Source organism: Saccopteryx bilineata, chromosome 3, assembly GCF_036850765.1.
Source record: "Saccopteryx bilineata isolate mSacBil1 chromosome 3, mSacBil1_pri_phased_curated, whole genome shotgun sequence".
Lineage (NCBI taxonomy): Eukaryota > Metazoa > Chordata > Mammalia > Chiroptera > Emballonuridae > Saccopteryx > Saccopteryx bilineata.
The window spans coordinates 254,101,994-254,388,463 of NC_089492.1; the positions used below are offsets into that span (position 1 = coordinate 254,101,994).

A 286,470-nucleotide genomic window follows, 5' to 3' on the forward strand; every position below is an offset into this window, starting at 1 on the left:
CAATTCAATGGTTTTAATATATTCACAGAGTTGTGCAACCATCACAACAATTTTAGAATATTTCATTACTCCCCAAAGAAATTCAATACCCTTTAGCTATGGTCTTCTAATCTCCCCTTTCCTCCTACCCCCAAGGAACCATTAATCTACTCTCTGGTTCTATATGTTTGCCAATTTTGGACACTGCATATAAATGGAATAATATTATATATGTCCTTTTGTGACCAGCTTCTTATGTTTAGCGTAGTGCTTTTGAGATCAATCCATATTGTATCAGTACTTCATCCCTTTTTATGGCCAAATAATACTCCACCACATCCATCAGTTGATGGACATATGGGTTGTTTCTCCCTCTTGAGCTATTTTGTATAATGCTACTAACAATATTTGTGCAGTTTTTGCATGGACAGCTGTTTTTAATTGTCTTGAATATGTCCCTAGGAGTAGAAAAACCTGTTTGTTCTCGCATCTCATTAACAATTTCAGCAACAATACCAGTGGAAATCCTCAAGCATTGTTGCACACATTGACGCAGAAAACTAGTTAGGACAGGAAGCTGAGTGGAGAGAGACACAGAGAGGTTAATAATTTTGGCTCTGATCACAGCCAGAAGATAGGACCAAAGAGGAGATATCATAGCTTTAACTCATGACAACTCTCCAACAAAACTTTTATTATTGTGGGGAAAAAAAGACCTGGAACATTTTAAAAATCACACACATATTAACATCGGACCATCACTCTAATTATATAGATCAGTTTTTAACTTGGTCAGGTCCTTTTCTGTCTATCTGCCTTGTGTGTCGTAGTCACCCACAGAGACCATCACACTCCCTCTCAGTGGAACTGAATTCTCCTACCACTTTCCAACTGTTTCACCTTATCCTCACCAAGCAGGGTGCTGGTATTGCAGGGAGTTTTGGAGCATGGGTGAGTGAAAGGTCTTTAAAGGACTCTCTTTTGTCACAGCTGCAGTTCTCAGAGCTCTGTGTGTGGGAAACGGGGCCACGCTGTTCTCCCACCCTGTCTGGGCACTGGGGCCTGCTCTCCATCTGTCACCAGGCGTGTGCATGGCTACGAGGCTGACGTTGCTCTGGACACGTAGCCGGTTGAACTATATAAAATTGTCAACATTTATTACTATCTGATCAACAGAAATGGCAATCTCACGCCGTTCAAACTGCCAGTGTCTGGTGTCCCCCTGTGTTCCTCTCGAAGGCCCAGATCTTGTGCCCAGGATGTCATTTTGCCCCTCCATCCCAGCTGGTGTTCCTTTCCCAAACTTTAGAATAGCCATTCTTCAGCTTTTCAATCTTGTGCCCAAAAGCGTGAGTGGGAGTACTGGGAGAGCAGCGGGCTGGGAGTCAGATGTCTCCATTCCCTGCCTGTCTCCCCACAAGTCACCCTTCCGCGAGTTTCTCCTCTAATCCATGCCACCTAAAAGTGCAGATCTGCTCCAGCCACACTTTACTTCAAATCTTGCAATGACTCCCCATCACCTGGTATATATATAAAGTACTAACTCTGCAGTCTGGCCAGGAGACACAACCTCAGCTCCTACCACGGTTTTTTGTTTCAGCCATGCCTAACTGCTTGCAGACCCCTGAAGGTACCTGTGCTCTCCCACCTCTGTGCCTTTCACCAAGAGGAACTTGTGCACCTCCTTCACTCAGCTTCCTGTGACTTTTTCTTCAAGACCACATCCAGGAGTCTTCCCTGAGCCTCCGGGCTGTTAGGAGCCCTTCCTCTCTGTTTCCATTTCCCTGTGCGTACATCTCTTCCGGCACTCATCATCTGTATTTTAATTATTTTTGTGTGTGTATCTGTTCTTGCCTATCTCACTCTCAAGCCTGTGGGCTCCTGACAATTCTTCCTAATTCATACTTCAGTCTCCGTTGTCGGGATAAGGGAATCAGCCAACTCTTTTTTAAGCAGTGGTGACCGTGACTCGGTTTTCCCATTTGCTGGAAATGTCCACAGGCTTGGGTGCCCGTTGGCCTTATCTAAAGCTTCATTTGCTTCTCAGGAGCAGAAGGGGTCTTTCAATTCTTGTGGTCAAAGGAACTGCAATACGAATCCTTAATTCCCAAGCCCATCACAGGATCCCGCGTGGGTCCAAAGCAACTGATGGGACAGGATTGTTTACATGGAAAAGTTCGAAGGCATTTTGAAGAAGATTATTTCATTGTTCTAATTCAGCTCGTTTTTGCAGAGCACTCACCAGGCGCATGCCAGTTAGTCAGAAAAGTGGCAGGATACAAAGTTGTACCTACCAGCTTCCCTGGATTCTTTTGAGTGCTGCCTTCCCAGCCAGTCTAGGATAGCCTGCCCACTTCTGACCCTTTCGCTGTTCACCCACGCCAGGATCTGCGCATCAGATGCATTAGGATAAGCTGGTCCAGTCCCCAAATCTGTCGCTGCCCGCCCTCTCCGCGTACACACGGAACCCACGGAGGTTGGCGAAGCGGCGCCTCGGCCCGGGCGCCCTCTGGTGGCCGTGTGCGGAAGCTACGGCTCGGCGGGGAACAGGCGAAGGCAAAGGGGAGGGATGGGGGAGGAGGAGGCGCAGGCAGGGGAGGAGAGGAAAAAGTTGCGCTGGGAAGTTTGGAAAGTTGGGAAGTGGCTGCTGCGGGCTTCGCCTCCCTCCGCGCGTGTGTGAGGGAGCGACCGAGGGAGCAAGAGAGGAGCAAGCGAGCGCCTGCCATGCCCATCAGACCCCGCCTCGCTGCGCCCGGGCGCGGAGCTCGCCCGGACTCCCTGCGGCCCGGCCCGGCCCGGCGCGGCCCCCCGCCCCCCGCGTCCCGCGCCGGGTCCTCCCCTCCCCCCGCCCCGGCGGCCCCAGCCCCCCGCCCGGCCCGGCTCCGCGCCGCTCTCCCGCCCTCTTCTCTCCCTCCCTCCCGGCCGCGGAGCAGCATGGCGGAGCCCGGGCAGCGGCCGCGCGGCCGTCCGCCGCCCCTCTGAGCCGGGCTCAGGGGCAGCCGGGCACACAGATCCGACCCCCGCCCCCACCACGCCCGCCGCCGCACTTGTCCCACTGCACGCCCCTTGAAGCGCGGCGCACCCCTGGGACCTTGCGTGCCCGGGTCCCCAGCATAACCCCGGGACCCCGCGCGCCGCGAAATCCCTGTACTGCCCCAGGAGACCCGCGCGCCCCTGCACCGCGACGGAGCTCCGGGACCTCCGCGCGCCCCGGGACCCCCGCGCGCTCTCAAAACCCCGGGGCTCGGCCGACGGGGCTGCACGTCCTGGTGAGGGGCCCCTCCCGAAAGGGTACCCCTTTTCCAACTGACGGAGCCCCGCCCCCGAGGGACCCCCAGGTTCCGCAGGGACATCCAGCCACGCCCCAGAGGGCTCCCAGCATCCCGCAGCTGGAGCCCCGCGCTCCAGAGGAACCTCGGTGCCCAGCTGGGGGCTCCCCGCCCCGCTGAGGGGGCGCCGCCCAAGAGGGTCCCCCGCGCCCCGCGAGCCCCGGCAGGATGCACGCCGCCCTGGCGGGGCCGCTGCTCGCCGCCCTACTTGCCACCGCTCGCGCCCGCCCGCAGCCCCTGGACGGAGGACAGTGCCGGCCGCCCGGATCGGTGAGCGAGCGCCTGCCCGGCCACTTTCCCGGCCGCCCGAGCACTGCAGCCCCGTGCGAACCATAGTTTGGGGTCCTGCCTTTCGCACCCACCTCAGCCCACCCGCCCCACCTCCGCCCGCTGGATGCTGCCTCGGGCGCCCTTCTCTAGCTTCTGCCGCCCCGGCGCCAGCTCCGTGCCGGGAGCCGAGATGGGCGCTCCCTCGGCCGCTGCTTCAGCACACGCTGACGCTCTGGACTCTCTTCAACTTTCGGTCCTGCTCGGACGGTTTCTCTCTGTGCCCCTTTGACTCACTTCTTTCTTGCTTACTTTTATCTTGTCATTACGCTCCTGCTTTCTCTCTGCCCACTCTGACTCTGTTTCTGCCATTCTTTTCTCTGATTTCCATCACACCCTTCTCTCTCATTCACACACTGCCCCCTCCCAGGCTTTCCCCGTCTCCCCTGCCCTGCCTCTTTGACCTAAGAAAAAACTTTCTTCCTAGTGCAGTGTTTCACTTCTCTCTCTCTCTCTCCAACCTTGGCCCCGGCACCCACTCTTCCAAATACCCCTATTTCACAAAAAAGGGGATGACTGCAGAGGAGAGGAAAAGCAGTGCCGGGGAATACGGGCTGCCCTGATATTTCTTTGGGGTCGAGTAATTACTGGTTTCTTAATTTTCCTTCCAAACCAAGGAATCTCTTGATCTCCCTCAGAATCCCCCCTCAAAGTGTAAATTAATACACTGAAAATAACGCTGGAGACCAGGGGAGCAGGAGATAACTTGGCAGGGTCCTCACTTGCTGCCCTGTTAGCAGAGAGGTAGTTGACCTTGGGCAAGGTGCACCTCTGGCGTCCTGACTCCTGCTGAAACCGGCAGCTATGTGACCGGCAAGAAGCTCGGAACCAGTCTGTATCTCCAGTATGCTGGCATTTACAATTGCTGGTTGTTAGTGAAGTAAGGTACCAGTCCCTCCACCCACACCCAAACATACTTTTCATTGTGCTAAAATCAGGTAGAAAAATGTTATGGGTTGACCTAAAACTTACAGGTCCTACGTACATACAGAGACAGTCGAGTTCTTCTGAATGGAAAATGACTTGGCCTTGTGAGAAATGACAGTTGCTTTCTCATGCTCCTTAACCCCTGACCCTAAACTGGAGCTGGAAAAACGACCCTTGTTTTTATGCCCCTCTGTGTTTATCCCCCACATACACCCTTGTCGGAGCTTAGGTCCTAGATGACAAGAATTGGGGTTGGAAACCAGGAGCACTTATTTAGGGGAGCAACTTGGGAAGCGCCCAGAGTATGTACATTTTGGGGGACTGATTCTATGGCATCCTCCTCCTCTCTGTTGCCAGGACGTGAGACTTCACTTAGCCTGCAGCTTTTAGAGCACTTTCTCATCTGTGGTTTCAGCTGGTCGAGCAGGGTAGCTGATACCCAGATCTGCCCTCCAAAAAGAAAACTGTATCCACCCTGATGAATGGGAAGTCACTGTTTAAATAGGTGTGCTATTTTTAATAGGTGTTCTGCTTTCAAAGTGCTCTTGGCAAGTATCTTCTAATGGTTGGATTTAAGTTATATGACTTCCTCCCTTCTTACCAGAGCAGGACTCTTGCTCGCCCTCTCCCCACCCTCCCCATGAAACACCACTGGTAAAGGTTTGGCTTGGCCAAGCATGAATAGTCTCAGGTGGTGTGGCAGGCCTTGGCACAAAAAGCTAATCATAACGAGAGCTTCCTTCATTGCCCCTTCCTCTGTGCCTGGCACTGCTCTTAGGGCTTATTTAGATATACTGTGTGTTTTTATTCTCCTATTAACCCTTGAGGTAGCTGCTTTCACCCCACCCCCATTTTAAAAATGGGAAAACTGAGTCTGTGGGAAGTGAAACAGTGTGCTCAAGACTATAGAGCTAAGACAAGGCAAAACCAAGATTTGCCTGTGGATCGTTCAGCTTTTAAAGCCCTTGCTCTTGCCCATGGCCCTGTGCAGGTGTCTGCCTTCCATCGGTCCTCACCTCTCCCTGCCCCCTCTGTGTTAACCTTGGTTTGTGCTGCTGCCATTAGCCTCACTGCTTTCCTTATCCTCTCCCCCTGCAGCAAAGGGACCTCAACTCCTTTCTGTGGACTATTCGGCGCAACCCCCCGGCCTATCTGTTTGGCACCATCCACGTCCCTTACACCCGTGTCTGGGACTTCATCCCAGACAACTCAAAGGCAGCCTTCCAGGCCAGCACCCGCGTCTACTTTGAGCTGGACCTGACAGACCCTTACACCATCTCGGCGCTGGCCAGCTGCCAGCTGCTGCCCCACGGGGAGAACCTGCAGGACGTGCTGCCCCGTGAGCTCTACTGGCGCCTGAAGCGCCACCTGGACTACGTGAAGCTGATGATGCCCTCCTGGATGACGCCTGCGCAGCGGGGCAAAGGGCTGTACGCCGACTACCTGTTCAACGCCATTGCCGGCAACTGGGAGCGCAAGAGGCCCGTGTGGGTGATGTTGATGGTGAACTCACTCACGGAGACGGACGTGCGTTCCCGGGGCGTGCCCGTGCTTGACCTCTACCTGGCTCAGCAGGCCGAGAAGATGAAGAAGAGCACGGGCGCCGTGGAGCGGGTGGAGGAGCAGTGCCATCCGCTCAATGGGCTCAACTTTTCCCAGGTAGGCCCGTGGCCCCTGGCCACCTGAGCTGGGCAGCCCTTCTGCTCCCTGGTGCTCTTCTCTGCCTGTCTTCTTTCTCTGGTACCTGGAGCCCAATCCTTCTCTCAAAGGGGTAGGGTCTTTGGGGCTGTGCAGCAGCTCTCCGGCTGCTTTTGCGGTGCTATGAGGGCAAACTCGTATGTGCTGGATGAGGGGTAAGAGTTTGGGTGTTTGCTTCCCTCTCAGTGGTGTACCTGTTGGGGATATACAGCCCCCTCCCCCCCACCAACTCCCCCGCCGTGCTTGCCTGAGCAGAAAGAATTTCCCTGGGAGCATCAGAGTGATGAAAAACAAAAAGAAGGAGCTGAAAGTTTGCATTCGAGGCCCTGGATCTCAAGATTGGGAGGCTGTCCTGAGGCTGTTGTGTGGGCACATCCAGGCAGCAGTGTGTAAACAGAGGACGCAGAGACAGAGATACGGCGGCTGGGCCTGGGGGCAGGGCAGGTGTAGAGAGTGGACCTGGTGTCTGTGGCTTGCTGTTTGAAAGTTTAGCGCCGTAGAATTTCCCATACTTTTTGCAAAGCTCCAGGCGACCCTCGGACTGCCTCCCTAAGCTGGGAGAGAGCCAGCCAGGATAGTGTTGGGGTTAATAATTTCAGAGAAATGTGTTCACTTAAAGGTTGACAGTTCTGATTTCTGAACCCTAAGAGTGGGGGCAGGGAGAAGGAAGGAGTTTTGGGAGGTTTAAAGTCTCTGGCTGCCAGAGACCTGATCCAGCAAAATGTCATTAAAAGCCCCGTCTCCATGGGCAGAGGTCACTCACCACTCACTGGCCCCAAACTCAACTCTGAGGCCCTGGGAACAATGAGTTCACATCTGTGCCTTGAGAATAAGCTGTCTATCGGGGGCGGGGGTTCACATCAGTGCTGGTGGGTTCTGCTAAGAGGCCCCAAGATGGGGTTTGGGCCGATGCCCCAGTGAAGAGTGAGGCGTGGCCCCCAAGATATGTTCCTCTGTTACGGAGACAGCCCCCTTCTATTGGCCAGACTAGAAACTACCACTGGGACCAGAAAGGCTCGCTGCTCCCAAGATGTTGCGGACTCTTCACCAGGGAAATAGCAGCAGAAACTGATCCCCCTTCAGAGATCTCTGGCCTTTGTTTTTCCAGGGGAAATGCAATATTGTCCCCAGGGAGGTAAGAAGCCAGATTGATTTGCCGGCCAAATGAAAGGCGGGTTTGTCGGTTCTCCTGCTGGCTCTCCCATAATTGTGGAGTCCTTACCCAGAGGGCCCTGATGGCAGGAATATTGGGGCAGTTAGTCACGCCCCGCAGGGTTCTGACTACGCCTGACTCCTTCTCCACGGGGGAAAATCCTGTGCATTCTCTGGCCCGGCGCTGATTCCTCTGAACCCACCGGCTTCCTTCCTCTGAAGTGACTTTTTCCTTGCCAGCCTCCAGAACTGACATTATCTGTGCTGGGCTCCCCTGTGCTCACCGCCCATGTCATTTTGGAGGCAGGCTTGTGGGAGGCCTCTCTGCTCTGAGGTTTCACGTCTGGCCTCTAGATCTTTTTCAGGCTGAGGAGGTGGGGGATCCACCATCACTCTCAACACCCTCTTTGTACCAACCACAGAGGAATCCACGAGAGCCGAAGAGAGCACACAAACCCTCTGGTTAAACAGCCTCTGGCTTTAATCTGTCTCTCTTAAAACAACAAAACTATCTTTCTTCGGGGTCTGGAAACACTGCTGTTCAACCAAATGACGGCTTCAGTAGGTTGAAAACATTTGCCGGAAAGTGTGTGAGGTTATGTTTTAGGAAAAGTTCCTGAGAGCCATTCATCGGCTAGCGAGGAGCCCGCTGACAGTCTCCAAAGTCCATGTTGAAGATCAAACGGACTCGAATCTCTGGTTTCAAAAACGCACCCACCACATCACCAGCCCGGGCCCACGCTTAAAACTGTTCCTGGGTCCAGCTCATCAAGGGAGCTGCAGGAAGCAAGTCCCAAACAAAAGAAAACGGGGCTCCTCTCGGTTCCCTAATCTCCACACCCTTCACCACCTGCCAGAGTGTCCGACCCCACCAATTTGTCCTGTTATCATTTCGGAGCGAGGTGATGAAATCTCTCCTTCATCCCCATGGGCAGCCCGTGGGCTAACTGGGAAGGGAGGGATTCCAGAGTGGGGTGGATGGGGCTGTTAGGGATCCCCCCACCCCAAAGTCAGAAATGCAACAGCCTTCTCAGTAAAATTGTATGTGCGCGTGCACGGTTTGATATGAACATCTGTGATGCATTATTGTACCAAAATATCTGTTAAGTGCATCAGATTTTTATTTTTTCTTTCCTCTCAGCATTACTGTTATTGCAAAATATTTGGGGGGGGGGTAAGTAATGAGAGAGGAAGGTGGGAAATAGAAGCCTTAAAGGAGAGTGCCTTTTTGTTAAGACCTGGGATTTTAGTTTTAATTTGAGTATTTCTCAAATTTTTATATATTCTCCTGGACAGAAACACCACATTTTTCTCTTGCTAAGTGTAGAAAAGGAAGCTTATATTTTGGCACTCCATAGATTGGGGAGCCACTGGAAAAGTTTCTTCCATCTTTGCACAGCTTGGAAGATTGGGCTCATTGGCCTCAGTCTGATTTTAATATAAACTGAATGTGCTAAACCCAGCATGAACATGAGTTTACTGTGTGACCTTGGGCAAGTCAGTTCCCCTCTCTGGGTCTTGTTCTTCTCATCTGTGAAATGAGACACCAGGATTAGGTCATCACCCAAGTCCCTTCCAGCCCTGACATTCCATGGGACGGTTATAATCAATTCCACGTGCCTGGTACTCTTCAGGAAGCTCTGTATGCTTTTCCATTTTTGCTGAATTTCTCACAACCCTGTGGTTTTCTAAGGTGGGCAGTCAGAAAGGTTGAGTGACTTGCCCAAGGTCATATGGCTAATAAGGAACAGAGCCAGTCTGGCTGACTCTAAATGAAGGCTGCACTCTTCCTGCCGCCCCATATGACTAGGTAATTCATGTCCTCTTGCAGTTTTTCCTCTAGTCCTTTCTTGTTTCTTTCTGCCCTTTTGGACGTGAGGGCTTAGAAGTTTACTTCTTGGAAAATTGATACCTGTAGCAAAATTACTTCCTTTGGCCATGGGGCTGAAGCGGGGATGGTAAAGGCAGGTCCTCTGAAGAGTTCCCTGCTGTGTTAGGGACTGCTTAGCTTGGCAGGCTGAGAGATGGGAGATTTGCCTCTAGATGTCAGTCCCAGCTCTGGCTCTAAAACCAATGATTTGTGTGTAACTTTGGTGTTCCTAGCTATCAACCGGGGCAGTAGTGACCAGCCTTTCACATTGATCTGGGTTTGGGAGACAAACATTGATCTGAGAAAACATTGTTTGATCTGAGAAGACATTGCATGTAGAACGTCATGGAGAAGGTAAAATGACTACCTAGATGTAGTTCCGGTGCTCGGAAAAGAGTCTGGGCTGGCTCTAAGACGGAGACAGAGAGAGGAGGGTGCCTCACCTCTGCCCTGTTAGCCCCTTCTCCTAGCAGCCGTGTCTACTGCCCATCTTTTGTTGAACAGAGTAAAGCTGGAGTAATAAGGATGGTGGTGGCCCCTTTTCTTCAGGGGCCTGTGGGTGCCTGAGCCTTGAGTCCAGATCTTGTGAGAGTCTTGGGACCTGCAGATATCAATCAGCTTTGTCAGCTGCCTCCAGGGACTGGTACCAACTGCCACTAACTTGCTAGTCTGATTAGGAGACCTCCTTCTCCCTCTAGGGGGCCTCAGTCCTCCCCCACCCATAGGTGGAGGAGCTGCATGAGAGGACCTCTAAGCTCTGTGGTTCTCTGAGGCATAGTGAGAAAACGAGGACCCTGCCATTCTGCAGTTGGCTTGTTTTAACAAGCATGTGATGTCACCCACCCAATGTGTGCAGAGGCTAAACACTTGGGCATGGGTCCCAAGGCTATACAAAATGCTTGTGAAGTTCTACAGCCCCCTCACCAAGGAGTTAGAAGGGTGCTACATTAGACCTTGTAAGTACATCATCGCTAAACCGCACCAGAGCTGTGACAAGACATATCGTCATCTGTCCTTCACAGACAATAAATTGAAGTGTAAAAAGGTTAAGTCATTTGGCTGTGATTACACAGACAGGCCAGGCGGACTCAGGGTTCAAACTCTGTTGCGTCTGATGCTTAGAGTTCATGCTTTTTAGGCATGTGAGAGCTGACATGATTTTTTTTGTCAGAAGACGTTATCTGGTGATGTTAAGTGTGTGTGTGTTTGAGTGGTGGGAGATCATCATATCTTGCTTCATATATATATATATATATATATATATATATATATAAAGAGATAATTAAAAAGTGTTCACACTGATTTTCTCCTGGCTTACAAATTGGATCTAAAGGTGATTCTAAGATTAGAATTCCCAGACATCCTCAGCTTTTCAAGGGACTGTTGTGAAGATGGCACCCCCAACACAGGCTAAGCAGGCACAGTTAAATAAAGGAGAGTCTCTTTGGTGTAGTCAGAGTTCCTGTATCTACACCCTGCAGAAACATATTATTAGGTGCTTCATAAGTATTTGGAGATTGAATGAATGACTGTCTCTGCTTCCCTTCTTCTACCTTCCAGCACTATTGAATGAATGAATGAAGGAATGAAGACTACATAAGTGAGGAGCTCCCTCTTTGAACTTTAATAGCTCTATGCCTTCCTATAAGGGTGCAAAATGTGAAAAACCATTAAGTGGACTATTCAAATGCAAAGCAGGCTCCAGCCCTGACCCTATTCCTGCTTTACCTGTAACTCTGGGCTAGTCCTTTTCCCTTTGGGGGCTTAGGTTACCCCCTTTGTCCCACGAGAGTGTTGGCTAGATGACTTCCAGGGCTATCCCAGTTGTGACTTCTGCAGTCTTTGGCCTCCGTATCTTGTAGACCCTGAGCCACCCTGAGATACTGAGCCTGAGTTCTCCGCAGCTGGGAGAGGCTGGAAGTCTTTGGCGGACTGCTGCTGACACCTGTTTGTCTGGAAACCTGTGGTTTCCAGTGGGTGATCCTGCTGCCTCTCCTTGCAGTCTGCAGAGCAAGGATAGCCCCAGCCTATCGTAGGACAGTCTGCTGGACACCAGCCCTGCCTTGGAATCCTTCCCTCCATTAGGACTCCTCTCCCTCCCTTTCTCACTCATTCAGCATGAGCACCTTAGTGTCAGGCCAGTGCCACGTTGGGAGCAGAGACCTGGGAACAGCCTAGTTTTTCCTGCAGAGAGTTCACTGACTGGCTAGAGAGAGTGGGTATCATTAATCCTTTTATACAGTTGTGGAAAGCAAAGCACGGAGTGCCTGTGCCCCAGGCTCTCCTGTGTCCCGGTTCTCCACACTTCACACGGAGACCCCTTTTCCCTTTCTCTTCCTGTCATCTGTCTCTCATTTCTCAGGTTCTGAAAGAACCTGTCTCTCATTTCCTGTTCTCCAAGAATGGCCATTCCTGAGTCCTCTGTCCTGTCTGAGCCCCCATGGCAGTCACAGCAGTGCAGACCAGCGGCCCCTCAAGTCCACAGCGCTAGTCCCCATCAGCTCTGTGTGCCCTCCCAAGTGATGGATCAAACCCGTCCCAAGGCAGCTGGGCACTCCTACAGATGTCAGACCATGCTGAAGCCTCTTCTCTCCTATGGAGTGAGAGCCCCTCAGTCAGCCTCGGATCAAAACACTGGCTCGCCTAGGATGTGCTGAAAAACTCCAGCCCTGGGACTGGGAACCGGGCTTCTTCCGGCCCCACCCCCCACCCCCACACTGTAACCTGCCACACCAGCTGTGTCCCCCACTCCGAGCCCTGAGCCGTATAGTTGGGAGCTGTTCAGCAACTGTCTGTCATTGCGCTACCTGCCTGTACTGACTCTTAGGCATGTGTAACTTCAGATTTTTTTTTTGTGCCCAAAGAGCTGTTTGCAAGGCGCCCCCACTGGCATGGCTGGCTCTACCTGCTCTCTCTGACCTGGTTAACTCAGACTTGAACATGTAATAGATTAACACAACGAGGAGAAAAAAACAAACTCGGAAAAAGGAGAGATGCACAGGATGGCTTAGGTGCCTCTGTTGAAGGAGACTGAGAAAGCGAGAGGTGACCAAGATGTCACGAAATAGTCTAGTCTCAAATTTAGAAGGTTTACAGGATGAAACCTTCCAGAATGATAGATTCTCAGCATCCCAAGCCGGGACTCAGAGGCTCAGGGAATCTAAGAATGGTGAAATTTAAGAACTTTAGCCTCAGAGGCATTTTTGGACTCGAAGAATCTTCACGTTGTGAAACCCTGGCGTCTCAGCTTTGAAGAATTTTCAGCTCATAGCCACAGACAGACTTCTAACATTTTAGAGTGGGAAGGGACCCATTCTCAAGAATTCCAAGAAGCCCCATCCGAAAAAGCCCGTTGGTCTCCTTCCCGCAGCACACCCGCCAACCAATCCCAAACCCAAGACGAAAAGCCTGCGCGGTGAAGCATTTTGTGACGGAGATAAAAATGGGAGCGTGCCTTTGTTAATAGTTCCCATTTGGACATCTCTGAGAGCCAGGAAGAGGTCGCCTGGTAATGCAGCTTTTCCGAGGGAGGAAACAAGAATGCGACCAGCGCCGCAGCCTGCCAGCCAAGCTGCCGACGTCCTTTCCCCCTCGAGTTTACTTCTAAATATTATCCACTTCACTCCCTTTTATCTCCCATCACTGGCTCTCTGTCCGCCCACTTAATCCACAGGCAGCCGGTGGCCCAGCTTTCAGCCCTGCTCGGCGGCTGCCAAGCCGTCTCGCCGAGCAGCTCCTCCAGGATCCTCAGGCTTTTAAATCCGCGCCATGTAGCTGCTGGAACACAGGACTGCTGCCCCAAGCTTGGAAGCGCCCTTGCTTATGCTGGGCCCCCTCCCTCTCCAGGAATTTCCTCCTTTTCTCTTCCGCTTCTGAATCCTGTGAGATTTTCAAGGCTCAGCTCAAAGCTGTACCTTCTCCAGGAAGCCTTCCCAGAATGCTCTTATATCCAATCGGCTTGGGAAGACTTGATCCAAAGTTTTGTTTGATGCCCCAACCACATAGAATCTTCCCCTCTGTGGGATATTTTATGACATTTTACGATATTCTTTCAGCACTTATATATTTTACTTTATATTGTAATGATTACTGAAGCAGTCTTTTTTTTTTTTTTTTTCCGAATAGACCAGATTTGAAACCTAGTTTAAAATATGCTTACAATTGACTACAAAATTAGATTGAAGGTGCTCCAGGTCTGAAGTTGGGGCTTTGTGGTGCATTCTGTGGTTGGGGTGTTGGCAGCTTCGGACGCTAAAAACGGACTGCATCTTGGCCTCCATATGCATAGAGAGCCTCTAACTTCCCACCTGAGCCCTGCAGATGAGTTCTGTACGGAAGCTGGCCCATTTTATCGGGACTCTGTAGCATCTATGGGTCCCTGTTGGATTGATCTCTCTCTAGTTTGGAGCACTTTGTTGTTTTCTCTTCCTCCTCTCTTAACTTGCAAACAAAGCCTTCTTTTTTCCCCTCTTCACTCCCCAGAGCACACATGAGCCTCTCCAGGCTCACCCCACCCTCCCACTCTGTTTTCATTTTTAAGTGTTTAATTTGACCCACTATTCACAGCTCTGGTTTGGGGCTCTTGTGATGCTGGCCTATTCTGGTTCTCCCTCCCTCCGTGCCCCTCATACACCACAAATCTTGGTCATGCCTCCATACATTTGCTTATAATGTTCCCTCTACCTTCTACCTTCCCAGTTTTTATTGACTGGCTAATTCTTACTCCTCTGAAGTGGCAAGGGTTCCTGAGGGAAGTCCACTTTAAAAGTCTAGATTCTTCAAACAAATGCCTTTTATAGCCACGCTTTTATTCATAGTCATAAGATTGTACTGTCCCCATGGGCTGATGCCACCTGATCATAACCCAACAGTTTGAGTTTAGGTGCAATGATGGGATTGATTTTTAGCATTGTGGGTTTTTTTTCCTTTTTTTTTCTTAATTTTTATAGATCTATAATTGACATAACATTAGTTTCAGATGTACAGTGTAATGACTGTATATTTTTATATGTTGCAAGCTAGCATTGTTTTTAAGAGGATTGGTGGGTGTCTTAGTCTGCATGACTGCCATAACAAAAGACCGTAGACGAGTGGCTTAAACACCAGAAATGCCCTTTCTCACAATTCTGGAGGCTAGAAGTCTGCAATAGGGGGCCAGCATGGTAGGGTTCTGTGAGAGCTCTGTTTGTGGCTTGCGAACAACTGCTTTCTCACTGTGTTCTCACATGGTAGGGATGGAGAGATAGAGGCAGAGACAGAAACAGAGGAATAGAGTATGAATTGGGATTGAGAGAGTAAGCTCACTGGTGTCTCTTCTTATAAGGGCACTAATCCCATCACAAGGGCCCCACCTTTATGACCTCCTCTAAACCTATTTACCTCACAAAGTCTCCATCTCCAAATAGCATTGTATTGGTGGCTAGGGCTTTGACATATGAATGGGAGAGCACAAACATTCAGTCCTCAACAGTAGGTGAGTTGTACTTGGGTCACCCTGAATGCCTGTTTACCTTTGAAAAGAACCAGAGAGTCACCAGTGACAGTCTATACTAGTCAGAGCCTTGAGGCCATCTCTGGATGACAGCCTGGGGTCTTAGGACATGTGCAGTCTCTGCAGGGGCACCTAGTGCTGGGGACTGATCTTCCCCTGACCAGGAAAGGTGGCTTCCTCGAGGGACCCTACAGGCTCTCAGACTATCATTCTTTTCCCTTGTAGGCACTGCAAATATTCCCTGATGACACCCTTTTCTTCCCATTGGATCAAGAAGGGCAGGGGGAAATGTTAAAATTTGCTACTCATTTGCTCTTACCTTCTAAGCCTGTGTTCTCTGCACAAAGCTCCCACCCCAAGTCCCTCATTCAGAAGAACATCCTGGTCTGATCCTACCATTGAACCATGATCTAGTCTTAAATAAATTTACACAGCCTAGTGCCGACTCAGCTGGGGGATAGTGCCCTTCCACAGCCCAGTGCTCCTTCAGTGTCCAGAATCATGCCACTTATTAGAAACATAAGTAACCTTGAGCTAGTTACATAACCTTTCCCTGCCTCAGTTTCCCCATTAGTCAACCTCATCTGATCGCTGTGAGGACTGGTTAGTAATAAAGCGCTGTGATCAGTGCCAGATATACAAGGAGCACTCAGTAAACACTAGCTCATGGTTATTAGTGTATTTTTAAATTAGCATGCTTGTACTGTAATTTAAAGAATGCTTTTTTAGTTCTGACTGTGTGTCAGACTTTGGGATATATGCTGGAGAAAGAAAAGTGAACAACAGGAATGGTGATGCTTTTCCCCAGGTGCACTCCTTCTAGGTGGGGAGAGGACCAGGCCGGGGTGCCTTACACTGTAGCATGTTGAGGGTGGCCATGACAGGGGGTGGGGGTATAAAGTGAGGTGTTGTGGGAGCACAGAAGATGGCACACCTCTCAGTCTTGGAGAGATCTGGGAGGGCTTCCTGGAGGAAACTCAGGTGAAGCCAAGAACTAAAGAAGGATTAAAACTCAGTAAAATGCTGAGGGATTCTAGGCCCAGGGAGACTGGAGGTGCTCCACCAGAGCCAGGAGCAGAGTGGTGCAGACTGTCCGAAGTTCAGCTTGGCCCGTCTGCATGGGCCATGGCAAGCCAAGGCTGAATGAAACCACCTGCCCAACAGCCCTCTGGGCAGAGCGTTGAGACATGCCAGGCCTGTCTGCCAGCCCCCGCTGCTTTGCTCAGGCCGCATGGCTGCTGTCCGGCTCCCTGGATTGATCTGGGTTCTGTGAGTACAAGCACTCCTCTCCTGAAGGAGCAGCACGCCTCCCCGGCCACCTCTCCTCTCCACCAGGCTGGCGGCCTCCCTGGGGACCTCACCGGGGGGCCCCGGGGTGGCACCTGGTGTCCTGCCAAGCCTGCGTCTATGGCCAGCCCTGCCCCAGGAAGGTACAGTCCAAAGATAAAAGGCAAGGCCTTTTTTCCCTTGTCTGTTTAAAGGGCTTACCTGTTTCCTTCCTATTGAGGCTATTTAAAAATTTCCAGCCAGTTTTATCTCCTGGGGACTTAATGCGCCTTCTAGGCAGTTTGCAAATTAAGCCTCAAGTCCCAACTGAAAGCTCTTTATAGAAAGGAAGATTCCGGTGGAAAAAGCCTTTTGGAAATCTCTCTGGCTCATCCTTTAGCCTTAGTTCACAAGGCTTCCCTTTCTTGAGCTGCTCAGCCCTGAGTGAGAGAGGACGAAAGCCTAACTGACGATGATAATCCCAACCATTTGCATCTCAGTTTCCAATGTGCAGTTTTTCAAACGCACTGCTGCACTGCCGCTCTGTGGCTCCTCCTCCCCACCCCTCGGGGACACATAGAAAGGGCAAGGCCAGTTCCTTTCCCTGCAGCACCCTCTCTCCCCCTGTGTTAGGACTCCTGGTGGTCTCTGTGGATTTCTCCAGCTGAGTGGCTATAGCATCTATTGGTTTATGGGACATTTTTGAGCCCCAGACCCTCTGTGGGACTGAGGTGCAGGTCATGGACTGAGGATGCGTAAATGAGACCGTTTGGGCCATTAGTGATCGTAATACTTGGTCACTGTGCTTGACCTTGACTAGGATGATTAGTAGACCCAGGACTATATAACCCTCATGCCACAGCCTGCTGGTGGCCCAACAGGTGATTTTACATTATTATCTTTCCAACATTATAGTTTGGTGTAGAGGGTGGTGAGAAAAAAAGCAGGATTCTTGGTGGAGACCTTGCGGTGGAAGAGGATCAGGGCTGCTGTAGATGGGCTGGGAAGGCCATGCTGGGGGGAACGGAGACTGTTCAGCAGAAGCACCAGGATGGGAAATTGCAGAGAGCATGCAAAAAAAAAAATGTTTCTACTCCTCCCTCTATTGGGTTTATTCTTTCCTTTCCCAAGAGAGCCATTGCTAGTTAGTGCCTGTTATGTGCTATGGGTTTATCATAGTAAATTCCTAAAACAATCCTGAAAGGTAAGTATTATTTTCCCCATTTTGAGGAAATTGAGGCTAAGTATCTTGTGCAAAATGATGGAGCCAGGATTTCTACTTGGCTCTGCTGATGCCTGAAGAGAGAGACTGGGCTAGAGTTGGAATTCCGGCTTCACCACTTTGGCTGGATGACAGAAGGTCTGTTTCCACATCTGAGTAAATGGGGCTCACAATAGTCTTTGCCCCCTGGTGTGTTGTGAGGAGTGAGTGAGGTAATGCATATAAACCACATAGCTGGGTGCCTGGCACGTGGTAAGAGGTAATGAATGGTAATTGTGGTGGTTTAAGTCACGGTTATTTTAATTATTGTTATTGGCCCATTTTTCACACTGTGATTTGAGGTGAAGCTCCTCCCGTAGAGAATACAGTTCTAGATCCTTTTGTGTCTCGCACACTGAGCCTCGTCCAGAGTGGGGATGGTGGTTGGTTAACCTGATGGGAACCATGTAGTCTGATAATTGAAAGTGTGGTCAGTTTTTTCTCACCATCTGCAGTATGTAATGCTGGATCCTGTGACTTCTGGTTCAGCTCCTCTGTGGTCTCCTACTGCTACCTGGAGTGAGGACACTTCAAAAGGAGGGATCAAAGAGTTCAGGTTGGAGGCCTGGTTTGAGCCCTGTGACCTGGGGGGATTCCCTCTCTGAGGGTCCTTTTCCTCTTCTGCACAGTTGGACCAGATGTCAACAGCAGTGACTCAGTTATGGGGAGAATCAAGGGACGAAACCTGGGAAGGACTTTATTAGCTCTCGAGTGCAGTGCTCTGGGTGCTTGGTGTGAAGGAGTTCTTCCTTCTCTGTTTTTCCCAAAGAGAAATGCCGACCCAGTAAATACTTAGGGAATTGGATTTGTTATGAAGACTCTGTTCATCCACCCATTTGTTTTAACAAGCAGTGCTGGGAGCTTTACTGTGCCAGGCTTAGTTCCAAATTGTGAATATGGGGCTGGCGAGGAGGGAGGAGTTGAAGAGACCCCAAAGTTAGGTGCTTCACAGCAGAGTGCCAAGAATAGGGCTGAGTCCTTTACACACACTGGCCCACCTAATCCTCACCCCAGTCTCTCAGGTACATGCTACTATTCATATTCAGCCTCATTTTACAGGTGAAGAAACTGAGGCACAGATAGGTTAATTCACCTACCTGAGGTCACACAGACAATGAGTGGAGGATCTAGATTCTAGAATTTGAACCCAGAAAGTCTGGCAGCAGAGCTGTGTGCTCTCACCCTCTCTGTAGCTAAAGAAAAGGGACTGGGAGCGGGTGGTTGGGGAAGCCGCACTGCTCCTTCCCCGAGACCGGGAGTGTGAAAGCTTGGGAGGGCAGGGAGTCCATAGACCTCTGATGTTCTCTCCTGAGGATGGCGGCCGCTTTGAGAAGGAGAGAGCGAGGTGGTCTCTTTGCCAGGACCTCAGGTGAGGGAGGTTGTGAGGAGAGAGGCTGCGGTGGGGACTGAGCACAGAAGCTGACCTTGGAGGCGAGGGGACGCTGGGCAGACGGAGGGCCCAGTGGAAGTGGTGGCTGCCTGTGTGTGTAACTGCACCAGCCTGGGTGGCTGGGGTGCTTCTCTGCAGAGCTCGCTAGCTAGCGTGGATGCAAGAGTGGAGGAAGGTGACAGAGAGCCACTCCCAGACCTCCAGGCTTGAGGAGTCTCTGTTAAATTTGCCACAGTAGCTAGATAGCCTATCAGTTCACATCTGTGTGTCATTGTTGAGCCCTGACCCTGAGACCCCACCCCCATGGTGGCTGGGGCTTTATAGGGACTCAGTCGGTCCTCTGGAGGCCATATGGAAGCTACCATGATGGATGAGACTAAATTCTTGATGTCCAGTTTTCTTTGCTGGTGAAGATGCTCAATTTCTATGCAGCAGGCAGACCTTTCCTTATAAATAGCTGGTGTGGCTAGGTGCTCATACCTATACTCACGCTATGCTTGGCAGTTTGATGCCACCTGAGCTCAGTATTGATGGACAAAGAGGTGCTCCCTGGGTTCAAAAGGAGTACCATATTTGGGGGCAGAGGCTCATGATGGTATTGATCTAGGTGGAGGGACTATCCTTACAGTGGAAAATGCTTGCGGGAGGCACAGGAGATTACAGAATCGGGCCATGTGGAGGAAGCCTCATAAGCCATGGTAAGAAGTTTGGGCTTGATCCTGGGTGCACTGGGGGACCCACTCCTGTGTTCTGTAATACAGTCATTGCAGGCATCCCCAAACTACGGCCCGCGGGCCACATGTGGCCCCCTGAAACCATTTATACAGCTCCCCCCGCACTTCCGGAAAGGGGCACCTCTTTCACTGGTGGTCAGTGAGAGGAGCACTGTATGTGGCGGCCCCCCAATGGTCTGAGGGACAGTGAACTGGCCCCCTGTGTAAAAAGTTTGGGGACCCCTGGCACTAGAGCATCTCACCAGGCTTGCGTGGAGATCTCAAGCCCCTGGGTGCACTGGGGGACCCGCTCCTGTGTTCTGTAATACAGTCATTCATCGAACTAGAGCATCTCACCAGGCTTGCGTGGAGATCTCAAGCCCCTGGGCTGGAGGAAGGAGCTACTGTGTAAAGGTATTTACTGTCACCAGATCCAGGATACTCTCACTGCTGGGCGAGAAGAGATGAACTCTCCCCTGCCTGAGCAGGATCTTGATGTCCAGGGTGAGAGAGTGGGGTTCTCTTGAATTAAAACTAGATCATAAAAGTGGCCTGGTGGTTGAATGAGACCATCTGTAGTTATATATATTACAGGGCCTCTTGTGAGGGAGCCTGAGAACCTGATCGCCATTTCTAAAATAGCTACCGAAGGATAACATGTCCCTGTGTTTCACGTGACCCCTTTGATGGCAGATTTGGGGGATTCCACCTGTTCAAAGTGGGAGCAGGGTGAGGCAGGTTGTTTCTGAATGTTCTCCAAGTGGAAGTGGAAGGTGGGAGGATCTGTGGTCTGTAAATGGTCTGTAAATTATGTGAGCACTGAATTGGAGTCAGCAGCGTGAGCCCGGCAAGTTCCTCCCAGCTCTGAGCCCCCTTAGCGGGTGTGAGAGTGCTCGGTAAACCAGAAACCACACCCCACTGCTGCAAAACCACTTTCTCAGCTGGCTCTGACCTTACTGGAAAAGGGCATTTTTTAAATTTTATTTTATTGTCTTTTATATGTTTACATGTCTGTCTTCTCCATAGTCTGAAGTTCTTTGAGGGCAGGAACCTCATCTAATGACTCTGGGTTTGCCTCGGGCCTGGCTCCAAGTGCACACTCAGGGACGCTGTGGGTAGCTGTAAAATTACCGGCTATATCTACACATCATCGCCTGAGTATCTGGGTGGGAAATAGTCCCCAACCGCACCTCTGCATTGTTCCCAGATTTCCAGATGTTTTGCTTTGATGGCTCTGACCACTGAGGCACCCAGGTGTTTGGTTTTGGTGGCTGTGACCATTGGGCACCTTCTCTCCATCATGCTCGGACCGTCTCCTGGCGGAACTGTGTTTTCCTGCTCCTCCTTCATTTCCACAGCGGCCCTCAGGGCCTCCACTGGGCCCCCTCCTGTGGGTGAAAAGACGACTCCTAGGACTGAAAGCATCTTCCCAGCCCTCCTCCTTGACCCTCTTCCTCACGCTTCTGTATTTTTTTCAGGGCACAGATCAGAGCTTCTGTTTGCTGGTCATTCCGTGATCCACACACAATGTAAATGAAAGCTGCTAAAACCAATAAATTCAAACCATGTGTGGGCACTGGGGATGAGCAGGGACGTCAGAAGGCCTGGTTGTGAGGTGGCGTCAGTGCTGACGGCCCAGGAGCTGATTTGTATATGAGAAGAGTAAATACCCAAAGTGGTAAACAGCCTTGGGTCTCTCATCATCGCAGGGATTCAAAGGCATTTAATAGGAACACCCACTCTCTGTCTCTTGTAAACAAAGCGAGATTCTGTGTGTGTGCTGACCTACATTCTACATTTTCATCTTTGGGAAAGCCAGCCAGTCATTTTATCCAGGAGACCACAGGCAGTCTGGGCCGCCGGGTTGGGTTGCCTTCTTTCTGGTTTTGGCACTTTGGCCGTGCGAAAGGCTACCTTTACATCACTCTTTGGCCTTAGAGCAAATGGGATGGCTGGCCATTCTCACTCCTGTCTCGAGGGGGAACGTAGATCCCAAGATGGATATCAATTTGCCAGAAACCACACAGGAGATCTGGGCTGAGCTCTTGTCTTCTCCTTTAGAATCTCCAGTTTTCTCTTCCTTTCAGTGAATGATACTTCTGTCCTCCCTGACTCAGCACCCCAGAGATAGCCTGATCCCCTCCTCCCTCCCTTCCTCTCCCTTCCAATGTCTCCTGCAGTCTGGCCTTCCTGTGGGTCCCTGCTTCCTCTTCATTTAATTTTATTATTTTATTTTATTTTATTTTGGTCATTCTTGTGTTCAGGAAAGAGCCCCATGGAAGGAACCAGACTGTCCTGGGTTTGGGTTCTGGTTTCTCTGCCCGTCAACTGTGTGGTTTCCAACAGATTTCTTCTGTGAGCCCCGCAGTTTTCACACATGGAAAATGGGGATAAGGTGCCTACTTTCTTGGGAGGGTTGTGAGGATTAATGGAGCTCACCTATGTGAAAATGTGAACTGTGTTTTCCTGCTCATCCTCCTTCAGCCTGCTCAGCCTGCTCAAGGACTTCTCAGGTGGCCTCCTACTTAAAAATGGATTAACCCTTTGAATGGCATAAAAGTAAATACACCATGCGCACACACACGAGTACAGGTACAACTGGCGAAGTCTGAGTTGCATCAGTGATTGTGTTGCTGTCAAGTTCCTGGTGTTGATACGATTTTACCATAGTTATGGAAAGTGTCACTGATCTGGGAGGGGGGGGGAAGCTGGGTGAAGGGTATTATTTCTGACAACTGTATTTAAATCTACAGTTATCTCAAAATAAAAAGTTGAATTAAAAAAATGAATAAGCCTTCCCAATACACTCATTCTGCTGTGCCAGCTGCATGCCAGGTGCTGTTCTATCTGAGTACTAGGCATGTATCCATGAACACAAAAGAAAAAACTTCTTGCCCCAACCTTCTTTCAGGTCTTTGCTCAAAGGTGGTTTCCCCCACCCCATCATGATTATCCTATTTAAAATCGCAAATCACTCCCTTCTCTCTTTCCTCCATACACCTGTCACCAATTCATATTCCATATACTTTTTTTTTTTTTTTTGTATTTTTCTGAAGCTGGAAACGGGGAGAGACAGTCAGACAGACTCCCACATGCGCCCGACCGGGATCCACCCGGCACGCCCACCAGGGGCGATGCTCTGCCCACCAGGGGGCAATGCTCTGCCCCTCCGGGGCGTCGCTCTGTTGCGACCAGAGCCACTCTAGCGCCTGGGGCAGAGGCCAAGGAGCCATCTTCAGCGCCCGGGCCATCTTTGCTCCAATGGAGCCTCGCTGCGGGAGGGGAAGAGAGAGACAGAGAGGAAGAAGAGGGGGAGGGGTGGAGAAGAAACAGATGGGCGCTTCTCCTGTGTGCTCTGGCTGGGAATTGAACCCGGGACTTCTGCACGCCAGGCCGACGCTCTACCACTGAGCCAACCATCCAGGGCCCATATTCCATATACTTTATTTATCATGTTTATTGACCTTCACCCCATCACTAGAATGTCACCTCCAAGACAGTATATAGATTTTTGTCTGTCACCTTTATCCTTAGCACCTTGAACATGCCTGGCACATAGCACACATTCAGGTAGCATTCGTTGAATGCCTGAGAAGTGACAGACAAGAAATAAAGCAGAGGAAGGGGTTGGTGAGGTGATGGAGGAAATATCATCATACTGACCAATCCTAGATTTTTCTGCAAGCCTTGCAGGCCTCCCGTGGTGTGAAAGGTAGAGTCATGGTTTCTTGGTTTATAATGCACTCAACTACCTCCTCCCTGTGTTCATTCATGAGATTTTTCTTTGGGCCATTACTAGAGCAGGCTGGGATGAGATGGGGAAAAGATCTTGCCCCCAGGAGGCTTATGTGTGGGTAGGAGAGATGGGACAGGAATGCAAGCAGTATACAACAAGGAAGAGGGGAGCCAGAAGTAAGCTAAGCTGGAGTGCTGGCCAGGGACCCAGAGTAGGGAGGGCTCCCTGTGGCCAAGGCATCTGGGGAAGCCTCCATGGAGGAGGTGTTGGTTCTTTGCCTCAGAATCCTGGGAGGATCTTAAAGCCATTTCTGGTTTGGCCCCAGCTCAACCTACCGAATTCCTCTTCTCCAGCTACCCTAAGGCATGCTGTAGCTCTAATTAGGCTGCGCCCCACAGGCAACCCTGGACGCACCGGCTCTGCTCATGCTGTGACCTTTGCCTACAGTCCCTTCTCTTATTCCTCTTCTTTCTCTAAATCCTGTTCCAGTTTCAAATCCAGCCTGGTCCTTCCTGCAGGAAGGATTCCTCGATTGTCCCATCTCCTTTGATCAGTCTTTTCTGTCCATCTGTGCCGTATGTCGTCTGTACTGCTGCATTTGACCCCTCGGAAGAGAATCTGAGGTCGGACCAGCTTCACCGTAAGCGGGACTTGAGCCCCCATCTAGGACAGGAGCTGCCTGCTAAGCCAAACTTAGGCTTGAGTGTGCAGGGGGCCTTCAGCAGGGCTAGTGACTGGCTGGACGTGGCAGCAGGGAGAAAATGTGATTCTTCCTCAAAGAGGGCAGGATTTGTTATTTTTGTCTTTGACCCAAATGGCTCTCTTCATTTCAGACCACTGGAAGCTCACGTAGGGGAGGGCTGCCTTTACAGTGCTTCAGAATGTGCTGTTAACAAAATAAAGCCGCAGACAGAGTGGCCTAAACATGCTAAATGATAGAAATTGGTCTCAGGGATTTGTTGGTGTTGTAGCCTCGTGCTGGAGTTCGTGCTCACTCAGTACATCTTACAAAAAACCGGAGGCTCTCTCTGCAGCATTTACAGCAGTATATTCACTCACTTAACCAGTGTGTTTTTAAAATAGATTTTTAAATTTTAGAATAGACAGAATCATTGAGAAGATGGCTAAAGAGGTCCCCATACTTCATTTCCCCTATTTGGGCACTTACAGTAATATAATACATTTGTCACAATGAATGAACCGATATTGATCCATTATTATAAGCTAAAATCCTTACCTGGTTCAGATGTCCTCATGTTTCCCCTAATGTCCTTTCTATGTTCCAGGATACCATATTATATGTGCTTGTCATCCCTCCTTTGACTCCTCTTGGCTGTGGCAGTTTTTCTGACTTTCCTTGGATTTGATCATCTTGACATGGAGTCCTGATCAGATAATTGGTCCTCATTTGGGATTTGTCAGTGTTTTTCTTATGATTAGACTGGGATTATGTGTTTGGGAGACGAAAATGATAAATGATGTACCTTTCTCCTCATATTATGTCACCGGCACATACTATCAACATGACTTAGCACTGTTGATATTAATTTTGATCACCAGCTGAGGCACTGTTGTCAGGTTTCTCCACAGCAAAGTTACCCTTTTTCTCATCTTTCCCTGCGGAGCACTTTGGAAAGATGTCACTGTGAGCAGCTCAGACCTGAGGAACGGGGAGTTCTGTTCCCTCTCGGACAGTGTACTTTGAGTGCTCGCTGTGTACTGGGTGCTGTTACAGATACTGAACATACAGTGGTGAACGAGACAGCAAAGATCCTTTTCCTGCGTGGAACTTTCATTTGAGGGAGGGTTTATTTAACAGTGAATAAATAGATCAATAATTTTAAAGTGTGATAGGAGTATAAAGGGAAAAAGGCAATAGACTAGAGATGGACAAGGTGCTGTGGGGTAGAGTGGGGGAGGGGCAGCTTTCAGGCGAAGATGCCTTTCCAGCTCAATCCAGAGGGCGCGGAGGAGCCAGCTGGGAGCACCCGCGGAAAGCGCATCCTGGGCAGAGGAACGGCAGGTGCCAAGGCCCTGAGGTCCACTTAAGGAACAGAAAGGATATTGTGACTGGAGCTCGTGTGCATGGGACTGTGTCAGGAGATGGAGCAGAGAGGAGGTGGGGTGAAATCTTGGTAGTCCAGCAGATAACAGAAGGCATTTGGATTTTATTCTAATAGTGGAAGCCATTGGTTTAAAGTGGGGGAAGATCTAATTTACTTTTATGTATAAAAGATGGTTTTGGCTGTGGTACACAGAATGTGCTCCCCCGGGGACAAGAGCAGAGGAAACCGGGAGACCAGCATGGATGCAGTTGGATTAGTCCGGGTGAAGAGCAATGGTGGCTTGGGTCTGGAGGAGCAGGGCCAGGTGGGCTTTGGAGGCAGAGCTGACAACTCTGATGAGTTGCTTGCAGAGAGATCAGAAAACTGCTGCAATACTTGCATGTGGTGGTCCCTTCAGTGAAATCAGGGGATCTGAGGTAAGAGCAAGTTTTTTTTTGTTTTTTTTTTTTTGTATTTTTCTGAAGCAGGAAACAGGGAGAGACAGTCAGACAGACTCCCGCCTGCGCCCGACCAGGATCCACCTGGCACGCCCACCAGGGGCGATGCTCTGCCCACCAGGGGGCGATGCTCTGCCCCTCCGGGGCGTCGCTATGCCGCGACCAGAGCCACTCTAGCGCCTGGGGCAGAGGCCAAGTAGCCATCTCCAGCGCCCGGGCCATCCTTGCTCCAATGGAGCCTTGGCTGCGGGAGGGGAAGAGAGAAACAGAGAGGAAGGAGGGGGAGGGATAGGGGGTGGAGAAGCAAATGGGCACTTCTCCTATGTGCCCTGGCCGGGAATCGAACCCAGGTCCCCCGCACGCCAGGCCGACACTCTACCGCTGAGCCAACCGGCCAGGGCCAAGAGCAAGTTTGAAAGGGAAAAATGGAGATGCTGGGGGTTCATTAGGAGAGCTCCACCCACATCCTGCTGTTGGCACCATCCTTAGCAGCCCCTGTGGGATGCATCACTTACTGGGAAGGACTGGGATAGGGTTCTGTTTGTTGATTCCAATGCCCCTTTTCTCCTTATATATAGTGCACACTGTTGAAGTATGAGATGCAGAGGCAGAGGTCCATGGCAGGCGGCAGGGTTGTGATGAGCGGGGCAGTATTGAGGGGGCTCCCTCAGAGCATTCTCCAGGCACTGAGTGGGACACCTTCCTGTCCAGCACCCAGCTTATAAGAATTAATTTTTTTTTCTTTCCCAGCTGCCATTAAGTAAGCACATACTGGTTTGTGTTGCATTATGTCTACAAGAAAGTCGGTCAACAGGTGTTTATTGAACACCAGCTACTGTGTAATGCTATCTTAGGCATGAACGTGATTCCCGGCTAGGCAGGTAGGTGACAAGCAGCCTGTTCATACATGTGCAGTTGGCCACAAGGGGGAGAACCCAGGGGTGCCTAAAAACATCAGCGAGGGCTCCCTGGAAGAGGTGGAAACAGCTGTAAATGGAAAGGGCATCGAAGGCACTGGGCCATGTGGCCAGGATATCCATGAGGGAATTAGAGGGAGAAAGGGCTGGAGAAGTAAAACTATGGGCCACAGATCAGCATAGGGTCAGAACAGGTGCTCACAAACTATTTGCTTGGTGGGTGAGTGAGTGATTGGAAAGTAAGTTGATAATCGCTGTCAAGAGGACCTCCGACACAAGGTCGGCGTCTCCTGTGGGCCGTGAAGAACTACCGCTGAACAGAGCTCGTGTCTAAGAAAACTGGAAGGGATCAGATCGTGAAGAAAGACTTTTGAATTCCTAGCCAGCATTTAATTTATTGTAATAATAATGATACTACTAATAATAACAATAATTTTTTATATCTAGTTAATGAGCATTCTTTTTGCTGGGAAGGCACTGTGACATGCACGGCCCCGTCTGTGTGTGATTAGAGGTCCCTGACTGAGACGAAGAGGGCCTTTTTTATTTGAGGATTTGGTTGTTTTCCTTCCTGGTTGGTCTCCGTTGTGAGTCCATCTCACTGTTGGCTCCTCAGTCTATCTGTGTTCCAGGAGATACCGCAAAAGCACAGTCTTTGACAAGGTAAATATGCCAAATCCTTATTATAACATTTAATCACTTAGGGAGGTTTCGCTCTGGGGTAGGGTTGGAGGGGTGGTGGGAATGGCAAGAGAAGTCCAGATTGCTTTGATTAACTGCATTTTTCTTTCTGGGTGAATGGGAAGGCTTCGGTGGAAATCTCAGTCGCCGAGGCTGTTTCCAGGAAAGAGTGAGAAACATGACTGAGGAGGCACTGGAGTCCGGGTTGGCGGTGGGTGGATGCACCTCCTGTGGGCGTGATGCGGGGCTGGGTGTGACAGAACACGCTGGAGGAGGCACCGTCTTCCCTGTTAGAAGGTGTGGCTGGGAGGCAGGGAATTGGCGCTGCCTGACACAAGGTGGATCTCAGTTCTTCATGATTCATAATTCGCTAGCCTGATCGTCATGGAAAAAATGGTGTGTGATAGTGGCCTTTCTCCCACTTCACCCTGCATGCAGGTAAGCCAGCCTCCTGTGCTTGTCTCCTGAATTGTGAGATTGTTTCTCCGCACTTTATGGGTGAGAGAGCTGGCCCTTAAGAGGTTCCTCTGCACCACCAGGAGATCAAGGCCACACCTGATTTATTCGCCAGCCTGGCTCAGGGTCTGCCATGGTATTCCTACACAGAGTAGGTTCTCAGTGCATATGTACTCAATGAGTGAAGCATTTTAGGAGCATACTGTGTTGGAGGCCCTGAGCCATGGTACAAACCCAGGCCTCCCATTTCTGACACCTGATTTCTTTTCCTGTACTGTCCAATTTCATTATGGCAGAGATGGGATTTTTGATTAGGTCATTGTATTCACTCCCTGCTTTCCACTTCCCCAAGTCTGCAGGAGAGAAGGCTTGGCCACATGACTTGCTTTGGCTTTATGTTGGGCAAAGTATACTTCTGGCTCCTGGACTTTGGGGTTTGTCATGTGACATACTTTGGCCAATGAGACATGAGGGGAACAGAAACTTAATGTGTTGCTCAATTGGCCTTGCCCTTTTGATAGGAAGATGCCCTCATGTAGCGGCTGCTCTTCCAAATGAACGCAGGAGACCAGAGCCCAACCCACAATGAAGGGCCAGGCTGAGATGGACACACAGCTTAAACCCAGCCAATCCAGATCAACTGATCCTCAGATGGCCTACAGTAAAAATAAGTGAATTAGTGCTTTCAGCCACCAAGCCTTGGGGTGGTTTGTCACCCAACAGTAGCTGACTGGTACAGATGAAAAGGGCATTTCAGGCAGGGGCTTGCCCATAACTTATGTAATGGAGGAAAAGAGAGATGAGGGACAGGAGATGAGGCTGGGACTGTAGGTTTCAGCTCAGTCTCAGAAGGTCTTGAATGTCAGTGTAAGGAACTTGATCATTTTCCAATAGGTAGTAGGAGACATTGAAAGTTGGTGAGAACAAAAGGATGAGACCCAAACTAGCTATCAAAGGGTAGATTCAAAAACAAATGCAGAATGCCTGACCAGTGGTAATACAATGGATAGAGCATCGACCGGGGTGCTGAGGTCTCAGGTTTGAAACTCGAGGTCACTGGTTTGAGTGTGGGCTCATCCAGCTTGAGTGCGGGGTTGCCAGCTTGAGCGTGGGATCATAAACATGACCCCATGATCGCTGGCATGAGCCCAAAGGTCACTGGCTTGAAGCCCAGAGTCACTGGCTTGAGCAAGGGGTCACTGGCTCAGCTGGAGCCTCCTGGCTAAGGCACATATGAGAACCAATCAGTGAACAACAAAATGACGCAACTGTGAATCAACGCTTCCCATCTCTGACTCAAAAAAAATAAAAGTGCAGAAGGTTAACAGGAGAGGAGACTAAGGCGAAAGGCCCTACTGAAAAGCAGCTATTATTTTGCTCCCTACTGCACCCCAGAGCCTAGCACCATGCCCCTTCAGCATTAGGTACTTAAAGATACGTTCAATAAATAAATGTATCACAAACTTATCCATGGGGTTGATTATGAGGACTTCAAGGACAGAAGTCTCTGATAATTCAACTATTTTCCCATTCGTTCATTCACCAATGTTTGCTGAGGTCTTAAAATTCATAATTACTTGAAGCTGGACAGATACTCAGGAGAGGTCAGTGTGCGCCTTCCCCACAGGAAGGGCTGGAATGTGAGAGAGGGACAGTGGGAGAGGTGGAAGGCGGGCAGTGGAAGGGGCCACCTTCAGGGAGGCCATGCTCCCTGTCTTGGCCATGAGGACACAGTGTGGGTGAGTGTCAGCTCTGCCGGCCTCACCTGGGACCTGGACAGCATTGCTTGTTCTGCAGCTGAAACCCACAGCTGGTTCTGTGGGAGCTCAGGTTTGAGAACTCCAGTTATATTTGAACTTTCCTTTACGCTACGCTGTCCAGCTTTTTAGGCTTTGTGTTCATACCTTCATTCATGCTGCTTTGGGCCAGGCTCTAGGCTGGGTGACAAAGAGACACTGATGTCCGAGAAGCCAGTCCCTTGCTTAAAGGAGTACCTAGTCCAGGAATTCATAAATCCCTAAAGTGTGACTTTTGGCAAGTCTTGGACCTCTCCCAGCCTACTTCCTCATCAGTGAAATGGCCACTGAAAGGCCTTGTTTCAAATACTAAGTCTGCCCCTTGCTGGCTGTATGATCTTGAGCAAGTTTCTACTGAGTTCCTGAAAGGTGGCCATGCCCTGTCTGGTATGGGCTGCATTCTGGAGACTACCTGGGTGAGCAGACCCACATGGGGAGCGTTTATCTGAACTTGCTCCAGGTTAGGAGACATTACTACCCTTTCCCCTAAAATCTCGGTTTGAGAATGATTCTGAAGCTCCAGTGGACTTACAGGGACCCAAGACTGTGATGAATTAATGACGGACACAGGATAACCTGCTGGTGACATGCCTGTGCCAAGTGTTTGCCAGGCCCAGTGATCTTCAGGTGGCAGGATCAGCCGCCCATTCATTTATCATTCATTCAACAAACTAGTACTGAGCACTGCTATGTGTAGGGAGTGTCCTGGATGCTGGAATTGTAGCTCCAAAACAAAAGTGTTCTGGGCCCCAGAGTAGCTTACATTCTAGTGTGGACAGACAGACAGCAAATAATAAACATAATGAGTCAATCAAATAGCAGGCTGGAAAGTCATGAGTGCTATGAGAATAAGAATAGGACAGGGTAAATGGGCTCTGAAATACCCCTACCCTGCCCCCCAGAGAGAGTCTTGTCTAATGTAGAGCAGGATATGACCCCTAACTGTGGCTGATACTTCTGCCCTTGGGGCTCATACATGCTGAGTGGTTGAGGTGATTGATTCCAAGGGCTGTTGTCTTGGTGTGAGTGTGTGTGTGTGTGTGTGTGTGTGTGTGTACACACCTGAGTGTGATCCTGTATTCCTGAATGAAGATGAATGACTTCAGATTAACCATTGTTTAGCTTTAGCTGTATTTCCTCCAGCTGCTCTAACAACTAGGAGTTATTGTCCCTTCTTGGCCAGTCATGTCCAAGGTCCTGACCTTCTGGCAACTCGCTTGGGAGCTTAGGAACTCCGGTGGTAGAGGGAGTAAAACCACAATTATTGTTATTGGAAAGAGCGGATTGCAGTTTACCTTCCTGGGCTCTGTAGGTACAGGATTTACTGAGCAAATTAGAATTGGAAATAAATATTCATGAGAAAATGTGCATCTGGGTCATGAATGCCTAGTTATCATAAAGCTGGGATGTTATTTGTTTTGAACAAATATTAGTATGCTAATTTCAGCAGTTCTTATCGCTATGAAAGCAGGTAATGTAAGTATCTCTTCTAGGCAATACTTTCGTGCCTTGTTCTGGTAACCATGGGAATCAGTCAACCAGGGCAGTGCCCACCACATGCCCATCACTGCATCAGTCATTGTAATCGTTGGTATTATTTGTTCTTGAAAACCACATTGAACACTGTGAGATAACATACAGTAACATTTAATTTAAGCAACATAAGTTTAGAGTGAGCACTTCTACCAAAAATGAATTAACTAGATAATAAAGTTATACCCTCAGGTATCATGATATAAGCTAACATACGACTTTTGATGGGAAGTTTTTAAAGGTATGTTTGTCACACAACAGCCAACTTCAGTTGGTCTGCCTTTTTCTTGGAGACTTGGGGTCATTCCCAGTGAAACTGGAAACACACAGAGTGTGCACTTGGGGTTGCCCTTTCCCTGGATGACCCTAGGCTGCTATCATTTTCTAGTCTCTGGGAGTCTGGGTGACTGTTTCTCCACCTCCCCCATCAGTCAGGCTGAAGATCTGGACTGCTTACTGGAGCCAGTATCCTTTGCATTGTATTGGCTGCCTTTAATCTTTTGTGAACTCAGAAGCCAGAGAATCAGATTTATTAAAAGTAAGTCCAAAGCTAAACTAAATAAACTCGTATGAAGATGCAGAGGCATTCTTCTAGGAGTTAAGCGAGGAACGTGTTGTAGTGTCAATTTTGTTGTTTGAACATGTGTTCTAGACATGGGAAGTTACTAGATAGGGGACTTCTGGATACATGAAGTGTTACTCTGTGTGTGTGTGTGTGTGCGCGCGCGCGTGTCTGTGTGTTCACTTTTATTCACATATACTCATGAGTCTGGAGGGGGGCTTGGTAATTCAGTTAATTCCATTTCTGAGTGGCTCTCTCTCTTGGCACCAGGATCCAACACGTTCTTTTTGGCCCACATTAGTAGATAAAAGCTTCTAGGAGGCCAGTTTCAACTCAGTAGAGAAAGCATCAGCTCCCAGTTGGAGAGGTCCAGTGAGGGAATGGCTGCCTTGGGGTCCGTGACTCCCCATCCCAGGGGCTCTTCTAACAGAGGCCAGGCAAATAACTGCTCAGCTACGCTCATGGTTGAGGGGATTTAAACATTTGTCAAATGATTGACCTGGGTTTTACATTTTTGAAATTGTGTTAACTTTATTAAAGTATAATTGATGTATACTAAACCATATATATTTGGAGTATTGACCTGATTGACTTTTAAAGTCTGTTCCTAAGATTAGGCAAAGCCACACTGTTGAAATATAAATCTGTATACTCCCTGCAACCAGCAGTTCCAGTGAGCAACTGTCGTGGACTGGACGTTTGTGTCCCCGCAACATTCACACGTTGAAAATTCTTAATCCTCATTGTGAGGGTGTTTCGAGAAAGAGCCTATGGGAGGTAATTAGGGTTAGGTGAGGCCATGAAGGTGGAGTCCTCATGATGGGATTAGTTTCCTTATATGAAGAGACACCATGCCATGTGAGGACAGAGCCAGAGGTGGCCATCTGCAAGCCAGGAAGAGGGACGTCGCCAGAACCCAACCTTGCAGGCTCCCTGATCTTGGCCTTCCAGCCTCCAGAACTGTGAGACAGCATGCTTCTGTTGTTCAAACTCCCAGTCTGTGATGCTGTGTTTTGGCAGCCCAGGCTGAGACCCCCTTCCCAGGTAGGTCTCAGTTCCCAAGGTAGCTGTCACGTTCATCAGACAGTCTAGGAAGCACCAACTTTTGTCATTCACATTGAAAACTCAGTGCTGTGTCCCTCCCTGGCTCCTGAGGTGAGACTTTCATTTTATACAACTAGAAGTGGGTGACATTTCCTTTGGTGTCAGATGACAGCCAGGCAAGTGAAGAGCCCAGCTGTAAGCCAGCATGGGCCATTGCCTTTCAGAAGGGATGTGGAAGGGGCGGGACTGCAGGCGTCCACATTGGGAGCGGCCTCCTGGGTTCCCATGGCCTGGCTGGTGCTTCCAGATGTCACAGTGTGCAGGCCTGCCACCTCCTTGCTATTTAATAGGCCTCTTTGGAAACCGCACCCAACTGTTGTTCAAGTAACACGTGTCACTCTGTGTGGCTGTGAGGCTGAGGACGGCTTAGGCTTTTTATTTGTTTGGGTTTGTTTCCCCCTTTGTAAACAGTGAGGAGTGTCTGCTTGGAAAACTGTCTTCTTGGCTGGACAGGGAGGGTAGAGAGAGGGGAGGTCTTCCTTCCTTGCTCTGTTCTTCAGGGCTCAGGGACTGCCACAAGTTTCCAGAACCGGTTTTGAGTCCCTCAGCTTTCTATGACCAGGAATACCCAGCGGTTCCAGAGGGAGGGACTCACGCTGACTCAAGCCAGCCCCAGAGCATAACATATCAAGGGGGAAGGTGGGACCTCATTTTTCTGTGAACTGAAGTGGAAAGAGGATATGAAGTCACGTTTAGAAAATGGGTTCCTTGTCACAGGCCCAGTGGAAACAGACATCCTGACAGGTCAGTTTCTTTCCTAGGTTGGGGAGGAGGCAGGGCTCAGGTCAGCTAGGTAGCCATCCTCCGGACGTGGGAGGGAGAGAGAGTCAGATGGCAGACGCTCCCCAGGCGAGCCAGGGGGCATCTGGCTGGTTCTCCCTCTGCCCCGACATCCTCCACAGGAGTTCACTAGACTCTCTGGCCCCAAAGGGGATTTTTTTTTTTTTTACAAGGAAAGGGATGTTTAATTGCAAGTCCAGATCTGTAACCTGGTCCTGGACCCTACCAGATATCCCGATCACTTTGTAATGCAGAGGGAGCAGCCCCACGTTTCCGGGACAGTCCGGCTGTGCCTCTGTGGGAAATCCTTTCATCCTTCCACTTAACAGGGGCATCCCCCTCTGCCCAGAGATTTTGGGTTGTAATGACAAGCTGGCCTTGATGCTGGAGTTGAACCCTCTTGATCAAGTCCTGGAAGAAAAATCAAAGACTATCAAGGAAGAATCATGTGCAGTGCTTAAAAACCCTGACTACATCTCGGAACAAAAAAGGTTTATTCTTTGAAGATCCAGTCAGATGGCTCAGTGCCGTGAGTGGAGGGAAGAGGCTCTAAAGTGTCAGGTAGAACCTGGGGTGAGGAGAGATGGCGTCTGGCCGTGCTGGGGGAGGGGCCAGCGCCCTTCCCGGCCTGCGCGTAGCTGACGGGTGTGTTGTCTTCCTCCCCTCCGCGTCCATCTCATGCAGCCTGAGAGAAGCCGGGTGAAGTGACCAATCCCAGCCTGGGCCCCCAGTTCCCCGGCCAAGTAGAAAGCACTTGTTGAAATCCCAAGGCTGTTCAACATTAAACATACAAGGAACTAAAGGACTATTATATTTATTGGAAGCAAAATTGCAAAGATAACGCAAATGGCAAGTTTTTAGCCCCTGAACACATCAATATCCGCGGCTCCAACTCTTTTATCTCCTTCCTGGTCAGAAGCCTGGACTGGCATTGTGACAGAATCATTTGGGACAGAGTTGCAGTGTATAAGGGAAAATATTTCAAAACATGACTCTCAACAGGCCCTGGGTGGGAAGGTCTTTGCTCAGTAAAAGTTCAGAAACCATGTTTTCAGCATTTCAGATTTCTTTTTTTTTTTTTTTTTTTTTTAGATTCTATTTATTCATTTTAGAGAGAGGAGACAGACAGAGAAAGAAAGAGAGAGAGAAACAGAAAGACAAAGAGAGAGAAAGGGGGAGGAGCAGAAAGCATCAACTCCCATATGTGCCTTGACCAGGCAAGCCCAGGGTTTTGAACTGGTGACCTCAGCATTCCAGGTTGACACTTTACCCACTGTGCCACCACAGGTCAGGCCATTTCAGAATTCTTAATGAAGGTTATGTCCTTCCCTCAACAACTATGAGTGATCTTTGCCACTTTTCCAACCCTAAAATTGCAGCACGACCAAGCTTTGGTTCTGGAAAGTGGTAAGCCTGCTCACGGGGAGCTCCAAGGTATCCCCACCCCCATCCCACGCTCACTCAGGTAGTGATTCTGTGTGTAATGTACCCAGAACGTTCCCTTTTCATCTCCGTTAATTTCCAAATTGGCTCGTTAAATCCATACATTCCAGAGACTCGGTCCAACATTCCAGGGAACCTTTCCATGGACAATCAGAGCAGGAGTTCTTTTTGGCAGAGTTTGTTTAAGCAGAGGGAATGTGAAAAAAGAAATCACCAGAACAAATTATCTTCATTTTGCAGAGGGGACGTCAGACAGCAGCCTCAGGGTTACAAAGTCTCTCTCTGACGCTCCATCTTCCATTTTTTGCTCACAAGGCATCTCGGTGAGTCCAGCCTTGGGCCTGGCCCAAGTCCACTTCCTCCCGTGCTGTTGCACCCCCACTGCAGACAGGACGTTAACTAGCAGTCCCGCCGGAGAGAGTCAGCACAGTAAACTCTGGGTGTTCTTTCCCATGGTAGTGCTGTTGGGAGGCAAACACGTAAGTGTGTTTGAAACTTCAGAGCACGGTTGCCAGGGGAGGTGTCTGTCTGCTGCCAGATGGGTACAGACTGTGCCGCACATGTGAGCAGGGCAGAGTTGAGCTGGAATTAGCAACCGCACAAGAACTGGATGCAAATAAATAAATAACCCAAGTGTTCAAAGGCCAGTTATCAGCTCAGTTCATCTCCACTGCAAAATGTCAACTTTTTTTTCTTGACTTACCTTTTCCATTCCTCTGACCTTCAGAATTTTTTCCACCTTCAGGCAACTGAAGTTGCTCTCGTGGTTCTTTGAGCCCTTCTCTAAAGGGATGGCCTGCTCTTTTCTCTGAAGGGCTTTGGTGGGGAGATGACTTTCCTTTTCCCCAAAGGGCAGCTCCAGGAAGTGGAGAGTCAAGAGGGATGGGTTCTGGTCCCTATCTTTCTGGTATGTTTGCCACCTGTCACCTGAGGGAGGAGGTAGTAAAGGACAGCCAACCTTCGCCCAAATGTCACCTGCTGTTTGTCACTATCTTCAACAAGCATGTTTTGAACACCCAGTGAATGCATGTTGCCAGGCACCTGTTTGTAGGTGGTCCCTGTTCTCAGAAACCTGCTAATTCCTGTTTGGGAGTGGGTTCATCAGATAAATGCAAATGACTGTTTAAGTCACTTTATGCTCATTGCCCTGGGACAGACAGTACCTAGCAGTGGCAGGCATATAATCAATATTTATCGAATATGAAGGAAGAGATTCCAGAATTATAGAAATTTAAACTGAACTCATAGGTGAACCAGCAGCCAGGCCACTTTGTTCCGCATCTGGGCAGCAGGCTCACCTGCAGGGGCCTTCCTGTGATATAGAAGCAGACACCTGTGAGCGTGTGCAGGCCTGCGCGGGGTGCACGGTTTGTCCTCGGCAGGGGTCAGACTGCACCTCAAATCAAGGATTTCATGAAACCCTTCCTGCCTCAAGTCATTAGTGTCTAATGTCTCCTAGCATTTGGGTCAGTGTGAACGGGGGCCCTGTGTGTGGGATAGGGTCTGGGGGGAACCAGGGGGGTGAGGAGCACACACTCTCCGAAGGTAGAGTGCTTAGGCTCATGCTGGTGTCTCCATTTAGTGTAATGCTTCAGTCTCCTCACCTATAAAGTGCAGGTATAACAGACCCTTCTGCAAAGGTTGCTGTAAAGCCTCCGTGACTCACTATATTAAAGTGCCTGGCATGTACTAAGTACTAATTAAGTATCAGATCCTCACATTATTATTATTATGAGGAAAGGCCAGGTGTCAGGATCTGAGGGTTCAGGGAACTCTTTCTAGAGGGTTGAAGAGCTGGGAGGAGAGGAAGCTGAAGTAGACTGATCAGTGGGCTGTGGTCAGTATGAGTTGAGTTCTTCGTCTCTGTAGCTCTCAGGTCTTATCTGGTGGGAAGGTGTCTACAGCGGTAGAGGCAGGAGGTCATAGCTGAAATCAGGTGGCCAATAGCTTTCTCCTGATTCTGGTTCTGGTTCTGAGCAACAAACACCTACACATACTCTCTCTCTCTTTTACTAATGGCAGGGAGTTTGACAAACAGCATCCAGGAAATGGACAAGATCAGGTAGGATGGTCCACAGCCAACGTGGTAAGCCAGGGACTTACCTGTTTGCCTAGGAGGGAAACTGAGGCAGAAGCCTGATGGATAGAAGTTGACCAGTGTTCTTCACAGGCATAACTGAAATCAGGTCTATAATCGACAGACCATTAATCTCTGCTACTGGCATTGCTGATCAGTGGACTCCTGTCCTGGTGGGGCTTAGCCTAGGGCCCACAAGAGCAGAGTGAAGAATGACCCTCATCTTGAACAGGAGGGAGGTAGAGAGAGGGCTAGGAGACATTAGACACTAATGACTTGAGGCAGGAAGGGTTTCATGAAATCCTGATTTGAGATGGAAGGGTGGTCAAGACTTGCAGGGAGAGAATCGAGTGAAGATTCAGGTGGGATTGTATACGATGAGATCCAGAGATATGAACGGATAGATGTACCTGAAACGGAGTGATCATGGCCCACGTGTGTAGGGGATAAGCCTGGGATTGGACTGGGAAGAGAAGACCAGGGCAAGGGACCCTTGAAAGCCAGTTAAGGATGCAGAGCCACTGGCCACTCTTTGAGGAGTATGTTTATAAAGAATCAGAGGTAACATAGAGTCTGCTATTCTACATGTCTGTGTTGCAGACAGATGAATCATAAAGGAGAGGCAGGACTAAGGTGGAAGGAGCAAGAGATGGAGGGATGAGATGACTACAAGCAGTCGGAGCAGGTTCTTAATTGTTGTAATCAACAGCTTGGAAGGTGCAAAGGCCTGGGCGGAGGCAATAGAAATGATGAGGACAGGAGATCCTGGCTGGGAGAATTATCATGAAGGAAGAAACCCTAGAGCCTAGTGCCTGATGAGACACAGGAGACATGTATGGGGGTGGGGCCCTGTTTAGGAGGGGAGATGAATCCGAAGGGTCCCTGTGGACAGACTGTCAGGCATTGGGGCTCCAGATAGTGGAGTCTGCGCTAAAGATGAGGATTCAAGAGGCCTTGGGATGGGACTGAAGCCATGGGTAGGGAAGGGATGGAGCACAGAGAGAAAGAGAGGAGACCAGCGATGAGCATCCGGGACATCTTGGGGCCAGGAGGAAGGAGAGGAGATTTAGCCGCCTCAGGAGGAGGGGCCGTAGTGGCCAGAGACAAGGGAAGCAGACCCGAGAGCACAGCTTCCCCTGTGCCCAGCCTCCAGGAACTTCTCCAGGAACGTTATTGCCCAGGCTGAAATTCACGCCGCCCTGGCAGGCATGTGGGTCTATACGCAACACACACACACATGCTTGCCAGCACCACAGCTCAACCCCATGATCTTCGGCAAGTGTCAGCTCAAGTCTTACCCCCTCGGGGAAACTCTGGGCAGCTCCATTTTAGTCATTCCCTTCTGTCACCCCCAGAGCCCCTCTCTCACCTTCTCCACAGCACTTATGAGATGATACTGCAGTTACCTTCTCCCACCAGACTGTGAGCTTTGCGAGGCTGCTCCCTCGATGGGGCTGCAGCCCTGGGCCATGTTCTGTGAACAGGTGTCAGCTAACTGAGGAGAATTTCTGTGGGAAGGGAGGTGCGGCAAATAGAGGCCTGCAGAAGCACTTGGGTGTTCAGCCCGGCCTTGGAGGCTGCAGCCTGTGTGGAAGGTAGTAGGGGAGACAGTGTGATGGAGAGAACACACCCCATGGTTCCACCTGCCGGGAGTCACACATCTCCGTGGTGCCCATCACGTCCTCTCCTCCTGTGCTCCAGTTTGACCTGGCTGCGACCCTCACTCGCCTTTCCTCGTAACTTGGCATCTCTTGTTTCTGCAACCCTTTGAAGCTGTGACCTGAACCTCTCCTATAACTGGGCACGTAGTAGGCCCGGGGGAATTGTTTGTTTATATGAATTGTAGCTATCTGTAAAATGAGAACTGATGAAAGAAGAGAAACTGACCACCACTCGGGGAGAACGGAGTTCAGAGTGTTGCCAAAGCCGTTGGAACACCTACAGGGAGGCAGAGGCAGCTACTGGAAAGAGCACCGGAGTGGGAGGTGGACGCCCCTGCTCAGCCCCTGACCCCGCGCTGGGGAAGCTGGGGAGAGGCCCGCGTTCTCTCAGCGCCTCCTGAGGCCAGGCAGGTAGCCACACATGTTCACTGTCAGCATTTTATCTATAAACCCACAGAGCATCCTTGGGATACCGGTTCATATACTGATTCATTGTCTTCATTTTATTTAAGAGCATTGGGCAGCTCAAAGAGGTGAAGAGACGCCTCAAGGACACAGAGCTGGTAGGTGACGGTGGCCCGGTTGCACGATCCTTGTGTGTCACTAACACGGGTTCTCTCCTCAGTACAGAGCTGTGCTGGGTATCTGATGCCTGGTGGCCCCACAGCCCTGGGGTCTCTGGATATAGCAGAGGTTTCCTTTTGTCCGAGAAGGGACAGGAAGGCAGAGCAGGAGGGGATGCCCTATGGCCTGTAGAGCCCTGGCATTCTAAGAGCAAAAAAACCCCTGTGACTTGAATACAGTGTTTAGGGCCAAACTTTGTCTCAGATGCCTGGAAACAGTTGACATGATGTCATGAAAAGCTATGAAAGTGTCTCTGCAAAGCTCCAAGGGAGGAATTAAGCCTTTGCACGTACGTATGTGTTTAATTTTCAGCTGTCCTGATTTCTCTCAGAAATCCGTTGGTTCTTCCAGAGCTGGTCCCAGCCCCTGAGCTTCGTCAGCACTGGGACGGTCCTGCATGCCCGGCTGGCTCCTCTTGGCCCATTTTTCTGGGGCGTTTGAGCTGTCCCCTGTGGCATTTTTCAATCACGTGCTGCCAGGAGCTCAGAAAATTAAAACAAAGAAAGCATTCCCCTCAACCCGAGTGGCCAGTGGGTTGAGCTGGAACCTGGGGTTGGGGGGTGCAGGCTGGGCAGAGTCCCTCTTCTGTCACAGCACAATGAGTCTGTGAGAGGGGACCCAGGCGTCCCCCATGGGAGCTGACAGGAGTAAAGGCCCAAAAGAGAAAGACTGGACCTGCCCTTGGGAAGGTCACGGTGTCCCCAGGCAGGAGACAGGTCATGTGGGAGAGCAGTTATGTAAGAGCAGGGTAACTCCTCCGACTCATTCAGAGCCCAGCACGTACTGAATGAATGGAGGTCGGTCCAGGCTGAAGGAGCCGTGGAAATGGCTCCTCTGCTTTCCGTACTGGGTGTCCCTCTCTGGAGGGGCACAGCATGCGGTAGGGGTGACAGGTGTACACATGCTAGCTTCAGAGTGGGCGACAGGTGTTGAGATAGAAGGGCATGCTCAAAGATTGAGGAGGAGTTTGAGTTAAAAGGAAGTTGGGTCTTGGATACGGGAAACGACAGCTAGTGGGTAGGTCAGAGGCCTAGATTAGTGGAGGCAGGAGTGAGTTGGGGAGACTTCCTGGAGGAGGAGGTATACCTGCAGCCTCGATAAGGGAGAGGGTTAGAATAAGTAGGAAGGAAAGCAGGGTAGGAGCCCTATAAGTGCATAGAACCAGGGGCTACATGGGAGCATGACATGGTGGGGACCCCAGACTGAGGGGTACCTTGCAGGGGCACACGACACAAAGTCTGGCACCTTCAGACGAGGCTGTAACTCACTTTTTTGAGAGGCAGTGAATGCCAAGGAGGAATCCTGGTGGCAGGAGAAGGCTCCTGCAGTAGGAGTGGCCACTCCCTGGTCTGGCCAGTGAGGATGCTGAGTGTTTGAGTCAGGGTGTCAGATGACCTGGTTCGTTTGGCATCAGGTCATGTCCTTGACCACTTCATGCCTTAGTTTGACTACCTGGAAAACAAGGGCATTGGAGGAGTCCTCTGGCATCTTGTGACCGATCACCTTGCCTGGTAACCTTGAGCAAAGCATGTCACTTCTGAGACTCACTGTCCATTTTGTAAAGTGAAGAGAAGGAAACCCCACTGAGGCAGAGGCACCTCACTGGGAGGACGAGGCAGAAGATGCCAGGGCAATCATCCCAGAGTCCACTTCCAGTCAAACGTGCAGGGTCAGAACACATTGGGACCGTTTCTGACTGGGCGCCTGCAGGGCTGCAGCCTGCTTCCAGCAGCCAGGTCCCCTCTCCTCTGCTGTGCTTTCCCAGCCTCTCTGCCATTCGGTCTCTTGGGGTTGAAGACAGTACAGTCTGAGCAGTCCCGCCCTACATCTGGAAGGACTTCCTCAGGCCACATGGCCTGTAGCCCTAACCCCCCCACACACACACACACACCCACACACCTGGCAGCAGGCGTGCAGGCAGGCCCACCTGGCACTGGAGCCTACTAGCCCGGGGTGGATGCGTCCAGTCTGCTCTGAGCCCAGGGTCCTGGCTCCGGCACTCTGAGCTCACCAAGGTTTATTTATTTATCATTTGTTTGGGGTGAAATAGGAGAGAATCAGATCCAATGGGCTGTTTTAGCAGCAGTTGGAAAGAAAGGCATGTCTGTTTTTCCCGAAAGAATCCCCTGCATTGTGGCCCTGGCCCCTTGGTTGGGTTTTGACAGACAATGCCCTTCTTTCTCCCTGTGCCCGCCGGCTCGCCCCCGCCTGCCCGCCCGCCTGTCTGCCCTGGGTCCGTGGGCCTGCCGCTGCCCGCTTGACTTGGCTGCTGGGAAGGAAGAGAAGGAGACGCCTGAGGCCTTGGCTGTTTGTCCAGCCTGGCCTACCAGGCCCTGCAGGACTTCTGGGGCTGCCACACCCCTGCGGCCCCCAGATCTCTGTGTCTGGAGCCTGACTCTGTAGAAATGTGTTGAGGGCCTGCCCTGTGCAGGCGTTGTGCCCACAGAAGTGAAGCTTTCCCCCCTCCTGGAGTGAGGCCCAGGGTTCAGGTCTCAGGTGAGCCCTTGTGTCCCTCCCACTACTGCCAGTTGAATTTTCATTGCCATCTTACAGATAGACAAATGGAGACTCTCAGGGGGTCAGCGACTTGTCAAGCTCACACAGTAAAGTATTGATGGCTGAGTTTGGGAACCCATCTTTCAACCACCCTGGGCAGAGGCGAAGGTCAATAGGTCAGCAGAGGCCGAGGGTGACCAAGGCAGCCTCTGCAGGTGACCGCTGTGTTCCCAGCCTGTTTGTCTGCAGCCCTTTGCCTCGCTCTTTCTGTAACCTGGCGAAGCCTTTTGTTATGTGCAGAATAGAGTCAGAGTCGTAGCCTGGCCCCTGGCGATCTCCCTGTTTGCCTCTCCAGCTCCACCAAACGTGTCTCCTTTTCCTTTTCTTTCTCCAGTCTCTTTCTGTTGTTGCTCTTTCTTGAGCATGCCAAACTCAATTCTGTCTCAGAGTCTTCACGTTTGCAGCTTAGCTGCCCGCCGCTCTTTTCTCCTGAGGTTGGCATGGCTGGCCCTTGCCCAATAAGGGGGCCATTTGATTTAAATGGTCTCCTCCTACTCACACTGTTTGACTCCTTACCTTTCTCTCCTTTTGTTTGTATCTTGTGTCACTTCCTGAAATCATAATGCTTACGTGCTTACGCGTTATATTTCTATCTCCCCCACGAGGATGTAAGGTCCTTGCCTGGCCCATTCTAGGAGCTTGGTAAATTTGTGAATGAGTGAATGAATGAATGAATGAATGAATGAATGAATGAATGAATGAAATCTGAAATGTTATGTCTTGATTTTCAGGGACTCTTTCTCAGAATAGTTATTGTTTCCTCCAGGAAGTTTCTGGGCCCTGAGGACACAGAGCTGAAGAACCATGGCCTAAAAAGTTATAGTCACAGGACAGATGATGGGAAGACACCAGCAGAATTAGGCAGAGAAGTTAGGTGGCCAGCTTCAGAGTCAAGCATATTGTGGGACCTGGGGCAAGTTTCTTAGCTCTTTGTGCCTTGGTTTCTTCATCTGTAAAATAGGAATAATAATAGTACTTCCCCCAAGGAAGGTTTTGAGGGGTGAGTTAATAGATAAAAAGCACTTAGAATAATGCCTGGCCTATAGTAAGCGCTGTCTCAGTGTTATCTATGATTACTGCTATTATAATATATTTATTAGCTATTTTTACAATTAGTACTGCTAGTAGTACTGTTATTATTTCAGCTCAGCACTGACATTTACAACCCATGTATCCATATGTTGGTCATGTAAGCTTCCCGTGCCTCAGTTTTCTTACCTATGGTTATTGGTGGTAGACTAGTCTCATAGATTTGTCATGGGATGTATTGAAAAAATAAACATCAAATACTTAGCAAAGTCATGGGAGCGGACGACTTGTGGACAGAGGAGAGAGACTCGGGGTAAGAGAGAGGGGGTGAGGGGGCTGGGTTGGAAGTGGGGTGCGGCCAGTGAGAGGAGGTGATTCAGGGGCAGAGAAATGAGGAAGGTAAAGAACTAAGAGAAGGGCCTGACCAGGCAGTGGCGCAGTGGATAGAGCGTCGGACTGGGATGCAGAAGACCCAGGTTCGAGACCCCGAGGTCGCCAGCTTGAGCGCAGGCTCATCTGGCTTGAGCAAAAGCCCACCAGCTTGAACCCAAGGTGGCTGGCTCCAGCAAGGGGGTTACTTGGTCTGCTGAAGGCCCGCGGTCAAGGCACATATGAGAAAGCAATCAATGAACAACTAAGGTGTTGCAACGCGCAATGAAAAACTAATGATTGATGCTTCTCATCTCTCTCCATTCCTGTCTGTCTGTCCCTGTCTATCCCTCTCTCTGACTCATTCTCTGTCTCTGTAAAAAAAAAAAAAAAAAAAAAAAAAAGAACTAAGAGAAAGGAAACATCTTGGAATTTCGAGGGATAAAAAAGAAGGGGAGGTAAAATGCCATCTTGTTCTGTCACTTGGGAGGGTCCTGGGACCTTGTGGAGGATGAAAGATTGTGCATTCCTCTCCCCCAACAAGCCAAGTTCCAGGAAAAGGATTTGGAGTGAGATCTTTGAGCTGGGTTTCTTCTCCATCACCCTCCTAAAAATACAAATATTGTCCTCTTCAAAACATCTGAAGAGTGGAGAGAAGCACATTTGGGGTTCACATCTGAAGGCTGTCCTTTCTGCCCCACTCTCATCCCCTTGGCCTGGGGTCAGGGGCATCAGGAGGTGAAACGTTAATGGCCTGAGATGTGTATTTACCACCAGGAACTCCAGGGACCACAGGTTGGCTGGGGTGACAAATTTGAAAGTTTGACATTGGATTTGACCCCTTTTATCTTTTATGATTCCATTTTGCTCATGAGCCTTTATCTGGTCTGTCTGCTACCCCCAGGCAATACCCTTAGGATGACAGGACCTTCGTTTCCACTATCCCAAAGCCCAACTCACTATCATAGTCTTTGACCCCAGGATTGTAAAGCCTGTGCCATCAGGATTTCAGAACTTTCAACCTCAGGATCACAAAGCCAATGGCCCGCAAATTCCAGAATTATCATTGCCTTGATTTTTAGAGCCACACCCACAAAGTCCCAGAGCCCTTTCAGGTGTTTATCTGATTTCAGATCCGTGCTATCTGGTCTGCTCTGTCCCTGCCTTTCTGCCCCTGGCAGAATCGTGGACCCAGGAATCAGGTCTGGTCCTGGGGCTTCTGGCAGGCTGCACTGAATCACCAGCAAGCCGTGTACCTGGCTGAGCCTTGGTTTCCTCACCGCTAAGATTCAGGTAACAAACAACCCAGACGGTGCTTGTGAGGATCAAGAAGAGAATGTGTTGGAGAGTGCTGCACAGATGTGAGCCGTTCCCGTTTTAGTGCCTGTCAGCCCTGCTCAGCGTCAGCATCGTGACACTGGAAAATCCAGCTACGTGCCCTGCTTGTCTTGGCTTTCATTTGCTCCATGGGCCGTGTCCACCCTTTGCTATTTGCCCAGATTTTTAACTCAATCCACTTTCCGGCTCCTCCAGCCCTCTCGTCTGGTTTCACTGTTTCCCAGCTTCCCTGTGCATTTTCCAGGGGTGTCCAAGTCCCAGTGGATTCCTCTCCTCCCCTCACCCCCTCCGTTTATGCTTCAGCTGTAGCACTCGACACAGCTGCTTTGGATATAGGTGATATGTCAATGTGTTAATTATGTTATGCTCATTTACCGCCTGTGCCCTGTCCCTCTGAGTCTTTGGTGTCTAAAACCATTGCCTGACCCTGAGTGAGGCCCTGCCTTTCTGAATCTTCATTAACCCGGGGAAAGTAACACATACCTCGGAAAATTGCAGGGACCCACAATGCGCAGAACACTAGCCTTAAAGCATTCAGAGTAGCTTGCACTTAGTAGGTGCTCATAAATAGTAAGAGAAATGACAAAACAAGGTTAGGAAGAGCATAGGCTCTGAACTCGGGTTCACACCACACCTCTGCTCCATGAGAACTCTGTGATTTTAGGCAGTCTACTCAACTCTCCTAAGCCTTAACTTTCTCATCCTCAAAATCCTTTGAAATGGCAAAGCAGGATTGCAGGAAGGTTTGGTGCTAATATTAAGGAAAATGCGTGGAAAAGAGCAGGTGTCTATTATTGTTGTTTATCTTTCCCTTTGTGGAAGAAGCCTAGTCTTAGCTACCTTTTTGCACCCCCTTGGGCTGTTGTATGTAGCACAACTTAGTCTCTGAAGTCCGCTGACATAGCAAACAGGTAATGCTAAGGGAAGAGACTGCAGAGCGGTGACGGGGGGAATAGAAACCTCTGAGCAGATTCAGGGGAACACTTCCCAGCCCACTTCCCAGCTGGTGAGGTCAGCGTCACCTTGAGACCAAAACCAGAAAAGACATCGCAAGAAAGAAATCTATAGGCAAATCATAGTCTTAGGTCATGAACATGGGTCGATGCAAAAATCCTCAACAAAATATTAGCCAGTCAGATCCAGGAATATATAAAAAGGATAATACATCATGACCAAGGGGGGTTATCCTGGGACAACAAGCCTGGCTTAATGTCCAAAAATCAATCGGTGTTTAACTTATATTGACGGAACTCATATGATCATCTCATGAAATACAGAAAATCCTTTGGCAGGATTCAGCACTGTTCATGATAAAAAAAACTCTCGGTAAGCTGGGATCAGAAGGAAACTTTTTTGATCGGATAAAGGACATCTATGGAATACCTACAACTAACATCAAACATAATGATGAAAATTAAATACCTTTCCCCTAGGGTCAGGAACAAGACAAATCACCTATATAAAAAATGACTCCTGTACAGAATATTTGTATAAAAAGCCCTCAAAACTCAAGAATAAGAAAAGAAATGCAGTTTTAAAATGAGGAATAGATTTGAACATTTCTCAGAGGAAGATATATAAATGGCAAATAAACACATTAAAAATGCTTAGTATCTTTCGTCTTTAGGAAAATGCAAAATAAAACTGCAATGAGAATTACTAGAATTGCCATGATATTAGCATTGCTACAATCAAAACTGACAATGCCAAATGTTGACGAGATCGTGGAGCAGCTACTGCTCTCAGCAGTGCAGCTGGGAATGCAACATGGAACAAACGCTCTGTAAAAACAGTTTTGTAGTTTATTATAAAGTTAAACATACAGCTAGCATACCTGGAAATCCCACTCCTAGGGATTTTCCCACATGAAATAAAAGCCTATGTTCACACAGAAACTGTACACAAATATTTATGATGGCTTTATTTGTAATCACCCAACACTGGAAACAACCCAAATGGCCCTAAACTGGGAACTTGATAAATTGTGATATGTTCATACAATGGAATACTGTTAAAGAAAAGGAAAGAACTACTGATATAGATGACACAGATGAATTTCAAATTCATTATGGTAAGTGAAAGAAGTCAGACTCAAAAGCCCACATAATGTGTGATTGATTTATATGACATTCTTGAAAAGGCAAAACTAGAGACTAGTCTCTCTGACTAGTTTTAGAGCTACTGCTACATTGCTGTCCAATCAAAAACTTATTCTGGAGGCTTATTATCTCCCGGGAACATGACAACAACCTCCTCCTTGCTCTCTTTGCCTACCTGCCTTCTGCCCCCTGCACATGCTGTCCCTCAGAGCTCATGTACACAACCCCTTCTTTCAACGGCTCCCATTGCTTCTGCTGTGAATTCTGAATCCATCCCATAGCCCACCACAACTTCCCCAGCCCCTCCTAAGTTCCAGGAATACTGAACTACTTTGTATTTGCTGTCGACGTCAAACTCAGTCCTGCCTTGGTGCCTTTGTGGCACACTTCCTTATTCTAAGAATTCCAGCACCTTTTATTTTTTTCTGTCTTCTCAAACTCCAAAGCTGCCTTGAGATACTTCCTCCTGGAGAGTCCCCGAAGGACAGAGCTGCATACTTCCTCTTCATTGTTCCTGAATCGGTCTGCTTGTTGCATCTCTGACTGTGGAGGCCGTGTCCGTCATCACAGTCCGAAAACTACCCCTGCTCTGCTCCCCACCCCCTGATCTTTTGCAAGCATTACCCCCACCAAATATCTTGCACATCTATCTCTTGAATTCTGCTTCCAGAAGGATGTCTCGTCTGTTTATTCCTTTTTCCTGCATTGGTCTTTACTTCTTCTTCCACTGGCTCTTAATTTATGTATTTGTCAATTTGTTCAACAGACCCACCATTCGCAGTGCCTACAGCTCAGTGTCAAGGTTGCTGTCTTCCCACTGCACCCAGCTGGATCTAACTTATCTGTCTTTGCCTGACACACATAAGAATTCCATGGCCGGTGGTCCCTTCATTCCTGGGCTTATACATTCCTGGGTTTTTCAATGCCATCTCTTATTCCCTCGTTAGCTTCCTCCTTTAAGACCCTCTATAAGTCCCAGGTGATGGCACCTGGCTTGATGACTGCTCAACACAGTGCTTAGCATGTATCAGGGTGCAGAAACTACAAGTTGACTGACTGAATGACCTTCACATGACTGTTGTCAGGATTGATTAGAAGAGATAATGTGGATAATGTGACAAACATGCAGCCTGGCAGGCAGTAAGTGCACAGTAAATGCACATGGTTTATTTCCAGTAAATTCCATTTGATGGCCTATCTCACATATTAGAGCTGACGTTCTCTTCTATTGTAGTGTTGTGTTTTGTTTTGTCTTTTGTTGATACTTCTCATGTACAGTTGGGAAAGAGACAATGAAACCTTCTACATTGTGTTATATTTCTGTCCTGAGATACAGGACACAAATGTGCATGCCTTGTGGGGTGGCGCCTCACCAGGATGGAGTCAGGAGGCCTCCGTGCCAGCCTGGGTGGCTGTGCCAATAGCTTGTTTTATGATCCTGCCCTCCTGTGGGTCCCACTTTCACCAACTACAGTAGAGAATCAGGCTCTGAATTCCACAATCCTTGCAGAACTAAGACTCTGCACAATGACCCAGAACCAAAAGAAAGGAACGTGGATATGTTTCTTGTGTTAGAGATTGTGCTTTTTCCTCTCTCCACCGCCTTTCTCCATGAAGGCCGAGAGTTCATCATAGTGACTTGCAATAATAGAAAGTTATAAAGATGCTCAGGAAACACTTTAGAACTTGATATTAATGATGCTTTACAGTTTATCTGTGGGGAAAATAGGTATCTTTCACCTGCATTTGAAATTTCTTGCCAGAAGTGAGGGAAGAAAATGATCATTTATCATGTTAGCTGTGTGCTAGTGTCCTAGTGTAGAGGTTCGGTGTGCGTGTCCTCATTGAACATTCAAAACCCCACACTGGGGTAGCCACTGTTACTCTTATGGTTTTGAATGGGAAACCAAGAATCAGAGAGAAGAAGAAATTTCCCTAAAGACTTGGGACCACCAAGTGATTGGGTTTTGAATCACTGCTCCCTGATTCCAAAATTTGGGCTCTTCTGTTGAGGTCAAGTGCTTTTTGCATTTAGGCATTCAAAAAAGAAAAATAAAAAACAAACAGGTCCTAGCCAGGTGGCTCAGCAGTTGAGTGTTGGCCTGGTGTGTGGAAGTCCCTGGTTTGATTCCCGGCCAGGGCACACAGGAGAAGCGCCCATCTGCTTCTCCACCCCTCCCCCTCTCCTTCCTCTCTGTCTCTCTCTTCCCCTCCTGCAGCCGAGGTTCCATTGGAGCAAAGTTGGCCCGGGCGCTGAGGATGGCTCTGTGGCCTCCACCTCAGGCGCTAGAATGGCTCTGGTTGGAACAGAGCAATGCCCCTGATGGGCAGAGCATCACCCCCCTGGTGGGCATGCCTGGTGGATCCTGGTCAGGCAAGTGTGGGAGTCTGTCTCTCTGCCCCCCCTTCTCACTTTAGAAAAATACAAAACAAACAAACAAACAAAAATACCTTTAAACTATTTAGAAATGACAGGTCAGTGGATGCTTGGGCATAGAATGTAAGAAGCTTGTGCTCTTAAGTAGCCAGCTTTATTGAAATCTCAACTCTGTTCCCTACAGGCCTTGGGTCTTGGACAAGTTCCTCTACTTCCTCTGCTTCCCTTTCTTCATCTGTACACTGGTACAATAATAGTATCTACCTTTTAAGTTGTTACATGCATTAAATAAGTTAATATGCACTTAGTAAATATGCATTACGTGTTAAGAATTATCTTTAACATTATTATTATTGTGGTCATAGTCATTGTTATTTTGATCCAAGCCTGGGGTCTGGCAGATTTCTGCAGGCTCTTCTGTTCTGGAGCACGCTACGTGGGTGGCAAAGGGAGTCAGTTCTTCTGGGGAATGTCGTTGCAGCTGTTAAGCTGCAGTCCAGCCCATTTACTTACTCATGGAGGGGAACCACACAGCGCCTGAGCCCCACTTGGCCTGGGAAACGATAGCTTCCTGGAGTCTTGCTTACTGGTTCCTGGAGCAGGACCCTGAACATGTGTAAACACCCCAGTTATGGAGATACTGCCTCTCCTTGCTCTGGGCCCTTCTCCCAACCCACCTGCTCCCAGCCCTGGGCCTGCTCTGTCTTAAGGGCTTAAAGTGCTCTGGGCTGATGAGACCAGGAGCTGCTCTGCTTATACTCCAGAGGAGCAAGAGGGTTTGTTCCCCTGTAGGTAGAGAACTCTATAACAGCAAGAGCATACTAAGAACTCTTGGCATCCCTGGTGAGTCAGGGGATCTAAGAACAAAAGGGGCTTGAGGAAGTCATTTCAGAGCAGTTCTCCAACACCAGGTGGGAGTAAATCTGACCGCATCACTCCCTCCCCTAATTATGTTCATTCATTCATTGGATAAACATTTCTTGAGCTCCCGTGTTGCAGAACAAAGTTGACAAGCTTTAATTCGCCAATGGTATATGTACTATTGAGTAACATTTATTGAACCCATAAAATTCCAGGCATTGTTCTAAGGACTTCACAACTATGGATTCACTTAATGCTCACATTAAAACCCAGTGGGCAAGTTCTATGATCATCCCTATTTTGTAAATGAGGAAACTGAGATACAGAGAGGTGAATGACTTGCCCAGGGTCACATAGCTGGTGCAGGCAGAGAAGGGACTCAAATCTAAGTAGCTGGGCTTCAGCCTCTCAAGAGATGAAGGCAGGTCACACAGTTCATCAGCACCTTCTCATGCCTTCTTTCAGCCTCACGATGATCCTGCGAGGTGGGCAAGGATTGTTAGCCTAATTTATAAATGAGAGGACCAGAGCTGTGAAATGACATGGCCAAGTTCACACAGCAAGTCAGTGGCCAGATTAAATTGAAACTGGTGGCGCAGTGGATAAAGTGTTAAACTGGAATGCTGAGGTTGCTGGTTCGAAACCCTGGGCTTGCCTGGTCAAGGCACATATGGGAGTTGATGCTTCCTGCTCCTCCTCCTCTTATTCTCTCTCTCTCTCTCTTTCTCTCTCTCCTCTTTCTAAAATGAATAAATAAAAAAATATATTTTTAAACAAAAAAGGCCTGACCTGTGGTAGTGCAGTGGGTAAAGCATCAACCTGGAATGCTGAGGTTACTGGTTCCAAACCCTGGGCTTGCCCGGTCATGGCACATGTGAGAAGCAACTACCTAGGAGCTGATGCTTCCTTTTCCTCCCCACACCGCCTCTCTCTCTCTCTCTCTCTCTCTCTCTAAAATTAATAAATAAAAAAAATCTTAAAAACTTAGGTTTCCTGACTCTTAATGTAGTAATTCAGTGTTTTTTACACTGGGCTTCGTGTGTGTGTATAAGTGTGTACCGTGTTTGTGTAGTGTGCACAGATATTTGCATGTGTGTTTGTGTGTGCTCACAGGCACGTGCCTCTATGTGTGACATGTATATGCATGTGTGTTCACAGGTTTGCTGCATGCATTGTGTGCGTGTGTTTGGAGGGGCGGGTGAGTTGGGGACGGTGCTGAGACACAGTGTGGACAGTCTGAGGGATTCTAGCCTAAAGAGGTCAGTATGCATCTGTGCCCCGAGGTCCTGGGTCTCCATTGGGTCTCTCCCTTCTCCTGAGTCTCTGTGATAGGGTGAGAGGAGGACAAGGAGGGTCTCAGCGGTCCCGTTCTTCTCTGTCCTCCCCTGCTGCTGAGGGGCTGCAGTGAGCAGAGAGGAGGTGTACGGAGAGCAAGATGTTTGGGACCGAGACAGAGAGCTGGGAGTGGGTAAGTGTGGGCAGAGAGTGTCATTCATACGCCCCTTCTGCTCTTCTGGGCTGGCGTCCAGGAATAGCTGTGGTGAGAACTACATTTTTAAAGTGGGTCTTAATGTTTTTCACTGCTGGAAAATATGCCATTATGGGCATTTTCCCCCTCCAAATTCCTGGACTGCCATGCCCCCCCCCAACAAGCTCCTGCCCACACTGCTCACTTTATTTTCTCTCTGACTGAAGCTTGTCTATCTTTCTTCCCACATGCTGCCTCTGTCCTTTGCTTGCACACAGAAGAGCAGGCTCACGTCTTGTTGCTGTCCGTGTCTGTGTGCCAGGAACACGTGACCGGGGAGATGTGACTAGGTTCACGGCTGGGCAGCAAGGTCCTGCCCAGGAAGCCAGCCTGGCGGATGGGGGCAGAGCACAGAGGCAGGGCGTGGGAGACTTCCGCTGCTCTTCAGTTCACTAGAGGAAATGTGTAGTGGTCATCGCTCCGGGAGACAGTGGGGACACAGTGGTTGGCGTGCGGCCTCTGTATCCGATAGCCACAGTCATTCCCATTCAGTCCTTTCCAGGGAATGGGAACCGAGATAATAATAGTCGTGAGATCATAAGTGGGGTGATAATAGTACCTGTCTGTAATAACCCCCAGCTCAGTCCATCATCCCCTTTATTGCTTTTGAGATGGTCGCCGGCTGATGGTGGAGACTGCTGCTGACATGAGGAGAGTGAGATCCTGCTGCAACAGGGTCTGCTAGTGCCCGTGAGCACCCGGGAGCCGAGAGAGGCTTTCCAAGGTTGTTCCTTGAAAAGAGGTCTATGAGAGTGTGAGCACAGTTACCCGGGGAGAGTGCATGGCGCTTGGGACCAGGGGGAGCTGGGGATAAAGAGGGTATCAATGGTGGTGTGAGACCACAGGCTGGAAGGTCAGGTTGAGGCCAGACTGTGATGGACCTTCAGTAGCAGAGTTTTTACTGGGGCATTGAAGCCCTGCACGGTTTTTAACCTTGCTTGGATTTCAGAAGACCACTCTGGGTACAGTGTGGCAGACAGACCAGAGAGGAGGGGCTGGAAGCAGGCCGGCCAGGGAGGAGGCTCAGGGATGGTCCAGAAGAGGGGCCCTGAAGGCCTGGGCTCGGGCAGGCTCTGACACAGGGCAAGTTCTGCATAGATGTCGGAATGAATAACTAGGAAAAGAGGAGGCAGACTTGCTGTGTCACCTTGAGTTATTTACTTGTCCTCTGGGGGCTTCAGATTGTTCACAGGTGACAATGACACGGAAATAGTCCCGTGATTAATACCAGTTACACGCCTGGCCTGGTATCTCATGACTTGGGTGACTCTGGGTGAGTTAACCTGTCAAAGCCACTGTGATTTTTATCCCCAAAAGGGGGTTAACAATAGTCCCTTCTTTAAAGGGTTGTTGAGAGGATTAACAGAGAGATCCGTACAGAACACGCAGCACAGTGCCTGGTAGACAACCTGCATAACTGTTATCTCTCATCATTGTTAGTTATTGCTACCTTATTTATTATTACTGCTATCATTCACAATCGTTTCTCAACTACTTCGTGATAGCAAAATATCTAAATAGTGAATTGCAGTGTCCACCCTTGCACACTGTCTACAGTGCCGGACTACTCACTGAGCGTCTTTTTTTTTCATGGTCATATTGGCTTTTATTGGACTTCAACTTGCAAAACTTTAAAACTCTGCCTCCTCTTTCAATCCCACCGGTTCACACCAAACCCCTGTCCGAACTGGAGCTGACTAAGGAACAGGGATTACAGAATCCTGGTAGGCATTAGGAATTCAAGGCTCACACAGTGTGATTTCAGGGGTCTTGGTCTCCGTCCTCTTCCTCAGCACTGTTACCCCAGGCACTGAGGCTGGGAAGCTCTCCCCTGCCTCCAGATCTTTCTCTAAGCTGTTTCTTCCTCCTGACCCCCTGTATCCATCCGCCTGACTCTCTCCTCTCTCTCGCACCCATGCACAAATGCATATATTCTTACTTTTCTGTGGGATTCTGAACCCGTCAAAGTCAACCTCTCATCCCACTTCTTCCAGGAAGCCTTCTCAGATCTCTGCTTCCAGGAGTAGATCTCGTCCCCAGCGCTCTCACTGAGCCCTGTGTGTCTGTTATAAGTACTCTGCAGAGTAGCCAGGCCTTCTCTCTGACTGGGCACGTCGCCTCCACCCCGCAGGTCCCGAGTGCTGTGTGCGTCGTGCTGGAGTCGAACTGAATCCAGCCTAACGCCATCGTTTTATAGAGAGCCACACGAGATGCCACCAGAAAGCTCCCCCTTCCTAGCCACACTCCCAGAACAGAATTCCTCTGGATCCTGCAGTTATCAGTAAGCTAAGTTCACAGAAAACACATTATTCCTCAGCTAAAGTCACAGAAAACACACTGCTCCTGGAGTCAGGAGAGAAAAATGCCTTTTCCCAGAGGTTCCAGGAAGAAGACAGACGGAAGCACATGTCTTCTGGCACCCCCCCCCCCCCCCTGCAAGCCCACCATTCACATTTAGCTCAGGACTTGAGACAGATAAACAGACAGGAAAGTGAAGAGGATTGTGGAAGGCCATATTGCAGAGACGAAGTGGGCTGAGACTGGAAAGAACACTTTCAGAGGTTTTGTGAGACTGTAGCCCTGAGTTCCCCCTTCCTTGTCCCCCTGTTCCCTCCTTCTCCTGCCCCACCCTCTGCACACCTGTAGCCTGAACCCCACTCACCCCAAAGAGAGGTCCTGTGAGTGGACTGTACAGCCTTCCTGTGTGGCTTCTGGTCTCTTCCACGCCCGAGTTCCCTTGGTCTTACCTAATTTCCCTCAAGCCCTGCTCTGTGGGCCTGTGCCCGAGGTTTGGTAGCTGTGATATGTAATTTAGGCCCCGTTTGTGGCTAGCAAAATATGTAATGAGGACTAGAGCTGCAGAATGATAATGTTGTTGGAGACCACTGTGGGAATGGTGTGGGAGCTGAGCCGGGGGGGGGGGGGTGTCGTTTCCTCTTGGGACAAGGAAGTCATGACAGATGTGTGCCCCACCCCCTCCTCCTACCCTGCACTAAGTCTGGGGCCTTTGCTTCCTCTCCCTGGTGTCTGGGTGTGGGATGTTGAGGCTCAGCGAACAGAGTAACTTGTCTGAGAGGGCATCGCTAATGAGCGACGAAGTGGATCTGCGCGTGGGTCTGCCTGCCTGTAAAGTCGGTGTTCTGTCCTTCTGCGGCTTTGTTTCCCAAACTGAACATCACAAGCCATGGTGGGACCTTTGGGATACCTCTTCTGGGCAAGAGAAATAATTTAGGTGATTCAGTTTAGATACCTAACTATCGGTATTTTTAGGCCGTTCTGATGACATCAGTGGCTCGTGGGATGTGGCATTTGAAATTAGGACTAACCTAGAACACTCAGGTCTTTCGGTCCCTGTTGAGATGTGGCGCTTGTCTCTGCAATTATGTCTTGCTTGCTCATTAAGCATTCATCCGCTGCTAGTAATAATGGACGACCTTGATTCTGTCACCTACTTTGTGCCGTGGGGCTGTCTCGCGGCGGCCCAGTTCTGAGCTCCCGGCTTGTGTGGAGTCTGACCGGCCCGCGGCCTGGAGCTCCATGCTGGTGAAGTGAGAGGTCACTGCAGCACAGTGACGACAGGTGTGCACAGCGCTTACTGCGAGGGGAAGCTTTGAGTTAGAATCTCCTGAATTCAAATCCGGCTCCACTGTTGGGTAGGTCTTTAACAGTAGGCAAGTCACTCACCCTCTCTGAGCTTTTGTTCCCTCATCTGTAAACTGAGGATAAGGTTAGTGCCTCCCCAACAGGGTTGGGATGAGGAGTAGATGAGGTAAATTGCATCCTGGACTAAGCACAGCGCCTGCTGAAGAGGAGAGCCTCGATACATAGATAACGTTATATACTGTTAGAAGTGGTTGACAGGGAGCAGAGACTGCCTGCCTGGAGTGAGGATGGGGTGTCCGAGGAGGCCTCCTGCAGGAGGTGGCACCAAAGCTACTCCGGAAGAATGAGTACGAATTTGGCAGGTGGATAAGGAGAAGGGCGTTCGCAGGTTTGAGCTGCATTGTTCAGAGGCCCCTTTCACTGTGAGCTGTATTGTCTGCAGCTTCTGACTTAGCCTCTGCCTTCTGTTTTGAGAGGAGAGGAGCAAACTCATTCCAGTGCCATCTCAAAGGTTCTTTAGGATGCAGGAGATTCTCGCTGCAATGCTTATTGGAATTCCAGGCCACCAGATTCCTCCTCTTACAGCCCTTCCCAGAGCCCCGTGTCAGACCCCGAACTCCCTCCACCCCTACCTACCATGGAAATGTGGCCCATGATGAACAGGAGGCGTGGGTCCTGTTTGTAGCTCCATCAACTTTGGAAGCAGATCATGAGAATTTTCTGAATCTGGGCCCCCAGCCAGAAGGTATTTATAATCAGACATGGAGCAATCATTAGAGCAGAAACAATAAATTACAACAGCACTAGAGAACTCCCCAAGCTGCTCACGCAAGTGGGAATCCAGTGCTAGCAGGCTCAGGGAGGGCCCTCGTGCCCCGCCCACCCTCCCCCAGGCACCCTGGGGCCTCCTGCCCCGCCCACCCTCCCCCAGGCACCCTGGGGCCCTCATGCTCTGCTACACTCAGGCCCTGTCCCCTGACATCTCCCAGCAGCTACAGCCGTGCTGCCGGACCCATGTGCACTCTGGGGACTGAGGGAGATGGGCGTCGGAGTGGGAATGGATGTGCCACTAAGGCACCTTCAGGGTCAGACCCTGGAAAGGTGTGGGGTCAGCCTAGTGTGGCGGAAGGAACCAGAGATCTGGGGATCAGAAGACCTGTGTGCAGGATTCAAGCTGAAGGACCACAGCACCACTTTTCTCCAAGACTCAGCTTCCTTGTCCTTGAAATGGGAACCAGAGCATCTCCCATTTCACAGGATCATTGTGAAGACTGACCCGTTAAACAGAATGAATGCTTGGCGCATACTAAGTGCTTCGTAACATCAGCCCTCCCCCGCTTTCCTTCTACCCTTTGTCTGTGCTGTCCAATAGATCAATCATGAGCCATCTGTAACTATTGAAATTTAATTTAAACTCAATCACATTAAAATGTCAGTGTCTCAATTTCACCAGCACATTTCAAGTGCTCCATAACCCCACGTTTCGAGTGGTCGCTGTTCTGGGCAGCACAGGTCCAGAACATGCCCTTTATTGCAGAAAGTTCTGTTGGACAGCACCCTTCCTCCTCCGATTCTTCTGCTACCAGGGAGAAGTTTGGTCCAGCAGCACTGGGCCAGGCCATAGGATTACAAAGATGATTGAAACTTGGTTCTGTCCGCCAAGGAGCACACAGTCTACCAGCAGTGATGGGCAAATGATGTGAGAAATGCCGGGATGGTAACCCAGAGGAAGGGACCTAACAGGGCTGAACCGGTTTCAACAGGCTTGAAAAAGGCTCTCTGGAAGGAGAATGCCTGAGCTAATGTGTAAAGGATGTAAGGTAGAGAATGACATTCTGGGTAGAGCAACAGAAGAGATGGCACTTCTAAAGATATGAAACTGAAAAAACAGAGCTTGTGTCTGTGCATGTAAGACCTCCAGTAGGTTGTTACTACCAATGCATGAAGTATGAAGCGGACAATGACAGGGACAGGGGCCCCATCAAGGAGGACCCTGCATGCCCAGGAGGGTTCGACACTCCTGGTCTGCTAATTGCCCCACCTCCACCCATACTGGTGCTGAACCACAAATCTTCGACCCAGAGAAGTTTGCTGTATGACCCAGGCCTGAAATGTTAGAGCCACTGTCTTTTGAACTAGTCACTTGACAGCTGATAGCTTAGGTAATTCTCCCAGCATCCCTGTGAGATAAGAGTTATTAATCCTCATGTGAAGATGAGGAAACAATGACTTGTCCAGAGTCAGCCATGCAGTGGTGAGGCTGGAACTGGCCAGCTGGGGTCTTTCCAATCTGAGCATCGTAGGCTCTGCCATGTTATAACCACTATGGTGGTTAAACTATATCTCCCTGGTCACATGGTTCTTTGTGCAGATTCCTTCACCTGCCGCATGGATTTTTGCTCCCGTGCTCATCCCTTTCCTTCCTGCATTGACTCCCCCTCCCTGCTGGGCATTTGGCTCACAGAGAAGCTGCAGTGTCTCCCATCTAGAAACACTTGCCTTGTCTCAACCTCCCCATCCAGCTCCTGACCCATTTCTCAGCTTCCCATTATACCTGTGCTTCTCTGGTGACTTGTGTGTCCTCACTGTCCCCTTCCTTGTTTCCCGTTCTCTTCCCCGCTCAGCTGTATCACTAGTCATCCTCACTGTTGCTCTGACACTGCTTTTGTTCAAGTCACTACACGACTTTCATTTTATCACATCCAGTTGTCCGTCATTTTAGTCATCTCCTGGATGGACCTTGTTGTCTGAGCTCCGGGTAATCCCACTCACTCTATGCCTTGTGTTTGCACTCTACTTAAACTATCCATTTATATTATGGACACATGTAAGAGTGTTAGAACTGGGACCAGGATTTATAAGGACTCCATAAGTAGGAGTCAGCTAACAACATGATGATTACTCCTAAGCTTCTATTTATAGAGCTGAGCTCTAGACATGTATCTCCAGCTGTTTCCTCAGCGGCTCTCTGGGATGCCTGTCAGGACTCTCAGGACTCTTCACGTCAGGAGCCCCTCGTGCACCTCCCAAGCTGCTCCTCCCCAAGGCTTCCTCCTGGCAAACGGCTCAGACCCAAAACCCAGGGGCCTTCTTTGACTCCTCTCTTTTTCTCTCCACCCCCAGATCCAAGCCATCAGAAACTCCCGGCTGTGCCCCTTCACTCTAAATTCCGAACCCTGCCTCTTGTCACTTTCCCCATTGCCACCATCCTCATCCATGCCACCTGTGTGAGTTGCAGCACCCTGCTGATGGGTGCCCCTATTACAGTGCTGTTTCCTTTCCACAAAAGCCGGAGGAATCCGTATTTGACTAGAGCATACTGCTCCCCTGCTTAACCCTGCCCTGCCGTCTCCCCTTTGCACTTAGAAGAAGTATCACGTTCCCAAAGAGGCACAATCTCAGATAGTAACATCCCTGTCACTCTATACCCCATTATTCTGCTTTATTTTCTTCGTGATACTCATCACTACTTGACCTTTGGTTTATCTGTCGCCACGTAACACACCGTCCCAGACTTGCTAGCTTGACAGTCCCTTTATTATGCCCATGACCTGTGGGTCAGAGATCGGGGCAGGGAGCAGCTGGGCTGCTGTGCTCCTGGCAGCACCCTGTGAGAGCACACGGGGTATTCCGCCAGCAGCTGCGCTGGGGTGGGGGTTCAGGAGGGCTCCCCTCTGAGAGGCAGGTACAGCAGAAGGTTGGGCCCTGCCGGGCACTCACCCTCTCCATGTCGGCTCAGGGCTCTCCATGTGGCATCTCCAGAAACATAGCTGCACCTCTCACGTGGCAACTCCAGACTCCAAGAGCTAGTATCTCAAGAGGCCCAAGTGGAAACTGCCAGTGTCCTTGAGTCCTGGGCCAAAGGCTGGCCCCGCGTCACTTCCACCCTGTGGCTTGGTCAGAGTCGTCACAGTGCCCACCAGGACTCACGCAGTGGGGACACAGACCTCACTTCTTGGTGGGAAGGATGTCAAAGACTTTGTGGCCTCTTTCAATGTGCTACATTGACGTTCTAGCCTGTACACTGAAATTCACCTGTGCAGTCCACCTGTGCAGCTTCATATATCCTGTATCGTCCACCAGAATGCAGACTGTGAGCACCGAGGCCTTTTCTGTCTTACTCACTGCTTTATCTCCAGCACCTGCAATAGTGCTGGAACCTAGGAGGGATCACAACAACTGATGGATGGATGGATGGATGGATGGATGGATGGATGGATGGATGGATGGTTATGTGTAGAACAAGCTACTTCTCTTGTGCAGGTTTTGATTTCTTATCTGTTAAGTGGAGATGATCATTCTTGCCTTGCCTTCTTTTTGTGGCATGCTCGAGAGTTCTAGAATGGGAGGAACTTTTGGGAGCATCCACCTCAGCCCCTGAAGGTGTGGCCAGACCTCTCTCTTCCCCCTGGCAGCCACAGCCACCTGTGTTTCCTCCACCTGGGCAGGTGTGCTGAGAAGACCTTTGGGGTGTGGTTTCTGGGGACACCTCAGTCAACAGATGTAAAGTCTTATGCCCGCTCTGCTCACAAGCTGCTGTGGGACCCTGGGTTGCCTTTTTCCACTCTAGGCCTCAGGTTTCTTATCTGTAAAGTGAGGAGCTCAAGCCCAGCTCACATTGTAGCCACCCAGGGCCCTGGAGATGAGGGCTGCTTGGTGAGAGAGAGGACTTGTATGACTTGAAGCCTCAAGATTTTTTTTTTCTGAGATTAAGGGATGCTGAGAGGGGAGACCATTAGTTTCCATGGACTTTAGTTTCTATCTGTGTGCTGTCAGCTCACAAGCAAAGATGTCTGTGTCCCGTCAAGCAACTGGTGTAGGGTCTCCTCTGTCCACCAGAAGCCTCTGAGGAGCAGGGTGTGTGTGTGGGAGGGAAGGGAATGGGACACACAGGCCTGGTTTAACAGTCTCTGATACTGTGGCTCCTTTTCTTCACGACCTCCCAAACTGCCAGTGGCTTTGTTCTGTCTAGAATGCAGACCCGGGGACTTGCTGGAATCAGCCAGGAGCTCAGCAGTGACCCAGAGGGATCAAGGTGAAGATACCCAGAGAAACCCCCCGCCCCTCAGGAACGCGCTGCGCACTTTGCCCCCCGCCCGCCCTAATCTCGAGGGCTCAGGCTTTGTCGGAGCCCCACTTCCCTCATCAATCACCTGGCCTCCTGGTCTTTCTCTTCCTTAGCATCTTTTGTCAGACACTAAAGCCATTCAGGAAATCAACCCCTAAAGCTCTGTTGACCGTGGCTCAGGGTCCACCTTCTGGGAGGAGGGAAGGGAATGTCACTATGTGATTTCCAGGGAGCTGGGAGGGTATGCAGTGCAACCAGCCTCCACTCCGCACCTGAGCTCTCACCTGGCGGGGTGCTAGGGGACCGGAGATGCGGGAGAGTTGGCCACACTGAGCGCTGCAGTGAAATAGTCAGTGAACATGAGGAGAGATGAGGTAGGGGTGATGAGGTCTGTGCCACAACTAGCTGCTTTCGTACTGGAGTCAGTGCAGTGGAATCCTGGGAGAGGGCTTTTGGCTCAGAGAAACTGAAGGATGAGGCAGGTTTGAAAAGCAGCAGGAAGAGTATACAAGCAGAGGGAACAGCAGATGCAAAAGCCCAGAGATAAAAGAGGAGTGTGCCAGGGACGACTCCCTGGAAGCAGGTGCCCACTGGGAGTCTGAAAGGGAGGCCTAGGGAGAGGGCATTCCAGCCAGAAGGGTTAAAGTGGGCAAGGGCACTCGTGTATGCAATGTCACAGGTGTGTGGGGAGGGGGAAGGGAGTGGAGGGGCAAGGAGCAGAAAGGGGCGAGCAGTTAGGGGTTGGCCAGCCAGTGGTGAAGGCACCCCGACAGGAAGGGGCAGAGGGTGTGAAGAAGGCCTCATGGAGGGCCTGGAAGGCCTTGTTTGGTGAGTTTGGACTTAGAGAACTGGAAGTTGATTACAAAATTTGAAGCATCAGGGAGCTACAGACAGGTAAGTGTTCCAAGGGACTCTCTTGCTGGAGGAAAGCTAGACAGGGAGAGACTGAGGTGAGGACACAGGTGAGCACACTGTGGCAGTTGTCCAGACTGGGTCCAGCCCCAGCTGCTCACAGTGTCCAGAGTGCCCCTACTCAAGCATCAGTGAAGTAGCATAACCCGTCCAGGCAGTGGATGTGAGCACCCCTTGATAGCGGGCCCTGGGCTGGGTCCTGGGCACACAGAGGTGAAGACCAGCCCCCAAGGAGTGCTGTGCAATGGTTCCAGTGTCTTTATGGAGCAGAAGGCAGAGGGTGCTGCCTGCGGTGACACTGGTGCCTCCAGGGAGATGTGAGAGGACAGAAGGGAGACCAAGCTCCCCTGTCTATTCGGCAAACGTTGGTTCAGCACCTGCTGTGTGCCAGGCTTTAGGAATAAAGTAGTGAGCAAGCTGGAAGTGGTCCTGGCTCTGGAGCTTCCAGTCCGGGGGACTGATAGACACCCAAGGCAGGGACAGGACTCTGCAGGAAAGCTTGCGATGAGGGTAAAGTGCAGAACGGAAGCTTGGAAATAGTTGGAGGTTGGTGGAAACAGCGAGGGTACTAGGATGAGGTGCCGGAGGCACCTAAGACTCGGAATTTAAGGGGATTCATTTTCTCAGAGTCATGCAAGTGCAGTCAGCTCTGAGAGCCAAGGCTTCCATCACCTTTTTACTCTAAGGACCTTGCTTACCTCACCCTAGTCGTGGCTTTACAGGAAAAATTTGTGTCTAAACTAACACACGGGCTAAGACATAAAGGTTGAGTAGTAGTTAGATGGGGGGGGGGAATTTGTGGGAAGAGGTTTCCTGACAAAGGGAACAACATATGCAAAGGCCCTGAGGCCACAGTTACCTGTATCCAGGGACCTGTAAGGCATCTGGTTTAGCCAAGAGGGTCAAAAGGTGAGGCTGAGAGGTGGACAGTCTTGTACATTATGTTAAAGCAGTCAGGGTTTTGCTGTGGAGGGATCATTTAACAGCATCTTCCAAGGCTCTTTGAGGGGACTCCCCCACCCCCACCTTCATCTCTCCATTCTGTGAACTCGTCCTGTGTCATTCAATCCCCACTGGTATGCCCTGTATGTACCCCCAAGCAGTGAACATGGGGGTATGTGTGTCTTTGTGTACCAATGTTTTCAAGTTTTGGGGTTGATACCCAATAGAGAAATTGCTAGGTCATATAGGAGTTCTATTCTTAATTATTATTATTATTAAGTGAGAGGTGGGGAGGCAGGGAGGCAGAGAGACAGACTTTCAGTATGGACTTTCTGGAGCAGATGGTGTTTGAGTTGAGCCCTGAAAGATGAGTGGAGTCCAGGCACATGGAAACGGGGGACGTGGGAATGCCCAAGCTCAGTGTGAGGGCCTGGAGACCCGTCAGTCACTCTGTTGGGTCCTAGTCCTCTATTAATGATGGGGCACCTTCCTGCTAGAGGATTCAATTGGAACCCTTTCAGAATTTAAAGGATAAGGTGATCTAAACTTTAAGGGCCTTGCTGCCCCTCTTAGTTCAGCAGCTGTGCCCTGCATTGTTGGAGGTAGAAATGCAGTCCTTTCAGACTCCGGGGACCAGTAGTCAAGGGGTGTGGAATTCAGAGGCAGTGTGGTGCAGGGAAGGCAAAACTTGTGAACACCAGGGATAAGGCATACTCTGTGTAGGGGACCAGATATGTCATCTCATGTGAATCCTCACCACAATCATAGGAGGTAGCTGTTATTATACCCACTTTACAAATGGTGAAACTCAGAGACATTAGCTAGCTTCTCCCCAGATCACAGAGCATGTTATGGCAGAGGCAGACCTGAACTCACTCTGCTTTTAGAGACTGTAATCCTTCCTCTGTGCCACCTTGCTACTGGGGCTCGGGTAACCCACTTATTAACTCTCTGACCTCCTGCAAATGACTTATTCCCATTTAGCCTCAGCTTCTTCAATGGTAAAGCGAAGGGATTGGTCTGACTTGATGGACTAGATACAGTGGTCAGCAAACTGCGGCTCGCAAGCCACATGCGGCTCTTTGGTCCCTTGAGTGAGGATGCAAAGGCCAGCTTAGGAGTACCCTAATTAAGTTAATAACATTGTACCTACCTATATAGTTTAAGTTTAAAAAATCTGGCTCTCAAAATAAATTTCAGTCGTTTCAGTCAGGAAAACTCTTTGACACAGGCACCATGGTCATTCCCACTTTACAACGAAAACATCAAGCCCTCTCTCATACCCAAGGAGAGAAGAGTAGCAGGCCAGTGTCTCAGAGGTGTTTGAGCTTCCCGGGAAAGGACTGCTCAGGAAACCGAAGCCTGTCTGTTTGTTCCCAGGTGCCTTTGCACCCCTTCATCTCCCGTTATCTAAGGAAGAATTCTTCCTCCAGGTTCTCCACCCCACCCAGAAGCCTCCTCAGCACCTCTTTACCTATTTAAATCCTCCTATTCTTCCTGGCCCAGCACCAGTAACCCCTCCTCCAGGAAGCCCCTTGTGATATCTCCCCTTCTTGAGCTTCCCCAGTTCTTGAGAGTCATTTGCACATGGTGACACATGCTGTCACTCACATGCTGCACCGGAAGGACTGATGACATGACCTGACTGAGGAGTGACCCAGCTCTGGCACTGGGGCTGACTCGGAGATGTGAGCTCTGTTGATATTTGGCTCTGTTGACTAATGAGTTTGCCGACCACTGGACTAGAACAATGCTTCTCAAACTTTACTGTGCCCATGCATCATCTGGGGATCTTGTTAAAATGCAGATTCTAATTCAGAAGGTCTTTCTGACAAGCTCTCAGGCGCTGCTGCCGCTTCCGGTCCGCAGGTCGCCCTTTACCTTGCAATGGCTGGGCCACCTCCACTCGCCCACCTGTCTGTGAAGATGGACTCTTGCTGGTCGCCCTTTGCGTTGCAATGGCTGGGCCACCTCCACTCGCCCACCTGTCTGTGAAGATGGACTCTTGCTGGTCGCCCTTTGCGTTGCAAGGGCTGGGCCACCTCCACTCGCCCACCTGTCCATGAAGATGGACTCTTGCTGGGGAGAGAAGCAGAGCCACTACTCAGACCAAGGTCTCTCTTCCCATTCCTTTTTATTCCATTCAGTGCTGGGGCAGAGGTGAGGGCAAGGAGGAAGTCTCCCCATTCTGAAAGAAAAGCCAGAGGCTCAGAGAAGGCCTGGGGCTTGCCCACTCCTGGCGATGCCTGGCCGTGTTCTTTGGGAGCCTCCTCGCCCTTCCGCAGCTACTTCTTCTAGGCACCCTGGGCCAGCATCTTCAGTAGGCACCTCTCATCATCAATGAATGGTCCTACATTTTTCCTAATGGGGAGGCTCCTCATGATAAAAGAGAGGCATCCTTTGTAGCAACTGGAGCATTGGCCTACTCCTTCCCTGAAGCCTGCTTGGCCTGGGGAGGGGCATGGCTGTAGGGAGGGAGGAGCTCAGGAGCAGGAAAGCCTGCTCCTCACACCCACCGTGACTCCACAGTGCTTGGCACTGCCCTGCTCACACTCTCTGGGATGGATTTGGGCTTGTTAACTTGGAAGGGAGAAGGTGCCTGAACAGTAGTAGATGTTTGCGGATGGATTTAGAGGCCTCATATTTACCCATATTGTTAGGGAAACAGGACAACAGGTCTGAGTCACTCAGGGTGGGAAGCTGCACCTGGCACCTCTGGTGGTCTGAACCCACCCAGCCCTCGGGGCCCCCGTCCCATGCACGGGCCTCTGCCCTCACCTTAGCTCATGCTGACCCCCTTCCAAGCATGCCCTTTCAACTTGCCATTCTCAATCTCACCCCTTCCCGAACTTCCAAGGCCCTTTGAGGGGACTCCTCCCCCCCCCTTCATCTCTCCATTCTGTGAACTCGGCCTGTGCCATTCAGTCCCCACTGCTGTGCCCTGTGTGTACCGGGGCTGCATGGACTTGTCTGCAAGTAGCTCTTGGTTTCCATCCCCTTCTTGAACTTGGAACTAGGATTTATCCTGGATCTGCGTCTCTCAGGCGAATCCAGTCAGCACTAGAAAAGGCTGTTAGGGTGGGTGCCCTGAGGCACAGAGGCTGGAGGGGGCGGGGTGGGCCGCTGAGGTCTGCACCAGCCTGCGATGCTGCGTGCTCCAGGGAGGTCTCCTCGGCCTCCTTCCTTGCTGAACATGTTTGGAAGATTTATCTACCTTCTATCCCCTCATCTTCCTCAACCCTTCTGTACACATGGCCACTGGGTAGCAATGGCTGTGCCTCTCAACAGGAAAGGGACCTGCCAGCCTCCTTGTAGCACAGGCAGCAGCCTCATATCAGAATCATGAGGTGGTCTGGTGGTGTACTGGGAGGGTTATAGGAGGACAGGGTGGCTCAGGGCTGCTGGGACCAGCAGTTCTGCACAGCAGGAGAGCCCTGATAGATCAGGTAGGGCCAAGGCCAAGCACCCTTTATTGGGAGCAAGAGCCACCAATCCCACCTACACACACACAAGCCTGTGCTCCTCTCTAGCGGCAGAACGCCTCTTCATGGCTCCAGCAGCCCTGAGGCACTGTGACGGGCCCGGTAGGAATTGCAGCAAGGGAGAGCAAATGCACTCTCGGTGCCGTGATGCTATGTGGCGTGAAATGTTACCTCCCCAGTGTCATCCTGGGCCTGCATTCCTCTCCCCTATAACACGGTGAGCTGAGAGGACAGAGACCCAGCCTCCTTGTTAGTCCCTTTTCTGTGCATCATGGCAAGCTTAGATTTTTTTTTTTTGGGGGGGGGGGGGGGCATTTGCTTCTCCTCTCTATAAGAAAGAATAATAATACTTTTCATAGAACTTGATCCAAGGGTAGAGAAATTAGTGCATGCAGACAGCATAGCATGTGTTTACCATATAGTCAACACTCAAAGAAGTATTAACTCCATCTCTTACACCGCCAGAAAAGGCCTCACTCCACGGAACAGAGTGAATGGCTCTGGGATTTTCTGTGCCCTCTGAGATGGAATCTAAACTAAACCTGACCATGAGGCTCTAGCTCCCTTTGCACTGGGTACGGTGGAGATAATATTGGTCACTACCTCTCTGAGCTGTGTTCAGTGAGGATTAAATGAAAGAACTCATATAAATAGAACCTGATAAGTTATAGGCTCTCAGTAAATGTGAGTTGGTGCTGCCACTTAGAGTACAGATATTTTTCCCATTAATTCGAAGATCGGTTCTTAAATCTCATGAAGTGAAGTAGTAACCAGAATTAGTCTCAACATAAAATATAAAACTTTTCTTGCAAATCCCTGTTACTTATCTCTTCTTTTTTTCTAGTTTAATATCCTGGTGCTTTTTTAATTCTTCATCATTTAAAAGGGAGGGGGGGGAGCCTCTGTGAAGTGCTAATATGTCTTTAAAGTCTATTTTCAATACCATCCTCATGAAATGTGTAAGGAAACCAGGGAATAGGATAAGGATATTTTGAAGGAAAGGGACAAGAAGGGAACCAGAAGTAGGACTAATCAAAACTAGAAGCATGAGAGGTTTCTGTCCCATATTTTGATGTAAAGAGCTGAAATTTCTGGACTGGGTTCCAAAAAGGCTACATCAGTTGGCTGGAAATGTCAGGGGAATGATTCAGTTACTTTCTGGGCTGGATGACCTCTCAGGAATCAGCGCCGGCTGGTGTTCCACCCTGACGCTCGTCTCTGGCCCAAACGGAACCCGAGCCCCATCTCTGGCCCAAACGGAACCCGAGCCCTGTCTGTGGTCACAGACTGAGCCTTGCCCTTTTCATACCTACAGGCTCTTAGTCACTAGAGGCCCGTGACTCACAGCGGGTGGGATGGCTCCTTGCACCTCCCACCACCGGCAGTGGAGCACTGGTCCTCCCCCGTGACCCAGAAGAACCTTCTGTCATCAAAGGAAGCAGCTGTGAAAGCTGAACGGTGGGCTGAGGTTTTGAGTTGATGTATTCTGTGTTTGGTCTCTTCCGTTCCTCTTTCTGGCTGAGGGCAAAATGACCGCTTTGAAAATACCCCACCATGTGTCCGGCAGCCCATCTAGGGTTCCAATAGCACCTACTCCGGCAGGGGGTCAAGCAGGATAAGGTGGGTGTTAAAGGGAGGATGGAAGGGTTAAGGGCATCAGTCCAGGTGGACAGGATTATCTTTTCTCATTGGATGCCACCCAGGCACTCCTGCTCCTGTTCTGAGAGAGGGCTGGCTTGGCTAGAGTTTCTTAGCGGACTGTGGTCCGGGGCAGGAGTCCACATTCTGAACAGCGGGTGTCGGCTGTTACTCTCAGCTCACAAAGCACTGCTGTGTCATATTCTGCTTTGATCCTGTGTCACAGTCACTGTGGAGCGAGTAAGCAGGGTGGGTGTCACTGGGACCCCTTTCACCTGGTGCAGGGAAGACCACCTACTGGGATTATGCCCTGGTCCCAACCAAGTATTCGATCCCCACCTGGCCCTCGACCAGGCCCCGATCCCGATCACTCACTCAGTTCTGTTCCTGGCCCCTGGTGGAGTCCCACTCAAGGCCCCTTGATTCTCTTACCCTTCATACAAATAGCAAGCAGCTGCTTTGTGCCTGGCACTGAGCTAGACACAGACCGCCTACAGCCCAGGCCCCAGCCCTCTGGATAGCTCATCCAGCTGCCTATTTAGGGAACAAGAAGGAGTGTAGATGCTAATCATCCCACAGGTTAAATGGAGACCTGAGGGGCTACAGCAGCAGAGTTAGTGGAAAACAAGTGGCTTTACAGAGGAACAGGCCGTGTCTAAACCCCAGCTCAGCCACTGATTAGCTGTGTGGCCATGGGCAGCTAACCTAACCTCTCTGAACATGTTTTCTTACTGTCACCTGGGGATCAGTTGAGGTTTGTACAGAATCTAGCACATAGTAGGTACTCAGTAAATATAAGCTCTTTTAACCTTCTTCACAGTCATTTATTGAAGTAAATGGATGTGAGGTCTTCTGTTAGATGCTGGGGATACAGAGGTGACAGGCAGGGTCTCAGAATTTCTAGCACACATTTGCTTTGCAAATAAAAAATCATGGGACCAACGAGCAATTCAGTGGCTTTGCTGAGCCCCACACTGTCAGACTATCCAAGCATCTTTGCAACATACAACAAAAACTCAATCAGTTTTCAAATGGAGCAGAGATACCTCCGTGTAGGTGGTCAGGGGAGAGGAGCCCCCAGCACTGAGATGTCAGTCTGGGCCTCCTGGAGGGAGACAGTGACTGTGTGTTTTCTCCCCTGTGATGAAGGCTGTGTGTGTGAGACTGAAGAGCGCTGGGAGGAATCCAAGAAGGGCTTAGGCAGCTTCTGCTCGGCCTGCCAGCCCCACCACGGGCTTGTTTTCCTAGACTGCCTTCCCTGGCATCAGAGGGAACGTGCGTTTTTGCATATTCAGAGATCATCATCTACAGCCCAGAAATATGGAAATTCACTGGTCAGCCCAATGCAGCCATCGGACCACCCTGACCTGTCATACCTGGGGGATCTAAAGACAGGGAGAGACACCACCAAGGGAGAGGTTTCGCAAGCCCCAAGCACAGAGGAAATGCTGAGGTCTAGTTTGACAAGCACTGAGTGAGCATGTGGCTGGCCAAGTGTGGTGCAGTATGCTGAGGATGCAAACCTCAAAGGCATTGCTCGACCCTGTGCTAAAAGGAGTAGTCTTCATAGTCAGGGTGGCCTTTGCCGTGGAAGGAGCACTATACTCGGAGTCTGAGAGGGTGAATTATGGTTCTGCGTACCCTGCTGACTCTGAGTGACCTTGCAAAGCCTCATTTCTTTGCTAAGCCATCATAAAAGAGAACAGAGAACTGAGAGGTCCCCCAGACCACCCACAGTGTCGTTCGTTCGTTCATTCATTCATTCTGAAGCACCTGTTAGTCAGCACTGAAGAAAAGCCCAGGACAGGGGAGGCACTCCCAGGAAACTGCACAGGGAGCCGTGTGACTAAATTCTATTTCACTCTGAACTTTGACTACAGGAGTCTTGGATGCTTCTAGAAGACTCGGAAAATAAAACTTTACCCTCTCCAGAGCAACCCTGAGGAATGTTTGAAGCTTTCAAATCAGCTTCCAAAGGGGCAGCACCCACCTCAGAGCAGGGCAGGGGGGCAGCTCCCAGGGGAGTCAGCCCACTTCATCAGGGGCCACCTTGAACAGACAGCACTCTTTTTGGGTAAAAATGCTCAGTCACGCGGTCTAGGTCATGCATCATTCTGAAGACAGAGGAGTCTAGTATCTTAAACCTCTGATTTTCTGGGGATTATTTTTCCTAGGGGAGGAAAGTCCAGAGACCTAGGCCTGCCTTGCTGTGTGACCCTGGATACCTTCCCCTCTCTGAGTCTAACTGCCCTCACTGTACAGCAGTATAAACACACCTGCCTCGCCCTGCCTCCTGGAGAGGCTCAGCTCTTCCTGTGGGCCTGGTACTGGGCAGGCCTTCCCTCATCTTGTTCTCAGGAAAACCCTTTGACGCAGGCACCATGGTCATCCCCACTTTACAATGAAAACATCAAGCTCTCATACCCAAGGAGAAAAGAGTAGCAGGCCAGTGTCCCAGAGGTGTTTGAGCTTCCCGGGAGAGGACTGCTCAGGAAGCCGAAGCCTGTCTGTTTGTTCCCAGGTGCCTTTGCACCCCTTCATCTCCTGTTATCTAAGGAAGAATTCTTCCTCCAGGTTCTTCACCCCACCCAGAAGCCTCCTCAGCACCTCTTTACCTATTTAAATCCTCCTATTCTTCCTGGCCCAGCACCAGTAACCCCTCCTCCAGGAAGCCCTTTGTGATATCTCCCCTTCCTGAGCTTCCCCAGTTCTTGAGAGTCATTTGCACATGGTGACACATGCTGTCACTCACATGCTGCACCGGAAGGACTGATGACATGACCTGACTGAGGAGTGACCCAGCTCTGGCACTGGGGCTGACTCGGAGATGTGAGCTCTGTTCCGTTGGGTGGCACCCTCTCTAGAAGTCTTTCCCTGTGCGTTGTCCCACAGACGGGCTGTAGGAACTGTCTAGTCCAGTCCAGTGCCCTTAGTTTACCGTTGAGGAGCCTCAGGCCCATACAGAGGCACTGGTTTCCCGAGGTCACCTGGCAGGTGAGGGCAGAGTGTACCAGCAGCCCAGCTGCTCTCCCCAGCTCTCCTGGGAGGGGTTTAAGGAAGCTCCTTCTGCCTGTTGCTGCCTCCCAGGACAGGACTGCAGCCTCAGGCTCCCTCAGGGGCCTCTGTTGTTTGGCTCACCATAGATCTTGAGCTCCCTGTGGCTGGAGAGACTTTTCTTTCTCCAGGACAGCTTGTTATGGAGAAGGCCGAGGGCATGCCATCCATTACTCACCCAACCTGCCGGCTGTGCACTCCTCATTCCCTCATTCGTCTATTTATTGATTTACTTCATTTTTTCACTTATTTATTTAATCATTTATTTACTCACTTATTCACTGACCCACTTATTTGTTTATTGCCCGAATTCATTTAACAAGCAAACACAGAGCATCAGGCGGAGGCTTATTGGAGAGACTGATCAAACAGTGGGCTCCAGGGAGACACCCCAGCGGAGGTGGTATCCAAACAGGCCTCCAAGGAGAAGAAGGAGTTCTCCAGTGAGAGAGAACAGAATGTCCCTTACGTCCTCATGAGGTTCTCTGAAGACACTTAGACCTGAGCTACCAAACTCACTGGGCAGAAGGACTTGAGCTCCTGGATCTGTTCATTTATTGGCCTGACTCAGTGGCTGTGGTCACTGGTTTCTCCCAGGCTGTTGGGGGGATGCGGGAGGCAGGGAGTCTGGTGGGGCACAAAGATCTTGATCTTCTCTTTACAGCCCCATCTTGGCTTACGGCCAGTTTTCCAGATGATTACTGGGGTGCATGCTTCCACGTGGCCCCCTCTACCACTGCTTGTCTGCCTCAGGGGAAAGGAAGAAAGGGAAGGTGGGAGGATTAGTAAAGTCAACAAAAATGTCTTTATCCAGTAGAATAGCAGTTAAAGCCACCGTGTTTGGAATCAGACAGACCTGGATTCAAATTCTACTCTGCTACTCACTAGCTTGGTGACCTTGGCCGTGTCTCTCTGGGCCATTTTGCTTTTCTGCATAATGCAATAGCATTGAACTGACAGGACCCACTCTGACACACCATAGATTCTCAAAATGTGGCGGCTGATGTTTTATTATGCATCCACTTGCTACGTGATTGTCAAGCTCTTCCTGCGTGTTATACTGCCCTAAAGATGCTGGGGATCCAGATACATAAAACATTCACAGCCTAGTCACCAAGACAGACAGGTGATCCTGTGCTTACCCTGTGGGTGCCTGGGTCTGAGGTCCACCTAGGACACTCTGAAAAGCCCCAAAAGGCTCCAGAGAAGGTAACACTCTAACTGAGCCTTGAAAGCTGAGTAAGTGGAGGCTTTTTCTGAGTTCAAGGTGCACCCCTGATTGTGTTCTCTTAGCACATTTTGACTCTCAGTTCTTTCAACTGCAAAACGGGAATAATGACAACAGTTGTGAGAACAAGGCAGAACAATGCATGTTCATGAGCTGTGTAATGGGAAAAAACTACTCTTCACAAAACAAATCAAGCCTTTCCCAGGCATCCTGACTCTGAAGCGCTTCCCCGCTGCCTACAGTCACACGTGCCAGCCTGTAAGTCACAGATCATAACAGGTATCCAGGAGGATTTGCCTGGGAAAGACCAGGAGGGAAGCAGTCGCACTGGTTTCTAACCCGTTAGAGCTTGGATAGAATGCTCCGTGAGTAGTGGAGGCAGCAGCTTCTCTCACCCCATTGTCCTGCTGCATCCCAGCCTCCCCCAGACACGAGAGAGTGCATCTTCAGTGTGGCCGGAAAGAGAGGCTGGAACCTCAGAGGAACATCCTAGACAACACATCTAGCATCTCAGACTCACCGCCTAGTGGTTTCTGGAATTCCTGTCCTATCTGGACTGCCAGCCCCAGTGTCCCTACCTCCTGGAAGCCCTCCCTGACCTTCCCCAACCCCTTCTCAGAGCTCCTTAATGGAAGCTTATGCTCTAGCAATCTCACCTGGGCCATGCGCTATTTTAGGACCCCCTTTTTTCCTTTGCAGGGTATGGGCATGCTTGGAGAGCATTGTCGCTGGGTCTTCTCCTGTGTGGCCCCACATGGGCTCCTCTTGGGAGCAGGCTCAGGGCCCATGGAACTCTCTTGTCCCCTCTGTGGCCCACAGTCTTCAAGGGCAGTCTTTGGGACTGGTCTGCTGCATGCTGGAGTCAGTCTGTGACACCTGAGCTTGTGGCTTCTGGATGCAACCCCCTGGCTCTACTCTGCAGGAGCTGTGAAGTGATCTGGTCAAATTACTTAACCTCGTGGAGCTTGTTTCATCATCTGTAAAACAGGAAAATAGTATGCACTTCATAAAACCGGTTTAAGTGCAATCATTAAACCGTGTAAAGTGCTTCAGCCAGTGCCTGAGGCATAGTAGGGGCTTTCAAGGTGTGACTCTTATTGTCACAGCTGGGATAGGTAAGAAAGAGGATTGAAAAGTAAGAATGGAGAGATGAATGAAAGGGAAGTGGGTTTGTCTAGGGGAGAGGACAGGTGGGAGGGCATTAACGGAGGGGCTAAAGGCCCTGGCCCAGCCCCCTCCTGATTCCAGCCCCAGGTCCTGCTGCTTCCCTAGAACTCTCTTCTCTAGCCATATGGAATTTCTTGCCATATGTTTTTCACTTGCTTTCCCTCAGCCATTATTCTTCACACTGTGTGAGATGTCATTTTCTCCTTTTCCACCTTTAAAGCTCTGTAAAGTACACCCTCCTCCTGAAAGCCTTCCTTGAGTGACCCTGTACGTAGTAGTTAAGGCCTCCATGCTGCATGACCCTCCCAGCCTCTTCTGCTGTTACCCTCCATCACAGCACTCATCACGAGGCTGGTCAGTCTGTATAGTCCTCCCCCACACCAGATTGTGAGCCACTTGAGGCTGGGGAGGGGAGGGGAATGTTTGATTCATCTCTGTGGCTCCAGCACTCAGTGACTGTTAGAATGAGGAATGCATGCATGCATGCATGAATGAATGAACTAACGAACAAACAAATGACTTTGAGGGGAGACAGTGAAGCAGGGAGGGTTATTTAAGGGCCTGTCCTCAGGGGTTTGGTCTCCTTCTGTTGCTCACTGTGTTCCTCCCACCACCCCCACCCCCCCAGGCTCGGCCTCTCCTCTGTGAGTGAGAGAGTGGGAGGGGCAGCAGAGCCAAGCCAGCGCCTCTGCACCAGGGATCCCTTCGCCACACTCGTTTCCTCCAGGGCTGTCTGTGGCCTCCTCAGGAACCCCAGGTCCTTGCAGACCGACAGAAACAGCTTCCCTCTCCCACCCGGCACACCCCCTCCCCCTGCCTCAAACACAAACACAGTCCCTGCCAGAGAGCCACAGAGGCTCGCAATGAAAAACAGGTGTCTCCCGGAGACCTGTCAGCCCGGGCTGCAAGGCAGCTGGGGGTCACCACCTCAGGGGCAGGGGAGCGGTGGGGGCACAGCAGGGCTCACCCCCATGTTCAGCTCCCGGGGCCGCACTGGCTGCAGCAGCCACCTCATGCCCTGCTACGGGAGACGGTGACTGACAGGATGCCCCATCCCCCGGCTAGGAGAGCCAGAGTGCTTTGGGTCTGGCTGGACCCTCACTGGGGCCAGTCCTCAGAGAGCAGCTGGGCGTGCAGAAAGACCTGGCCCTCATTCCTGCCCCACTGTCTCAGGCTTCCGCTTCACTCTGGAGAGGGAAAGAGCCTGGGTGTTCTGATCGCCTGCCTTTCTTTCCTACTTAGCCCTTCCAAGCTGTGTGAGCTCAGGGACCTTGTTGTTCCTCTTGGAGTCTTAGTTTACTCATCTGTAGAATGGGTTCGTGAAGATGCTTTCCGTGGATCATGGGATGGGACTGGGTGAGGCAGCTTGTACGTGCAGATGTGTAAATGACTCAGCATAGGGCCTGGGGTGTAATCTACATTTATTAAATGTGAACCCCCATGCCTGTGGCTCTGGAATCCATTACTGAAGGACTGTGTGTGTGACCTCGAATTGATATTTTCAAATGTCAAGCATCTTTAAGAAGGGTCTATGGCCTCCACCTGCTCCCCAACCTCCTGAGGCCCAGTTTTAGGGAGCTGCTTCCAGTCTCCTACAGGGGTCACTTTCTCTTGTTCTTCTCAACTTTTATGTGTGAAGTCCCTCTGCCTGATGCCTTTGCCCAGTTGTCTCGCTCCTTCCGGTCACAGACACCCTCACTGAGCACCTGCTATATGTCAGGTACTATTGTAAGTGCTTGGAAGACCTGAGTGTGCAAGCCCTGCCCGCCCTCCGGCTCCGGCTCCGGCTCCAGCTCCGGCTCCAGCTCCGGCTCCAGCTCCGGCTCCGGCTCTGGCTCCCAGGCGCCCCTAGGGAAATCTACTTCATTGTCCTGGAGTGGGCTGTTTTTGTGTCTGTCCCCTATGACTGAGCTCTGGGAGGGCAGGCACCATGTCTAACCAGGACAGTACCCACAGCATTGGGCACAGAGGGCCACGTCTATCTGACTTACTGTGGGTTCCCAGCATTCATCTTGTTGGCTGAATAAGTGAAGGGTCCCAGCAAGCTGGGCTTCCGCAGGACCCACTAGAAGCGTAATGCTATCTCCACGGCCAATTTCAGACTCTGCTGACTGGGCCTCCTCAACACTGCCAATGCACGAGCTCTTTCTCTCTGGGCTGGGCCCAGACACCCTGGAAGGTGTGGTGATGGAGGGAGAGAGAGGCCCAGGGGGTGCCGGAGTCGTCTTTTATATTTGTATTGGAAGCCAGTTCCTTGCATACCAGCACTCAGCCCTGACTTCAATTATCCAATTGCAGACTGCTGCTGAAATTGCCGAGGGCAAACGAGCTGGCGCGGGCCCCTTCCTTCATTAATTCCAACAGTCCATCACGCTGCGCCCAGCCCCGTGGCCTTCCCCCGGGGGGTCCTGCTTTCCCCTTCACGGGTTCAACAGAATCTGCCCAGGTCACCGAGATGGGAACCGGAGAGAAAGAGCTGAGGGGAGGAAATTCCCTAAGGAAAACATAGGCGTGTGTGAGAGGTTTGAGGTCAGACCCCACCCTCTTCCTGATGCCCTGGTGTCTGCCTCATGCTCGCACTCTGGGGACTGGCTCTGGGCTTCCAGGGCTGGGCCAGGAGAGTCATTTTGCCAAGGTGACTGAGAAGGAGGGTGTCTATGGTCGTTGGCCTGCCCTTCAGGGACACCGGCAGGGTTCAGGCCTCCCAGCCTCATCTCTTAGGTGCCGGGAGGTTTTTCAAAGGTGAATGGTTGCCCTCGTTTCCCGTTATCCAGGCTCTGCCGTGGTTGTATCTGGAAACACGGAAAGTCTACAGGGAATCTACCAGCTCCAGCTCTTGACTGTTTCAGGCTGGTAGATTCCCTGTAGACTTTCCGAAGGGGGCGGCCACGTAGGGCTGTGGACGTGACACAGGGAATGGAGATAGGCTGGGCTGTGTTCTCCGTCTGGGGGTCTCAGTCGCTGAGCTTGAGCAAATCGATCAACCATGCCTAGTTTCTTCGCATCTAAAATGGCAGCAGTGATACCCCTCATGAGAGTTGATGTGATGACTGAAAGAGCTATTTGCCTGTATGCGACGCAGTAAGTGGGTTCTTTCCCCTCCTCTCCGTACGTTCCTGTATTGCTTATTGCCGTTCCGGTATTTTCAAGAAGACATGTCTGCTCTTCTCCTGAAGCCGAGTGATCGGACGGTGTGACAGGCAGGAGATGCAAGAAGGGAAGTGAGGACTCTACACTACACTTTGATAGGTGTTCACATTCATGGGGTGCTGGTCACCCCACGAGTTCCCACCCAGGGTCTGTGCTGGGGCCTCAAAGGACAAAAAAGCAGCCGCCTCAAGTGCCATCTATTAAAGTCTGGAGGGGGAAGGGTGGGCATCTGATTTAAGGATGAAGGGTCGAATAGGTACCAGATAAGCCACCAGGACCAAAGGTGTCATTCAGGTCACTCCCAGGTGTCCCTCTTCTGCAGGTTAGCCACTTGGAATCGGGCCTACTCCAGCCAGACCCTGCTCCCAGCCCACACAGAGCGGCTGGATCACAGGCTGCTCCTTCCGCGCAGGACTCGTGGATGCTGACGACGGAGTGGCTCTGTGTCTGGAGGAGGGGGGAGGGGGTGGGAGTGAGGCAGGAGGCCTCCGAGGACCTAAAAGAACCGGGGGTCAGTGTGAAGAAGCGGCGCTTGGGGAGAAGGAAGTCACTCTCCCCAGATATCAGAGGGAGAAGACCAGTTCCCAGAAAGCAAGCTAGGCCTGCTGGGGAAACAGTTGGTGAAGGGAAAAGTACTTTCTCAGAGTCCAGCTGCCCAGCCACGCGGGAAATTAGTCAGCAACCTGCTGCGGAGGGGTGTGTCCGTGGGCCTGGGCACGCTGCCTGCTCAGCCTGGGCTCTTCCCAGCTTTGAGGCCACAGACGGGTCATTTCCTCCCAGAGACCCCCAGGTCTTCTTCCCTGCCCCATGGGGCAAGTTATGGCTAAGATGTGTGAAATTCATCCTTGCCAGCCCCCGGGACACGGCACACCCGGGAGGAGGGAGTTCTGTGGTACATGGCTGGGCACACAAGGAGCCACCTTGGAAAGCCCCCGCAGCCTGAAGTGGCCAGATGAGGCCCGGTGTCCATCTCCCCAGGTGTGAGCTGCCCCGTCGGCCCTCCCAGCAGATCTAAATACCCTCTGAATGAGCTGGAACCTGACTGCTCCAGGAAATGTTGTTACAAATTGCTTTTCCACCAGAGCACATACTGGATTTTCCATGCCACCTCCAGCACATTTTCGGGAAATCCCAGGTGGTGATGATGGGGGCTGAGACCCTCCAGAAAGGCCAAGGCCCCGGCAAACCAAAATACGGCTGGGTTTTATTTAATCATAAGTGCACATACGTCTCAACCTTTGAATACTGGAAAGGAAAAAAAAAAAAGCCCAGCAAACCAAAAAAACACACACATCGCTTTGCTTTGGAGGGTAATTACTCTGAATTCAGTTAAACCAACTTGCTCTAGCTAACTAGATTAGTTTACATCTTGTGGTAGAAAAAGAAATACAAATTACTTAGATCGCAATAAACCATGTTTTTCTAACTAAATAGATTAGTTTATGTCTTGTGGCAAGAAACAAGAAGGCGAATGGCTCAGAAGTGCCTGTTGCTCGCTGCTGCCCACTCACTCGTTCAGGGCAATGTGTTCTCTGTGTGGCCTCTAGCCCCTGACCTTCTGCCTCCTTCTGCCTCCTCCTCCAAGAGATGCAAAGGATTGAGACTGGGAAAAAGGAAAACAAAACCACCTCCAGCCCCACGGCTTTGATGAGGAGGCCGGAAGGCTGAGGGTTGCATGATCCGCACAGATTCTATCTCCTTTCACAGACACGTGCCTGCCAACTGCCTGCCGACTGCGTGGAGGGCACGGGACTGGGCACTGGGAGGGCAGGCCCGCTCCATCAGTGAGAGACCCACGTGGTCCCACAGGGCCCCATGTTTGATTGAATGAATGCTCTGCTGTCACCATTGTGAAATTCCTCATAATTTCATTTTGTACTGGGCCCTGCAAGTTATGCAGCTGGTCCTAGAAGAAAACAAGGGATAGAAGAGGTAAGGGCTTTCCCTCTGGAAACACGTGGTGTCCTAGGGGACCCGTGGCTCTCACAAGAACTCCTGATCTCTTCCTGAGGCAGGGACCATGTTGGACTCACGGCCTCACCCACATGTGGCTGTGACTGATTCCAGAAGTTTCAGTGACTTGGGGATTCTTTGTCTTTTTTTCCCCCCCTGAGAATAAAAGACATTTGCTTTCCAGTGTCTGCGTCCTTCTATCCTAACATGGCCCCAGGAAGAAAAAGGTAACTGTGATCGGCAGTTTCTGAAGAAATTCAGCTAGGTAGACATCCCAGCCCAGCCTCTCCGGAGGGGATCTGCAAGGTCACTGCAGTGGAGAAAACCATCGCCCTGATCCAGGATGGGGAGTCAGGAAGGCCTTCTGTGCTTTCAGGAAGTTAGTCTTGGAGGATGAATTACTTATTTCCTAGCCCTGTTCCTCCTAACCTCAGTTTCCTCATCTGTAAAATGGGACTAGTAGGAGTACCCACCTCACACAGTTAAAATGACAATTATAACATGTAGCCATAAGTATTTAATAGGCATCAGTTATTATTATTTTTTCCAGTGAGAGAGACAGAGACAGAGAGAGGGACAGATAGGGACAGACAGACAGGAAGGGAGAGAGATGAGAAGCATCAATTTTTCGCTGTTGCATCTTAGTCTTCCATTGATTGCTTTCTCATGTGTGCCTTGACCAGGGGGCTGCAGACGAGCCAGTGATCACAAGCTCAAGTTGATGAGCCCACGCTCAAGCCAGCAACCTCAGGATTTCGAACCTGGGTCCTTTGAGTCCCAGGCTGACACTCTGTCCGCTGTATCACCACCTGGTCACGCAGACATCAGTTATTACTGAGAGCAGACCAAGCAGAAGGAATGTCGAGAGCAAAGACAAAGGTTGACCAATGCACAGTCCACTCAGAAGGCTAGAGTGGGAGGTAGGAAGTGGGGGCAGCTGGAGATGAGGCAAGGGGTCAGGAGGTCCTTCCTTACATGCAGCCCCTCTCTTCCAGCCTCGATTTGTACCTCAAAGCTCCGTAAAGTGGGTCTGCTCCTCCTGTCGGGAAGCTGCAGTCACAGAGCCATCCGAGGGCTGGCTGAGGGTTGGCCTTTTTGCAGAGCAGACACAGCAAAGGGCAGTGAGAGGCAGGTGTTCCAGAATGCTGGGACTGCTGTTTCCAAAACCGTCTGGGTAAGTAAAGAGAGGTTTGTGGTGACTATGCCGGGCCTGCTGCAGCCCAACTGAGAAATCGACGGCTTTTGTGCAGCTGACTAGGCTCTCAGCCAACACGATGGAGCAAAGCCCAGAGAGGCTTGGAGGAGTGGACGTTGCAGATACGATGGAGGGGGAAAGAAGGACAGAGGACATAGCAATAGACTGGAAATGGAAGACAGGGAGAATCCAGGAGCCGCACAGTACGAGGCAGGACAGACTGAGCACCCGTTGACTTATCTACAGGACAGCAAGAACCCTGGAGATAGTGGGTGTGAGCCCCATTTACAGATGAGGAAGCTGAGGCTCAGAAAACTTTGCAACTTACCTGAGTTCACCCAATTAATGATCTGATTCCAAATTTTTCTTTTTCTCTTCCTCAAATCATAGTAGTATGTATTATAGGGTGCACAATCTTTATGAAGGACATAAACAAAGACTTGTAAAATTCTACCCTCTGGAGGAATAACACTATTAACATTCTCTGTGGATGCACCCAGCATTTCCCCAGGCAAATCCACGTCTACATATGTGGACGTAGATGAATGCATATTTATTAAAATGGGTTCATCACTGTACATATTGTCCTTGATTCAATCTGCAATAGATTGTGCACATCTCTCCACTACAGTGTAAATGTGTCCGCTGTGTCATTTCTAGTCATCACAGAGCATACTTACATCATTCCCAAGTTTCCATAGCCACACAGCAGAGAACACTTAGCAGGGTGACTTTCCAAGGAGAAAGGAAAAGAAATCCAAATGATTTGTAGAGAAAGAGGGGGCGGAAACCCTAACCAGTCCCTCTTTCCTTATCCCTAAGCATAATTAAACAGCATCAGGCCCTAAATTCAAATTCAAATCCTGGTGTCCTCCTCCCCATATTTATGGGCCAACCTCAGGCCCTGATTCATGTCTAAGCCTTGGTTGCCTCATCTATTAAGTAGAAGTGATACAGGGAAAGTGAAGAGTGGTTGTGGGGATACGACACCAAATAGGATAGTGCTCAACAAATGATTTTTGAAATTAAATTAGTTTCTATTCTCGTAATTTTCTTTAAAAGGGGGGGGTGCCCATTCTTGGTTAAATATCCTCTTTCCGGGGACCACAGACTCCTTTGTAAAAAGCCATGTGAGTGGCCCAGCCAATGAATGAACAAAATCCCTTATCATGAAAGAAAGTGTTTCCAGTAAGTATGAGTGTGTTTGCCAAGGCGGCCCGGGCCCAGCAGCCCCAGCTGCTGAAGGTTATGGCATCCCTGCCTGAATAGCCACATTTTTTGTGCCTGGAACATGTGTGTTATTAGAGTCCGACTCCCTTCCCTTCCCCCCCCCCCCCCGCCCCCGTCCCAATCAGCGCAGCCCGTGTTCACATGAGCTGCCTGTCATGTGCAGGCAGGAGACTGCCAAGCCTATTCCAGGGACAGGCCCTAATTGCCCATGGAAGGGGCTGAACCTGGATAGGCTGTGTGTGTTTCTAAGGCATATCGCGCCTGTCACCAGATGAGGACAGACAGCACACGGGATTGGCACTGGCAGGACCCCCGCCAAGCTTCTGGCTGCCCTAGAGAGCCAGGCCGAGGGACGGGCATTTCTTTTTCTACATTATTAAGCTGTCTTTTGCTTTTAAGGTTGCTGGACCTGTCATTATATAAGCCATCCTCGCTAAGATTCTAGGCCCCTGTTCCTTTGAAGTGCAGGGGTAGCTGTGAAGAAATCCTGCTTGCCCTGCAGGGTGATTGACAGCCTCCAGCCAGGCTGCCACTAAGCGGGTTTGCTGCCCAGCAGGCCCAGACTTGGAGTCCGTGGGAAGTTTTGGTGGAGCCCTGCCATGCTCATACCCTATCATGGGAGACTAGAGCTGAGAGCCGGGGAAGAAGGGCACCTCGAGACTGCCATCAGAAATTCTGAGCTCTCAGAAAGGCAGTATTGGTGCGCCTCGGCAAGGGGCATGGAGCTTGGCGCTAGGTGGCCTGGGCCCAACCCAGCTCCACCACTGCTGACCTTTAGCAAGTTCCTTCACCCCTCTGAGCCTAAGGTCCCTCATCTGTAAGTGGGGGAAATAAAAGTAACCGCCTCATAAGCTTGTTTTCAAGATGACATGAATTATGAGTTTCTTTGATGAGTCACGCAGCCACTGAGCCCAAGGCCTGGTGCATGGCAATACCACAGACGGAGCTGTTCTTTCTCTTTTGTGGGGCCTCGGTGCTGCAGGTGGAGTGTTTGGGCAGGGAGCGCTCCGAGCCGGGGGGTCAGGAAACCTGGCTTCTGATCCCAGCTCCGCCATGGACCTGTGGTATGACCTCGGTCAAGTCTGTGCCACTCTCTGAGCCATCTTTAACTCTTGTCTGGGCACAGAAAATTGAGAGGCAGCAGGAGAGCAGTGCAGGCTTCTAATTCAGTGATTGACTGCGAGCTCCTAGAGGGCCAGCTCTGTCTCTGTCCTCTCAACCCTCGGCTCCAGCTTCAGAATGTTGGCTGGTTTCTGTTGAATTATGTTGAATTAAATCTAATTAATCTGAAGGGATGTTTAATGAGATTTAATTTATGTTATTTACAGCATTAGGAGTCAGTTATATTGGAAGAGAGGAGGGAGGAATTCATATTTTGAAAAGAGAGTATATAATATCTTCAGAGTATATATAATACTATCTCTGGCCCGGAGGCAGGTTTATGATGGGAGGACGTTCCAGGGCATTCTGGCCGAGGGAAGGGTAGTGGTGAGTGTTGGAAGAGAGTCCTCCATGGGGTGGTGGGTTGACAGGATTTTTTGGGAGCCTTGTCCCTCCTGTGTTGGGTTGTCTGGGAGGAGACAGAGGTGGTGACATATCCTAGGCACTTGGTTAGAGGAGTTGGGAGGCAGCGGGACTTTCCTGTTCCATCGCTATAACTACAGGGACATGGTTTCCTAGAGGGGCTGGGGATTACTCTGATAAGAATTTGCTCAGAATGGGAAAGGCTTCGTTATATCCGTGTCTCCACCAACGGAATCTAGTCTAAACTCCTCTGCCATGTGTCCCCCATGGGGGCCCTGCTGACTACACAACCCTTATTTCCTCCCCCCCTTTCCCTCCCCCCCCCCATGCTTCATACACTCCTCGTTGCTTCTTCCACACCCTGCACCTCCCCCATCCCAGCCTTTGGTCACCCTGTCTCATCTCTTTTAATAGCCTCCCTGATCCTGACCCATTAGCACATCCTGCCTCCCTATTCTTCAAGGTCAGGCTCAGAATCCACCTCCTCCAGGAAGTCTTCCCTCCTTTCTCCAGTGCAAGCATCCATCTCCTTTCAGTGCCTCGTTGCAGCTTGTTCTGCATGCTTCATGCTATTTTATGCTCAAATTCGGTTTGGAGGAGTATTCCCATCTCTCTCCTTCCCCACTGTAGGCTCCTGAGGGAGCTCTGAATCATGGGGTCTGGCCCAGAGATTGTGTTCAATGTGTATAGGCAAGGGAGAACAACCCAAGGAGGCAGGCAGGTCCTGTATCCTGGTCTGCTGGAACTTCTGGGGCAGTGGGGGTTAACTAGAGGTACATGTGATTAATAATATTTACTGGGTGTTAAGTTTTCAGCCTAATGGGGGATTTAGCAGCCATCTCATTTATGGTAACGGGACGCATGTGCAACCCTGGGGGATTTGGGGAGGGAACTCCCTCCACCTGCCTTCAGACTAGTTTCAGAGCCCTGCCCCCCACCAAACTCTAACTGCCTTGGCCAGGAAGCCCCAGGAGACCCTGTCAAGGTAGACCTTTGCTTTCTCTGATTTTCTTGGGCTCTCAAGTCCTAACTCCACTGCAGGTCCCTCCCTCCCTCCGTCATTCCTCACAGAATCTTCATCCTGTCACTGTGCTTGGCTCTGTGCTGGGCACTGGGGACACAGACATGAAGCAGACGCAGCTCCTTCACCCTGAGGAGCCCCTCATTACACACTGCTGCCCTGAGAAATGATCCCCAGCACATCAATGCTGGGCCACAGCCACCGAGGGCTTGAGGCTCAGCTGGGGGAGAGGAGAGGCACAGACATATCTCAAGGAAGAGCAGGGCACAGGAAGTGTGTAGAAAAGCCTTCGGAGTAAGGATGCAAATGTCCCAGGAGTAGGGGTGTACAGAAGCCCTAGTATAGGAAGTATGCAGAAGCCCCAGGTAGGGAGTGTGCAGAAGCGCCAGGTAGGGAGTGTGCAGAAGCGCCAGGTAGAGGTGTGCAGAAACCCCAGGTAGGGAGTGTGCAGAAGCGCCAGGTAGAGGTGTGCAGAAACCCCAGGTAGAAGTGTGCAGAAGCGCCAGGTATAGGGTGAACAAAACACCCAAGTGTAGGGATGTATAGAAGCCGCAAGACTGTGTGTATGGTGGGAGGGGGGAGGGTGCAAAACACCCAGGCGTAGGGATATGCAGGAATCCCCAGAGGATATGACAGACACCCCCTGAGGGTACTCTCCTGCAGGTGTCGCTGGGCTAGACGCTGAGATGGACAAACAAACAGGCAACATTACACACTGTGGGTGCTGTGACCACAGAAAGCTCGTCGGGGAGCTGTGGGCACTAGAAAGGGCATCTCACTCAGCCTAGGAAGCTTTTTCCAAGAATGTGATCTCGGTTGCATTGTGAAACTACACCGAAGAGAGGGAAAATGACATTTTTATATAGCAGAGGGAACAATATACACCAAGGCCCAGAAGCGTGGAAAAAAAAAAATGGCATGTTTGAGAGACCATGGTTAATTTGTGACCACTAGCAACATGTGGCTATTTAAATTTAAATTCATTAAAATTAGGCAAAATGGAAATTCAATTTTTTAGTTACACTAAGCACATTTCAAGTGCTCAACAGCCAGTCTGGTTAGTGGTGCAGAGGTATTACCAAATGCCCACCATCAGAGGAAGCTGGGTCGTCCAGCACTGTCCATAGAGGAGAGAGTGGCCGGGGACCCGGGGACTGCAGAGCGCCTGGTGTGACCTGTGAGGGACTCTAGGCTCCTTCCTAGGGGAGGCAGCATGTCTGCTCTTCCCCTGGACCTCTGTTTGCTGGAACACAGAGGCTGCTCATTCGTTCCACAACCACTTCATGAACTCTTATTCTATGCCTCACATCCCTAGTCTACAAGAGAAGCACATGCCTGAGAACCTGGCCTCTGGAGAAGGGTCAGAAGCCTCCTCAGGAATGTCCAGGCCAGGAGATCACAAGCGTCCTTTGAGAATGCAGCAAGCACAATGTCTGTCCATCACCCCCCCCCCCATAAACATTTGATAAAGCCTGGCCGGGCCAACACGGGACAATGCAACTTGTGGGAGGCTTGGTCTAAGTGCTCCGGCAGTTCATGAACAACAGACACCAGGGTCAATGTGCGGAGCTGGTGAAGAGCAGGGCAGGTTGGGGAGTGGGAGTGGGTGGAGGTGGTCAGGGGGGAGGAGGCTTAGTGTAGGAGAGCGGCTGCCTGTTCCTGGGTGCCCGTGCCTCCTTGCTCCACAAATCAGTTTCTCCTTCTTCCATGCTCAGCTCCAGGGTCACCTCCTCTATGAAGCCTGCTCTGATTGGTCAAGGAGCCCCAACCACCCCTCCTCCTGGATTTTCACATGGCACTGTCCCACAGACTGCAGACATGCCCATTTTCCTAACTCAGCTCTGGGTGCTTTGAGGGTCCAAATCTGCCTTCATCGCATTCCTCCCCTGGCCGGAACCACGCTCCCCTCTCTTCTCCGTGAGTCTTCCCACACGCATACCATATCCCTCTGCATCGGAACTACCAGGTTGTACCTCTGTCTCCACCTATAGACTATGAAATCCCGGGGTGCAGGGGCTGTTTCGTTCAGCCCCCGAATGAGTGAAGGCAGGCAGAATGGAGGTTGCTCTCTGGCAGAGGACTTGCAGGCAGACAGAACCAGGAAGGGGCCTGGGAGTGCTGGGGGAGCAGAGAGAGGAGGCTGGCCACGTGGCCTGGGCCTTGCTCCCTGCGGCCGAGCAGTGCTGGGTCTCTCTAGTCAGACCCGGGCAGACTCCTGGAGGAGAGACACCCTGTCTGCTTCGCGTGGGCTCCAGATTTTCTCTGTGCGATGGCCCCTCTGCTCCCCTGCTGATTGACTGCTGCAGAGAAGATAATGGCAGATCCCTTTATTTCTTGGGCCGGCCTCTAGGCAGAAGGGCTTGTTCAAAGTGCCACTTGGTGACTCGTGCAAATTGTTCCTGACAGCCCCGCAGAAGGCCAGGCCATCTGCCTTGCCCTTTCTCTGGGTGGAAGGGGCTGGGAGGAGAGATATTAGGTTTCCACTTCAGTCAATACTTTGATGTTCAAAGCTGTTTAATATTCATTAAAGCAGTCCTTCAGTTGTAATTGCGGTCATTACCCTCCCTTTTATGATTGTCTGTAAATGTTATAGGACAGACGGCACAGCGATCCTAATGACGGAGGAGGGTTTTGATGATGGATAAAAGGTTGAATAGGACCCCTTCAAATCCGTCTCCTTACTCTTTGGTGCCCATTCCCACTCCTGTCTGCTTTCTTTCTCTTTTAAAAGATGGTGTTCGGTTGAGAGAGCAGGATGGCTCCAGTAGGGTCACGGTTAGTTAATTTTACAGAGACAAAAACACCGTCAGGTTGTCTGTTACTGAACCCAAACGCCCCCAGACACCTGACCCCAGCCGCAGCCGCAGCCTTGACCCTGGCCATCGTTGAGATTTTAGCACGAAGAGAAGAAAACTAGGTTTTCACTTGCGCCAGTTCGAGAACACGGCCTGTTAGGCCAGGTTTGAGCCTGAGAGACCACCATGCTTTTGCTCTACGGAGGGGCGGAGGCCACCTTTGGGGAAATTTACCGACTTTGGAATCAGACGTGCATTCATTTCCAGCCTCTACCACTTTTTATTATTATTATTATTATTATTTTTACAGAGACAGAGAGAGAGTTAGAGAGAGGGATAGATAGATAGGAACAGACAGGAACAGAGAGAGATGAGAAGCATCAATCATCAGTTTTTCATTGCGACACCTTAGTTGTTCATTGATTGCTTTCTCATATGTGCCTTGACCGTGGGCCTTCGGCAGACCAAGTAACCCTTTGCTTGAGCCAGTGACCTTGGGTCCAAGCTAGTCAGCTTTGCTCAAACCAGATGAGCCCGCGCTCAAGCTGGCAACCCTGGGGTCTCGAACCTGGGTCCTCCACATCCCAGTCCGACGCTCCCTCCGCTGCGCCACGGCGTGGTCAGGCCAGGCTCTACCACTTTTAAGTGGCATGGTTTGGGCAGTTGCTGAACCTCTCCAGTGTTCAGGTTTTTTGTTTGTTTGTTTGTTTATCTATTAGGAATAAGGAGTTAGCATACCCACTAGCAGTGCTGTTATGAAGACCCCATTAAATAACAGGTATACATTGCCTGGCAACTATTATATGCTTGGCTGATGCCATTTCACAGCTTTACACTGGCCCCTGAGCCCTTGTGAGAGCAGGCAGGCCCTGTACTGAGAATCCCGAGTCTGCTGGAAGAAGGAAGCATTAACAGATTGCAGGGCAGGGTGCCTTATGCCTGCCTTTTCAGCTTTGTGTTTCAACAGTCCCCTCATATTCCCTCTTTTGAAATTCCCAATGTTACAGGTTGAGGTCTCTGGGAAGCAGATTCTGAGACGGTTTTGCATGCCTAGGGTTTATTAGGGAAGCCCTTGGTACCAACACATTTGCTTGAGAAAGGGGTTGGGGAGGAAGCACATAGGGCCGGAGAGATGCAGGTGTGAGCGCCTTTCCATGGGGAAGTGTGGGACTTTGTATACCTGTCCCCATCCATCACTGGATGTGGGGTGCTCCTGGGAGGGCAGGACCCTGACCTATGGCTGAGGCAGGCCCTGAGTGGCTGGCAATTGAAGGCTGCATTCTGAGAGCAGCACTTCCAGCAGCTGGGCAACAAGTCCTTCACTGAAGCAGGATCTGAGGGCTGCATCGCCCTGTCTTCCATTACCAGGATTCCTCATTGTTCCCAAGAATCTCTCTTGGAATATTATATTTACCCAACACACACACACACACACACGCACACGCACGCACTACATAGAGACATACACAACACACACACAGGACCACAGGACCACTGTACACACCACTGCACACACAGGGTTTATCAAAATTACCTTTTTCCTCAAAATTCTGTAATGCTAGCTCCCCCAGGAAGCCTTCTTGGATTTCTCTCTCATAAGAACAAAGTGCATCTCTCACTGCTCCTGAGATTTATGGGTAGAATGCCAGGAAAGAGGATTTCCTCTTACCAGATAACAGAGTATTTTGTAACTGGCCTGGTGTGTAATGGAGTGGGTCTTAGTGGTATCCAGATGACCTTGGCACAGTCTTGACTAAGGGGACCAAAGCATTGGAAGGGACTGTACCAGAACTGTTGGCAGGCCCTTTCTGCCCTACTGGTTGATAATGCCTCCAAGGCCTCATTCTGGGTGACCTGCTCCTCCAGGTATGCATGAGTACCTTAGTGAGCAGGGTCTGGGCCTTCTCCATATCTGTAGGATGGCCTCTGGGCACGTGATTTGCTGAGATCCATGTGCATGCCATGGGCAGAGCGGAAGAATATTCAGCTCGGCACGCATGGGACCCCTGGCCTGGAATGAAAGTCAGATGGAAACAGAGGACCAGAGCTCAGTGAAGCAAGTTCCCTAACAGAGAGCTGTGTAAGATGAGTCCCTCTAGGCCCAGCTCAGGGTCTCACATCCAGCAGAGTTCAGTGGGTGCTTGCTAGTGAATAAGTGCATGTTCAGGACCTTCTTCTCTAACAGCAAAAGGATAAAAGTACATGGTTAAGGCAGTGAAGACTTGCTGAATGAATGAATGAATGAATGAATGAGCAAGCAGTTACTCTACAACCGAGATATGGCGGTCCCCCTTGCCTAAAAAGAGAAGAGCTATTTCTTCCTCAGATGCCATTTTCCCTTAAGCAAAATGTACACAGGAGCTGGACGCAGGCGAGACACAGGAGGCTGGAGCACCCTGTGTCTCGCCAGCCTCCCTCAGGAACTTCCCCTTGTGAAGAGTCTGTTCTCTAGGCGTCCTGCTGCCTGGTTTGGATTACTCTTCCTCACCCTTCAAGAGCCATTCTGCAGGCGACTCCTCCATGGTGACTTGAGAAATAGCTGTACAGTGGCCTGCAACAAAATGCTCAGCTGGGCCCTGGCCGGTTGGCTCATTGGTAGAGCGTCGGCCTGGTGTGCAGGAGTCCAGGGTTCGATTCCCGGCCAGGGCACACAGGAGAAGCGCCCATCTGCTTCTCCACCCCTCCCCCTCTCCTTCCTCTCTGTCTCTCTCTTCCCCTCCTGCAGCCAAGGCTCCATTGGAGCAAAGTTGTCCAGGTGCTGAGGATGGCTCTGGTTGCAACAGAACATCGCCCCCGGTGGGCATGCCGGGTGGATCCTGGTCGGGCGCATGCAGGAGTCTGCCTGACTGCCTCCCCGTTTCCAACTTCAGAAAAATACAAAAAAAAAAAAAAAAAATGCTCAGCTGCCCCAGCTCTCTTTCTCTCCGGTCCTCTCCCATGTCTCGCCCTCTGGCTCCACCTCACCCGAGCTGGCCTCCCCACTGCTTCTTGTTCATTCTGGTCCCCGAGCTTGCCTTCGGGCCTCTGCTCTGCCTGTCCCCCTGGCTTCAAGTGCACTTGAATCTGGGGTGCACTCGAATGCCCTCAGGAAGGGGCATCTCCTGCAGGTCTTTGTTCAAGTGTTACTTTCTCAAAGACCACTCTCTTTAAAACTGCAGCTCCCCCTGCTCGGGTCCCCCCATTCCTGCCCCCTTTCCTGTTTCCATAGTACCCCCCCCCCGTCTAACATGATATATAATTTACTCATCATGTCTTTTGTTTATGGTTGGTCTCACCCCCTGACACAGAGATAGACTGTGAGGTCCAGGAGAGCAAGGATTTTGTTCGATTGTGTGCCAAAGACCCAGAACAGTTCTTGGCATGTGGAAGGGACTAGTGTGTATTTGTTAAATTAATGTGTAATACCTCTCCTGACACCTCGAAACTTAGTGCCTTCCTCTCCTCTGTGGCTTGCAGTGAAATATATATATATATACATATCTTTTACATTTTCTTTTCAACCTTGCTAACTAGTTTGTTAAGTAGCTTGCTCACTAGCTCCAGGCTGGGAACTCTGGACACCGAGTTCAGTATTTCAGCTTATTTAAAATCCTGCTGCGCAGTAGAACGTGAGGAAAGAGCAGCGCGGAGAGCACTGCCTGTACTGGCCCGCTCTTGTTTAACCTGCACGATAAAGCTGTTGAATTAGTTGTCGTGGTCCTCACATTTCAGATGAGGAAACTGATGCCAGGGAAGATGGAATCTCTTGCCCAAGAAGAGACCTTCCCAGAATCGGAACCCAGGTCACTCTGAACCGAGAGTTGCATTTCCGCACTTGAGGTGTGGAGGGGCCTCAGAGAGAGTGAACTCAGCCCACAGGCAGGACACAGACAGGCCAGCCAGCCCTGGCTGCCCCATCCCGCCTGATTTCTGTGGACCCACAGACTGATCTTCTATGCCCACTCTTCTACAGGTTCTATGGGAAGCAGGTTCTAGCATCTGCGATGTCTTCCACCCCCACCTCCCTGCCGGGATCCTTGGTTGCATTCCAGGAGGGACGTTTAGGCATGCAGACCATGGCATGAAGGACCAGGCTGGAAACAGCCATGCCCAGGGTTGCACTCAGAGGGAGCCCTGGCTGCCCCGTCAGCTGGGAGTGGCCTGTACCGCCTGGTTGAACCCAGAGTTTCTTTGTTAGCCTTGAGCCTCACAGCCCCCATCTCTGCCTCCCCTCGCCCTCCTGTCTGTAACCCCAGAGCCCCAAGCTCCCCATCCTCTCTTCCCTCTGGGCCCTGGGCCAAGCCTCCACCAGCTTCCCTCTACCAGCCTGTGAATGTCCCTTTGTGCGGCAACCCTGACGTGAGGTCCTTCCTGGGGAGGTGTTATTTTAATATATGAAGGGTAGTCATTTCATTTCATAAAGATAGCTTGTTTGGAGGGGCCGGCAGGGGACCAGGAGGGATCACACTTGACACATGCAGGGACGGCCTGTGGTTTGGGACTGGAGATCACAATGCGCCCCTCTGCAGCCCAGTGCTGGGCGCTGTGCCCCTGACGGCTGTGGCTGGGACGAGTCCTGCCACCTGGGGCTGGAGCACCAGGTAGCTTTTCTCCTTCTGCTCATGGGAAAAGTCCCAGCAATGGGGATGTGGGGAGGCCTCGGAGAAAGGTAAACACTGTTAGCAGCAGGTAAGGGGGAGCATAGGTTCTTCTCCAGCTCCATCCCTGCCAGGGATGTCCCCTCCCTGGCAGTGGCACCTGAGGCAGTGGGACCAGAGCAGGGATGTCCCCTCCCTGGCAGTGGCACCTGAGGCAGTGGGACCTGAGCAGGGAGGTCCCCTCCCTGGCAGTGGCACCTGAGGCAGTGGGACCTGAGCAGGGAGGTCCCCTCCCTGGCAGTGGCACCTAAGGCAGTGGCACCTGAGGCAGTCTTTGCCCTCTAGGTCCCCATCAACAGAGAAGATCAGCGAGGGCTTTCTGGCACTGTCATTCCAGGAGACTCTTACTCCAGCCTGCCCAGAGGGGAGTGCTGAAAATAGATGAGGAGTGAGCTCCGTCTCCTGGCACCTTGGGCCCTGCAGCCAAGCCAGGGTGATGGACGGCGTGACGGCATCTGAACAAGGTTGGCTCCAGGACAGCTCTGGTTTGCTGTGGAACAGCACACCTGGTCTGGGGGGAGCGAGACATGGAGACTGCCTTACCAGGTCCTCTCCTCAACAAGGAGCCTTTCTTTAACTGTGGTGGGAGGGGGCGGCACGGTCCAGGACTGGGTGGTCCCAGGGCGCCCACTACCAGGCTGCAAGGTTATCGAACTTGGAAATGTGTGTGCTTCCTTCTGCTCAACTGAGCAACCCGTAGCCCACTGCAGCACTCACACAGAGTGACCAGATACAGGCTGTGCTTTGTGGTGAGCAGTGAGAAGTGGGTGTTGGGCTGGGGGGGGGGTGAGAGGAGTGGGTGGTGTGAGACCATCTGCTCTCCATGGGCTCATCCTCTGACGAGCTGTGATGAGGATTGTGCGTTGAAACTCAAGTCTCCCTCTCCCGGGAATTCCCTGGAGAGTGTCCATTCTACATCCTTGGGATGGGACGAGGGCTGTAGTATTTGATTTTGTCCTGAGAGTTCTTTGAGTATCTGCCAGCCTCTTCGATGCACTTTTAGAAACCTTATAAAACAAGACAAACCTGAACTAGAACAGGGTGGTGAGTAACAAGGCAGGAGGTCAGGGGCCTTGTTCCAGCCCTTTCATTGACTCAGCTCTTTCCCCTGACGCCTTCCTGCCTGGTTTTCTGGTTCTTTGTGCTCATGCCTGACCATTGCCCTGAGCTCAAGTCCCATCTGAACCCTGTTTGTGCAGTTAGCACACAACACAGGGCAGGCATCCAGGCAGTGCCCCAAGTTCTTTGCAGAACAAGTGACACGTCATGCTCACTTCTACATTCAGATATTTTGACCCTGTTTTGTTCTTTCTCTGACTAGAACTGTCCCCCCTCACACCCGGAGCCTTTCCCTACTGTGGGTAGGTGCACACTGATGGAGCCACTTTGTCAGGATCTGCTGAAATCGAGCATGAGTGTGCTCCCCAACCTGGGATCTCCCCAGGTTGAAAAAAGACACATATATTTACCAAAAATAATGCAAGAATATTCTTAACATCACTGTGCATAACAGCTAATAATGGAAACTACCCAATGCCTATCAATAACAGAATGGATAAATAAGGGATATAGTGTATGTTCACAATGGATATGATACTCCAATGAGAACAAATGAACCACAGTTACATACAATAATATAAATAAATCACAAACATAATATCGAGTTGTTTGTTTTTTTTCAAGACAACCCTAATACAAAAGAATATCTACTGCATAATTCCATTCATAGACAGTTTAAAGACAGGAACAACTCATCGATGGCTTTAGAAGTCAGGGTAGTGGTCATGCTTACGGAAACATGTGACTGATAACATTCTGTGTCTTGATCTGGGAACTGGTTTAATGTCATTGTCCAGCTGTACCCTATGGCATCTGTGTATTTCTTATGTATTGTTTAGGTCAATAAAAGGTTCTAAAATGTGGCAGGTTTAAGAGAGAAACCACAAATAATAAACAAATGGAGTCTGAGCTTGCCCTTACCCTGAAACTAAGCTGGGTTACTGGAGGACAGTGTAGCAGCCCTACTCTCCCCCTTTTGTTTAAATTCACCACATTCTACCTTCCTTTCCTGCAGAAACGTCTTGTCTGAGAAGGCAGCCAGTGTGCCTCAGTGCTCCTTCTGCCTGCCCAGGTGCTCCTTGTCTGTGGGCAAAATTGATCACATGTCCCATGCAAAACCAGCTTGACACTGAACTTCAAATAGCCCCCAGAGCCTAATTCTTTTTTTTTTTTTTGTATTTTTGTATTTTTCTGAAGCTGGAAATGGGGAGAGACAGTCAGACAGACTCCCGCATGCGCCCGACCGGGATCCACCTGGCACGCCCATCAGGGGCGACGCTCTGCCCACCAGGGGGCGATGCTCTGCCCCCCCCCGGGGCATCGCTCCGCCGCTACCAGAGCCATTCCAGCGCCTGGGGCAGAGGCCAAGGAGCCATCCCCAGCGCCCAGGCCATCTTTGCTCCAATGGAGCCTCCGCTGCGGGAGGGGAAGAGAGAGCCAGAGGGAAAGGAGGGGGGGGGGTGGAGAAGCAAATGGGCACTTCTCCTATGTGCCCTGGCTGGGAATTGAACCCAGTTCCCCCGCACGCCAGGCCGACGCACTACTGCTGAGCCAACCGCCCAGGGCCCAGAGCCTAATTCTTTTTTTTTTTTTTTTTTTTTTTCATTTTTCTGAAGCTGGAAACAGGGAGAGACAGTCAGACAGACTCCCGCATGCACCCGACCGGGATCCACCCGGCATGCCCACCAGGGGCGATGCTCTGCTCACCAGGGGGCGATGCTCTGCCCATCCTGGACGTTGCCATGTTGCGACCAGAGCCACTCTAGCGCCTGAGGCAGAGGCCACAGAGCCATCCCCAGAGCCCGGGCCATCTTTGCTCCAATGGAGCCTTGGCTGCGGGAGGGGAAGAGAGAGACAGAGAGGAAAGCGCGGCGGAGGGGTGGAGAAGCAAATGGGCGCTTCTCCTGTGTGCCCTGGCCGGGAATTGAACCCTGGTCCCCCGCACGCCAGGCCGACGCTCTACCGCTGAGCCAACCGGCCAGGGCCCAGAGCCTAATTCTTGATGAGGAAATTCCCCACATCCCACGGGCACTGTGCTGTGTTGGTAAGCCTCAGGTCTCAGCACTCTACAACAAACGGTGCAGCCCCTGTCACCCCTGGTGGCCAGTTACATCACATGGTCTACTACTACAGGAAGAAGAGCGCTAACCTGCCTGGCTTTACCCACACATTTCTCAGTTAATCTTTACTGCAGCCCCAAGCGCCCATGTTACTGCTGCTAAAATTCAGACCCAGATAGAATGTGAACTACCCAAGAACACACAGCTAGCAGATGATAGGGCTAGATCTGAAACTGAAATCTCTGACCTCAGAGTCATGTTATGCAAAAATACTCATTTGGTCCAAGTGGCTTTTGAAGTTCACACAGAGCTGTCACATTTGCGGCACATGTAAACAATATCGCTCCTATGATTGCTCAGCCCTCCGTTCCTTGAGGGAGAATGAGCAGGAATTATCGTTGCTTTAATTTTTCAGATGGGAACAGTGAGGCCCACGGCGGGGGGCGGGGGGTGTCACTACCAGATGCTCACACTGAGTAAGTGGTGGAGCTGGGATTCAAACTCATGACCATGAAGTCCTGCCTTCCCAGCTGAAGACATGACAGAAACCCCCTTTTCTCCTGGTCCTCTGAGACCCCACCAGCCCTGGCACTCTTAGACACATTAGGTGCTGAACAAAAACTTATAAAAACCAGCCAGCTTGTCCCCAAGCTCCCTGACTGTGAGGCTCTCCATGATGTAGTTTGTGCCCAGAGCCTTTCTCCTCCGTGTGAAGTTTGCCAGGTGATGTGGCCAGTGATGGGGCTTGGAAGCACTCTCCCATTGTTTCCTCCTGTCCCAGGCGCTGTGTGGAAGGACAGCGCAAGGGATGTGCCCTTCATGGAATTCACTCACTGTGCTTAAGGTTCATTGTGTGCCCGCTTCCCAGACCAACCTGGAGATCACAGAACCATAAGTCCTCTCACCTCACAGGTGGGATAAATAAGGCCTAGCAGAGGCCCAAGGGTCTGCCGTGGCCAACCGGGATGAGACCTCCTGGGGCTGGGGGGGAGGATGAGGTTGGGGAGGAAGCCGGAGAAGAGAGCCGTGTGAGGATAGGGGAGCTGAAATAGCAGGTGTTTCTGAACTCCCACCCGCCACCCCAGAGCTCCGCAGAGCTGGACAAAGTGAGTGTAGAGGAAATAAACAGAAAAGCATGTTCCTGCCTGTGGACAGGCTCACGGGGTGGGGAGGGTGGGGGGCTGGGTACCTGCCCCTGCACTTCCAGTTCCCTCTGCCTAGAAGAAGCCTCGTTGCCCTGACAGCCTTCCTGACCACTGTGTCTCCAACAGCACATGCTGGTCACATTCTGTTCCCTTATCCTGCCCTGTTGGTCTTTGTTGCTATCAGGTATTGTGTAGCTCTGTATTATGTGCCTGTTCCCCTTAGAATGTAAGCCTTGTGAGGACAGGGACTTTGTCGTGTTCACTGCTGTGAGAATGGCCAGTACTTGCTGAGCACATGCTATGTGTCAGGCTCTGTTCAAAGCACTGTCTATGGCTGACTCATTTATTCCTCCCAAACCCAATAAGGGCATTACCACTATATCTCCATTACACAGATCTGGAAATGTAGGCACAGAGAAGTTAAGTAACTTGCTTGAGGTCATATTCCTAAATGTTAGAACCAGGATGTCCACATGGACCCAGCAGTTTGACTTTCAAATATAGTCTCAAGTATTCTTTCTATGTTTCCACAACACCCCCACCCCATACTGCTTGTCACTGTACTTCCAGCACACAGAGCAGTGCACCACTGTACTAATACACTGAGTAAAAGTATTTGAATTATTGAAGAAAAGAAAGAATATGAATGAATGAATGAATGAATGAATGAATGAATGAATGAATGAATACAGGCTGAGAATATAAGCAAGTTCAAGGAGGAAGCACTCTTAACTCTTAGGGGGTGAATCTACAGCAGTTTCTTTGAGAGGGTTTAGGTATGAGGGACCTGTCCTCAACTATGAAGATAGTGCCAGGCCTGGAAGACCACTGTCTCCCCAAAGTCACTTTCAGAGACGCCATCACTAAAGACAGGATCAAGGGACAGCCAGAGCAGCTGAACCCTCAGAGAACCCAACAGTTCCTCCTTCTGATCAATCCAGGAGTTTATGAACGTTGCTGAGCCCCAGCTCTGCTGCATTAAGGACAGGGACTTTCTCAGACCTTCCCTCCATCAGTCCCTGGAGCAACCCTCTGAAGGTCACAGCTGTCCATTTCTTCAGCAACTGTGTATTCAGTGACTCCTTTGCACAGTGTACATAGTGACAGATCAAACACAGGTGCTCACCTCAAGAAGCTTACAGTCAAGCTATCAGGCAAGTAAAAAGCAAAGCAGCCTGACCTGTGGTGGAGCAGTGGGTAAAGCATTGACCTGGAATGCCGAGGTTGCTGGTTCAAAACCCCAGGCTTGCACATATGAGAAGCAATGAGTTGATACTTCTCGCGCCTCCTCTCCACGCTCCACCCAGCCTTTCTCTCTCTCTCTTTTCCCTCTGTAAAATCAATAAATAACAATAACATCTTTAAAAAATCAGAGCCAGATGTGATAGGAGCGAGGTGGTAACGGGAATGTACACCAGCCTGGGGAAGGGTGGACATGAACGGAGCTTTGCTGAGAAGGTGACGCCTAGGAAACCCCAGTTCCGAGAGGCTGGCCCTTGCCCACCACCACCCGGCCAGCAAGTGACGGGGCAGGAATGTACCCCCAACTCTGATTTTTGCATGCTGGCCACTATCTCTGGCTGGCCCTCTAGGAAGTCCCTGAGAAAGCAGTCTGTCCTGTGTACAGCAGGTGTTGGAATGAGGAGAATTCCTAGAAAACAAATTTTTTTTTTAGATACTTGAAAATTGTATATATGATCAACTGAATTGAATTGTGAAACCAAACATGATGAAGAAGTCAGTCACTGTAGCCACTCCTCTTGGTAGCCCTGAAGGAGCGACATGTGTCCACAGGCTGGAGCCATCTGGCCAGACAGGGTTCCGTGTGGCCTGCGTGGAATGAGTTCCATTGCTGACCTCACAGTGGCTTTTGCACCGTGCCCGGAACCCCTGGCATCTTTTATGTAGTTCCATGGTGAGCATAAATCAGTCCCCACCAGCTTACCTTTTTTCCCCTTCCTATTCCTCTGGATGCCCTCATAAAATTTTAAAAGCTTTGCATGTCAGACTGCATTTCCCAGGGCCCTAAAACTGGAGACTTGGTTCCTACCCGCTGTTTCATTGCGCTGGCCTCCAGGAGTCCCTGAGATGGCCTGCGTTCCCGTTGTGGCTCCTGTTTGCTCCAGACAGGCAGTCCCTCCTCTGGCTGTTATCGCCTCTTGGCCAGGCACTCCCACTGATAAATCTGGTGGCCACTTTTCAGCCCTATCTTACTCAACCTATCGACACACCTTTCTTCCCGAAACACTTCCTTTCTCTCGGCTCTCCTACCTCACAGTGTCTTTCTCAGTCTTCTTGGCTGGTTTCTCCTCCTCCTGACCTGACTTTGGAGGCTCTCAGCGCCCAGTTCTGAGTGCTCCTCTCTGCTTTATCTGCACATTTCCATTCTTATTTCTACACCGAGGTCTACAATTTATAGCTTCAGCTCGAATTCTCCATTCATACAACTTCCCAGAATTCATCTATCCAGCCAGCTGATAAAATCTCCACTTGGATGGCAAACACACATCTCAGACTTCACAGCGTTAGGACCAAACAGTTGATTTCTCCCTGTCAGTGAGTCCCAGTCCTGCTTCTCATCCAGGCTTCTCAACTCAATAGATGGCAGCTCTGTTCTGCCAGTTGTTCAGGCTGAAAGCTTTAGAGGCATCTTGAATGCTTCCCTTCTTTCACATCCTACAGCCAGTCAACCAACTTCTTTACATTCTGAATATATACCTGGGATCCCCTGCTTCTCACCACCTCTCCCACTTAGTACCACGGCCCAAGCCACCGTCCGTGGTTGCGTGTAGTAATTGTTCTCCTAACTGGTCCCCTACTGTTGCCCTTCTATCACCCCAGAGTCTACACGCCACACAGCAGCAGGCGTGATTCTTTGAAACATTAAGTCTGATTGATTCATATTTCTTTGTTCAACACTCTACTGGCTCCCAGTTTTACTCCCAGGAAAAGCCAACTCTGGCTGTGACCTGAAAACTTCTGCATTGTCCGACCCCCAACTACCTCATTGGCTTCATTGCTCCCGCCCTCGCTTACTCACTTCCAGCTCTTCCTAAAACACACAAAGCATATTTCTGCCTCAGGACCTTTGCACTTGCCATTCCCTGTGCCTGAAACCCTTTTCCCTCAGGGAGTCACAAGGCTCACACCTCATTTTATCCAAGCCTTTGTTTAAAAGCCACATTCTCAGAGAAACTCTCCCTACCTACATAGCGGCTCTGCGACTTTTTCCGTAGTGTCGCTATGGCACCTCACACCTTTTTTACCCGAAATAAATATTTATGTGTTTGTAATCTATTCCCTTACTAAAACATAAACTCTGTGAGAGCTGGAACATTGTTTTACTCACTGTTTTGTGGCCAAAGCCTTGCATGATACCTGGAACATTAAAAAAAATTTTTTTTAAAAAATTTTATTTATTGATTTTAGCAAGAGAAGGGAAAGAGAGGGGAACATAGATCTGTTCCTGTATGTGCTGTGACTGGGGATCAAACTGGCAACCTTTGCACTTCAGGACGATGCTCTAACCAACCGAGCTATTCAGCCTGGCACATTTTTATAGCTAATCCTTCTATAGAATTATTATGTGCACTAAGCGTTATTCTGAATACTTATAAAATAACTAATTTAGTCCTTATAATAATCCTGCAAAATAGACACTCTAGTACCCCCATTTTGTAGTTGAAGAAACTGGGGCAGAGAGTACGAAGATTGAGACCAGGCAGTGGCTCTTAACCACCACCCCCCCCTCTGCCTCTCCGTGGTAGCTGTTCCAAAATACCTTGCAGGGAAGAAACCCAGCAACTGAGTGCTGCTCTGTACCCGACTCGAGGAATGCTGAGGACAGCCGTGCAAACATCCCCAAAACAGCAGCCCACTTCCCGGGTGGATGCACGTGAGAGCCCGCCTTAGGCTATACCCTTCCTGAAACTGGCTGCAACCAGTTTGTTCTTCTCTAGGGCCATGGCAGGTCCCCAGTGAATATTTATGGAGTGGACCCACGAGTGCTAAGAAGAAAGAACACCTAAGTTTGCTTTGGGATTTTCAGAGGCTCGTAGAGGAGGTATCTTTTGGATGAACGTCTCAGGAAGCCTTAGGCACATCAGGGGCCCGAGTGCCAGGCATGTGGATCTATGGCCCACCCCTCAGTGCCCAGTCACCTGTGGACACCTGGGCTCCCCCAGCAGCAGGAGCCTGAAGGAAATGCTCTCACCGCCTGGTCACACTGTAGATGGTTGACACTTAGGAAGGGCCACAGTGACACAGGCATTTCTCAGGAAAATGGGCTGCGAGGGGCCTGGTGACAGAAAGAGGCAAGTACAGTGACCACCTCTGTCAACTCTTCTGCCACTAACCCGTTACTGCCACCACGCCTACTGTAACCACCGCCATTCCCCCGTGACACAATGGCCGCACTGCCACCCACTTCCGGGGCTCCACAACTCAGCCCCTCTCTGTCCCCCTCGCTGTGGTTCCAGCATCACAGCTACTGCTGTGGGTGCTCCTGTGTCCCAGCTCTGTTGCAGTTCTTTACACCGCTTCCAGCCGCAGCTGCTGATATTATTGTTACCACTAACTATGATTGTTGTTAACCGCTAACGTAGGTTGCCTGCAGAGTGACACCATCATGCTTGGGGGGCAGGGGCTGTCACAGTGGGTCGGTGAGGCCGACAGGGTGTTCTGTACAGATGAGGTAAAGGAAGCTCAGGCAGAGACATTCAGCACCTTAGACAATGCCTTCCAGGAAATAAAAGGCTCAGAGACCAGAGAGAGCTAGTAAGTGAATTTACAGAGGATTTCCTGGTCAGAGACTGCACCAGGCACATTCACAAATTTTAACCCACCTAATCTACACAACAACTTTAAGATGTAAATAGCATCCCCCCCCCCCCCCATTTCTAGCACAGGGAAGCTGAGACTCAGAGAGGGTAAAGGTCATGCCTGCAGTGGCCCAGCTGGTCAATGGCAGAGTGCTACCTGACTCCAGAGCCCAGGCCTCAAGGGTCAAGGAAGGTGAGTGGAGGTGGAAGCTCCCTGGTCCAGGATTCCAAAGACCTCCAGAGCAATTCTCCCACTAAATCTATGCTCACTAGTTCTCAGCAACTGCAGATCTTTGACCTGGAGCTAGAGGCTTCTCTGGGTCTTACTTTGATTGTCTGCTGATAACATCTGCCTTACATTCTGCATAGTTTGTAATAGACTGGGTCACCTCCACCCTGGCAGTCTAAGATTGCCAGGTACTGGCCACTGATGTGATTTGAGCCACACATTGTGCTTGACAGTTCCACACACTCTCCATCCTTTATTCTGTCCCACTTGTACCCAGTTAACAGATAAGGAAAACTGAGGCTTAGAGAAGTGATGTGAGATGACCAGACTCTCAGCTCCTGCATGGCAGGGCTCCTGGCTTCACGCTCTGGGAAGCTTCCACCAATACTTCCACTCCAAAACCAAGGAGCTTTGTGGGTCTTGGGAAGATTCCCATCTCCCAGTCAGTTAGCCCATCTTACAGCTGTTCACAGGTTCTTGCAATATGCCAGGTGCTGTGTTGAGCCCACATCTTCAATGATGCAGGAGAGACAGTTTCCACTCTCACTGTCTAGTGGGAGATGTAGACATTGCATGAATTCTCTAGAGAATAAAATGCCAAGGTGTTGAGCAAAATCAAGAAGCACAGGGGACTTGGGGGAGAGGGGATTGTAATGCCTCAGGGACCAAACTTAGAGCAACACTAACAGTTGTGACAACAAAGCTCAACTTTCAGTGACTTCACAGCCCCAGTGTGAGTATTCACGGTGGGTCAAGGGAAAACTCGAGGACCCAGGTGGACACAGGCTCTGCACTGAAAAGGACACCCAGGCAGCATTTGTAGGAAGGGACAACAGGGGTCACACAGGGGAGGGTTTTAGAGCCAGGCCTGCAAGTGGCCCTGTGTTCCATTGGCCAGAATCAGCGGCACGACCTTGCCCACCAGTAAGGGAGGCTGGAGACGCAGTCTAGCCCGATGCTAGGAGGAAAAGGGCCTGGGTCTGGTGAGCAGGTGGCCCAGGGCGGAAGTAGTCAGGAGCAATTTTCCTAAAGAAGTGCCGCTTCAGAGGAGACCCCGGGACCAGGCTCAGCCTGTGTCCAGGCAGCACCCAGCCCAGGAGGTGGGGGGAGTAGCCCAACCCCCGCTCTCTTGAGGTCCCAGGGACTGAGGCCTACAGGTGAGAATGGCGCCTTCAGGCCCCAGGTGGGGCTTTTTCTGGGCAGAATGGCCCCTTGCTCTATTTTCAGCCCGTCCGAGGGGGTCCTGCGGGGCTTTCTCTGGAGAGAGCCCAAATGATTCTCTCCGAGGGCATGAAGGCTCCTTTGCTGCTAGAAGTTGCCTTTCAGACCCGTCAGGCTAAAGATTTTAACCCGAGATTTAAAAGGACCAGAGATCAAAAGCAGATGCTCCTGGAAGACACTTCAGCCTGCCCAGTCGTCTGGGGACACGGCTACGGAGGAGAAGACAATTCATCACGGAACCATGCGAGCCCCCGTTCAATAATAAACAGATGTATTATGGGGGGAAAAGAAAGGGATGGGTGTCAGCCCCTTGATTCATTTGTCTCCCTCTCAAAATCACCGCCATGCTGGGCTCCGGAGGGCAGGCGCGGGCACTTTGAAGCGGAGACATCATGTCAGGGAAATGGAAACATTTCACGTTGTAAATCCTTGGGGTTGTCAGAGAAATCCTAATGAGAGAGGAAGCTGCTGGGGGTGGTGGGGAGCACCCAGGACTGAAAGGAAATTCTGGGAGATAAGAACCTGGCCGCATCCCCACCACCACCCCACCCCACTGACCGTCTCTGCACCTTTCCTCAGCCTTGAAATGAAGCAGACCCGCTGCCCCAGGGCACTCCTGTCTGCAGTGGCACCGCCATTTGGCACTTTTTGCCCTTAGCAAGATCCACCTGCTTTGCTTAGGTTAAGTCTGTTTTATTGGCTTTATCTTCTAATCACCCCCTGGGGTTTTCACAACTTTCACTTATGGTGAGGCATCTGAAAGCACTTTGACAGGCCATCGATCCAAGTGTGATTGCCTCCTAAGCCAGGGTGTCTCTTGGTCCCTATTTAGGGGAAACTTTAGTCATGACTTACAAACCCCACCCTGCTAGAAGCGCAGATAAAGCCCTTAGCCATAGTAAGGATACCCTCACAGACTGAGCGAGCTAGGAAAACTTCCAAGTTAAGACCTGGGCCTCTGGGGTAATCAGTGCCGGGTATGGAATCCTAGTGTTACCACTTTGAGCTATGCGACCTGGGCCAAGCCATTTAACCTCTCTGAGCCTCAATTTCCATGTCGCCAAATGCGAATAGTCGTGATAGGAACTGCTGCCCACCTCTCATTGTCAGGAGGATTGAGTTCATACGTGTAATGTGCTTGACCTGTTCAGTAAATTGCTCCTGTTATTTCTTCCAGAGCTGCCTCAAAGGTAAACCCACACGAAGGTATGGATTATGAACCCCCTTCACATTTGTAAACTGAAGCTTCAAGAGGGAAGGGCTTAGCCAGGTTGGCACAGGGAGCTGGGAGCCAGCCCCACAAGCCCTCCCTCAGTGCCTTCTCTTCCTTCTCTTCCCCACCCCACTCCTCCTTCCATGTTCTCAAAACTGTTGACCAGGTGTGATGATGAAGGTGTGGAGGCACAAAGACTGCAAGCAAGGGACTGGTTAGAAGCTGATTAGAGATGAAGAGGTCCAGATCAAGGCAGTGGCCTTGGGAATGTAGAGGAGGAAAACCATCTGAACAAATAGCAGGTTAAAATCCCACTAGACCATCTCTGGCTAACTCACCACAGCCTGTCCCTTGCTCCTAATATATGCTTGGCAGTTAGTAAGCACATAATACCTCTTTTTGTTGCTGTTGAAGGAATGGAAGAATGAATGAATGAATGAATGAATGAACGAATGGTTAAAAGAAGCAGAGGGAGGACTCACAAATGACTTCCAGGTGTCTGGCTTGACATAGTCACTGAAATAGGTAGCACAGAGAAAAGAGCAAAATTCAAGAAGTGGTTTATAATAGAATTAGATAACTTTAAACCTGCCTTGTGTGCAAGATCCAAAGACTATAAATTCAATTCTGTCCAATCAAATAGACTTTCACTTACACCGGTAGGTGTCCAACAATAAGATGAGGTGAAGAGGGACAATAAGCAAACCATAGCAAGGTGGGGTGGCCAGGAATTCCAAGGGTAAAGTTCAGCCATCACGGCACGTGCATGTGTGGTGGGCAGGGAGCAAGCTGAGCTTAGAGAACAAGATCTCCATGGGGACTAGGTTGGTCATGGAAGGCTCTCTGGAGGAGGTGGGTCTTCCCTGATGGGTCAGATGATGAATTGGGTTTGGGAGAGGATAGAAATACCAGAGGTCTAAGGTTTGGACCTGAGGATGGGTCCTTGGCATGAACAAACTAGTTTGTATCCATCCTGGCACCTCTGGCATCTAGTAGAGGACCTGGCATTGAGCAGGCAACAGTGAACTTCAAAGTTTCTTTATCTCATTTTCTATTTCTTGACCAGTAGCTACAAAACAATGATTCTCTTCGGCCATATGCCTGAAGATTGAAGGCATTCCAGACCCATAAATATTATTTCCAAAACCAACTGATGCATGAAACTAGACTTTGATTAAATATTACAACCAGCACTTGGTAATGGAGCATGAGACTGTCATTTATCAGCAAGAAATGTGGACATAATAATTCATTAAGCCCTTTTGAGCTCTCTCTGAGCTGAGCGCTCAGGACAGAGGGGCCTGGGAGGTTATGTTTTGTTTTGGCTGTTGTGTGACTTGTTTCCAAACTGCTCCTGAAAACCATTAACTCCCCAGGAGGCCCCAGGCTGCTGCCCTCCAAGTGTCCCGGCCACTGAGTCACTTGGAAGGTCTCCATTTATCATCATAGACTCCCTGCCTTCTCCCTTCAAGCCAGAGATTTGAGATTTGGGGGGAGGTGTATATGGAAGCTTCCCCTGCTTCATTAAACCGATGACCACTCCCACAGTTAGAGGACCTGTGTGTGGAGGGACTCATCGTCCATTCATTTAACAGTGCTTGATAGTTACCAAGTGGCCGACAGTATCACAGGCACTGGGGATAACATAAACAACAGAACACAGCCCTTGCCTTCAACGAGTTCACAGTGCAGAGGGGGTCTGCAAGTAAGTAGACAGTACTCAGTGATACCCACTATCAGAGTGGAAGCACCTAGCCTGGCCTGGGAGTCCAAGAGGCCTTCCTTGAGGAGATGAGAGCTAAACGGAGGCCCTGTGTATGTGTAGGAGTTAACTGCAGGGACAAAGAAGAGCATTAAGTGTAAGGAACAGCATGCACAAAGCCCTGGGGTTGAGAGAAAGTGTGCCATCTTTGAAAGAGCAAAACAGTTTTGGACTGAATAGGGCTTTGAGTGTGAAGCAAGAGATGACAAGAGCTGAGACTGGATTGCTGAGCTAAGCCAGGTCCATGAAGTCCTTGAACTTTATCCTGTTTGGGGGTTTAGAGTGGTCTGGAGAGTGAGGGTGCCCTGCTGCGGTCAGCTTTGTGGCTCTAAAAGATGATTCTGGCTGCCATGTGGAAACTGGACAGCAGGGGTGGAGAGTGGACACCATCAGAGGGATTGGGATGAACCAGATGTCTTTCACCCCGAGCCTCTGTGGATGAGTAGGTGTGTAGGTTGTGGGAGGATAGAGTCAGGACAGGTAGGGTTTGACACAGAAACGAGCAACCATAAAACTCTGAATAGCTTCACCGATGTTACATGACTATCACAAATTAGCTGGGGACTTCCAGACAGCCACTACCTGGGACATGGAGCTAGAACAAGGACAGTGGCAGGTCTCACGTGGGCTTTAAAGCTTCCACCCAGAAGAGACAAACACCATTTCCATTCACTTTTTGTTGGCCAAAGCAGTGGCCACGGCTGTTTCAGAGAGGAAAGTGCTGCTCCACTCTGGGAAGACCCGAGAAGCAGACCTATTTATGGACATGAAGCTGGGGGCTCTGCGGCTTTCCCATTGCGTAACTACCACAAACTTGGGTCTGCTGCTTTTAGAATTTATTTTCATGCACCTGGTCACATTTCATCCTCCCACCAGCCCTGGGAGGAAGGCACAGTCACCTCTCCCAATCCACTAGGCTCAGCTTCCTAAAATCCCCACGGAGACAGAAATAAGGGTTCAGGAACTACCAAGCTTCTGGGAAAGTTGGGGTAGGCATAGACCTCCCAGATACTTTTCACATATTTTTTCTTTTACTTTCACTAAAATAAGAAATAAAAGCAACTTGCTAAAAAAAAAAGGAGGGAGAGGGAGAGAAAGCTAAGGAGGAGAGGGAGAGAAAGCTGGTGGCATTTACATGTCTAAGGGAGACATGGTGGAGACGGAGCGATGGCTTTGCACTCACCATCCCTCTGTCAGAGACTTTGAGCAGCTGCCGCCTGGTAGTTGGAACAAAATGATTATAAATGTGTTTTGCTTTGGTGCAGACATTACATATGCCCTGGAGCCTTTTATTTATTCTGGATCTGGTTCACCAACCAGATATCCTGATTTTGTGACACAGCCGAGGGCTTTAGTCTCCTGGTTCCTCCAGAATCTCAGAGCAGCAGCCCCAAGACAAGGCCACCTCTCTCGCTTACGCTCCCGGATTGGGGACCATGCTTGCTCCATCACTGCGTCTCCTCCACTCTGTCTTCTCTCAGCCTGCCTCTTCTACTCCCTACCACTAGTTCTAGCTCTGTCCTGTTGCCAATAAGTCTGAGTTTCCGTGGAACTAAACATCAGGCTTGAAATATGAGCATTTGACCTAGAGAATTTAGGCAGTGTGAAAGCAAGGGCTCTGGGAGAGCCCGACTTGGGATTGATTCTAACTCTGCTGCCTGACTGGGGTGTGGCCTTGGACTAGAGAGTTGACATCTTGGACCTCCACGCCCTCCCTTACAGCCTGGGCTGGGGCATGGAGGCAGAGAGCGGGAGGATGCTGCGAAGAGCGAGTGAGTGGAAACGTGGAAAGCGCAAGCACTGTGTCTTAGGAAGTGAAAGCTCCCGGAGTAAGAATGACCATCTGTCAGTGTGTAACAGCACACTCACGCTTGGGAAAAGATGCTGAGGTCAGACTGTTAGCACCAGTGGAGCAGGACCTGCGGGGTGTCCCGGGAGGGAGCAGCTTCTTCTCCGAGACTATCTGCTCTATCTCTGGGTCTCTGACTCCCGTTGGGACCGTCGTCTGCCTCCTCCCTGAGAGCCACCTCTACTTTGGCCCCCAGGGGCCTCTTTCCTCACTCCCACCTTCCTCAAAAGAAAATCCACCTCACTACCCACTGCGGCTGTGTCCACGTGACCTGGTTTGGAGGTCTGCACAGCTCCCTACATTCCTTACGTTTATTGCACAGTAGCGCTGACAGAGCTCATCCCTGCGGAAGCCAGCACTGGGACGCAGGCCCTCTGTCTGCTTCTCCTCACGTACGCGCTCTGTGACACACTGGATGACTGTCACACAGGCAGACACTCCTTTGCATGTCAAAATCAACAGACTGCCAAACATCAGACATGTCAGCCTTTTAAAAGCTTGGTCCCTTCTCCTTCGTCCCTATAAGGAGTTTCAACTACTGAAGGGTATTGAGAACAAAGAGCCTCATCCGCACTTCCTGAGACTTTTGCAGGAGTGCCTCAGAGAGCTGGTGACACCTGAGCCGGGAGATGCCCAGGCCTAGGGTGCAGCAGGGAGTGAGGAGATTGTCTTGGCAGCAAATTCTGCGAGACACGGTGGCAGAATGGAGGAGGACATTCCAGTGGGCACGCAGACACACATGTGCGGTCACCACAGTGACGTCCCTGCACGTGGTAGCAACCACAGGGTGTGCAAGATGGGCATGTTTCTGCCTTTGGAGTCCTGTGTTTGCTGGTGTTTACAAAGGGAGTGGAATTAATTAAATGCTGCAGGCCCTCCTCAGTTGCTAACAATAAACCCAGCCACGCCCCCAGCAGCATGCCCACCTGCTCGCCTTGCTGTGCAGAGCAGGCGTCTGTCGGATCCTTCCAGGCCGCTCGGGGCAGGAGGCGCACACGGCTCACATGACCGGGGTTATGTGGCCGCCACTCTCTCCCCACGGCACCGTGTCAGGGTCAGATGTGGTTCTGAGCCCTGCCTGACTCCCACGGGTGCGCAAACGCACAAGCACACACAGACAGCCAGAGGCACATGGAAACATGCGGATTCATGCAAATAAGCACAGGACCACTGGGACACACACCTATACACAGACGCACATGGGCACAAAGACAGATGCCAGGAGCATACGTGGACACCTGGGTGCTTAAGGGGACACAGAAAAACAAGCATAGTCTGGTCACATATTCAGATAAAACTGGCATATGTGCCATTTAGGACCATGGCTCATGGTCACACACCCACAGACTCATTGGGGACCCGCTTGGACATGGCTGCAGTTTCAGAAAACCTCTGTCTGCTCCTGGATGTACCTTTTGCTAGAAGTGTGACCTTGGGTTTGTTTCTTAACCTCTTTGTGCCTCTGTTTTCCTCTACTGTCAAGTGGATGATAATAGTACCAATCTCATGGTGTCATTATGAGGATCAAACTGAGACGCGAACATAAAGCTCTCAGCAGAGCTCCTGGTGCTTACCGAGCACTCTAGGCACATTAGCTGACCTCACTCTCTCTCAACAGCCTCACCAGTCATGGGTTCACGTGGAAACATGGGTCACAAACATATTCAGACACGCAAAGACACCTCTGGACCAAATGACACGGGGGTGGGGGGGGACAGAGAGGGATCTCAGATCCTTACACATCAGGGCTTACAAACAAACCTGCCTAGACCTGCCCCCATGTAGCCCCGTGCTCACACGCGCTCCCTTTTTCCACCAGCGCCCCCGAGAACCACGCTGGTTGTAGGCGAACCACAGAGCAGAGGCAAACCGAAGGCCTTCTTGGCCAAGAAGGCACATGCTGTGTGAGGTATGGCTTCTAGCCGCTAAAACGCACACACTTTTCTGTGGCCCCCCCATGACCTACAAGCCAAGATCCAGTCTTCTGAGCCTGACCTTCATGGACTTCTGTGCTCTGCCTCTGCCTCCCCCTCTCCTCCATTGCATCCCCCCTTTGCTCTGACTCTCCCAGTAAACAGGGCTTCTCAACTTCTAAACAACTGAGAAATGAAAGGAAGTGATGGCAAATGGGGGCCAAATATCATCTTTATTGCTGAGAAGGTGCAGGTTGGGGCTCCTGGCTTATTGTGAGAGGTACAGAGGCCTTCTAATGGGGTCCCAGCATGGGGCAGACTTCCCCATACAGTGCTGGAGGGGGACAGGCGCCTCCTGGAGGGGTAGAGAGCTTGTGTGTGTGTGTGTGTGTGTGTGTGTGTGTGTGTGTGTGTGTGTGTGTGTGTGTGTGTGCTGTGCCTCCATGTCCCTTCCCCAGGCACTGCCCGGCTCCAGCTCTGTGGCTCCAGCTCTGACCCCCATCAGTGCCCCGTGCTGTGTAACAGGAGAGCCACAGCATAGCGGCTGAACGCTACACAGATTAACCACAGTGTCTGTGTACTTAATGTTCACCTACTTAAAAATAAAAACCGTCACTTACAAGGAAGTTTTTGATTGGTTGATGGGTTGATAGGTCTATTTATTTCTTTATTCCCAACTTTAAGGAGGCTTCTCTTCTAGATGCTGAGAGGAAGGGAGGGAGTGAGACAGCCAGACATGGAATTAGGCACTGATGCTTGAAACAGGAGAGAAAGCGTGCAAAAACGGGGTGCCTCCCATGGTTCTCTAGCCACATCTCAGTTCCAGTCTCCCCCCGTCATCAACCTCTGCACCTTGGGTTGGTCTCCCACCCCCATGCTTGCTTTGTGGGGCTCCCTGAGAAATAATAGCTAGTATCTGAATTAGCCATCTCTCTTTAAAACTAGTTACAAAATACAGGGTGGGGCAAAGGTAGGTTTACCATTGTGAGTGCACAAAATTCAGAGTTTATTCCTGTACTCTTATTTATTAATTATTGTATTATTTTACAAACTGGGAAAACTATAAACCTACCTTTGCCCCACCCTGTATAAATTTATTGTAGAAATAGAAAAGTACAGGTCCTGTTAAAGTCACTCTGAAATAATTATTACCATTTTGATGTATTTACTTTCCATCTATTTCCAGTAGGTATACATTTAACCCTTGAAAGACACGGGCTTGAACTGTACGGGTTCACTTATATGCAGGGTTTTTTTTTTCAACTGACCTGTGCAGTTCGAATCCATGTTGTTCATGGGTCAACCTCGCAGTTGAGAATCCTCATAGGTGGAGGCCTGACTAGTTCTATGGGGATTTAAGACTGCACAGGGGTAGCACCCCTAACCTCCACATGGTTCGAGAGTCAACTATATATCTATGTCTGTGTGCATTTTATTAAGAATTGATTTTTATTCTAATGCTTGCTATACAGCACACTATCACCGCTGACCTAAACAGTGATCTTGTTTTGTTTCTCTTTTTTTATTATTTATAAATAATGTAATAAACAACTATGAACTTACCACTCAGCCCCCAAACTAAAATCATGACTAGTAACTCACATCAGCCTATGTGCTCCTTCTCTCCTGGCCTGTCTCCCCAAAGATAACTCACACCTAAATTTTTTATTTCTCATTTCTTTCATTTTAAAAATATATCTTTATTATATATATCCTATTTATTGTTTGATTTTTTTCCCCTTAAAAAATAACTCATTAAAAAGGGAAAGGTCGCCCTGGCCAGTTGGCTCAATGGTAGAGCATCGGCCTGGCGTGCAGGAGTCCCGGATTCGATTTCCGGCCAGGGCACACAAGAGAAGCGCCCATCTGCTTCTCCACCCTTCCCCCTCTCCTTCCTCTCTGTCTCTCTCTTCCCCTCCCGCAGCCAAGGCTCCATTGGAGCAAAGTTGGCCCGGGCGCTGAGAATGGCTCTGTGGCCTTTGCCTCAGGTGCTAGAGTGGCTCTGGTTGCAACAGAGCGACGCCCCAGATGGGCAGAGCATCGCCCCCTTGGTGGACATGCTGGGTGGATCCCTGTCGGGCGCATGCGGGAGTCTGTCTGACTGCCTCCCCGTTTCCAACTTCAAAAAAATACAAAAAAAATTTAAAAAATAAAAAGGGAAAGGTGCTATGCACAGGCTTCTAAGCCTTGCTCCTTCACTCCCTGTCGCCAGCTGTCGCCTCTGTCAGCAGCTCAGCCATCTGGGGCTACGTGTCTGTGTTGCTGCCACATGGCACTGCACGGTGTGGACTCACCACAGTTTAATCTCTGCTCCTATTTGTGCACATTTAATTATTTCATTATAACCTACTCACATAAAGCATTTTACAAAGGTGTTCTTAATAAGCTACACACTGCTTTATTTATGGAAGATTTTTTTTTATCACTTCTCTGTTACTGACTCTTAGATCATGCGTCCTTTTATAAATGATACAACCGCAGACTTCCTGCGCATGCCTCCCGAGTGTTTTTCTCAGGGAGAGTGCCGAGCTGTGAAGCTGCTGGTTCAGAAAGCATGCAGACTTTTGATAGGGTTGACAATACTCTCCAGGAGGTTTCTAATCATCCTGATCGCTGCTGCACCTGCCAACGCAAAATACCATCGCTTATTAGAATTAGGGGAGCAGGAAAGGAGGGGGGGCCACAAATGTGTCTGTGTCTTTTGAAGCCTTTGTCATCTGAAGCTGGGCGAAGGGAGCGTCCACCCGGAGCCCGCCTGCCCTCACTCTGCCATTTTCCCCTTCTCTCTGTATCAGCGCGCTGCTCTCTCCAGCTCCTGCAGCGCGCCACGCTCTCTCCTCCCACTGGCCTTCACCGTGTGTTTCCTCCGCTTCAAACTCTTCCGGCCCTACCCACCCCCTGTCACCGCTATTGCTACAACATGTACACAGCTGAGTTCTTCCAGACCTATGGGCCTTTGCTCACAGTTCACCATCTCAACAGAGTCCTTTTCAGGTGTCCAGGGCAGTGCCTCTTGCCTGTCACCCACATTACACGACCCCAGTTTGGTCCCTTTGTGATATGTGCCACAATTGTAACATCTGCTACTAGTCTTCGCTCCCCTGCTCAACTGTGATCGTAATGTGAGCAGAGGCCACGTGTGATTCAGCCACTTCTAGATACACAGTGCCTAGCTTCATGCCTGGCACACAGAACTCAACTGACACTCGTTATTGAAGGGATGGTAGATGAAGGAATGAATGACCGAACATGGAGTCCTGTGATGCACATAGTTGGTGCTTTGTGTGTGCATATTCAATGAGCAAGCAGAAAAATGACACCAGTGCCACCATCAGTGGTCTCTGGATAGGTGGAGCACTCACTGACCCCCAGGACCCTCCCAGCCTTGGTGGGTGCCATGGGCCAGTAGCTGGGCCAGGGGTGGGGGGAATCTGGCATGTGCGTACGTGGCTTTCTGGGAAACATGACTACAGGTTCTTGCTGCGTGAACCTGTGGCTCGTTCTCCAGAGATCTGTGAATCCTGGAGACCCAGGCATCCCCACCTCCATTGCCCCACCACACACATGGCTGCCATGAAGTTAGCCCGTCTCCCACACAGGGACCTCTTGACCCTCTGACATAATGATTGAGTGCTCTAGAGATAGGAGTGTCTGTGCGGTGGGTAAGGAGTCAGGAATAGTTATGGTGCCAAGGTCACCCGGGCTGGGGTCGCCCTCCCTGGCCCTCTCTGCTTTGTGCTCTCACACATGGCAATAGTGACATTGCATTGTTCTGTGTTAGGGTTCGCAAGGCTCCCTGAGAGTCATTCTGTCTGAGTTTTTTCTTTTTTTTCAGCAGCCTTCAGATCTCAGGGCTGTCCTTCCCAGCTGAGGCTTAGGGAGGGCAGCTGGCTTGTTCAAGGTATACAGCTACTAAGTGCCAAAACCAGGCTTGTCTGGCTGCAGACTCTTCCTTCCATTACTGAGACTGTAGGAGCAGTGAAGCGGGTGACCTCGGTTCCTGCTGACCTCTGGGAGGCAGGGGAACCTACTCCTCCGGAAGGAGCCTCGTTTCCTTTGGGTGTCCATCAGTTGTAGGGAAGACCTATCTGCCTTGGATCTGATCTGTGCCGTTATTCTCTCACACGTTCATCGCATGGCTATATCCTGAGTGTCTGTGCAGAGCACGGCACAGTGGACGGTTCAGTGGGAAACAGACACAAGCAGAACTGAGTGTGTGGAGGCCGAGACTGGCCGGAGTCACTGCTAGTCTGTGACTGGGTACACACCTCAGCTAGAGATGCTGAGGAAGTATAGTGACCTCTCCAGGGATGGAATCAGTCAGACTGGCCTTCCTTAGCTGAAGAGAAAACTTGGTGGTATTCAAACTGTAAACTGTAGGTTTAATAGGTAAATATTAAACATTTAATAGGTTTAATGTATTTTGGAGCCATGTTTGTGTGCGAGAGAGAGAGAGAGAGAGAGAGAGAGAGAGAATACAACAGAGCACTCCCATCATCATAATAGGAAAATGTCAGGCTTTCATGGACTCAGGAGGAAGTCTCAATGGAGTGCTAACATGCTTTAACACCTTGCAGCGAGGCTGTTTCCACAGGGTGGGAGGGGGGCTGATCTCCGTTTAACACCTCAGCCTCAGCCCACCCTAGAGACATATTTTAAACCGCTTAGTCTGAACCCGTGAGCCACACAGCACAGGCTTCCCTCAGTGTGCAGAGCTCTGGTGACAGCACTGAATGTGTCACCACAATCCCTTGAGGACCTGCAGGTCAGTGTGAGCAGATGTGTAAGGAGACACTGGACTGAGGAGCTCTTGGGTTCAGAAGCAGTGAGTGGGGAGATGAGGGTAACCACTTCTCATTTGGGGACCTCAGCCTTCTCATCTCTAAACAGAAAAGTGCAGAGGACTGAACTTACTCTGTCTCCCTCATCCCCGCCGGCTCTGATTTTCAATTACTCCATGTCTCACTGGAATCCAGATAGCCGGGCAAGCAGAAGGATTGCCGTGACCTCCGTTAGCCCTTGATGTTTCTGTCTCCTCTTATTTTTTCTGCAAAAGGCCCTTAGGAGCTGTATTTACTGTGTAGGGGTGACAAGGACTACAGGACAGAACTTTTATTCTGATTTATGGTTGGGAAAACTGAGGCCCTGCCCGGAACCCCGCAGCGCCTCGGACAGCAGCCGGGCTGGGTGCCAGGCCTCTGGACCATTCCCGCACTCTAGGTGCTCTGACAGGCTGCGTGGGCACCATCGGAAGCATCCAGAAGGCAGGTGCCGGCGGAGAGGATTTGTGGTTTTGTGTCCGTCCAGCCAAGCGTGAAGCCTATGAGCTTCTCAGTTAGGTGCATGCTGGTTTGCAAACAGTCTAGTCCCCTCCGCCTCGTTATCTGCTGGTAAATACCTTTTGTCTTTTAAAGTCCAGTTCACTAGTCCACTTCCTCTGACCTTCTTTGACTGAATGAGTGGTGGAATGGATCACTCATTACCCACTTTGCCCGGTGGGAATTCACCGCGGGAGCCACCCTCCAGCACCAGACAGGGCTCTCCGGGCAAGTTTCCAGTTGTCCAAGTGGTGCACTCTCTCCTGACCCCTGTCAGGCAGGCAGCCTCCTTTCTCTCAGACAAGGTCGCGGCCTGCTCTGGGACAAGTGGCGGCAAGTTCTCCCGTCACACTTCTGCCCCTTTGGATCAGCATCTTCTTATGGCCCATATTCTTATGCAGAAAGCCAGGTTTTTTCTTTAAAAGGAAAAAAGAAAAGGCAAAGACCAACTTTATTTAACATCAAAATGTCTCCCAAGCACACTTCCAAAGTTCTGCCCTTTGCCTGTATTCCTGGCAGAGTAAAATAATGTACCAGGCAGTGCCCTGGCTCCCGGGGCCTGGCACACAGTAGGGGTTTGGTGTGGCGTTCTCTCCTGCTTCCCGGGCCTTAGAGGCCCTGTGTTGTTCCGAACGCACTCAGACCTTCTCCATAGTTCTCCACTGGGAGCAGGAAGTCAGTCGCAGAGTCTAGACAGGAAAATCTGGTGGTGTAGACACATCTGGAAGGCTATGCTAAGTTTCGAATCACAGCCGACGCTGCTTCCTTCATTGTTCTGGCCCTGTGGGCTTGCTCCTGGAGCACAGTCCCCTCGCCCCAGCCACACGCTGACTGCTGCCCCAGCTCCTCTTGGTTGTAAAGAGTGTGTGTTTGCAGCTTTTTAGACAGTGAGCTAGAAATGGATGTGTCTACCAATAAATCTGGTGAAAAATAGCAAATAAAGACTGTGAGCCTGGCAACGACATCACAGACACTTCAGGAAAGCTCCCTTTGTGACATTCGGGCAAGCCACACACAGCCCTCTTCCCCTTCCTGGGACCTGGGCTCACACATGGGAGACATCCTGGTCGGGCAGGGACAGGAGCCCTGAGCCGCCCCACTGGGAGCAGCCACGCCCAACCTGGCCACCTCAGACCCCAGCCCTCCACTCCCCTCCTGTGACATTCCTTGCTCTAGTCGTCAGGCTCCTCAAGGGGTTCTCTACCTTCAAGGGAACCAGATTCTCCCCAACTCTTCTTTTGATATGAAAAGAGCCTCTAAGGGTCAGTCTGCGTGGGACCTCTTCTGTGATGCTTTCCTGGGCCCTTCAAAACCGCACTGAAGAACTACTCCTCTCTACCGGGCCTTTAGGGCTCTGCTGCCCTCGAACAAGCTGTGTGAGCTCTCAGAGCCTCATTTTCTTCTTGTGTAAAATGACATGTCCTACCCATCTCGTGGAGTTGTTGAGAAGCAAGTGAGTTCTGCGCGTGCCCGTGGTGTTACGTGTATGCTGGAGTCGACAGGTGTGCGCAGCCTTGGCATCCACCAGACCAGTTGGTTGCAAACGCTGCCAGGGATCCCAGATGCATGCCAGGAATGGTGCACAAAGCCAGCGTGGTTCCTCTGGAGAGCAGTCCATGGGGCAGGCTCCGGGGAAAGACAAGGCTGGGGTGGTGGGTAGCACCTGGCCAGCACAGAGAAATACCAGCTGTGGGCTGAGGTCTTATGTATTCACCCCCTTCGTGCCTCTCAAGCATGCCATTTGATGCTCAGCTTTTTGTAATTAATGGGAGTGAATGTCTGTATGTCACAGTGTGCCAATCTCCATCTCAAGTACGTCAGTATGTCAGTATTTTTAAATATATCTACAGATTTAACCTCATCAAACCTCCGTCAGGGAGGTGGAGATGTTACTCCCAGTTTACAAGTGAATGGAGGCACCCAGAGTCAGGTAACTTGGTGGTCAGCAGCCAGTAAGTGGATCTGGGCAGTCTGGCTACCTAGTCAGCCAGTAATGCTACACCAATGGCTTTACCAAGAACATACAGTCCTTCTCCGACACTCTCGTTTTGCTTGACCCTTTGTATTACCCCTCCCTCACCTCATTTTCCATTCTCTCACCCCACCTACCTCTGCCTAGCTGCCTCCTGGAGCATGTGGAAGTGGAAGCAAGTGCCTGGTCTGGGAGTTGGGAGCCTTGGGTTCTAGCTCTGTCTTCTCTGCTCTTAGTGAGACCTTGGACCTGTTATTTATCTCTCCATTCATTCATCCATCCATCCATCCATCCATACATACATACATACATACATACATTATTTTTACCAAATCTTCCTGCAGTGGCAAGGAGTGTGGCAGCTGGCAGCTACGAGGCCAAGGGATGGAGCGGCTGGCCCAGCTCACCTGGAACTGCAGCAGCCTGAGTCATGTCCCACCTGGAAAGGAAGTAGTAAGCCATCTCAGGATACCAGACGTAGGTCCAGCTGAACTAAACTAGCCAGGAAGTATGTGGTAAAGTAGACACGAGCAGTTGGGAGATAGGGTTTCCCAGAGAGGATGGAAACAGCAATGGTGACTCTGTTTTCAGGGTGCATCGGGTGACACACCTGGTGTGTCACAGGTGTGACATGCCCCTGAACACAGGGCTGCCTTCTCTTCTAGGAGTCCACAGTCAGTGGGTCATGAGTAGCACTTATTCCCATGGGGACAAGTATAGAATGACTCATGTCCCAGATGGCCCTGGGAGCAGAGCCGTGCACAGAGGCAGAGGTACCCATTGGCCCTCTGGACCCCTTCCCTCCCCAGAGAAGCCCCTGCAGAGGACATTTGCCTTTGTTTGTACTAAGACCCAGGACTTGTTGCTGACAAGAGCTAATGACTTCCAGGGAGCTAGGAGGGAATGGATGAATGAGGTAAAGAAAGAGCATGAAGTGGAGGTCAAGAGCCTTGTGCAGGCTCTGCCGCCAACCTGCTCGGGCCCCCAGGGAGCCCCTACCTTCTCTAGGCCTCCCTGTCCCCATCTGTGAAGCAGTGAGCAAGGGGCAGGACCAGCCCCTCCGACACATTTTCCCACCCGTCCTGACCTTCTCCCCTCCAAGTGTGTGAGCAGCACACGTGAACCCTGCAGGACCAGGCCACCAGCGGTGAGAGGTCCTCATTGTGGGAGGCCAACAGGTCCACTCAGGGCCCCAGCTACTCAATGAGGTGGAAGGAGTTTTCCTTTTCTTTTCTCTTTCTTTTTAAACAACAATGTGATTTTCTTGGAAGTGAATGTATTTTCTTGCTGACTCCAAGCCATCTTGACTCTTATCAGATTTCAAGCCGGATCCAGGTCTGGTCCTGGTTAGAGCAGGGAGAGCGGGCAGGGGGGCTGGGAGGAGCCCGTCTGATCAGCAGGTGTGCCTGGGTCTCCCAGGTCCTGCCGCTGTCACCCCCAGCCCACCCCCAATCCTGCCTACCTCTCCAGCTTCAGCCCCAGTGACTCTCAGCTTCTGACCCTTGGTGCATCCTTGGGCAAGCAACTGTGCCTCAGTTTCCTTAATTGTAAAAGGGAAATAATAGTACCACCTCATAGACTTGCCTGTGAGAATGAAAAGAGTGAGGCACTTAGAACCTCGTCTGGCATATCAAAAACAATAATGAAAACCGATGAGCGTAGCTGTCATTATGATTATGCTTATGCTGTGTGCTCTAACCCTAAGAAACACCGTCTTGCTGTCCTGACACTTCCTGAAATTCAGTGTCTCCACTTCTTTCCCAGGCTGCCTGCTCTGCCTAGCAAACCTATATTCATCCTCCACGATCCAGTCCGGGCTGACCCATCCTCCCTGACCCGCTGAGTGGACCAGTTGATCACACCTTGATTGTGCTTCCTGCTGCACTTGGATCACACTTAGCGCCATATCGTGCTGTTGCTACTTTATCCCCTCACATTCTGTCTCCACTACTGGGCTCTGAGCTACTTGAGGGCAGGGACCATAAGCGACTCCTCACTCTCTGTGTCCCTAATATAAGCACAAGGCCTAGGGCAGCGGATGGAAGTGGTGGTCATTTCTCTCCTAAGTGTGTGCTGCAAGACAGAAGGAGACATGGACACAAAAGGTTCCCATGCATGGTGACGATGACCACACTGGAGGGACAGGCAGGGGTGGAGACTCATGGGAGGGATTCCTTCTGACTGAGGCTGGGGAGGGCAGAGGTAGGAATGTGACGAAGACGAGGTGAGGCTGTGGGATTTCAGTTATTTATGAAAGTGCTTTAAAGGTATGGATTGCTCCACAAATACCGGTACAGAATTCCCATCACTGTGCCGCTTATCACCCGCTCAGATTACCACGTGGCTTGTGTCGTAGGCAGTTTGGGATGCTATGACAAACTACTGCAGACTAGGTGGCTCGTAAACAACAAACATTTATTTCTCACAGTTCTGGAAGTCCAAGATCAAGGCGTTAGCAGGTTTGGTGTCTGATGAGGGCCTGCTTCCTGAGTCATACACGGTAGTCATCTATCTCCCTGTGTCCTCAAGTGGTGGGAGGGACGAGGGAGCTCTCTGGGGTCTCCTCCGTAAGGGTACTAACCCCATTCATGTGGGTTCTGTCCTCATGACCTAGTCACCTGCAAACAGCCCCACCTCCAAATATCATCAGTTCAGCGATTAAGTTTCAACATATGAACACAGATGTTCAATCCTTACAGTTTCTGACTACTGAGTGGACCCTGGCTAATACACTCGGGCCCCCAGTTTCTTGGTAGTAGGATAAAGTAAGTGTGAAAGGAGTCTCCCCCCTACCCCTGCCCTCCTTCCCTAGAACAGCCGCTGAGACCCAGGCCTGGTTGCCTCCGTGCCTCCAAGTGCTCGCTGTTTGCCTTATTATTTTAAACCGTGTGTGACTGAGAGGGAATGTGTGCCATGTGCTTCTGATTCAGCTCCCCCGTGCTCAAGGGCAGTCTGGTTCTGAGTAATATCTGATGGCCTTTGAGCCTCAGAAATATGTTCTTCAAGCCTCCTTTTCCTGCCCTCTGCCTGCCTTCTCCCTTGATAAAGAAGAAGCAGCTTGTGCCCAGAATTGGTCAACTTGACAGCCCCAAGACCTGGCAAAAACGTTTCCTGCCACCCCTTGCTGGATATCTGAGCCTAGAAGGCTGGGGACATCCAGAATGGAGACCGGGTTGCACACCATCACAGTGTCACTTCCTTTTGGAGACCAAGATGGGACACATCTGCCTAAACAGAGGAGCACATCTGCCTTGGTGGTTATAAGTGCACTCTCCGATACATAATGGGTCTATGGCCCAAAATTAGAATATGTTTTAATGTGTTTTTTTTTTTCTTTCTTCTGCCTATCATAGCAGTATCTGCCCACTCACTTAGAAAACTTTTATTGAAAACCAATTAATTTCTAAGCAATGGAAATATGAATATGTATAAAACAGCTCCTGTCCTCAAGGTGGGGGAAATGGACCCCGGCTTAAGAGATGATTCCATGATGTGGGGTTCTTTGGGGGAAGCAGAAAGAGGATGAACCTACATCATTTGGGGGAAGGAGAGGAGGGAAGAGGACGAGGGGCCAACCGGAGGCTCTTTAGAGAAGTGCGGAATCTTTCCCTGACTGTTGAGTGAGGCCCGTGGGCAGGGTTCAGAGTAAAGCCTCGGGGAGAAGGGAGGCTTGGGACTAAGAGTCTCCCGTTTACCAACAAATGAGAACAGACATCTCTAGTTTTGCAGAAATGATTGGGGACACCCTCCAAGCTGGGGAAAGTGAAGAGGCCTCACAGTTCAAGATCCCCATCTGTTTCTAGGCTGATTGCAGCTGAGCAGAGGAATGTCCCCAAGTTGGACCACGCTTTTGAGTTTAAAAAGCAGAGTCCCACCGATGATCTCATTCAGTGCTCCTTCCCTCTGTCCTTCCTTCCCTCATTCAAACTGTTCACTGAGCACCAGCTGTGTGTCAGGTGCTGTTAGACTCTGGGAATAGTCACGTGCAAGGTCAACAAGCCTTGGCTTCATAAAACAGCTAGTTCAGGAATTTATGTTATTTTAGAACTAAAGAATGATACAGTCTTTCTCTAGATAGTAAATATCAATGAGTTTGGGCACTGCTGAGTTTCCTCACATTGGTGTTTTCTGGAAAATAACTTCCCTTCCATATTTCACATTAGGAAGGAATTCGAGAGAAAAGAACAAGGAGATGGTGTTTTGGGGTAAGCCTCCTACCCCCATCTGATAAAAGCATTTCCTTTTCCTGCCCTTGAGGTACTGAAGGAAGTCCAAACTCCACTTAAGGCCTCCAGAATTGGAGCCTCCCAAGCATTTGCCCCTGATAAAGCATCACTTGCAATGGTTCAGCTCCAAAAGCTTTGTTATTGATCCCAGCCACATTTTGCTACAGTCTCATTGGTTGCTCCTATTTAAAAATGAAATAGTTCACGTTAACTGTTGTTTTTTTTTAGCCCATTTCTCATTGTTTCCCACATATTTCCAATGAATGAAGAGATTAGTGAATGCATCATTTTTTTCATGAAGGATGAAAGTTAAACATCCTGTTCTGACTGCAGAGAAAATTTTAAGGTTTCTGGAATCCATTAAAACGCAAAATGTCACAGGAAAGTTATTCTGGAGCCTGCAAAAACACAATTTTACACTTCTGATGTCCGCTGGGCATGTCTGCCTGTCCTTGGAAGAGATCACCATTTTCTTTCTTCACTCCCTCTGTCCTTTTCTCCTTCTTTCCAGAAAAATGGAAAGAAGCCAACGTATGTAATGCTAAGTACTTTACAAACATTGTATTATTTAATCCTTGTCACAGACCCCTCCGAGGCTCAGACAAGTCGACGGACTTGACCCAGGTCGAACAGCTAGGAAGCACCGTATGCTGCCTTCCTCTGCTTGTATCATCCCTTTGCTCTTTCCCCACCGCCAGCCACTCCTCGCTTTACACCCTGATGCCACACCATCCTGCCTCCCTCCGCTTTGTAGAAAAAGATGTAAGTACAGAAGCCTGGGCGTGGGTGCCAGCCAGGGAAGCACTGACAGCTTCCCCTTCCCGCTAAAGACCATGTTTTCTCATTTGTAAGCGGATGTGCCACTGCGCACACTACAGCCAAGAATGATTTCAGAGCATCTGGGTCCACAATCCAAGGCAGCGCTGCAAACGCAGTTGTCATTACACATTTTACCTCCTTGCGGAGACAGGCAGGTGGCTCTGATGTCTGACTGTAGAGCTGAGGGTAGGGAAATCTCTTTACCAGCTAGTGAGGGGCAGATTGGCTATGACAGGGCCTGAGAGTGAGGGTCTAGCTGGCTGCAGCTTTGCAGTCAAATCTGGGCCTTTGAAATCCACTAATAGGCCATTCCTGGACGTAGCGGCCCCCGGGGCCTTTCAGCCTGCCTTCATTTGGGCGCTTGTTAGGAAGTCAGGGAATAACAGGCTTGGACGGGAAGGGTGAGGTAGAGAGGGGTCCGTTGAATTGCATCACAGGCACAGCCAAGTTCTAAAGCATAGGAGGAACACAGCCAAGGGGCCTCCTGCCTTATCCTTCACCTTCCTCACAGCATATGCCTTGGGAATTTTCCAAGACTCTCCTGGACTAGGACAGGTTTTAGGAAGGTCTGCGCTGGTGATAATGGGGTTGGCAAACGGGGAGTGCTGTCCTGGCGAGGCCATTCACTGGTTCAGAAGCCTCAAGGAGACCGAGCCAACATCTTTCCCCCAGAGTGTGAGCCTTTGTCTTCATGATGCAGGCAGGGTGGACCCCCTTTTGCTCCCAGGGCCCTGGAAGGAAGTGGGGCGTAGAGAAACAGTCAGGACTTCCAAAGTCAAATTACAGCTCTTGAGAATTCCTCATCTCCTAGGAATTAGAAGTCTCCTTTTGGGACTTACACAGAAATGTGTTCTCTTTGCTCTTGCTGATACCAGCCCTGAGCTGAGATGGCTGGCCCGCGTCGACCACCCTCTGATTGTGACCTCCTGAGGAACAGAGCGCCTCAGATGTCGCTGTTAGAACTTGGACCTGCACGGTCCTGCCTGTTCCCTGATGTTTTATATGTCAGGGCTGATCTATAGGACTGGGGGCTCCCTAGCACACAGACAGGGTTCACCTTCCTGCTTGCACAGAGGGCCAAGCACCAAGTGAATGCAAGGAAGTTCCCTGACCTGTGATGATTAACAGTCATCATAGTGATAACAACTTGTACACTGTGTTAAGGCCCTTTATATTCAGACCTCAATTAACTTTTAGTCCTTACAGAACTCCTTAGTTTTTCCCTTACAAATGAGGAGACCAAAGCACAGAGGAATGAAGAAACCTGTCTAAATAATAGTAAGTGGAAAGTCGAGGTTTGAGCCCAAGGGCCGACTAATTCCCAATCTGCTGTGTGCACAATAACGTCCTTCCACCTCCCAGAAACCTCTGCCTCTCTCACTGATTTGCATGTTTAATTCAAAGCTTTGGTCTGGCCAGAATTATGACCACCATTCCCGGGAAGTGACAGGAGCCCAGGATGCAAGCTTGGAGAGTCATTAGAAGTGAACTGGTCCAAATCGTTACTTTGCAAAAGAGAAAGTGAGGCTCAGAATGAGGATGGGAACCAGAGCTGGGCAGAGAACCAGTGTCTTGACTTCTCTTCTGAATGTCACGATTTTATTTCTTGGACTTTCGGAGACAATGCCCATATCATGAAATTTTATTCTCCGTAAGGCGAACCATCAAATGTCTAACAAAATTCCATTTAGTTGTTAAACCTTGGGTGAGATTTTGCATAAGCATTGGTCAGGGAGGTATATAGTCTGCCAGCCCTTCCTGAATGCCATGTTTGGATAGATGTTCGGTCCCTATAAACCTGTACTTCAGGGAGGCTCAGTTTATAGAAGGAGAGAGTGAGCAAAGACAGGCCTGGCAGTGGTGGGAAGGCCACTGGTGAGGAGGAAGCCGAGCCTCATTTCCCACTTCTGGTTTCCTGGTCCCTGTTGCAGGCCTGGGATGACCACCTGGAGAGGAGGCCTGGGATGGAGCGTGATGCCGAGGGCAGGCTGGCACCTCACAGAAGGAGAGTGCTTCCCAGAAAGGGAGTGGATTGCTAGGTGTTGTGCCCAGGACCCGCTTCTCCCCTCTCCCACCAGCAGTGAAACCTTCCTGCTGGCCCAGCTGCCCCACCATGATCTGAGAACAGCAGAGGCTCAGGCCAGATGTTCAGCCTGAGGTGGGATACATGGAGCAGAGGGCTGAGTCAGGGACATGCACATCTGGGGGTGGGGTCTAGGCGTGGCTGTCTGATGGGAAAGGGGAGGCCTGGCCGCTGTTGAGAGAACTGAGCCTCACTTACCCATCCAGCCCACGCAGAAGGAGGAGAAGGGCCGGGACCCCAGGCAGATGGCATACACACATTTCCCCAGAGCAACATGCCTCACTCTGGCGAAGGCCACCTTGGAACAAGTCTGTGACATCCTTTGCCTGGAGCGGGCCAAGCAGCGAGGTGGAAAGGGCAGTTTGCCTTGACCCCAGCCCCAGTTCCACTTGCTGTGCCATGCCGGGCATGTCTCGTTCCCCCTCTGGTGTGTAAAATGGAGACAGCAATCCCCACCTTCCAGGATCATCGTGCGGATGGACGAGGTGATGCAGGAGTCTGGCTCAGAGGAAGGGGCTCCCGCTGGCTCTGTGGCTGTCACTAGCGAGCTGACGCCAGGCCCTAGTGCCACGCTGCCTCCTGGGCAGTTGCGTTTCAGGGCCCTTTTGATATGAAAGCCTGCACCGCTCCTGATAGCTGGGAATGGCTCCAGCTGCCCCCCCCCCCCGTGCAGTTTCTGTAAGAGAAGCTCCTCATGGGACTCATGAGGGTTCAAAGAGAATGGACAGAAGTGACTTTCTCTGCCGGACAGCCTGTACCTCGTGGGCTCACTTCCTCACTCACACCACTCACTGGCATTTATTTATGCAGCCTGCTCTGTACTGTGTTCCGGATGGTTCCCAAACATGTCCACGACACAGCCCCTGCCCTCGAGAAGCTCGCAGTCCAGGCCCATCGGGACACTGAGTGGTCACTGTGAGGAATGTGTCTCCTGGTGGGCCTGGCGGGGCCGGGGGGCTGACAGCAACCATGACCCTGGCACCGGACTGTGGGGGTGGACGCAGTAGGCAGGGGTGCCTGTTCACACTGCTGGGGGGACTGCTGGCTACAGTCAGGTGCGTCTGAGGGCAGGGCCGGTGCGAGCAAAATGAGAAGGGCAGGGTCTCCGTTCCAGGAGGAGCACTCGGACTTGGCCCTGCGGGCACTGAGACCAGCCAGCAAAGGCTCTCGACAGAGCAGGGTGGGAGCTCAGTTTGGGAAAGATGAATCTGCCGTCAGGGTGTAGCCTGATTACACAGGGGTGGGGAGGATGACCTGCCAGTCATATCAGGAGAGAGAGTGTGATGGCCAGGGACAGGACAGGCGGCTGACAGGACAGTGGTGGTGGGACACGAGAGGAGAGACTGACCGCACAGAGCCTTTCGGGGGGGGGGGGGGACAAGTCCTCAGAACTGGCAGAGATGGAGAAGGAGAAGAGACAGATAAAGATGATCTTCCGTTCCCACCTTTTGCACGTTCTCTACGCAGGCCCTAGATGGCAGTGGACAGTGTACAGGCGTGGGAAGTGATAAGTGGGGGTGGCATCAGGAGAGGGGAGGTCCGAGATCAACACCTTTCACAGGAGTCTGCTGTGTGCCAGGCCTGGCCACATGCTCCACCCCACTTCACCCCCGTTTCTCACTTGACCTCACCACTAGCCCCACGTGTCAGGCATTAGCATCCCCAGCTTGCAGACAAGGAAGCCAAGGCTCAGAGAGAGTGAGGGTTTACTCAAGGACACACAGCCAAGAGTGAGAAAGCTAGGATTTCAATATAGGTCCAGGGCTCCTCACTGCCTTTGTGAGGTGCCTTCCGCCCGCACAGGGCTAGTTCCACCAGTCCTGGGCCCTCCTTGGAGGGAGCAGAAGCCTGGGGCCGCACTTCCAGACAGCATGTCCCCAGGAGACCCTACCTCAGAGACAATGCCATATGGATTTTAGATGAGGCTCCTGGGAAGCCTGATACAATGGATGGAAGTCAACCAAGAGGAAAACTCAGAGAGACGTCCTCTGCCCCTAAGAAGGTAATGGGCAAAAGCAACACAAACAAGAAGGAGGACATTTTGAGAAAATCATACAGTTTTCCTTAGCGTAGCTGAGGGCTTCTCCGCTTCGGCCCTACTGACATTTTAGGCTGGATCCTTCTTTGTTGTGGGACCTGCCCTGTGCTCTGTGGGGTATTTCACAGCATCTCTGGCCTCTGCCCAGGGACTCCACGCAAGCAAAACTCGTTCTCCATTGTTGCAACCAGAAACTCCCTGGTCATTGTTGAATGTCTCCCAAGGAGGCACAAAACTTCCCTCAGGTTGAGGACTGCTGTTGTAGATAATTAACCCTGGAAGAGGTTGTTGAGGTCACTTAGGCCAGACCGGGTATAGTCCTGGTTCTTCCAGGAGCCAACGAGCATCTCTGGAACTTGTCCCCTTCGCTGCAGCACTTGAGGCTGAACAGGATGCTCACCAGGACTTAGATTCCATTGGACTATGAGACCATCATTTTACTAATAAGACACTGGGGTCCAGGGGAGAAAAGGAAGGTGCCTGCTGTCTCTTAGGAACCCAGGGCTCATCAGTGCTCTGTGTCATTTGTAACAAAGATTTCAGCTGCTGGGGCCATTTCCCACAGACTTGAGCCCCAGGCTAGTCTGTAAGGCATTCTTTTTGGGTTCCCAGCCCTGTGACACATGCCAGAGGAGCTGGTTAAGAAGCAAGGAAGGAGGAGTAGGGGCTGCTGCGGGAGGTTCAGCTCAGTGGATCTCAAGGCTGGCTGCATGCAACAGGGAGAGCCTGTGGAGCTTAGCTGACCCGCAGTGGAACGTGGGTCTCTGCGAAAATATTCTTGGAGAAAGGAGACTTAAGCTGAGCCTTTGGGAGTTTGAAGGAGAATTTAAGGAGAAGGGAAAGAGCAAGAACTTAAGGGTTGGAAGCAACGATGTGAGTCTGTCTACATCACCCAGCACTGAGCTCTCCAGGACAATGAGAGGCACAGGCTGTCAAGGACCAGGGCCTATCTTATTCACCGTCAGGGCCCCAGCACTGAGCCGGCACATGGCAGGCACTCAGGGAGATGCCCTCTGACCGGGAGGATTCACATCTTCGTTCGACTCTGTCCCCAGCTGGGCCTCACCTTCCTGAGCTGCGTTTCCACATCTGTCAACAGCCCGGGGTTGTGGTGAGGGCTGAGTGAGCTCATGAGCGCCTGAGGGTTTGGTGAACAGTGGAGAGTTGCCCAGTGAGAGGAATGATCATTATCATACCAAGTGGGATGAGATCAGCACTGAAATAGAGGGTGCTGAGGACTTCACCCTTGAGGGGGCAGCTGGGCGGAGCTTTGTCCCATTTGGGCAGGTGGAAAGGTGGGGAACGGACCGTTTTGTGCAGTGGTGAGACCCTTGCGTCTCTCACCAATATGGGCAGTGGCTAAAGCAGGCCCCCACCTGGGCTCTGCCCAAGGGCCTGCGGGTGCATGCGCAAGATTCCCCGGACTCCAGGGCCAGGCCAGAAAGGGGCTGCTGCAAGAAGACTTCTGAATTCCATGGCCAGAGCTTTGCCAGTCAAAACCAAGGCAGGTAATGCCCAGGGGTTCATGCGCCTACTCTCAGACACGGTTGTTGAAATGGAAGGTAGGGGTGGAAGGGGTAAGGGCTGGAAGTAGAGGCTGGGGTCCAGCTGGAGCTCACATGGGCCAGCTGGGCCGGGTGGGCTCCTGGTTAGCCACATCCATGTCTCAGTCATGGCTCTGGGTAACCACTGGACCACAGCATTGGCAGAGGACCGCCAGAGGTGGGCGGGACAGGCCAGATGGAGAAGAGAGGGCAGGGGGAGAAAAAAGAAAGGAGAGATGGGGAACAAAAGAGTCAGGCCCGCTAAGCCAGGCTATGCTGGAATGAAGTACAGTGCCAACAATAGGACGGGCAGCCCCATGTCTTGAAAAAAAGGGCGAACTTCCAGCGGAAGCCCCTCTGCTCCTCTCCAAGCTGAGCAAGGCTTAGCTGCATTTGCTTTAAGGCAGTGGTCCCCAACCCCCGGGGCCGCGGACCGGTACCGGTCCGTGGGCCATTTGGTACTGGTCCACAGAGAAAGAATAAATAACTTACATTATTTTCATTTTATTCATATTTAAGTCTGAATGATGTTTTATTTTTTAAAAATGACCAGATTCCCTCTGTTACATCCGTCTAAGACTCACTCTTTACGCTTGTCTCGGTCACGTGATACATTTATCCGTCCCACCCTAAAGGCTGGTCCGTGAAAATATTTTCTGACATTAAACCGGTCCATGGCCCAAGAAAGGTTGGGGACCACTGCTTTAGGGAGCACACAGGGCCACAACCCTGACCAAGCCAACACAGTCCCCATGCCGAAACAGGAGCTCTCCACGACACCCGGACCACACCCCCTTCTAGCCACCGTCAGGCCCTCCTCGGGGGGTGTGCAGGCTCAGCCACTCAGGAGGGCAGAAGCAAGCCCCTTATGCCTGGCAGCCTTTCACAAGAGGCAGCAGCCCTGCTGTTCACCAGGTCTGATGAAGCAGAATGGAAACACCAGGTCTCAGGGGCAAGATCGTCATGTTCGGATCTGACTCTGCACTTACAAGCTGTGTGAACTAGAGGTCGCTTTCCCCTGCTCAGGCTTACCTTCATTGTCTGACACCAGGGATAATAAGTCTTACTGCGCAGACCATTAAGTGTATGAAATAAGATACAAAGTGGCGTGGCACGGCGCCTAGCGCTGAGACGCTATTAGCAGTACTCACCATATATTGACCATTTACTACGCAACCAGAACAATGCTAAGAGAAGTAAAGGACCGTCCCCATATCCAGGGAGCTGGCCTCTGAGGTAGGGCAGAGTCCCAGGGAGAGTTCTCCCTCTCCCTCAATGCCTTTATTCATTATTGGAAGCCTTCTCTGTGCAAGTGCCGTGCAGGGCCCTGGAACACTGATGTGGATCAGACCCAAGACCCAGGGGGTTACCAGGAGAGATGGACAGGTGAGCAGTCAGGCCTCAGGCAGAGTCTTCAGGGGGAATTTGAGGGCTACCCAGAAGTAGGTACTGAGAAAGGGACCCTAAATTTCCCCAAGGACAGGGGTTGGGCCTGCGGAAGGCTAGGTAGGAGGGTGCCAGGTAGGTGCACACAGTAGGGCAGGGCCAACGCTGAAATTGTGGTGGGGCCACGGGCAGAAAGGGCCTAAGCCAGGCAGGGCACCCACGAAGTGTGCTGACTAAGAGATGATCAACCTCTGGGAGTGGCTTCAGGGAGGAGACAGGCTCAGGACACAGAGAGGTCTTTGATTAGGGAGCACCTACCAAAGACCCAGGGCTGAGAGGAGGAGAGGCCACTTCAGAAAAATCCTCGCCTTGCCCCAAAACTGATGAGTTGGATGGAGAAGGTGCCTGTATGGCAGTTGAGTCCAGAGCAGCAAAGGGTGCGGATGAAGTTGGCAGTCTCACTGTGGTCGCCCAGCAAGTTGTTGGAGCTTTGCCCAAATGATCCAGAAACCTCTTTAGGTGCCATCTCCAGCCCTGGAGGAGCACTGAGTGACAGCTCCCCCTGCGCATCAGTGGCCTCTGGTATTTTTTCCTTTTCCTTCTCCTTTCCAGGCTCACAGCGCCCCGCCCACCTCTCTCTCTGCCCGCGGGGCTCAGGCCTCATCATTTATCAAGATAAAATCCATCCAAGTCTTTGGGAAGGAAGAGGATAAAAAGAGTTCGTGGGGTAATAAATCTCCTTTACCATAGGTGGTGAACAAGGAATTCATCCCAGACTGTGCTCTTGAAAAATGAGAGGCCATGTGTGGACAGTGTGCAACCCGGGCATGGGGGCGGGTGTGTGGGAGCAGGGAGGCGGCCCTCCCGTTGCTCAGAACCTCAAGCATCACTGCTGGGAAGACTCCGGAGCTTTTGAGCATGTGCTGCGCTGGGGGAGCCTGGGCTGTCAGCGGCAGAGCAGAGCAGAGCTGAGAACTGAAGATGGGAATCCCAGCCTGCTCCAAGCTGCTTCCCAAAGTCAAGGGAGATGGCTCTCTAAGCCCAAAATTACATTCTCCAGCTGAGTGCATTGATCCACTAAGTCCTTTCATCATTCATGCACTCATTCATTTTTGCTTCACACTCTTGTGCACCCATCACTAATACTTACGGAGTACCTACGGTGTGCCAAGCACCAAGTCTACAGCAGGGCTGCAGAGGGTGGAGCCTGGGTCCATGGCAAACACGAGAGGCAGACAGTCCTGCTAAGCAGGGGTGAGAGGCACTGCAGAGAGTGTGTAGAGGGGGTGTGCATGGAAGTGGACAGGGATCCTGCCTCGTCTCTCTCCCCCAGCAGAGAACACAGCAGCCTCTGCTCACAAGGGAGGAGAAACTGGGCTGTCGGCACCGCGCACCCAGGCTGATGGGCATTTCAGCAGCATCTCTTTGTTTGAGTCCAGCCTCGTGAGAAGTGGCTTGTCCAAGCTGCAGGGAAAGTGGCTTTTCTTCCCCCACCTCTCTTCTTTCTGATGGTTTAGTGAAAACAGCATGAGCACAGCATGGCTGGGGAGTTGTCCATTAAATGACTAAACAAAGCATAGTGTATTCGTGCAATGGGAACAATAGACGGCAGTTAGCATGAATGACCTACATGTGTCAACACGGGAAATCTCATAATATCGGGTTAAAAAGGCAAATCATAGAATAATATGCACAGTCTTCAACCACGTATGCAAATTTAAAAAATAGAATAATATTCCATATTGTTTATGTGCACATAGCATATAATAAAGAATAGAAATGCAGATGAAAAGGGCACACCCCAACCTCAGAAGTAATTACCTCCAGAAGGGAAGAGAAATGGGTGAGTGGGATCGAAGAGAGGGCAAGGGGACTTCTGACTCTATAATTTTATTTCTTTTACAACATATGTAAGCAAACGTCGTAAAGGTCAATGTTAAATCTCATTGGTAAATACATAAGTATTTATTAGATTTCTCTGTACTTTTCTGTTTGTTTGAAATATTTCATTTTAAGTAAAAAAAAAAAAATGTATAAACAAAACCCAGCCAGTCTGACTTGAAAACCTACATGAACCCCAAGTCTGAGGGACTTAAAGTCCCAGCCCTGGGCAAGGTTTTTACTGAAACTTTTTACATTTAATCTTCCCACCATTCCAAGAAAGAGGCTTATTACCCTTGTTTCACGAATGAGGAAACAGGCTCAGAGGTGACAAGTAACTTGCCTAAAGTCACACAGCTAATTAGGTGAAAGATCTGAGCTTCAGACTCTGGGGAACGGAGGAAGCCACACTTTCTCCACCTTTCAGCACCTGCATAAGCTGCCTTTCTTCATAATTTTTTTTTTCTTTTTCTTTCTGAAGCTGGAAACGGGGAGAGACAGTCAGACAGACTCCCGCATGCGCCCTACCGGGATCCACCCGGCACGCCCACCAGGGGGCGTCGCTCTGCCGCGACCAGAGCCACTCTAGTGCCTGGGGCAGAGGCCAAGGAGCCATCCCCAGCGCCCGGGCCATCCTTGCTCCAATGGAGCCTCGCTGCGGGAGGGGAAGAGAGAGACAGAGAGGAAGGAGGGGGGGCGGAGGTGGAGAAGCAAATGGGCGCTTCTCCTATGTGCCCTGGCCGGGAATCGAATCCAGGTCCCCCGCACGCCAGGCCGACGCTCTACCGCTGAGCCAACCGGCCAGGGCCACTTCATAAATTTTTATAAACTCAAATAAACACCAAACAAAATGAAAACCAGCTCGGATGAGAGGTCAGAGCCCAACCTCGAATTTTGCCTCTTGCTGTGACCTTTGATGAATTACTTTCCCTCTCTGAACTTCACTTGCCCTCACTGCAAAATGCAAATTGTGATATGGCTACCCTCGCAGGGCCTCTTCCTGAGTGGTTAATACCAGCTAGTTATTAAAATGCGGCTCCTTACACTCAGAGCTGAGACTCTCACCACCAAATCATAGAGGGCTATGGCTTATTCTAGGCAAGGAGCTCAGTGACTCAATTTCACTGGCTGGATGAAACATTTCTGCTTTGGTTGCATCTTGGTCATAACGACCTCAAAAGGAAGAAATCTTAGTTCAGACCCCAATGCATCATCCCCAGTACTTTCCTTCCCCAATCAAAACTGAACAAGAATCTCCGGAGTGGAGAGATCAGAGGAGGGAAGAGAACCGAGCTGTGAAGTCCCCTGAGAAGCTGAGAGAAGATGCGGCATTCACTCACCTCCATGAGGCCCCTTCCAGTTCTGTCGGTCATAGCATAACGCATCTTGCGAATGCTGCAGGTGGCAGGCATTGTGCTAAGAATTTGAAATACATTTCCTTAGTTTTAAACCCGAGAGCCCACCTCCATTTTACAGAAGTTCAGAAATTTAAGTGACTTGCCAGAAAGGACATAGCTTGTAAGTGGCAGAGTTGAAAGCCTTGACTTTCTGAGTCCAAAGCCCTGCTCACAACTATTATTACATCATAATACTGATGGGGGAGGCCAGAGGCAGAAGGAAACAGTGATGAAATCATTAAAGTCTCTGCAGACATTTGAGGAGCTGGGTTCGGTTCTACAGATATGAGAGCCATCACAGGGTTTAGGCAGGGAGAGACATGATCATCTTTGTGGTTTAGAAAGTTCTCTGGCTGCAGCCTGTAGAACAAGTTGCAGGCTTTTGTTACAGGAGGCTGTTACAGTTATTTAGGCAAGAGAGGCCTGGGCTCGGCAGGGCCAGTGTCAGTTGAGAAGAAACAAACTTTCAAAGCTACTGAGAGCTTAACAAATATTGGAAGGATGGATGGATGGACAGACAAGTGGGTGGACAGAGAGTGGGATTTGGAAGGAGAGAAGAAGAATCAAGGATGACTGCCAGAAGAGCCTATATTAACTAAATTGGTCTGCAAGCAGGCCCTCTGCTGGGCTGCCCCAGACCCTTCCTTGCCAGTTCTGAAGTGACTTCCCTGGTTCTGAAATATGTGACAGGTTAGAGGTCAGACACAATGGGAAATCCCACCAAAGCCATCCCCAACCCTGGGGCTCCAAGTCGAAAGAGATGCTGGGGAGTGGGAGGCAGGGTTGTCCAAACACAGATGCTGCTGGAGGTGGGACCCAATATGTACCAGCAAATATTGATCCTGCCCCTCTGCCCAAATTGGGCCACCACCAGACAATGCCAGGGCATATTGGTAGGTCCGGGCCCTAGGCTGCAGGCCAAGGAATGTGGACTCCACAGGGATTTGTTTGCTCATCTCTTGGAGCTTGACATTTCCCGCCCTGACCACTCCTCAGCGAGTGGCCCTGGGGCTCAGCACCAACCAAGCCCCGTTCAGGGTATTTGCACAGGGGCTGCTTTGCTTAGCTAACATTCATTAGAAAAGGCTTTTTCCTCCTAGGCCTGTTTCCAGGGTGTATGGAGGGTTTTCCCACCCTCCTCTCTTTACCTGCCCCTCCAGGTTATGGCTGCTTTTGAGAAACCATGGAAGTGAAACTCTTAAACATCAAAAGAGAGTATGAGAACTCAGCCTGGCCTTTGGGGAGGTGTTAGTCCCCATCACCCCCGTTTCAGAGATGGCCAAGAAAAACATACTTTGAGTCACTCAGCTTTGGGCCAGGTTTTATGGCTGTTAAGAGCTTTTGAGTCAAAGACTTGGAAAAGTGAAGTTGGACAAATTACCCAGCCCATCTTCTCATCCCCGGAGTGGAGATAATAATAGTACCACCTCCTCCTCCAAGATTAAGTGAGATAATGTTCAAGTGCTGGAACCTAGCTGGTGCGGGATTAGCAGAAATGGATCGACTCAGCAGGAGCTGAGGGCAATCACAGCATGCTTAGAGACTTGACTGGTTCCCGGGGAGTTCTGGCCAGACCTGCCCAGCAGCAGTGGCCCTGGTGGGCTGCAGGGAGGCTCAGGTTCTTGGCGTTGTGTGGCCACATGGGGCCTGTTTTTGGCTCTCTCCATCTTGCACCATTCAAAGGCGAACGTGAAAATGAATTCTGTATTGGGTCGGGAGGTGGGGGCGGGGGGAGAAGAAAACTCAATTCTGTTCATGGTCGGTTAGATGACTTTGGCCTGGAATTCCTAGTCTCCAACAGCAACAAAGACAGCCTTGGAGTCCTCAGGAGAGGGGCTCCTTGGGACAGAGAGCCCCGCAGGCCTCCCCAAGCAGCTCTGCCCCGAGTCTCTCTCTTCCTTGTCTGTCTCAGCGTTTCTTGGAAGCCCAGGGGCCACGTTGTGGCTTGTGGTGTTTGGGTTGGAGGTATATTTTGGACAGTTTCTGTCTTTCTGTTTTACTTTCCCCGCTTAGCCCTCAGTGCAGAGCTCTGAAACGGCTCTTGACAGCTTCCCCTGCTTTGGCTCGAGCTGCCTTCTGGCTGCTCCTTCATCATTCCAAGGACCTACGGCGTTAAAACCGTGTTGATGAAGAGCACAGATTTTGAGGACACATGGCCTGGGCTCAAATCCCACCTCCGTCACATATTAGCTTAGTTATCTTGGGGGTCTATACTCAACTTCTTTGAGCCTCAGCTTCTTTATCAATAAAATGGTAATTCTGATAGTTCCTGCCCTGTAGGGTCAAAATGGGAAGGTTCGGGAAAGTGATGCGGGGGGACGATTTGCTCTTGTCGAGTACGTAGGAAGTCAGCACCTCTCTCTTTCTCTCTCACTCATCTTATTTCATTCTGGCCATGGCCCTGTGAAGTCGGGATCATCACTCTCATTCTAGTTGGGGATACTGAGTACCATTTGCCAAAAAGTCCCTCACCTGGCAAGCGACAGAAGGAATTGAACAGAAGCCTCCGACTCTAGAAAACTATCTGACATTTCTTCAGCTTAAGTTTAACTCAAAAGAAAACCTAGATTTCTTGTTGAACATAGTGGTCAAAAGTAAACCTCTCTCTCTCATCTCTCATTTCTCTCTCTCTCATCTCTCATTTCTCTCTCTCTCATCTCTCATTTCTCTCTCTCTCATCTCTCATTTCTCTCTCTCTCCTATCTCTCTCATCTCTCTGCCGCCCCCCCTTCTTCCCTACCCCACGCCCTACTCTGTAACTGCAAACTCTGCACACACTCTGCAGGTGTAGGATCGGCTCAGGCTGAAGGACATGGTTATCACCCCAAAAGGCCTCAATATTTAAGAGGCCAGGATCCTATTTCGAGGGTTCATTATCCATTATTTTTTAGGTGCTGACAAGCTACTTCAGGTCTTGAGGACTGGGGCGGGCTCTGGAGTGTGATGTCGGAAGAGGGAGAGTAAGTAAGGAACACAGGGCAGCCTGAGACACAGACAATGGGATCTGTCAACCAGTGGGTCCTCAGAGGGCAGACCCCTCTGTCATGCTCCGATAGACCGCGCACACAGAGGACGTGGAATGAGCCAGGGCAGACTGAGAAGGATCAGGGTCAACCTGCAGCACTTCTTCATCCCCCCCCCCCAACCCTGCTGCAGTTCCTCACTTAGTCAGCCAGCCAACACTCACTCACCACCCGGTCTGAGGCAGTTCTCACCGCAGGCACTGGCGCATGGAAATGGCAGGAAGCAGCTCGTCCTGGGGAGTCTGAGAGAGCTGGGGTGGCATCCCAGCCCTTCTGCATCCACACAGTGAGCCCGCAGGGCAGAGGGGGACACGCAGAAGAGGGACAGAGTGAGAGTGTGGGATGAGAAAGTGGCCAAGGGAGACTTCCCGAAAGAGGGGAAGAAACACTGGGCTGAGATGTGGGTAGAGGAGGGCCAGGAGTGGGTACCAAAGGCAGAGAGAGGGAAGAGGGCCCTGGGTGGAGAGGGGCGGGCCTCGGGGTGCTGCGCAGTCTGCACTAGACTGGTTGAGCAGGAGGCCGCACTGGCCCAACCCCGCCTCCCCTCCTGTCTTCCACACACTGTTGTCTGTGCCGTTGCCCTCGTCTGCCTGGATAGCTCCCTTCTTTTCTGGGAAGAGCTCAAGGATCTGTTCTGGGGGTGTACCCTGGACACAACCCCCCACCTACTTTATGTGGAATCAGGATAGCCTCCATTTGCCTTAGATTGTGTTTCCCCAGAAGCGGACCATGAGCGAAGGATTTGAGTACAAATAGTGTATGGAGACTTGAACCCAGAGGGTGGTAGGAGTGAGCTGGCAGAGGGTGCTCCATTTGCCGGGATACCTGGAAACGGTGTAAACACACACCTCAGAATCACCGCCTCCCTTCCCCTGTGGCTGGGGGCTGAGACTGGGACACTCCTGCCTCTTGTTGGTCCAGGAGGGAACATTCATTCCACGGCACTGGCTTGCTCAGGCAGAATGGGACCTGGTGGTCTGAGAAGGCCTCAGGCAAAGAAATGCAGGTGCTGATGGTTGAAAATTGGCCATGAGTGTTGAAGGGGGTGTGGGGTAGGGGCAGTGTCTGCCACAGACACATCCTAGACATCCATCTGTCACAGCATATGTGATTCTGAACTGGAATCATCCATTTCTCTCTCTCCCCACCAGCTGCTTTGGGCAGAGTCTCATTCGTCACAACACAGGGATCATAAGTACTCCATAAATGTTCAATGAGTAGATGAATCTAGATTCTAAACTCCTACTTTCCAAGGCAGGAAGCGGCCTTTGGGGTCATTTTGGCCAAACTTTCATATAATGTTTAGGTTCTTTCCTGACCTTCCATACCATAGCGGCTTGCATACCAGCCCTGCCAGCGAGCTCAGCACTGCTAGGGACAGCCTACTCCATCAGCTCCGACTGTGAGAAAGGCCTTCATCACTGTCATCTGCATCCCTGAGTCTATGTCCAGGCCTTTGTCCCTGCCCTGGCTGAGGGTGCCTGGGCTGGCTCCTGGGAGAAGTCTCCGCATCCTCTGGAGACTTATGGCTAATAGAAGAGTCCCTTGCAAGCCACACTTTCCATGCCATGCCCCAATGACACAGTTGTCTGTGTCCAGCCTCCTTCCCACTGGGGGGTGGGAAATAGATTCTCTTCTGTATAAACAAGTAGCTCAAAGACCCACGGCGGGGGAATTTGATCCGGGGTGAACGCCTCGGTTTTGCAATTCTCCTGTGAGTTTGTGGGCCAGCGCTGGCCGGATCTGCAGCTTCTTCTGGAAGGAACAGGCCTGTGAAATCCCAGGTTGTGCCAAATATCCCATCAGGGGATTCCGCGCTTTCGGCTGCAGGGGGTGGGGACAGAGCAGGAAGGCAGTTGTGTAACCCCGGGTGCTGACCTCAGCTGTCAGAAAGGCAAAAGCACCCAGTGGGGGCCAAGTTTGTCCTTGGGGGCCAGGTGTGCCTTATCCTCCCTCCCCTCCCCACCCCTCCCCTCACCCAGCAAACCAACCTCATAAGCTCACACGTGGTTCAACAAAACAGCAAAGACGCACAAGCCTGCTGCCTGCCAAGCCTTGCATTGGTGATGCAACTTCTGTCATCTCTGAATGTACAGTCCAGCCATCTGGGGCCTTGAGAGATGCCCACTTGTCAGTGGGAGAAGACTCGGGACTGGCAGTCAAGTCTCATTTTGGTTATAATCTTGGATAAACTAACATCTTAGTCAGCCCAGGGGGCCATAACAAATTTCACAGACTGAGGGCTTTAACAACGGACATCTGTGCATGGTTCTGGAGGCTGGGAGTTTGAGATCAGGGTGCCAGCAGGGTTGGCTTCCTCTGAGGCCTCTCTCTCTGGCTTGCAGACAGCCACCTTCTCGCTGCCTCTGTACGTGGCCGTCTGTCCGTGTACGCATGCGTGGTGCCTCTCTGTGATCCCTAACCTCCTTTGCTTATGGACACAACAGTCATGTTGGGTTACTGCCCACCATAAAGGCCTCATTTTAACTTAACTACTCCTTTAAGGGTCCTATCACCAAATACAGTCACATGTGAGGAACTAGGGTCAGTTTTAACATATGAAGTTGGGGAAGACACAATTCAGCCCATAACAGCCACCCAACTGCTCTACCCATCAAGTTTGTCATCTATAACCCAGGCTGGGGGGCTGCTGTACACCTCAGATGAGGCCCCATGCACAAAACCTGTAAAGGCCACACACAGGTGAGAAGGGTTGCTAATTGTGGACCCAAAGGGACAAAGACAGTTGAGGCATTTCAAGAAGTTGAGGCCACAGGGGAGATGTTTTGGGGCATGCACTCATCTGGGAAGACAGACAAGCTCTTTCTTTTCCTTTTAGATGCAGGAGCTGGGACCATGACCCAGCTGTGACTGGTATAATTTCCCATCAATCTTTGCGGCAGAAGTGTGGGCATCCGAGAATTCACCCATGGTGGGGGGGATGGCTGGGCTCACTTTCCCCACCCCTCCAGGTCACTATACTGGCATTCAGGGAATATTTGTGGGCCCTCGGCCTTCTCATTTGTATCATGAGTAAAGAGAGGATTTAACCTAAAAGACCTCTAAGTTGTGTAACTCTGGGTGCTGACTGCAGCTGTAACAAAGGCGAACTACGGGCAAGGAGCCAAGTTGGTTTGCCTAACTGTTCTCTGACATTCTGACTGTCACTCTGTGTTCTTGGATCCTCTATGGGCCTGTGACAGGACCCAGTCCTTCCCACTTGGAATAGCTGGAATCCTGATCCTGGTCACAGACGGACTCTGAGACGTGGGTGGCATAGCGCATACCACTCCCATTATAGGAATTACACCTAAACTCTGGAATATGCAATTCCCCCATCCTCAGCACTCTCTCTCCCATTAAGGGGTTGGTTTATTAAACATTTCAGGTGGAGCCCTCATCAGACCTCTATCCCCCGTCCCATATTATGTTTTTGTGGTGTGAAGGCTGGGGGGCTTGGGCAGGGGTTGGTCGTCTTCCCTTGTCTTGCTTCCTTTGGGTGCAGCAGTTGATGGGGGGGGTGTAGGGGTTGAGGGACAGTGTAGCCTTGAGAGATATGTCACTCAAAAGTATTTATCCCAAGCTCCAGGGCCCTCAGGTAGCTGGAATTTATGGTATCAGCCCCGCCCCATGTCATTAATAAAGGAAAATTAGCCCTCTCGGGTGAGGACATTTTTCACTGGAGTCTAAGAGCTATAATGAGGCGCTATCAAAGCCCCAACGTGCCGTATGAATTTTATATGCCCTGTTTCCTACAAGTTCTGAACAGCTCGGCCGATTTATAAGGTAATGATTTTTCCATCCATAATTTCTTTCGTATGATTTTTGTAATGTGGCTATTTCCCCCTCCTGGCTGGGGTGTGCACAGCCTAGTCGGCAGATTAAGGCAGGGCGGGGAGGGAGAACTTTCTCCTGAAGCCCACATCAGCATGCAAGAGCCGCCCTGCGCTGCAGTGGGCGTGAGGGAATCCTGAGCTCTGTCTGGCATGGGCTGCTGACTCCTGGCAGCCACCTCAGGCAATCCTGGACCTTCATCTCCCCATCTTCCTGGTGAGAAGGCACTGTTTAGACCCATCTCCATAATGATGTCAAGAATGAGTTCCCTCATGGCAACACCATGCTCATTTCAGGCACTGTGCTAGGCATTGCAGGTGTGTTACATACGGGCCCTCCTTCCTGGAGGAGATCTATGCAAGGTGTTTTGCATATTTTGAGAACACAGAGAGACCTGCTCTTTCTGAGGGGACCAGGGAAGACTTTATGGGGAAGGGGCTTTCAAAGAGCACCATGAAGGAGCAGTCATTTTGTCTGGCCAGGACGGACCCTATTCAGACTGTCAGTCGGGGTGATGCTCCCCTTGGGCCCAGCTTACCTGAGCGCAGGGATGCCTCAAGGTCCCAGCGATACTCCAGAGAAGGCACTGGCTTCAGGAAAGGCCCTTTTCTTTGTGCCTTTCCAAGGCCAATGCCTCCTCTCCAGCTGCTGCGAGGGGGGGGAGGGGGGGACAGAAACACCTGGGAGGAGCCCCTGCACACCCATAAATCTGCTTCTTCTTTGTTCTTTGATGTGGACACTCCTATCTCCTAGGATCGCTGCCCGGGAGGTAGCTATTGAACCGAGGGTCAGAGGGCAGGCGGACCTCATTTCTGTGTGAGTGTGTCTGCTTTAACCCAACCTGGCCTGCATTATGTTAAGTCACAATGTCTTACAGGATGTGAATCACTCTCGGGCTAGGCAGGCAGCGCAGCTCATATGGTCACCCATTGCCCGTGTACCAGCTCATCACAGTTCGAGCTACAGAAAACCCAGTGAGCCCACAGATGATTGGTCTGTAGTACCTAATGAGCCCCTACAGGGAAGTGGGTTTTGTTTTTGTTTTTTGTTTTTGTTTTATTCCCTGAACTGACCAGATGTACTGGTGTTCCTGAGACCCAGCCTCCATATCTCACGGGCCTCACTGTCTCACCCAACTTCCCAGGTGCCTCAGAGACAGGGGTAGTTATCACTCCTTTCAGCAGGTGAGGACACCAAGCCCAGGACAGTTGCATCTCCTGCTGTGTTCATGCAGCAATTTGGAGAAATGGGATCAGAACCCAGGCCATCTGATTTCAAGATAGGCACGCATCATTTCCACCAGGTCAGCGTCTCCTCGCAGCTCAGGTGCAAGCCGAGCCGTTTCATAGATGAGCTCGACGGGATGGGCAGTTGGGCAGGCGTCAACAGACCCAGAGAGAGTGGGGTGGAAATGATGGAGCAGCTCTTGGCATCCCTCGTTCCCACTTCTCAGAAGTTGGTACGTTTCCCTTGGAAAGAAAAGCCACTTTGACTTTCCTGTAATAAAGTTTTCTAATTAACTGGAGGGGGAAGCATGCTGAATGTATTAACCACATCTTAGCTATATATTGGCTCTTTTTTTTGTAAGCTTCTGCATGGAAAGGCTTTAGGAATCTTTGCACAGCAGATGTTAAAGTATTGCCATAAAGCCAGACACGGGATGTTCACATGCCTGGCCGTTCCCCCAGACCCCTTTGCAAATGCCTCCACTCACTGACATGCCCAGCTCACAGGGCAGCCTAGGAGAAAAGAGGCCCACTGTGTGAGTCTGGGAGGAAGCTCAGTTTATTTGGCAAGCATCCACTAAGTACCTACTGTGTGCCAGGCATTATTCTGGGGATTTCAAGTTGAATAAAACATATACATTTCCTGGTAGAAGCCCACAGTTTTTAATGAGGACCAAACACATTAGGAGGAAATTGCTCAGATTATAAAAACGTATTTCTTACTACAAAAAAAAAAAAAATATATATATATATATATATATGACAATTTCTCAGCAGCCATACTGCCTCAGGCCATATACTCATATACTTGATATCTAGAGCTCCTAAAGACAGACTTTAAACATCCCCTGATAAAATAAAATTGCTGCATATACTCCTAGAAAAAGATAGTTTGTTGTTATCATCATCATCATCAACATTGTCATTAATAGCAGGCTCTGGAATAAGATTTCTTGTTCCATATTCCAGCTCCGTCATTTACTAGCTGGTTGACTATGAGCAAATCAGTTTACCTCTCTGTACCTTGTTTTCCCAACATGAAAGAGAAGAATAATAGTGTCTGCATCATAGATTGCTTAGCAGAGAGCATGCCTGTGAAGCTCTTAACTCAGTGCTAGACCCTTAGTAAGAGCAAGATAATTGCTCACTATTGTTGTTTTTATCCTAACATTAAGAGGAAACTGGGGCTTAGGTGAAATATATTAGGGTAGGATTAGGCCAGAGTCTAAGCTCCAAGCAAGATCCTTTGCTGTTATCAATCACAAGCACAATAATGGATCCAGCCCTGGTCTCTGACCTGCAGCAGAAACACCAGCCCTGCTGGGAAAGGAAGTGTCTGTCTTGGGAGGAAGGGACGGACAGAAGCGTCAGAACACAGTGGAACAAAGCCGGTCGCGGTGCGCACCTGGTCAGTGTCTGAAGATTGATGGATGAAGACAAAAGATGCTGAGCGGATGCCCGTGTGGGATGGAATCCTCGGCGGGTCTCCACCCCTCTTGGAATGTGTCACCTGTTGGTGACTGGTAGCAGGATCTTCTGCCCTGGGGGGAGAGATCTGACCAGGTGCACCTCTATATTGCTCAGTGAGCTGAAATTCTTGTGTTCTAGGGTCCCCGCAACCTGAGAGTCTGATTCTAAGAGTCTGAGTCAAGGAGTCTAAATTTCTGCAAGCGCCCAGCTGTGGACTGCAGCGAGTCCCTGGGCCTTTGCTCATGCTGCTTTCACTGCCTGGAATTTCTTTATCCCTGAATCCTGTCTGTTGAAATATTATCCTTGTAGGCCTTGTCGGAACAGATGTTCCAGAATCTATCATCCTTCCCCAGTGCTCGCATCACTTTATGCTCTTGCTTTTTGTGAAGCACTTACTTCATCATGCCTTCCTCCAGGAGCAGAGTTTCTGTCCATCCCTTATATCTGCCTGGAGGGCAGAACTTTGGCAAATATAGGTTCTAAGCTCTCAGCACCCGGCCGGGCGCGGTAGGTGAACTGATACAGTTATGAGTTGGGCAGTGTCTGGGTGGTGAGAGTAGCACGTCACAATGACATGAGCAGAAGATACAAAAGATGGACTTCTCCCACCTCCTGGCTGGGCTGCCAGCCAGCCCTGGACTGTTCCCAAGTCATATGGACCTTGTCTAAGAAGGTGACCCCCATGAGCCACCCTCCCGGCCCACCGCTGAGTGGGCGTGGGCACACACGACTCCTGTGGGCTCTGGGAGAAAGAGGCTCATTCAAAGGGTGGCCTATAAAACCTCTTAGCCTGCACTCAGAGGCTTATATCACCCTTAACAGTGTGGTCAGCCTGGTGTTATTGCACTGCGGCTACAGGGGACGGTGACATGATTTACTTGAGTAATTAACTGGTTGCTGCACCCAAACTCTAAGCAAACACAGTGCACTTGGCTGGAATTACCTGCTTCCGAGCTCCCACTTTTCCTTGTGGGGTTCAAAGACATTCCAGAAGTTAGGGCTAACATCGGACTCTCTCTATCGGGGCTTTCTTCCACAGGTTATGGCCCTAGGGCTGGGAGCCCATCTAGAGGAATTCGACAGCCCTGGCCATTCAGTTTCCAGAAAGACCAGTTCTGAGGTGACGTCTCTGGAGAGGGTAGTCAATGACCTTGTGTTTGGTTCCCTCCCCTTTTCAGTTCCACACACCTCTCATCTGTTATCTCCTGCAAGGGTGTCTAATTGTCAGCAACCTTGACTCAGCTAGTAATTTCCTCTCCTTAAAACCATTTTTACTTGCATTTCAGGCTACTCCGCTCCCTTCGCCCCTTGCCTGACTGGCTGCTGCTTTGCAGTGTCCCGGCTGGCTCTTCTTCATGTCCCTGACTTCTAAACGTGGAGTGTTCCAAGTTCCCATCGACAAACCTCTTGTCCATCAGAACTCAGTTTAAAAGCCATTTCCCAAATTTCTGTTTCCGTCCTGGGTTTCTGTCCTCAATCCCAAAATTCTCTGTCTGGTTGTCTCCTGCTGTCTCTCCGACTGCCCAGCAGGTGCACTCCCCAAAGCAGACTCTGAGCCTCCTGATAAGCCCCAAACCTGCTCTTCATCTCAGGCAATGGAGCATCCATCCCAACAGGTGCTCAGACCCAAACGACTGGCCTTATTCTTGACGCCTCCTTTTCCGTTTTATCTCTGTCTGAGTCATGACCACAGCCTATGGGCTCTACGTCATGCTGGACCCAGGGCATCAGTGGCTCACCATCTCTCCTCTCTCTTCCTGGCCCACAGCTCACCCCAGCCCCCCCATTACCCAGGTAGCCTCTCTCCTGGCCTCCCTGCATCCTCCCTTGTCCCCTTTCATTCCACTTTCCACACAGCAGTCAGGGGTAGTTTCTAAAATACATATCACTGTCCATGGCTTAAAGCCCTCCAGTGGCTCCCCCAACACTGAGGAAAAGCCAGTGTCCTCATGATGGCCTGAGGACCTTCGTGATGATCACCCCACCCCACCCCCACTCTGTTACCACAGCGACCTCATCTAACAATGCTCCCTCCTCCCACACACACACACACACACACTGTGCTTCAGCCCACTGGTCTCTTAGCTGTTCCTCAGATATGCCAGCCACGTTCCTTCCTCCTGTTGGAGATGTCCTCTGTCTAGAATGGTCTTTGATATTCCCCATGGCTGCTCTCACATCCCCTTTAGGGGATGTGCTCAAATGTCCCCTTTTCTGAGAAGCCTTTCCTGACCCCACTAAATAAAATAGCACCTCCACCCGCACCCTCTGATCCTCCTTACCCAGCCTTATGTCTTTTCTAGTGGTTATCGCCACGTAGGACACAGTATATTCACTCAATTATCAACTCCTGTCTCTTGCACTAGAACATAATCCCAACATGTTGGAGAGTTTGTTTTGTTTGCTGCCTTATCCCCGAAATCTATAACAATTTCTGAATGGAGTAGACTCGTTCATATCAATGAAAAACTCAGTTAACCATTTAATAAGTGGTGTTGAGTAGGAGAATGAAGCTCAGAGACGTAAAGCACTTGCCCAGGGTCCACAGCGAGCACCCGGCCACGCTGGCTGCCTATGGCACCCGCCTTTTCCTTCCTGGAGTTCGGTTTTCCAAACTGTATCACCTGACAGCTCTCCACAGGGACTGGAGCTGAGTGAGAGGAAGTAGGACAATCCCCTCCCTCTGGACAGTCACGGCCCCAATGGGGGACCAGACAGAGTCGGGAAAACACGACAGGAGGTTGAGAGATCTCCTGGGGAGGCAGCCTGGGTGTGAGTACAGTGCCCTGAGCCAGACTCAGACCCCTGAGCACTAGGGGTGCTTGTGCAAGGTCAGGGGTGACCGGAGCCCCTGTCTTGCATCCCAATGTGCCCTGCTAATATTGTGATTTTCCACATGAGTCTAGAAGGAAAAAATCTTGGAAAGAGAACCTAATATCAAAGAGCTGCATTGTACCAAGCACATTCTACAGGCTTTTCCCAACGAGTCGCTGTGTTATTAAGGCAGAGGAGAGTTGGAGGGGGGGGGGGGCTCCTGCAGGATCTTTCTAGGAAGACTGGCTCAGCTCAGGCCTGTGGCTGTGGAGAACCCCCTTTCCCTCTGCCTTGTCCCCCCGCCCCAATCTGAACTGATTGCCTCCTAGCCTGTGCCTCCTGTGGCCACTCTGTCCACACTTTCCCTCTCAGCTCTGGGCTCCTCGAGCCAGCTGCAGCTCCCCTCCATCCCTGCAGCCAGACCCTCTCAGAGAGCCAGCCAAGGACCAGCCTTCAGTGGTGCTGAGCAAACGAGGGCCTGGATGAGTGGGAGACGGGTTGTGTGACATGTGCAAAGTATTAACTAAGGAGGTGACGGTTCCAGGATTCAGACGCTAGCCTGGGCACCCCTGCAGTGTCCAGGCAAGCAGGGTGTGTCTTGTCTTGTTGCTGCGGCATCTGGTTTGTGCGTATCGGACCGGGGAGGGAGATGGGTGAGAGTCAGGGTGCTGGGGGGACCAGCAGAGAGCTCCAAAAGCTCACCTGTCAAACCCAATACGGTTGTTTTACTGTCACGTGATGCAGCAGCCAGGAACGTCTCTCTGGGCTGGGGGAGATGGGCTGGAGAAGTGATTCACAGCCACAGCACTAGAGGAAGAGCCCCATCCTTTCAGTGGAGCAGTGGTTTATTCCCCCTGCTTTGCAGTCCTGGAGAAATGTCATCGAGCCCCAAGTTGATTCCTCCTCCCTGGGCCCCGATTCAGGCAGAAGCTCGGGACTGCCAACAGGGAGTTTGGAGCTCGTAACTCAACTGTGGGCAGGGCGTAGGGGGCCTGATTCCAATTAAAGATGTCAAATGTATTTATGGATTATGCAATCAACAGGTATGCAGCCGCCGCGATAGCCGACGGGGCCACCCTGAAGATAGGCCTGTAATTAATTAATCCCAGTGGGTCTGCCAAATTCTGCTTCCAACATGAGTGGTCTGGGCGATGCTGGGGACCAAGTCTGAGGCCTGCTTTAGACTTTGCCTTGCTTCAGGGAGGGCCAAGGTGCTGGGCATATGGGCTCTGTCTGAGCAGAGGAAAGAATGTTAGACTCAGGACCTGGGTTTGAATGATGGCTCTACCACTTACAAGCTTGACTGGTGTGACCTCGAGCATGTTACTGATACTCAGAATCTCAGTCTCCACTTCTGAAAATGGAGAGGGTGTGTTGAGGACTAATTGAGACCATACACGTGAAAGGGCTCAGCACGTGGTGGGAGCCATTCCAGTGTTGACCAAGTGAAAGGACACCCCTGGAGAGGGCATGCCTAGCTTCCTCATCCTTGGTGTTACAGCACCCACATACAGAAAAACAAGCAGGCTCTCCCTACACGGGTACAGTGCTGTGGAAAGCGCACCCTGGACCTAGGGTGTCTCTGAGCCTCAGTTTGATAGTCTGTGAAATGGACTTGCCAACCCTGCGCTCTGGTCCCTTTCTGCCCCGTTAAGATCTTATGAGCTGACAGAGACTCAGACAAGATGGTCAAATCATTCACCAGCCAGCTTGGACTATGATCAGGTCCAGAACTGAATCTGAGGAGGCAAACCCCTCCAGAAGCTCTCAGTTTACAGGAGGTGCCCACACCGACCCGATTCACAGCAAGGGTGATGACAGTGATGGCCACGAGCTCAGCCGCAGTGGGAGTGCCAGATGCTGGGCTCCGCAGTGCCCACAAGTGGCTCATCGTCCTTACCTTTATTCTGCTCGGTGGACAGGGGCCCTCTTCAGCTGGGCAGAGCCTTGGCGAGATGCAGTAGTGCAGCAGATGTGAAGCGCATGACTCTGCTCGGCAAGGTGTCCTGTCGCTGGCAGCTGCGGTAACGGGCCGGGCGGGAGGGCCGGGGGAACACCGTCAGCACTACCCAGAGTCGCCTCGCACTTCACTCAGGAGGAGCCTGTTCTAGAGCTGTCGGGTCTGAACATCCATCCTCACTTCACTCTCTCTTTCCTTCCCCTCAGGGATGAGACTTGTGTTTCATAAAGCTCCCTCTAGGGCCAGGCTGGAGCATGGGTTGAAGGAATCCAGTGAGGCTAGTCCAGGTGGGGGACATGGCGGTCTGGAGTCAGGTGGTGTCGCTGAGGAAAGGAAAAGTTGTGGTGTCTGGAGACCTTTAAGAGTCAGGTTCGGCCTGACTGGGAGACTGGTTAGGTGTAAGTGAGTGTGCGTGCACATGTGTATGTGTGTATGTGTGAGTGCATGAAGTGTGAGTGTGTGTGTGATTGCATATGAATATGAGCGTGCTAGCATATACTATATATGAACATGTGTGGGGACGCATGCATGCATGAGTGTGAGCATGTGTGCGTCTGCATGTGGTGGGGACCAAGGGATGAGATTAGAGGAGATGCCAGGCTTCTGGCACTTAAAGTGGGGAATGTCCCAAGTAAAGCTGATCCCATGTGTCCCCTGCCAGCTGGGACATGGCCATATCAGTCTTCTTCTTTATGCAGTGGGCTTTTCATTTAGAATAGATTCTGGTGGCGTTGTGACCTCTCAGGTAACACCTGTCACATTGTGTAGCATGTCCTGTCAGCAGAGCACTGCGCATCTGTGATCTCAGGCCCCACACCAGCCTGTGAGCGGACATTCCCAGACTGTTCTATGCGGCCTGAAGCCCTGGGTGGCCTCTGCCAGCAGAGGGTGAGGCAGGACTGCCAGCCTCCATGCCCGGCCAGCATCTCCCCCCACCCGGTATCAGAGGGTCAGGGCTGATGGGCCTGCTTGGGCAGCGGGTTATTGTGCACTTCTAGCTGTACCCCTGGTTTGAGACCCCCCTACGCTGTTTCCTTTGAGGCATCATTGAAGGTCAGTCTTGACACTCTGGCTGAGCCACTCATTCCCCCACATCCTTGCCCACACTTGCTCAGGGTCCCAACAGGCTGAATCTGCCGCACGGCCCTCAGTTAGTCCCTTGTCCCCTGGGCCTGTGTCAGTCTGCTGGCTGTGGGGTGCAACAGTGCCAGGGGTCTGTGGTTTACACTGTGTCTCCTTAAAGTACCATCAAATGGGCACTTAGTCTTCCCCAGAGGGTGACTTGGGGTGAACACCTGAGCCTGCCTGGTCTAACTGACCCTAGAAGGCATCATTCAGCACCCCTGTGTTACCGAACAGGAAGCGTGAGATTCAGAGAGGTGAGTGAATTGCCCAAGGACACTAAGCGAGCAAGCTACAGGACAACTGGGAGACTCAGAGAGCCAGCAGGAACCCCGGAGGCAGTCTGCAGCCTTGTGACTCCACCAACTCCCTCCAGAGACAGGGTGCCCCCCCCCTCCTTGGTGAGGCCCGCAGAGGCCTCAGCCTTCCCTGTACTTGCCCATCACCCAAGCAGAACAATTTACATTCTTTCTTGCTAGGACATCTCCAGGTCCCTGGGAGAATGACTTCTAGGAAGATTAGTCTGGCTCAGAACCCTGCCATGGATGTCTGACAAGGGAAGCCTGCCTCCCTGGGGTGGAGGCAGGGTGGGAAGGGAGGTCTGTGGCCAAGTCTGATTGCAAACAAATTGCACCCTCTCCTCTTCTCTCACTCTGCTTTCTCCTAGTGTTGCTTTCATGTGAAGCTGATTGTTTTCCTGAAACCCAACTCCATGTTCTGAAATTAGCCCTAATTTAAGCAAAGGCCGGGGCTCTGCTGCCCTCCCTGGCCTGCCCGGGTGGGCCTCGAGAGGCTAAGTGCATTCTGGTGCCGAGCGTGACTTTGCTCTTAGACTGCTTGAATGCCAGTGACAGACCCCCACCCCATCCCCCCCCCACACACACACACACTCTGTGACTAGAACACTCTAAGCACCCTGTGCCTCAGTTTTCTCATGGGGTAAAGTGGGGATCATAATCGTATCTGCCTCCACAGGCAGCCGTGAGGACTAAATGGGGAAACCCATGCACAGGGCCTAAAAAAGGCATTACTCACAGTGGGCAGCTCAATTCCTGCTTCCTGCTCGTTTGCCCACAGAGCAAGCCTTGGGCGGTAATTGCCCTCTGGGATTATTTTTAATTCATCACTCTTAGAGCTTGCAGCCGGACCTAGGCCAGGGAAGCTGCATGCCCAGAAACCCAACTGGCCTCTCCTGGCCCTGCAAGGCCTAATGGTACAAGCCATACAGTCAGCCAAGCACTGGGCTTAGGTTCATTCAGGAGGAGGTTCTTGGGGACCTCAGCCAGAGCACTAAGGGGAAGAAGGCAGAGTGGCGCGGGCGGGGGAGGGGAGGTGGCAGGTGAGGACTGTCAGGAAGGTAGGCTGTGAAGGAGAGTAGGGTTGTGCAGGCCCAAGGGTGGATGTATGGTCTCTTTAAGAGATTTGAAAAAGGCCTAGTCACCCTTGAACCCCAGATCTCTTTCAGGGCCAAGAACCCATTCTTAGCAAGATGTCTTAATGTGGGAAACACGCAAACCCGCCCTCTCTTGGTGCTGAGGTTATGACATTTGCTTCTACGGAGTTCACCCACTGTACTTCTGGGCCTAGCTGGGGACTTCCAGGCCCAGCAGGGGACAAAGATAGATCCTACCAATGACTTTTCTCTCCTAATTCCAGCCCTGGCCTCCTGAGCCCCTAGTCCTCTCCCCTGTGGTGTGAACCTCACAGGATTTTAGACTTCATCTAAAATGACAAAAGGCATAGCAAATTTCAGTTCAGTTTAACAAACACTCCATCTACTGGGCAGCTGCTCTATGCCAGCCTCTGGGAACCCAGAGATGATTAAGAGGGCATCCCTGCCCTTGGGTTGCTCACAGTTAAGAATAATCAGTCACGTATTGGATACCTACTATATGTACACTCTGCCAAATGAAGACAAGCACATGCCCCATTTAATTGCACGTGGGCTGTTGTTTTGCCATTGTGCAGAAGAAGAAAATGAGGCTCTGAGAAACTGAATAAGTTAGTTGCCCAGTGTCGAACAACTAAGATGGCAAGATTCACAACCAGGGCCTGCCACCGTCCAGTGGAAGGGGTCAGTTTCCTCCCATCAACATACCCAGCACATTCATTCTCTTATTGGAGGATGGATCACCCTGTGGATTAATTATAGCCATTTGTCCGATGAGGAAACTAAAGACTCAAAAATTGGAAGGAGCTTGCCCAAGGTCCTCTGACAGTGAAATATCAGCCCTGTCATATGAATCCAGGTCTATGACTGCTTACATTTTTAGTTCTTTTCTTACTGGTTTCCCCAAGGGCCATAATTAACATCTTAATTTATAACGGTCTAGTACAGGTTAATACCAATGTAATTATAATAGTTTATAAAACTTTGTTCCTACAAAGTTTCTTTTCCTCCTCCCCCTTTTTTGTGTGGTTGTCTTGCAAATTACATCCTTAGGTATCATAAATCTCATCAACAGAGATTTTTAGTTATTGCTTTATACAGTTGCCTTTTAAATCAGTAGAAAAAAAATGAGTTACAAGCCAAAATAAATATTTTTATTGTATTTTATAGTCACCTATAAAGTTACCTTTATAATTGTTCTTAATTTCATTGTGTGGATTCAAATTACTGTCTAACACATTTTCACTTCAGCCTAAAGGATTCCATTTAGAATTTCTTATAGAGCAGGTCTGCTGGCAACAGATTTTTAGTTTTTCTGTTTGTTTGCTTTTTGTTATTGTTGTTTTAATCTGAGAATATCTTAATTTCTCCTTCGTTTTTAAAGGATAGTTTTACTGGATATAGAAAATCTTCATTGACATTCTTTTCCTTTCAGAACTTTAAATATGTCATCCAACTGCCTCTGGTGTCTATGATTTCTGATAAGAAGTCAGTTATTAATCTTATTCTGAAATGTACTGAGTCATTTCTTTCTTGCTGCTTTCATGGTTCTCTCTTTATCTTTGGCTTTGAATAATTTGATTCTGGCATGTTTAAGTTTGAATCTTCTTAAATTTATCCCACTTGGAATTCATTGAACATCTTGGATGTGTAAATTAATGGTTTCCATCAAATTTAGGGAAATTTAGCTATTATTTCTTCAGTATTTTCTCTGCTCACTTCTCTCTGCTTCTGGGACTCTCATGATGAATATGTCAGTATGCTTAATGGTGTCCCACAGAACTCTGTTCCTTTTTTTAAAAAAATTTTCTTTTTTTCTGTTTTTAAGACTGAAGAATCTCAACTGACCTTTCTTCAAGTTTGCAGATTCTTTTTTCTGCCTGCTCAGATATAACATTGAGGCACTCCAGTGACTTTATTTCATTTATTGTACTTTTCATCTATACAATATATGAATATCGATTTGGTTCTTTAAAAAATACTTTCTATGTACTTTTGAGAGTCTATATTAGTTGAGACGCTATTCTTACACTTTCCTTTAGTTCTTTAGACATAATTTCCTTAAGTCTTTGAACATACTTGAAATAGATGATTTAAAGTCTTTGTCTACTTGTAAGTACAACTTCTGGACTTCCACAGGGACACTTCCTATTGATTGCTTTGCTTTTCCTGTTTATGGGCCATACTTTCTTGTTTCTGTGCATGTCATATAATTTTTTTATTGAAAACTGGACATTTAAAATCATACAATGTGACAGTTCTAGAAATCAGATTCATCCTCCTCTTCATAAGTTGTTTCTATTTGTTGAAATCACTGCTTGCTAAGTGACTTTCCTGCAACAATTCTGTATACTGTGTATGTTCTTTGTCATGTGTGGCCACTAAAGTCTATGCTCAGTTCATTTAATGGTCAGCTAATCTATTGTTTCCCTCAACTGTTGTCCACTGCCTTGGGCTGCTTAAACAATTGCTTCTGATTGTTTTTCAACAAACAACCTCGAGGAAAAGGCTGTTAGTACCCAGGAGCTCCAAGATCGGTCAAATGCAGACCACCTTGAGAGTAAGGTCTTCCAGGGGCTCATCGGACAAGTCACAGAGTGAGAACTGTCTAGGAATGAGGCTCTGAAGGGGCTTCCACACTGCTCGGTACCCTCTAGTGGCTGCCAGGCTCCTGATTTCCACTGTGATTGCAGGTGTTGGTTTTCAAGGCTACTGCCAAGGGAGGGATGGGAATAGGGAAAGTTAAAATGCCACAACATTTGCTATTCTTACTGAAATTAAGCTGTTTTTCTTGAATAAATGTTCCCTGGATTGCTGCAACTCTTTGTTTAATTTCCAGAGTTCTGAGAAAAGTTGATTCTGACCTGTGTGTGGGGTGTGTGTGTGTGTGTGTGTATGTGTGTGTGTGTGTGTGTGTATTCTTATTGCTTTTAAGGGAGGGAGACTCTTTGGAAGTCCTTTCTCTACCAATTGGCTCACTGATGTCCAACTTCTTGCACTTTTGACTAGAGGCAGAATACATGGCATGAAGGAGGGAATTGGGTTTAGGATAATCCATAAAGCAGTATTCTAAAAGCCTGTTAGGTCCCAAAAGGCATGGTTATTACAATAAGGGTCATATGAGTCCTCAGAAGGGTATGATCAAGGAAGACTGAAGTACAGGTGAATGTTACTGGGGGAGGGGAGATCCTGTTTGCTATGACTGCCAAGGGGAAGGCTTCCTTCACCCACCCCAGCATCTCTGTCACCTGACAGCCTTTTCTGCCAGTGCTCATTCACTGGCCAGACCTTGGACCAGGACCTTGGTTACCTGAACTCAGCTAAATGCCACTGCTCCATCTGGACAAATCATTTTAGTTTTTAAATTTTTGCCTCTCTTCTAGGCTGTACCTTTTGACCTGCTCAGTCAGGTAGGGCCTGAGACTTTATATCAATATTAAAACCTACCACCATGTTTCCTCGACTGTGGTGTGTCCTTTTTCCTGCTGATCCATTCTCAGGAAGAGTTAAATCTGGATTCAGATTAGGGTTCCAGTCTTGGAACCTCTCTGCCACCATCTCCCATGGCCTCTGGAATTCCGCCATCATCACTAAAGCATTGTCTTGTCCAAACATTTGTATTTAAATAAATTCAGATTTCCTGAAATACAAGTTCCAAGGGGTTAATAGCCTAAGAGTCATACTTGATAGATTCTACCACTTACAGTACCGTGTGTATGTCCTAAGAACACAACATATATGGTCCTAATTTCTAAACATGTTAAACAAGGGGGAGGGTCCTTAAGAATGCTTGAGACTAGGAGCCTATGACTGTGACAATTGGGTAGGGTTTATTTTTTCAAGAAGTCGCCAAGTCTTCCTAGATACTCAAAGCAGGGCGAGATGCCTCTCTGGGATCCCATGAGCTTCAATGCTTCCCTCGGTCCCACACACCCCAAATAGTTTGAGATTGTTTTCAGCTGTGTCTCTCCAATTACACAATATAACAAGTGTCAGGAATCTCCCAGATTCATCTCCCTCGCCCCAGCACCCAGCACCGGGTCAATATATACCAGGTATTCAAATAATCCCCACTCTAAAGTTCTTGGGACTTGCTAGGGTTTTCTGACAGTCTCACTACAACTCATACACATGAAATCTTAATATATGTGCAGAAGACTATGAAAGGAAGAGAGGGAAGGATTACAGTCCTTTAGAGTTTACAAATGTTTTTACTCTTATTAATTATTCACTAACAACTATTTATTAAGCCCTTGCTAATGTTGTGCATTTAACCATTCCATAAAAGAAAAAAAAAGGATTACTATTATTAACCCATTTTGTAGATTGGGAAACCAAGGTTCAGAGAGATAATGTGCCTCCTTCCTGGTCACAGTAAATGCCAGTCTGACTGGACTCGAGATTTGGAGCTCCCAGTCTCTGCTCCCACCTCCAGCCTCTTCATTTAACATCTGACTCACCTGACCCCCGGACAGGCAGATGCCGGTAAATAAAATGTGTGCTCCGGGAGTCAGGAGTTTTTTACTGTATTTGAGCCTAGAACAGCACGTGGCACATAGTAGGTGTGAAGTAAATATTAGTCTAATCGAATGACTGAATCTTCTAAAATGCAGGCAAAGGATGAGTGGTGAGTCTCTGAAAGAAATGGCCGGGCATGAGGAGACAGAACCACCTGTCCTGAGCCCCTCAGTGTGCCAGGCCCCACAGCAGCCCTGGAAGGTGGGAGCTACACCCAAGGCCAAGGGGAAGGAACCAAGTTGCCCAAAGTTGCCTAACCAGTCCCATAACCAGCTGAGGACTGAGAACTGGCACCCAGGTTGCTGCAGCGCCAGCGCCAGGGCCTTCCTATCCTCCACAGCTTTGCAAACGCCCTCAGGACCAGCTAACTCACTTTCCTCACTTTACAGAGAGAGGGGAGTGATTGTTCTGGCACACAGCAGCTCAGCCACTGAGCTGCCACACTTGGCACTCAAAAGTTGCCCAGAGCACACACCCCGTGAGGCTGAAATCTCCAGCAAAGCTCCCTGGGAGCTGACAAAAGTCTTGAGAACCCAGAGGTGTGCACACATGCCCGCAGACACACAAAGATGCTCATGCTGTGCCCACCACAGCAAAGGAGCCCCAGGCTCCTCTGAGTGTATTTTAAATCCATTCTGACTCCCCAGAAAGTCTGTTTTTGTTATTCACGCTGACCTTTTAAACTCCATGCAGTCCTGCATTTTTCCCGAGGCCTCAGTAGGACCTATTAATAATTCCGCTCTCCCACCGAGGCTCTGGACTGCAGCCGGCTCTCTTACGTGCTATAAAAGCCAGTCCCCCCACTGCTGGTGAGTTCGCCCTCCTCTCCAGACAATTAGAGGGGAAAGCAGAGGCGCCCCCCCAGCCTTGGGGAGAGGAGGCCATGCACACGCCTATGCTCTTCAAAGGTGAGGACAGGTGGTCTAGTGTGACCAAGGACAGGATCGGGGCACTCAATGGCCCGGGGAATGTGGCTGAGTCAGGCCCCCTGCCTCCAGCCGCTTTCTCTTTTCTCTGAGCAAACATCTCTGCAAATAAATCTCCTCTTTCTTCCTTTCTCTCTCTCTGCTGGGTAACTGCTTCAGTTTCATTAAAGACTCTGGAAACATTCTTCAGACTCAGCCGAGATATATAATACGGAGAACAGAGATTTGCTTCATAACCCACAAACTATTAAAAATATTAGTGTCCCCCAGAGAGTCTCTCTTAAAGATTCCTTCTCCCTCTCTGCCTCCCTCAGCCCCTGGCGCACAGTGCCAACAATAATGCAGGCGGGCTGGGCTGAGCCATTGCCTTGAAAGAAAATAAAGAAGAGATAACAGGCCCTGAAGAAACCTCTCTTTGTGCCTGAATAATATCTGTCATCCTATACGTCTAGCTAGAGCTTTGTACTGCTCAAAGCCCCTTTCACCACCGTTATCTTGTCTGATCCTCAAAGACGTGTAAAGTGGGGTCATGTCTCCTTTTGTAGGAGAGGAAACTGAGGCCCTGGAAAAGGGTGGTGATATGGCTTGGAGGCAGAGCCGGGACTGGAAGCTAGCTCTTTCTGTTTGCCAGTCTGGGGATTTTCTCATTCAAGTGGTTGTGGTAAGTCGCTTCCTTTCTCAGTAGCAGATGCCTGGTGTCTATGAAACCCCGGAACTCCTTTTGTCCCGGCTGTCTCCCAAGGGACTAGTATTAGATGTCACTGCAGGTGATCTGCCTTTCATTTGTTCATCTGAGATGTGTTGAGGACGTCCTCTGAGCCAGGCTCATCTTTAGGTCTGGGAACAAGGCCAGAGTGAATGAGGGTGGCGTTCTGCCGCTCCCAGGCAGGTGCTGTCCAGCGAGAGCGCCATCCCAGGGCGGGGCAGTGAGGCCCCGGGAAAACCTGTCTGAGCCCCGGGAGCACTCCTGACCAGGCAGGAAAGAGCCTCAGGAGTGATGGACAGAAATGAAGCAGAGAGTGTGTGCAAGAGAAAAGCAACTTCAAGGCCCAGAGCCAGAGAAAGCCTGCCATTTGGGAAAAGCAGCCAGGGTATAACCATGGATGAGCTGTGACGAGAGAGTGGGAGGGAGGGGCCGGAGGCCTTGACACTGGGCAACAACCTGACGGTGTCCCAGGAACAACTGGGTGCACCAAAGGCCTTTCTGTCATTAATGGCTTCCAGGGGTTTCTTAAATGTCACGAGTGAATTTATCCCGGGAATATTCACTGAATGTGCCATGGGTGCTTGCGTTTTGATTTGGATCTTAGAACTAATGGAGAATGAAGTGAAGGACAGAGCTGTGGGAGGGAGGACCAGAGAGGTGGCCTGACCAGGAGAGTGGGAGCAGAGAGGAGTGGTGAGTTGAAAAGTCGGGAGGTGGCCTTGAGGACCAGGGGGTGGTGGTGACTGTGAGGGTGGAGTCCAGGCTGACCCCCTGACCAGGACATCCACTACTGCAGGTTGATTAGAATTACTGTATCTCCCCATGTAAAAGACGCACACTTTTTCAAAAAAAAATTTGGGGTCTAAAAACTGGGTGCATCTTATACAGTGGTTGTGGCATTTCAAATGCCATAGATGGAACTGAGGACGAGGCAATATATGAAGACAGTGATTCATCATCAGACACAGAAGAGGACAAGCTAATGGATGGGAGTTTTGACAGCGATAAGGAGTTGTATGATTTATTTGATGAATACAACTTGAGTTCAACAACTTTATATAATACTTTTTTTTTTCAAATTTCGAGCAGCCAAATTAGGTCCTCCTTATATATGGGAGCGTCTTATACATGGAGAAATACGGAATACGCTTTTATGTGACAGCTGAGGAAGCTGAGGCACAGAGCACTGACATGCCAGCATCCGCCAAGGAGTCTGAATCTGTACAGGAGTTGAGTTTCAGCCCCCAGTCCCTTGAGCTCTGAGTTTGTCTCACGCCGCCCTCCCCCTTCCCCCCCACCCCACCCATTCTGCCCAACCTAAGCCCCTCTCCCTGGGCAGGTGAGCACGCCTGGGGCTCCTGCAGGAATTGCCAAGAGCCTTCCCCTCAAGGCCAAATAGGGCTCTGTGGGCAGCCTCCCGGTCTGAGCAGCCAGCACATTTTTTGTGTCTTGCCCCTGGGATATTTAAAATTAGCTTCTTAGAAGAATTTGAAAATCCAAGACCAGGCCAGTCCTGATGTGCAAGCATGGGACAGGCTGCCACGGGCCCTCTCTGGGTCACCGCGGGCCGGTCGTTCTCCTCTCAGGCCTTCATTCCCTTGGCTGTAATGACCCTCCTTGTCCTAGGTGGGTGTTGGATGAGAGCTTAGTCTTCCAACCATAGTCATGGTAACAGCATGTCACCAACAAGACACGCAGTAGGCATGCATAAGACAAAGGCAGCCCGTTGTAGCGGAAGAGCCAGCCGTGAAGGGGGTGGGCTCTGGCCCTGCCTCACCACCTGTGTGCTGTGAAACCAGACTAGGCCACACCTCTCCTGGGAGGTAGCAAACTCCCTGATCTTGCAAGGTCCTCCTTTCTAGGACACAAGGTCTGGATGTGGAAACTCACTTTGTCAGTGGGTTAAATTGAGCCTATCTGGAATAGGAAAGGCTACAGGCAGCTCCTGGGAGAGGCTTGAAGGCAGGAGTTCCTCTGGAGCCACATCCTAGCAAGGGCCACCTAGAAAGAGGCCCTGAGGCAGGGGGCTTGCATCTCTGACCTCTGGGAGCTTGTCCACAAAAGGGAACCGTTCTACGAGTGTTCTTTATTACTGGTTCTGTGAACTTAGGCCATATGTCCCCTCAAAGGCTGCAGCAGCTTCTGGCCTGGCCTGGTGGCCTTCCATTCACAGACACCGTCTCACACAGGGGTGAGAGGGCAGGAGGGACAGCGACTCGGCCCACCCACCCTGCCTACAGTAACCCACCCTTGCTGTGGGAACCAAATTATAGATTGAGACCCCCCACCACCACCACCACCAGCAGCCTTGGTGGGGGAATTTTCAGTTCAGGGGCCCGTTTGTGAGGAAGGAGGGGAATCTGGAAGACCAGCCTTGAAGTGGCACCTTTGAAGTGGCTGTCCCGAGGTGGTAACAGCCTCAGCTTGAGTCAATCACTTGTTTAAATGTCTCCTATTAAAATAGGAGGGGTCTCACTGTGAGCCGAAGTGTTGGTGACCGTTCCCCCGCTGGGGCCTCAGCGCCCATTCTGAGCAGTGCTAAGTAGCTCTGGGGGTGAGTTTCCCTAATAGGCCCCTTCTCAATTTGCCCTTTGTTTTCTCCTGCTATGAGGCCTTGACCTCACTACCACAAGGCAAGTCAGGTACCCCTGGAGCCTGAGGAGAGCGTCTTCCAGGCTCCAAACCCTCTGGTGACAAGGGATTTTAAGGCCACCTTAAAAGTGACAAGGCATTTTTAACCCAGGTGGCCTGGCTATAGAGCACATGCAGATGCTCTAAACCAGGCGTCGGGAACCTTTTTGGCTGAGAGAGCCATGAATGCCACATATTTTAAAATGTAATTCCGTGAGAGCCATACAACAACCCGTGTACGTTACGCATTATCCAATAAAAATTTGATGTTGTCCTGGGGGACAGCTGTGATTGGCTCCAGCAACCCGCAACCATGAACATGAGCAGTAGGAAATGGATTGTAACACATGAGAATGTTTTATATTTTTAACGTTATTGTTTTTTTATTAAAGATTTGTCTGCGAGCCAGATGCAGCCATCAAAAGAGCCACATCTGGTTCGGGAGCCATAGGTTCCCCACCCCTGCTCCAAATGCACCTGTTGATATGAGAAGTTAAGCAACCTGCTTGCAGATTTTCTTTATAGTTCATGTTTACGAGTCCTGAGCTAGTGGGCTGAGCACTTCCCTGGCTGCCTCCTGTACCACACGCCTCCCAGTTCTCGGGGCCTGGAGGACTCTGGGGAGCTGGCTGCGGTGGATGGCGTTCAGGGGTCAAGGAAGTCTGAGCGGCACCTGCGCAGCCCCAGCAGGGGCCCTGGAGCACCCTCCCTGTCCTTACCCCATAGTCACACACTGATCCCCCCAATCCTGCCGTGGAGCCTGGACCATGAGTGAGCAGGACAGTTAGACCCCAAGATTTTTTCCTGTTTGCCCACAACCTTGCAGTGTACAATAAGCCATTACCAACACAGAACTCAGGGACCCTGGTTCTTCCTGAACACCATCGTCACTAGAATGTCTTCCTCAAAGCACCCCTTCAACCAGCACTGTGTCTCTCCACTCTTTGTATTTTGAACACCATGGCTTCTTCTAACCCAACATAAACATCTCAGACCTTCTTTTATTTACTTAACATAAATATATACTTCGAAATAAGTTGCATATGTAAAATACATTAGTTAACAAGAGTTAAATATATTTTATATTAAATAAAATTATATATCATGAGTTAAACCACAACCAAAAGCTATGGCAAAATTAGAAATGTCCTTTCATCTAGATGGATAGGTATTTCTCCTCCAACCACAGTCAAGTCTGTGGGCTCAACTCCAAGCCGCCCTTCTGCGCTGGCCCATGTGTGATGGAGGGAGCCCACCACTGGCCTCTTCAAGCCAGGTGGCATGCTTTATTTTCAGAATACAGGTAACCTTCCAAACAACCCTCGGCAAGAGCCTGACACCCCACCCTCCCCACTGATAATCCGTGCTGGTGGGCTAACAGGTGCTTCCTGAGCGTCTGCCATCTGCCAGGCCCCGAGCATGTACTGATGAGCATGCAGAACTGGTCTCTAACCTGTTGGAGCCTCCAACCTCTGCCTGTTGAACAGATGAGGAAGCCAAGACCCAGTAAGGGCTGGGCACTTGCCCAGTACCATACAGCAAGTCAGTGGTATAGGCAGAACAAGAAACAGGCTCCTGACCCCCAGCCAAGTCCCACCAACACACACACATACCATTACAGCCTCAGAGAGAGGTCTTCCTTGAGGGTTGGAGCTACCTTCTGGAGACTCAGCAGTTTCCTCCCACTTAGTGCCCCACAGAAGGCTCCCTGAGCCTGTAGGAATTCCTGTCATGGGGGTGGTAAGGGGGTCCCTCCTGTGAGGACGGACCGTGCTCACGGAAATGAGTTTTCTGTGCACCTGCTCTGCACCAGGCTGGGTGCTGGGTGCAGTGTGACCAGAGCCCCTGTGTGCATGCCCTTGCAGAGTTTAGCACCCAATCCCAGAGAGTCAAGAGTTCTTCAGCGCAAACCCATAAAGGATGGTTGCCCAGTCCGGGTGGAGGAGAAGCAGGAGAATCTTCCAGTGAAAAAGCAGAGCTTAAGCAAATGCATGGAGATGTGGAAAATAATAGTGTCCCGGGGGGTTCCTGAGTTGTTCATTGACTTTTGGAACTCGAATGTGGGAAAGTAAGAGGGGACTCTAAAAACAGTGGCATCAGGGAGGAAGGTAAGGGGGCAGCGGGAGCCACAGTGGCCTTCGGAGCAAGACAGGGTGGACAGATTTTTGCTGTGGGAAGGTCACTTCAGCACTGGGACTGGTGATGGACTACGGCTTTCTCTCCTCTGAGCCTCACTTTCTGCATTTCCAAGACAGCCTTTGTATGGAGTTATGAGAACTCAGCTTTGGAAGTGCTTTAGGAATACTGTAAGGTCAGCCTTTATTCTTGCTCATCTTGTTCTTTGAAGTCAAAACGTCAGGTCCCTATTTCACCCATAGCCTGCTCTGTGGCCTTGGAAAAGTCACCCCATTTCTCTGAGCCTGAGATCCTCCAAGGGGAAACGCGGGCTGGCCGTCCTTCTACCTCCCAGGGGCTTGTGACTGGGGTGGAGACACAGCAAGCCTGGGCTGTGCTGGCCGGGCCGCCCTCCTCCTGTGGACAGCTGTGAGTGCCTGTGTGTGTGCGAGTGTGTGAATGTGTATAAACACATTTATGTGAATGTGTATGCACGTGTGTACAGTGCACATGTATGTGCATGTGCATATATAGATATATGCATGTATGTGGGCAGGGTACTGTCTCGCTCTCTGCAGTACATGCTGAGCTCCCGGGCCTTTTACAGACTGTTTATGATGTGCCGCTGCGGTAACTGCCCGTGATTAGCTGCTCCACAGGCTCCAGGGCCTGGGAACAATGGAGCGAAGTAGAAAGAAAGAAACTATGAAAAGGTCCAGGAGCCTCCAGTGTCACCCTCAGTAATTCATCCTGTCACTTGCACCTGTGCTGTCCCTCTTAGTCTCAGGGACGTCTCTCCCACACAGCCTTTCTCTGCCATGCGCCCACTGCTTTCAGCAAGTGTGAGGAGCCCACTGGACAGGCAAGGACGTGGCCGGCAGACTTGAGTTAAGTGCCACTTTCTCTACCTGTTGGGTGAGCTCTACGCCTGGGCAACTGGCTGTGCTTCTATGGGCCTCAGCTTCCTCATCTGTGAAATGGGGAGGCCACCCTCATCCACCCACAGGGTCGTGCAGTGACCAGTGAGATCACGGGGTGGAGAGCACATGCCGCACGAGGTGGGTGTCGGGAGGTGGTCGCCAGAGGCCAGCACTGCATACGTGGAACAGTGAGGGGAGCTGGTCGCTCCCGTGGCTGAAGGCTGTCCCACCGCTGGCCTTGCCTCTGCAGGGCTGACAGGAATGGGCGCCTCATCTGTTCCCTAAAGAGGCTAGCTTGCCAGACAGGTGAAAAAAGAAGAGTGAGGGGAGAAGACAAGGAATGACACGTGGCCATGAGCTCACGGGGCCCTGGAGTCCCTCCTCCATTTACAGCAGGCCTTGTGGGGCTGCCCCTCCCTCCCTCACGGTCTTTGACCCCACACCCAGCAGGGCAAGTTCAACCTAAGTCCTGTGCATGTCAGTCCCTGTCTGTGCCCGGTGATTTCCATATGTGTCACTGACCCTTACAGTGACCCTATGAGGTGGAGGTTAACAAGCTCTACTTTACAGACCAGGAAATTTAGGCACAGGAAGGGTGAGAGAGTTGCCAACCTCCCTTCCAGGGAGAGCGCCAAGGACTAGGCCCACAGGACAGATGGTCTGGAGCCCAGGGAGCTGCCCAAATTAGCAGACACTTGCAGTCCTCAGAGAGGGAGCACCGTGCCACTCAGTCAGACTCCAGGGGAGCCCTCCTGCCCGGGGTGGGGGTAATTTCTGGAGCCCCTCAAATCGCACCCCTTACATAGTTTCTCAACACAAGGCGCCCTGACAGGACCTCCCAGGCTTCGGTTCTCAGCCTGGCGCCCCCCTGTGGAAGCCCAGGGGGTCACACCAGAGGAAGACCTTGGTGGGCCCCTGCTGCCTTGACAGTGACCTTCCGTGACAAAACCCCTGCTTTCCTGCCCAGCCCAGCTGACGGCCTGTCTCCCACCCTGGTCTCGGGCTGCAGTGGGGCCTCCTTCACTCCTCCTGGACAAGCAGCGCCCCTGCTCTTGCTGCATCTGCAGACTTTCATTCCCAAGAATCAGGCATGCCTGCTCGAGAGCTATCTTCCCTGAAGCCCCAGCTCTTAGTGAGCTTCCATCACGGGGAGTGCCAGCAGAGGCTGGTGTTCCCGGTCAGAGAGGTGAGGAGGGGCATCCGAGGGCTCCCTCCTGCCCCCAGAACCTCCAGCCCCGGGCAGTGATCTGGCCACCACCCTACTGGGACAGCAAGGCCCTCATTCCCACTTGGAAGTGAAGTCAGAGGACGAGATTTTCAGAGCATTTGCTCCAAAAATGTGCTGACACTACCCCAATGGTGCAAGCTTTCTGCCACCTGCCGTCTGTGTGCATTGTTCTTGCCCTCTGGCTGGCACAGGGTCTCCAGATGGCAGTCCCCAGGGACAACCCCAGCAGCGCAGGGAGGGAGGGGCAGCCCCACAAGGTCTGCTGTGGGTGGGTGGGGGGCTCCAGGGCCCCGTGAGCTCATGGCACGTGTCATTCCTTGTCTTCTTCCCTCACTCTTCTTTTTTTACCTGTCTGGCAAGCTAGCCTCTTTAGGGAACAGATAAGATGCCCATTCCTGTCAGCCCTGCAGAGGCAAGGCCAGTGGTGGGACAGCCTTCAGCCACGGGAGCAGCTCATTACCGTCGCTTATCCACCACCATCCCAGCCCTGATTGCCCTCTCACGGCCCTGGTACCAGCATAGGACAGTGAAGCGGCACTCACACCAGGGTAACCAGGAGCCACGTGACTCCAGGACCTATGACTATGGCCCAGGGTGATGCTCTCTCTGTATGACATGCTCAAGGGGGCCACAGCCTACTCCTACAAGGCCACCTGGATCAGGAGTATATAGCGCTTGTAAGAATATCTTATCATTGGTCTCCTGACCTCGGGGTGCTAAAACAAAACTCTGCAGGCCTTTGGGAAAGGGTAACGCTAAGATAGTGACCTCAGCCGTGTTTGCTGTTCAACCCCAACATGCCTCAGTGTCCTTATCTTCAAAATGGTGATACTAGCACCCCTCTCGTAAGGTTGTTAAAGGCCTTAAAAGAGTTAAGAATGAAAAGGATAGCATGGACATTCTTTCTAACCTTCTCAGCAACCCTGCAAGAAAAATGTTCCCATTTTACAGATGAGGAAATACCCTGGAGAGATCTGGGGACCAGCCCAAGGTTATTGAGTAGAATAGGATTCCACAGCCAGTGCCTGTCTGGGCCCTGCCCCCCGCTGCCTGTGATGGGAAAGCTCTGTGGGGGTGCACTGAAAGGGGCCCATTTGAACCCAAGATAGCTGAGGTGGGTCTGCACTTCACACCGGAACCAAAAGACCTAAGCAGTGGCCTCGTCTCTGGGATTCATGCACACCCAGAGTAGAAGGCTGGAAAGCTCTCTCCACAGAGTGATGAGCCCACGGTGTGAAAGGGAGGGAGCAGCCCACAGCAACACGTAGTAGACAGGTCAGGCGTAGGGATGAGCAGGATCTCCACTAGAAGAGTGTGTGTGTGTGTGTGTGTGTGTGTGTGTGTGTGTATGTGTGTGTGTGTGTGTGAGAGAGAGAGAGAGAGAGAGAGAGAGACTGTGTGAGTGTGATTATGTGTGTGTGTCTGCATGGGTCTGTGTGCCCATCTAGTCTGCAGGAGACTGTGCAGGATCTCAGTGGTGTGCAAGTGAGTGTGCACATGCACGTGTTTGTGCGTGTCTGTGTGGGAAGGTTTGAGAGAGAGTATTACCCAGTGCTTGGGGTTGGGCAGTGAGGTTAATTACATTCTCTGGTTGGCTGAGAGTTAATCAGCGGCACCACATCGCTCCAACCCCTGTAGAATGTTTTCTCCCTCCAGTGTCTGCATCTGACTTGAAGAGGGGTGATGATAGCCTGAAGGGTGCACAAAGAGAGTGACCAGGGCTGGGGGCCTGGAGTCCATGCCGGTGCAGAGAGAACCGACTCTCGAGGTGAGACGTCCACCTGGAGGAGGGCTGACCCACACAGGGACAGTTCCTGCCCCAAACCTCCATATCCCTCTGGGCTCACAGCACAGACGAGTTCTGGGGGGCCGGCAGGCTGACCTGAGATGGGCCACAGAGGTCAGTTCTATGTGAAAACACTTTCTAGAAGCTGGAGTGGTGGTGGGGCCACTCAAGAGCTTGGCACAACCCCAAGTGCCAGCCAGGTAAGGACATCACCAGGATACCTCTGGGCCTGGGGCCACAGGCACATTCCTTCCAGTCCTGAGACCCGGAGCTGTGATTCCTGCTCCCGAAGCCAAGTCCTGGAGCCCAGTCAGGTTCTTCCAGTCCCCGTGGCTCCTGCAACAGCACTGGCATTCTTAGATCCATTTCTCAAATGACTGGCTTGCTGCCTCCAATAAGCACCCGTGTGTGAAAGTGACACGCTGGAGATTCTCACACACCGAGGGCCCTGTCAGCTCAGGGTGACAACCTGTGCTCATCAAGGGGGCGCAATGGCAGAGGGGAAGGAATGCCAAGCAGGGAACCACCACACACAGCACAACATACCACAGCACAGACACCAACGAGAGGGGGCACAAACACCCTGGAGGAAGCAAAGGACACGCGGAGACCAGAACTTTCCCCACCACCTCGTGACTTTAGCAAGTCGTGTGACTTCCCTGAGCTTTAGTTTTGTCATTGTTTTCAAATGGAAATATAATTACCGTAGGATTTGGGGGAAGACTAAATGAGACTTGGTACATGTGTGCTTGTACAAAGTTCTTAGCATGTAATAAGGGACATCTGTTGAGTTATTGTTGATTAGTCCCACATGGGAAAGGAGGGTAGGAAGTGAGACTGGCAGGGTAGGATGGGGTGGGCAAGATGGCCCAGCAGCCAGGGCCCCAGCCTGGCCCGCCACTGCTGGCCTCACTGACAGTTCCTGATCCCCCTTGCATACAGGACTTCTTCCCTGGTTCCCCAGTGAGCTTGAAATGCTCCTCTGGAAGCAGACAGATCCACAGGCACATGCTTAAGTTAAGGTCTGTCCAACCATGTGCTCCTGTGCTGTGTGACCTTGGACGGGCCCCTGGCCCTCTCTGAATTCTGCCTGTCAAGTGAGCAGTTGACCTGGTGGTATGTAAGTACCACCATCCCCTTTCCCTGAGTACCAGCTCCCTGCTGCTAAAAGAACAGACTCTCAGGGAACCCAGCCATAGGAATTGGTTCATTCATTCATTCGTGTGGCAAATATTTACTGAGTACATTTTAGGTGCTGAGGCTGGAGAGAGATTAGTGAACCAAATACCACACTGCCCTTAGGGAGTGTCTTACCTTCCGGCAGGAGATGAGATAAACACGTCACTAACATGGTGTGTTAGAACGTGGTACGGGGAGAAAAGTCCGACAGAGTAAATGGGGATGGGAGTGGCCAGGGTGAATGGTCACCATTTTAAGTCAGGGGGTCAGAGTGGACCTCACTGAGAAAGTGAGGATTCGTGGGGAAGGCATCAGCCTCGGTTGCTCCCTCCTGTGTGCTCCCGGGCCCTGGCTCCCTCCTGTTAAGAAATTGACCACAGTCTCTGGTCTGCTTCCTGGAGGAGAGCAACTATGTCCTATTCCACCTCTGCTTCTCCAGATCCCGGCTGGGGTTCACCCCATATGGATGATAGCAGTCCTGTATCCAAAGGTCTGGAGCAGCAGCCTTGATCACGGAGAGCAGGGGCCCTGTCACCCTAGTTCCTTTTAGCTGGAAATTCTTCCTGGCACCACCTACCCTCAGAGGAGTACCAGCCCGTTCAGCCCCAGCCCGTGTGCGGACATACCCAGGGGCGACAGACCCTGCTGTGTTCATCGCCCAGCGCCGCGTCCGCACCAGGCCCAGAATTCCATCTGCTGCCAAATTCCAGGGCTGGAAATAATGAGGCAAATTGTCCCTCACCGCTGATTGACTTTCAAGTTGCTCTGCTAAACTGGGTGCAGTTGAAGTTTTAGCAAGTCTCCCGGGGACCCCAGGCGGCTTCAGTTTCAGCCTTGTAAAGAACTGTTAAGATCCAATCAAAATAAATAAAATCAGATCCAGGAAAGCGATGTGTTTGTGACTGCAGACGAAACACTCAGGATATTCATGCTGAAGCCCAGCACCCCATTTTCTGGGGGATTCCTTACACCAGCCTGGCACAGACCCGTGATCTCACCAGCATCTGCTCTCAGAGGCTGGGACCGCCGTGCACCTCCTGCCCCTGTGCGACTGGAGAGGAAAGTACAAGCCAGCCTGGAGCAGCAACCCTGCGACTCTGCGGATGGTCCCGCACCAGGGCGACTGGGGAGAACCCCGCCCTGCAGGTTCACGGAGCCTTCCTGGCCTCAGGCATGCCTCGCTCTGGGGAACTGCAGGCTCCAGAAACACAGTGTCTAACCATGAAATCAGAAATTCCAAACCATGAGATGCCAAAGCCATCCTATGCAAGTGATGGGCTTTTTGACCGCCAAGGTCATAGGTCAAGTCAGAGGACGTTCTATCCCAGCTCTGAAAATCACTGGGCTGGATAACCAAGAGAATCTCTTTCGCGAGGATCTGAGCCCAGCATTTGCTCTTCTGGGCAGAGTGCTGACGCCAATAAAAGCCAGGACAAGGCTGAGGAGTGAAGTGCCCGCCTGTCTCCCTGCTGAGCAGACCGCTCCTAGTCCAGCCAGCCAGCCACCACTGGTGCCTCATGTGCTCCTCCCCTTGGCCGTAATGACATCCTGCGCTTGATGCTTTCAGCTGGAATATTGTATCAAACCCTGGAAGAAAAAGCAAAGGTTTTGAGGGAGAAACCCTGTGCAATGCCAAGAGCCACCTCCCTCCTCCTAAGGTTCAGCAACACCAGCAGGGACGCCACGAAGGCCTTCCTGCGTCTGAGAAGTGCTCGAGGAGTCCTGAGAGACCGTCGTGAGCAACGTCTTCCTGTTAGAGATGGGAAAGCGGGTCCCCAGGAGAAGAAATGATTCAGGGTCACTCCGGGGAACTGGTCAGAGGCAGGTTTGGAGGCCGGGCCTCCAGTCCCCACGCCCACTCCCCAACCACCTGCCCCTTCCAAGGGCTGTATTCATCACTGATGGGTGGCGCCGTGTCCCCCCCTCACTGAGCTGCACCCGGCCCGAGCCAGGGGGTCAGACGGGGCCTCCCTCCGTCCTGCCGGTGCCAGGCCATGCTCGCAGGCGGGCGGACCTGGGGCACAGCCCGTCCTTCCCGGGCTTGGCTGCCCCCCACGCTCGGCGTGCTGAAAGGCCCCCTTGTACGGTGGCCCTGCCTCCCGGCCGCAGCGCACGGCCCTGTTCTCTTACCTCATAAACGGCTAATTTGTTACATATTTTCTGACGCTGTAAATGGGAGAACAAAGACCTTTTCTCTCTCATATTTTTGTTCAATTATGTTTGTGGGGGAACTTGATCCCCTTCAAAGGGGGGCTGAGGAGCTGAGGGGGAGCCTCCCAGGCTTGCTGACCTCCCAAGACCAGTCTCTGGCTGCCTGGGCCTTGGGTGCGACCAAGAGGGAAGGTGGCGAGGGGCCCCTTCATTTCCCGTGAAGGTACCGGGCCCTCATGTCCCGAGGAGCAGACGCCCGTCTCAGAAACAGGTCGGCTCTTCCAGGGGGCGATGAGGTTTCCAGGAGGCGGTTATCAGAACAGAATAATGAAGGTCCTTCCCACGGTCCGCATCTGTGCCCCACCCTGGCGTGGGCCTGCCTGTCTCCCTGTCACTGTGGCACGTCCCCCAAGGAGATGTGACAGAAACCTGGAATGGAGTGACTTTGAAAAGAAATGCCTCGGCCGAGAGCCCCTGGACTGCACAGTGTCTGCGGCCCCTCCTGAGACCAAGGCTGTGCCCACATCTGGGCTTTTGCCCAGCTCTGGCCCCACGTCTGGATTTCCAGAGCGCTCCTGCCATCCACTGTGGAAAAGCACACTTAACTGGCTTTGAACATTGGCTTTCCCAATTGCAGAAGCTCACAGAAGGAGACAAACACAGACTGGAGCTAAAGGGAGGCCCTCTTAGAGGAGGTGAGCTTCCAGGCAGGGCAGGATGGATGCGTGGGTGTGGACAAGTGCGGGTTAGCAAGGACCCCTGCCTCAGTCTGGCAGGGCCCTGGTGGCTAGTCCAGGCAGGGTAGCAGAATGCCAGCGTGGGCCTGAGACCCCATGAGAAGCTTGCACGTAGACAGTGGGCTAGAACAGCTCTTCCTCTGGCCATGATGGATCCTAGAAGCAAACTGGCCCTTTAGCCAGCACTTTTGGAGATCCCTTCTGTGTTCCGGTCTGCTCATACTCTTAGCCAGCCCTCCTGGGTCAGACCCTGCACAACAAGGGGCATTGGATAGCCCTGGGTATTTCCTATCTGCAGTGTAAGCAGATCTTTGCTCATCCCGAATGTGTCTGACCTCTCTGTGTTCTTCTCCAAGACCCAGGGCTCAGATTTCAATTCTACATTCTTTTGCCTCGGGTCCAAAACCATTTTCCCTTTCTGTGGCGGGGGGAAGGAAGGGATAAGAGGGCACAGGAGACCCGAGGAATGAGACACCTCATTCCTGTGTTAGTCTGCATCTCCCAGCTTGCTCTGTGGCTGCAGGCACCTTCCTGCCCTCTCTGAGCCTCAGTGTCCTCTAAGGATGCTCCCTCACCTGAGTTCCCTTGGCAGTCAATATCTCCAACTCTCCCATCCAGCTGCCAGAAAGTGTCTCCTGGGACTTTGAGCAGGCAAAAAGCTGGAGAAGTCAGGACTGTATTTCAGTGTTGTCTGGGAGGTCAAGATCTATGCAGCTGTCTCCTTTGATGTATTCCAGCAAAAGCATCCATCCCCTGGCTATTAAGGCCATGGGTCCCCTGTCAGACCCATACAGTTTTCTTTCCTTCCTGCTGTCCTGGCCCTGCTCCTCCTCTATCCAGCTGCTCCTCTGAGTGAGGGTCAAGCCTTCCTGAAGTGGAGGCAAAGAGGGTGAGGAGTCCAGCCCTGAAATTCGAGGCAGGGAGAGGGGACAGTGTATGCAAGGAGAGAGACTCGGAACCCTGAGAGGGTTCTGGAACATCCAAGCCAGGAAGGACTCGGAAGTCTAGCCTGCTTTTACTTCCCCTATGCATCCTGGAAGCCCTCCTCCCCTTTCCCGGCCTGGAGAGGGCAACACTGTCTCCTGCCAGCAATCTCTGCACCTCTAATCCTTTGTCCACGCAGTAGCCAAAGGGCAGCTTCTAAACCGAAAGCCTGACTGATCAATCCCTGCTTCCTAACTCCCGTGGCTCCCCGTGGTCCCTCAGATAAGTCTGAGCTCTGGGTCCCACCTCTGCTCCCTGCTGCAGTCCCATCAGATGCCCTCCACCAGCCGCACACTGCCCTCCAGCCCACGGGAGTCATGGCATCTTCCAGAACTTGTCAGCTTCTCCCAGCCTTCGCATGGACGTTGACACTCCCTGGAATTCCTTTCCATGCTCCTCTGCGTGATAAGTGCGTGCTCCTACCAGGCGTCCCTGCGGCATCGCCTCCTCCAGGACTCCAGTATGTGGTCCTCCCCCGGCCGCACGAGCCTGTCCTTCTGCTGTGTCCATCCCTGAGCCCAGATTTCACATCTGAGTGACGAGTGACGTGAGTGATGTTAGTATCTTGTTGCAGTTCTCGCTTGGGTACCTCCTCCCTTGCTCTACTCCACCCCTGACCTTGAATTCCTTGAGGATAGAAATGGTGCTGATTTGGTTCCATGGCTCTGGCACTCAACACAGGCAGGGCCTGAAACTGATATGTATGGAACACTGAGGCATGAATGAGAATCCCGTGCACACATGCTGACTCCTCAGAGCCGCCCCACTGCTGCTTAGGGAACAGATGTTTCTTAATACCCTAAGCAAGGAGAGTAATGCCTTACAAGCTTTTTGAATGCAAGCTCACTAGGCAGGGATGGCAATTATTATTCTCCCCACTTGGCAGATGGGTGAACTGAGGCCCAGAGAGCAGAAGGACCTGTCCTGTGTTCTCATAGCAGCATATCATCCAAAGATCCGGAACAGGAGCTTCGCACAGACTGCATGTAGCAGGACCCAGGTTGGAACCTGGGTCAGAGCCCTACCCTTTCTGTTGCTATGCACCGTTTCACTCTGAAGCATTGGTAGCCCTGTGGCATAGCAGACAAGCGATTTCACTCACTAGCCTGGAGTGCTCGTGCTCACAGAGCCAGCCACTCGCTTCCCACCCCAGGCCACCTGGATGTGCATGCTCCAATCCCATCCTCCCTGGCTGCTGCCCAGGACCAAGGCAAAGCAGAGGTCTCCACATTACTGGAAGGCCTGTGAGACACACACACACACCCCCCTCCACCCTGCAAATTGGTAATTGCTGTGTGGTCAGACCAGAAGGAATTAGACAAGCCCTCTAGGAATTTCATACTGATTTTGCAAATGAAAATGGAGACTTGTCTTTTGAAGTCGAGGCAGCTGTGTCAGCAGGCAAGTCTAAGACAGCCGGGAAAATAAAACTACACACCTTCAGTTAGTGGATGCAGCCACTTAATAATAACGATGACAATGGTAACTAGCACCACTGCAGACAGATCGCCTACCATGTAGACCAATGATAGTCAACCTGGTCCCTACCGCCCACTAGTGGACGTTCCAGCTTTCATGGTGGGTGGTAGTAGAGCAACCAAAGTATAAATAAAAAGATAGATTTAACTATAGTAAGTTGTTTTATAAAGATTTATTCTGCCAAACTTAGCAAAAATCTGACATAAAGTACTTGGTAAGTAATTTATTATTACATGCTTTAACTTGCTGTAACTCTGCTTTATAAATTTTATAAAGTAAAGTTACTTCCCTACTTTATAAATCACCATTACTGTGGGCGGTTAGAAAATTTTACTACTAACAGAGACACAAAAGTGGGCGGTAGGTATAAAAAGGTTGACTACGCCTGGTGTAGACCATTATCCTTCCATGTGTCTTCCAGTTCCATCTGTGGGTCCGCATCTATTTCAGCCTACACAGGTGACTAGCCCACTGTCTGGAGGTCACATAGAAGGGCCAAGTATGCCTGCTGGGTAGAATGCGGAGCCTGTGGCCTGAGATCCAAGGCCCTTCACCCTGGATCTACCCCTGGCCTGACTCCTCTTTAAACACACCATTCATTTCTGTGTCCCTCTACCTTGGGTATGCATCCCTCTCAAACCCACTCATCTTGCCTAGCTCAGCTTAAAGCCTGATTTTGTCAGCCCTGGATGGTTTGCTCAGTGAATAGAGCATTGGCCTGACATAAGGACATCCTGGGTTCGATCCGTGGTCAGGAAGCAACCATTTGCTTCTCTTCCCCTCTTTCTCCCGCTTCTCTCTCTCTCTTGCCCTCTTACAGCCAGTGGCTCAGTTAGTCCAAGCATTGGCCTCAGGTGCTGAGGATAGCTCAGTTGATTCGAGCATCGGCCCTAGACAGGGGTTGCCAGGTGGATCCCAGTCAGGGCACATGCGGGGACTGCCTCACTACCTCCCCTCCTGTCACTTAAAAAAAAAAATGCCTGACTTTGTCACCAACTCTCAGACTGCATCAGAAGCCCCCTCTGAGGCCCCAAAGCTGCCGACTTTTTTCTTTTATCAGTAATTTATCGCTTGGTTTTATACTCCCCGGCTTCTCTGTTCATCTACTCTACCACCTTGAAGTACCTCAAAGCTTTATAACCGAAAATAGCTCAGCCTAGATAATTCTTTGGAACTTTCTGATGCATTTTGTCCTTTTTCCTTCATGCCCAGTGTGTGTTCAATTTAGAAGATCAGAGGTGGTTATTGGGGAGCCAAAAAGATTCATGGAAGTGTCAACTATTTAACACCAGGGGCAGAGGAGGCTTGGTGCATTCAGCCTGGGCAGGGCTAACACCCGGGCCCACAGAGCCCCAACACTGGGAGAGAATCGGATGTTGCTTCCTTCTCTGAGCCTTGGGTTCCCTGTCTGTAAAATGGGGTCTGGAAGGTTGACCACACAGGGCTGTTATAAAAAATAAATGAGCCAATTCCCGGCCAGGGCACACAGGAGAAGCGCCCATTTGCTTCTCCACCCCCCCCCCCCTTCCTCTCTGTCTCTCTCTTCCCCTCCCGCAGCCAAGGCTCCATTGGAGCAAAGATGGCCCGGGCGCTGGGGATGGCTCCTTGGCTTCTGCCCCAGGTGCTAGAGTGGCTCTGGTCGCGGCAGAGAGATGCCCCGGAGGGGCAGAGCATCACCCCCTGGTGGGCAGAGCGTAGCCCCTGGTGGCTGTGCCGGGTGGATCCCGGTCGGGCGCATGCGGGAGTCTGTCTGACTGTCTCTCCCCGTTTCCAGCTTCAGAAAAATACAAAAAAAAAAGAAGTAAAAAAAATATAAAAAATAAATGAGCTTCCCTATGCAAAGTGCCTGGAACCACTAATTGTTTAAATCGTGAGATATTGGGATGCCACTGGCAAATGTTGGGTTCATAAAACATGACTCCCATCGCTGAGAGGCTTCTCACATCCTCATGTTTCAGAGGGGATCCTGTGGCCTGGAGAGCGGCTCTCCCAGCTGGACTGGGTCCGAGTCTGCAGCACCAGAATCTAGGTCTCCAGCCTCCCTCGGGCTTTTCTGCACATAACACTGAAAACCAACGGGCTCGTTTGCCCTCCAACGGGACGGATTGCACACAGTCTCCTTTCCTGGAGACCCCAAGCTTCTGGGCCTGCCATTCCCACCCAGACCCAGCCTGGCTATAAGCCTCCCAACCCAGCAGAATGCTAATCTCCTCATGTGGGTGGCTGTGGATTTATGACCGTTTCCTGGCATGACTTGAAGGACAGAAGAGGAAAGCTGGGATCTGTAAGGGTGGTCTTTGGGTGGAGAAACTAGGCGTTCAGAGAAAAGAAGGAAAGAAAGCTTGGGTGAGTCACACTTACTGCCCGCCCAGGAAAGCACAGAGGGCTCAGCCAGCCCGCACGGCAGGGCAGAGCGAGGATGTGGCCAGCACCGCCGGGTCCAGCGGGTGGGCGTCCACGGAGCAGGGAACATCTGCGCTAGAGGCCAAGTCAATGGCTCTTTGGGTTGTGGCTGGAGGTTTGGGATAGAGTGTGGTGAGGGAAAGGAGGAGCGTGCTCAGTTCCGCCCCCGGTAGGAGGAAGACAGAGCTGCCTTCATCCTCCATCTGAACCCCGTGCGTCACTCTCACCTTCCTGGGTTCCACATCAACACAGCTACCACAGCAGTCCTCTGCTCACCCTTCCAGACTCCCCATCTGACGTGGGCGAAGCCAGAGGCCTCCAAGCCCACTGGCCTTGGGGTGTGCCCCCACTTCCCACCCTGCCATACCTCTCTGGGCCCCAGAACTCTCCCTTTGCCTCTCCAGATAGAACCTCTGTTCTCCCTGCTGTAAGCCCTGAACTGATGTGACATCACTTGGACTCCCTTATCCTGGTTGCAGTGGGAGGCACTGGCAGAAGTGGGAGGAAGTTAGGGCATTTCTTGCCCCCACCCTCCCTCGCCCTCCTTGCAGGTCCCACCGTGGTCCAGGCCAGGGAGCAATGGCTGTGCTGCCCTCCCAAGGCTGTGGTTCTAGTTGGGTTCAGGTCCCTGACCACCTGCCCCTTTCTCTTTAAAGCTAGGGACAGGAAAGCTTCCTGCTGCTTCTACTCTTCGTGCTCCACTGTCCCCAGTCTACACCTCTTGTGAATATTCCCATCATTCAACACGCTTCGATTTCTTTCAGCTAAAGTTACTTCGTTGGCACTCACATCACTGGCAATGCACCATCTGTTTTCCTTGGGTTCCAGCCTGAGACAGACCTCCTCTACTAGTTCCCCTAGCTCACTTCTCAAGCCACACAGGCTTCCTTCCTGCTCGTCACACCCATCAGGCTTGCTCTGCCTCAGGGCCTTTGCACTTGATTTTCCCTCTGCCCAGAACACTCTTCTCTCAGACATCCACATGACCACCTCCTTCATCTCCACCAGATCTCTTCTCAAATGTCACTTCTCACGATGCCTTTCCTGGATCTCATACCTCCCCCCCCCCCCACCGCGCACACACACGCACTTATACTTTTTGCCTTATTTCCTCCTTAGCAATGATCACCCTCTAACATCAATGTTTTACTAGTTGTTTTTGTTTACTGCCAGCTCCCTCCAACTGCACCGAAAGTTCCATTAGAGCAGGGATCTTTATCTGTTGTGTTTACTGCTGTACCTCCAGGGCCTGGAACAGGGTCTGGTACCTAAGTGCTCAATAATCGTTTGTTCACTGGCTATGTGAAGTGATCCTCTTCATGGGTGGGCCACGCAAGACCTGGGGAAGAAAAGGGACTTGCCCAGGGCTTCCCAGTGGAGATTCCGAGGGTGACTAGATCCTGCTCCTGTCTCCCGGCCCAGGGCCAGTCCAAGCTCCAGGAAACCTGTGTTTACTTGGATGTGTGCTGCTTAGTAGCCCAGGGTCTGGAGACAGGATTCTGTGCCACAGGCTCAGGGGACTCAGGATACTGAGCAGGAAGCAGGGAAGTTGTCGGCAGGGCTTTGGTGCTGCCGATGGGGCAAGGAGGATAAATAAATAAAGCTCAGCCGGAGCCCCGGAGCCTGGTGGGCTCTAACCTTTGAGGAAATGTTCCCCCGGCTAGGGCAGGCTTCCTGCCAGGCAGAGGAGCCCTCCTCTCCAACCCAGAGAGCTGACACACTGATGTGGCCCAGGGTCCAAGGGACTCGGGTCTACCAGCTTTGTGCCCTAGGGGCACTGGGTCCCCGCAGGGAGCCGCTTGGGATAGGATCTGGGAAGGATGACTTTCATTCATTCATTTGAAATATTTTTGAAGCCTTTACTATGTAGGTCAGTCACTCTGCTCTCTGCTGGAGAAACAGCACAAACACAAATGGTTATTTGCCTGCCTTTTGAGTGTCACCTCCGAGCAAGAAGCATGAGCATGGACAGCAATGGATGCTGTAGTCCGGGAAGTGTCAGGTGCTTTGGGGTCATTAAGCAGAGGACCTGCCCAGTCCATGGTCCGGGGCAGTCCTCTCGAGGAGGGCACCTCTGCAGCCAGCTGAAATGGGAATGTGAACCAGTGGGTAGAAAGTGGGTTCCAGGCAGAGTGGGAGCGAGGGAAAGCGGGGCTGGGAAGAAGAGCTCGGCGCCGATGAGGATCTGAACGAGTTTCCGTCAGAACGAGGCAAAGAGTGAGAACAGTACAGGAAGGAGGCCATGTTCCAGCGGGGGGGGAGGGTGTGTGGCTACCTTGGCAAAGATGACCTCTTTCCTCTCCTCAGATGTCAGCTCTGACCAGGACCCAGAGCTAAGGTTTTAGTACCCCCTCTCCTTCCCAGCTGACTGCTCAGAATTTGGGCCTTGCACCCTGGCTCCTACTTTCTATTTATGTGTCTTGCCTACCAATGATTGGATGGAGGTGGCTTAGAGGGTCGTGCGTAGGGAGATCAGAAAGAGCCCAGGGCTTGTCAGTGGGACCTATGTTTAAATCCCTGCTCCAGTTCTTCAATGTGAGACCTTGTGCAAATGACTTGACCATCTCGAGGCCTCAGTTCCCGCATTTGCCCCATGGTAATAACAACCCCTTCTTCAGAAGGATTACAGGATGCGCTGGTTTCTCGACATCCTTACAGTGGCTCACGGAACCTGGCGTGCTAATCAGCTGACCTTATCTCCCATTACTCACCTCCTTACGTACAGAGCCCAGCCATCCTGGCCTCTCCTCCTCACACAGGCCCAGGGCCTTGACCTGCTGTCCTTCCTTCCCTCGTCACTCCCTACCCTTTTCTGCCTTGTTTTCTCTATGTAATTCACATACTGTATCTGTCAGGATTCCCTAGAGAAACAAAACCAATAGGATGGATGGATGGATGGATGGATGGATACATAAATAGATGATAAATACTTAAATACATACTTATTCTAAGGAATTGACTCACACATTGTGGAAGCTGGCAAGTTTAAGATCTGCAGGGCAGGCTGGAAACCTAGAGAAAAGGAGTTAATACTGCAGTTCAAGTCCAAAGACAGTTGACAGGCAGAATTCCCTTCCTTGAGGGAAGTTGGTCTTTTTCTATTAAGACCTTCAATTTATTAGTTGAGGCCCACCCTCGTCCAATTATAATGGAGCATAATCAGCTTAACCCAAGGTCTACTGATTTAAATGCTAATCTCACCTAGTAAGTATCTTCACAGAAACAGCTAGAACAATGCTTCATCAAATATCTGGATACCATCGCCTGGCCAAGTTGACAAATAAAATTAACATCACAGGTTTACCCCTTGTCCACTTGGCACCTGTATGTATCTCCTTGCCACACTTAATCTCTAAATGAAGAAAATGGCAAGGTCATAATTCCACCCCACATAATATAATAACCATCCCGCATGCAACCGAAACGTACCAGTGCCTTCCCCGGAACATTCTTGTGTGATGTTTTTACTCTTCTTCTTGCTATCCTATATATGCAAAGTTAACAATACTTAAATACTATGACATAAAGTCAATATATCTTATGTTACACCATGGGGGAGGAGAGCGGAAAGAGAAGAAAACCAAAATCTTAAATACACCACACAACACGTATACATGCTTGACAAAATAAAGAAGAAATAGAAGAAATAGTCCTGATAACAAAAGTCCTTGCTTCTGTGTTAACAGGTCACAGGGTCAGAGCTGGTATTTATAACCACCTTCTTCCATTCCCGCTGCCATATTTCCTTTGCCTTCTGCAAGAAGCATGGCTAGTTTCGGTTCTTTGCCTGGCAAGGTGACCCAAAGCTTCAGTCCTGAAGGTTCTGAGCCCTTAGTGGTTCTGCCTGGATTGGACTGTAGTTTTCCATTGATGTGAGTTAAACACAGGTGTGGTTAACTCACTGAGACGTCCTAAGGGGTCTGCTGCACGACACTTACACTCCTCCTCACCTCCATGTGGAATAGCAGCCCTGTTCCCCTGGGTAGTTGGGACCAGTCACCCAGCCAGCACAGTAACTCCTCTCTTTGCCTTTTGATGCAGAAGCATGAGAAACTCAATGTGGCCAGGGGCAGACTTAGCTCCAGTTCAAAGAAATCATTGCTGTGTCTCTAACATTCAAAATATTAATATTTTTACTAATTATGTATTCTCTATTCCTTCTGCCCTCCCTCCGGCAGGTAAGCTAGATGAGAGCAAGGTTTGGGTCTGTTTTGTCCCTAACTTCTCAGCACCTATTATAGAATGGGGTCTGGCACCTGGCAGGTGCTCAGTAAGCATCGCTGAGTGGGTTGGGGCCTTTGCTGTGACTTCCCGATGAGAAGTGCTCATCGCCCACCACGGCACCCCAGCCCGAGAGCCCAGCCTGTCCAAAGGGGCCCTGCATCCCAGCCTCCGTCCTGACAAAGGGGCCCTGCGTCCCAGCATCCGTCCTGACAAAGGGGCCCTGCTGCCTTCCTCTCATAATGATGTTGCTGAGCCGTCAAGTGAACACAAGGCCTCAGTGTTCACCATTCCAGCCCATTTAGGACTGTTTACTAGACTAATCTGGAACAATAAACCCGTCCGCACCCTCCTGGCGCCTGTCTCACTCCATCCTAGGCCCGTGTTTGAAGATGTGTTTAAATTCCAGGCCTACATTCAGCAGACGCCGCAGGCCAGCTCCTGGCCGGCAAGCGCTCGTGAGGGGGGCCACCGGGATGTTCAGGGGCTCTTGGTGGCAGGACTTGAGCGCACAGACATCCAGGGAGACCGAGGCGGCTCTAGCCTTCACCTGGTGTTTGTTATTCCATGTCAAAGCCTTATCATAAACATTATCCTAGAGTGGGCCACCGAAGCTACGGGCGAGGAGAGTCTGTTATTCAAAAGCAGCCGGGAGCAGAAGGCATCAGGCCCCGGAGTCTGTGAGCAGTGCCGGCTTGGGAATCCAGGGTGGACGGGAGGGGCAGGGGCAGGGCAGGGCACTTCTCCCGCGCAGGACCCAAAGGCCCCACCTAACCACCGTCTGCTATCATGGCCAGTTGGCAAATCTGCCTTTAAAATGAGGTCCAGGTGGGTGAAAACCAAGCCCAATTAATCCACCAATCCCAGATCCCTGCAGAGAATCAACAGAGGGTAAATGTTTTTCGAATGAATAATGAGTGTAGCTTCCTTATGTCTATTGGAAGCACCAAAAATGCTCACGACAGAGCACATTTTACTTTGAAGTCCGCGGTGTGGGTGGGGACCTATTCTGGAACCAGGCAGACATGACTTCAAATCCTGGCTCTGTCCTTACAAGCTATCTGTCCTTCCCCTCTGCTTCTTTGGTTTCCTGTCTGTAGTAGGGACACTATCCCTGTTGGCCATCTCCCAGGGAGAGCCGAGGGAGGCTCTGGTGAACAGTGGTGAGCCAAGGGGATGGTTCCACGGCTGACTGCCCATGGTCAAGTGCACATCCCACTCACCTCTAGTTTTGTCACCTTCAATGAGTTAATGTCTCTTTGTTGTTCATTTGGTTTTTAAAAATCTGTTAAATAAGGCTAATACTAGACCTACCTCAGTTGTAAAGATTAATTAAATTAATGAGCTTAAAGGGTTCTTGACACATAGTAAGTGTTCAATAAACACAGTGATCCCAGTATTGACTGAGTGAAGACTGCTTTGTGTTCCAAAAGATGCTACGAGGTGGGAGGTGCAGGGGAAAGGGCCCATGATTCAAGCCCAGCTTTCTTCTTTCTGAAGCAGTTTTTTAATGTCTGTGCTGCAACAGTGAACAGAGAGGCAGGCTTCCTGCCCTTGTTGAGCTCTCAGTGTAGACAGGCAGAGCATAGGGAATTACCGGAAATGGACACTTCAATGGAACAAGTGCCAAGACCAAGGGACCCACCAGGGTCTGTGGGAGGCACCAAACCCCACCCAGAGGTCAGGGACATCCCAGATGACAGGCTTGATTTTCAGCCCCAGCCCGCCACACTGCTGTGCCACAGTGGATATGCTTCTTCAGTGGTCTAGCCTCAGTTTTCTATCTGTAACAAGCTCATAATAAATACTCCCTGGCTATTTCTGGATATTTCACAATGTTCCAGAAAGAAAATGGGCATGGCTGTGTGTGGGATGAATGTGGACCGTGCCAGTGGAGAGCCAGAAACCCATCCCAAGAGGTCCAGGGCACTACAAAGCATCCTGGGCTGGGTGTCAGAAGACTTGGGTGTGAGCCCACTCTACCCCCAGCTCACAGTCTGGCTGTGGGTGGACCCCATCCTGCCCATTCTGGGCCCCTATCTCCTTTTCTGTGTCTTAAAGGCACAGGATGAGATCTGTGGTTCTCAGATGGCTCCAGGGCACCCGTGGGTACCACGAGAAGCTTTGGGAGTCCCTGATGCAGGGACAATGAACTAGCAGGACTTCAGGCTGCAGCTTGCATCCCTTCTGTCAATCAAAGAAGTTTCCATTTTTATAGGCTTCACGGCTTGAATTCCAAATAAGATTCCTCTGGAAAACAATGACAAAAAAGAAAAGATTCCGTGGTTTTAAAAGGTTTGAAAAACCACTCGACCTGATGACCTCCAGGGGCCCTTCCAACTCCAAATGAGAAAAGTTAATGTCTAACCATTTTCTTCCAAGCGTCACATAGCAGACACGTATCCAGCACTTTCTGCATGCCAGAATTGTTCTTAGCACCCTACAGATTGTAACGTGTTTAATTCATTAGAACACCTCCCAGCTCTGTGAGGGCCACATGACTGAGGAAATGACTTTGTGTGACTAAGAAGGTCCAAGGGAGCCATTTCTTTTCCAGGCTTGTCTTCTGGGTGCCTGGGCAGATGACCTCATCACAGGCCAGGTGGTGCTTGGCCAGGCTTACTCTGAGAAGCATCAAGGGCAGGTGTGCCCTGCGGCAGGGTGTGGTCACAGGAGGCCTGTGTGTCTCAGCCCCAGAGGAGGGAAGCAGAGTGTTCCAGCTTGACACGGATGCTTTCATCCAAGGCATGTACCATGGGGGAGGAAGTGCCTGTTGCCTTAGCAATGTCTTCAGCAACAGAGGTCCACTGCCTCCTGTGATCCGTCCTCAGCCACCATGCTGCCATCAACACCCTGCACCAGGTGGCTGCAGATCGGATTTCAGGAGTAGTGGCCAGAGCCGGGAGAAGGCCCAGAGGTGGGCTGGTGGGGTCTGACCTCATCTCCAGCCAGCTCGTTAGGACGAGCGGCCTGGGTTGCTGCATCCAAGCTCAGTCCAGCTCTCCGGACCGACAGAAACAAAAGGAGGAGGCGATGGGCGGAGGTGCTCTAACAAACACAGCTTGTCCCCGTAACTATATGTTGGGTCAGATTTTGTTACCTATTGGGTGAGCTTTTCTGTTCATGTTATATGTTCTGGAACCAGGTAGTTGATGCCACTTGGTGGGAACTTTTGCCCTGGGGTGGTGGTATGCGCGAAATGCAGACAGAGTACCAAAATTCTAGGGGCTGGTCTGAGGGATCACTGAGCAGCCTGGAACTATGAAGTGACCATAGCAGGTGTCAAAGTGCTAAGGAAAAGATGGGGTAGGTAACACACTTTTTACCAGGTCCCCAGCTGAGTACTGCAGATACAAAATGAGTAAGGGGCACCTCCTCCTGTCCTTATGAAGCTCATAGCCTAATAGGAGAGACAGTTAGCTAACAGCAGTTACAAACTAATGTTCACATGATGGTGAAGGGAAACATGGCGGAGAGTGTTGCTACAATTGTGCTGTGTGGGGCTGTGAGTGTTTGTTCATCTGTCTGGGCTCAGTTGCAAGTGGGCTTTTCTGGGCTTGCTTGCATCCTGGAAGCTGGCTGGCCACTGGCTGGACCAGGAGGATGGCCTTGGTGGGACAGCGGACGCAATATGGCTCAGCCTACTTATCCCCCAGCCTGGCTGATTTCAGGGCAATGGTGGAGGTGCAAGAGGCAGCAGCAGCACAGCCGAGCCTTTCAGGCCGCTATCTGAAGTGTTTACTAACATCCCATTGGCTATTAAGCAAGTCCAGAATCAGAATGAGAGGGAGCTGCCAAGTTCCACGGCCAAAGGCACGAATACAGGGAGACCTTGGGAGTCCCAGGAGTCAGAGAAGTTTAGAGAGAGAATCATCCAAGCTGAGCCTCAACGGCCAAGTCTAAATCTGCAAGTGGAGGATGGAGATGGGATGCACATGGAACAGCAGGTACGAGGCGCAGAGACTGCTGAGTAGTTGAAAATTTAGGGACACAAGAACTTGATAGGAAACAGGGCCACTGACCACAGCAGGGTCCAGGTCACAGCCTTGCAGACTGTCCTGAAGAGTTAGGCCTTTATCCTTGAGGACAGGAGGCACCCATGGCAGTTTTGAGCAAAAGGGGAAAGAAACCATCAAATTTGTGCTTTTAAAAGATGACTGTGGCAGAATATAAGCTATGTGGGAGGGGAGGGAGTTTGTAGGGACGGCATGGGCGGGTCTAATGCAGCAGACCCGGTGAAAACTGCTTGGGCTTGAATTGGTGTGGATCAAAGGACTGGGGACTGTCATCCAAGATAGTGTGCAAACAATAAACGGAGCTGAGGCCTGATGGGACAGGTGGCCTGAGGCCAACGCCTGATGTTTTACACAGGAATTGCAATAAGTTTTTCCCTTTACCTGTGCTTACTAACTCAAACAACGCCAGGCTCTTCATTTTGTTGGCCAAGGGAGTCTGGGATATAATCACTGTGTGAAATTGAGCAAGTCCCTTTCTCCCATGGGCCTCAGTTTCCCATCTAAAATGGGGCATTTGAGATGATCTCTAAGAGCCCTCGTACCTTGGGCAGGCTGTGTTCCATTAGACCAAACAGCAGGGGCATTCGGGCTATAGAGAAGTTCCCAGGGAGCCTGTTAAATACACATCCTGAGCTGCACCTCAGAGATTCCAGTTCCAGGGCGGGACCTGGGCGTCTGATACTCCATGTAGCGCTCCAAGTGATCTTGATGCCTGGCAGGTCTGCCTGGGACACAGCTGTGTCCCTAGGGCACAGCACCGTGGCCCAGAGCATAGAGGCCTTTCAGGAGATGTGTGCTGAAAATGAGCATGGGTCTGACGCGGGGGTCCCCAGGTCTCAGGCCTGGTGTGAGGACGGCTTCTGGAGCAGGTGGCATTTGGGTTGAGCCTTGGCATCTAAGCTTGTTTTGGTCATTTGTTTGTTTGCTTTGTTTAGGGGTGTTCTTGATTACAAAAATGAGTCTGTGCCTATTCTAGAACTCTCCTAAACGCAGGGAAAGAAAGGAGTCCAAAGAAAAACTTACCCATCGTTCCAACACCCAGACACAGCTAAGGTTCTCACTGCGTCACACCATTAGATCAGATGTTAATGCTCAGAGCAGGAGCGGGGCCCCCGGGGGCAGAGGGCTGCACATGTTCGGAGGCTGGTGAGTTAGGAGAGGAAGTGCGGACATGTTCCGACTGCACCAGCCGCTGCCAGCCCCACACACCTTCTCTGTTTCGGGGCCTGTAGCCCCGAAGGCCAGAGGGAGGAGAGCCTGTCCTGGAGGTGTCAGGGACCTCAGCCAGCTCCCCTCGCACAGCCCGATTTCTCTTTTTCTTCCCTCTGCCCAGGTGCTGTTCGCCCTGAACCAGACCCTGCTGCAGCACGAGAGCGTGCGGGCGGGGAGCCTGCAGGCCCCCTACACCACGGAGGACCTCATCAAGCACTACAACTGTGGGGACCTCAACGCCGTCATCTTCAACCATGACACGTCCCAGGTGAGGCTCCCCTCCTCCACCCGGACAGCCTCGGGGTCGCGCGTTCCCAAAGCCGGCCCCAACCATGACACATCACAGGTGAGGGTGAGGCTCCCCTCCTCCACCTGGACAGCCTCGGGGTCGCGCGTCCCCAAAGCCAGCCCTAACCATGACACGTCCCAGGTGAGGCTCCCCTCCTCCAGCCGGACAGCCTCGGGGTCACGCGTTCCCAAAGCCGGCCCCGTCAGAACCCACCTGTTATTCACTAGACACCTATTGTGTGCCAAGCATGGGCACTCTTCTCTCCAGCCATGGTAAGGAGGAGCTATTGGAATCCTCACTTTAAAGATGGGGAAAGTGACGCTCAGAGAAGGAAAGAGACTTCCCCAAGGCCACATCACTCTTTAGTTGTTGGCTTATCAAGTTATCAAGAGCACTACTGGAGCCTGATCTGTGTAAACCCTAGGCGCTTTACTGAGAAGAACAGGGAGTCCTCCAGGAGGCTCAGTTCAGCATCTGAGGAAATTAAAGCCCAGGGAAAGAAAAGCCCATAGTTACTCAGAGCAGAGACTGGAGTCTACCCCAGCGCGTTCAGCCCTGATTCAAGGCCTAGAGGAAAAGATGCCCGCAAACTGGACCGACAGTGAGTGGAACTCCGAGAAGCTAAGCATAGCTCCACCAGCCCAACCCATTGCCCTTGGGATAAACTCCAAGATACTTCATTCAGTATCCGAGGCCCTCCGTGCCCTGCCCTCTGCTGACCTTGTCACAGCCTAGCTGCCCCACTGCACAGAGCTTGTTCTGCTGACCTGTGCCACATGCAGCTCTTCCCCTGTACAGTTTGCCCTTTCAGACTGCTCTGCCTGTCTGTGCTCAGCAACTCTGTCCTGGTCAAATGTCACCTCCTCTGAGAAGCCCTCCCAGACCCCCAGGATAGAGTTAGATATTCTCCTAGGGAACTCTAGGCCTGCTGTGCTTTCTGTACTGTGGTACTTGAATCTCCATTCATTGGAGAAGCAGTTACATTTGTTAGAATAGGCTACTTGCCTGCTCAGGACCTAGCCACCTCCTCAGGGGAAATGCCAGAGTCTCTGCAATGGCCTGTGTAACCCTGTGCTCACCCCCAACCCCCGTCCTCTTGCCTCCCTTCACACCCACCACTCCAGCTGCACGGGCTTCCTTGCTGATCCGTGAGACCACCTGGCATGCTTCACCTGGGCACTGGCTGTTCCTTCTGCCAGGAATGCCCTTGCCCGGGTGTCACAATGGCTCAGCCTCGCTCTGCCTTCAAGACTAAATGCAAACATCTTCTTCTCAGTGAGGCGGACCCCAGCCCCCCAACCTGGAATGCAGCCTGACCCTCCCAGGCTCTTACCCCCTTGCTTATGCTCTGCTTTCCCCCATGCTCTTATCGTTCTCTTGTACACTTATACATCCTGATTCGCTGATTAGTGATTATTTAGTGTCTCTGCTTCCACACTAGGGCAGCAGCTCCCTGAGGGCAGCTTGGGTCGGCTCTATTCATCGATATATCCCAGCTGGCTAGCGCATGCCTGGCACAGAGCAGGACAGGCACAGTGTTATGAGAAGGGGGATGGGGAAGCCCAAAAGAGGTGCCCTCATGGGCAGGCTCAGAGGAGAGATGGGGAGATTCGACCAGCAATCACACCGAACTGCGGTCCTGGCTGGGAGGGCGAGTAGAGGATGAGTTGGAGCCTGTGGCAGAGCAGGAATTTAGCTGGGCTTGGGGGTACGGGCTGGGGCTGTGGAAAAGAGGAAAGATTCCTGCAAAATGAGAGGTCAGGGAAGAACGTGAACTGGCCACAGACAGGAAGAGGAAGAGCATTCCAGCAGAGGAAACTGCATGCGCACAAGCTGGAGGCAAGAGAGAGCAGGAGGAGGGTGTTGGGTTGGAGGCACGGCCGGGGCCCAGGCCATGTCGTTCTGTCCGTGTGCTGCCCCACTGGACCTGGAGCTCCTTGAGGGCAAGGGTGTGGTGCCCATCCCTGGGTCCCCGTGCCAGCACGAAGCATGGCAGAGAGCATGTGGGCGACTATGGCATGAATGAGTGAGGGCAGTAAGGTACATGTGCATGGCTCCGTGTGAAAGAAGAAGGATCCAGAGGCCCGGCCGCAGGAGGCCCAGGATTCTGAGAGCTCTGGCTCTCGGCGATGGAGGAGGGAGGAAAGAACTCTGACTCCATGAGGCTCGTAGGCGATTCACCAGCCAATTGCTGTGTAATAGAGCCCTGCCCTGTGTCATCTGTTGGGGAGAAGCTGGTGAGCCCTGAGCAGACAGAGAGCTGTGTTGCAGAAGGGACCTAGGGACCACTGTGTATGTCCTGGCCACGGTGTGGCCAGGCTGGAGGGAAGGGTGTACAGGACAGGGCCCTGCTAGACTCTGGGGGACACTAAAGCTGAGGAAAGGGGGAATGGCTGACCTCAGGGGATGACAAGCTCAGATTTTCTTTGAGCCTGTGTCCAGAACCACTCGTTTGCATCTGGCACATGTCTCTGGCACTGAATATGTTGTTGTAGGGATTAAGCAAGATCAGTTTTGGACAGTGCATAGCATAGTACATGGCACAAAAGAAGTCTTAACTGACCATCAGCCTTGATTGTACAACTGGCCTTGAGGATGGAGCTGGCTTCATCACCCTTCCCCTGTAACGGCAGGAGGCTGCCTTAAAGAGTGGCTTTGGGCAAGGGACAGAGACGGAAATGACAAAGACATGGCCTTCAGAGCCATCAGAGCCATGCAGGCAGCGTTCTGCTCCTGTTCCCTCTCAAGGGTGCAGGCGGAGGCCTCCCCATCGGCTTCCTCACCAAGAGTGTGCATTTGTGGAAAGGTGACTCCCCATTCATTCCTTAGGGAGCTAAACAATTTTAACAAGGACAAGAACCATAAAGTTTAACATCAAAGCTGCAAAGGACTTGGGTTAGACACTCGGGTTCCTGGGCAGCCCAGTGACTGGCTGACATTCTCTACCGTTTCATGCTGATGGGCCTTTGCTCCATGCCAAACATGGGGCCTGAACTTGGGCCCGGCCGGTTATAGGAGCAAATTAATGATGCCATTCGACTTGTTGGCATCCTTAAAGTCTTACGTGATGAGTTTAAGTGTGGGACGCATGATAAGATTTTGATTTAAAGAGGCCGCATCAAGTCCCCAGGGCCCTAGAGTGATGGGTCTGAGATGAGAAGACAGGCAGAGCTGGGGTGAGGCTGTGGGTATGACTTCAAAGGCGTTTCCTGCCAACCAGGACTGGGTCAGGTCTGGCAGTGAACTTGTCAGTCTGTACGCATCACCGACTTCAGTGGCCGCATCCCTTTTCATTACCGTCTTCATCCAACAGACACCCTCTGAGAACTTCTGGCCCAGCCCTGTATCGAGCTAGGGGACCACAGAGCACCCTCAGATTGAGTTTGCGGCCATGAATGGAACTCACAGCCCAGTGGGGACTCAGATCTGCACATGAGAACACTGTGGGGTCTGTGCTCAGAGAGGGTGCCAGGGAGTTGGGGAGGCAGCGAAGGTACCCAACAGGGTGAACGTGTGTCTTGGCTTGTCAAGGACATTCCACGTTCATGGTTAGAGGAGACTGCCCTATGCCTAGTAATTATTTTGACTCGATTTCCTGTGAGCTTTCACTTTCAATAGTGTCTGAGTATGGACAGTAAACCTATTACCCCCATATTACCAATTTCTAAACTGATTCTCAAAGAGGCCGAGTCACTTGCTAGTGAAGGAGACCACCCAGTGGGTACGCGGGGAAAGAGGGCGTCCAGCCCTGCGTGTCCTGGCTGTCGGACTGCAGGACCCATATTCATGCCACCATAACTACTGCCTCTCAGCTCATTCATTCATTCATTCATCCACTCACTCACTGGCTGAACAAATATTTATTTGTTGGTACAACATCATCTCACAATCTTTCCCATGTTCAAAGAACAGAGGGAAGCCTGTTGGGCCATGCTTCGAGAAATAACCCTTCTGAGTCCCAGCTTTCTGCGTTCCCCTTCCGCTCGGAAGCCTGCAGGGTTGCTTTTCTTAGAGCTGCCTCAAATCTAAGTGTGGCCTGTGTTGTCAGGGCTGCCGATCATCCCTTCCACAGTTGGGGCGGAGGGAGAGTAACAACTCCATTTATTTATCCATTTGCCAAAAAAAACCCTGGGCACCAGCTTTGTGCCAGCCCCATTGGGCACTGGCATGGCTGCTGCATACAACTATACAAGTTGTGCAACGCACAAATTGAAGACCATCAGTCATTGTCCTGCTCAACCTAGAACAACAAGTCAGGCCTTTCTGGCAGAAAAACCCCTCCTCCCCCTTCACTCTGGGGAACGCACTGGTCCTTGGCCAGCAGATATCAGAGACAGATGTCCTGGCCTTCTCCAAGTCCCTCAGGGCTCAACCTCCATTGACGCCTTCATTTTCCTCAGAAAGAGTGTTGACAACTCGTCAGTGGCTCTAGAAGCCATATGGCTGGGCCCCATGACTCTTTTGGGGGCTAAAACCTGTAGAAAATTAGTCTCTTCATGCCAGACTCTCCATCTAGCTGGACCATTAGTCAGTTAGGCTTCATATCCTGTGCTTTATGCCTGGGTTGGTGAAGACAAAGGAATGGAAGAAGGGACACCAAGAGGAAGACATCTTGTGAGCAAGAGCTTGGAGGTTGCAGTGACATTGACAGGTATGGGAAAGAGAAGGTAGGTTCTCTTTCCTCAGTGGCCCATGGCTTCCTCCAAAGCCACACCAACAAGTCACAGGCCACAGAGCAGGACACCTGGACCCACCACCCAGGTTGGAAAGACAATATTTTGGAAATAGAAGAACACAGGAGGAGGTAATGTAGTAAGGAAGAACAGTGCAACTTCAGGTCAAAGTTCCAGGAACCTTTATTGGATATCTGTTCTTTTCCAGGCATTGATAAAGGCTCTGTCCCTGAACTCAAGTTGCTCTCTGCCTAGTTCAAGAATATGTTAGTGATGCTGGACCCTGGTCACATGGTATTGACAATGGGCCCAGAACTGAGAAATCTGGACAATTCCAGGCCAGGTTACTGAACAAGCCATCAATATAGGAGAAAACCATTGTCCATCTTGGAACTGAAGTTTCTAATAAAGATGGAGGAATTAGGTTATATCCCAGGAAGTAGTAGTGGACCTGGGGATGGAGAAATAGTGGTGGCAACTGATCGTGGCCAGCCAGGTCTCAGGCACTGGAAAAACCAAAGGTTAGGGCCCTTGCTCTCATCTTTGTTGGATGGAGTGGACTGAATACAGCTCATAACAGCACCCATTATCTCATGTAATCCCCCCAAATATTGTCAGCCCCATCTTACAAATGAGAAAGCTGAGGCTCAGAAAAGTTAAGTAACTTGGCCAAAGTCACACAGTGTCAGGACAGGGTCTGAAGCCCAGGTCAGCCTGAGCTTGTATCCCACGGCCATTTTGCTACACCAGGCAGTTCATCTGACCATTCGCACCTGCTTGCTGAACAGAATTCCGGTACGCACCAATGCCCAGCTACTGAAGTGAAAGCAGGGAAGCAGCTGAGCTCTGTTCCAGCTCCCAGGACCTGAGCGTCTAGAAGCTGAGGTTCAACAAGGCAGAGACTCAGGAGTGAAGGATTTTGGAATCGATGAGCCTGACCTGGGTGGTACAGTGAATAAAGCATCGACCTGGAACACTGAGGTTATCGGTTCAAAACCCCGGGCTTGCCTGGTCAAGGCACATATGGGAGTTGATGCTTCCTGCTCCTCCCCCTCTTCTCTCTTTCCTTCTCTTTCTGTCTCCCCCTTCACTCTCTAAAATAAATAAATAAATAAATAAATATCTTAAAAGAAGGCATGGATGAAAAACATATACAAGACATATAGCCCAGTGTAGGGACGTATAAAAGGTAAGTTGGTCGCCCACCTGGGCTGTAAGTTTTATTTGTTGCCCACCTTGCTCCAGAAAGAACTGAAGGCAGCCTCTGTCTTACCTTTACAGCTGCCCAACTTTATCAACACCACCCTCCCGCCGCATGAGCAAGTGACTGCCCAGGAAATTGACAGCTACTTCCGCCAGGAGCTCATCTACAAGAGGAATGAACGGATGGGGAAGAGGGTCATGGCACTTCTTCAGGAGAATGAAGACAAGATCTGTTTCTTTGCCTTCGGAGCAGGTTTGGACCCGAGTGGGGAAGGGATTACTTGAAGAATTCTTAAGGTTGGGAGATTTGCTAAATTTTTTCCAAACCTCTTCTTCATAAAGGGAAACGTTGAGGCCCCGAATGAGGCAGGAGAAGCTACAAAGTGCTCAGCAAGGCTGGGACCCAAAGGGGTTCTCTTGCTTCTAGTCAAGAGTTCTTTCATAATAGTCCCTATGGGCAAAGGGAGTAACCCCTGTGAAGGACAAATTCTGTGACCCCTTTGTGTCCCAAGAGGCTATAATGAGAGCCCAGAATGGAACCAGCTCCCACTACTCAGCCAAGCCTTGCCTCCTGCCCCTAGCAGACCCAGTGCCGCGAGACCCAGTGCCCGGAAGGTGGGCTCTGACACCCACAGTCCTGCCTGCAGATCTCAGCCAAGCCTTGCCTCCTGCCCCTAGCAGAGCCAGGGCCGTGATACCCAGAGACCAGAAGGTGGGCTCTGACATCCACAGTCCTGCCTGCAAATCTCAGCCCCAGCCCTGTCCAGGCTGCATGGCCTCAAGGTGGTACCTTCTCAAAGGCTCGAGTCCCTCTGAGTTATAGCAATAACTTTGATGAATTTAAAATATCTACCTTGGCCTGACCTGTGGTGGCGCAGTGGATAAAGCGTCGACCTGGAAATGCTGAGGTCGCCAGTTTGAAACCCTGGGCTTGCCTGGTCAAGGCACATATGGGAGTTGATGCTTCCAGCTCCTCCCCCCTGTCTCTCTCTCTGTCTCTCTCTCTCTCCTCTCTAAAATGAATAAATAAAAAAATTTAAAAAAAAATATCTACCTTGGAGAACAGTTGTAGAAATTATGACAACATTTAAATACCCTATCAGAGTAAGAACTCACAATGGCGGCTACCATTATCATGGTCATCATGACAGTTAATATAAGTTGTATTATCTCAGTGTAGACCATGAACTTGAGGCTTCTCCTGGGGGCTCTGCCTCTTCATGAGAAGGGAAGTCCAGATGTCCAGGTGCCGGGCTTGCCCAGCGTCCCTCATTGTCCCTTCCCTTTCTCTCGCCCTCTTCTTCTCCAAAATTTTTTTTTTCTTTCTCTATGGCTGGCATTGCTAATGACAGCAACGTCCATGCTGAGACCAGGACATAGCATTTGCCTTCTTCATTAGTCAACTTTTGCTCCAGAGCCACAGCACAAACGTGTAGCTCTAGAGCTACAGCACAAAAATTGTTACCGCAATTTGTATAGACTGAATTTACCTCTTGTTTTGTGAGAATTAAGCAAGACGAACGTGCTCAGTTCAGGCCTGGTGGGCACTCACAGCCACTGTCCTCTCACCCCTCCCTTCCCTGGACCAGGCCCCTGGACCAGGCCCCGCACATGGTCTGCCCCGTCAGGCTGAGTTAGATCAAGTTGAATAGTCAATCTAACCTGGCAGGGTCCTGATTTCGTTATGGGACACATCCATTGTTTGAGAAGTCTGCCTACCCCCGCCCCCGCTCCCTGCCATTCAACCCAATATACTTCAAAGGCAAGAAGCCGAGTTTATCTGTCTGTGCCTGTCTTTCCTCTTCTGGAGCCCCCAGAGCAAGAGAGGCACATGGGCTGGCCTCAGAAACACAGGCCCTCTGGGGAAGCCTCTTTAAGGCCACACTTGAAGCTGAACAGTAAGAGCTCTGGGCTCATGGTGGAGCTGGGCTACAGCCTCTTGTGGCCTCTGGCAAGTCCCTTCCCCTCTCACAGCCTCGGTTTGCTCATCTGAACTGTAGCCATTACTTGGGCCATCGAAGATTCCAAGAGCTACTCAAACAGTTTTCAGAAAGGAAGGCATTCCTGCAGTGGGGCCTGCAGCAGTCAGCAGGAGTGGCACCTTGACTAACACATAGAGAGGGCAAGGCTACTCTCCTGCTGCAGGACACCTGCTGGGGACCTGGCCTGAGTCAGGACAGCTTTGGGAACCGCAGGGAAAGAAGTGCTCCCCAACACACCCTTTCACACCATCCGGCTGCCTCCCGGATCCTCCTGCCAATGAGCATGCATTAGGGTGTCTGCTCTGGGATGGCCTCCAGCCGACCACAACGGGAGAGCCACTCTAATTTCAACCAGCTCCCAGGCTCCTAGTGACCGTGGCCATGAAGGAGGTCAGTCAATGATCCAGCATTCTACATGCTCCACTTGAGTGGTAGGACCTTCTATCCTACCTGCCCAGGTCCCAGGACCAGAGTAGCCCTGGGTTTGGTGGTAGCTAACACCGGTTCTTTCCTATGCGCAAGGAACCAGCAGAGCCTAGAAGTTAAAAATCACAATAGTATGTGTAGCCTTGGACATTGATTTCTTTTCCTGTAATCCAAGTTCATGCGTGGGACACAAATGTCCATTCAGGAGCCAGGCCAGCATGCAGGCACCGTGTCCAACTCCAGTTTCTTCCCCATCTCTGACATGCAGCTGGTTCCTCGTGGGTCCTGTTGGCTCTATGGCTCTAACGCACTTGGGAGGGACCATGCCAGCTAAGGCAGGAGAGAGAGAGGGCGCTCATGCTTCCACCTGCCTGCCCCCCACCCCCCGTGCCTATCCAGACCCTTCCCAACCACCCCTACTCCAGAATGCTGCCCTGAAAGCCCACAGCACACACTGGGATTTCCAGTGCTGATGGCAGACTGGCCCTACCTCTGTTCTGCTCCACAGCGGCATTCGGGGCAAAGGATCAGAGCTTTGGTGTCAGGATGCTTGGGGGTAAAGTGTGGCTCTACTACTGTGAGCTAAGTGAGCCTGGGAAAGCCATCCCACCTCCAAGGGCCTCAGCCTTTCCTCTATAAAATGGGGATAATGTGCCTGCCTCATCAGGTAGTGCTAGAGATACTCATTGAGATCACAGGGTTAAAACTCTCCACCAGGATGGAGGGATCCTTATAATAAAACCCCTAAGTGTGCCAGCCACTGGTCCAGCCTCTTGGCTTACATCACCTCTGATCTTTACAGTAACATCACGAGATGGGTTTTAATACACACATTTTTCTAGATGGAAGCCAAGGCCTGGCGAGGGCGAATAGCTTCCACGAAACCACGCGGGCAGGCCTTCGAATCCCGGACTCTCGGGTGCGGGTACGGGTACGGGCCACTTCTCCTGTGTGCAGCCCCATTGCTGTGTAATTCTGGAAATGTTAATGATTCCATGGGGAGGCTGTCTTTTCAGCCGGAGCATCTCACAAAAGAACACTTAGCTAGTGTCTTGATGTTTCCGCAGCGAGGCGCCGTGTGGCCTTGTCTAACGGCCAGCAGAAGAGCCTCTGCAGCGGGTTCAGGGATGGTTGGGGTGCAGATGTGTGAAAACTCTGAGCAGGCCTGGGGAGCATTGGGGGCTTGGACGGAAGCACTGCCTCTCCTGGAGGTAGCTGTGACCGGTGTGCAAAACGACATTCCAGAAGGAACCAGGCCACTGCCAGGAGGAGCGAGCCAGCCCGGGGGGAGGGGAGGTCTGATTCCCGACAGCCAGGATGGTGCAGATGGACAAGCTGACCTTGAAGGGCCCCCAGAGATTTTATGTGGGTTTTTGAATTTCCTCTGGTCTACAAATAAATGAGAAAAACAACTACAAGGTGAGGAATTTTTATTAGCTAATTTTATGTACTTTGCTGGCTTATCTTTTAGTCTGAAATTATCTTTTTTTTTTCTACTGTGTTTGAAGTTAAGTATCCTTTTTTTAAAAAAATGATGATGATATAAGACAAATGGGGCTTTTAAAACCCTTACTTGGTAAAATAAAAAATTAGTAACTGGACTATGTCCACCCACTTTTTCTAAAGATAGGAGAGAATTGAGCATGCTTAACGCATGATGTAGATACTAGAGGAGGATGATAGGAAAGAGAGAATGGGAAAGAATGTCTACCCCAGGGTTTGAGAAGGCAGGGAGGGGAGTGTCCAGAGCTCAGGGAGAGGATTTAGCCTTGGGTACAGGAGGACACCTTCGCACCTGTAATAAAAGGGAAGGAGGGAGGAGGCCAGCAGGCAGGCAATTTGGTGGTGGGAAGTCAAGAGAGTTCTCATCTGATGGCTTCTAATAAGAGCTCCACTCTGTAAAATAAAATGGAGGTCACCAGCAGAGAAAGAAGAGAAAGGTGGGAGGGCTCTTCGTTTGAAGAGAAGAGAACATTTGAGGTAATTTCGAGAGAGACTGGCCATAAGAACTGACATGGAGAGGAAGTTAAATAGATTTCATATCATGAGCCAACTACGATTGATTGGTAGTGGCTGCCTGGAGTGGGCTGGTATAAAGGGTGATAATGCCACAGGAGAGCTCAGCAAAGAGGTCCTGATTGATTAGTGATGTCTGCTGTGGATCAGGATTAGGGCACATGTTTGTCATGTATCTGCTGTGTCTTCTAGGAACACAAACAATGCTGACTGGCAGTGAGGGCCCTTGAACACACGTTAATCTCAAGGCACAGATTGAAAGGTTTCCTACAGGAACAATGAACAACTAGGGTGCAAATGTGGGTGTTGCCCTCCAGGAGTTTCCTGATTCTATCCTAGTGACCCTTGCTCAGTGAGCATCCCGCTGTGTGGAACTACACCAAGGCAGACACAAACCTCCTCAAAATTGTCAACACATAGGAATGTTCTATAAAGATATACTGGACCAAATCACCCAACTTTTTCTATTATTTCTATTACTCTATTCCTAGGAATGTCCTATAAAGATATACTGGACCAAATCACCCAACTTTTTCTATTATTTCTATTATTCTATTCAGTCACATGGCATCTTCTGGACCCCAGACTTCAGGGAGGTCTCAGTCCCAGGCACGAGAAGAAAATGAAAATTTTGTCCCTAGCTCCAGGGAACTGGGGCTTTTTCAGGGTATGTTTACTTGTTCAACCACCCTGCAGCCTGGAATAGAATGAGCAATGTAGGAACTGGCAGAGCTGGGTTGGAAACATAGCCAGACTTAAAGGGAGACCTCTAGGGCCCATTCATTTCAAAATCTGAGAGCCAGAGGTCATCACAGGTTATCACACATTCTATAACCCTCGTGTGTTATAATCTCAAAAGAATTCTAACTTCTGACATTGCAAAGTCCTTTGACCCTAACATCCTATTATTTTAGGGCTGTGTGGTTCTAATATCTCAACAGCTATCATCATAGCATTCTAACATTTTGGCATTCTAATAGTTTGCCTCAATCCCTCTTGGATTTCTTGGGAGGAGTGCGGAGCTAAGAACCTTCTAGGACCTGGAACTTCCTCTGTGTCTGGCTACTGCCACCTGCCTCCACCAGAAGCAGGATTTCAAGGGTTAAAAGGCAGGCTGTGTGAGCATGAGAGACAGAGGGCTGTAGCTGTTCCCCTGAGCATGCGCACAGTCAGCACACCCAGCCTCCAGGCCAGTGCCAGCCTCTGTCTTACCCCAGCTGCGGTGGAGTGCAGCAGACCCACAATCAGAGACAGGCTTGTGGGCCTGGGACACAGAGGCCTCTTGATAGTGAAGTGTTAGGTTTAAGAGAAGGGAAAGATCGAGGCCACCATACCAAACACCTTTAACATCTTTTTTTTTTAAAGTTTAAGCCAACAACCACATTATTTGTTCATGAATCTGTAACTGGGTCAGGGCTCAAAGAGGTGCTGCTGGCATCACCTGGGACATGTGACTGGACTGGAAGATCCATTTCCAGGAGCACATCTTTTTTATTAATAACAGCAGCCAGTTGCTTTCTGAGAATGGGCACCATCCTGCTTAATACCCAGACCCATCAGCACATGTGACCTCTAGGTCCTCAAGTCCCCTTGGAGGAAGACAGGATGGTATTTATTATCCCATTTGGCAGATAGGTAAATCAAAGTGCAGATGGGAAAGAGAATATCTTTGAGTTGGAGAGGAATGATGGTCAGCACAGACTAGGTGACTCCCCCTGATGGCCAGTCTTCCTAAAAAACTCATCCAGCTGCTGTTTGGGCCCTCCATTTTGCTGAGAATGCCCTTCCTGTCCTTGGCTGGGTCACCATGACCTCCTCTCTGGCTGCCACAGCCCCACAGGATTGCCTTACCACAGCCTGGCTCATGCTGAGCACGTTTTCCATTTATCAATTTAGGCTGTCCACTCCCTAAGTACTGAGGAGGCTGTCGATATCCACTTGGTGAATGAATGAATGAATGAATGAATGAATGAATGAACGAACAAACGAATGAGTGAGTGAGTGAATGAAAGAACCTACCCACACTGAGGCCCATGAGTAGAAGTGCCACCTGCCCTATGTTACCCAGTAAAAGCTGGACTAGAACCCACATCTGTTGCCTCCACGGTGTTAAGCCCAAGGGTTCAGCAATTTCATACCTGCTCTTTGGAAGGTGAAACTAGGTTGACAAGTGAAAATCCCTTAAAACCAACTATAAATAGAGTCCCAGGTACTGTTGTTGGTCCAGTCATGCAGTCAGAGGCTGGCGGAGGAGGGTATTTAGTACTGAGCAAGGGGAGGAGGCTGGGGAGGGAAGGCAGCAGGATGGTTAGGAAGGAATCAGAGAGAAGGGAAAGAAAGGGCAAGGTGAGGGCACAGTCAAGGACATGAGGGTGGGCAGCAGAAGCAGGCTGGTGTTGTGGACACTTGTTGTTTTCTGTGACCTTCCATACTGCCTTTTCAGAGACTTTTCTCTCTCAGATGCATAGACAGGGTTGTAGACAGAGCCAATGCCCCTCTAGTCCCAGCAATTCTTTGTGTACCTGGCAAGAGTTTGAGTGATGGCACTGAATGGAGGCAGAGAGAATGAGAGAAGGCTTCCTGGAGGAGGTGAGGCCAGTTGAAATTTCCAGTGCAGGTCCAGCTGCTTCTGATTTCTCACATCATCCCGTAGTCAGTCCTCAGGGCAAGACTCACACCCACTTCCCTGCCCTGCCTTGTACTCCACTCGGTGGCCTCAGGACCAGAAGGAAGCCCCTCAGAGCTCATGACTGGGCACAGAAGAGTGGCCATGGCCCCTGTAGAGCTTTTTCAACCTAAGAAACAAGAAGCCCAACAAACAGGCAGCACACGCCCAGCTGCTCTCTCCCCTCCCGGGCAAACGCCCACAGCAGCCACACTCCCCATGCCGCAGCACAAGGCCGCAGTGTCCGGAAGTGTTTCAGAATTTCCGACCTTGCTTCAAAGGACCCTGCTGCCCCATCATGTACACATCTGGCAGCTGGCAGGCCTGCTCTGGGCTGCAATCCTTGGCCAGCGTCCCTGTTCCTGTTTCAGCGCCTCCAGCCAGCCAGAGGAGCATCCCATCCGCTAGTTTGTCCCTAACGGGAGCCAACCCTGCCCTCTGGAGCAGGGAAGAGTCCAGCAGAATGGAGGGCCCTTAACCCAGGCTGGAGCACCAAGGCTGCTCCATCAGTGAGCAAGGACTTGTGGTGTGTCAGCTGTGGGTGCAGTGCTCCATCTGGCCAGTGTGGGGAGGGCAGGAGGAGAAAGTGTCCTCGATTTAGAGCCTGGGCTTCAGCACCAGGCTGCCTGAGTTGGAAATCCAGCACTTATTATAGGAAGTAACCCGGATGGTCCAGCTTTTATCGGCTGCGGATTTCCGCTCTGCAAAATGAACCTGAGAGCTATGCTGGCATTGTACAGCTCAGGGCCTGGTTATAGCGCCACCACTCAGTAAATGTGAGCCCTTGTGTTGTTGTTATTGTTTCAGGGTCCTGGCCCCTCAGAGCCCATGTTCCTCCAAGAACGAGACCCATACTGGAGAAAGTAGGCCATCCCAGGGAGGAGCAGGAGTGCTCTGTGGTCTCTGAGGACTCATCTGAGACACTTGCAGGGAAACCTCAAGAGCCGGGTCTCGGTTCCAAGTGACAGTGAGACTCAGGAGCGGGTAGGCCCCATTCCTATCTACATGGTTGGTCAACAGGGAGCTCCCCTGGAGACCTGGGTGCTGTAATTCTAGAAAAGAAGCTTCTGGATGTTATAGAGTATCACCATGGCCATAGTGAGCCCTGGGCTGGGCACTGCCCCCTGCAGGTCACAAAACCCATCACAAGCTCTGTCTCTTTGCTGACCTTGAACCACATTGCACAGTCATGCCTGGGTCTAGCAACATCTTAGACACCATGCCTGACCCATTTTGGGGTTTGCAGGACCTGGCATATGCCTGACGTGTGAGAGGTCCAGTAAAGGCTTGTGGAGAAGGGAGAAAGCACTGTTGGCTCCAGTCCTTGTGGGAGCAGGTTGGTCAAATCCCCAGGGTTTATGTCCTAATCTCAAAACCAAATACTGATTGCGGGAGGATCTGGTCCAAAAGAAATGAAAGGCTCAAACCCTGGGGATTTTCACCAAGCGTGTTGGCTTGAAGGGTGGGCTCAAGGTGGAGGGCATACTTTTAAGAGGAAGTACACAATTAGGAGAGGTCCTGAAAGGAACCCCCAAGCTGGGCAACTGTCAAGCAGGTGTCAGAGGCCCAGAAGCAGCTCCAGCCCGAGGGGGAGCCTGCTTTCTGCCCAGGAGCCCTGGCTTCAGCAGCTGCCTCCAAGAAATACCCTTTAAGTGGACACACTCTGCGTGTGCGTGGGCTTAGGCTAACCCGGCTCCGCCCTTTCTGCCTCCATGACAGTGGGCCAGTTCTGCTGGCCTCAGCGGAACTGTTGTTAGATCAAGTGAGAAAAGGATTCAAAGTGTTTGGTACAATCTAAAGTGCTGGGAAAATGGTAGGTGGGGTTGTTTTTCTCAGTATTTGTATCCATCTTTGCCTCACTAAAGGCAAAGCTGAGCTGACCAGATGAAGCCTCAGGGCTCTTTAGTTTCTGACGCCCTGAGTTCTAGCAGCCTCCAGAGAGGAGCAGACAGTAAAGTGGGCAGAATGGGGCTCCACCCAGCAGGGCCCAGCTCCCTGCAGCGTGTCCAAAGCCCCTCTGCACAGACCTGACAAGCACTCGTTGACCCCCTGTTTGTTTGCACACCTCCAGAGAGGGGGCACCCACTCCCCTGCAGGGCTGCATAGTTGCCTGGGAGAGTGTTCTTTGGGTCCAGCCAAAAACTGCCCCCTTTACTTAACCTTATCCTGCCTCATTCAGAATGCCACCACTCAGACCTCCTGCCCCAACCCTTCACCCAGAACCACTGTTGGTGGCCAACACACGCCACACTCTTTTTCCCTTTTGTGCCCGTGTACATGCAACACCCTTGGTCAAGAAGGCCTTTCTTTCTTCCCTTCCTCCGACTCACCTGGGGCCCCTCCTCACTGACCCCTAGTCTGGGCCCCACCCCTTCCCCTTCAGCTGTGCAGCTCCTGTAGTCCCTCCCTTGCTGCACGGCTCATGCTGCCTGTCTCCGCTCCATCCTGTGATCTCTTGGGAGGTGGGGACATGTGTCTCAGGTCCTGGCTTAAGACTGGGTACAGGAGGCATCCTCTCAGCCCAGGCCCCCAGCCCGCCCTGGGCTGGCCCACAGAAAAGGAGCAAAGAGGCTCAGCTGACTGAGAAGCCCCGTCAGAACCCCCAACTGCCAGTCCTTCCCCTGGTCCCTCCATCCAGCCCTCCTGCCACACTTCCCCACGAAAACAAACACCGCTGTCGCTTGATATCCGGCTGCTGCTCCTGGCAGCTAGATTAGCATTTGAAAGTTTTCCCTTGCATTAATTTCAGACGGAACATAAATATGGGCTTGGGATCCCTCTTCCAGGAGGAGAAAACTGGAAACCCAGTGGACTCACGGGAGAGAAAACATGTGTGCTGGCCGAGGGGAGCCCGTGTTACTTTGGAGCTTTTGTGGGAACATCTGGTCCTCCCCCTCCTCCCCTCTGCCTGGCCCCCCAACACTGTCTTGAAATTACCCTGTTAATTGGCGGTTGTTCTTGCTGAGTACTCACACACTTTCCCTCCGATCTGGTGAACCTTGGAAGGTACACATGTTTCTGACAATTTCCTGCCCCCAAAACATGAACTCAGGATCTCCTGCAGCCGCCAGGACTGCAGAGTGGGTGTGCAAGGACGTGCAGTGAGTGAGGACATCTCTTCGCCTTTTACCAGCTGTGTGACCTGGGCGAGTCCTCTCCCTCACTGAGCTCCATTTCCCTCATAAACTGGGGGACGTCGAAAGCTGCCGTGAGGATGAAGTGCAACAATGTTAGGGAAGTACGTGTACCTGGGAGGCTCCCTAAGTAGGAGTGTATGTTCAGGTCATCAGGTGATGAAATCATAGAAGTGGGAGGACCTCTGGGGAAACTGAGGCACAGAGCAGGCAAGGAAGCTGCCCAGGGTCACACAGCCAGGTGGGTATGAGGCAGAATTTCTGTCTTAACCCCAGCATAGAACTCTCCTTCTGTCCCACCCTGCCTTTCCGTGTCAGAGGGTAAATTGGGGCTGTCCGGCTGTGCCCAGCCTGCCTGTGCTCTGTTCATTGAGCCATGTGCCTTGCTTGACACAGGTCTGTGTAGGTCCGGAGAACAGGACCCTTTTCTCTGCACTAAAACATGGTGGCGCTGTGCTCACTCAGAGCAGGACACCTTCCCTGTCTGTATCTGAATGCCTCTGGAAGTGGCACTCTGGCTTGCAGAGTCAAATGAGATGACACCATACCAGCCCCACCATTCTCAAGACATAGAATCTTCCCCAAGCCCTTGTTCTTTGCCTCTCCCTCTGAATCCACCACACCCTGGGAGTTCTGGCTACCTGGGTCCCTCCTCTAGGAAGCCATCCCTGATGTTCTCAGTGGGTTAGTCTATCCTCCACCCTTGTTTGCATTTTGGGGTCCTCTTTGTCCTCTCTCTTTTAACCTCTTTCTCTTTTCCTCTCTGTCTCTGTCTCTTTGTATCTCGTTGCACCATCCTTGTCTCTCTCTCTTTTTATTTTAGAGAGAAAGAGAGAGAGAGAAACATTGATTTGTTGTTCCATTTATTTATACATTTATTAGTTGATTCTTGTATGTGCCCTGATCAGGACTCGAACCTGCAACCTTGGCATGTCAGGATGATGTTTTAAGCAACTAAGCTACCTGGTCAGGGCCTCATCTTTGTCTCTTTCAATCCCTTTCTCTCTTTGTCTGGATGTGTCTTTCTTTCCTTCTCTCCTTACCATTGTCTCTGTGTCCCTGCATGTTTCTAGTGCCTGACTCTGGGCCCCCTTCTTCTCCTCTCCACTATTTCCTCGTGGCCTGGAACTCCGTGTCTTCCTGTTAGTACCCGCCTTCTCCCTGCTCCCTGTGAGTCTCTACCACTCTGTCTGCGACTCTGAGTGCCCCATCCCCCACTGTCCTCCCTCTCTTTCCTCTTTTCCTCATCCACGTGGCCTCAGCAGATGAAATGGAACGTGCCTTTTTTTCAGAGAGCTGGCCAGAGCACAGCTGTCAGTGCTGGAAGGAGCTGCTGAGCGGTGGCCAGGAGACCCCGGGAGCCTGGGCAATCCACGCAGGCTCAACCCCAGCACCGGGGCCCCTTTGGAAACTTTCCACACCTTCCCGCAGGTTCCAGGATGGGTGTGGTGCCGGTTTCAGGATTTCTGATCTTGGAGGGAAGCCTAGGCCCTGTCCGCCAGCCCCCGGGGACAGTGTGCACTGGGCCCTGACTCAGAGGCGGATCCAAGAGCCAAGCTCTTGGGATTGGTGGAATCTGCGTGAGCAACAACACCAAAGGGCCGGCCAGGGCTACGAGGGGAGGGGATCATGAGCTCAGGTCTCCTGGGGATTGGATGAGATCATAGAAAGGATATGAAGTAGCAAGTTTTGTCATTTATTCATTCAACAATCATGGAGCCACCGCTATAGGCCAGGGTTGGGCTCAGCCCTGGGTCAAAGATGAATCAGACATGTCCCCTGTATTTGAAAAGCTTACAGTCTCCCATCAAGCAGCTTGTTGGGAACATGCTCTGACAGAGGCAGCTCCGGGGTGTGGGAGGATCATCCTAGCTGCAGCGAGGAGGGTGACCTGGAGGGAGACAAAGGAAGATGGTGTTGGCAGTGATTTCAGCAGAAGGTGATGGTAACCCGGGCTGGAGTCAAGCATGGTTAGAAAGTAAATCCAGGGGGATCCTGATGCCTGAATGGATGAGAATGATGAGGGGAAATAGAAGAGTCAAGACAGGGTTCATCTGACTTGGAGAGCTCAACTGAGAGACATCCTAGGAGGAGAGGCTCCACTGGATTTTGTAGGCTCTGGGGGACGTTAGATGCAGATGTCCAATAGGCCGTTGGTCAGACAGGTCTGAGCTAGGGCTGCAGTTCCAGAGTGGTCAGTGCTGTATGCTAATTGGAACCATATGGAGGATGATTTGTCCACAGACTGAGTAGAGTGAGAAAAAAATGAGGACCATGGACAGGTTCTCAGGGGTCCTCACATTTCTTGGGAGCAAGAGAAAGAGGACCCCACCAAGAGGACAGACAGAGCAGTGAGAGGAGGATGGACTGGGCAGAGCAGTGTTGTGTGGTCCCCTGAAACCAAGCCCCCACGTGGGTGAGGTGCCGGGCTTGAGGGCGATGGGCACACGGACTCAGGAGAGAGCAGATTGCCCGGTACAGTCCCAGGGCATGACCTGACGGGAAGGCCGCCTCCTGGAGTCGGCCAGGGAGCAGCAGGAGGGCCCCGTTCTCCCTGTCCTGGAAGGAAGGTGGTGAGGGTGAGTGTGGCTTAGAGAAAAAAGTCTTTTCTGATTGCTGTTAGAATTCATGGGATAACAATTTCTTCCAACTTCTCACAGTGTCTCGGGTATTCTCTTCGGGGTCTTAAGCAGCACAGTAAGAGCCCGAAATTGCTCAGGTGGAGGGTGTGGACGGGATGCTGACCAGACCCTAAAACATTGCCGGGAAATGCTCAGAATCTGGTGGCGTCCTGTAAGGCCTGGTTCCTCCAAGTGCCCCCTCTGCCAGCTCCAGGAAGGCTGCTGCAGCACTCACAGGCCTTCAGAAAATACTCACTGCTGCTCCTGTGCAGCCTGAGGCAGGCTCTTTTCCCTGGCGGCTCCTCCTAGAATCCTCTAGGCGGACCACTGTTGGGCCTAGAAGCCCTTGTCTTTAAATGGGTCTCCATGGAAGCAGGGAAGGAATTGGCTTTGCTGCCAGGAGTGGATTCCAAGAGCTGCTGGCAAGGAACTCCTGCAGCCTGTGCCCCGGAGGCTGCCACACCCGGTCCCTCTTCCAGCCCAGTCACGCTCGGGGACAAGCAAGAGTAGGGATGCCTGTGGATTCAGCCAGGGGCCAGCTTAGCCCTCAGTCAGGAGTGTATGCTGGGCTCTTGCAAACAACATTAATTCCTCTTGCTTCATTAGGGCTTTGCAGCTGCCCAAACTGTGGGCCAAAGGGAGGCACGCCTGTGACACACAGGAAAGCAGGCTGGGGGCAGAGAAGCCACTTGCTCAGGATTACATAGCAGAGACTCACAGCCTTGGCGAGAACCTGGGTCTGCTGTCCTCAACAGCACTGGGTGAGGGCCAGAGCCTGGGAGCACCTGTCATACCTGCGCTGTCCGTGTGTCTGCTGCAGCTGGTTGCCCAGAAGTGCCTCACTTATCTCCGAGCCTCTACACATGCTGTTCCCCCTACCTGCAGCACCCTCCTTTGGTACCTCTCTGTCTCATCCTTGCCAAGCTCTTGTCCCATCCTTCAGCCAGCAACACCTCCTCCAGGAAGTCTGCCCTGATTCCATGTTGGATTACGTGCCTCCTGTGCTCTTCCTTTAGCTTAGTATTAGTGCCTAGATCAAAAGAGCCTGATTCTTGAGACTGTGGGTGCCTGAAACAGTCCCCCACCTGTGCACACTGTCCAGCACTAGATACGCTCTCACTCCTTGCTTGTCAGATGGACAGATGGAGAAAGGGAGGGAGAGAGGGAAAGAAAGTAAAGAGGGAGAACACACTTTGATAAAGGTCTCTGGAGTCAAATAAAGCCTTCCCCATAGAACAGGGGTCCCCAAACTACAACCCGCGGGCCGCATGCGGCCCCCTGAGGCCATTTATCCGGCCCCCGCCGCACTTCTGGAAGAAGCACCTCTTTCATTGGTGGTCAGTGAGAGGAGCACATTGACCATCTCATTAGCCAAAAGCAAACCCATAGTTCCCATTGAAATACTGGTCAGTTTGTTGATTTAAATTTACTTGTTCTTTATTTTAAATATTGTATTTGTTCCCGTTTTGTTTTTTTACTTTAAAATAAGATATGTGCAGTGTGCATAGGGATTTGTTCATAGTTTTTTTTATAGTCCGGCCCTCCAACGGTCTGAGGGACAGTGAACTGGCCCCCTTTGTAAAAAGTTTGGGGACCCCTGCCATAGAACCTGAGAGCTAAGGGAGCCCGTAGGTATTATTATGCAGCTCACTGTGTTGTACGCAGACAGAAACAGGGCATTCCGGAGCCATGGGTTTGCCCAAGGTCTCAGAGTGAGTACGGGAGGGAGGGGTCCAGGACTAGATCCCATCTCCCGTTCCCAGGCCAGAGGTGGACCTCAGGAACGGTAGCAGGCTGGCGAGAGAGACTGCTGGGTGGGGGACTTGCTGGAAAGTGGAGAAGCTAGGCAGGAGGTGGGGGTGAGGGTGGCCGGTAAAGGGCTGCAGGCTTCACCTCTGCTCCAGCCGCCACGCTGCCCCAGCCTGGCTTCCTCTGTGCTGGGGCTTCTCCGTTCCCTTACAGCCTGTCCACTCTCTGTGCTCAGAACCTCCCTGGGGCTGTCAACATGCTGACCTTCCGGCTTCCACCTGTCGCCACCCATCACAGGCAATCAGAGTAGCAGTACAGGGATTTCCCCCAGGTTCCCGGATGAATGGTGAGCAGGAGGAGCTGCCCATGGGGGTGAGCCGTAGGGTAGGCATGTATTCTTGTCGGAGGGTGCCAGCGGCCATTGCCTCTCTGCCCCACTGACCAGGTGAGGAGGCTGAAGACCAGGGAGCAGGAGAGGCTCCACAGGTTGCTGACTCCCCGTAGCTACTGTCTCCACAGTTGCTTGGCCTCCCGAGGATTCTTTCTAACCTCGCTAACTGGGAACCTTCACCGTGTTCTCTGACCTTGGGCCGGCACCCTGCAGAAGGAGGTTGACTCCTGCTCTCATCTGCTACTGTGGGTTATATGAGTTATAGTTACATTCTCAGTGTCTAGCACAAGGCTGGCCACAGAGCCAGTGCATCATAAATGTACCCCCCACCGAAAGAGTGCTGAAGGGTGTCTCTATGTGGACAGTCCAGGCCTGGGTCACCTTCAGGGTATGAGGCACAGGGGGGCCACAGGAAACCTGGCCAGCCTTCACTACGTGCCAGCCACTGCTCCTGTGGTCCTCACAGCCACTGTGGAGGTGGCTATTACAATCGTTCCTCCTTTACAGAGCGGGGAGCTGAGGCCTAGGAAGGTACAATCAGTGAGCAGCAGAGCCAGGATTTGGAGCCCGGCAGGGTGGCTGCAGAACATTTTCCCAACATGCCGTACTGCCTCGCAGGGAGCCTGGGGCCTCAGTTTTGGTGTCGGTCCCTGGCCTAAAGCTGTCCCCAGTTGCTGGTGTCTTGGCATCTGGCTGAGCCCAGTTTGTGTCTTGTGTTCCAGGTCACTTTCTGGGGAACAATACAGTCATTGACGTTCTGCGGCAGGCAGGGCTGGAGGTGGAACACACGCCCGCAGGGCAGACCATCCACAGGTAAGAAGCCGAGATGTCTGCGGGTGTGGGACTTGCTGGCTGCTACCGCCCATCCGTGGGCCATGCCTGACCACGGGCTTCGTGTCTGGCTACACCCTACCTTCCCGCTCAGGCCTCGGGTGAGTGTTGTCGAGAAGCCTCTGGTGAAATGGGACCTTGCAGGGGCTGGCTTTGCCCACGCATCCGGAGAGGAAAAGCTGGGCTCGAGGTGGGAGACTGGGAAGGAGGCTGGAGCACAGCCTCGGCAGGAGGGAAGGTGGGGGCCTGGGCAGTGCTGGTGGGAACGGGAGGAGAATTAAGTCTTGAGAGATGTTCAAGGTTTAGAGACTGGTGATCGGGCGGGGTAGAAGGACCCAGTAGGATTCTTGGGTGCCTGCCGAAAGGACTTGGTGGACGCTGGAGCCCTGAACTGAGATGGGCATGGGCGGGATGAGCAGTGGCTTCGTCTCTTTCCTGTGTCCCAGCCCCATCCACGCCTGGTCCTCCCCTTCCTCTGAACTCACTTTCCTCGCTGCTGCCCATTGGCTGTGCCCATCCACCTCAACTCTCCTGCTAGAGCACACCCACTCCACTCATGTAATGGTCACCTCCTCTTCCTGTGGGAGTCTCCTTCCAGGATCCGAACACAGGGGTCATCTGGGTCCATGAGTGGCCACATTGCCAGTACCAGGCCAGGAACAGCGGAGGTGTCTTCATGATTGGCAGCTCCTTGAATCGGTCACAGGGTCCTCAGGCTCAGCTGTCCCATGTGCCCGTGGTCTGTCCAACTTTTATGGATGGGCTTTCCTCAGCCACCCTCAAAGCTGACCATAGTCTGTTTTAGACCCCTGTCCCTGATGTTACAAGACCCAGAGTCCAAAAGAAGCTTGACTAATTATAGTTAACATTTGTTAATAGCTCACGGTGTACCAGGCTCTAAGTGCTTTTAGCTCATTGAGTTCTCATGACAATCGTGCAGCAGGAACTATGAGTACCCTCATCTTAAAATTGAGGTACCTGAGGCCCAGAGGGGTGAAGTCACCTGCAGAAGGATACACAGCTCATATAAACGGCAGTCAGGGCCTCCCTAAGCTCCTAACCACTCCCTGGGCCCAGTCTGGGGGTCAGGGTGGGCTCTGAGGGGGAGTGCTCAGAAGTGGCTGAGGCCTGCTCTGCACTGTGCAGAGACAAGCCTGGGCTGCCTGCTGTCCTCGTGTGGGGCCGTTGTTTCCCCGTCTCCACGGCACTTCAAGAGGACCTTCGGGATTTTCTCAGGCTGGACTCTTACCTCTTCTCGTCTTCTGAGCCAACCTGACAAGCCTGCTCTTTCTGAATATTTGAGCACAATACAAATCAGATGATACTAAGCCTAGGAAGGCATGTTTGAGAGGTATGGGACAAGGTAGCCTTGGGGACAAACCATTCGTCAAGCTGCCCCACACAGCCCCAAGGACCTTTGCCTTGAAGCCCATTGTACCTGTCCAGGCCAGGGTAGGGGCGGGAATGGGGGGGGGGCGGCTGCAGGGGCTGCCTCGGCTCCTATTCGTCTAGAGCCCAGGCATTAAAGGAGGCCCCCCACCCCAGACCCTGCTCCGAGGGCTGTCAGCCGGAGTCTCCTAGCACACGCTGAAATCCTGCGGGTGGGGTGAAGAAGCAGAGATGCTGAGGAGGCCCCGACAATAAAAGCCATCATCGGCCACAGGTGCTTCCTGGATCCGTCTTTTTGTCTGCCTGTTTTGAATGATCTCCCCGGCATCTGCGGCATCTCCCAGACCCCGGGAATCTGGAGTTGCCATGGGGGCTGGGGGTGGGTAGGCTGAGATGACAGCCTTCTCTCCTTCAAGAAGAGAGAAGCCCCTCACCCATCATGCCTGTGGGAGTGGAGGGCCCCCTGACCTTTGCAGTTCCCAGAACTGTGGCTCACCTTCTCCCAGGGATGGGTGGTCGGAAAAGGAATTCCACTTGGGCCACAGAAGGAATGAAAGGGAGAGGGGCAGAGGATGTTCCTAGGCTAAGGAGTCTCTGAGTACACCTGTATGAAATGTGAATCTCACACACACACACACACACACTCCTCTGATGGACGCTTTAGCGCCTACTGCAGCCAGGCTCATTAGCTTGCTGGCCAACATTACAGAGAGGCTTGTCATGTGCCCAGGCATCTCATCCATCCTCATGAAGTAAGTAGCTTTCGTACACCCATTCTACAGCTGCTCCTTGAGACAATTGCATCGCCTGTCCTTGGTCACACAGCCTGTGAGGTGCAGTCAGGATGTTCACCTGTGTCAGCTTGAGCTCGAGTCTGCCTCACTCTGTCCTGCCTCCCTGAAAAGGTGCTCAGTAAATGTGTGTGACATACATGAACAGGTAGTTGGCTGAATGACACAAAGAACCATGTTAATATTTCATTAATAATATGAATTACTAAAATGTTTCGGTTGTTTGCTATTTGCCAAGCACTGTTCTAAGTGCTTTGCCCATATTAACATACATAATGCTGATAATTCTCCTATGAGGTACAGGCTGGAATTTTACAGAGCAGGAGACTGAGGCCCAGCAAAGTTAGGTAACTCACCCAAAGTTCCTCAGCCAGAGCTTGTTGAATGAATGAGACCCAGAGCCAGAGACCTGCGGGTGGCTCAGTCCCTCATCTCCTCGTGGTCAGGGCTCAGATGTCACCCAGCAGCACCCGGCAGTAACCAGACCACTTTCCCTGCCCAACGCCCCACCCCCACTCTGTCTCCCCTGTCTCTGCTTTGCCTCTCCGGCAGCCATCACCATCTGACATCCTGCATGTCTTACTCTCCATTTTCTGCTTCAGAATGTGAACTCGAAGAGAGCAGGACTTTGTTTTGGTTACTGCTTCTGCTCAATTTCTAGAGAAGTGCCTGGTGCAAGGTAGACACTCAGTATTTATTGAATCAGTAAATGAAAGAAAGAGTCAAATCTCTTTCTTTCAGCACCAGATCGTGGTTTCCCTGGGTTATCCACCCCGGGCCCAGCGGGGGCACCCTGGCATCTTCTCCTACCATGACAACTTCCCCACTGAGGCACACCCTCGTCACACGTGAATGACACGCTGCAACACGTGTGCCTCACGAGCTGTCGCCCTTTCCAGCCCTTCCGCCAGGAGCCCTGCTCCCCCACCTGAGGGGACCTCGGCGAGCCCAGCCCCCATGACCCCAGCTGCTGCCGTCCCTGCAGTGCCCTCGGTGACCCCCACTGCCCCGCCTGAGGAGGAGGACCCAGCCCTGTCCCCACACCTCCTGCTCCCAGACAGCCTCAGCCAGCTGGAGGAGTTCGGGCGGCAGAAGAAGTGGCACAAGAGGCAGAATAAACACCAGCGGCCGCGGCAGTTCAATGACCTCTGGGTCCGCATCGAGGACAGGTGAGCTGGGGAGAGGCAGGTGTGCGTGCGGGAGCTGGGCTGCTCTCCCAGACAGCCTCCCTTGGGCCCCCCGGGGGCCGGGCACACTCTGTCATCTGCTCTGAAGAAGCTCAGCAGGGGAGTGCTCCTGCACAAACCTCGGGGCTGGCTTGTAACCCATTCACGAGGGTCCTCCTGTTTGTTCATCTGCCAGGGCTTATAGAGCACACTCGCACCCGATATTTCATTGTTATTCTCAAAATGAGACAAGTATAGTTTTCTCAATTATAAAGGTGAAGGGATGGAAGCTTTCTTCAAGTGCAGTGGACAAAAGTCTGCTTTGCCCTTCATTTCCTGGGACAGTCCTGGTGTGCAAAGCAGGCTGCATTTGAGCCGGGAGGAAATGGAGCAGGCCAGAAGGTCTGTGTGATTGACACCCCAGCAGGGAGGCTGCAGAGGGGTCCTGCTGTACGCTGTACAGAGAGACGCAGAGGGCCAACGAAGCCTTAATGCTGTGGGTTCAGTCTCAGCGGGGGATGGGGAATTCCTGATAAACCTCTTTGAGAAATGGGCAGCTGCAGCTACTGTATTTATACCTCCCTGTCCTCTGCTCATGTGGCCTTCCTGCCACCCTGCACTACCCCCTGGGCCTTCTGTCCCCAAAGCTCCTGCTGTCCACCCAGATGCTGTCTTCCAACCTCTGCCTGCAGGCTCAGGACAGAGCAGTCTCCCTAGATTCCATTTTTGGGGCAAGAATCTTGATATTTGGTGAATAGCCTCACCAGAGCACGCAGGATGTCCCAGGGAGTGCTGCTTGTGCTTCGTGCCCCAGCAGTAGGCCCTGTGGCACTTGCCATCTCCATCTGTACCCTGCAGGTCGCCATCCGAGATTCCCTGGGCATCCCCGGAGAGAATCGCCCTTGTGAAACAAATTCCCCACCGCAGGCGGTCTGAAAACCAGCACCTGCAGGGGCCTGGGAGGCTATGTGTTGAATGCGCACTGGATGTTCTTCTGAGCAGCCTTGGAAAGCGCAGACTCAGCTCTGCATTTCCAGATGTTGATCCAAGGCCCAGGGCGGGGGTTGTGTCGGGGGTCACAGGAGCTGCCTCCTGTGCTATTCAGACATGATCCTCCTGCAGCCAGGTCTCTGAGTCCTCGACAAAAAGTTAACATAGTCCAGTCCACTCTCTTAAAAGTGCAGGGTGTTCACGATCTTAAAGAGACTTCCAGCAAATAAGAGTCAAGTCCATTGCTCCTTTGGCCGTGTGTTGACTGAAAGTTCCTGGACTTGGGTTCCTGGGAAACATACTTCTGCAGAGCCCTCGCCAGCCGGGCCTGCCTGAGGCAGAGGCGCTACTGCGATTGTATTGACTGCAACACCTTCGGCTCAAGCGCCCAGGATGGGCCGCGCCCTCTGAACCTGGAACAAGGGCACGGGGTTACTGAGCTGCTTCCTTCAGCCCCGGGGAAGGCCACGGCCGCCCTGGAGGTGCTGACACCCTTCACCTGCTTCCGCGCTTCCATCAAGCAGGTCACTCGGCCCCGATCAGCCCTTCGGGTGACCAGGAGACCTGACCAGTGGCAGGTCCGGCCCACAGGGTGGAAGGAGGCTGGGCTGTCAGCTCCAGCAATGAACCCCCCATGCCCTAACTATGTCTGAAAGGTAAATTTGGGCAAATGACTCCAAAAACAGTTTCCTATTCACAACATGTAGCCCCGAAATACAGAGCCTGGTTTCAGGAGAAGAAAACAGCTTTTCTTTGGCAAGAGAGAGTCCTTCTTGGTCCCAACACGTAAATTATGATTGGATAACTTTCTCCCATCTGGTTGGGTTGGAGAAGGAAGTTTCCACCACCAGGCAGCCTGACTGTTAAAAGTTTCCCCTCCGCTTCTTAGGGAAGTAGCTCTGGGCTCTGGGAGAGGCCTGTGTGCAGACACAGCTCTGTCACTCCCGGGTCTCAGTCTGTCCTTCCTCTGTAGCCCTGTTAACCAAACCATTCTCTTTAGAGTTTTCATTTCATTCAGAGTTTTCTTATTTTCTTCCTCCTAAATCCTCCTGGAGCCATCCCCTCCTCTCCGTCCCTCCTCTCCGTCCCTCCTCTCCGTCCCTCCTCTCCGCCCCTCCTCTCCGTCCCTCCTCTCCATCCCCTCCTCTCCGTCCCTCCTCTCCGTCCCTCCTCTCCGTCCCTCCTCTCCGCCCCTCCTCTCCGCCCCTCCTCTCCATCCCCTCCTCTCCATCGCCCCTCCTCTCCGTCCCTCCTCTCCATCCCCTCCTCTCCATCCCCTCCTCTCCATCTCCCCTCCTCTCCGCCCCTCCTCTCCGCCCCTCCTCTCCGTCCCTCCTCTCCGTCCCCTCCTCTCCGTCCCTCCTCTCCATCCCCTCCTCTCCGTCCCTCCTCTCCATCCCCTCCTCTCCATCCCGCCTCCCCAGCTCATCTTCTTCCTGGGATCACACAGCAGGGTCCTAACGGGTCTCCTGATCCCAGTACATTGCTTCTCCTCAGCTTCAGAGTCTTTGTAGCTCCCACCACCACCAGGCTAACTTCCACAGCTCTGCCCAGACTCAGAGCCTGCCACCTCCTTTCCTGCTGAGGGATACTGAGGGCTCTGTCCTTGCCAGGTTTGGGCTGCCTCTCAGCAGGCTGTGCCCTGCCCCCTCCATGCCTTCATTCTTATATCTCTCTCTTCTGGAGTGGGTGCCATTTTTTGAGCTCCAGCTCTGTGCCAGGCACTTACTTCCACCATGTCCCATCAGGAGTCCAAGAAAGGCTCAGCCAGGTCAGGTAACTTGCCCAAGACCACACAGCAAGGCAGGTGTGGAGTCAGAATTCGCACATTGGTTTTTCTAATGCTAAGGGTCACGGTCATTCATCCACCATGCCTACGTCCCTGCCATCCTCACCTGGCAGGTGTCTCTCCGTGCTAGTCTGGATGAAGTTTCCTTTCCTGCCACAGCTGTCCCTGCTCCTCGCTCCCTGAGTTCCCGCAGCCGCCCGTGGGTGCCCTGTCCTGGCACAGTCACACAGACTGTAACTCCTCACTGGTGTTTCTGGCCCGGGAGCCTGTGGGGGCAGAGCTGGGTGGACCTCCGTGGGTCACTAGAGAGCTCATGGAGGGCGTGTTGAGTGAGCAGAGGGAGAGTTGGGTGGGGGCTGCTAGCGCCTAGGCAGGACAGCACCTGGAGCAGGCTTGGCTCCCCTCGCCCCTCATTACCCGAGATGTAAACACACGGGAGGAAGTTTAGAGAAGCAGCAGCCCGTGGCAGGATGATTTATGCGGACCCGTGGAAAGGGCTGAGCTGTGTCCGCTGATGGCTGCACAGCGGCGGCGGAGGGCTTCGCAGCTGAGAGCCCAGAGGGCCGGCGTGGACCCCTCCCCCGCGGCTGCGTGCAGGGTGCTGCCCCCACGAGGGAGGGCCTCTGAGGATCCTCAGGGTCTCCTTCTGTGCAGTTACGGCTTTGCCTGGTCTGTGAAGGTCAGGCCAGCTCTGTTGTTCTCTGCGTCCACGGGGTGTGTGTGCATGCAGGGTGCTGGGTCACCAGGATTGGAAGGACAATCAGGATGAGGCAGGTGCAGGAAAGAGCCGGGCGTGGCCTGAGGCGAGTCACAGGCACAGAGGGGACGGCAGCACAGAAAGACACAGTCTTGTGGGTACCACGATGGAGGGCAGTGCGTGTTGGCTGCATGTGTACAAGGGGGTCACTGCCTTCTGGGCCCAATTTCCTCTGAAGTCTGAACTGAAGAGTTCTGAGGCCCGTGGGCTCCAGGGCAGGCGGTGCACCGTCCTGTTGGCCGGCCCGTTCTGCCTTGGAGTTCTCCAGCTTCGCTTCTCCCAGCACATCCCTCTCCCTGGTCCAGGGCGGTGAGCATCTCCGTGGGAGGCCAGGACCGCATCTGATTAGAGGTAGAAGATGCCCTCATGAGAAATGGGAAACAAGACCCCTCAGTAAATAAAAGCACAGGCTAATTCAGGCAGAACAGGATTCCAACCCCTGCCCCACATACTTGCTTTGAAGCGTAGCGGGAAAATGAGATGATGCTTGTAAAGTGGTGAGCCGGCATCACAGCACCGGCGACACTCAGTGACAGCCGTCTGCAGTGTTGGTGGCGAGGCTGTGAGCCTTTGACAGGAGCTGCTTTTGGGCCTTCAGCACATTGTAGGCTCACAGCCTGAAATGAGCCACTGGGCAGGTGCTGCGAGATATCCCCCACTCCACCCCACTGAACAAGAACGTGGTGGCCACGTGCCGGATCCACAGCCCTGTGTTCCGGGCTGGCGGGGACCAGAGTAGGAAGACTCTCAGGTCATGGCTGGGCAGGGACAACTCCCCACTCTCTTGCAACTAAAAGAGCCCTGAAGCCACAGTCCATCTGCACGTGCCTGCCCAGGAATTCAGTCAGTGAGGGCGGAGGGTCGTGGCCCAGAGGGCCGGAAGTGATCCTGGAGGTGGAGGGGCGGGAGAAGGAGCCTCCAACAGAGGAAGCCACATGGCCAAGGGGTGGAGGCCGGCGCGGATCTGAGATAGCAGGATGCTCAGCTGCTGGCAAACCCATCACTTTATTTATTTTTTAATATTTCAGTTATAGTTGACATTCAATATTAGTTTATATTAGTTTTAGGTGTACAGCATAGTGCTGACAGTTATATAATTTATGGAGTAATCCCTCGATAATTCTAGTACCCGTCTGGCACTATACAATTATTACAGTATGACTGACTATGTCCCCCTATTCTGTACTTGGCATCCCCGTGACTATTCTGTAACTGCCAGTTTGTATTTTTAATCCCTTCCCCTTTTTCACCCAGACCCCCTCAGTTTGTTCTCTGTATCTATGAGTCAGTTTCTGGTTTTTTTGTTTGTTTATTTTTTCTTTAGATTCCACATATAATTGAAGTCCTACGGTTTTTGTCTCTCTTTGTCTGACTTATTTCACTTAGCATAATACCCTCTGGGTCCACCCGTGTTGTTGTAAGTGGTAAGATTTCATTCTCTTTTTATGGCCGAGTAATATTCCGCTGTAGATATGTACCACCTCTTCTTTATCCATTGGGTTGCTTCCATGTCTTGGCTATTGTAAATAATGCTGCAGTGAACACAAAGGCACTTGTATCTTTTAGAAATAGTGTTCTGGGTTTCTTCGGATAGCTATCTTCAGATAGAACTGGAATTGCTGGATCATAAGGCAGTTCTGTTTTCAAATTTTTGAGGAATCCCCATACTGTTTTCAATAGTGGCTGCACCAGTCTGCGTTCCCAACAGTGCATGAGGGTTCCCTTTTCTCCACACCCTTGCCAACACTTGTTGTTTGCTGATCTATCGATGACTGCCATTCTGACAAGTGTGAGGTGATATCTCATTGTGGTTTTAATTTGCATTTTTCTGATGATTAGTGATGTTGAGCCTCTCTCCATATGTCTATTGGCCATCTGCATGGCCCCTTTGCAGAAGTGTCTATTCAGGTCCTCTGTTTTTAATTGGATTGTTTGGGGTTCTGTTTGGTGTCGAGTTGTATGAGTTCTTTATAAATTTTAGATATTAACCCTTTATTAGATGTATCATTAGTGAATATGTTCTCCCATTCAGTGGGTTGTCTTTTCATTTTGTTGATGGTTTCCTTTGCTCTGCAAAAACTTTTTAGTTTGGCGCAGTCCCATTTGTTTATTTTTTCTTTTGTTTCCCTTGCCGGAGGAGATAGATCAGAAAAAATATATATATTACTAAGAGAAAAATGTCAGAGAGTTTGCTGCCCATGTTTTCTTCTAGGAGTTTTATAGTCACTTAGATCTCTGCTTGTGTCTGGTGTGCTTGGCCCAGGGATGCCAGAACCAAAGTCTCCTCCGGCAGGAGCATGCTGGGAACTCCACTCCCCTAGACAGCAGGGCCCCCCATCCCCCAGGCCCTGCTGTCCCTGGCTCCATCTCCCCTGTGTCTCCTCGGAGCCCGCTTAGAGGCCCCCCGGGCACGGCCCAGCAGCCATTTGCCTCGGCAAGCAAGCCACAGCCCCCAGACTCCCAGAACCCAGCCCTGGATGAGCCACAGCCCTGAGACTCCCAGAACCCAGCCCTAGATGAGCCGCAGCTCCGAGACCCCCAGAACCCAGCCCTGGATGAGCCACAGCCCCGAGACTCCCAGAACCCAGCCCTGGATGAGCCACAGCCCCGAGACTCCCAGGACCCAGCCCTGGATGGCTCTTGGAGACTCTCTCGCGCCAAGATTGGCCCCTGCTCCAGGAAGCCCTCCGGAGGGGTCTCAGGAGACAGGAACTGACACTGTCTCAAGGGCCAGCCTGCTTTTCTGTGCTTTATAGTTTGGGCTTCTGCCTAAGATCTCACTTCAGGCTTCTACTGCTGGAAAACATTTTAAATCCATAGGTTGCTTCTGCTCCATCATGTACACATGGGGAAACTGAGGCCAAGAGGACAAGACTTGCCCAAAGTCACACAGCAAGCAGGAACATAGGGCAAGCTAAAACGGGGCTTCTTCCTTCCCCTCGGGAGGAAGGGTTCTTCCCCACTCAGGAGGCCCTGTCGGCTCAGAGCAGCCTGGGCCCCTCGGTGCCAGCCGTCTGCGGAGCCTGGGAACACTCAGAGTATTTGGTTTGGCTTCGAGGCCACTTTGCCATGAGACACTTTTCCCAGCATGGGTGGGGGGGGCATGGGGGAATCTGGATGGGGGTCTAAGCTTTGTGAGCAGAAGAGGTGGGACCTTTGGAGGGGCTTTCTGTCCCTGCCTGCCACCTCCCCCCATTTCCCTGGGACTCCTTCCAAGCAATAAACCCCACTCAGGCTCCAAGCATTGGGGCGGAGGGGGGGGGAGTACCTCTGGTTTTCAAAGTGTAAAAAACAAATGCCTTTAGGCGTCTTGTGAGATATAGTTTTCATAGCTCCTGCTTGGTCTTCTTTCTGATGGCCTGAGGGGCTGGCTGCGGCCAGTTTAGGCCGCCTGCTCCGGGCGCCCCAAGCAGCACTCAGGCGGAAAACACAGGGCAGCAGCTGGGAGGAACTTCCATGGACTTTTGTGTGCAGGGATAGGGGTCTTTTTATTAGAAAAGGAAGGGAGGGAAGGGGCTGAGGTAGTGACCCCGCTGGGCATGGGTTTTCAAGGTCTCAGCAGGAAGCAGCACACCTCACCCTCCCACCCCCAAACCTCCACCGCCCACCCGCCAAGCCCCCCATCATGCACTTGCTCATCCAAGCAGCGAGGTCAGCACCCAGGCCCAGTCAAGCTGCAGAGACGGACTACCCGGGGCATATCTGTGTCTTAACTTCCTTCGGGCTCAGTGTCCTGGTCTTGGAAATGAGAGTAATAACAGATGGCACACACCTAGCATCAAGCACCACGTCTGCCAGCCCGTAGAAAGGGCTCTGTAATGGAGGATGTTATTAGTGGGGAAGACACATGCAAACCTACTAGTAACGATGATAAAAACATCTAGCACCGTGTAGTACCGTGTGCCTGGCATCAATCAAAGTACTTGACAGAAACCCATTCAAACCTCATGTGCCCAAATGGGTGCCCCTGACGTAATGTGATCAGTGAGAATCGTAGAAGGATTTGTGGGAACCTGAACTCTCCCAGCTGGCATTGGGAGATGTAGGACAAAGAGGCCTCTAGGGGAGGAGACACTGAGTCAGCATTCAAAGGTCAGTAGGTAACTGACCACAGGACATTAGATGTGACCAGAGAAGGTTGCTGTGTACTAAGAGAGCCAGGAAAAGTGAGGTCAGCTGGCACCAGACAGACCATGACAGCTTTCCAGTGGCCTGAACCATGGGATGGAGGGCGTAACAAGCCAGATTTTGTGGGTTATAAGGGCCATCCAAAGCCACCAGGTCTGCCTCCTCCCCTTCCATTCCAAACTCACGTTCTACTCAAGAATATGTTCCCTCTGTCCCCTGTGCATGACAAGAGTTTGCTCCCTCCTCTCCTGATTGGTCCTCTGAGAATCTCTGAAGACAGCAGAGCACAGACCCCAGGTTAAGAACCTCATGCAAGGACTCAGTGGGTGCTAGTGGTCAAGCGTGGCCAGTGGCAGAGCAGAGCGGGAAGGACCAGTCAGGGAATGAGCACTTTGCTTTGACCAAGTGTCTGGACCTCAGTCCCAAAGGAGAGGTCCCAGCCCATGTGGAGACAGGGCTGTGCCTGGTGACCCCAGGCTGCTCTGCCCACCTACCCCTGGACAGAGGCTGGACCAGGCTGTGTAAAAGGCACCCAGCCACGTGGTTGTGCTGGGCTGTGGCAGAGAAGACAGGCCTTATCCAGGTGATTAGGGCTAATTGCTGGGCCCTTGTACCCAGCACATGGAACTCCCAGAAGACCCAAGGAGTGAGCAGCCTGTCTGGGAAGGAGGGCAAGCCCTAGAAAACCAAACAGTGTCTCATATGGAGGCAGCTTCCCACAGTACAGACATCAGAGAGAGGTGAACTTCCTCCCTACCCAGCAAAAGCAGCAAACACCTACGGTGTGCCCCCTGCCCTGTGTGCTGGAGCAAGTTACTTAACCCCTTTATGCCCCGGTTTCTTCATAAGTAAAATGGGGATAATAGTTGTACCTGCCTCATGGTGTGGTCATGAGGAGTAGAGGTCACTGCATGTTCAGTTGTCCGCACGAGCCGCTCGGCCCTTCTCTGTAAGCCCTCCATCCCGCTGGGGGCACCCTCCGTCATGTGCAAGCTAGCCTTGCTGCCTTCACGGAGACACTCACCTCTTCAGGGCCCCACACTGGACCAGGGCCCCCGGGCTGACCCGTCTATCCTTGCTCCTCTGGTGTCGCTGGGGCCTGTTGGCTCCTCTGTCTGTATGTCTATCTGCCACCCTCTGCCTGAGGCTCCACAGGGTGAGTTTGCCCAGAGCTTCTACAGCCCCGCCCTTTCCTTAATCCCAGTCTTCTCCCCCTGGGGCCTTTGTTAAGTCTCTGTCAGTGTCCCCCTCCCTTCCCAGTCCCTGTCCCTCTCTTCATAATTTCTTGCCTCTCTTGCGGGGCCTGAGCTGGTGATGTGGTCGCACGTGCCTGCTGCCCGCCCTCCACTTCCTGCTGCCGCAGCGCTGGCCTTGGCCTGCCTGCTCCTCTGCTCTCAGTCTCCTCCCCTTTCTGTCTCGCTCTGTCTCTCTGTCTCTTTCTTCCTTCTTCTCTTTCACTCATGCTGTCTTGAGCCAAGATCCATAACCATTCATTACCTCCAGAACTGGATTCTCTTTTTATAAGTTCGTGAAGGGCTGTACCTTTGGAGAAAACTCCCTGTGGCTACTCTGACCCCAGGCTTCCTGCCCCGTAGCGGGGTTGCCTCGACTTTATTTGTGACCTGGTCACCACGTAGCCTCTCTAAGTCTCAGTTTTCTCGTCTGGGGAATGGGGTAAAGGTTTGTTTACAGGACCAGAGATCCTCTCAGTAAACGATAGCTGGGATAATGAGATGGGAGAAGGGCTATTTGTGTGTTTTGTTTCCTGTTTATCTCAGAGAGGGGAGCAGAGGGCAGTAGGAGGGCTTGGGCATTTGTGCACATAGGTGTGGAGGCTGATGGCACCGCTGTGACCCCAAAAGGCTCCCTCCATAACACTTTAATTCTTTCTTCCTGGGACCAGGTTCTTTTGAGTGGCCCCACTTGAGCCCTGTGCCCCCAGTGCCTCGCCTGGCCCCCCTCCCGGGAGCCTGGCATAGCAGGGGGTGTACCGCTCAGCCGGCCTGCTGTGTGACTCTGGGCTGCTCACTTTCCCTGTCTTGAGCCCTTTCTTTTCTTTTCCGTTTTATAAGAAGAAAAAAAAAACAATAAATCTAACAAAGTCAGACCCGAACCCTAAGCCACAGTCTCTCAGAGGTCCACGTGTTCTCTCCTTCCAGCACCACGGCCTCGCCACCCCCGCTGCCCCTGCAGCCCACGCACAGCTCCGGGACCGCCGGGCCCCCCTTCCAGCTCTCCGACCAGCTCCAGCAGCGGGAGGAGCTGGGGTCCGCCAGCAGCACAGCACCTGCCTGCCCACAGCCAGCCCGGGGCCTCCTGTATGCCGCCGTTGCTGCCAGCATTGCAGCGCCCTTCCTGCTGCACACCCTCCGGCCCTCCTGACCTCGCCTGCTCCGTGTGGAGAAGCCAGAGGAACCAGAGGAGGGTCTGTGACCACACCCCACTGCCCCTGCCGCCACCTCCAGAGGTGCCCGACACCTCATGGGCAGTCCAGACGGGATCCGTTAGAACACTAGAGCTTTATTGTACCCGAGTTACATCTTCTTTTTTGTAGAAGGATCTTAATTTCCCATAGTGCTATGGGGTTCTTTTGTAAAATATGTGTCCATATTAAAAAAGAAAAAATGTATTTATTCCACTGATAAAACTATTTTTATGTGGCCTATGTTGATAACCCCTTAATTAACCCCACCGCCAACCCAGGAGGTGAAACCCAGGTTGTCAGGACATCTGTGACCTCATGCAGACCGTGGCTTTGAACCGGCTTGTCCCTGGATCAGTGGCAGCCTCCAGTGCCTGGGTTTGGCTTCTCCCACCATGGGGACCTCAGAGGGAGGGGCAGGCAGACAGGCTTAGCTTTTGTGAAGCTGGATTTGGGAGCCAGAGATGTGAACGCTGACGGTCCTTCCCTTCCCTGGATGCATCCTAGGGCTGGGAAGATACTTTCGGAAAGAGAATGCTGCTATTTTGTAAACCCTGGGTGTCTATGAACGGGCCTCCAGAGTTCTTGGTAAGTGTTTTGACCGAAGCACTGGGGTGGAAGAGGGATGTTGGTGCTGAGGGAAGTGGTTTCCCAGCCTCATGTGACTGATGGTTAAACTGAGATGCGAAGAGAGGAAGGTGGTTGCCCAAGGTCACACAGTAAATGAGAGACCCAGGATATGAGTCCAGACCTGTTCTGATAGCGTTAATCCAGCTTGGGTTTCAGGAGATGTTACTAAAGTCATGGCCAAATAGAATGAGCTGGGCTGAAGGACAGGTGTGGGCACAGAAGGACGATTTTAGGAACAGGGGCTCTAGGAGTCACATGGTAATAATAATTGGAATGAGAGCCACCATTTGTCCAAAACCTGCCGTGTGGCCGGCATTTTGCACACCCACTTTAATCACTGATCCTCACACCAGTTCTATGAGGTGTAATTATCCCCATTTCACACATGAGGAAACTGAACCACCTTAAGAGGAAAGGGGACTTGCTCAAGGTCACCCAGCCAGGACACGGCCCCAGATCAATGTGACTCAAAAGCTATACTTATCTTAGATCCTATCCTGCCACGTTCTGTCTGCACAGGGAAGTTCCAAGGGAGGCAGGTCTCACCCCAAGGGGCCAGCACGAGCTTCTGACCCCTGCCAGAGCTGTGTGGCCACAGTTCCTCATGTTGGTCACTCTTGCCAAAGAGCTCTTTGTGTGTGCCCCATGTCCCATGCCCCAACTTGTCTCATCTTGAAGCTAATGAGAGGCTTTTCTGCCAAATCAGAGGCTGGGGAGTGGGGGAGGGCTGTGAGGAGCTTGAGGCAGCAGGCAGGCAGCCATAGATGGGGGCAGCCGGACCATTATGATTCAGAAAGACTGACCTACCATAGTTCCTCTGCCCCCAAGTTGGTGGTCGAGATGACAGAGGACTCAGTTCGGCTGCCTTCCAGCCTTGAACTCTCATTGGGCTGATGGCTTGTCAGTTATAGGATCTTGGAACCCAAGAACGGAAAGAAGCCTCCATATGACAGATAATAATTACTGTAAGAGTAATAATAAAGCCCGGAGAGGAGGCCGAGGGTATTTCCCCGAAGCCGCACAGCTGGATGTCTGCTGACCCCAGACCGGAGCTCTCGGCAACACTGCACCTGAGTTTCCCTGGCAGGTCTGGTAGAGACTGATCAACCCCAGCACCATGGTACTCAGCCGGGCAGCCCTCTCCCTTCTGAGGTAGTAGAGTTCAGGACAGCTCATTGGATAGTCAGAGGTCCCACTGGCATATTGGCAGGCTGCTAGATTCTTTTCAGCTCAGCCCCAGATGAATGTGTTTGAGCTTGAGACCTGGCTTCAGCCCCCTGAGCTCTACTTCGGAGGGTCCAGCCAGCCCCATGGGCACCATGCTGTAAACTGAACTTGACCTCAGCCAGGCTTTATCCTTGGCAGAAATGTGACTTCCTATTTCTGAGCGGGAAGGGGCTTAGCTGACTTAGAAAGCAGGCTCAGAAAGCCTGGGGGACATCAAACACATCGTGCAGCGCACTGTTTGGATGAGATAAGTGTAAAGGAATTAGAAACATACAGGCCAGATTTCCCTCTGTTCAGGGCAGAGTGTGGCATGCGATGTATTGAGATGGAACTTGAGGTTAATTAAAGATGAAGCATTTGGGTAAACAGTCCAGGCACCTGACTGCGTGCCCAGATCTGTGCCAGGCACGGGGCCAAAGAGGTAAATTAACGCAGCGTGTGATTATCAAATACACGCAGTGCCAGTCTCCGTGTCGGGCCTGAATCTAGCCACCTTTCCTGACCTAGAGAAACTCAGCCTCGAGATGGACAAGGGGTGTGTGGTCCTAGGTTCCCAGAAGGAACTTAGAGGTTATCCTGTCCAGTTCCCTGACCGAGCAGATTCAGCCCAGTCTTCACCAGAGCCCGCCTCTGGTCATACTGGGGGGATTCCAAAGTCTCCCTCCAGTAAGCACTCAAGCGTGTAGAGAAAGATGCACGGGCTAACTGATTAGGTGAACACGTGCCAGCGGGACAGCCAGACTGTGCGGGTCAGACATCTGCCGCTGCTTCCATCCCAGAGGACCTGAGGCACGGCGACAGAAATCTGAATGGCTGGAACACGTGAACCTGTCATCCTGGGCCAGAGAGCCTCCATTCCATCTGCAGCCACTCACACACTTGGAAATGATCTATCCACCACTGCTGATGTTTTTTTTTTTGTTTTTTTTTTTTCCCAGCATGTTCATGTGCTTAGCTTCATCAGATGCCCCTGCTGTTCTGAGAGCCTCATGTACACTTCTTCAGACTTTCGCATTGGACCTTGAGGCAGGCAGAGAAGACGGATGGACTGAGACCCACTAGGTTAAGTGACCTGCCTAAGGTTCGGCAGCAGGTTAGGGGTGGCCCTAGCTCCTCTGTCTCTCAGGAGACCTGCCTGAATGGCTAAGGAGCTTTCTAGGGCTGGTCAGCATAGTCACGTCTCCTAGTCTTCTTCTGTCTAGGCTGCTCGGACACACCAGGTGAAGGGAGAACCGTGAAGTTGTGTGAGTCAAGCCAGAAGGAGCTGCGGAGGGCCACTGAGGGTCCCTTCCATCTCTGAGATTCAGAGATCTGGAGTCTAGGAAGCGTGGAAACTTGGACTGACCGGCAAGTTTGCATTTGCCCTGAAAGGCCATTGGCGAATTTTGCTCATGCTTGAATTCTCTGTCGTCTGCTTTCTGGCCTCAGCCAGACTTGGGAAAACCTAGAGGCTCAGGACCCTTGTCCCACCTGCCCCATCTCTAGTCTGGTGCCATTGCCACGCAAATCCCAAGGAAAGGTCTTCCACTGAAAGGAAAGCTTCTGAAAAACACCACGAAGGACAGGAGAAGTCCCTCCTGGGAACTGCAGCTTTGGTGATATCCTAAGTGGCAGAACCAGAAGAGGAGCTGGCGGCGGTGTTTCCCTGGCTAGGGGATAAGACCGAAGTCCTCAGCCTGGCACTCTAGACTCTCCATGGTTGGGCCTTGCTGACCTTCCAGCCATACCTCTCATCTTTCCCACTCTGTGCCTGACCAGACGGAACCATATTTGCCACTTTTAGAGTAGAGAAGATGTATCACACATGCTCTTTTCTAAGCCTGGAAACTCCCTTCTCTTAACCCTAACTGCTCATGTTTTGAAGATCAACTCAGATGGCATTTCCTCCAGGAAGCCCCCATGATTCCTTTGTGTTTTCTTAGCATCTATCATTACACCGATTGAGACTGTCTAGTTGCACGTCTGCTCTCCTATAGGACTGGGAGCTCCTCGCTGGCAAGAGTCATATAAACTCATCTTTGTATTTTCAGCTGACACGAAGGTGACACTCAATCGCTGTGTAGAGTGGGAAGAAGAGAGAAAAGATTGAAGGAAAGATAGAGGAGAGGCAGACATTAGCTTCGTTCGTGGAATAGATTCTACAAAGCCAAAGTTGTCTGAGGACAGACAGGTGCCCCTACAGGTGGTGAGTTTCCTGTCAGGAGAGGTGTGTGAGCAGGGACGTAGGCTCTGGCTGGAGACATGACAGAGAGTTGAAGTCCTGGCAAGGGACTGGGGTAGATGACATCGAGAGTTCTTCCTGGCTCTGTAATGCTCAGGTTCTTTGAACATTGTTATTTTTCCAAAAATTCATCCTAAGCAGCCAAAAAAAAAAAAAAAAGAAAAAAAGAAATCCCCTGGTTGGCTGTCTAAACCAATATGGTTCAGGAACCAGTCCAGCCTCACACCATAATTCTTCAACAGCCCAGCGGCCTGACGTTGAATGGGCAGGCTTGCCAGCGGCCCTGGGGCAGGGGGACTTCTGGGCTGTGGGGGTGGGCTGGACTGGCACCCAGCTCATTGCCTCCCTGCCCCCAACCCGGGGGGAGGGAATGAGGGGTCATGAGAGCCGATTGAGCCTTACCTGGCCCCGTCCCGGGAGCATCAGCACCCCCTCAGCCTCCCCCACCTTTTCTCTGGCTGTGGCTTTTCCTTTCTAGAGATACTCTGAGAGTCCTTCACTTTGCTGGGTGACCTTGGGCAAGCTCCTGCCCCACTCTAAGCCTCCATTTCCTCATCCATCAAATGGAGACCTTGTTTCCTCCCTGGGGTGTTCTGCAGGGATGGACAAATGCCATGTGCAATCGTGGGGCTCCATGAAGGTGAGGGCCACCCTTCCCCAGAACCAGTGCTCAGCTTTCCTCCAAGAACTCACAGGCCACCCTGGCATTGGGAGACTGTGGCGGTCAGGAGAGGTGACAGAGTAGCACGCTTCAAAGCCCCCTTCCACCGCACAGCCCACCAGGGAGAAAGTGGGCTTTGAAGGAGGCCTGAGTCTAAGAAGTTTCCTTGGGGGACTTTCAGACATCTTGGACCCCCTAGCTGGGATAGCAGAGCCTAACTGCTGGCCAAGGGAGGTTCTAGCCCAGAACAGATGAAGCCAGGGCCCCTGTCCCATTTTGGGGCCTCAAAGGGATTGCAGAAGTTTCCCACCTGACTCTCACTGTATGACACATGCTTCGTATCTTAATGTATAATATATTTGAAAGTATTCATGATGCTGTTCTTTCAATCACCTCTTCCCCTCACCTCTGTGAATTATCATGAAGAGTTCTTTAAGAATATAATAGAAGACAAAGAAAGATGCTATTAATGTTATTTTGCCAAAAATATTTTTGTAGCATAATATATTAATAAAAGACATCATGAGTTCAACAGTACGGCGTCTCTGTGTGCTGATGGCTTCCTCCTCCTGCCAGAGAATATTTGGGGAAATTGCCTTTGTTGGGAGGGCCAAGACCTGAGGCAGTGGCGTGGAGGAACTGGGATGGGCCCATTTTCTGTGCAAAAACTCGGGCAGGTTCTGGAAGGGTGGTTTGGGCAGGGGTCCAGTGGCTCCAGAGGCCTCATGCCAACTGGGGTCCAGGTAACCCTCTCCAGCCAGAATGAGCTGCCCACAGCCCTAGGTAGGAGTGAACCCCCTGAGACGCATACCTCATTCTGGGGCTCCCCCTCAGGGCCTCCCTTTCTCTCAAGCCTTTATTCTCCAAAACCAGCTGATTCTTTATTCATCCTTCCTCCTGTCTCCCTCTCCATTGCTCCAGCCCAGCTCAGATGTCCTCACCTTCCTCAGACCCACTGCCACCTGCAGCGATGTCCCCTCTGGTCCAGTCTCCCCTCTGTGGCCAAAGTGAGCTCTATAAACTGCAAAAATGACCACAAACTTCTATTGCTTTTGAAATACTCATGAGAGGGCCCCAGCATCTCTGAGGAGCCCCATGATGGTTGCCCTCCCTGGGGTTTGTGGAGAGAGGGGACAGGCCACTGAGGAGTTTGGAGTGGGAGATGTCTCTGTGTTCTGAGACCCCACAGCCTTCACCAGAGGTAAGTCTTTGGCCTTGGTTAGTGAGTCCCTGCTGGCTCCTGCTAAGAATAGAGTGGACTGCACATTTGTGGGGGGCCCACTGCACAGATAAAGGTAATAATGCAACTGGAAGCTAATATTTATTGAGCATTTATTATATACCAGTGTTCTAAGCATTTATGTCTTAAATCATCTCACTCTCACACCTACTCTTGCTATCTCTGTTCTACAGATAAAGTAAGACACAGAGAGGTCAAGTAATATGAACAGATCACACATCATACCTTGTAAATGCTGGAGCCAGGATTGGGATCTAAGTAGTCAAGCTCCAAACCCATTCTCATGATTTCACCGTAGCTGTGCTGCCCTGTGTGGCGTCTGGCCTCTGAGGCGGGCCAGGAGACAGCCACATCCCCATGTCATGGACTAAGTAAGTGAGATCAAGACCCTCCCAAGGCCCAAAGCAGCAAGCCTCCCTAAGGTCCTGAAGACATCCCAGACCTTTGCCTCACCAACTCCTGATGGAGGGAGCTGCAGGGAGCCCAGCCATGATGTTCTTTTAAGTATGAAAACTCCTGCTGTAGCCTGTGACCACTGAGTTCTCTGCCCCTCACACACCGGCTACTCTCAGGAAAGGAGGCTTCTGTCATCCACCCACCTGCCAGCTCAGTGGGGGAGTGAGACTTGGTCCTTCTTTGTGGTAAGAAGTCCTCAGCTCGCCCTGGCCGGTTGGCTCAGTGGTAGAGCATCGGCCTGGTGTGCAGGAGTCCCAGGTTCTATTCCCGGCCAGGGCACACAGGAGAAGCGCCCATCTGCTTCTCCACCCCCCCCCCCTGCAGCCAAGGCTCCATTGGAGCAAAGTTGGCTCGGGCGCTGAGGATGGCTCCATGGCCTCTGCCTCAGGCGCTAGAATGGCTCTGATTGCAGCAGAGCGACACCCCAGAGGGGCAGAGCATCGCCCCCTGGTGGGCAGAGCATCACCCCTGGTGGGCAGAGCATCGCCCCCTGGTGGGCATGCCCGGTGGATCCCGGTCAGGCGCATGCGGGAGTCTGTCTGACTGCCTCCCCGTTTCCAGCTTCAGAAAAATACAAAAAAAAAAGTCCTCGGCTCAAGTGCCCCTTGGAACTTGACCTGTGGTGGCTTAGTGGATAAAGCATCAACCCGGAACACTAATGTCACGGTTGGAAGCCACAAGCACGCTGGATATGAGCACAGGCTCGTCAGCATGGGGTCGCTGGCTTGAGCAGGGGATCATCCACACAATCTCAAAGCTTGCCAGCTTGAGCCCAAAGGTCGCTGGCATGAAAAGCCCAAGGTCGCTGGCTTGAGTAAATAGACACTGGCTGGGTCCACCCTCTCTCTCCTTCTTGTTTCTCTAAATAAATAAATAAATAAACAAAACTTAAATTAAAATTAAATTGAAAAGAAAAGACTATAATTGTATATTTTTAAAAAGTGCCCTCTGGAGAAGCGACGGCCCAGGAATGGCGTCTCAGACAGGTTGGAATGGTTGTTTGAGGGGACCAGGGATCCTCAGAGCCCCTGACACACTACTCTGCATATGGCAGTGGGTAGCAAGAGGGAGACTCAAGTGTCCGTACCTCTGCGCCTAGTACCCTCGAGCGTCTGCACCGCCTCACCTGGGATCTCGGCCCACCCCTCTGACCCTGAACTCTGAGCTGGCTCCCGCTGAAGTGCTCTTCTGGGAACAAACCAGATGCCCCATCTGACATCATTAGATCATTAGACTCAGGGGGACCCCATCTTAGCCCCAAATCTCTGTGGGGCTGCCCCTGACGGGAGGCTTCTCAGTATAGCTACAAAGCTCCAAGCTAGGCCCATGCAGGAAGCTTCAGGGAGGTTGGGAAGAGCTTCTCAGAACCAGCACATGCTGCTGAGGAAGTAGTGAGCTCTCCATCCTGGGAGGTGTGTAATGGAGGAACTCTTGATGGGGGGGGATACCCTCCCCAGGGCAGAGGCTGGCTGGCCTGCCCTCTCTGTCTCCCTCTGTCTTTGTCTCTCTCACCTCCATGCTCTCTGTTCTCTGGACCTCAGTCTCCCCATTTGCATGAAAGGAGGTGAGAAAAATTGTATTCATTACAATTCCTTTGAAAAAGAGCAACACCTCTGTGTGGAAGGATTACCTCCACTGGGGGCTTGAGGCAGGAAGAAAAACCACCTTCTCCCTCCTCAGAGGAGGTAGAGGGCAGATACTCTCTGACCAGGGACAGGAATTTTGTCGATTTGCTTCTGAAAAGAAGAGTAAGAGACAAAGAATCAAGAGAAGGAAAAAAAAGAAGTGAGGAGCTAGGAGACGGTGAGAAACTGAAGGAGGTGTGGACACTACCTGCCCCACGAGGAGAAAACCTGCAGTCAGTAGTCATGTTCCCGGTGCCCTGACAGACCTCACCCCACCTGCTCTCCCGGTTGCCGGTAAGTCTCCGTTGCTATAGATAATTTGGAACAAAGGATGCCCATGGGAGGGGCTGATTTTCATGGCCAAGTTCACAGGGGGTGAAGCAGAGGGGTCAAGTTCAACGACAGGACAGGAAGATCACAAGAGTGTTAAGGCCCGGGGGATCACAAGCTCTTGGAAGGGCTTGGACTCCAGCCACAGAGCTGGGTGAATAAGATGATCTTAATGAGGTACTAGAGCAGGAATGTTCTGGACATCTGAGTTGTAGATGGACAGAGATAACAAGCAAATACCTCCAGCCTTGGGCTTCTGTGAGTTAAGGGATACAGGAGTTCCAGAGCTCACTGAGTCTGCAGGAAGTCCTCCCACCTTGCCATGACATTCCAGGGCTGTGACAGCAGAGGAAACGTCCTGGCCTGGCTGAGTGGCAGGACCCATGCTGGGGCAGGCGGGGTGGGGCAAGGGTGGGGGCCTCCAGCTGCTGCTCGTGGCAGCCAGCAAGCCACCCAGACTAAGCTGGACATGGTTACAGCGTCATAAAAAGAAATTATTTTCAGAAAATATTCGTAACTCCCTGTTTTATGTCAGTTCTGGGCTTGCAAAAACAATTCCTATGTTTTCTTTTTTTGTACTTTCCATTTCTTCCTCCCTGATCAGTCACTAAAGAGGAAAGATAAAATTTCCAACCTGAAGACACAAGTCCCCAGGCAAGGACCGGAGAGTCCCAGGCTTCCCAGAAGGTCCCTTCCTGGCTCTCACCACTTCCTCTTCCCTGAGACTCAGGGAGGGAGGGCGGGGCTGCGCAGGAAGGTAACACGGGTTGGGGAGAAGGGCGCAGGAGGAGATTGATGGAATAGAATAGAAAAACACACAGAAGGATGGAGTAGGAATCCAGGCAAGGATTCCTACTGAGTGATCAACAGAGAGAAAGAAACAAAGACAGAGGGAGAGACAGACAGTTCTAGAGAGAGGTGAAGAGAAGAACGAAAGAGAATAGTTGGAAGAGGCCTCAGTGGAGAGAAAGAAAAACACAGACGGACGGTCAAGGTGGAGGGTCAGGACCACAGGGAGCCGGAACACAGCAGTGTCTGTGGAGAGTAAGAAGGACCCAGCATGGCTTCACCAAGCAGGCGGGGCCAGGGATCAGGGCCAAGATAATGGGCTTTTAGGGACAGGTGGGCGAGCAAACAGTGTCCTCCTCCCAGGAAATCTTAAAAACATGAGTTGCTTCCAAGGCCTGTCTGGTTCCCCAAATTCCGTTTACCAGCCCCCCCCCCCACCCCCCATCACACACACAACAGTTCTCCAGGCTCAGCCAGGTCATAGGCTGGTGGCCACTGGGCCTGGGGCCTCAGCCTTATTTTCCTCATCTCCTTAATAGGGATAATAAAAATATGTCTGACAGAGTGCAATAAGGTTTTTTGTTTTTGTTTTTTTCATTTTTCTGAAGCTGGAAACAGGGAGAGACAGTCAGACAGACTCCCGCATGCGCCCGACCGGGATCCACCCGGCACACCCACCAGGGGGCGATGCTCTGCCCACCAGGGGGCGATGCTCTACCCATCCTGGGTGTCGCCATGTTGCGACCAGAGCCACTCTAGCGCCTGAGGCAGAGGCCACAGAGCCATCCCCAGCACCCGGGCCATCTTTGCTCCAATGGAGCCTTGGCTGCGGGAGAGGAAGAGAGAGACAGAGAGGAAAGCGCGGCGGAGGGGTGGAGAAGCAGATGGGCGCTTCTCCTGTGTGCCCTGGCCGGGAATCGAACCCGGGTCCTCCGCACGCTAGGCCAACGCTCTACCGCTGAGCCAACCGGCCAGGGCCAATAAGGTTTTAATGAGATAGTGAATGTAAAACTCTGTGGAAACCAAGGCCCAGCACATGTGTTGGTGGTTATTGCCCAGGCGAAGAGTTGTGAAACAGCCCGGTGGCTGGAGGCTGCAAGTGTCTGAGCATGGCAGAGCGCAGCCCTCACAGCCAGGGCAAGGCGGCTGGCATGGTGGGCAGGGGCAGGCCTGGACCTCTCTGCTGTGCACATGCGCAAGTTGGCACTTTATTAGAAAGGCAGTGGGAACCCCTGAGTGGTTGGAACCAACTGGGTGTCCCTGAGCACATCATTCATGTTCTCCGTTCCTCAGTCACCCTAGGATTACATGAAGGTCACCGTGCACGATGCTGAGAGTGATGTCCTCAGCATAGAAGTCAGACCCTGTGGGCATTGTGGTATCTGATGGATCTGTCACTTTGCAAATCCCACTGGCTGCCTTGTGGAGGTGCGTTAGGTGTGGGTACACCCTGGACTAGGGCAGGAAAGGAGGAGATGCCGAGGAGGGGCAACGCTGGCTCGGGGTGGGAGCTTGTTTGCTCACTTTGGAGTTTGTGCAAAGAGGTTGGGGTAGGGGAGATGTGCCCACGCTCACAGGGCACAGGGTGTCCCTGGGGACCTAACTGAGGAGAGCTAAACTGACTTTGACCTGGAGGATGGGATGCAGGGAGGTTGCAGCAGGGTCTGGGCTCTGACCGTGGGCGAGAGTCGGGTGTGAGGACTGCAACCTGCCTGCCGAGGCACTGGGATTTTGCTCTGCAGGCATAATGAAGTGGAAAAGCCTGATGTGAGAGACCAGCCTCTTCCTCCCAGTGCATCTCAGTGTTTCCATCAGCAAAATGGGAGAGGTTAGCCCAACCTCCACAAAGTACTGTACCATGAGGTCCTGGAATAAAGAGGAGGTGTCTGCGCTTTGCTCTGAGTCCTTCGCAGTGGCAATATTGACAGCGAAGATAATGAGGGAGTACAACTTCCCCCCATGTCATGCCTGGTTCCAGCGACACAACACAGGAAGTCACACGGTCCCAGGACTTTCCCCGCAGGGGTGGTTGGGGGTGGGCAGGCATGAGCAGCACCCCTGGGAGTGCCCTGACCACAAGCGACTGCAATGTTCTCCTTTATCATCATCTCTGAGGTGCCCATCTGAGCCGACCCCAGGGCACACAGGCACCAGAACCTCCTCCCCCATCCTCCACCTCGGCAGGAATTTGGACTTGGAGGGTGTCATCTGGCAGCTGCCACCAGGGGGTACTGCTGCTCAGGCTGTGACCTCAGGCTCCAAACAGATGACTTGAAGGAGGGAGGAGTGATGTGAAAGTTGAAGAGAAGAGGACCTGGCTGGCCTTTGGGCTCCGCCCCTCATGGAACAGGTAGGGGACCACCAAAGGGAAACTGTCCCAAGGCATCTTGGCAGGTGTGAGGCGGAGGCAGAGCCCTGACTTCCTGACTCACAGGTGCCTCCTCTGGCCTCTGCTCACTGAGGCTCACCTGGATATAGGGCGTTGGACCGGAGAGCTCAGTTCTCCTCAGCTTTCAAAACCTTCCCCTCCCCAAGCCTCAGCACAGGCAGGAGACCAAGCCCTGCGCTCAGAACTGGGCATATGTAGATTTGTTCCCCCCCCCCAAAAAAAAATTCATTCATTCAACAAAAATTTCCTGTGCCCTGCATTGAGCTCCCAACTAGAAACTGAGTTTTCCCTGTATGTCCAAGCCTGCTGCTACATAGGGGAGGCAGGCACCAAGCAGCAGCAATACAATGTGTGATGGTTCTCGCGAGGGTCTGGACCTTCCTCAAGGGGTCAGCGTTGACACGGGACGCACCTCTGGCTCCTTCTTCTATTTCTTCCCCTTAGTCCAGCTTCCCAGGTCCTCTGTAGTTCTCCCGGGGGGGATCTTTCCAGCCTCCTGTCCCCTTCAGTCCCCCAAACTCATGCTCCAGCCACAAAGAACTATTCAGGGCTCCCCAAACAGACCCCTCATTTACTGACTCCAGCTATCAGCCTCACTATCCCCTCCAGAGCTAATTGCTCATTCTCCTTAAGTTTAGCTGAAAATTGTCTTTCTCTTCTTCAAGGCCTAGTTTAATTCTACCTCCTCATAGAAGTCGCCCTGGTCCCCCAGCCTGACACTTGATGTCTCTTCTGAAGTCCAAGCTACGCCACATACACGTGCAGCCTTAGATGATGGTTTCCTTACGTCTGTTTGTGTGACACGCTGCTCTCTTGGTTCCGATTCCTGGCAAGCCTGTGGATGAGCGAGGTTCACAGTGTCCTGTCCTCAACAGCCCCCCTCAGCTCCCGGAAACGCGTGCTAACGGCCTCTTTTGCAGAGTCCATCCGTCTCATACTTGGCCTCTTTCCTTGCTCCCCTCTGTTTTTCCTGGCATTATTGTCTTTTCCGGAGAACCCTGCCTTCTTGTTCTGTGCTCGAATTCAGACACCTCCAGCGATACTTCAGGCTTAATTTGCTCTAGGAGCCACTCATTCATCTTTCTGGGGGCCCAGGGTAAGCATAGAGCTCTCTTCTAACTCTGTATTTCAAATAAATCAATGTGGTTTTTTTCCTACCAGCCTTCTTCACCATCCAACTTTTGCATCCATACATAGTAACTGGAAATACGACGGTGTGGTGTGTCTTATCACCCTTAAAAAAATAAACTAAGAAAAAGGTAGAGCCTGCATGTGCAGAGACCAGGTCTTTACTCACCTTTGCATCCCCTGGGCGAGCAGTCTTTAAAACAGAGAACGTGTGACTAATATTTAGTTCATTAACTTCATGTCTGAAGACTGAGCATTGCCCAAGATTAGTATTAAATTTTGTTCTGGGTACAACATAGGTCTGAATCTTCCCTTTTATATGTGTAATTTCTCAAAGAAAACCTCCAAATCCACGATTTTCAACAGGGGCAGGACCACGCCCCACAGGGTGTTTTGGAAATCGAGGGTGGCGGTTAATTTCCATACTTTGTTAGGAGGGGGGCACAATCATCTTTAAGGGTGTAAAGAGCCCCACACAAAGAATTAGGACTCATCCCGCACAGTTTTTGTATGTCTTGCCGGACATTTATTAGGGGGGAAAGCATTTGTAATTATTTAGCCTAGAACCATTTTATGTAAACACAAAGGTTTTTATGTTTTGTTTTGTTTTGCGAAGTTTCAGTTGTACACTGCATCTTACAGGAAGGATGAACTTTTGTTTTGCATCAAACTTTACCAAGAGCTGTCCGCTCCTTCTGAAAGCCACTTTACAGGCAATGCTGCCTGTATCCGTAAGGCATCAAGACAGCGAACCTGTACCCCCTCTGTGTTCTCGCTGTTATATTCGGGGTGATTTGACAGCTTGGTGCCTTTTTCACTATGGCATCATCCCTGCTATCATTGTCATAGAGCACTGTCATACAAAAAATGGATATTGTTTTATCATCAACTATTGCCCTTTTATTTCCTTTTCCTTATAGTTAGGACATTAAATAATTTTTAAAGTATTTAAGTAGATATATTATAGTCTTCATAAATTCCATTTTAGCACGGAACGGGGCATTATACGATATTAGTGATAAAATGGGACTATGGGCTTGAAAGGGTGGAGAGCATAAATGTGTTTTTTGCTACTCCATGTGTTTTTTCTCAGTTATAAAAAATGAAGATGTTGTACCAGTTCCTATGGTCTTGAGCGAAAATTCTTTTATCCTGTTTTCTATCCCAGTCTTTTCTGCATGATTTTCCAAAAGAGTGCAGCATTTTCCGGGGGATAGGGAGGTCATGTGATATATTGTGAAGACCAACAGGCCTAGGTCCAAGACTCTGTTTGGTTCTCTTTCCTTGGGCATGTCACTTAACCTCAGTCTTGTCTGCCTCATCGGGGCAATGGGGATAGAGATAACTTCCTTCTATGGGTTGTAATGATGATTAACTGAGACAACTGATCAAATGTGCTTCATATCTGTGAAGCCAACATCAATGCCCGTTATTGTCATTTTTGAAAGAGTAAAGGAGCATGTGCCTTGAATTTTCACAATCCCCCAACTTTCACTCAGCTACCCCAAACAGTGGAAGTGGAAGATTATGGCTAATTCAAGCCCCAAACTGGGTTCCAGTCTTGCTTTTCTACTGACTACATGAATAACACTCAGCCCATGACATCTCCTTTCTGTGATTTCAGTTTCCCATTTGGGAAAAAAAAAATGTGGGAATTAGAACAAGTGATCGATCTTTAAAGAGTTTTGACAGGCTGGAATATCAAGGTCTCTCTCTACCCTCCAACCTCTTAAGTCAGCTTCCAAGCTTTAAAACCACCCCCTCTAAAAAGTTAGTTTGCATCAAATTTACAGCTCACCAACTTGCTGCTGCCTTGAGCCCAGCAGCTTGGCTATCTTTGAAAGGGGTCACTTGTTGTCTCCAGCACATAATGAGAAGCTCCCGCTCCATAACAGAAGTGCTCCAAACACATTCAAGCAGAGCTTGTCTTTAAACAAAGATCCAAAGGCACACCCAGAGGACCTGGTTGTGGCATGAGAACAGGCTAAGGGAGTGTTTGGAATGGGAGGCAGGAGAAGCAGCCATGGGAATGTGGGATGTGGACCAGATGGGTAAGAGGGAGCCACCAGGAGGACTTACCCGAAGAGTTGGGTACGCACTTCCAGAGGCTTTGTACATGTCAGGCAAGGGGACTCAGAGACACATGTTAGAGGAGGCATCTGGGACCAGGCAAAGGACATTAACTAAGAGGTGATCTTAGGGAACAAGGGACTGAAGGGAAGTAAGTGACCGCAGCAGGACTTGGAAATCCAAGATTGTGGATATTAGATTTGATCGATGACTGTCGCTAAAGTCTTTAATTCACAAAGATGGAAAAAATCTTGTCTCTCTGGGATACTGAGGCTCCTAAGGAATGCAGGGATGGTAGCTGGGCCAGGGAATTCAGGAGGCACGGAGGGCTGAGCCAACTCTCACAGCGGGCCGGGGTGCGGCTGCCAGAGCAGGAAAGAGCAACAAACACAGGCAGGATGGATCCGGATCAGGGCATGAAGCCCTGGCTGAAGGACCCCGAGTCTCCATGCTGGACCTCGGCACCCTCGCAGGCCGCCTGCTAGTGGGCACACAGGTTACCAGCTCAGACCCTTGTTAGAAATTCCTCCAGGGAACTAATCACCCACCATCACCCCTTCAAGCACTCTGAGTCCCATGCTTCACAGGGACGCTGGCCAATGAGAGAGGTGCTTGCCTGCTGTGGTTTATGCTCCATGAGGCCGCTCCCTCCTTCTCCGCTCCCTCTTTCTCTGAGACAGCTGCCCAGCCTGCTGCTCTGGCTCCAATATAGCATTTCCCTTTCAGCTTTTGAATTTCAAAGCAAACCTGAGGCTGACTGCAAACAGATGGATGGGGTCATAAAAATCCCCCAAGCAGGGAGCAAAGAGGCTCATGGTTTTAAAAGAGAGGCTCCTTTGGAAGAACACATTCCTGCACCCATGCTGGGCTTCTGCCTCTCTGGGCACCTCCTCGTTCCTTGCCGCAAACATACTAAACATGTCTCCTTCACCTCCACCTATCTGAATTCTACCCGGTCTTCAAGGCTCAGCATCAGCCCCAGATTTTCCAGGCAGCCTTCTGTGACTTCCTCTCCCAGTCCCTCCTGACCCACTCAGCCACCAGACTGCTCTCACTTTGGGGCTCCTGGAGTACTAATTCCCTGCCCCCTTTCAGGGATGTCTACCACATATATCTTGGCATTACTGGCAATTTTTCTAATTATCTTATCATTCAATATATATATATAGATTCTAGGCTTAAGTTGAGAAAACACCCTCCCCTTCATGACTAACATGATGTTGGACACCAGGTAGATGCTGAATCAAGACTAACTGGATGGATGTTTTTCATAAAAATGCAACTTTTTTTTTTAATAATTTTATTTTTTTAATGGGGTGACATCAATAAATCAGGATACATATATTCAAAGATAACAAGTCCAGGTTATCTTGTCGTTCAATTATGTTGCATACCCACCACCCAAAGTCAGATTGTCCTCTGTCACCTTCTATCTTGTTTTCTTTGTGCCCCTCCCCACCCCCTATCCCTCTCCCATTCCCCCCTCCCCCCCGTAACCACCACACTCTTATCAATGTCTCTTAGTCTCACTTTTATGTCCCACCTACGTATGGAATAATACAGTTCCTGTTTTTTTCTGATTTACTTATTTCGCTTCGTATCATGTTATCAAGATCCCACCATTTTGCTGTAAATGTTCCGAAGTCATCATTTCTTATGGCTGAGTAGTATTCCATAGTGTATATGTGCCACATCTTCTTTATCCAGTCATCTATCGATGGGCTTTTTGGTTGTTTCCATGTCCTGGCCACTGTGAACAATGCTGCAATAAACATGGGGCTGCATGTGTCTTTACGTATCAATGTTTCTGAGTTTTTGGGATATATACCCAGTAGAGGGATTGCTGGGTCATAAGGTAGTTCTATTTTCAGTTTTTTGAGGAACCACCATACTTTCTTCCATAATGGTTGTACTACTTTACATTCCCACCAACAGTGTATGAGGGTTCCTTTTTCTCCACAGCCTCTCCAACATTTGCTATTACCTGACTTGCTAATAACAGCTAATCGAACAGGTGTGAGGTGGTATCTCATTGCCGTTTTGATTTGCATTTCTCTAATAGCTAAAGAAGATGAGTATCTTTTCATATATCTGTTGGCCATTTGTATTTCTTCCTGGGAGAAGTGTCTATTCATATCCTCTTTCCAAAAAATGCAACTTTATATAACCTAAATAATAGTGGACAGAAGGTGGATGAAGTCCATATTACTTCTTAGCAGCTGCCATGGGGATTGGTTATTACGCAACACAGGAAGTGTCATTCTACAGAGCACTAGGGGATCCATTTCCAGGGTCCACTCCGAACAGGAAGTGACTTCACTCAAAGAGTTGCTGTTACATCCACAGAATGCAGGGGAGCTCTTGGCAGAGGGAACAAAGAGACAGGACAAAATAGAGGTTAGGGGAATAAAATGAGTGGTAGAACAGGTGCAGGCTTTGGAATCAGATAGATGGGGTCGAATCTCAGTTCTGCAGTTTACAGGTTATTTGACACTGTGAAAGAGACTCAGTTATCTATAAATGGCAATGACAATAATATTTATTTTGCAGGATTGCTGTGAGTTATAAATGAGGTAATGATGCTCAAGATATGCTAAGTGTTATTAAAAAGAAAAAAAAATCACTGTAGGCCTGGCAAACGGCAGGAGAGAGCCACTCCTGGATTAGCAAGAGCAGGACACCAATCTGGGTTGGAGCAAGTGAGGACCCTCAGTAATGCACAGATAATTGCTTCCATTTACTGAGGGCTTGCTGTGTGCCCCCAGATATATCTTTATATTTTTACAACGTCCTTGAGACTAAAAACCATTGTCCTTGCTTTTCATTGAGGAAACTGAGATTCCGAGACATTAGATGAGTTGCCCATGGTCACCAGCCAATGCCAAACTCCAGAATTTGTACATTTAATCACTTTTCTATACTTCAGGTAAAAGTTGAACTTTTGAGACAGAGGAACTAAAGTGTAACACAATGTTGTTACTTGGAACTTTTCCTAGTGTCTTCAAGTCACAGCTGAAGCCCCAAAGCTAAAGAAAATGTAGCCTAAAATTCAGAAGAAAGAAACTAGACCATCCCTGCAAGACTTGCTGAGGGATAGCATAGCTGGCTCAATACCCCATATACTCCCCAACTTGTAGGGAGGACTGAGGCCAGAGGATCCTCAGGCAGGAGACACAACCAGGGACGGACTATCAGAGCAGGCGCTGTGGGGAAGTTGGAAGATGGCGGCCGCAGAGGGTTTTGCCATGTCAGGGAGAAACTTAGTGGCTCAAAAACAAACAAACACCAAAAAACCACGTAAGTTCTCAACCAGAGAAAAGAAAGTGCCAGCACTTGGACAGCTGCCACATGGGAAGCACTGGTGTCCTCTTTCCATCCATCTCACCTACCCCCCTTGCCGTGCAGGGGTCATTAACCCTTCACCCTCTAGTGAGGGGAAGAGGTGGGAGGGAAAACCAACAGTTTGAATTTGATGAAAAATTTTTATTGATTTTGATCAGATGAAAGGTTTTAATGTAAACCAAAAAAAACTGAGACTCTTTTAATTCCTGATAGTGACAGGGAAAGCCATTAGATCTACACAAGAGGTCATCCAGGCATGGTGAGGGGCCATATATTCGTTTGGCAGGAGTGGTTGGGAATAAAATTAAACTTGTGTCGTCTTAGTACCCCACTGAATCCAACCAGATCAATCAAGTTACATTTGGAAACCGGGCCAGCGGAACCAGCCACACAAGCCGCATCAGGCAGGACAAGGTGAAAAAGAATTCAAACCAGACCACCCTAAGGATTCTGCCCTTGCTGCCCTGGTAATCCTTGCCAGTCGTTTGTAAAGGGTATGCGGGACCCGTTTCAGATGTCACTGATCTGCACCTTCAGAACCATTCAATCAATTTATGGTGCGTTAAGAACGTAGTAAGCTGTGCAAGATTTTCATTCTGGGGTTTGGTTCAAACATTTCCAAAATGAAAGTCCAAGACTTTATTGTGTGGATATGCCTGAACTGGGTAGATCACTAGTGTCCAGATTCTGAAGTCCAGAGAGAACCGAGTCATCACATGGAAAAGGCCAGTATTGACCATCCATTGTTGCCCACTTTCTTAGGACTCTCATTTTCCTGGCATTTCTGTGCAGGGTGTTGGGTGTAATTCTCTCACACACTCCCACCAATGGTGCTGAGAAGTCAGTGCTACTGGCCCTGTTTTATAGACACAGACACTGAGGTTTGGAAAGATGAGGGACCTTCCCTGGGACCTCAAGATAGGAAGTGGGTGCAAGAATGAGAATTAAGATCCATAAGACTTTAAGACCCATAAGACAACCAAAAAGAATAACAGTCAAAAAATTGATTTTATGACTACTCTAAGCCAGAGGCTGCCCCAACCCCTGCCTTTTTTTTTTTTTTTTTTTTTTTGCAGGGAGGCAGACAGACTCCCGCATGTACCCGACCGGGATCCACCCAGCATGCCCACTAGGGGGTGATGCTCTGCCCATCTGGGGCATTGCTCCTTTGCAACCAGAGCCATTCTAGCACCTGAGGCGAAGGCCATGGAGCCATCCTCAGTGCCCAGGGCCAACTTTGCTCCAATGGAGCCTTGGCTGTGATAAGGGAAGAGAGAGATAGAGAAAGGAGAGGGGGAGGGGTGGAGAAGCAGATGGGCTCTTCTATGTGCCCTGGTCGGGAATCAAAACCAGGACTTCCACACACCGGGCTGATGCTCTACCGCTGAACCAACCAGCGGGGGCCAACCCCTGCCTTTTAAAGCCTACAGCTCTGCCTTGTCTGGATCTACTCATTCCCCGCCCCCAGCTTGACTCCAGGAAGCTAGACCACCCCTGTTTCAGTGAAGCTTCTGGGATTGCCAGGCAGAGTCCTCCTCCCCCTGAAACCTCTCCATCACACTGCACTACCTGCCCACTTACAGCTCACGTCAGTCTGACTTATGTTATCACATTTATAAGCACCCAGATTTTTCTTTTCTTTTTTTTTTTGTTTTGTTTTGTTTGTATTTTTCTGAAGCCGGAAACGGGGAGAGACAGTCAGACAGACTCCCGCATGCTCCCGACCGGGATCCACCTGGCACGCCCACCAGGGGCTACGCTCTGCCCACCAGGGAGCGATGCTCTGCCCCTCTGGGGCGTCGCTCTGCTGCGACCAGAGCCACTCTAGTGCCTGGGGCAGTGGCCAAGGAGCCATCCCCAGCGCCCGGGCCATCTTTGCTCCAATGGAGCCTTGGCTGCAGGAGGGGAAGCGAGAGACAGAGAGGAAGGAGGGGGTGGGGGTGGAGAAGCAAATGGGCGCTTCTCCTATGTGCCCTGGCCGGGAATCGAACCCGGGTCCCCCGCACGCCAGGCCAACGCTCTACCGCTGAGCCAACCAGCCAGGGCCCGATTTTTCTTTTCTTAATGGCTCTCTTAGTCCAGGGTCTCTTCTCTACCCACACACACTCCTGTGGTTACCTTGGCCAGTTGCATGGCTTTCAGTAATCTGTGATGAGTCCCAAAGCTACATACCAGTCCTCCTTCTACCCCAACATCCAGCTGCAACCAGGATCTCTGCCCTTGGATGTCAGAAAGCATCTCCAGGGACCATATTCAAAACCTAACCCCTCAGAGCAGACACCGTGGAGTCAATCTTGATTATTCTCCCCTCATCTCCTACAGCCTTTCCATCCCGTTCCTTCCACCATTGAGATATCCACAAGAATGGACCACTCTCTCTGCGCCCCACCCCGGCTGCTACTACCTGGGCATACCAGCCTCATCTCTCCAGCCTCCCTGTTGCTACTGCCCCAGTCTACACTTCATAAGATCACGTGATCGTTTTAAATATAAATTAGATCGGGGCAGTCACCTGCTCAGAACCCCCAGTGCTTTCCCATCTGATTTAGAATGAAGTCCCCGTTGCTGGCTGCGGCCTTCCCCTGTCCCGGTGTCCTTCTGATGTCGGCCCCTTACCGTCTTCTGCATGCTTAATCTGTGACAACCAGGTTGGTCTCCTGAGCATCCCTGAGCATCCCTACTCTCTTAAGTGTTAGGACTTCGCGTTTTTTGTTTCTTCCACCCAGAGTGATCATCCCCTAGATTTTACTGACTTTCTCTCACCCTCTTCACCGCTCTCCTCAGCCGTCACCTTCTCAGAGGCATCCCCTGGTCCTCCTGTATAAAAAGACTGCCGCAGAACTTTCTCAATCCCTTACTCTATATTCCTTTTGTTCATATCACTATTGACAACCCAACATTATCATGTAGATTTCTTCACGTGCCTGATGTCGCTACTCGCCAACTCCACCCACACCGGGCCGCCAGCTCCGCCTAGCTCACGCCTTCTCTGCACACTGACGGCTCCGGCTCCACTGACTGGCTCCGAGCCCACTCTCGAAAAATATTTGTGGTGTGAATGTTGAAAAGTTCTGTTTGTGGTGAAATTAGGGTTACATATTTTAACAAGATGTGCATAATTACAGGCAATTTGGTATCCTGGCCCCCAGGCCCCAAATTAGGAATTGACCCATTGGCCAGATCTCAGAGGCATGTTGTGTCTGTCCCTGTTGGGACCCTGAGGACTCAAAGATAAATAATACATGCTCCTTAGAATATAACTGGGATCTGAAGGAAAGCATTTTCTGGCCCTGTGTGAAGCTCTCAGATGAAAGTTTCCTCAACTTCCAGCTTCCATACTCACATTCTCACCTACCACCCTGCCCCTATTACCCGTTGCTCCATTTGAGGCTCTGCCTCACCCCCCCCCCCACGCAAGCCATTCCTGCACCTTGACTTCAGACCCTCTCCCCTCCCACCTTTGCAGAAATTCACTTTTCTTTTTTTTTCAATAGCTCTCTCTCAGCGGGAAGATGACCATCAATGTTCAAGCATGTTTAAATCGTTTACATCTTAAAAATAAAATCCTTTCCTTGACACAACATCCCCTTCCAGCTAATTCCCTTTCTCCCCTTCTGTTGTAGTCAGATTTCTTTGCTAGTGAGAGAAACCAGCTTTTTCTGGTTTAAAAAAAAAAATGGAATTGATTAAACAGATATTGATACATATGTCCACAAAAAGACCTGTACACAAATGTTCACAGTGGTCTTATTTATAGTAGCCTTATTCATCATAGCCAAACACAGACACAACTTGAACATTCATCAAGAGGTGAGTGGATGAACACGTTGCAGTATATTAAGTAAAGTAGAACACTACTCAGCAGGGAAGAAGAATGAACTACTGCTAAATATTCATCAACATGGATAAGTATGAAAAAGATTAAGCCGAAGGAAAGAAGCCAGAAACAGAAATATTGATTGAATTCATATAGAGTTCTGGAACAGGTATAGACATAGAAACAGATCAGGGGTTCCTTGGGTCAGAGGGGGTGGAGCACGAAGGGGCGCAGGAGACCTTTCGGGTGATTATGGCGTTCTATAGCTTGATTGGACTAGTGGTTACAGAGGCATGTACATTTTCAAAACTCATTGAATGGTACCACAAGTTCATTCTGAGTACCTAGACTATGCCCAAAGTTAATTTTCAAAGTTACATATATGTCGGTAGATATATAAAAAGATAGAGATAGCGATAGATAGATAGATAGATAGATAGATAGATAGATAGATAGATAGATAGATAGATAGATTACATAGATAGATGGATGAATAAATGATAACTAGTTAGCCAGCTAGGTAGATAGGTAGCTATTTGGTTGGCTTACAGAATTACCAGGAAGACAAAGAGATCAGTTTGAGTATGCTTTCATAACATCACCACAGCCACGGGCCTTTCTTTTGGGGCCATGGTGAGCCCCACTCACACCACCATCACAGCCCTGCCGGCCCTGCCGGCCCAGGAACTCTTCCTTTTACAACCAACATGCTCTCAGAAAACATCCCTCCATGTCCTTTTTCTTGTGCTTCATTAACTCCTCATTTCAGGTGATACTTCTGATTGGCAGGCGCTATCCTGTGCTCATCCCAGTTCAAGGCTAGCTGGGAAGATAAGTGTCTGGTACCTTCCCATATGTAATGGGAGGTAGGCTCTGCCTTTTGGCAAGACACCTAGGTAGGGAATTCCCCAAACATAGGGAGCTAGGCAATTCCTGGGCAACCAAAAAGAATGACAGGTGTCTATGCCTATACTGCCCACAAACTTCTCAAAAGAGTTGTCTACACCAGCTACCTCTGTTTCCACTTCACATTGCAATCTAGCTTATACAGCCCCTATCAACCTCCCAAACATGGCTTGTCGCTAAAGTCACCAACAGCCTCCCTGCCACTAAAAGTAACAGACGCATGCCCCTGTTGGCCACTCCCTCGTTCTTGAAGCACACTTTTCCATAGGCTTCCATGTCACTCTTCCCCTGACTCCTTCTAACTTCTCATGTCTGCTTTGCAAGATCATCCTCCCTTTCAGTCTTTAAATGCCGGTGTTCTTCAATACTCAGACTCGAGGCCTTTCTTTCCTCCATTCTGATTGCTTGGCTGATGACTTATATTTATCTCTCCAGCCCAGACCTCTTTCTCCAAGCTTCAGATACATTAAAGGTCTCTAAAGCAACAAGTCAACCCCCTTTCTTCCATTCTGAACCAACGGAAAGAAAGGCATGTGTATGAAATAGATGCAGATAACAATAGCAGCTTGGGTACTGGTGACTCTGGATGAAAAATTCTGCTGGAACATGTAGCCACAATTCTTCCTGAAACATACCCCAACTCAAGTCCTTGGGGTGATCCACCCAGCTGAGCAAACACAATTCTGCAGAATCATATCTTTACGGCCACTGAGCCATAAAGTAGGGACAAAAGAGAATCCAACCTCCAGATGGCCTCTAGAAACAGGCAGACCCCTCCCTCCCCATGTGCTTCCCACATGAAGGAACAGTGTAGAACCTTCCATTTCTGTAGACAGGCAGAGTCCACTGAGAAAGAGAAGGTGGCAGAGTTACGCCTGATCCTTCTTTATGAGAAAGGAGGCAAAAAAAAAAGAGGAAGCGTCTCATCCTGACTCTTCTGAAAGGGTGGGAGTGCTGATTTCATGAGTGGAGGCAGGAACATCAAGGAGAGAGAATGACTATCCGTACAAATGTGCCCAAAGTCAAAATAAAAATCCCCCCCCCATACTGGGTCATCTTCCAAGATTCACAGTCTCAACGATGGCATCAATATCCCTCCAGGTGCCAACGTCAGAAGGCTAACAGTAAGGGTCATTTTTCTCACTGACCATGTGTTTTCAACTTTATCCTTCAACATTTGAACATGTGTATTCCTCTCTATTTTTATGGTCACTACCTAGCTGAAGCAACTCAATTCATTCTTGAATGGTCTCTCAGTAGGTTTTTCTATATCTACTTAACCCTTCAAACCGTTTCCACACTTGAACTAGAGTAATGCCTAAAATGCATGCCCCCTACCTTGCATTACACCCTTCAGCCCCCTTCCCAGCTCTTAGGACGAAGACCAAAATCTCCACTGTGAATAAGGTACTGTTTGGACAGGACCTGTCTTCTAGCTTCCTCTCCGACCCTGGTTCTTCTTCGACCCTGTCTCCCTCTCTCTGGTTTGGCCTTGCTTCTTCTTTCAGTTCCTCAAATATGCCCCATCTCTTCTCACCACAGCCTTGTGCACATATTCTTTCTGCCCAGAATGACCCTCTTTCTTCGTCTCCCTTCGCTACCTTCAAATCTCACCTGCAGTAGCTTCCACTGAGCAATCACCTCTGACAATTCTCCCCTCCCTTCAAAACCAGGTTGCCCCCTAACTGACGGACATAATAGGTCCTCATTACTTTCTTCAGGGCCCATCTCAAGTGTGCCAGTATTTCCTCATGTGTGGTTATTTAATGCTGGTCACTTTCATTTTTTATATGTAACATGACCTTGGGAATGAAGCTGCTCAGCCCACCATTTTATCTCCATTATCTACCACAATAACAGGCTTAGGGTGAATTTTGGCAAATGCTTGTTGAATGAATGAATGAATGAGCCCTCAACTAATTTTATCTCTTCTGGACCAAGCACACACTGGGGCACCTCTCTTTCACCTTTTTCTCTGTTATTCTCTCTCTCTCTCTCTCTCTCTCTCATTCTCTCCCCATTGCTTTCCTGCTCTCCAGTCAACTATTCCTGTTTTGTTTTTCCTTCTCTCCTCTCCTTTCAACCTCTCACAGTCCTGACAGCTTTGCCAAAATTCTTCAGCCCAAAACTTTTGCAGCCACAGCGCCACCTAGAGTTCATCTGTGAGATGAGCCAACCCTACAGCAGTGGACCGCTGTCCAGTGCAGCCCCTATCTGCCTTGGCCAACGCTACCCAGTGTTCCCGGCACATGTTTGAGTCCTCCTCACATCTCGTTTTCATGGCTTTGAGACATCAGCATTTTCCCAACATTTATGTACCTAGTGGAGACTTTAAGATAGAAAACTACAGCATACAGGAGAGCTATGGATGTGATTCAAAGTGGTATCTATCCCTAACATTTGATCTCACTGTCTTTCCTTCCCCTTCTCTGGCTCTGTTCTGCTCTACTCAACATTGGCTCCCCTATGACATTACAACACTGCAGAGAGTTATTGAGCAACAACAATATTTAAAGCCCATGCTGGGTTCTTCTACCAGAGGAGCCTGAAGCACCATTGAGGAACCAATGGGAATGAAAGCAAGTCTTTTACTTATTCTCAGCTACCGTGTCTCCTTCTCTAGAAACACAAGCCTCAGTCTGGAAGTTTGGACCAGGTTTCTTAAAATCTGTCTCAATAATTTAATCATGTATACAGAGCAATGTACACGGGCTTCTCAGAGCATCACTGTATATGATAACAAAATGTAGAAACAACCTATCTGCCCAACAATAGAAGACAGCTTACATAAATAGCAGCACATCCTCCCATCTGAATAGTCTACAGCCCTAAAAACAATGTGTATCAATGCTTTATTATAGTGTGAGCACATACTTGTAAGCTACCTGGAGATAGAAAAATAGGTTGCAGCTGGTGTAGGTAGTATTTCAACCATGTAAAATAAAAATGCATGTGGGTGCAGCCCCATGTTTATTGCAGCATTGTTCACAGTGGCCAGGACATGGAAACAACCAAAAAGCCCATCGATAGATGACTGGATAAAGAAGATGTGGCACATATACACTATGGAATACTACTCAGCCATAAGAAATGATGACATCGGATCATTTACAGCAAAATGGTGGGATCTTGATAACATTATACAAAGTGAATTAAGTAAATCAGAAAAAAACAGGAACTGCATTATTCCATACGTAGGTGGGACATAAAAGTGAGACTAAGAGACATTGATAAGAGTGTGGTGGTTACGGGGGGAGGGGGGAGAGGGAGAGGGGAAGGAGGAGGGGGAGGGGCACAAAGAAAACTAGATAGAAGGTGACAGAGGACAATCTGACTTTGGGTGATGGGTATGCAACATAATTGAACGACAAGATAACCTGGACTTGTTATCTTTGAATATATGTATCCTGATTTATTGATGTCGCCCCATTAAAAAAATAAAATTATTTAAAAAAATGCATGTGGGGAAGGATTATGAGAGAAAACTCAGCCTGGCCAGGTGGTGGCGCAGTGAATAGTGCGTTGGACTGGGATGCGGAAGACCCAGGTTTGAGACCCTGAGGTTGCCAGCTTGAGCGCGGGCTCATCTGGTTTGAGCAAAGCTCACCAGCTTGGACTCAAGGTTGCTGGCTTGAGCAAAGGGGTTACTCAGTCTGCTGTAGCCCCACAGTCAAGGCACATATGAGAAAGCAATCAATGAACAACTAAGGTGTCTCAACGAGAGAAGACTCAGATATTCTCAGTGGTCGTTATTGGGGATTTCTCCCTCTTTTTTAAAAAATACTTTCTCTATTTCTTAAAACCTTTGAAAAAAAGCTTGGTTTTTTATTTATAATAAACCTGAGTATTACTAGAACAATCGGAGAGAAAAGAAAAATGAAAAATAAAAAAGAGTAAACCTAAATAAAAATAGTTGTCTGAATGGTCTATAAAACTCCGCATCAAGACTGTGGTGTCTTCTGGACTATTTCTTCTCCATAGACAGAGGGTCCTGAGGTTCTCTGAGACCCACCAGGTTTAAGGGTGAGAAACACGATCCAGTCTGCCTATTGCCCAAGGGCTCAGCCAGTAGCCCCTGAGCGCATAGTGGCAGGAAACAACACATCTCAGCCCTGTGCCTGCTGCAGAGCACCATAGTCTACTAGGGAGCAAGGTAGACATAGGAGAAAATAGGGTGGGAGCTGTTATCCCAAATAAGTTTCAAATGGCTCAAAGATTTGAATGCAACAACTAAAAGTATTATAAGAAGCATAGAGGGGAATGATTTTATTTTCTTGTAATTTATTGGATTTATTGGGGTGATAAAATTATATAGGTTTCAAGTGTACAAGTCTATACTACATCCTCTGTATATTGCATTGTGTGTTCACCACTCAAAGTCGAGTCTCCTTTCATGACCATCTATCCCTCTTTTACCCTCTCCTACTGCCCTCACCCCCCTCACCCTCCGGTAATCACCATACTGTTGTCTGTGTCTATGAGGTTCTTTTTCTTTTATTAAACCCCTCACCTTTTTCACCCAGCCCTCAACACCCCTCCTCTCTGACAGCTGTCAGTCTATTCTCTGTATCTATGAGTCTGTTTCTATTTTGTTTGTTAGTTTATTTTGTTCATTAGATTCCATATATAAGTGAAACATATGATATTTGTCTTTCTCTGACTGGCTTATTTCATAGAAGGGGAATGATTTTATAATCTCAGAACAAGGATGGTCAAATGTGATAAAACTGAGAAGGTACAAATGAAGGAAATTGACAAATGTGGCTCTACAGAAATATATATTTTATTCATGGTAAAAATACTCAATGGATGTATCAATAAGATCTTTTTTGAAACTATACAAACTCAAGTTCATATGGAAAAGTAAACATGCAAAAATAGTAATAATGTTGTAGAGCAGATAATGAACTGAAAAAAGTACTTTCAAGTCAACTCATATCATAGGCAAAAGTAAATTTCCTTTAAAATATAAGTTCAGCAAATCAATTATAGAGATCAGCATGCCACCACCCTCTAAAGTGAGCAAAGATATAAAACAAATAATTTCTGAAAAGGAAATACATAGATAGCTCTGAAACCTATGAAAAATACTCGATTATAATTAAAGAAATTCAAATTAAGATTTTCCTAAGATCTTTTTTCCACCTATCAGACTGGTCTTGATCAAAAAGTCTAATAACACACCCTGCTGACAAAGATGTATGGAAGCCAGACACCCACATTGCTGGGGGAAGTGTGGATGTAAATTGACCCAGTTCCATTGAGGACAGCTTGGCAACATCAGAGTCTTGCACATACTCTGTATCCCTGCAACTCCACCTCTGAGAGTTTATTCTGAAGATGAAATTATACACATGTATTTACAGAAATTAATTGTAACGTTGTTTGTAATAGTAAAGACCTAGAAACAAACTAAATGTTAATCAATAGGGGATGGTTAAACAGTTAAACATACTGAGGTGTACTCGTCAATGTTATCCTCTGGGATGGAAAAGAATAAGAAAGTTTTTGTAAGATATTATGAAATGATCTGCAAGATATATTGTTAGTTTAAAAAGATGAGGTGCAGCCCTGGCCAGGTAGTTCAGTTGGTTAGAGTGTCATCTTGAGACACCAGGGTTGCAGGTTCAATCCCCAGTCAGGGCACATACAAGACTCAACCAATGAATGCATAAATAAGTAGAACAACAAATCAATTTCTCTCTTTCTCTCCCTCTTCTTCTCTCTCTCTCTTTCTCAAATCAATTTTAATTTTTAAAAAAGAAGTGAGGTGTAGAACAATGTAGTGTTTTTTAAAGGAGTGGAGGACGACCAGGTATGCACACTCATTTGAAAATACATAAACTATCTCTGTGAAGGGACATAAGAAAGTGATGACATTGGATCTTCTGGGCAGAGGTGGTCGAGTGGCTGGAGACAAGGGTAGAAAGGAAACTTTTCATTGTATTTGCTTTTGTAACTTCTAAAGTTAGTATCGTGAGAATACATTACATATTTTAAATCTACATATGATTCTGCCTTTGGAAACCATAAGAACTGGCCACTTAGTGACATCTCATAATGCAAGCACCCCCCAATTCTTTTTTGGAAAACATCTAAGTAGCTTAAAGTAGATATTTGCTCATGTAAATTGTCACATGTGGTTGTGGTGAATGCTGTGTTTCTGTAGATTTTCTTTTTTTTAAACAAAAAGTAGAAAAAATGATAAATATTTCCTTGATTTGTGTGAGTTAGACTTTATCATGCTTGTGTATGTGTGCATTGTTATGTAATAACAGTTCCCCGGGTAGTCTAAGCTGAGAACTTAGAAAGGTGCAGCCATGATACTCGCAGGACCAGTGTTACCATTAACTGAACTGGGTTGGATGTAGTTCACACTAAACTCAACTGTGGATGTCCTGCTAGGCTATGATGCTAAATGACCCAGACTGTGGGGAATGTGCTAATTGTCATTGGAGCACTTAGGACTAAGCCTTGTCCTTCTGAAGAAGGATAGGGAAGTGGACATACCTGCTGTCCACCCTCCAGGCAGCCATCCATCCTTGTACTGACAAGAGTGGACTTTACACTGGGAATGAGAGAAAACTCCTTCTCATCAGGCCTTCTGGTGGCTGGTCTAAAATTCTACTGTCGACATCCTCAGAGGAGTCCTGGCTAGGAGCAGGGATGGGTGGGTGTGAACTAACTTCTCCCTAGCAGAGATGGACTGGGAGGTAGTCAGGAAATGCTTTGAAAGTAATTAAAATGTATGTAGACTCATGCTCTAAGGCAGGGGTAGTCAACCTTTTTATACCTACTGCCCACTTTTGTATCTCTTTTAGTAGTAAAATTTTCTAACGACCCACCAGTTCCACAGTAATGGTGATTTATAAAGTAGGGAAGTAACTTTACAAAATTTATAAAGCAGAGTTACAGCAAGTTAAAGCATATAATAATAATTATTTACCAAGTACTTTATGTCAGATTTTCACTAAGTTTGGCAGAATAAATCTTTATAAAACAACTTACTATAGTTAAGTCTATCCTTTTATTTATACTTTGGTTGCTCCACTACCGCCCACCATGAAAACTGGAACGCCCTCTAGTGGGCGGTAGGGACCAGATTGACTATCACTGGCTTAGAGGATATCAGTGTGTGTCAAGGACAAGAGGCAGCTTATGGCGCCTTACAGTGGCAAAGTTGTGATCAAAAGAGGGAAGACAAGGAGGGAGAGAAGAAGAAATACAGTTTATTAAAACAAGCTAAGTTAATGAATGGCTGTGAATTAATGACACTAAAAAAAGTCAATATAAAATATACAAAAAAGAAGTTGTAATTAAGAGGTGAATGTAATAAGATTTATTCACTTTTATTTCAGTAAGTTGGAAAATGTTTAGGTATCAATAGTTCATTTTTTTCTAGTAAATGTATGTCGTTATAAAGCATCGTCATGTATCTGTTTCTGGCTACATAAATTGGAAAGAAATCACAGGGAACCATGAGTAAACCAAGAAATAATAGAAAAGAAAAAATCTCTGTTGAGAACCCAAACGGCCGGTCTTACTAACAAACAGGTAGAAGACAAGCCCTATGATGAGCCAACCCCTAAGGCATGGTGGACCCAATAACAAAGCAGATGAATTAGCTGACTACCTTAGGGAAGAGAAAAAGCACACAGACCCAATCATTCATCTCCTATTAAATCTCTAGATGGCCTCACTAATTATAAGATAATAAAAGTTATCTAGAAGTCCTAAATAATGCTCAGAGACTATATCCATATGTCATAGTGACAGGACCATGTGTTAAGAAACAATGACCAAGTAAGACTTGCAGTGTACAAAATTTGGGGGAGAAACACCAGGTTGCAATAAAACTGAATATTATGTGAAAGAAAGGCCCAGACTTGCACACGTTACTGATATAACAAGTGAAGATTAAGCCAAAAAGAGGCAGCCCAGTCTGTTGACCAGCACCTCTTGGTCAAAGCGCTTGGGGCATGCAACCACATCCATGCCCAGTCAAGAATCAAATGACTGACCACTCATCTACTGACTGTTTCCAGATCTTGCTATTGTAAATAACTCCACAATAAACACAGGGGTGCTATATATTCTTTCAAATTAGTGTTTCGGGATTCTTGGAGTATATTCCTAGAAGTAGGATCGCTGGATCAAAAGGAAGTTCTATTTTTAATTTTTGAGATAACTACATACTGCTTTGGTGACTCAGATCCTGATCTGTCTGAGTTAGTATTACTTTTCTTTTCAATTTGGGACGTTATTGCAACCCTGGCTAGGTATCAAAACAAATACATCTAAGAAAATGTATTTTCTTAGATGGTATAAAATTATGTATAGTAATAATAAAATTATGTATAGTAATTTTATAAAAGGAAGTATAAAATTATGTATAGTAATAATAAAGAAATAAATTAACCTATGGAACTGATACTTTTAAAGTGTTTATTTTATTGATTTTAGAGAGAGAAAGGGAGAGCGCAGGAGAGAGACAGAACATCTGCTGCTGTGTGTGCCCTGACCGGGGATCGAACCGGCAACCTCTGTGCTTCTGGATGATGTTCTAACCAACCGAGCTATCCAACCAGGCCTGGAACTGATGTTTTTAGGATAAATTTAAATGTGAACATAGTCATAAGTTTGAATGACTGTTTTTTTGAAACATATTATCTGTTTGTTTCATGAGTTTAGAAGATTCAAAAATGTATTATAAAAGTTGTAATTGGCCCTGGTCGGTTGGCTCAGCGGTAGAGCGTCGGCCTAGCGTGCGGAGGACCCGGGTTCGATTCCCGGCCAGGGCACACAGGAGAAGCGCCCATTTGCTTCTCCACCCCTCCGCCGTGCTTTCCTCTCTGTCTCTCTCTTCCCCTCCCGCAGCCAAGGCTCCATTGGAGCAAAGATGGCCCAGGCGCTGGGGATGGCTCTGTGGCCTCTGCCTCAGGCGCTAGAGTGGCTCTGGTCGCAACATGGCGACGCCCAGGATGGGCAGAGCATTGCCCCCTGGTGGACAGAGCGTCGCCCCTGGTGGGCGTGCCAGGTGGATCCCGGTCGGGCGCATGCGGGAGTCTGTCTGACTGTCTCTCCCTGTTTCCAGCTTCAGAAAAATGGAAAAAAAAAAAAAAAAAAAAAAAAAAAAGTTGTAATTGCAGCTTAAACGATACAAAGCAGCACTCAACCTTATAATGTTTAAATATTTAAGACGTTTAATAATATATTTAAAAATATTTTTAAATACTGATAGTAGCCAGTCTTTCTCCGCAGCCCACATTCCCCTGGTCACTGTTTCAGTTATCTAACGTTATGTACAAACTATTCCCAAATGTGGTGGCTTAACCCAGCAATCATTTTATTACGCTCTCGATCTTGTAGTCAGGAATTGTGCTCAGGGCTGGGCGGGCAGTTCTTTTGCTCTGCAGAAGGTTGACTAGGACCACTGAGTAGTTTTCAGCTAGTGATGGGGCTGGGACGGAGGGGCCAGGACACACTCACTCTGATGCGTAGTGTCTGAGGAGACGGCTGCAGAGTGCCCTGAGCTGGGCCTCGTCCATGAGCTCTCAGGGTCCCCCTGGGTGATCTCTGTGGTAGGCTTCTCAGAGTTACTACATGGTGGGTCAAGGCTCCCAGAGACCAGGCAGAAGATGCCCGTTCTTTTAAAGGCAGTGCTGGCACTGGCCTAGTGTCATGTATGCTACTGGTCTGAGCTGTCACAGGTCACATTACATTTAAGGAGAAGGGACACAGACCCTATCTCTTTAAAGAAGCAGGATGAAAGAATGTATAGCCGTTCTGAATCTGCTTCAGTTATTAAATAACCTTTCCCAGGAGACTGTGAAACAACTGCATGAGTTAGAAGAACAGCATGTGGTGTGATATAGGAGAACTGTAGTGTAAGTGGATGATGACAGTTAATCCTGATTGTCTTGCTGAGCCTTATTACATGATAGGCAATGTGATAAGTAGGCAATGTGATAAGTACTTTATTTTTTTTAATCGGGGGGGAGGTTGGTCATCAGATCTCTGTGGCAACCTTATGCAGAAGGTTCTATTATTATCTCTGGTTTACAGATTTACAGGTTGAGTCACTTGACCAAGATCATACTGCTCATAGTAATGAAGCTGAAGCTCTAATCCAGGTGACACCCTATATTCGAAAGAATCAAAAGAGAGAGAAATCTAAAGAGGTCAATAGATGTAGAGAGAAGGAGGAAACTTTAACCATAGAAGGGCCCTGAAGGGCTCTCGGTCGGGCAGTGCTCACATGTGTGTGCAGAAGATAAAAGAGGGGAGAGTGAGGGCCTGGAGCCCAGTGAGGGCACTTGTGCCCTAACCTGGATATTAAATAGTGAGGCCTGAGTGAAGGCTGAGCTTTAGGGAAATGAAGGGAGGAGGATTAGGGAATAATTAAGGAGGAAGGTAGGTAGGATCTGGGGACCTTTGGTGTGACAGAGTGGAGACAGAAAGAGTTTCAGGACAGAAGTTCCCACAATCTCAGGCAGAGCCTGTAATAGACACTGTCAGGGAGATGGTGACAGAACCCTGCCTGCGCACATGGCCCTGTTGGAGGGGCAGAGGGCCCTTTCCCGGCCTCTCACACACCTTGTAGAACTCGGGTTGAGTGAGGATGGTTGGGAGAGAGGTGTAGGCAGCAGGGGAGCATCTTCATGGGGTATTCCCCTCAGAAATGGTTCACGGGAGCCTGGGCTGCCCAGGACTGGCAAAGACCGCCTAAGGTTGGAGGTGATGTGAGTTGCCAGGCATAAGAGAAGCCCTGTATCTTTGATCAACTTGGGGCATTGAAACTAGGAGTGAGACTGGAGTAAGCAGGGCGAGCCCACATGGAGGAGTGGTTTGTTAGCACAGCCAACCTTCCTCCTGCCTCCCAGCCTCCAAACCCACAGATCCCATGTGGCCTTCATTCTTAAGTAGTCACTGTGGTCATTTAAGGCCCAACTCCAACGTAATGTGACACTGATTAAAAGCAAAACCTTTGAAGTCAGATAGACCTAGGTTTAACTCATGGCTCCAGAATTTACTAGCTAGGACTTTGGGTAAACCACTTAACCTCTCTGAGCCTTAGTTCATCTATATATCAACCTCACGATTATTGTGAGGTTTCTTTATGATAATGTCCATCACGTATTTAGCACAGTGTCTAGTACGTAGTAATTACTTAATAACTAGTCGGGGGGGGGGTCCCTCTGTTTTCACTCTTTCACAGCCCATACTGGCCTTTCCCATATTCCCCACCCCATTTTGCATCTAACAATGGAGTGACATTCCCTGTGACATTTATATTTCTTGGACTGACTTAACATCTCTGCACTCCTCGCCAGAGGAGAGTTAAGCAGCTCCCAGCCCAGGACTGAGTTTTCTGCTCCCCCATCCTCTCCACGGGGCACAGGCTTATACTGGTTGGGTGCCTGTAGGAGCGCAATAAAGGCTGATTGGGCTAAATGGCCAATTTATGACTTCTCTTTGAACAGGCCTTAGATGATTACCTTTTATGAGGCTTACACATCAACTTAAGATGTAAAACAGAAGCTCAGGTTAAGAGGCAAATAATGGGATATTTTATGTGCTATTCTAGAGCAAAAGTCCACAGCTTTATTGTGGTGGCTATAAAAGAACACTATTGGAAAAGTGTTGGTTGAGAAACACTTGGAAAGAAGGTTGGGCCGGGAGATGAGAAGCCGAGATTTCCCACCCTGCCCTTCACTGTCCAGCCAGGTGCCTGCCTGTCTGACCTCATGTGCAAAAGGAGAGACCCCCAAGGACCCTCTCAGTCCTAACCATCCACATCTCCTGAGCCCAAAAGATTAGATACCCTCTTCTCGGTAGTTCATGATTCCAAAATCTTGATATTCTCCAATTCAGAGATTCTAATCTCCTACAATTCTATACTACTAAAACTTTGAACTTTTAGCTTATACTATCTTAAGGTTCTATAGTAAAGTAGGCTGGTTAACAGCACAGGTTCTGTAGTCTGAGACCTGGGGTTCACATTTCAACCCATTGCTTATCATAGCATGATTGTGGACAAACTGCTTCCCAAGATTCCGTTTTCTTACCTATACAATGGGATGAAACAGTAGCCATGTGCTGATATTGCAGAAAGGATTAAAGAAGTAGCTCTCAAATAGCATTACTATAGTTTCCCCACACAGAGAAAGCTCTCAAGGAATGTTAGTTATTATTGTTGTTCTAAAGTCCATACACACAATATCTCAAGAATCTAAAATTATCTGATTCTAAGAGCATACTATCTTGTGATTCTAAGAGTCTGTGACTCTTCAAGTGTCAAAAATGACTCTAAATTCCCAGTGACTAGGACTCCTCCTCCTCATCATCCCGTTTTAAGAGTAGAGCAGTCAGCATGGCCACGGCCACCAGATGGCGGGCTCGAATTACTGGTCCCTCAGTAACCGTAACCAGCTGGGCCAGAACTCAGTCATGGGACCAGCCTCCAAGCCTTTCTGGGGCTCTCATTTAAAAGTTCCTTTCTCTGATGGGAATAGAATGAAGGAGGAGGGAGAGGAAATTGCAATTACTATGTTTTCCTTATCAATCCAAAGATCAACAATGCAAGAATGAAAGGGAACCCGAGCAGGGAGGTGGTTTTATTGTCCAAAGAGCTTGATATGATGCCATATAAGCACTGGATAGCTGCAGCCTGAGAAGGCCTAACTGAAGCCAGGAAGCCACACCCCAGGGCGTCACCACATTCCCCACTCCTCAGGAAGGTTACCTACTACCTGCAGTGCCATCTGAGAGCCCTGTGACCCTCAGTGCCCCCAGCTCAGACACTCACTTGTCTGGGAGAGCAGGAATTACATTGCCACGTTTACAGAGGAGGAAGCACAGGATCTAAGGGGTCAAGGATGTATCTTGGGTTCTTCTGTGGTGAGGCCAGGATTCAGATGGAGAACCTTCCAGAATCTGTGTTGTATCCATGACAAGTTGATGCTGGCAGCAGCAGGCATAACAGTGTCCTGATGAAGAAAAACAGGCAGTAGACAGGCACTATATGAGGGACGTAGGTGGGGCCAACTCCTTCCTACCTCATTCACGGTACAGAAGCTGCTCTCCAAAATGCCCTGTGCGTTTGTGCTGGGCACCTACCCCGCACTATTTCTACTGTGATCCTTTCAAAAACCCTTCCAAGACCGTGTTAAAAAATGCTGTCCTGCCTGACCAGGTGGTGGCGCAGTGAATAGAGCGTCGGACTGGGATGTAGAGGACACAGGTTCGAGATCCCAGCTTGAACGCGGGCTCATCTGGTTTGAGCAAGGCTCACCAGCTTGAGCCCAAGGTCACTGGCTCGAGCAAGGGATCACTCGGTCTGCTGTAGCGCCCCCCTCCCCTGCCCCCATCAAGGCACATATGACAAATCAATGAACAACTAAGGAACCGCAACGAAGAACTGATGTTTCTCATCTCTCTCCCTTCCTGTCTGTCTGTCCCTCTCTCTGACTTTCTCTGTCTCTGCCACAAAAAAAATAAAAAATAAAAATGCTGTCCTCAGGTCTCAGATGAGTGAAGGGACCTGTCTACATTTATAGAGAGATACAGAGCCAGGAGTTAACCCAAGGTATTCCCACACCAGGCTTCCGGTTCTCTTTTCCCACCGCAGACTCTGCTCGGAGCCCGGGGCGACTTTGGGTGCCCCGCTTGGGTCTGCAGGCTCGTTCCTTCACAGGGCCAGGGGCAGTCGGGACACCAAGGATAAGGCCTTGGCAGCCCTGGTGCGGCCCTAGCAGAGGAGGCCAGTGGGGGCTCTCGGTGCCCCCGGCGGCTGCCGCCGCCAATATTGACTTTGGTAAACACCATTTTGCACTGAGCGTGGGGCGAGGGCGGGGGCGCCCTGACCCGGGGGGCGGAGGCAGCGGCTCCGCATTTAGACGAGGCCATTAGCGGCGATCGATGGCTGCGCCGCGCTCTCCGGCCGCTGGGCGCTCCCAAATGAAGGTTAAGTTTGCTCTGCGCCCCGGCGCGGCCGGCCATGCGGCCGCATAATGGCCCCGGCCCCCGCGCTCCGCGCGCCCAGGTTAGCGAAGCCGAGTGCCGCCCTGGCGACGGGGGAGGAGTGCGGCTGGGAGGACGGACTGGGTGCTGGCGGCTGTGCCTTGTGTTTGGGCCCCGTGCATGGCAGACTCCGTGTCCCCCGGAGGGCTCCTGTGCACTTCTGGCTGGCTATGTATTTTGTTCTGTGCCTGGTCCTTTGCCTTCCGCCTCCCGGCTCCACTTGAAAGCATGGTCCACTCGAGGGGGTGCGAGAGTGCTAGCTGTGCACCCTCACCCTTTGTACAGCTGAGTGGGCCACAGCAGGCAGCCTGGCACGCTGGAGCCAGCTAGTCTGAGAAGCAGGAGCTCATTTCAGCTCGGGTTGTGCCATTGCCCTCTCTCCTGCTGCCCTGCCGCAAGCTCTCTCCCCTGTCAGCCTCAGCCTCAGCCTCATCCCTGGAACTGACAGAGGAGCTGGTCCTGGAAAAGGCAGGGATGTGTTCATACTGTGTTTGTGGGTAACTAGACAGTGTGAGGAAGCACGTGGACTGGGTGCATGGACTCAGGTGTGGCTGTGGCCAAGGGGTGACTACGCCATGTACTCTGGCCCTGGCAGCAGCAGGTCTGAGTAGTTCCTTGCTGGGAATCGCCTGGGTCCTGTGGAGAGCTCTGCAGCTCAGGCAGCCCCGCCCCTCAGGCCACCCCCAACGGGATGCATGGCTGTTTTCATCCATCAGCTCCACCCTCACAAGGACAGTTGTCCCAGTGAATATTTAATGAATGTCAGGAAATGCCCAGCACTGCAATGTTATCACATTCATTATCATCACACCTGTTCTTTTCTCTGCTTGTTACAAATGAGGAAACTGAGGCTCAGAAAGGTGTTGCATCAGGCTAAAAACCATAAATCTCAGCAAGTGGAGGAACTGGTTTTCAATCCGCGCTGTCCCTGATGCACCCCACTGCCGCTACTGCTGCTAGTAGTAAGTCTGGGGACAGGTGATATAAAATGCCACATCCTCGGCAGAGAGAGGGCAAGGGAAATGTGTGTGCTCATAGTTGGTTAGATAATATATTCTGGACTCCTTCAAGATCCTGCTTATCTCTCATGTTGCAGCTGAGTAAACTGAGGCTCAGAGAGGGAAAGGCAGTTCCTCAGCTCATTCACCAAATTAGCATCAGAGCAGGGACTAAACCCCTGATGGGCTGGGTTTCAGCAGTATCCTGCTTGCCTGTCCTGGCTGCCTGTGGTGTGCATGCTACTGCAGGGGGCTCTGGTTCTGGATGGCAGCCATCAGCATGAGTGAGACGGGTCACAGGGGTGGGAGCATTGAGAGGTGGAGGGGAAAGATACCCAGTGAGTCCCTCGCTGGGAAATGCACGCCTTGCTCTCCCTTGAACAAACTCTCCTCATGTACTGACATGGTCTGTTCCTGCCTGTTTCTTCTGTCCAACCCTGGCAGGGTTCCACTTCAGCATCACAGTGCCAGGCACAGAACTTGGCATCTAATAAGTGCTCACTGAAATGAGAGTGAAGAGAGTGAAAAGCTTGGGGGGAGGGGCAGGAGTGTTCAGGGGAGGTTTCCTGCAGGAGAAGGAGCTGGAGCCAAACCCATTGGGTTCGTTTCCCTGTCTTCAGCAGTGTGGTGGGAGGGACCAGGGAAGGGGAAAGGGGACAGAGGACAGCCTGCCAGGAGGGGGGAACAGCTTGAACACATTTTTTCCAGCCATGGGGGCTGGGAACAACTTCCCAGCTGAACTGCGACCCCTGAGCCACATATCCTCTTTGAACTTCAGGCAGCCCCCAGCCCTGTCACTCCTCATCTGAGCCGGGTAAGAAGTGAAACTCAAGCCCTACCCTTGAGCCTTACCCAGTGAGCCCCAGGCCCGGCCCCTTGCCTGGGTTTATTTGTGTGGGACTAGCCGAATCTCACAGCTAGGCTTGCCCTCCCTGCTCTGCGCCGGCCTGGGCGGTGCAGAGCCGGTGGTCTTCAACCTGAAGGCCCTCGTGGCCTCCCCTCCAGCCTGGGCAGGGCCCCCCATCGTGGACAGAGCTCAGACTCCAGAGCTGGGCTGGAATCCTGCTCCCATACCACATGCAGTGGGGACGTTTGGAGAACTTGAGAAGTTTCTTCACCTCTCTGGGCCTCAGTTTACCTGCAAAATGGGGAAATCTACCAGGCCGATCACTGTAAGAATTCAGTTCTCATTAATTAAAGTTCATCATTCACAGAAGAGGCTTAATGGATGTTAGCCTCCTTTTCTTACCTCCGAATGTGGCCCAGAGAGGAAATGTGGAAATGTTTACACTGGTTGCACTCCCAGGTGTGGGATGCCATCACACCCTCTCCCCTCACACTCAACCCTGGCACAGCAGACAGTCTACCCGAGGTTTTTTGTGAGAAAACTAGGGCTGAGCAGGAAGCTGTTTAAGAACAAGTGATGTAGCTCATGAGCAGCAGAGCCAAGGTTCAAACGAAGGGCCATCTGGCCTTCAGGCTCACAGCAGCAGTTTGCAGCGGGCACAGCACAGTTCTAGGAGCTGGTTATCCCAGCTTTTTACCTAGTGCCACCCGCTCTGCCAGCAAGGACAAAACTTGCTGGCCTCTGGCAGGTTACTGCCCCTCGAGCCTCCTCAGTAAGCTTTCTTGTGGGCACCCAGAGCATTCGTGAGGCATGAACTAAAACCCAGAGACCATTGCTGAGCATCTAGTGGGGGCCTGGCGCCAGGAGGTTTGTTGAATGACTAAATAAATGAATTCCCAACACTTTCTAGAACATCTGTGAGGCTGATAGATAGTGAGATAAGTAGGAGTAAACAGGGAAGACTGAGGTTAAGTAAATGTGACAGATGCGTTTAGTTACTAATATATTTTACTCTATCATCTTTAACGTATCATTTTCCCTTCTTTTCGTATATAAACATTTATTGGGCACCTACCATGGACCAGGCTTGTGAGGGCTCTACAGATACAAGGGTGATAATACTTAACATTCATTTAGCGCTATTATGTGACTAGCAGCATCCTGAGCATTTTACATGGATTTTCTCACTGAATACAACAACCCTAAGAAGTACAAACTATTATTTTTATTCCCATTTTACAGATCAGGAAATAGAGACAGATAAATTAAGTACCTTAGTCAAAGTAACTTAGAAAGTGATAGAACTCAGATTTATACCAATTTTTACTCTTATACCCATTTATATCAAATTTCTGGGCCAAGGGGAAAATGTTTTCTGCCCCAGGTAGTTCACTGGCTGATTGAATAAGGTGTGCTCATGAATTAAATAAGATAGGGGACTGAGATAAAGTCTGTAGCATGGCGCTTGCACAGAGAACATTCTTTCTAAATGTGATTATTATAAGCACTAGGAAAACAGTAATTTTGTTATCAGCACTTCTTCTCTTTCCTTTGGTGTCTAATGAGATTTAAAAAAAAAAAGGAAAAGAAAAAGGTTTTTAGATGGTAGATAAGGCAGCCCGAATTTGACTAAGAAGGAAACTGAGGCGCAGAAAGGGGTAGGAATCCCTTCCCCACAGTCCACCAAAGCTAAAGCATCGGTTGGTGTGTTGGTAAATGTTTCACACCAACTCTTTTTTTTTTTCATTTTTCTGAAGCTGGAAACAGGGAGAGACAGTCAGACAGACTCCCGCATGCGCCCGACCGGGATCCACCCGGCACGCCCACCATGGGGCGACACTCTGCCCACCAGGGGGCGATGCTCTGCCCATCCTGGGCGTCGCCATGTTGCGACCAGAGCCACTCTAGCGCCTGGGGCAGAGGCCACAGAGCCATCCCCAGCGCCCGGGCCATCTTTGCTCCAGTGGAGCCTTGGCTGCGGGAGGGGAAGAGAGAGACAGAGAGGAAAGCGCGGCGGAGGGGTGGAGAAGCAAATGGGCGCTTCTCCTGTGTGCCCTGGCCGGGAATCGAACCCGGGTCCCCCGCACGCTAGGCCGACGCTCTACCGCTGAGCCAACCGGCCAGGGCTCACACCAACTCTTTGGATCAGGTGAAGCCTGATTCATAGCTTTTGTCAATTTCTATCGTGTAAAGGCTGTCACCGTGGCTGCCAATTTCAAGCTAACAAAGTGAGATCGTTGGGTAGTGGAGCTGGACAGAAATACTTACTCAGCTCCCCGGAGCTGAGACTGCTGGGTGGAGCCCGGTCCATCTGACAAGCCTGGAGATCTTTACATGTTACATGCCCCAGGGACCACAGAGTTGGAGGCAGAGGCAATGGGCATAGGCAGAAAGGAGGATGGACACAACCTGGAACCCTGGAGACCTCCTGAAGAGGTCTTTCTTCTCCACATGTTCAGGCAATCACAGTCCTTTACCAGCAAGTACGGTGGGGCTTTGGTGTTGTTGGCCTATATATATATCTTTCTCTGGAGCAAAGACTGTTCATTCTGTGCACTATCTGATGAATTCTGAAGTTCAGACTTGGTGAGGCGGGGAGGGAAACAGTTTGATTCCTAATAACCTCCTTGATCATTAGTGAGACACTGCAGTGTTAGTACAGCTCCGCTTGCTTTGCAGTTCCTGAGGGAAGAAGGTTGTGGCTGGGTTCCACTGTTCCTTCCATCCAGACAGGGAGCCCAGGTTCCTGCATGTATTTACTTATTGAACATTGGGTCCTTTTCACGTCTTGTTTTCCTCTGCCTGTGGCCTGGTCCCCCAGCACTTCCAGTTGACTAATCCGAGATCCAGACTCCAACACAGGCAGAGCTGGCCTTCTCTGCAGAGCAGCCTCCATATCGTGGTGCTCTCACTTCCATGATTAACTCTTCCTCTGGGTCAAGTCGGCGGTCTCCTGTTCGAATTATCCCACTGTTACTGAGTGTAGTTAAAAAAAAAAAATGACAGCTTCACTGAGTCTAATACCTATCACCTGGTTACCTTATATTAGCTCATTGCTATTCCAAACAAATAAAAGAAATAGTATCAGGCATGTAATAAGTATTATATTTAATCTTCTAAGGAACTGAACAGTCAAATTATTATCTTCATATTTTATTGATGAATAAAGTTCTACTTAGAAGGGTTACATAACTAAGTGAAAGTCATGTGGCTAGCCAGAGGTGTCTGAGCCAGAATTGGAACCCAGGTGTAACCCAATATGCTAATATTCCCATTCAACAATAATTAATTCTTTGGATCACTTAGGAAAAACAATCAAGGTAATTGTGAGAGAGGGGGGATAGAATGGGCATATCAGTTTTCCATTGCAATGTAACCAATTACCACAAATTTAGCAACTGAAAGCAATGTCTATTCATTATGGCACAGTCTATAGACCAGAAATCCTGGTAGGTGCATCTGGGCCCTCTGCTGACTGAGGGCCTCACAAGGCTGAAATTGAGGCTTGGATTTTATGGGGAGTCTCTGAAAGAATGCACTTCCAGATTCATTCAGGTTGCTGGCTAAATCCAGTTTCTTGCAGCTATGAGGTCCCTGTATCCCTGCTGATGGTCAGCTACTGAAGGTCATACACATTCCTTTTCACGTGATCTGCCCCATTCTCTGAGCCAGCAACTGCGAGGCAAGTCCTTCTCATGCTTCCAATACCTTTAACTTCCCTCCACTGCATTTCTCGGACTCCCCTTTCTGCCTGCAGCTAGAGAAAGCTCGCTGCCTTTAAAGGCTCATGCAATTACAGCACAGCCACCCAGCTAATCCAGAATAACCTCCCTGTCTTAATGAATGTCAACTGGGCTACACAACATAGTGTAGTCACAATGATATCTCATCATATTCACAGGTTCCAGGCCAGAACATCTTTGGAAAGCCATTTTAGAAAGTCTGCCTACTGGCCCTGGCCAGTTGGCTCAGTGGTAGAGCGTCGGCCTGGCGTGCAGGGGTCCCGGGTTCGATTCCCGGCCAGGGCACACAGGAGAGGCACCCATCTGCTTCTCCACCCCTCCCCCTCTCCTTCCTCTCTGTCTCTCTCTTCCCCTCCCGCAGCGAGGCTCCATTGGAGCAAGGATGGCCCGGGCGCTGGGGATGGCTCCTTGGTCTCTGCCCCAGGCACTGGAGTGGCTCTGGTCGCAATGGAGCGACCCCCCCCCCAGAGGGGCAGAGCATCGCCCCCTGGTGGGCGGAGCATCGCCTCCTGGTGGGCGTGCCGGGTGGATCCCAGTCGGGGGCATGCGGGAGTCTGTCTGACTGTCTCTCCCCGTTTCCAGCTTCAGAAGAAAAAAAAAAAAAAAGAAAGTCTGCCTACTACAATGGGGAGGCTTTACAGAAGTGGATGTTCTAGAAGCGTCCTCTAGGAAGCAGAGGCTGGAATAGAGCAGGCCTCCTCTGAAGGCCTTGAGCAGCCAGAAGGCACTGCAGGGGCAATGGGGGTGGGGGCAAGGGGAATGGATGTGGATAAGGACATGGACAAGCAGGGGAAGGGCAGGGAGAAACAGGAGAGAGGCAGGCAGAAAAATGCTAACAAAAGAAAACAGCTTGACATGTCAAGAAATTTAAGTTCACTTTGCTCCCTTATAGTAGCTCGCAGAAGACACTCAGTACATATGTGTGGAATTGGATGGGCTGTGCTGCTCAGTTTAGATAAAACAGGTTGAACTGAGAGTCACTGGGTGGGATCATACAGGTTGAGTTGGCATGTTTCGATTGAGAGAGTTGGCATAGGCTGGTTAAGATGGGTTGCATGGAGTTTAGATGGCTGAGGTGGGGAGAGGCTGGTTGGGGCTGAGTTTAACCGGACTACATCGGTTAGGGTCAGCCTAGATGGCACAGACTTGGATGGGGCAGAATGGTTTGGAGAGAGATTGGTTTGGGGCAGGTTAGACTGAGTTGAGGATAGGATAGGTTGGCAATTGGCCAGCGTTTAGTTGCAGAGACAGAATCCACTCTGGATCGTTTTAAGCAGAAATAAATGTATGAATGGGTATTTAATGGCTTACAGAAATATTTGGAGAGCTGAAGAAACAGATTGTAGGCTGCATCTTCAGGACCAACTCCCCAAGCTGTGCTGCAGAACTGGACCACCAAGGCAGCTGCTCCGTCTGCAACCATCAGGAAGCCAGCTGCTGAATCAGGAAGCCACCAGCCGAGCTTCCAGCTCCAGAAACATGTTGCTCTGTCCACACCAGCTCAATGCACACCTCAGTATGAGAGCACAGACAGGTTCTGGCTTCAGAAAAAATAAATGTGATGAAGAGATCCTCTGGATAGATAACACAGGAGTGGGAAAACGTTAATACTTGTTGAAGCTGGGTGATGGAGACAGAAAGGTAGGTACACCATGCTGTTCTCTCTAGTTTTGCTTGTTTATATTTGCAAGTATTGTTTTGAATGGGTATCTCATTCCCAGCCTTTCAGTCCATTTAATTCACTTCTGAATGAATTGCTTTGCTCGAGTGTATGGTATGTAGTGAAACCAACATCACATCAAAACTCTAACTGTAGGGCAGTCTGGAAAATGATTTTTAGCTTTTCAGCCTCTGTAGGATAAAAAGGCACAAGGGAAGGAGAGAGGAATAGAGACTGCATGAGCCAGTCCCCAGTCTTGCCCACCACTGAGCCAAGTGGGCAGGGTTGGAATGAGGTGAGATAAAGGAGGTGGGTCTGGGTTGGGTAAAGAGGGGTTGGGATGGGTTGGGTTGGGTTGCCTTGGAAGGTCTGAGATGTGTGTGGTTGGGCTGGACTGAGCCAGGCTGGGTGGTGTTGGAAAAGATTGGATAGGATGGATGACTTGTCCTGGGAACCACTGTAGAGTTGCTACCTGGACACTGGGGTCAAGCTCTTTGATTGCACGGAGTGTGAGGGTTTTACTCAGCCAGAATCAGAAAAGGATGACTTGGAGGGTGACAATAGTGCTGAAAGTGGCAGCTTTGCCATTGCTCCCTTATTGGGCTTCCTCTCCACTGCCTGGGACTGGACTTATGTCCCCTCAGCCAAGCCAGCCTTGTCTCCAGTTTAGGGAAGTTCAGTGTTCAGCTCAACCTTCTCTGCTCTCCTTAAAATGGAACCTATTAGAGCAAGAAGCTTTGGAAATAAGTTCTAAGCAGAGTAACTTGCAAGATATGTTGTCTCGGGGCAAAACCAAACCCAAAGTCAGGATATCAGAGCCATATGGTTTCCTCCCTACATTTCTAATGGGAGGAGTTGTGGATTTTATGGAATTTGCGACCAGTTCCGGAGTCCCACAGGTGCTATGTTCACTGAGCCAAGGAAAACGGGCGCTGGCAAGCACACGTGTTTACACACACCAGAGCAATGCACACGAGCACGAGGGTTTCCAGTTTGCAATATACTTTCAGTTTATATACATTCTCAGAATTGCACTGTGAAGCAGGAGTCATTATGTAATATCCCAAATGGAGACGCCCATGCTCAGAGAGGCTACATGGCTTGCCCGCAGACACAGCACAGCTAGAATTCATTGTTTTTGTTTTGTTGTTGTTTTGTTTGGTGTTGTTTGTTACATAAACATTTTTTTTTATCTCCTTGACTCGGCTTGGAGCATCCAGCTTCCATGAGGTTTGCCACTTTGTCCATCTGTTCACAGTTGTAGTCCCAGCATCTAGAACAGTTCAACCCCGTAGAAGTGTTCAATATACATTTACACAATATACATATACATTTACTAAATAAATGAGGAAAGAAACCCAAGCCTCAGAAACCCCTGTTCTTACCACAGTGATAGGCATGCCCCTTGTTGCAGGTCTTTGAAGTCTTATCCCATCTCTGCTCCCTAGGGCTGCCTGGATCTGGTCATAGAGTCATACACTTCTTGCCTCACCAGCTCAGTGTCAAGAGGAGAGAAGCCTCTGAACTTAGACTTCCGAACATGTCTGGCACAGTCCTGGCGCAGACAACAACTGTCCAAGCCCTTCATAATCCGCCTACACTTGGACTCTCTTTGGGGATATACACCAGAGGAGGTATCAGGTAATTCCATTTTCCATTTGGCAGTCAGCCTGCCTTCCAAGAGAGGACACAGTGGGGTCCCAGTCTGTGCTCGGCTCAGGTGGACCAGCCTGATACTCTGTGTTCAGAAGAAGGTCCCCTCCAGTTTGCACACGCAACCCTTCCAAGGAGGGATCACTCTCCCCATTTTGCACACAAGGAAACTGAGGCTCTTAGGTAGAAACTAACTAAACCCCCCAAGGTCACTTAGCTAGTGAGTGAAAAATCTAGATCAGAATCTAAGTCTTGTGACTCTATGGTCCATGATCATTAGGGACAGTAACCCCCAGGCCACCTCTGGGTGGGTAAATCTCTTCCTCACCCCTGGGCTCTGTGAAGGGCAGGCCCATGTCCCCTCTTCCCTGCTTCCTACCTCTGCACTCAGCCTGGGTCAGCATGGGTGGGGGTTGCAGGTGGGGATACACATTTCTTGCTGCCTCCGATGGATATTGATGGACAGAGTGACTATTGTAAATGCTACGGTGTTGTGTAATCAGTAGGAAAATGTGACTCTGTCCCCAGAGATGCCAATGGCATTTTGGAGAAAATCCTATCCTTGATTTTCTGGGCCTATTCAGTTGAAACGTCTGGGTGATAGGGAGGCTGGGGGTTCTGATGCACAGGGCCTGGGCAGGTGTCTTGCTGCTCCAGCCCCTGCCTAGGAGAGTAAGGGCTGGGAGAGTGCACATAGTGGATAGGCAGAGCACTGGGTGTGAATCTGGGTGTGAGTCTGTGTGGAAGCAGGATAGCGTGGGTGCCAGAGCTCTGGGCTCAGGTCTCAACTCTGTCACATAGCCTCTCTGCTCTCATTTTTATATATACTATAAAATGGGGATGGATAAAGTGCCCAGCTCATGTCTGTCGTGAGTATTAGGTGAGAAGTTGGAGTAAAGCTGCTAGCACCTTGCAGAGTCTGGCCCATGGTGGATGCACAATAAAATTTATTGGGTGAATGAATGGATGAATAAATGAACAAATGAATATGCATGAGTGCATGGAAGAAGGAGCATAGAACAACAGAAAGAGAATAGCATTTGGAACCAAAAGACCCAACTCAGAGCCATGCCTATCATTTACTAGCTGAGTGACCTTGGGCAAGTCACTTAACCTCTCTGAGCCTCAGTTAATAATAGCAATAATCCTTGCCTCTCAGGTTGTTGTGAGGATAAAACGAAAGTTCAGAATGGAACTACTCTGTCGATGACAGGGCACTGTGCAAATGTTAGTTCTAATTATTCCCCACAATTATGACTGCTCTGCGGGAGGCATGTGTGTGAGTGAGAATAGGGGAAGGGCTGTGCGTGAGGGTGGGCCTGTGACCAGGTTGTGTGTGCATGTGTACTGTGCGTGGATGTGTTTGGAGAACAGGGGCCATTAGAAAAACCATCATTCCTCTAAGTTGTTCTTTCTTTTGCTAAACTCAACCTGCCAGGCTGACATCGGAAGCAGGAATTAGTGAGAAGTCTGGGGGGACAGGATTAGTGGTTGAACTTTCTGTTCCTGGAGACCCTCTTTTCTCAGGAGGTCAAAGCAATTTCCATATATTATCCTGCTGGCAGCTTGGGAAGGTCAGGGAAACAGCAGACACATGACACGCATTCCTCAGATGGAGAAACCAAGGCAGGAGGGGTGGCCACTGAGGCCGCCCCTGCCCTGCCCCTGTCGGAACCAGCTGAATGACTCTGCAGCCACCAGGGCCAGCCCCAGTCACAGCAGCTTGCAACAGTTCATTTGTTTGTGTGCTTTTTGCAGTCTCCCTTTCCCCTGTTCCCAGCCTTGGGCTGTGTGTGTTTCAGGGGGAGCATTAGAGCCGAGTCCCATGTCCCTGCCACATCACACACATCCATCAGAAATTCTTACTCTGTCTCAATCTCTACCTTTCAGCTTCTAGCCAGCTGTTCCCCTAACACCCCTCTAGCAGTGCTTCAAGTTTAGTCCACTTCTTCAAGAAAGCCTACCTGACTGCCCTGTCTGGTGGATGGAGAAGATATTCTTCATCAGCCCATTGGAGAAAGGACCAGGTGGAAGAAGGTTGGAGGCCCAGTCACATTCACGGCAGATGTTGAGGACAAGGACAGGAAAGGAAGCTGATCAGAATAAGAAAGGTGTGCTATGAATGTGGGGCTGGAAAGCCTTGGAGCCCCAGGGCTCCAACCAAGTTCTCTGAAGGGCCAGAGCAGTGATTCTCAAAGTGTGGACCAGCAGCATCAGCAGCACCTGGGAACTTATTAGAAATGCCAACTAACACCAACCCAGAATCAGAAACCCCAGGGGGCTGGGCAACAATATGTGTTTTAGCAAGCCTTCCCTCCAAATGATTCTGATGCTTCAGAAGTTTGAGAACCACTGGATTCTAACTGCTCTACCCCCTGCACCAGCACCCAGGCACCTGTCTTCCCAGCCAGATCTCAGGAAGTCCCACCTTCCCCACACTGGTTTTGATTCATCCTGAGGAGGGCTCCTAACCCAGACCCCAAGTCTTGCAGAGAGGGAGGGGTTAGAGCTCCACAGTCCTTTCCATTCTTATTACCCGGCTCCAAAGATGTCTTCTGCTCTCAGCCCTTCTATTGTGTCACCACTAGGTTCCCATGAGACCCCGCTATACAAAGCGCATCCCTGTGTCATTTCATGTGACCCGTTCCCCAATCAACCCTCTCCTACAAAATTGAAAATTGAAGTAGAGGAATGAGGCAAGAACGAAAGGACGGGCCAGACAAGGAGCAGGGTGCGACTCTGGCCACGAGCGCAAGGGGGCGCCATGGGCCCACAAGGAGCCAGTGCAGAGGGACCCACAAACAGCGACAGCCCTTAGCAATGTGCACTCCTGCTCGCAGCTCCCAGGCTTCACAGAGCTGGGAGGTGCCTGGGGTTCCAGGGGCGTCCCGGAGGGGTGGAGTAGAGTTGAGCAGAATCTGAAATTTAAATCTGAAGTACGGAAAACCAGCTGCCTCTCTCCGCTGTGTGACCTCTAATGACACGTTTGACCTCTCTGAGCTTCACCTACAAATATAGAAATAGGAAAACCTTACTCCTTCATCACCCCAACCCAACACGACAAGGGCTTCCAAAACGACAAAATTAGATCGCTGATTCAGGCTAGCAGAGCAAAGTGTATACGTGAGGAATCCGCGCCTTTCTCCTTCCCCTTGGACTCCGCACCTCAAAGGAGGCATGCACTAACCCTGCATTCCCATTTTATGGGCGTGCAAACAAACGCTCAGGAAAGTCACGTTTTCGGGGATTGTGTGGCTCATCCAGGCGGAGATGAACTGATCACCCGAAACCAGCACCAGCCTCTGTCCCTTCCTCGTTCGGTGGCCTCAGCTCCAGGCAGGCATTTCTTGGGATCGCCGACCTCGGACGACAGGAGAGCCGCCGCGAATCTTCGGTAGAGACGGGGAGACTCAGGCCGAGGTTATAGACGCCTACAGAACTCAGTGTTCGAGCCCACGCCTACTGGGCACGCTCAGCACAAGGCCAAGGGGTGTTCTGGTCCTAGTTCCTAACCCAACAGCGACCGGCCATCCCGGGGCTGTCGGACCACAGCTAGTGTTGTAATCGGGGGGGGGGGGGGGGACTCTCTGGAGATGGCGGGCTCACCCCAATCCGTGGGTCTCGAAGGCTCTCTGCTTGCCCGCCCCCCGCGCTCAGCCCCAGCTGTTCCAACAAAACCCCTTTGCTAGGGCGGGATGGCGGGGTCAGGCCGGGGGAGGGGCGGCCCGCCCGCGCCCTCCGCGGCGACTGTTTGCACACATGTAATTAGCTCTAATTATCCTGGGCTTTCAGTTCTCCGACTCCGGGCCTGAGAGCCGCGCCCGTGGAGCCGCTGCAGCTCCGCCAGAGCCCTCTCCGCCGGGGCGGGGACCGCTCTGCCCGCATCCACAAGACCTCGCAGCCTGTATTTGTGTTTGTGTTTGCCCGAATGTCTACACGACCACCACGTGCTGACACGGGGACATCTTGGTGTGTCAGCGGCTATGTGTCTACACTCGCCACTGGGGCAGGTTCGTGAGAACCTAGCACAGATAAGGAGAGGCGGGGTCGCGGGGCGAGGGGAGGACGGCATGGTTCTCAGCTGCGAGGGAAGACGCGCTAGCACCCAGCTCTGCGCTCCGCTCGAGTCCTGCACCAACGGGAGCCGGGGACAGCGGTCCGAGCCGAAAATCCCCGGGATTTCTGCTGTAACTGCCAAGCCGAGGAGTCTTCGGGCGAGCTCGGTCTCCACGGCCCCCAGCCGTTTGGCCCCTCCGTCACCGCATGTTTGCGCTCCTCTGCTTCTCTAGTTGGCAGAGCCAGGGCTCAGAGAGGTTAGGGCGCTCTCCCTAGGCGGCGCAGGAGGCCAGAGGCGCCACTCTCCAGAGCCACAGCGCGGGCTTAGGGCTCCGCTCAGAAATGGAAGGTGTGCGGGGACCGGAGAAGGAATCTGACTCCCAGTTCCTCCTTTCTTGTCTGATCTCAGATCCCTAGCCCTCGGTGACCCTGGTCCTGGGTACTCCGTCCGTGGCACGCGGCGTCCTTCCAGCCCTCTCCCTGAGGCCAGTTCAGCCTCGTCTACGCTGGAGGGAACCAAAGAACAGAGGAAAGCCAGTTCAGCCCCAGGGACTTAGTCAGAGTGTGTGTGTGTGGGGGGGGATCCATTGGGATCCCCTGGAGCAGGATTTCTTAGCACACTCTCCCTGCCCCTAGGGCCGTGAGTCCCTCCCTTAGCCTCCCAGGGTTCTCTGTGTCTGCCTCCTCTCCTGTGCATCTCTCTCCCTGTCTGTTTCTTGCTCTCTGATCCTGTTCACTTATTCCCGAGTGTCTCGCTGTGTCTTTGTCTCTGTCTCTCGTCGGATCTCTGCCGGTGAAGAACACCGCCCGCCGCCCCCGCGAAGGAACACACACCAGCAGAATCCGCCTTTTCAATATAAAACGACAACTGGGAAACAGAGTGAATTAAAAAGCATTAACTTAAAAACAATCCATGTGTCTGCAAATGCTTTCCAAATGGCAGCCCTTCGGCAGGGGTGGGAGGGAGCGGGGGCGTGTCGGCCACATGTTCTGGAGCCTCAGACACAAATGTGTAGGGGGTTCAGTGCCTGGCTATGGACCCCTCCCACTAGCCACCTGGGATGGCAGGGTATGGGGAGGGGACTCAGTCTGTGCCCTCACCTTCGTGGACCCCCATCTGGTTCCCTGGACCCTAAATTTAGGGGTCTGGCATCTGCTGGTACCTCTTATACCCCTAGTGCCTCCAAACTTTCCCCAACTCCTCTTCTGCACCCGTCCTCCCCTCTCCAGACACAGATTTCACCCTGGCCAGTCTTCTACCCCTTACTTCTTACGGCCCTGCCCCGCCTCGCCCCCATTCTGCCCTCCTGCCCCTAGACCACCCAGCAGCCCTGGTTCAGGGAGAAATGGTTAGAACAAAGCTTTCCTTGGCCTGAAGAGACTATCCAGGGAACTGCATGCAGAAAAGGTGCTCCCAGTCGGGTACCTGCAACTGCTCTGTCCTGACAGATGTCAGTCAGAAATTGTGTCTCTGAAAGGGCCTGTCCCAGGTAGTAGAATTAGGCGGCTGTCCTTTGAAGCCTCACATGGAGACGAAGCTCCCCTCCCCCCCAGAAAAAAGTTCATCCTGCTGCCTTCCTTACCACTCCCTGCAAACCTCCTTCGCCCTTTTCCCTGGAAGTGGAAGGACTGGATACATCAGGTCATAATTAGAGAAGATGGGACTGAGCTGGTGCCCAGATTGCTACTGCCCCACAGTGTCTTCTCACCTGGGAAGGAAATCCTGAGTCCATAAACCAGATGTGAGGAAGATCTGGGGTCTTAGCCTTCTCTGCTAATGATAATGACTTATGATTAGAAGAACAACAGTAACAATAATCATAATACAGCAGCTAACACTTATTGAGCTCCTACTGTGTGCTCTCCACACATAACTCACAGAAATTATTAATAGCTATGTGACTTTGAGCAATGGCTTGCCCTGTGTGGGCCTCAGTTTCCCTATCTGCAGCAGGAAGAAGTGGGACCTTCCAGTTTAGACAGGGCTCTGAAACATCTGGGTTTGAATCACAATCTGGAAAAGTTGTATTTATTGTCACTGTTCTTCTCTGCTTAATGAAGACTTAAAGAAGCCAACCAATAAAAAGTTGGTTCTGAGTTCATTTATGTTCCTGAAACAATAAAACAAAAAAGCCACCATTTAAAGAAGTCCTAATGGTTCTAACCCAATCAAATTGTTCTTTCTCCTGTTAGCAGTGAGCCATTTAATTTTATTTTTAATGACAAAAGTGTTCTGTGTTCATTATACAAGGCAATTCTTCCCAAATTCACCTGGCTACCACTATCTCACAAGCTCACCTCATGGCTTATCCAATTCTGAGGAGCCCAATAGGAGTACTTGGTGATTCTGATAAGAGAATTCTGATCTGCATATGATATCAGATACCTGATATCTTCTCATATGACTTATATCTGGTTTTCATATCTGATTCTGACCTGAGAGTTTGGTTGAGAATCACCTGAAGTTGTGTTCTGAGAAGTTTTGTCTATAGATTTCTTTAAGCAGCTTCTCTGTCTTGTGTGTGCTCTCACACCTGTTCCAGGGAGCCTGTGAAGGTGTATCTACTTGTATCTGTCTAAGTCTAGATATATGTCTGTGCACACACATGGCATATATGCGTTTCCTTGTGTATGTGAGGGAGGAATGTAGGTCTCAGGCTGTGTATTTGTGTGAGTGGCTGTGTTGGTTGAGGTCCTGCATCTCTCTCTGCATTTGTTTGTCTACAGCAGTGGGTGCCTGTGCCTCTGAGCAAATGCGTGGCTGTGCCTTTGTGTCACATTTATCTAAGTGGGGATATATTTGTGCCTCTGAGTGGATAGGTCCTGTGTACCTGCACTGATGAGCCTGCCATTTTCTGAGGCCTCCAACAAGGGAGAAGTTTCTACAAAGAGGGAGCTCCATTCAGGCCCCTGAAATGCCAGTTGAACCATCTCCGGGCTCCAGAGCCAGCAGTCGGAACTCCCCTCCTGGCTGGGGATGAGGGAGGTCAGATTCTGAGCATAAAGACAGATCTCTGTGCTGAGCATTCTAATTCTGCAAGTCAAGTAGACAGCCGGGGCAGCTGCCTGCTAATTAGCCACCCTGGGGAAAAAATTGCCTGTGTTGGAGTGGATAATGTGTTTGCCTGTTTCTGTGGGATCCTTGACCAACTGAATGCCCCCCACCTCTCTCCTATCCTCTCCCATGGGCCTGTCTCCCTGCACCTCCAGCTCAGAAAAATGGTACAGCATTTGCATGCCTTGGTTCAAATACATCAGCTTTTCCAAACAGGCCAACTGCTAAGCAAATGTCATTTGGGCTGAAGCTTGGAAGGCTTTAAATGAGGTAAAATGATCCATTTGAATAGATGAAGATGGGTCCCATGTTGGATGACAATGGGCTAATAAAGTTCCCCACAAGGTCGAAGACCGGCTTTATGTCTCCTCCCCACACAAATTGTGCTCTCAAGAGACGGGGGTTCTTCCACAGCACAGAACAAATCCTCAGGTACCTGCAGCTGAGGATCTTGGGCTTGACAGATCCCCAGTCCCAAAGAGGTTCCTTCAGCAGCTGCTATTGGCTGGTGGGAGCAGGAGCCCAGCCAGTTTGGGTTGAGGGGCAGCTGCCCACTGTGGTCTGAGTCATGCCTTTCTCATGCTTGCATACACACATGTGTATACATGCTGCAATTGATACACTCACACTTGCAGCCAGAGCCCAGGACTTTAACCTGTGCTAAGCTTTCAGGTGCACAAAAATCTAGACGTAGGCATTCATAAAAACATATAAACCCCATACCATCATTGTACTTTTTAACTTATAACATGTAAATAGACATTAACACACCACATAGGTTCATAAGAAGATACAGATATAAATTATACAAATATCACAAACAGATTTTGTTATGGATTGAATATTTGTATCCCCTCCCCCCAAATTCATATGTTGAAACCCTATCCCTCAAAGTGGTGGTATTAAGAGATGGGGACTTTGGAAGGTGAGGTCATGAGGGTGGAGACCCCATGATGGGATTAATGTCCTTATAAGAAGAAGAGAGACCAGAGTCTCTTTCTCTGCCATGTGAGGACACAGTGGGAGGGTAGCCAAGTACAAGTGGCACACCCACCCAGAGAAAATAAATGTCTATTGTTTAGGCCACCTAGTCTATGGATTTTGTTATAGCAGCCCAAGCAGACTAATACAGATATGAACTAGGAATTATATACTTGCACACATTTGCAAACAGCGATTTACATATTAATAAGAAATTACTGACAAACTCCTAAAGAGAATAGCATTGTGTGCATCACTCCTACCATTACTGCTGGTTATCATTTGTGAATTTCTATGCTAAGTATTTCTGACTTTACCTTACTTTATTCTCAAGACAGCCCCAAGAGGGAGACATTTATTAGCTCCATTTTATCAAAGAAATTAAATCTTGAATAAAGTTCTCAGGGTCGGTTGCACAGTTGCTAAGTGGTGCAGCAGGATTTGAACCCAGGTCTTCTGACTCCCAGGCACACACTCTGTAAGGATTTTAAGTGATCTAGCATTGTAGTTGAGGGGAGGACCTCACCAAGTTCAGAAAAGAACAATCTGCCACACCCACAAGGCCAAAGGCTCCATTCCCTAGGGCTACCTGACTTGTTCAACCTCACACCTTATAATTCAATTACCATAATTGGGGACAGCTGTCTCCCAAGGCTCAGCCAGAGAGCGTGGCAGGTCTTCCCCGGCTACAGATCCACAGGTATCCCTGAAATCATTAAAGAATCAACTTGCAACTTTTGTTCAAAATAATGACCATGATATGAGTAATGATATAAACTGATTTTAATATATGTATAGTTTACCTGATAGGCTCAGTTTTATTCTCAGTACAAAGTCACTTCTCAGATTAAAACAGCTATGTGTTTTTAATTAATAATGATATTACTTAGTGGTGTGTTTGGATTCTGTCTCTAACTGTAGCCCTCACACCCCCACGTGAATTCTCTCATTTACAGTTTAACAGGGTCTGAGGCATGTTCTGGTGCACAGGCCCCACCCACCTCTCTGGGATCCTCGTCCATCCCTCCTCAAGCCCCTCACGCCCTTCCAGAGCTGTCCTGGGAATATTCTGGAGTCTCCATCAACACTGGACTAAAGAAAGGCCTGGAGCAGCCTCACAGACATGTCACACGCCGTCAGCCCTGGCCCCGGACCCTGGCTGGCTCCCCCCAGAAGAAAAATGAAGGTCCTCCTGTCAGGCAAGCATAAATATTTTCTTTCCCAGCCTGGTTCAGATGGGGATATTTGCTGTTAATAAAGTGGCAGCTGGCTATCTGGGAGTGTCGGAACGTGGCCTTCCCTGGCAGGGAGCGCGTCATCCATCTCTGTCCTCGTGCCATCAGATGACAAGACTTTGATGGCCTGCTTCTTTTTCAAATGTGCTTCAGAGGGCAGAAGGCAGGCAGCGAGCGTTTGGGTCATAGCAGTTTCATCTTTTATCTCTTGAGGGGCTGGGAGGGGTGGCCTCAGTTTGCTGTTCTTGGCAAGCAGGCCTATGGGGAGTGTGGCCATCAGGTGCCCAGCAAGGCTATTTGTTTAAGCCCCACATCAGGCGGCGGAACTTTGTTTATGGGGGCAGTAGGAGGAGTGTTGGAGCAGGTCGGGTCTTCCCACTTTGAAAGGTGCTCAGACCAGAAAGGCCAACAAGACGTAATGGGAAATCGTGCTTTTCTTTGCGGCATGTGGCCTGGAAATGGAGCTGCAAGGCCCGGAAAAGTTTTGAAATAACATTTGGGGCTGGAGCCCTCCCTGCCCCCACCTGGAAATAGGTGTTGGGATGGAAAACAGGGCACCTCTCCTCACCACTCGTCACCAGCCAGGGTTGTTTGAAATGAAAACAAAATATTCTTCCTTAGAAGAAAACGTGTTTTCCAAAGTACTATGAATTCACTTCTTTACTTCCAAGTCCATGAACCGCTGTGTGAGGACTTGATTCACAGCCTGAGCTGTGGAGGCTGCCCTAGGAACCAGGGAGGGGCTGCAGCTGGGGTTAAATATCACCAGCCTCCAGACTGTTGGGGTTGCTCTCTGGCAAATCTTGCATTCGATCAACAAACACTTGATGAGTGCTAGGCCTCTGGGTAAGAAAAAGATACAAAGATTTCAGGTCTCCTAGGACTGGTTCAAAGTTCTGGAAAACTTATTCAACCTGAGATTCTATACATTAAAGCCTTCAATCCTTTCTAAGCCTGACTATTAGTTCTAATGGCAATGGTGCTGACCTTGGGACGCAGAGGGCCCAGCTCCCTGACCTTGGGACCCGCTTCTGCCCAGCCTGACACCCTGTCCCCAGGGAAGCAGGGGCGGGGATGGCTCTGGGCAACTCCGGCTTCTAGGCCTTGTGTCTGTGAAAGCACATGAAGCACAGGTTCTTTCCCTTGCAACTGATTAATCTTCATCCATCATTCCTTCATACCTTCATTTATTCTCCATAATTTTCACTTATATATTCCTTCCCTCCCTCATTTTATTTGCTTGTTCCTGTCTTCACTCACTCCTCGCTTATTCACTTCTTTACTGACTCATTTTCCTCTCTCGTAGCATTTGTCACAAGAGTAACTAAAGCAGTAATGGATTGTTCAGTTCTGTGTAAGCCTGACTTCTCAGCTTAAACATGAGGGCATGAGAGCAGAAAGCACGTCTTGCAGCTGCAGCACCAGCATCTGGCCCTTGGCTGGCCCGTAGGATATGTTCTGTAATAAATTCTGTATCCATTCACTCACTGCACCCTCATTCATTCCTTCGGGTGTTGGTCAAACCTCTGCATGTGCCTGAATCTGGGCCTGGTACATTTTAGAAGAGGGATAGAAAAGAAGAAAATATAGAGATAACTTATCTGAGCCCATGTCATTCATCCAGTTCCATTCATCCATTCATTTATTCATTCTTCAATGAACATTCGCTCGTGTCACTTGGAACTAAATCCTGAGCTGGAAATTCCTTCATCAGGATAATCAGAGGAAGGCTGAGGGTGGGGCTGGAGCTGGGTCTTAAATAAGGGGTAAAATTTCAGGAACAATGGGGATGAAATGTGATCAGGGAGAGGAAAGAGCATGAACAGAGTCTGCAAGAACATCACAGCCAGGTGGTTCTGACTCTACAAATAGCCTTACCTGGTAGGATGCTAGGGGAAGCCTGCAATCAAGATAGCTTGGGACAGGGGGTAAAAAATTTGTGGTCCATTTATACAATGAAATATTGCTCAGCCATAAAAAGAATGAAATCTTACCATTTGCAACAGCGTGGATGGACCTAGAGGGTATTAAGCTCAGTGAAATAAGTCAGTCAGAGAAAGACAAATACCACATGATTTCACTTGTATGTGGAATCTAAAGAACAAAATAAATGAACAAACAAAATAGAAACACTCATAGAAACAGAGAGCAGACTGATGGTGACCAGAGGGGTGGGGGGCGAGGGGACTGGGTGAAAAAGTGAAGGGATTAAGAAGTTCAAATTGGTAGTTACAAAGTAGTCACAGGATGTAAAGTACAATGTATAGAATATAGTCAATAATATTGTAATAAGTATGAAGGGTGCCAGGTGGGTACCAGAAATATCCAAGGGACCACTTTGTAAAATATATCATTGTCTAACCACTGTGCTGTACACCTGAAATTAATATCAAATAATATTGAATGTAACCTGTAATTGAAAAATAAAATTTTAATTTAAAAAGAAAAAGATAGCTTGGGGCAAATTATGGAGGATTTTAATAGCCAGACATAAATGTTTGGTGAGCTCCAAGAGGAGGACTGACTGGGACCATTCGTCTCCAATTGTGAGGAGGCTGGCGGGGGTGAGCCACGGGGCGGGTGTCAGGTCGGTGCTCCTGGGGCTGTGTGACTTCCTGTCTTCCCTGAGAGGAGGAAAAGGCCTGAGGTGGCTAAGGTTCCCCCGTGGGGCACAAGCCCACATGGCTCTCACAGAGCTGTGTGATTGATGGCTTTCCTGCAAGTGAGTTAATAGTGTGTAGATTACATTGCCCTTTTCAAACCCAGGAGCTGGGGGACACCAAAGGAGAGCATTTAAGGGTAGGCACCTGAGTGTCCAGGACCCACTAGAGCAGGGGTCCCCAAACTTTTTACACAGGGGGCCAGTTCACTGTCCCTCAGACTGTTGGAGGGCCGGACTATAACAAAAACTATGAACAAATCCCTATGCACACTGCACATATCTTATTTTAAAGTAAAAAAACAAAACGGGAACAAATACAATATTAAAATAAAGAACAAGTAAGTTTAAATCAACCAACTGACCAGTATTTCAATGGGAACTATGCTCCTCTCACTGACCACCAATGAAAGAGGTGCCCCTTCCGGAAGTGCGGCGGGGGCCGATAAATGGCCTCAGGGGGCCGCATGCCTGTGGGCCGTAGTTTGGGGACCCCTGCACTAGAGTCTCTGGGGCCTCTCAGACAGACAGTAGGGGTTTCTTTGGGACCATGGGGAGGCAGGGCCCAAGCCTGGGCACCCCGGTCCCTTGAGCTTATTTGTGAGCCTGTCTGAGCACCAAATGATGCACAAAGAGGTGGCAGCCATGTGGGTGCCACAGTTTCAGCCCACAGGCTTGGTCCTAAACAAGGATAAAGGTGTTCTCATTCTGGGGCCCTGATGCCTCCTGGGCCCTGCGGGAGCCCTGCCACAGCTCCCGGGCTCTTCTTGGCCCCTTTGACTGGCAGAATTCACTCCTCGGCCTAGGTCTCTGGAGGACACCAGATCCTCTGATTAGTTAGGAAGAAGAGTAAACATCAAACAATGACAAAAACAATAGGAGTAATTTCAATGATTATTCTCTTCTATGTAAACACATTCCACTATCAAAGCAGCTTCCTAATTAGTATCTTATTTAATCCTCATAAGAAGCCAAAGGGGATAGGCTGTGGAGGAATATATTGTAGTTCCTGTTTTGCAGGTGAGGAAACTGATGCCTAGAAACGTAAAGTGACTTTTCCCAAAGTCACTCCTCTGCTCCAGTATTCTGAAGGGCTCCTTGCATCAAGCTCCTAACCAGTAAGAACACAGCGTCCTGGTTCCATGAAAATGGTGTCCTGGATGTAAATAGTAGTTAGTGTTCCTGCAGTTGAGAAGGGCCATAGGAGGCTGTGATCTTTCCCCCACATTCATGACCTGTGGGTTAAGGATAAGGCAACAATCTGCAGTGCAGGGGAGGAGGAGTTCAGAACTGAGTGGTGAGGGGGATCAGTGCTCAGTGTGTGACCAGGGTCTGGGCTCAGCCAAGACAAGAGCCAGAGTCCAGGCCTCTTGAACCCAGCCCAGTGTTACTGCCACTACACCTGCCCGATGGGGCCAAGGCCCTCCCCATTATTGCAGTCTCCCTACCTGCCAAGAGAGGGTGTGAGAGAGAAGGCTTCTGAGCCCCCTTCAGACTCCGGGCTGTTGGGCTGTTGATGTGATCGGACCTGAGCTCAGGCTGTGCAGGTGGAGAGTGAGAGAGCAGGAAGTCCTGGGGCTCCCAGGGGGTGGGGCAGGCCAGCCTCGGGGAAGGCAGAGGGCACTAAAGCCATCCTGGACCTACCCACCCTCATGCCTCCCACCACCACCCCCTCTCCAGCCTGGGGTCTCCCTCACTTCCACATCTTATTGACTTTCGAATTTACAAGGTGTGCTGATTGCCAAGGTCCTGGGACAAGGACACACCTGGACCCACCTTAGGAAAGCATCCTCCTTATCCCAGCGCCCCCAGCAGCCTGGAGGGAGGGGGTGGAGCACAGGATGGATCTCTCTGATGTGAAAAATTGAAAGAGGAAAATAATCTAAAAGAATCAAAGGCAAGTCCCACTCTAGAAAGGAAAGGGGGAGGGTTCATGTTCAACTTCAGGGTCGCGTTCTGCAACCCTTGCCTCTGTACTCCGGGTCCGACTCCAACCATCAAGGCTCAGTCTGGGGTCAGGAGCTTTATGGTATTTGCTTGGTTTATTGGCTCCATCGAAGAGGATACGAGGGCCCAAGCAGTTCTCTGGAGACAGGACCCCTCAAGAAAAAGCCAAGATTTATGGTTTCCGGAAACCCTCAAGGTTACTAGGTTGGGCAGAGCTGGCTTTCCTCGGCGCCCAGTTTAAAAGAAGGAGGGCCTAGAAGTAAAGAAACCCTGGAAGTGTGGTGGGGACTATTCCGCAGAAAGCTTTCTCTTCTGTCGTCTCCCATGATTCTCAGTAACAACCCATGATGCCGGCACTCCCTCCATCGCTGTGATGATGGGAACTGGGGCTCGGAGAGCTGGTGGGCAGCCACGTCAAGCAGAGTCAGTGTCAGAGGGGAACTCAAGCCCAGCCCCCTGCTGGTGGCTCTCCGTCTCAGAGCCATTACCATTGGAGTGACCTTTGAGGCCCAGTCATGAAATACCTGAGTAAAAGGAAAACAATATTGAGACGGCGAGGGTCTCAGGTCACTTCTGTGTCACCCCATGCAGACTGAGACAACAACAGCCTCTGAGACAATAGCCACCCACCAGGGCTCCGTGGGGTGGCTTAGACTCAGGACTCCCCCTACACCAAATGTGACCACACTGAGTGCACTTGACCTTGAATGCCCACCCCCACCACTCCTGTGGATACTGGCCCTGGCCAAGTGGCTCTGGATACAAATGTTTTGTTGACAACCCTACTCCACAGGCACAAGAGGCTAGTTCCTGTCGTTGCCTTGCAGTCTTCCGTGGCCCCTGTGTTCAGGGTAAATTTTATTTCTGGGCTTAATTAGGGGACATGCCATAAATATTCATGCAGCAAAATGAGCCCTGGCTCACAAGTGCAGCTGCTTCCCGCTTGGGGGAAATTAACATTGTTTTTCAGCCGGTGAGTAATGAGGCTCTGCTGCTGGAGAGAGGAGCCTTTTCAACAGGCTCTCTAGGACAGAATGAGAGAGTCACACTCAGAGGCACCCACACCCAGGAAGCCACCCCAGCCATCCCAGGGCCCTCTGCCTCTCCAAAGTGGGGCAGAGCTGGGTCTCCTTAAGGCTCAGCTCTGAAGAGAGCCTCCAGCAAGTGTACAGCAGAGCAAAAGATGCCTGAGCTATGTGTCAAGAACACTGGTCAAAACTATAGCCTTCGGGCCAAGTTCACCTGCTACCTATCTTTGTGAATAAAGTTTTATTGGCACACAGCCATGTCCATTCAACTAGCTATTGGCTATAATAGCAGAATTGGGTAGTTGTGACAGAGACCTTATGGCCTGCAAAGTCGACACTATTTACTACATATTTGGCCCTTCACTGAAAAAAATTTTCCAACTTCTAAAACAGGGGTCCCCAAACTACGGCCCACAGGCATGCGGCCCCCTGAGGCCATTTATCTGGCCCCCGCTGCACTTCCGGAAGGGGCACCTCTTTCGTTGGTGGTCAGTGAGAGGAGCATAGTTCCCATTGAAATACTGGTCAGTTTGTTGATTTAAATTTACTTGTTCTTTATTTTAATATTGTATTTGTTCCCGTTTTGTTTTTTTTACTTTAAAATAAGATATGTGCAGTGTGCATAGGGATTTGTTCATAGTTTTTGTTATAGTCCGGCCCTCCAACGGTCTGAGGGACAGTGAACTGGCCTCCTGTGTAAAAAGTTTGGGTACTCCTGTTCTAGAACATTCTCATCCCTTAATAAAAGTTCCATACAATTAAATTCTCTGGATTCTTAGAAAGATGTTGCAGTTTTAGAATCTTCTGGTCTTTGCATCTTAGGCCACAGGGTCCAATCTCCAGCTCCACCACTTCTTTAGCTGTGTGACTGTGGGCAGGTTACATCACTTTCTCTGTGCCTTGGTTTCTTCATCTGGATGAGACCAAAACTGCCCTAGTAAGAGACTGGTTAAAATAACCCTAGGGCTCTCTAACCCTTGTATTCTTCCTGCTTGATTTCAAAGCCTTTTGTGATCTAGCCTCTCCCACAGGTCTGTGGCATTGCCATGCCCATCAAGTGCTTGTGGCATTGCATTTATCCTCATACCGTTCTCCACCTGGAGGGTCATTCCCATTCCCATTTGTAACATGATGCTCCTGAGAACCGGGTGTGTGGGGTGGGGTGGAGGCTGAATGGGAAGAAAGAAGAAAGAAGAAAACTACTACTGGAGAATCTTCTGTGTGCCTGGCATGTGCTGATCCCTTCTCTCATTTAATCCCCTCTATGTAGGCAGTAACCCCACTTCACAAAGGAGGAAACTGAGGCTCCGAGAGGAGCTTAGACTCGCTCTAGGTTATGTAGGTAGTAAAGAAAGAAGGCAATTAATTAAGCATCTACTATATGCTAATTGCTTTCACACGTATGCCTTATTGCACCATCAAGAACACACAAAAGAAAATTCTAAGGGAGGTAGGGAGGTATTTTATTACTATTTTCCAGGTATGTAAACCAGGGCTCAGAGAGCCAGGTTTCTTGTCCCCCGGGGGGGGGGGGGGGCGGGGGGGGCGGAACCAGGCCTCGCTGGCCGTGCGTAAGGCACTCTCACCCAACGCCGGCCGTCCTCATGAGGCTCAGCAGGCATCCTTTCGAGGAGTGGAAAAGGAAACACTGGGCCCTTTTACAGAGTTTCTGCGTGCATGATGGGGAGCCCCTGAGGATGGTCAGCCTGCCACGGATGGGAGAAACGGTTTATTTTTTCTGTAGGTCGCTCTGGAGCCTTTAAAAGGTGTGAGGTTCCGTGGCCTGCAAAGGCTGAGTCTACTGGCTGTCCAGAGCAGGCCTGCCTGGGCCCCAGACCCCTCCGCCCAGCCTCTTCATGTGCCGCCTGCGGGAACTCCCTCCTGCCCACCTGGCCTCTCACTCGCTGAAAGGCTGCAGAGTGACAAGCCAGAAACTTGACTCCAATGTTTATTCACCAAACACAGAGACAGCCCTCTGGGCTCTCCTCCACCATCCAGACCCTCTGCCACCTCAGGGAAGAGGGGCTTCCAGCCCACTCCCAGTCTCCACATACTCACCTCCAGAGACTGGCCACAAGGAGGAGGAGCATCCAGCCTGGCCGAGCAGCAAGAGAGAGTGTGGTTAGACACAAAGAAGAACTTTCTGCCACTGAGGGACACTCAGCTCAGAGAAAGAAAAATCTTTGGAAGCACTGTGCTTTCTTGGTAAGGACTCTGGGCTCTTCTGTCCAAGCTTCCTCTCCTCACCCTGATGATAAGTCTACATGATTCCCAGGCCTCACTCCCATCAGGTCTAACAATGTTGTACCTGTGAGATTGACAGGTGTTACAAGCATCGGGAGACCCAGGCCGTATCCCAGCTCCACCATCAACTTGACTGTAGGAACATGAGCAAAGTTACTTTGCTGCTCTGGACCTTGGTTTCCCTGTCTCTAAGATGAGCATAATTATCAAAGGGCAGGATTCAAAATGCACTGTATGGCACGCTCTGACTGTAATGCGCTCTGCATGCGCTAAGTGAATTTATTATTGCCACTATTCCTTCCCAATTTCTTCCTCCTTTCTTCTCCCCCTGCTTCTTTTGACCCTCCCTTTCTTTCCTTACTTCCCCTACGAGGGAAAGTTAGCATGTCCCCTTTTCTACCTAGCTGACTATTCTTTATAGATTTGAGAAATGTTGTTTATAGATTGAGAGGTTTTCGTTTTGTTTGAATTCTTTTTTTATTAATGCAGTAAATTCAGGAAGGTAGTGGGGCCACAGGAAAATGCCCATGAAGGTTTTACGTCCCCCAGACAGCTCTCCAGAAGAATCAGGACTAGTCCCTTGCTGGGGAACAGTCTGGCTGGGTCTCTGGGAGGGTAGGGCAGTGGGAAGTCCATGGCCAAAACCTTGCTGGACTGAACAGCAGGACCATTTCTCAGTGTTTCCACTTTCAGACCTGTCAAGTCATCGAGCATCTGGACAACACTGAGCAGTTGTGTCAGTGAAACAATTGGTTGTTTCCTTTACATAATAGCCAAGAAGTCGCATGATTATTTTTTAAAACTGAACTGATCTTGTTGTTGTTTATCTGTTGTTCCCCACCCCCACCTCAAACATTTTTAGAACTGAACTGAACTGTTTGTTCGGACTGACCTGTTGTTTGTCTAAACTGACCCATTCTTGGAGAAACTGACTGGCCGTTTGTCTCCAGTGACCATCTGTGGGACCATGGTGGTGGGCTGGGGGCTGTCCTGATAGGGTATTCTGGCCAAACGAATTGGTCTGGGGCCTGCAGTCAAACCGCTGATACCAACCCCACCCTCTACCTTAGCCCCAACACTGGCCTTTCCAGAGAGATGCAGTCTCAAATGTCCCCACCACAATCCCACCCCAATTCATCATCAGAGGATGTACAGTATTGTCACGTGTTAAAAACCGGGCTTCACATCAAGAAAGAAGAAAGCTTGCCTGAGAACCACCTAGCTGCCTGACCCCTCAGCCTGGCTGGGCAGCCCTGCCCACCCAGCTGTCCAGATGGCCTGAGCCCTCTAGTCACGTCTGGTGTCTATTAGGGGACTGCCAACCCCCAGCACAGCCCTCTCACTTGCCTGTTTAACTCACTTCCTTTCATTGCTGACCAGCCTGTGGACTTTCAATGGGGCCACAGCAAGAAGGACCCACCCCCTCGGCCCCATTCACCCTCCCTACCCTCTCCCTGGCCTTTTAGGCTCCCAGTGAAAGGGACTTAGCCACCAATTGGGGATTTGCTATTGTCCCCTTTATAAAGGCCTTTCATTTCCCTCGGTCCCACCCCTTCCATCACTGTGATCAGCCGGGGTGGTCCCAGGGGGGCTGCAATGGAACAGGGCACCATGTCCCCGACAGCCTTGCTTAAAATCAGAGCTGGGGCCTCAGAAACTTGGACGTGGCTCCAGAGCAGGAAGATTTTTCTCCCTGCCTCCATCTCCTCCCCATTTTACAGATGGGGAAACTGAGTCACACCATGAGAACCCTTGACACCCAATTTGCCATCCCATTAGCTCATTTCCACTGTTTCTTTCAGAATTGGAAAGGCAACTGCATTTGTCATTTGTTTTAACCCAATATGCCAGTCCACTGAAAATAATGTACCATAGCCACAGTCCATAGTCGAGCGAGTCTGGGTCGGGGTTTCATTGTTTAGCATCTGAAATTCAAAGCTAGAGCCATAAAAACAGCAATTCTTCGTCACACTGCCTCAGAAATAACTAGAAACACTGGCCTGACTAATTTGAAATTCAACTCGCAGAAAGGAAGCAAAACCAAATTGTTCTTTTCCTGTTTCTAATATTTCTGCTCCCTCATTTACATTATTTAATCCTATTTGTAGGTGGGCCTGCTGGGGCCCAGAGAGGAGGTCTACTTGCCTAAAGGCACACAGCATGACAGACAGGGCTGGGCTGTGTGGCAGAAGCCCACATGTTCTCTTCTCAGGCAGACAGTTCAGTTTGGGAAAAATCTCAGCTCCATCAAAATGGTGTTGCCAGAACCCACTGGGCACTGCAGTTTAGTTTGGGTGCTTTTCAGTTTCTAAAATGAATGGCTTTTACTAAAAGATTTGAAATTGGTGAAAGGGGTTGTCTACAAAGTTTCACCTATGGGAAGAATCTCACTGATCTCTCAGCATTTCTAACCCGAACGGCTCCTTCCCTAAGGAGGCTTGGGGTGCTTCAGGTAGACATGGGACTGGGAGATTCTGTGTCTGAGCTGAACCAAGAGAAAAGATCTCTGGAGGACAGCTGCCTATTTAAGTGGCTGCTGCATAGACCCTGTCTTTATGGTGCTGAATAAAAAGCAGCAGAGTCCATATTTAAATTGTTTATCTCTGGCTAGTCCTTTTGCAGAGTTCAGGATGAATTCACTAGGAAGTGAACATTTTCCAAAGGAAGAGGGTGACTCTGAAGTGGGCTGTTTTGTTTTTGGTTTATTCCTAAACATTGCAATAGAATCAAAGTGTTACCATCCAATCGCACGCATATGTATACTGTTCCCCTTGGGGATTTATGGCGGGTGATGAACCCCCACATCTCTCTGAATCCCGAAGAGAATATACTAACATCGTCAACTCATCACTAACCCATCCTCATCAATCCTGCTTCTATCGCCCCAAGACTGATAACTACCAGAGACTGTTAATTCCTAGCAAATTATCTTATCCACATGTTGTCCAATTTGTGTAAACCCCAGCCCATGAGGATAATATAAATAAGCATAAAATGGCTCATAGTTTCCAATCTCCTCTTGCCTACACAGGCCAGGCTGCTTGGTCTCGGTCTCGGCCTCAGCCATTGCTCCCACATCCTTCAGAAGGAATGGGCAGCATAGGTTCATTTCTGGACCTGTTTGCTGCTGTTTCTGAGGCAGAAATCATAGATACACTCACACACAGAGATGCACAGGTCTGCCGTCTCTCCTGCTCCCCCTCCCATGCTTCAAAGGGGCCAACGCTTCATTCCACTTATATGTCAATCTTGTCCTGCAAGGAACAGGCCTGGGGAATTAAGATGCTGGGTAACTTGCAGAAAGAAAAGCAAATTGTCCCTTCAAATAACAGAGGGTGGTAGGAATTTGTGATGAGAGGGGAGCAGAAAAGGAGGTCAGCAGCTCCAGGAGATATAGGGAACGATCAAATTAAACCCTCCTACTTAGACATAAGGACAGGTTTGCCAAAGCAGTGTGTGTGTGTGTGTGTGTGTGTGTGTGTAAAGGTTTAGGCGAAGATTCTGGTTGGGCCAGAAGTGGGGCCTAACAACCACCAAATCCCTTTTTGCCTCTGAAATTCTTGAAGGTTGTGTCCAAAAGCCTATAATTCCAAAATTCTGTGATTTGTAGATCCTATAACTTCTCTAACAAAACAGACACTCTCTGATTCTAATGTTCCGTGATTCTAAGCATTTGTAATCCAGTGAGTCTGTAATTATAAACTGCTATGATTGTAAAAGTCTATGGTTCTCTAATTCTACCATTCCATGATCCTGTGAGTCTAAGATTATATCACTCAACATTTCCTTAATTTAATATTCTAACATTCCACCATTCTTGCATTCTATGATGCTGAGAGACCACAATTCTGGATTTCTATACATTTATTTTTCTAGATTTCTAATGCTCTACAATTCTAGTGTCTGACAATTCTGATTCCATAATCCTAAAATTTCATCATTATCTTACATGCTATTAAGAATCAAAAGCCTCAGTGGTAGAGCATCAGCTCAGCGTGTGGAAGTCCTGGGTTCAATTTCTGGCCAGGGCACACAAGGAGAAGCACCCATCTGCTCTGCACCCTTCCCTCTCTCCTTTTTCTCTATCTCTCTCTTCCCCTCCTGCAGCCAAGGCTCCACTGGAGCAAAACTTGGTGCGGGCACTGAGGATGGCTCCATGGCCTTCGCCTCAGGCACTAGAATGGCTCCAGTTGCAGAGGAGCAACACCCCAGATGGGCAGAGCATCGCCCCTGGTGGGCGTGCTGGGTGGATCCCGGTCGGGCACATGAGAGAGTCTGTCTGACTGCCTCCCCGTTTCTCACTTCAGAAAAAATACAACAACGAAAAAGAATCGAAAGCATTTCTGGGATTCTCTAAATCATTTTTTGGAGAATTCTAACAGTCTATGATTCTAATAATCTGAGTTTCTAACATCCTACAATGCAAAGGTAATTTTTTTTATTCTAAGTTCTATATTTTGAAGCATCTATAATTCTAAGTTTCTCCATTCTGTGATTTTAACATCATATGCTCTCACAATTCCAACATTTCTGATATTCTATGATTTTGTTATGATAGACTGTTGCTCCATCTACAAAGTACAGGAATTTAGCTTTAACTGGCAAAGAAACAAGTAACTAGCACAGCTGTCCTCTGAACCAGGCTGTAGCGCGTCCCAGGGCCACTGCTCTTTCCTCCTGGGCTCCGGCAGCTGCCGTGAGACAAAGGGCGGGGGCCTGGTCAGGGTCAGGCGGAGAAGCTGTCCCCACACCTCCGGGAGGCCCTTCCTCAAACAGCCAGGTTTCCAAACATCTGCCAGCATTTGGGTCCCGATTGCTGTCCTTTAAAAGTATCCCTCTCCCTTTCTTGTTCTCCATCAAGAGCTCCCATGACAATCATTTCAAGCAGCTAATGAGTTTCAGATGGCCTTCAGGAGCCCGGGATGGCTGGAAGCGGGGGGATGAGGGTTCTTAGGCAGAGATTCGTGGGCAGGGGGGAGGAGTAGGGAGGGGGGTCAGAAAGAAAAATCTTTTGTAGTTGAAGTCTGACAGCTACCCCCCTTCTTCCCAGGCCTGGAGAGGGACCCTGGATGGAGCCCCGTGGTCACTCTGCCGCCCGCGCTTCTCCCTCAACACGCAGACCAGCGCCGGCTCTCTAACTCCTCACGCACTGCTTTGAACTTGGACAAAGTAAAGACCCAGAAGCATTATAGGAGAGCACCAAGGTCGGCTCAAGGCCCAGATGTCATTACTCACCTGCTAATAGAAGCGTCTTTGCAAAAGACAATTTTCTGTGACTGTCACCATGAACGGGAGTAAAGTCCAGAGGCTTGCTCCGGTGCCATCTGGTTCTGATATGGGCCACACTGCCTGGCCCAGAGGGCGGTTGCCTGTGAGGTCCTGGGGACACTGTCCCTGGGCCCCCAGGCACTGTGCAGGGCCGGCTCTGCAAGCCTGCCACTTCCTCACGGTGGCTGCTCACTCCGGTGGAGCATTCCTTCTGCCCCTCAATTGGCCTGGGACTCCTCCAAGGGGCTTCTAGTGACCTTTTTTCTTCCAGCAGAAGGGGACACAGGGAGACCAGAGGCTCGGGAGAAGGCGTCTCAGCCTTCATTTCCATGGCATTGGAGAGCCAGAAAGCAGTTGTGCCCAGACCTGGCCGGGATCACACAGTGGGTTCTGCGGCGTTCTCCCTCCCTGCTGCCTGGGAACTTCCGCTGCTTTCAAGGTCTAATTTAGGGATGACTTAAGCGAGCAGAACATTGGGAAAGGCACACCAGTGCCTTTCAGAGGGGCTCAGGCATTCCCGGCCCACTGAGGCCACTCCTGCCCAGGATAGGTGGGGACAGTCCGGCAACAGGACGTGTACAGTTTCGGGTTTGGAAGGGGGTCCCTTCTGGCGAGGGAGTTCCAACCTTATAATTAAGTAACTCGCCGTTTCCTTTAAGATATCAACAACAATAACCACGCTCTCTCCGTTGCCTAAACAGGACAAACCCCGGGTTAAGCAGTTCCTGGTGGTCCGCTCTCACACATGTGCAGAGAGAGAGGAAAAAAAACGCCTGGAAGCCGGCCTCCCTGCTTCCCAGCAGCCGCTGCCTCCCTCACCCTGCATGGCTCCCTTCCCCCCTCGCAATTAGGGGTAATCTTTTGTTGCCTGGAAAGTGTAAAAATTGCCGCTTTTCTTTTTGCATGCATAATATCCATTTCCCCTCCAAGTGCGTTATTTGGTTTGGGAATTACATCTATTTACAAGAGTAGATGTTGCACAAAGGTTGTGTTTATGTGGAAAATTATATCGGTGACACGGGCTGATTGGCGTGTGGAGGCTGGGAGAGGCAGGCCGAAGAGGCCTTCTCATCAGCTTGGAATAACAAAATGATTGTATTTTCAGCAAAGCTAATTGATCACATACCTCACTGGGCTATCTGTTTACACAAAGGCCATCCAGGCCCTGGGAAGGTGGAGAGGAGAGGGCCCGGGGGCTGTGGTCACTGACAGACCAAGCCAGCTCTCCAAGGCACTGGGGGTGCAGACGGAGACAAGGGGACAGGAAGGGTCATCAGGTCGTGCGGTGGCACAGAGATGAGCTGACTCTCCCCGGAGACCAGGCCCGGACCCGACACTGGTGGATTGTGCCCTATCTCCACAATCCTGGAGGTCAATAAAGGACACAGAAGGTGTGAGAAAGGCAAATTAGAGTAGGATCAGGGGCCACAGTAAGGAAAAAAAATGAGCTAATTCATTTCCTCTCTTTCATTTGAAAAACCAACCTAAGAACGAGCTTTTAAACCAGCGCTGGGCTGGCTACGCTGGGCCTGCAGGAGCACAAGCGCTGGGAGTCTGGCTCCTTGTTCCTGTCTCGACAGAGTGGCCCTGTGGGTTTCGGGCTGACTCCACCCTTCTCTGGGAGCTCTCCATCAGAGGTCCGGTCTGAGAGGTTGGATGGGAGAGAGGACCGTGAGGGGTTTGGGGATGTGGATGAGGACTGCATTCAGCTTCGGAATCTGCAAAGGAGGAAACCTTAGCCCAACCCTCTCTGACACCCTCCTGAAGCAAAGGCCCTGCCCCTTGGCCTTGGGGAAACAAGGGTTTTCTCTTTAGCTTTATGATCACCGTTCTGGGTCCCCAAGGTACATGAGAAATCACGTAAGGAGATGTGGACTCCCCCAAACTGAGACACGGGGGCCAATCCTTGGTAGGTTGAGGGGACAACTGCCCAAGTCACCTAAAAAGCATCATATTAGAACTGTATTTCTTTATCAGCGTTAAAACCTCCATTTGTGTGGGGGCAAAAATAAAACAGCTGGATATAGTTCAGTGCTTAAATGGAAAATAACTAGTTATTCTAAAAGCAACTTGTCAGAAATTAGTCAAGGAACTGATTAATAGTCACTTTGCAAAATGAAGTTTCTTTGAAAACCATCCATTAAAAATGATGTGATGTCCCCGTTCCCTGTGTTATGAAGATGGCGAGCTATTTTGCAAACTTCCTGTTGGAGTCAAACTACTAGTTACTCTTTACAAAACAACTAGGCACAAGCACCAGCCCCTGGTTTGACAGGTCCTAAATGTGGTTTGGTCTCCTCGTGGCTAATCAATTTCAGATTTAGTTCACATTTCCTAACACAAGAATTAAGAAAACTTTGGGGATAATTAATAAGGGTTCCCCTGGAGAAATGCTGAAGTCCTCAGAGACCACTAAACCCAACAGTCTTATTTTACAAATGGAGAAACTGAGGCCTACCATACTTCAGTCTTTGGTGATCCCTGCTGATGACATGCAAGCCAGGTTCATGTATTATTTTGGGGTCCTTGGATCAGGTGATACTGAATACACTTCAGGTGCTTTCTCTAAGCCCAGTCATGAAGCTTTTCACCTCTCTCCAGGTCTGAGTTATACAAGCCCCAGTTTGGAATATGTCAGATGTTGTAATAACCTCCTGGTAGCACTGTGTATGTATGCGTGTGTACTTGTCCACCATTACGTTTCAAAATCTCTGGCCCTTCCGAAAGACAAGCAGTTTATTAATGTGGCGGCTCACTGAATTGTTTTTTAATTGGAAACATTTTGCAATGAAAGAACGTTAATAAAACCTGAA

At 50.5% G+C, this 286,470-nt stretch overlaps 1 protein-coding gene across 4 annotated transcripts; it reads left to right on the top strand.

Annotated features, from left to right (window-relative positions):
- Positions 1 to 2,903: 2,903 nt before the first annotated feature.
- Positions 2,904 to 220,706, top strand: TRABD2B (TraB domain containing 2B). Of its 4 annotated transcripts, none has more exons than XR_010730455.1 (8): positions 2,904 to 3,578; positions 5,661 to 6,221; positions 180,140 to 180,286; positions 186,262 to 186,436; positions 201,890 to 201,980; positions 205,078 to 205,347; positions 215,168 to 216,018; positions 218,226 to 220,706. XR_010730455.1 is itself a non-coding variant. In XM_066269259.1 (8 exons), the coding sequence occupies exons 1-7, from the start codon at positions 3,477 to 3,479 to the stop codon at positions 215,388 to 215,390; spliced, it is 1,569 nt and encodes a 522-aa protein (XP_066125356.1). In that variant the 5' UTR covers positions 2,904 to 3,476; the 3' UTR covers positions 215,391 to 215,433; positions 215,938 to 220,706. The 4 variants fall into 4 exon arrangements, 3 of the variants coding, with proteins under 3 accessions (XP_066125356.1, XP_066125355.1, XP_066125357.1); XM_066269259.1 differs by having other exon boundaries at positions 215,168 to 215,433; positions 215,938 to 220,706; XM_066269258.1 differs by having other exon boundaries at positions 215,168 to 220,706.
- Positions 220,707 to 286,470: the final 65,764 nt, after the last annotated feature.

What these genes read in the sequence shown, in the direction of transcription:
- TRABD2B (XM_066269258.1), top strand. Translation starts at nt 3,477, where the DNA reads ATGCACGCCGCCCTGGCGGGGCCGCTGCTCGCCGCCCTACTTGCCACC. An exon ending in AGTGCCGGCCGCCCGGATCG is followed by an intron (nt 3,579 to 5,660) that starts GTGAGCGAGCGC and finishes CTCCCCCTGCAG; the next exon opens with CAAAGGGACCTCAACTCCTT. An exon ending in TCAACCATGACACGTCCCAG is followed by an intron (nt 180,287 to 186,261) that starts GTGAGGCTCCCC and finishes TTACCTTTACAG; the next exon opens with CTGCCCAACTTTATCAACAC.